This window comes from Cydia pomonella, chromosome 28 (genome assembly GCF_033807575.1).
Source record: "Cydia pomonella isolate Wapato2018A chromosome 28, ilCydPomo1, whole genome shotgun sequence".
Lineage (NCBI taxonomy): Eukaryota > Metazoa > Arthropoda > Insecta > Lepidoptera > Tortricidae > Cydia > Cydia pomonella.
In genome coordinates, this window is record NC_084730.1 from 8,475,478 (window position 1) to 8,763,835 (window position 288,358).

At 38.0% G+C, this 288,358-nt stretch overlaps 8 protein-coding genes and 4 long non-coding RNA genes across 15 annotated transcripts in view; 6 read left to right on the forward strand and 6 right to left on the reverse strand.

The window, feature by feature from the left end:
* LOC133532941 (uncharacterized) overlaps nt 1-11,684 on the reverse strand; it is a 20,896-nt gene extending 9,212 nt beyond the window's left edge. The window contains exons 1-7 of the mRNA XM_061871816.1: nt 11,640-11,684; nt 10,970-11,203; nt 9,643-9,774; nt 8,609-8,827; nt 3,297-3,422; nt 1,906-2,142; nt 536-649 (exon numbers count right to left, since the gene is read on the reverse strand). Coding sequence (XP_061727800.1) covers nt 536-649; nt 1,906-2,142; nt 3,297-3,422; nt 8,609-8,827; nt 9,643-9,774; nt 10,970-11,126 — 985 coding nt within the window. The 5' untranslated portion in view covers nt 11,127-11,203; nt 11,640-11,684. The remainder of the gene's footprint in view (nt 1-535; nt 650-1,905; nt 2,143-3,296; nt 3,423-8,608; nt 8,828-9,642; nt 9,775-10,969; nt 11,204-11,639) is intronic.
* A 21,709-nt stretch (nt 11,685-33,393) lies between these two features.
* LOC133533127 (uncharacterized) lies at nt 33,394-41,402 on the reverse strand. Its single transcript, XR_009801808.1, has 2 exons — nt 40,789-41,402; nt 33,394-33,726 (listed from the first exon to the last, which is right to left on the reverse strand). It is a non-coding gene; the product is annotated as an uncharacterized LOC133533127 (long non-coding RNA).
* On the reverse strand, nt 39,502-40,581 carry LOC133533126 (uncharacterized). Its single transcript, XR_009801807.1, has 2 exons — nt 40,093-40,581; nt 39,502-39,670 (listed from the first exon to the last, which is right to left on the reverse strand). It is a non-coding gene; the product is annotated as an uncharacterized LOC133533126 (long non-coding RNA).
* Nucleotides 41,403-51,788: 10,386 nt separating the features above from the next.
* On the forward strand, nt 51,789-78,062 carry LOC133533146 (uncharacterized). Of its 3 annotated transcripts, XM_061872111.1 has the most exons (8): nt 51,789-51,894; nt 55,898-56,023; nt 58,592-58,786; nt 65,894-66,016; nt 72,151-72,360; nt 74,995-75,117; nt 76,118-76,312; nt 77,172-78,062. In XM_061872111.1, the coding sequence occupies exons 1-8, from the start codon at nt 51,837-51,839 to the stop codon at nt 77,357-77,359; spliced, it is 1,218 nt and encodes a 405-aa protein (XP_061728095.1). In that variant the 5' UTR covers nt 51,789-51,836; the 3' UTR covers nt 77,360-78,062. The 3 variants fall into 3 exon arrangements, with proteins under 3 accessions (XP_061728095.1, XP_061728096.1, XP_061728097.1); XM_061872112.1 differs by lacking the exon at nt 74,995-75,117; XM_061872113.1 differs by lacking the exon at nt 58,592-58,786.
* LOC133532874 (uncharacterized) lies at nt 60,849-65,356 on the forward strand. Its single transcript, XM_061871733.1, has 3 exons — nt 60,849-61,744; nt 62,207-62,417; nt 65,318-65,356. Exons 1-3 carry the CDS (start codon nt 60,849-60,851, stop codon nt 65,354-65,356), a joined length of 1,146 nt encoding a protein of 381 aa, XP_061727717.1.
* Nucleotides 78,063-87,274: 9,212 nt separating the features above from the next.
* LOC133533046 (uncharacterized) lies at nt 87,275-90,349 on the forward strand. Its single transcript, XR_009801787.1, has 2 exons — nt 87,275-88,168; nt 89,243-90,349. It is a non-coding gene; the product is annotated as an uncharacterized LOC133533046 (long non-coding RNA).
* A 2,238-nt stretch (nt 90,350-92,587) lies between these two features.
* On the reverse strand, nt 92,588-135,721 carry LOC133533117 (putative fatty acyl-CoA reductase CG5065). Its single transcript, XM_061872076.1, has 14 exons — nt 135,596-135,721; nt 130,511-130,581; nt 129,868-130,021; nt 129,316-129,432; nt 123,814-123,968; nt 122,481-122,571; nt 121,438-121,590; nt 117,938-118,037; nt 106,672-106,731; nt 100,436-100,568; nt 99,426-99,533; nt 97,206-97,337; nt 95,894-96,151; nt 92,588-94,422 (listed from the first exon to the last, which is right to left on the reverse strand). Exons 2-14 carry the CDS (start codon nt 130,543-130,545, stop codon nt 94,344-94,346), a joined length of 1,575 nt encoding a protein of 524 aa, XP_061728060.1. The 5' UTR covers nt 130,546-130,581; nt 135,596-135,721; the 3' UTR covers nt 92,588-94,343.
* An 8,179-nt stretch (nt 135,722-143,900) lies between these two features.
* LOC133533118 (fatty acyl-CoA reductase 1-like) lies at nt 143,901-185,415 on the reverse strand. Its single transcript, XM_061872077.1, has 14 exons — nt 185,229-185,415; nt 162,543-162,678; nt 161,712-161,805; nt 154,865-155,031; nt 153,730-153,820; nt 153,029-153,174; nt 152,294-152,403; nt 151,626-151,697; nt 151,060-151,180; nt 150,101-150,223; nt 148,268-148,387; nt 146,849-147,000; nt 146,491-146,596; nt 143,901-145,137 (listed from the first exon to the last, which is right to left on the reverse strand). Exons 2-14 carry the CDS (start codon nt 162,674-162,676, stop codon nt 145,011-145,013), a joined length of 1,563 nt encoding a protein of 520 aa, XP_061728061.1. The 5' UTR covers nt 162,677-162,678; nt 185,229-185,415; the 3' UTR covers nt 143,901-145,010.
* A 2,713-nt stretch (nt 185,416-188,128) lies between these two features.
* On the forward strand, nt 188,129-190,627 carry LOC133533128 (uncharacterized). The gene is made up of 2 exons (XR_009801809.1): nt 188,129-188,463; nt 189,156-190,627. It is a non-coding gene; the product is annotated as an uncharacterized LOC133533128 (long non-coding RNA).
* A 9,803-nt stretch (nt 190,628-200,430) lies between these two features.
* LOC133532869 (BLOC-1-related complex subunit 5) lies at nt 200,431-215,848 on the reverse strand. Of its 2 annotated transcripts, none has more exons than XM_061871728.1 (8): nt 215,690-215,848; nt 215,394-215,494; nt 212,711-212,818; nt 211,499-211,665; nt 210,908-210,983; nt 209,077-209,189; nt 207,277-207,411; nt 200,431-201,086 (listed from the first exon to the last, which is right to left on the reverse strand). In XM_061871728.1, exons 2-8 carry the CDS (start codon nt 215,491-215,493, stop codon nt 201,006-201,008), a joined length of 780 nt encoding a protein of 259 aa, XP_061727712.1. In that variant the 5' UTR covers nt 215,494; nt 215,690-215,848; the 3' UTR covers nt 200,431-201,005. The 2 variants fall into 2 exon arrangements, with proteins under 2 accessions (XP_061727712.1, XP_061727711.1); XM_061871727.1 differs by having other exon boundaries at nt 215,394-215,497; nt 215,690-215,844.
* A 548-nt stretch (nt 215,849-216,396) lies between these two features.
* Nucleotides 216,397-219,898, forward strand: LOC133533016 (ubiquitin-fold modifier-conjugating enzyme 1). The gene is made up of 4 exons (XM_061871928.1): nt 216,397-216,666; nt 218,303-218,434; nt 218,934-219,101; nt 219,769-219,898. Exons 1-4 carry the CDS (start codon nt 216,544-216,546, stop codon nt 219,850-219,852), a joined length of 507 nt encoding a protein of 168 aa, XP_061727912.1. The 5' UTR covers nt 216,397-216,543; the 3' UTR covers nt 219,853-219,898.
* A 5,334-nt stretch (nt 219,899-225,232) lies between these two features.
* On the forward strand, nt 225,233-242,127 carry LOC133533124 (putative fatty acyl-CoA reductase CG5065). The gene is made up of 13 exons (XM_061872084.1): nt 225,233-225,488; nt 226,073-226,166; nt 226,792-226,958; nt 227,565-227,655; nt 227,848-227,993; nt 230,956-231,065; nt 232,301-232,372; nt 233,299-233,419; nt 235,621-235,743; nt 236,192-236,311; nt 237,264-237,415; nt 238,111-238,216; nt 240,878-242,127. The coding sequence occupies exons 1-13, from the start codon at nt 225,355-225,357 to the stop codon at nt 240,990-240,992; spliced, it is 1,551 nt and encodes a 516-aa protein (XP_061728068.1). The 5' UTR covers nt 225,233-225,354; the 3' UTR covers nt 240,993-242,127.
* The last annotated feature ends 46,231 nt before the right edge of the window (nt 242,128-288,358 follow it).

Below are 288,358 nucleotides of genomic sequence, written 5' to 3' on the forward strand. Positions count from 1 at the left end.
TCGAGTGCGTGAGTGACACCACTGAACTAGCACCGTTCTTAGTGCCTGTAAGGCTCGTCCTTAGATATATGTCAATGGTGTAGGTACAGTCACGTCTGAAAATATCGGTACGAAAAATGTGCCAAATATATTTATACACTACCTTAATATGGGGAATTAAGTCGTGTATACATATTTTTGGCAGTTATTTGTATCGATATTTTACGTGACCGTATGTAACAATACTCTGTTTCACCGGAGTGACATAAAGGTCATTTTGAAGCCCTATGGCCAGGAATTGTAGGTATCCCAAAGTCCCGCCAAGCGCCAGCTGAAAAATGGGTCCCTAAGTACCAATATTACGTTTTAAGACTATTGTTTTTATTTGTTTTAGGCACCTGCCGTGATAGCAGAGGACGCTAGTTCGATTCCAGCCTGGGGCACTGGAGGCCTTGGTCACTTTTTCTTAGACTACTTCTTTCTTTCTTTTTTTTTTTTTCTTTTTCTTTTTTTTTTTTTTGGACTTTAATTTCAGTTTATTACGTTTTAAGTTTACCTTTGTATTGGTACCAAGACAACACATCCCAAGGCCGTATGAATGCGTAGCAAGTTAACATGGTGAATGATTGACCCTGGTCTATGTGATCTTTTGGGGTCACTTGTGGTTCATCTAAAAAATAAGAATATCAAAAGTTTACTTAAAAGTTCCTGTTACATAAATAAAGGTCTTTACGTAACTAATTATAAAATAAATAAATAAATATTTATAGGACATTATTACACAAATTGACTAAGTCCCACAGTAAGCTCAATAAGGCTTGTGTTGAGAGTACTTAGACAGCGATATAAATAATATAAAAATATTTATAAATACTTAAATACATAGAAACACCCATGACTCAGGAACAAATATCCATGCTCATCACACGAACAAATGCCCATACCAGGATTTGAACCGGGGACCATCAGCTTCGTAGGCAGGGTCACTACCCACTAGGCCAATCCGGTCGTCAAATTAATTAATATTCGCCGGTCGTTAAATTAGTTAATTATGTCAATAAATAAAATTTGTCGTGTTCAGAAGTTAGTACACAGTATTCCCATCAAAAGACACTGAAATAGAATATTTTTTAGTAGACTATCTTGTGGCCTGATGCATTTTCAGAAAGTTTTCAAAATTGCGAAATATCCACATGGAATAGTTTCGGATGGATCTCGGATTTTTGCACAGAGTAACAATTTTTTTTCTCTCTTGTCAAATGGTTCAATAAGGACCGGTCTGGCTTAGTGAGTAGTGATCCTGCCTTTGAAGCCGAAGGTCCTGGGTTCGAATCCCGGTAAGAGCATATTATGTGTGTGATGAGCACAGATATTTGTTTCTTAGTCAGCGGTGTTTTCTACGTATTTAAATATTTATATATTATATTTATCGTCTGGGCATCCACAACACAAGCCTTCTTGAGCTTACTGTGTGGTTTAGTCAATTTGTGTAAGTGTCCATATTTTTATTTATTTATTTATGACCGGTCTGGCCTAGTGGGTAGTGACCCTGCCCACGAAGCCGATGGTCCCGGGTTCAAATCCTGGTAAGGGCATTTATTCGTGTGATGAGCATGGATATTTGTTCCTGAGTCATGGGTGTTTTCTATGTATTTAAGTATTTATAAATATTTATATATTATATATCGTTGTCTAAGTACCCTCAACACAAGCCTTCTTGAGCTTACTGTGTGGTTTAGTCAATTTGTGTAAGTGTCCATATTTTTATTTATTTATTTATTAACTTTTACAACTTTTTGGAAACATTCCACAACTTGCACATACCTACGTGTATGTGTGCCACTGTTGGCCAGAAGTCTCCTCTCCTCTTTTTTTAACTTAGTGACTACGTTTATTTGTTGGACTAAAAAATCAAAAACTCAATACCTTGCGAGTTCCCTTTTAGTCGATATAACAGCTTGATCACGGTTGATTTTGCTAGCTCTCCGTATCTTTGAACAAATTTCTTATAAGGCTTAGCAGACGTTCCTAGATTTAATGAATAATCCTGAGCGCAAAAAATTGAACTGTCATGATAGGAAACTGTCATGATCAACTTCAAATTGTTGACATTTGTAGATTTCTCAAAATGTTGTTCTGGTCGCTGGAGATCTGAATGTAAATCTGAAACAAAATTCATGAATTCATTGATTATAAATCTACTTAAACTTTTGTCCGCTTTGTTTCGTTTGCGGTTCACACTCACTCGTTCAATTGGGTACTTGACACATGTTAAATATTGATTGTTTGATATTGTGGTCTGATCGTGTTCGGAATACCGAAGTGCTGCGTAGAGCAAATGTGGGTGGTATCGAGGTATACCTCATGCGACGTCAGCTTCGTTGGTGCGGTCACGTTTCACGGATGAACGACCAGCGTGTGGCTAGGCGCATCTTTTATTCTGAGCTTGAGGAAGGCAAGCGGAAACAGGGTGGCCAATTCCTCAGGTACAAAGATGTGCTTAAGCGGCACATGAAAAAGTGTCGTATAGAGCCCTCGCGATGGGAGCAGCAGGCAGCCATACGAATGGAGTGGCGGGCTACTATAAATGCCAAAGTAGCTGATTTCGAAGCTCGTCGGCGCTTAGAGCTGGACGCCAAGCGCGACGATATAAAAGCCAGACCACCCGCGGCTACGCACTATAATTACGAAAATGGTGTGCTCACATGCCCGCAATGTTTGCGAACTTTTAGTAGCAAGATCGGCTACATCAGTCACTTGCGAGCACACCAGAGACAGCAACGGAGTTGATAGCAGTCGCCGTGGCCGAATCGGCCGTGGAGTTATTATTATTATAACAAAATTTAGTTTAATGGGTAGAAAATGAGCCATCCATTATGGAATTAAAAAAATATACTGAGATCATAAAAAAATGCAACGGACCAAAATCTCTAAAAAATTTTTTTTTTTATGTCTTTCAGTAATAGAAAAGAAAATACCATTCGATTCCTTACATTTTATTGAAAAATAAATTGTATGACAACTATACACATAAACGCAATATTTCAGGGTCAAAATGGCAATTTCCTTGATCTTCCATACATTTAGCACAGACTTATGTGATAATAATGTGACGTCTCATCACATTATCATTTTGTTAGAGGCGTTTCAATCGTCTAGTGCGAGCGTCAGACTTTAACTCTCATTTCGGACCTTTGTGTTGCTTAAATGCCATGAGTCCTATATAGACATGTGATCCTCAGGAAAATCAAGATCGTTTGACATTATTTACAAAAAACTGTCAAGTAGCCAATTAATGTTTTTTGTATTAATCTTACCTTGTATGTACCACGTGTAATTGCGTCCATCCAGAGGCTCGCTTCCCCCGCAAACGAAATTCAACTCTTGTTTTTCATCAAAAATAATAACTTCATTACTTGGCTCTGTTGCGATATGGGGCGACGCTGCAGAAAGAGGAAAATAAATACAATACAATACAATACAACCTATGGGGAATGGAAACCAACAACAAAAGAGGTAACGATATTGTTGAATACCTTATGTCAACTAACCTAGATATATTAAACACAGGATCTAAACCAACTTTTGTCACTCGTAGGTGTAATACTATAATTGACATTACTCTAAGCACAGGACTGGCAGCTCAACACATATCCAACTGGCACGTGTCGGACGAGCTATCCTGCTCCGACCACAGATGGATTCGGTATGACCTGACAGCTGACATCCAAACATCCACACCTAGAAGAAACCCGAGACGCACGGACATAGCGGCGTACAAGGAACTTCTGGAAGGTAAACTACACAATAACACACACACTGACAGACCTAGCAATACGAAGGAATTGGAGGAACAGGTAAACTTACTTATTAAAAACATAACTGAAAGCTATGAAAACACATGTCCGCTATCGACTCCATCGGCTAGAGGAAAAGGTAGTAACAATAACAACAACAGCTGGTGGGGACCGGAGTTGGAACGAATGAGAACAAGAATGAGAAGGTTACTTAACAGAGCAATGAACACAAGAGCTGAAGAGGACTGGGACAGGTACAAAACAGCTAAAACAGACTACAAGAAAAGACTAAGATACAGAAAATCAGCCACATGGCGAAACTTCTGCGACAACATATCCACAGTAACTCAAGCAAACAGAACAAGGAAAATCCTTGCAGACCAACCAAGACAACTACTGGGCACCCTGAGGAGACAAGATAATAGTACCACCAGTAGCCCAGCTGAGACAGAAAGGCTGCTGGTGGAGACCCATTTCCCAGGATGCAAAGTAGTAAATGAGCAAGACCCAGAACAGGATACAATGAACTATAATCCAACGGAAAGCGAATGGAGAACAGCAGAATGTATAACAGAACATAACAAAACGACCTGGGCAGTAAATAGTTTTGATAACTTTAAATCGCCGGGAACAGACGGAATTTACCCAGCCCTACTGAAATGGGGTGGACATACATTAATCAAACATCTATCCAATCTACTGTGCAGCTGTATAGCCTTTAGATATATACCACATAAATGGAGGGAAGTGAAAGTGATTTTCCTCCCAAAGCCAGGCAAAACCGATTACTCGGATCCCAAGTCTTTCAGACCAATCAGCCTTACATCCTTCATGCTAAAAACACTAGAAAGACTATGTGACAGAGAACTGAAGGACACTGCCCTAAAAAACATAGAAATCCATCCAAACCAACACGCCTACAGTCAAGGGAAATCAACTGACTCAGCTCTCCATGCTGTAGTAAGCAACATAGAGAATGCGCTAGCAAGGAAGAACTCATGCCTAGGCACCTTCATCGACATAGAAGGAGCCTTTGACAAGACAAACTTTAGCAGCATTCAGCAAGCATTACAAAGACATGGAACCAATCCACTCGTAACCGAATGGATAATGAATATGTTAAGACAGAGAATAATAAGACTATCCGAAAACCAAACTCATCAAGCACTAGTCATGAGAGGATGCCCCCAGGGAGACTACTACTACCTAAACTACTAAATAAACCGCCATATAGCGACTGCTAAGTTACGGCCCAAAAAATATACTCTCACCACTGCTTTGGAACCTGGTGGTGAACGAATTGATAACAAAATTAAACAACAAACACTTTATGACTATAGGGTACGCAGATGACTTAGTAATATTAATCAGCGGCCTAGTAATAAACACACTGTGCGATCTCACACAGACAGCACTGAAAATAGTAGAGAAATGGTGCAAGGAGAATGACCTATCGGTAAACCCAAAAAAGACCGACACAATTCTCTTGACACACAAACGAAAACTGGGTACATACGAACTGCCAACCCTTTTTGGCACAAGATTGACACTTTCAAAGGATGTAAAATACCTAGGCATAATCCTGGACGATAGACTGAACTGGAACAAACACCTGGACAATAAACTAAACAAAGCAACAGTAGCCTTTTGGCAATGCCGGAGGATGGTGGGCAAGAGATGGGGACTTGCTCCTCACATCATACTGTGGCTATACAAAATGGTAATAATGCCAATGATCAGCTACGGCGCGGTCGTATGGTGGCCCCGCACCCAGTTAACCACGGTAATAGACAAACTAAACAAAACACAAAGACTAGCATGTGTGGCTGCGACGGGCTGTATGCGAACTACTCCGACTGCGGCGCTAGAAATAATGCTAGGACTCCTACCATTACACATATACATACAAAAAGAAGCGGCTGCCACGGCTCTTCGGTTGAAAAAGCTAAACCTATGGACATCCTTCAGCTCATCGCACAAGAAGATCTATGAAAATATGATCTCAAAACTACCCATGCTGGAGGCGCCCATCGACAAAACACCAAAAACTATGATCTTCTGGAAAGAATACGCCATATCATTAACAGAAGATCCTAAAGAAGGACTAGACCAAACCAACCTAAGAATATTCACAGATGGCTCAAAAACATTTGAAGGGACAGGATGTGGTGTCTTCTCGGAGGACCTGAATATACACATCTCAAAACCCCTGGGAGAACATAACACGGTATTCCAAGCTGAATGTGTGGGAATAATAGAAGCTTGCAATGCTATAACAAGACGACAAGTGAAACACGAAAATATACTAATACTATCAGACAGTAAATCAGTACTACAAGCGCTATGCAGCGACAAACTTAATTCAGAACTCGTACTCGAATGTCATCGAAGCCTCACGGAAGTGAGCAAAGAAGGCAACAAAGTAACAATTCAATGGATAAAGGGGCATAGTGGATCAAGAGGAAACGATGCAGCGGACGAACTGGCCAGGAAAGGCTCAGAAACGCCGGCATATGGACCCGAGCCCATCATACCCCTACCAATATCCTATATACACAACCAGCTAGACCTACATCACAGACAACTGCACAATAAATACTGGAAGGAAATGGACACATGCAGGCAGACCAAGGATTTTCTACCGGAACTGAACCACAAACTCACCAAAATACTACTGAAAACACCTAGACATCAACTACGTAAAATAGTAGGATTAATTACGGGACATAACACACTTAACAAACACCTACACAATATGGGTAAAACAGACAGCCCCATGTGCAGAGCGTGCATGGAAGAAGAAGAAACAACAAAACATATTCTCCTAGACTGCAAACAGGTAGAAGTATACAGGAACAAATACCTAGGGACTCCGTGCACACTAGGAGAGGCATTTAGCAACCTGAAAACTTTGCTAGGCTTCGTGGAGGAGCTGGGGTGGTTAGAGTAGCGCTACCTCGTTTCACGCAAAATAGGCACAATGGTTGTCGATTTGCGGAAAATGCCCAGAAGCACTAACTAACTAACTAACAATACAAATAAATACAAATACAAAATTTCTTTATTAACAAGGTAGAGTTGATTAGAGGCAGGGTTGACAAAAGTAGGTAATTATAAATTTTATATACATTGCGGTTAGATTAACAGTAGCCCTCACACTAGGTCACAAATAAGCATTAAACCTAAAACATCAGGATGTTCCTAAACTATCATAAACCAGTGTAGTGCATTTACTAGTTTTAAATTAAATTTAGTTACCGAATTAGATAAATAAATAAAATATTATAGGACATTATTACACAAATTGACTAAGTCCCACAGTAATCTCAATAAGGCGTGTGTTGAGGGTACTTAGACAACGATATATATAATACTTATATAAATATTTATAAATACATATAAAACACCCATGACTCAGGAACAAATACCGCCGATAAGCCGTACAAATCCATGCTCATCACACAAATACATGCCCTTACCAGGACTTGAACCCGGGACCATCAGCTTCGTAGGTAGGGTCACTACCCACTAGGCCAAACCGGTCGTCAATTACCTTCTAGATGCCGCTATAGGGATTGGCCACTACATAGTAAGTGGCCACTCTTAACAAATCAGAACGAAATAAGCTAATAGCCAATTACTATGTAGTGGCCAATCACCCTACACCCTACCAGTCACCCTACCACGTTATACTACTACTATGACTACTACTACTACCTAAACTACTAAATAAACCGCCATATAGCGACTGCTAAGTTACGGCCCATAAATATACTGTGTGTCGCTAGCCATTGGACAAAGCCGAAATGTACATATGCATTAGGGTATTTAGAACCAATGTACAAAGTATCATAACAACCGGTGTAGCCGTTTCGAAGAAATTAACAAATTATATATATGTGTTAGTAGCTCCTAAGGTAATATCTTCAAAGAACAGTATGGAACCTTCTTCGACCTTTTTGATTATCTTTTTTATTTATGACACTAATAAGCTTCTCACTCTTGAAAAATGTCATCATTATCAAATATTTCGAACAAATTGTCAAAAACACTGCCAAAGATTAACACAGTGTGTTTCTTTTTGTTGTTGATTATTGCAAACAACTTTTGTTCGAAAAATTTATTTTTTAATTTTTTGTTATAATTTAAAAAAAATAACGTCAGAGCATTCCTGAGAAGTAACCCTACGTGGGATTTCAGGGTTTGTCCAAAGGCTAAGGTCACCCTGTATACTACGAAAGTACATTGCGATATAAGTGAGAATGAATATGTATAGTTATTTTGTGATACAAGTGCAGAAAGTAGCCAATTCTAAACGCAACGAAGCAATAACTATTATTGTAATAATATGTATGACGACTTCCCTGCAGCCCCAGCACGCCCGCGATCAAGCGCACTACTACTACGCGTAATAGTGCCTAGCACTACTACTACTACGCATAATAATGCCTAGCACTACTACTACGCGTAATAGTGCCTAGTGCGTAAGTACTGCCTACTTTTATTGTATACTCGTAATTTTGTGCATTATTTACGATTCCCACCGACCGAGTCGGACCGCGCCGGAGCGGATTTCCAATGTGTCTTTACTTTATAGCAGAAGCGATGGAGCCGTCCGCGTCCGCGAGGAGCCGACCGGCTTGAAGCCGTACAAATGTGAATTGCGCTTTGACTCCACCCGTTCGGTGGAAATCGTACCTACTTTATGTGAATTAATATAAAGAAGCAGTTTATGAGTATAAGAATTGTACAATGGTTTAATATATTTGAGGAAGTCTCTTAAAGTCAGACTAAGTTAATGAAATTTATACAAAAGTGTGGCTTTTTCTCACCTAAAGATGTATTTATTGTAGACGGGAGTGCAACTGGGTTTTTCGACGATTTTGTTACAAATAAGCCACTTGACAGAACGCTTTCCTGGACACAGTATATTTCAGTACCGATGTCAGTCTTGTTAAGGGTTTTTTTCAAGTTGAGTCTCATCCACTGTCCAGATTTATGTTTAGAGTCTTGTAGCTGACTTGTATTTAGTAAAATATCTTTTAATGATCCTGAAATTAGCATGGCTGATGACAGACAGGAGTAAGTTTCCACTGTTTACTATGTTTTGTTCTCAATCTTTAATATTTTCATTTCACAAATGTCTGACATACTTATGACAGACTTAAGAAGTACCTTATTTATTCATTTATGGTTAAATAAATAAATATTATAGGACATTATTAAACAAATTGACTAAGTCCTACAATAAGCTCAATAAGGCTTGTGTTGTGGGTACTTAATTATATTTAAATACATAGAAAACACCCATGACTCAGGAAAAAATATTCGTGCTCATCACACAAATAAATAGCCTTACCAGGATTTGAACCCGGGACCATCGGCTTCATAGGCAGGGTCACCCACTCAAACAGGCAGGTGATTTGGTATTAATTATGTAATTATCCATTTGTACATGTGACTGTTTGTGTTCTAAATAATAAAAAAAAAAAATTATGTAATATAAACTAAGTTAATCATTATCAACATCATCAGATAGTAACTAATTTTCTAAGGTTACTTCGCAAAAATATTGAACGACAAATATGTATGAAAATAATTCTTTTTTATTTATTTATTTATTTAGAACACAAACAGTCACATATACAAATGGATTTGAAGTACAATGTAGAGTACTTAACATACTTAAGAATCATAGACCTGGAGGTTCATTATTAAGTACATAATGTTAACATATATACATACTAACAGCATAAAGAAAATGAAATCATGAAATCATGTGCCAATTCTTATTATAGTTATTATCATGCCGTTGTCTTTCGTTACTATTATTTCTTATATAGATTCAGATACGTTTTATTTTTACCTGTCTGGTACCAAGACAGCACATTCCAAGGTTTTATAAACGCGTAGCAAGTTTCCTCAATAATCTGCTTGTGTTTATCTGTGAGACCCCTTGATCCTCTGTCAGTCTTTGTGGTAGTGATCTTTGGTGTGTCTGAAAAAAAAAGTTTGTAAGAATTTAATATAAAACAGATGAACTATATATTTTAGTAATTTTATCTTTTTTTTTTCGGTGAAGGAAAACATCGTGAGGAAACCTGCATACATCTGCGAAGAAATTCAAAGGTGTATGTGAAGTCCTCAATCCGCATTGGGCTAGCGTGGGGACTATAGCCCGAGCCCTCTCGCGCATGAGAGGAGGCCTGTGCCCAGCAGTGGAACGTATATAGGCTGAATTATTATTATTTTGCTTCGAGCCCTTCTGCACCAGTAGCTGAGCAAACACTGCACACTACACACTTCGGACACAGCCTCACCAGCACGCCGCACACGCCAGCTAAGCTACCGGTCGCCTTCACCGCGGCCCCGAAACCTGACCCCGCTCAAACGGTATCACCAGGCTAGGGGTCGTGGGGTTGGATAACGATCGGTAGCGAAGAGCTGGCCCACACCAGCCACACACACCGTCCCTCAAATGACGGCCATTTGACCTCCCCACCGTCGGTGGGGAGCGACCCGCGACAGCCGCCGCAGCCGGAAGGCGGAAGCGGCCCCTCATACCCCCCTGACGGGGGGTATCGACAGATTTCCAGTCCAGTATTATTATTTTATTATTATCTGGGAGATGTAACCATAGCGAAGAGTGACAACAGTAGAAAGCTGATCAAAGCAGATATAAAATATTATATTTTAATACTTGAGGCAAACAAACTGGGACCTTGGGACTTTGAACACTTTTATATGAGTATAATGTTTATTTTTACATATCAATAAATAAAATACTTAACAAATACCCATTTACCAATATTTCACTAATGGACTAAGCCCCACAGTACCTAAGCTGAATAAGGCTTGTGTTGTGGGTGCTTAGACAACGATACATATAATATTTATAATTACTTCAATACATAGAAAACACCCATGAGTCCCATGACTCAATAACAAATATCCATGCTGAACACAAAAATAAAAGCTATTCCAGGGATTTGACCCCAAAACCATCGGCTTCATAGGCAGTGTAACTACCCACTAGACCAGTCAGGTCGTCTAAATTAAGGTATAAAACATACCTAACTTTGTTTTATAAGGTGCCAATTGTCAAATACCCGCTGTCATCTGTGTTCACAGCGCTATGAATACTATAAGTGTATGCCTTAAATATACCAAATACATACGAATTGAAAACTCACCATCTGAGCTTCCATGTCCTTGAAGAAGCAACGTAATTGTTTCTGATTTTGCCAGTTCGCCATAATAATGTGTTATCGTGCTGGCATCTGGTAACTCAAGTTCTAAGCTATGGCTTTGAGAACAATATAGGAGACCCTCGTGAAAGGATTCTTTCATAGTCAGTTTTAGGTGATGAATGTTTGTCAAATTATCAAAATGTTGATTAAAATAGTTTGGATCTTTTTTCTTTACATCTGAAACAAAACATGTAACTGGGGCATATATCAAATTACTTTATCCTCAGGTAAACCGCACTAAACGTCATAATCCGTCGATCTTTTGCCGACGGCCGCCCGGTATAGCGAGAGACGATGGGAACTTGGGAACAGATCCTACTGAATGTGGCTGATTCCGTGGGGTTTGGGACAAGTGCTCACCGGGTCGAAGCCTGCGTAAGCTCGGTGGCACCGTCCAACCTCCACGCTACTCATAAAGCAGGCGTGGCGGTCGAAGCCCTAAAAAGCTGAAAATACAACTACAACGTTGTTGCCTAATCATCAGGGCCTGTACTGAAATTTGTCCAAAGGGCTGATTGGGATATACTCGTAAAAGTTGGCAGCTTCTCTCAAAACTTAACCTGTTGAGGTTCACAGCACAGTCCTTATACTATTAGGTACCAGTAAAAATTACCCGCGATGAAATTTGAATCATTTTTAAATGGAACAGAGTCGCTGTCCAGTCCAAGTTAGTTTTTTTATATATTATATTTCGTTTATACGAACGTATATACGAACACATCCGTGGCAGCCTCGGCATCCGTGACGTAGCGGATAAGCTGCAGGAAAGTCGCCTCCGATGGTATGGCCATATAAGCCGCAGACCAGTAGACTACGTCGGAAATAGATGCCTCAACCTCACTGTCCAAGGCCCTAGATCACGCGGACGCGGTAGGCCTAAGAAGCGCTGGCTGGAGGTCTTGAGAGCGGACATGGAAGAGAACAATCTCACACCTGAGGATGCCGAAGACCGGGCAAAGTGGAGAAGATTAAGTAGGAAAGCGGACCCTGGCGCTAGGCCGGGAAAACGCTAGGTTGAAGAAGAAGATTATATTTCGTTTATATCTCACCTTGTATATGCCATGAGTACCTGCGTCCGTCGACAGGTTTGCTTCCTCCACAGTAAAAATCGAATGGTTTGTCATCAAGTATTTCAAAGTCTTTACTCGGACCCACGGTAACGATGGGCGTTTCTGTAGTAAGATCTGGAATGAATATGTACAAATCAGAACTAAACTCAAGAATTACACAGATACCAGTTTTTACGAAAGCGACTGCCGTCTGATTTAACCTTCAACCTAGAGGAAAAACTGAGCCTTAAGGAGGACTCACTATTTGATTTTTAAAGTAAAATATCAACTTCAACTTCTTAACCCTTGGGATACCTAGTGCCTGATCCGTATCAGTCCTGTCAATCGCCAGAGGGTCTTAAATTTTTGTACCCGTCAACTGCCTAGTCCCGGATCTGTACAAACCGTCTCAACTGCCTTGTGCCATATCAGTCACCAAATTTATTCTAGTATATTCTTACTTAATTTTGAGATCTAAACACTTAAAAATAGAGTTTTATATTACTTGCATTTCAATGCAGTATAAGTCGCAGCAGTCAACGGGTGCACGTACGCGAGCCTATCCGGCGTTTGAGGGGGATGGGACGAATCCGGGACTAGGCATTTGACGGGTACAAGTACGTTTGTCGGTTCGGCGTTCCAGGGGTTAATCAACAGAAACAACAATCTTAAACACTATAAGCCTTAAACTCCTTTTCGCTTCATCCTCCTATGACTAAATACTTTGCCAACCGCGTTTTTACCTTTTTATCTTCATTACAAAGTAAATAAGAAAGAAAATACACGCACACACGCACATATATACACTCACTCACATAATATAGTGTAATGATTTTTAGTAATTACACCAAATAGTGTATGCAAATATGAATTTTACTTGGCAACATTCTTAAAATACCTAAGTTGAATATCAGGGTGATGGGTAATGTTTAATGACTTCCCTGGCAATACTTGAGTTAGCAAGTGGCAGGGGTAAGCGGAAGCTAAAGAGAGTGGAGTACAGACACTTGGATTGGGGACGTCAGAGAGACGACATCTTCATGTTAACGGGTTGAGCAGCGTAAGCCAGACAACTCTCTCACAAACTCACCGGAGGAGGCGGAACGGGTCCTAGTGCAAACGCACTTCCCGGACTGCGTGATATCGCACCCAGTAAGTTGGAACGAGATGGAGACAACCACCCCGACGGAAGGCGAGTGGCTACAGACATATGAGGTAATCAGCCCGCAGCGCACGCAGTGGGCCCTAAACAGCTTTGACTCCTTCAAATCTCCAGGTATGGATGGGATCTTCCCTGCGCTTCTTAAATGGGGCGGGAAGCATCTCACTCTGAAGCTGACCATCGTTCTGCGCGCCTGTCTGGCACACAGATACGTGCCGAAGCAATGGAGGGAGGTCAAGGTTATCTTCATACCGAAACCAGGTAAAAGCGACTACTCGGACCCCAAATCCTTCAGGCCCATCAGTCTGACCTCTTTCATGCTGAAAACATTAGAGAGGTTGTGTGACAGGTACCTTAGGGAGAGGGTGCTAATTAATGTGCCCTTGCATCCAAACCAACATGCCTATAGCCCTGGCAAATCTACAGAATCGGCACTTCATGCAGTGGTAAGTAAGATTGAGGTGGCGATCAAGAACAGATCCATGTGCTTAGGAACCTTCATAGACATAGAAGGGGCTTTCGACAGGACCAGGTTCAGCAGCATTACAGCAGCACTGGTAAGACATGGCGCGAATGCAGTTATGACAGAATGGATAAACAACATGTTGAGCCAGCGAACCATCAAACTCGGGACGGGCGAAACACAACAAGCATTAGTGGCAAAAGGATGCCCCCAAGGAGGAGTCCTATCACCACTACTATGGAACCTGGTGGTGAATGACCTGATCACCACACTAAACAACAATCACTATTACACAATCGGCTATGCTGACGATATAGTGATACTGACGAGCGGCAATCATTCAGGTACGGTATGCGATGTTACCCGCTCTGCACTAGCCATCGTGGAGCGCTGGTGTATTAACAACGAACTCTCAGTCAATCCCAACAAAACTGAGCTGGTTATGTTCACCAACAAACGCAACTTGGGAAACTTCTGCCTTCCCAAACTGTTCAACACTGAACTCCAACTATCTGCAGAGGTAAAGTATTTAGGGGTAATACTTGACAGCAAATTGAATTGGAGTAATCACTTAAACGGCAAAATTGACAAAGCCACGGTCGTATTCTGGCAATGTCGTAGAATGGTGGGTAGAACCTGGGGGCTAACCCCCAAGATCACTCTATGGCTTTACCAGGCAGTCATACGACCAATAATAAGCTACGGTGCAATAGTTTGGTGGCCACGCACCAAACTATCCACAGTTGAAGCTAAACTACAACGACTCCAGAGGTTGGCCTGTTTGGCGACTACGGGCTGCATGAGGACAACACCAACCGCGGCCCTGGAAGCTTTACTGGGCCTGCCGCCGCTGCACCTCTTTATACAACAGGAAGCGCTAGCTTCGGCGGTACGTCTCAAAAAATCGAATCTCTGGAGACCACCCAGGGTACCACACACCGAGATCCTCTACGAGGCGATAGGTAAGGAACCGCTAATAGAAGCGGTGACTGACAGGATACCCAGGCAATACATCTTCGACAAGAAATACAAGATACAGTTACACGAAGAACCTCGTGAAGGACTTAACCCGAGAGAGCTGAGAATCTTCACGGATGGATCAAAGACAAGGTCAGGCACTGGCGCGGGAGTATTCTCAGAGGACCTAAACATACATATCTCAACACCACTAGGCGCCCACAACACAGTCTTCCAGGCGGAATGTATGGGCATCATAATGGCAGCACACGCAATCGTCTCAAGGAAAGTAGAGGACTACCCCATCCGCATACTCTCCGACAGTCGGTCAGTACTGCAAGCTCTGCAAAGTTATACTTTGACCTCAGGGCTAATCTACGAATGCCACAAGGCTCTGTCAGAGGTAAGCACCACCACCAGCGTAACTCTGCAGTGGATTAAGGGACACAGCAACTCGCGAGGGAACGATGCAGCCGACATATTGGCGAGAGGTGGCTCGGAACTGAGGGTGGCAGGACCGGAGCCAATCATACCTCTGCCTTATGCCTGGCTCCGGAACATGCTGAGACGCAACACCAAGGTAAAACACCAACAGTACTGGTCTAACCTAGGCACGTGCAGGCAGGCGAAGGAGGCCCTCCCGACAATCGACCCCGGTTTGTCGAGGAGGCTGAGACAGCTGAAGAGGCCACAGCTCCGGCTTTTGACTGGGGCCATAACCGGCCACGCCCCACTAAACAAACACCTATTAACCCTACGTGTTACAGATAGCCCCCTCTGCAGAGCGTGCATGGAGGAGGAGGAGACAGCCGCCCACGTCATTCTTGAATGCCCAGGGGTGGCAGAATACCGGGCACAATACCTCGGTTCCCCGGGGTCTCTCCCAGAAGTCGTCGGCAACATCAAGGGTCTGCTAGGCTTCCTGGTAGAGTTGGGTTGGCAGGAGTAGTGCCGTCAACCCACCATCACGCAAAATAGGCGCGAATTGCGACGTCGAGTTGCGGAAACCCAGCCCGCGAATACGAATAACGAATAACGAATAACGAACGGGTTGAGCAAAGTTCCAAAGGCATCTCCATTTTATACTTACCTAGAGCAATTAGGTATATTTATAATATTAGTCTGTTCGGAAAGAGAAGAGTCGTGGAATGTATTGGGCCCCATACATTCCACGACTCTTCGCTTTCCACACAGACCTTACTTATAAAGTACACGGCACACACACAAATTGCACAGTAGTTTTTCTTTATTCCTTGTACCAACTTAGATGTTTAAAAACTTTAAAAAGCGTTGCACATTTTTGTGTAAGGTACTGGCAGAATACCAGCGATGTGGCTTGCTGCATCATCATGCTGATTCAGCGCCTTTTCTGTGCCACGACACATGGCGTATTGTATTTTATTTTTTTAAGTTTGCATGTGTTTAGTTTACCCTTTTTTTGTTTGTTCTGATGCCAATACCATGTATGTTGTGGGTACGAATAAAGAATGTATCTATCTATGGAAAACATCACGTGAGTACCGGTTTGAAGTATTTTAACTTTTCTGTTTTCATCATTTAACATCAAATGTTACATTAGGTATATTCGCTCTTCTCTTCTTCTTCCTCGCGTTGTCCCGACATTTTGCCACGGCTCATGGGAGCCTGGGGTCCGCTTGACAACTAGTCCCAAGATTTGGCGTAGGCACTAATTTTTACGAAAGCGACTGCCATCTGCCCTTCCAACCCAGAGGGTAAACTAGGCCTTGTTGGGATTAGTCCGGTTTCCTCACGATGTTTTCCTTCACCGAAAAGCGGCTGGTAAATATCAAATGATATTTCGTACATAAGTTCCGCTCTAATTAAACAAAAACCCTTGAAAATATATTTCGAATTTTACCTGAAGCTTCAATTAAATTTTGTAATTTAATAGGAGTTGACTGGTTTTCCCCTTCAGTTTCGAACTCTAACTTTCCATTCCTCTGTACAGTTACAGTTTCTTTGGCGCAGTATATTTGGGAGCCCATATCTGACGAGTAAAACGTATTTCGTAGTTTAACCTCATTTTTTCCATATCCACCTCTATGCTGAATCATCGCTATCCTTTTGACTTCTGATCCTGCAAACAGTGAGGATAGACAGACGTATAAAGCATGTAGACTGACAACAGTACCCCTAGTGTAAATAAATTCGATTTCGAAACGTGACGTACGCGTTTGCGTTTAGTCTCATTTTGTATTGGATTTAGAAAGAGCGCGCCAAGCGGGACGTTTTGGAAACTCAAAATCCTGTACAAAATGAGACTTAACGCAAACGCGTTCGTCACGTTATGATGTTCATTAAATTTACACTAGGGGTACAGAGTTGGCCGAACGTTAACTTGAAATTTGGAAAGATAATATACTTAACACCAAACAATATAGCATATATTCTTAAAAAGGAAATGCTTAAACAATTAAATTATTTTAACTAATGCATATTTATGTTATTTCATTTAGTGCAAATGGAGCAGCCCGTATCGAGTAAGCGGGGACCGGTTCTTGTTTTGTTCGGCCGGCCGGCCGGTATGATAACAGACGCGCTCAGTTTGTGATATTTGCAATCATAATGTAATTTACGAATTAGATGTGTATGTGTATTGCATTGTATTTCTAATTATTAAATACTGCGGAATGGAGTATCGAGACAAACCATTGTGGTTTAACGATACTTTTTGATCAAATATTCTGTAATTGTGATTTATCTGTAATAAAAAAAAAAACCTTTTCCAGGCATAGTACGATTTATCGACCACATACGCGCCATTAGAATTTCAACTTTAGCGTTCCGATTTAAGGTTCAAATTAGATTACACTTTCAGGAAATGTTACTTGTCTTCAACTGAATCATCAAAGCTGGATTAATTGGAATATATTTGGATTTTTTGGGAAAACCTTGTAGATTGGTGCGGCCTGGAAAAGGGTTAATTTCAATTAAACATTAACCATTATAAAGTGAACCGTAACGGTAACGGATGGTTACAGTATACGATTCAATTTATAATGGTTATGCCATTAGGCCAAAAATTTTTAATTGCATTAACGTTTCGGCCAACACTGACTGACAACGCCTATACAAAACCGTGTTTTTGCATTATTAGGTCATTTCCAGGTGGTATCACTAACGCAGCAGGTCTCAGTTCCGTTCATTTTGTTTTGCGCTTAAACCTTGCTTTCGAGTAGATTCTGCAGCGCCATCTATTGCACGGAAGTTGAGTTTAGAAGCAGGTCGAAGTTCCATTCATTCTGTTGGCGCTTAGACCTCTTGTCAAAATAAATCAACTTTCGCTCGAAGGACCACGACTTTGTATAGATATTGTCAGTTTATAGACACGCATAAAAAAATATTAGTCCGCGAGACAGGAACAGATTTCCAGACCAATCGCCTCCCGAGCAAAAACTTGTATAGTGGTTAACGGCTATGTATGATGAACCCTCGTGGACGTCAGCTGCCGCTTCGTTGGTGGGTTGAGAAAAGAAAAGGTGATGAGTGACGGAATATGCTCCTGGCCCGCGGTCTGTATTGTAATAGGAAAAGTATTTTTAATAAACAGAAAATATATTTATACTTTCAAGATGGTTTTGAAACTTCACCTACCTGTTTTGAAACTTCACCTACCTGTTTTGAAACTTCACCTATCTGTTTTGAAATTCACCTACCTGTTTTGAAACTTCACCTACCTGTTTTGAACCTTCACCTACCTGTTTTGAAACGTCACCTACCTGTTTTGAAACTTCACCTACCTGTTTTTTGAAACCAAGTCAAAAGCTCATTTTTGTATAAATAAGCACTGCATGTATTCTCGATAGTATTTCCTTCTTTTGTATATGTTGTCGAATTAACCCGAGGACCCCAAATATCGACTGAAAACATATTAAATTTATTTTAAATTTCAATTTATTTATTCATAACGCAAGTTACATGTCAATTTACATTAATTATTTACATCTTATGTCTATTTTTATATATCAACAACAATAAATAATAATAATAAGTATCCCATTTTAATAATCACGTTAATTATTCTGATTAATATATTCATCTAATGAGTAAAATGCCTCATCTACTAAATATTGCTTAAGCTTACTTATAAATATATTATCTGATAATTCAGCTGACTTTAAATTATTTGGCAAACGATTATAGATTCTAGGACCTATGTACCACACACATTGTTGAGACTTTTTTACTCTGTGCCTGTTAGGGAGGAGATTATTTCCATTTCGGTATACCCTTCCTTGCCGTATCCGGCAATGGCGACTCCATCAACAATTCTTATCCGGATTATGAAATGCCCTTATGTGGCTCGTAAAACCAAACTTTGTTTTGAAGATGCGGTCACACGATGCGCAGTGGGGTTGTCCAGTCGAGTTGCGGGTGTATGTGTAGGAGGGCTTAGGTCGCGTCTTGCGGATATGACGCTTAGCATCTAGGTCTTCCAGACGCTGCTGCTCAAATTGAGCTACTTTCTTGTGAACACTAGAACGCCATTCCGATCTTTGCAATGCAATGCCCTCCCAGCAGTTAGTCGGTATCCCGCAAGCGACGAGGTGGCGTTTGAGAACGTCTGTATGTCGCAGGTATTGCCCCCCCCCCCCCCCGCATTTCGGTAGTTAGGACTACGCATTCTAAATTCATTCAGATGTTTACGAGTTTGAAGTGTGAATAAAAAATATCTTCGTGAGACTCACGGTTTTACCTATAGTAAACACCCCTATAATGGAACAGGCACCAGTAATGGGATGGTATATACAAATCCTGGAAAACAAGTATTTACAATAAATTTTTAATCACTGGCAACATTTTACCATAAACAAGAGCCAATTTTTAATTGGTATTTGTTAGTTTGAAAATTAATGACGCCATACATCCCATAACTGGAGCAAAAAAACATAGTTTTAATTGGTTGATAATATTGAAACCAATTGCAGTAGCTTTCATGAAATACATAGAAAATATAAAGGACGAATTGGGCATTCGAATTTTAAAGCATTAAGCGATAGAAATTTTACAGATGTCGGTGAAATATCAAAAATACTCCAAATTTTCTCTTATATGTCCCATGATTGGTGCCGTTGACATAATATAGTACTTAATTACTTATTAAGTTCGATAAAATCTAACAGGCCAAATCTAGTTTTATTTATTAGATCTGTTTCCAATATGACACTGATCTGTCAGGGTCAAAAATGACATTTCTTCAACCTCTTCTTCTTCCTCGCGTTGTCCCGGCATTTTGCCACGGCTCATGGGAGCCTGGGGTCCGCTTGACAACTAATCCCAAGATTTGGCGTAGGCACTAGTTTTTACGAAAGCGACTGCCATCTGACCTTCCAACCCAGAGGGTAAACTAGGCCTTGTTGGGATTAGTCCGGTTTCCTCACGATGTTTTCCTTCACCGAAAAGCGACTGGTAAATATCGAATGATATTTCGTACATAAGTTCCGAAAAACTCATTGGTACGAGCCGGGGTTTGAACCCGCGACCTCCGGATTGCAAGTAGCACGCTCTTACCGCTAGGCCACCAGCGCTTCCACTAAATGACATTTCTTCAACCAAAAATTATTTTATAAAAAAAAAAATGACACATTTGACACTGATATCAGTACCATATTGGAAACAGATCTTTAAATGAAACTAGAATTGGCCTGTAAATAATGTTCAACTGGAATACAGTTGCATTTGTTTTGTTTCGTTAAATTTTCACCTAAACCAAAACCAACTCTGTTTCCTTCAATATAAAATAGGTTACAAATTTAATTGGCAAATTTCGGATTTGTTTCTAGTATGGCTGGGCCTTTGGATGATTATGTAGTATAGAGTTTAAACTGAAAGAGGAGAGTCGTGAAATGTATGGGATCCAATACATTTGTAGGGACTGCCCAAGCTTTAGATGATATTATTATGATGATGAACGAAACTGTTTATTATGACCGTTATCAGGATGAGCTTGTAATATAAGCAATCTGTTTCCTTCCCTTTATTGGCACTTGCCTTTGTGTTAATCTTTCTTTGTTTTATTTCTTTGTCAGTTTCCGAATATTGTTAACTTTAAGTAATAAACTAATTTGTAGCCAGCGGGGTAATTCGTGGGAAACAAGGGCCGAATCGAGGCGCGAAGCCGCGAACGCGAGTGTGGATGGCCCTCGATTTCGCAGATTGTTCACGCCTTCGCGCCTTATTCCCCGTTTTTTGTCGGTATTTGGCCCGCGTCAAAGGAGACGCGAAGCGCGAACTTGCAAGACTCCACACTCGCGATCGCTTCGCGCCGCGATTCGCTCACGAGTCAGTTAATCTGAAATGTCGTAACCTTCTATGGCGGCTACTTGATTATATTGGGTGCGAACTTGATCAACTAAAAATCAATTTCACAGTTCCCAGTGCCTTGCCGCAAACTAAATCCGATCAGCTGACGCTTCGGCGCCATCTTGCCGCGAACCAAACTGCGAAATCGCCGTGAAGTTGTGCGAGTGTGGAGTCTAGGTCAACGTCACGGTATGTTCGCTCCGCGAAGTCGCGCCGCGATTCACGCGCATAGTCGGGAGGGGGCTTAGGATTCGCCATGTGCGAACCCGTTATAAGTTCTATACCGCTATTCCTATTGCGTATCTGATGCAAGGTTATAATCATCCGGATCGCGGGAGTCATAAGATAGTTAGTAGTCAGACGTCAACTCGACAAGTTGTCTCGTACCTATTATCACAGGTTGAGCTTGATATCGTATCGCTCCCTCGCGTTCTCTTGGTACCTATCTTTAACGGTGGAGCTCGATTATATATCGCTCCCTACTTATTATTGTAATCTGTGTTAGTTTAGTATTGAGTTGTTTTTTTTTTTTTTTTTTTTTTTATGGTAGAGGAGGCAAACGAGCAGGCGGATCACCTGATGGTAAGCGATTACCGCCGCCCATGGACACCTGCAACACCAGAGGGGTTGTAAGTGCGATGCCGGCCTTTAAGATGGGAGTACGCTCTTTTCTTGAAGGTTTGAAGGTCGTATCGGTCCGGAAATACCGCAAGCGACAGTTCATTCCACAGTTGTGTTAATATAGATTAATATAGATCCCAACACTTAAGTACATATATACCAAACCCTACTGCCAAACATTCTACGACTCTTCTCTTTCCGCCCACATTGTACCAAAAAAATAACGTCCATTTTAAGACATAATAATAACTGTTATCGTGTAATAGTGTATAATGCGATACCGGATGATATAAGAAAGTCTAATAGTAGTAGAACGTTTGAAAACAAACTAAAGCTTAAGTTTATTACGGATGCACTATACTCTGTAAATGATTTCTTTCGGCCATCTGAGACCACCTGATTACTTGCCCAAGACCAATGTAAATACGAAGAATAATAGCTGTTAAGTAGAGTAAGATTGTTATTTATTAAACTATTTATTTAGTTATTTTAAACTTAAAACAAAAAATATATAATTAATTGCATGTGATAGAAATAATTTACACTTAAAAAAATTTTTTTTGTTCATTAAAAATTATAATTATATTTGAATATTATATAAATCTTATTAATTCTTCTTGAAATAATTTACAATAATTCGACCCGTAATGATAATGAACTTTGAAATAATTATATTTGTGTAAATAATGTTTTCATCTATAAAATAATAATGTGCGATTAAATAGATATAATGATTTGACATGTAAAATAACTATATTTTATCAATAAAGTTTTGATTGATTGATTGATTGATTGATCGAGCTGGAAAAAACATGTTTAGCCGCACCCCACCGTCCGGGAGTCCCTCAATATGCCCTTGCCTCATTTGCCTCAAACCGATTACAATTGCTTCAACTTACCTCTGTTTCAACTTTCAACTCGCCTCGGTCTCCCCTACTTAAATTAGTCGTCCCGAATCAAGACTTTTTGACACTTTCACTTCTAACTACAAGCTGATCTTTATGTTCGAACTTAAAGGTACTGTCTTTAAGTTCGAACATTTCTATTAACATGATCTATATAATATCCTCAAAGGACTATACGCAAAATGGTCCAAAAACCAACAGTGTTAAGAGTTATATTTTTTAAAAGGTCTATTTATCTACTATATTTCATTATATGGACACTAATTGCAGAACTGAAATAATCAAGTTTTAATTGAGAAGCATATATTGTTTCCTTCGATCGGCCAAAGCATTCGCCGCGCTCGCCCGGCAGTGTGAGAACATCTGCCCTGCAGCAATTCATTTACTTGGACTCTTTTGCCTAAGTTAATAAGGGTAGCGACATTTTGACTAAAGTACCAATATCTCAGTTCTGCAATGGAATTTCTCTTGGTGCCCATAGAACGAAATGAAGTACCTACATAGAAATACCTATTTTTTTAGTTTTTGGCCCAGTCTACATACAAATGGACAACTTTGTATGATGACTTGGCCTTTGTGGGAAGACATTTCATGAACAATACTCATGATATCATATTAACAGTCATGGAACTTACAAACCTGAAAAGTACATACATACTACTTCAAGAACTTTCTTCGTTACGTTTGTGAGTCTTTATATTTAACTTTTGGAATGCTTAGGAGCAGATCTGCTAGGTCATCATTGTCGCGTCGTCAGATGTCATGGTTGCTAAATATGTGGCAAATTTTTGACAGGCGCAGACGGCAGGTTAAATTTGGTTATTCAGTTCTGAAACCTATACTTCTGCTAAAAAATAACCGTAGCCTCTTACTTGCTTTTCTGTGTATCGTAATTGGAATCCTCTTGCTCTGAGATACCTTTTTCCAACTATTCGATACTTGCCAGGTTTCAATAGCACAGAATACTTGAGCGTTATTTTCTGATGGCTCAAGGACCTTCCGCAACACAACCTTCACATAGCCATTATATGTGTGTTGCCGAGTCTCGGCAATTATGACTTCTTTTTGATGCCGTCCATTTGGATCTGAAATATAAAAATATAATTAATTTTTAATTGAGATTTTTACGAATTCAGAGCGATGAAACATTGTAAACTTCAATAAACATTTTTTATGATATAGAAGGCAAACTAGCAGACAAATCGCCTGATGGTAAGCGATAACCATCGCCCATGGACAACCACAAGATGGGAGGACGCTCTTTTCTGGAAGGTTTGAAGATCTGTGTAATTATCGCCACTCGCTGATAATGTTCTGCTAACCGGCATAGTTTAAAATCCTCTTTAGAGCTTACAGATTGCTGTACTCGGCTGCACTATCCTCCTAAGGCCTAAGGCCCTACTTATGCCTATAGTAATTCTTTACTTCGATGAAATTTAAATCATATTCAATTGGAACAGAGTCGCTATTGCATTGTTTCGTTAAATTTTCAAACAACGCAAAATCAACTCTATTTCATACATCAAATTTCAAATTTCTGGCAAATTTTGGATTTTTCATTTGTATGGCTGGGCCTTAGGAGGCTATGTGTGTCGCGAACGTATTGCGAACCGGCTAATATTTGCCAACCTCATGGAGTAGATGGCGCTAGTAGTCATGTTTAAGTTAAATAACCGCTTCTAGTTTATTGGGACTTTTTGGTTGAAGTTGAGAGGGTAGATGAGAACGACAGTAGGAAAAAGGAGGTGGTGTGCGAACAAATCTACGGCGGAGTGATATTTGGTTTTCGATCAAGTCAACGACGTTCTTATGGTGTTATTAGAATAATGTATCTCTTGTAGATTGTGACCAACGTTATCAGTACTCAGAGTGAACAGTGATCCAGTGAGGCTAATATGAACTTAAGGTAAACTTTGTGTGAGGAATGGGGTCGCTATAAGGGGAGGTTTAGAGGCGACTATTAAGCTCAAGAAACCAGGTGGATAATCATGTGAAACTCATGTTATATGTAGGTAATAGAGCCGGACACCAGCACAACTCATATCGTCATCTCACTAACGTCCAGGCCTCATCATAGGTATGTAGTACATTTACATATCGCTTTCCAGTATCCATAAAAGCATTAGCTCATTCGATAGGTTAATAAGAATGGTGAGCTTGACGACAATGGGTGAACTGTTCGCAACGGACGGTCAGCTCTTGCGCGTCCAGGTACAACGACGCCTTCAGAGCACTGCTCGCTGTTATAGTAGGTATATTTCTTTAGGTAGAGATAAATAAATGTGAACAATATGTTTTTTTTTTTGCACTGCGTCTCTCCAGTGGTACCTAGACCTTAGCGAACTCGGCGCCGTCGAATAGACAAAAACGGCTTTAGACAGAGAAGTATGGCGGTCTTTGGTGTCGGAGGCCACGATCCACTTTGGGTCGCTGCGCCACAGCAGTAAGTAAGTAAGTAGTATGTTTTTACATTTTCGAGTACTTGATATATAATAAAGATGCCTTTAATCCAGTAGCTTGATCTATATACTATGAAAAATAATTAAGCAATATTTGTTTTATTGCAGTGTTTTTTGTTTTTTTTTTTTCTGTGAAATAACCATACTAGTGTCCGGTAGAACTGACATAAGAGACCATTATGTTCTCGCTTGATTGTATTGTTTTAGTTTATTCTAGTTATGGACACTTAGAGACCTCAAATACCTCTAAGACTTTTTTCAGTTGATTCTATATGTAAATAGGTATCTATTATTTTTAATGATTCCGACACTTAGAGACCTTTTCATCTCTAAGTCAATTTAAATGTAAGTTTGTAATTTAGTCATTTATAGGTAGGCATACTCCTTACGAATATAATGTTGTCGCGTTTATGTGACGCTATGCCGTCTTCAATGTAACATATAAGCACAAATGTTGTATCTCAATGAATTATTTTTTTATATATATTTTAATACAGATTATAATATAAGCGGTAAGAGCGTGCGACCTGCAATCCGGAGGTCGCGGGTTCAAACCCCGGCTCGTACCAATGAGTTTTTCGGAACTTATGTACGAAATGTTATTTGATATTTACCAGTCGCTTTTCGGTGAAGGAAAACATCGTGAGGAAACCGGACTAATCCCAACAAGGCCTAGTTTTACCCTCTGGGTTGGAAGGTCAGATGGCAGTCGCTTTCGTAAAAACTAGTGCCTACGCCAAATCTTGGGATTAGTTGTCAAAGCGGACCCCAGGCTCCCTTGAGCCGTGGCAATATGCCGGGACAACGCTAGGAAGAAAAAATATATTTTAATACAGCCCGGCAGCTTGAACATGTCATGCTCGCTTAAAAGTCTATGCTTACAGTAGCGTTGTTCATAAGGCCGCCACTTTCCCGACTGAAGGTTGGTGTGAAGGATGCTGTTTGTGGAGATCAGTCTGTTTAAGCTTACACGGGCTACTTGTTATGTTATCTTGTCTGTTTGTCTGATTTATTTATTAATTTAATTTTTCTTTTCCTTTTATAAGAATTCGATAATTATGTTTCTGAAACAGCTACGTATTTGTATGGTTTGATATGACACAATATATATATATATATTATCAAATTTCTATAAAGAAAAGTAGCTACTGTACTTCTCGGGTCAGAGGTGTAGGGTTAGAGCCGGTGTAGCTTTATTTGACGTTTATAAGCGTAATATACCTACTTGAATAATAAACTATCTTTATCTTTATATAAGAATTCCAGTCTTGGAGACCCTTTACATTTCTAACGATAATTTTAATGATCCTTTTTTAATTATATTTTATCTCTGACACTGAGAGACTTGTACATCTCTAAAGAATTTTAGTATTTGTTGTTTGTATTTTTTTTTCACAGTTTTTTTGTGTACTTAATTCGACATTTAGAGACTGTATATACTCTAATATCGTAACTAGTATTTTATTGATTCTATGTTTGTAATTATATTTTGGTATGCTTATAAAATTTTGACTTGAAAAAGTGCCTCTGTGGCCTATTTGCTGAAAAAAAGATTCATGTTTGATGTTTGATAAGTAACCCGTTCCGGGTTCGTTCCGGGTTCGGACCCGGGTACGTCCTTAAACTACGTCCATAAGAGTGGTATGGGCATTGTGAATGTCATCTCGCTTTGTGTGGTAGGGCACAGCCAGTGGATGTCATTCCAGATCTAGAACAGAGCCCAACTGGGGAAGTACCTCCACCTTACAGAAAACAGCAGCCAAATAACACTAGACCCTACTCATAGTGTTGTGTTCCTGCCGGTGAGTAAGGTTGCCAGAGCTCAACGAGGGGAGGCGGGTTTAGGGTCGGCAACGCGCATGTAACTCCTCTGGAGTTGCAGGCGTACATAGGCTACGGAGACTGCTTACCATCAGGCGGGCCGTATGCTTATTAAAACAAGAAATATTACTTTGCTAATCCGCGAGAAAATAACGTGTTAGTCAATCAGTGCTAACCCGTTATACTTACTTGCGTATTTTTACATGCAATTAATCGTATGCTTGTTTGCCACCGACGTAGTATATAAAAAAAGTAAACTACAAAAAAATAAATAGTTACCATACCTTTTACGAAATACCAGGTTAGTCGTTGACGTTTATCAATATCAATACCCCTAATAGGTGCCCAGCAGGTGAACTCGATGACTGGCTCCCCTCTGTCTACAAATGCTTCTGGCATCACCTGAGGTTCTTCTGGTTTTTCTAGAAATAAAATACGTATAAGTAAAACTACTTGTGCAAAAAAGGAGCGTAGACTAATTCGGTAGATGGAGCAACTGTTAAAGAGGCTGTCATCGTGTCCAAGAGTGGATCAAATCAGTGAACCCTCAATACTGAAAATAGCCAGGAAGAGGCGTATCAATTAAGTAAGACAACAAGTTTTAGTACAAAGTACACGGCACACACACAAATTGCACAGTAGTTTTTCTTTATTTCTTGTACCAACTTAGGTGTTTAAAAAGCGTTGCCCATTTTTGTGTAAGGTACTGGCAGAATACCAGCGATGTGGCTTGCTGCATCATTATGCTGAGTCAGCGCCTTTTCTGTGCCACGACACATGGCGTATTAATTAACTAAAAAATGTTTTTATTAAATTAAGTTTGCATGTTTTTATTTTACACTTTTCTTTTTGTTTGTTTTGATGCTAATGCCATGTACCTATGTTGTGGGTATGAATAAAGAATGTATCTATCTATCTATCTATCTCATCATCTTTTATTTATTAAAGTAGGTTCATTACCTAAAGTTTTAACAAAGAGAAATAGGTAGGTTATCTAAACTAAAATATAATATTACAAAATTAAAACTAAAATTAAACCTAGAAATAAAATAAAATTATCTACTATAAAATATACTTACCTACAAAAAAAAAAGGAACCAATTATAAAGAGAATACCCCTTCTAACAGGTCTGTTTGCGGCATGGACCCCATGATACTGGCGGCATTACCTCTCTGTATGGCAAGGGAAATACGTTGAGAGAGGTACGCGCCAGCCCTGGGGTCCCCTGTGGTGTCGACCAGCCGCGCCGACAGTGCTGCCATGAATATTTTCATGTCGGCTGACCAGGGACCCAAAGTCTCAACCGCGAGCGCCGCAAACTCATAGTCGTCGAGCAACGTCGAGTATTTGCGGCGCTTGAGTACTTGGGCCTGGTCAGCGGCAGCGCCGGCTCGAATGCGGGTCCCCTGAATGTGGGACTGTGCAAAGGTGTCGACACACGTTGCGTCCCACACCAGGGCCCTTCCTAGTTTCCACGGCACTAACGTGGCTCCGTCAGGACGCTTGCCGTCGTCCCTCGCCATGCCCACGGGTTCTAAAACCGCAGGCACAGACACGGTGGCGAGCGCGCGACGGACCAAATCATTAATAGTGCCGTGGCGGAATATTCGGCCGGCGCTTCTTGAACATGAGAGGCCATGGCGGCCCAACTGGTTCACATCCTTGCCGCAGGCGCACGTATGGGGAACACATATTCTAGACCCAAGCCTCAAGCATATTGCTATTCTTAAGCTACTTGGGTCCAGAACAGTGCCGATTTGTCTGGATGGGAGAGCCTGTAACCAGTGGCCTGACTCGGGGGCCGAAACTGCTAGAATACGCGCACGTTCAGAATCGTCCAGGCTGTGTTCGATGAGTGAGGCATGGGCTATCTTAAGACGTGGGGAGTCCCAATCCCGCTGGCAATGACGGGCAATTGGGATATCCGCACTCGGGCACGACTCACACCAGGCCTCCCTGGCCTCCTTCAGGTTCGCTATCTCATCGTCAAGTATCGAAGATCGGTTTAAAATAATACCGACGAGAGAAAGCGAACCATATACAGAGGACAGGAAAGCAGGTAGAGCTATGCTAGCGGATGTGCGAACACCCAGCCCCCCAAATCTTATTGGGAGAACCGCTTGGGTCCAGGATCTAATTTCAAAATGAATGTTAAGAATTTTGGTTAAAGTTGCCTGAAGGGAGGAGTCAACTGATGAAAGGATAGATGGGAATTTCCAAATTTGGCAGCTACGGAGTAAGTACATAAATTTTGGTGTAAACAAACAGAAACGAATGATAATAAGCGCCATATGAGGATTTATTTTAAACAGGAGCTCAGATGTACTATTGAATAAATTTAATTTGCAATTAATTACAGGGGTGACTGATTCATCAAAAATTGGAGAGCCTAAAAGGGTAAGAGATGATTTAGAATGAACGGAAATATTTGGCAGGACCGCGTTAAAGTTAGTTAATATTTCAATTTTTTTTTCCGATGGAACGTGATCTGGTATGAAAATCTCACATTTGGTAAAGTTCAATGAAAGTCCGATTTTGGAAAATTTACTAATTATGTATTGAACATCTTGTAGAACGTTTAAAGCATCGCCACCAAGGGAACCGTCATCTAAATACCAGAGGTTGAATTTTGAATTTAGTTTAGTGATGATCGGATGAATGACTAAGCTGAAAATGGCGGGCCCAAGCGGGTCTCCTTGTTGACAGCCCATGCTTGATAAAATAGTTTTGTCTCCAAAGAATAATTTAGATGGTGCTCCGTAGCATTGTTGTAAATAATTATAAATGTCTGGCAGTTGTTCTTTTACTTCTGCTAACAGAGCACCGCGGTCAACCGAATTAAAGGCATTTTTAACGTCTAATTTGACAAAAACTTCAAAGTCCGGACGATTCAAAAAAGTGCGCGCAGCGTGCACTGCTGCCTCACAACCGCCCTTGATTCCAAAACCCAGCTGCCGGGGTTTGAAGGCATTTGTCAGTTGTTTATTGAGCTTTCTGCAGCAGAGCTTTGAGGCCAATCGTCTGATGGTGCAACCCACTGCGATCGGGCGTATCCCGCCATCCTTTTTAGATAGGGCCACGAGATTAGCACCGTACAACAGCGGGACGATCTCGGGGTGTACGCGGCCCGATAGCATCAGGTTTATTAACGCCGTCAGTTGCTTTATTAGGTCAGCTCTGGCTTCGCCTAGAGACTTCGTGGTCAGGTCCTTAAGGTGCTGTGGAGACAAACCATCTATTCCGCCAGCAGATCCATTGGGAAACGAAGCTATGGCTTGCAACACTGCGTCCTCGCACACATGTATAGTAGGGTCGTCAGAGGCGGGTGGAACTGGCAGCGTCAAGGAGGCGGCCGGGGCGGGGTGTTTTTCAATCAAGGCGGCATAGGTCTCAGCAGAGTGCGCAGCCAAGTCGTCGCGGGAGAATAAAAGACGGGCAGCTCCACTTATATCCCCTTCCGAAAATTTATTTTCAATTGATCTTATCTTGGTACTGAGCGAATTATGAGGTATTCGAGTATAGTTTTCACGGGATGGGAAAGTAACTGGTGGATTAGAAATATATGACGTATTATTTTTAATTTGGGATGTAAGTGAAACTTTGCTAGATTTGTCGGCGTGCAGGACTATGTAAGGGAGGGTAAGAAAACGCTCCCAAGCTTGAGTAGAATTCTCGGCAACAACTTTGGCTACGCTCTCGGCGAGGCAGCGTGCAACACAGAAGCGCGCACCACGGGGTATTCTCTTTATAACCGGAACGTTAGCTTTTAATGACCCTAGCCTATCCGCTAGAGGTATTTCAGCGGTTGGTGGTGAAGAAGCTGTGTAGCCCCAGGCGGGGGATGATGGCGCTGGTTGAGAAACGCTGGGCAGCGGGGGGTTGACAGCCATACGAGTGCCATGCTTATGAGCGGTATGGATCGCAAGCCCCCGCCGACCTTTGTATTGTTTGTTACCTCCGCAAATGGGGCAACACAGCAACTCCAGCGGGTTAAGGCAGGGTTGAGAGGACATATATTACTTAATAAATCGAAGTATAAAAACAAAGATCTTAGGCGATACGTAAGATTACAAAATAATATATAGTTAAATAAACTAAAACTACCTATAAAACCAGAAATTAAAAAGATATAAACATACAAGAGATAGTCACGTATATCACGATTTCAATTAACACACTTTTACTGGCACTATTCCAAGGGTGGTCCATTACAGTCGACAAAAAGATAGGTGAAATGTTTGATGATAATCGTAGGTATATTATATATCACGCACATCTTCTACGAGTACACAAAATAAATAATTATTTTCTCGACTTGACAGATGTCATATGGGCTCGGGCACCCAGCGCCCCCAGCGGCGCAACAAAGTGGCCCAGGCTGCGGTCTCCACGGAGTAACTCCGGTTCACACGTTGTCTATATCGTCTAGTAGCCTCAAAACATGAGAAATAATAAAAGATCTATTTTATTTTAAATTTATATACGAGAAATCATTTTCAGTGAATGTTTGCGTCTATCTATCTTTTATTACGTAGATACTAAGAATAAGATAATTAATGTAATTAGTCTGTGACGATGCTTGAGCGGATTACATTTGTGTTTTCACAAAGCATGTGGCGGATTACTTTTGTATTTGGTTATATTATAAACATAAATTTAACATTTTCGATACTAAGATAAAGTAGTAGGCATAGAAATTAGAAAAAATACGTGTGTGTCGTGTAACATCCGGTTGGAACGAAGTATTATTTCTTTCCCATCACGGAACAATGGTGTTCCGGACCTTTGGGAGGCGTGCGCGGAGCCGAAGCCAACACGTAGAGGCCCTTTGACACTTTAATGAAATGTAAGGGGTACACCTAGCGGATGTTGCCCTTGCCCGTGTCATGGGACGCACGCAGAGGCAGCACCCGCCAGGGTGTAAGGACTATTTGAGAGTTGATGGAATCTAAAATGAACTGGGCTATTGGGTGAAAGCGATGGACTAAATACTGGGCTATGGGGTAAAAAACCGGACGCCTGCCTAATAAAACGGTATTCAATTTTATAATTTTATTAATAAAAGTATTATCTAATTAACCGACGAAATAATAATTATCGCATCTGCTCACAAAATTTCAGAAATCAGTTCAGAATTGCGACTTAAAGAAAAACCAAATTAAGAAAACATTTTTGTACAAGCTGAAATTGATACACTTAGCTCGCGCTTCACATTCGCTTGGTCGTCCAAAAAAATGAAATTCAAGTGCAAACAAATACAAAAAGCTATATCTGCATACACGTCCGGGGTTCGAACCCGGATCGTCGATGTTACAAGGCGGCTGTTTGCCAACTGCGCCTTTATTCATAAATAAATAATAAAAAAAGCTTTAATTAATATAAATAAGCGCCACTATTTATTAGGATATACTCGTACGCAAGTCGGTGAAATGAGGCTAATTATTTAAAAAAGGAATTTAAAAAGAAACTGGTGATGGAAAACTATTACACTTTTTTTCGCCTAGCTTCCATCCGCCAAGTTCGTACCGTACCGTGCAATAAGGAATTTCGTTCCAATAAATAAAATAAAATTAACAACTGAAATTTTACACAAACAAGGTGCTCCTGGGGCAAAAGTGTCCATATGATGTTTGCGGCATTTGCTGGTTACTAATACTAAGGATGGTTTTCACACCAAGAAAGACTTTAAGAGGCCGTTATCGATTTTAGTCGCAAAAATAACAATTACTGGTTTCTATTAGCACCTATTGTTATCTTTCATTTTAATAAATCAATGTTTTTAAAACAGACTCACTTAATTAGTAATGTTTTTTTCTGATGGATGTTTAGGTAAACGCGCGTCAAGCACTGATTTTGTCGATCTTATTTGTAAATTTCATAAAGTTTGGACTGCTTAAAACGGTAACTTTGTATTACAGATATCCTGTACTTCAACTTTAATAAACTACATTTTTATTATTATAAATTTGAAGCAGTGTAAATCAAAGTTAGATGAAATATATTTTCGCCAGAAATTACTTCAAAACAAGTGACAATTTCTCTGAAAATCGACTTAATTTAAACGTAATTGTGCTACTTAAACAATTGACAACATTTGCTGAAACTGTTCTAATACACCGTTTTGTTTAATTTACCACCATATTTATTTCATGAATTTTTAAAAACTAAAATAAAATAAAATAAAAATAAAAATGATTTATTCAGTATCTTAATTAATTACATAGTCTGAACTGGTGCCTGTATTTAAGTATTATAAATACTTGTGTTAAGAGAACACCGCTCTTCCACGTGTTGTAACTTAAAGGAAACGTTATAAAAACTGCTCGTCTAATATTACCGGGGACGCACGCTTGCGACCTCATTATTAAAAGGCAAGATGAGAAGACGTGCTAATAGAAACCAATACTTGTTGTTCATATACTACGTAACAAAAGGTGTACAATTTCAGTGACTGAATCTATCAATTTTACGTTTTTGCTCTAAAATCGTTACCGGTCTCTTAAGCGGGATCCTCCTCCTTTTGACTGAATCTTAACAGGACCTACATATATTTGTTTGATTATTAAAAGGCTATGAGTATATAAATGAAATGGACAGTTACTTACTTGGAGGCACATTTTTTATTTGGAAATCAATAGTGATATTTACGCTTCTGGATACTGGTATATATTCGCCTGTACTCGGTTTGTCGTGTACGATGCAGTATACAATACTTCCTTTGTCCGATTGATCGATGGGCAGCAGCAAGTCGATCGTCTTAGGTCCTTCCTTATCTGTCTTTAATGTTCTTAAAAATATTGGTTCTGTTTTTGATGGTTTTTCTTGATACCAGGACAACCATTGTCCATTTTTCAAACTTGCATTGCATGTAAATTCATAAAAGGGTTTGCCAGAGTATACGAAGGTATCCGGGTACACTGGTAGTACAGGTAGATCGGCTGAAAAAATGTGAATTATAGTTTTGTAAAGTATAAGCCTGAAAATGAGATTAAACGATTACTCACGCCAAGTTAGACCATATTTGGGCCAAGCTGACTCTGCAGCGAATTTGATACCATAGAGCGTGGAAGTGTTATCATAAATGTCAAATGTATATGAAATGTATAGCTCAACTTTGGGGTCGGCAACGCGCATGTAAGTCCTCTGGAGTTGCAGGCGTATATATTAGGCTACGGAGACTGCTTACCATCAGGCGGACCATATGCTTGTTTGCCACTGACGTAGCATAAAAAAATGAGGTTTAAAATAACACTTCCATAGTCTGTACTACGAAACACGCTGCAGAGTAAGCGTGGACCGACTCTAGCTGGTTACCTCGGATCCGATAGTCCAAGGTCACCCTGGCTGTGTTCAGGGTGGTATACAATTTGGTTGCCAACCAACACGGTATAGTTGCCAATCGTATACTCGTAGCAGGTCTACATATACATATGGCAGGGGAGCCGGAGATGTTCATATATATAGATATGTGTACTCGAGTTAATGGGGCCCATTGATTAACAGTCCGCCGGACAGTATCGGTATGTCAGTTAGAAAAAACAGTTGACAGTTCCGAGCATTTGACAGGCGGATATTATTAGTAGTATTAGGATTAATCACTGGGCCCCTTAAGACTTACTGGAATTGTAAGACCAGGTGAAAAAATAAAATAAAAAATAAAATGTTTATTTACTTAAAAGAAGAATAAAAGGTTATATAATGCTAGCCGGTGCCGGTGTAGCTTTATTTGACGTTCATAAGCGCATTGTAATATGCCTACTTGAATAATAAACTATCTTTATCTTTAATGTTTTCTTTTCCAGCGATCAGAGAAGCGTCTACAGGTTTTTAGAAATAAAAAAATGTATTTGAACGCACCTTTTAATCTGACGGTTACGTTTTTTGTGACCAAATTCACAATCTACATAGCAGGCTAAAAGTACTTAAGGTAGACTCCATGGGTACTAAGATAACACTCATATCTTAATACAAAACCCCCTCTAGGGCTTTCCTACCAATACTGCCACACCACATACAAACGCCATTGCGTTAACTTATATATCCGATATATTAAGTTTTGTATCTTTTACAGAGTTCAAATATGAATTTTATATTATATATTATACGACATTATTACACAAATTAACTAAGTCCCACAGTAAGCTCAATAAGGCTTGTGTTGAGGGTACTTAGACAACGATATATATAAAATATAAATATTTATAAATACTTCAATACATAGAAAACACCCATGACTCAGGAACAAATATCCATGCTCATCACACGAATAAATGCCCTTACCAGGATTTGAACCCGGGACCATGAGCTTCGTAGGCAGGGTCACTACCCACTAGGCCAAACTGGTCGTCAATTATTTTATATTGAAATAACTGAAAAGATAATGATAATGATAAAGGTAAAGATAAAGATAAAGATAGAGATAGAGATAGAGTAGAGATAGAGATAAAGATATAGTAGTTTATTATATACACACACACACACACACATATATATACACACACACACACACACACACACACACACACACACACACACACACACACACACACACACACACACACAAACACACAACACACTTCTAGGTAATTATCCTAACAGTATAATAAACAATAGTAATAGTCCAATAGTAAATATATATAAACATATATAATACGGGTAGTTGAAAATGTTGTCACAAACAATAGCTGATATTGTATACGTATATACTTAATTAAGCAAAATGATTACCCAATTTTTAGATTTGTGTACCAAGGGTGGTTCCCTGATCCCTATAAGACAGGTTTACCTAGTTTAGGGCTCAGGACACTATTCCTAGGCTTTCCAACAATAGAATTCTTCTAAAAATGTAATACTTTTCTACTGTGTAATAAGCTGCAATTTTGATACCTAAAGAAATCATTTTTCATTTTCATTTTTCATTTTTTCATTCATGCGCTTATGAACGTCAAATAAACCTACACCCGCTCTAACCCTACACCTCTGACCCGAGAAGATTTAAATCCCCCCTCAATTGGAGGAAAAGCATAATAATCATTCATTCCCGATTGCCATAAGGAAATATTATATATGTAGCAATTGAAAAATGATCACCACGTCATTTATCAAACAATAATACAAGGAAAACAGCGAGTTAGCCACCATAAATGGTAAATACCTAGAGTTTAAAATATTCGTAAATAATGTTAGAAATACCGCGGCAATAAAATGAATTAACAGATTTTGAAAATTGAGATTTTTCATACAGTCATCAAGGTGATCATCAAGTTCAAATCAAAGGTCAGAAAGTAGTAGGTAACAAGATGTGTAGTGATTCGGCCTCACGTATAAAACGCCCCTATGATGGGACTGTCACTAGTAATGGGATGGTATAGAGTATAGACAAATCCTGTAAATGAAGTATTTTGAACGCTGGCAACATTTTACCATAAACAAGAGCCAAAGAGCTGCTTAAGTTTAATTTTTCGATGATATTTGTTAGTTAGAAAACCATTACTGGTTCCACGCCCATCAAAGGCTCTCGTCTATTGTAGACAGTATTGTATGTAGTATTGGGTCGCCACTTTCCCGAATGAAGGTTGAGGGAGGCGATGGCTGAGATACACGTTAGGGTTAATTTTTTTTTTTTAATTTTGATTTTGGCTACCACAAGAAACTTGTTACCCACTAACATTATATCAGCTGAGTAAAAATTTTTAATTTATTCCAATGTTTTATACTGCCCCAGAGCTGTTAAAGTTTTCTAAAAAAATCCATAAAACGCCACCTGTTAACTGAACTTGTGGGTAAATAAAAAGCAGGAAATCACTGTAAAAAACAATCATGAAAAAACGTTAATTGTAGGTTTTTCACTGTAATTTAAAATCTTTTTTGGAGTTGAATAATGGAATAATTTTTCGAGATTTCAACCTCGTTTTGATGAATCCATGCCTTCTGAATGGGCCACAAACTGCTGCAGCTGCCTCAGTGACTATTTTAACGCACCTTTCTGTGGCTTGAGTGTGGTAGCGATATTTTTTTATACGAGGTATAATCTGCGTTTCGACTAACAGTGGGTTTTAAATACAGTCAAGAATCAAATCTTTGCTTTAATTTTTGGTTAGTGATGGTTCTGTCAAAGTAACTTGGTTCCAATTTGTATAGTTTTCCGTGTAGTTTTCAGCTTCTAAATTAAGTTTTGGCAGCACGAAAACTCGCGGAGATGTTGTGACCGATTCTCGTGTTTTTACAATACTTTGTAAAGTTGAAACTCTCACTTGCTCTCTTTCATCAGCTAACATGACCAATAAAATATTTTTGGGGTGCCCAAAATAGCCATACCGTTGGATAACACGGTCCACGTTGACTCTCATGTGAAGGTATCGCGATAGCATCATGGTTTTATGTAAATGTTTGGCTCCGTGAATGCAAAGTGGTTCAGTTTTAATCGAAAACCACATAGGGGCATATAATTTAATTACAAAATTTACTAATAATACCAAATTTTCTGTCGGTGCAGACAATATACAACCGTAGAATCCGGTTTCCTATTGTAAGCTCTTGAATGTACTATTTTACCCGGGTTTTTATTAGCAAGACTTTCACTACAAGATCCCAAACTGAAACAAATAAAGCTGATCCGTACTCAAATCACTTTCATTTGTAATTACAGGCAGAGACTCCATTGACTGAAAGGGCTTCAGTGGAAGTGTCTCACAATCTTTCAACGCTTTCCCTATATCGCCTGAAAAGCTGCGAGGTCCAGTCGTAGTGTCATCAATGGTTTCAAATTTAATAAATGACACAAATTAAGTTTGCGTGTAGTGGGCAAATAAACCATTACAACGGACTTCCCAGTTTTAACTCAAGGCATCTTACAATACCACCTTTGTGTCCGGCGTTAACTGCAGTCCCATCACAACCAATTACTATAAGTTTACCGCAGTTAATTTCTTTCTGGACCAAGAACTCATGCAGTTTCTTGCTTACGTGTAGAGCTTTTCCGCTTTGCAAAGCTAGGTGACCCATGTATTCAGAGCCGGATTCTTACAGCAAACTTATGTGTTCTTCTAACACGACCTTCTTGATTATTCGTATATTAAGGTTTTGTTTTTGCGTCCATCGCAATAGAGGCCGCACTTGTTATGCTCAAACGTAAAGACCAAATCGAGCACTAAGACCAATAGTTACTATACTCTGTATCTTTAGGTATTTAAATAGAATTAAGCAAACAATTTGTCCATTTTCGGGTAGTTATAACATTTATTGGTTAACCAGCCAAATTCAAAACCGCCTGGATCTGTCACTGAACGACCTTACTTTAACCTACATTATTTGATCATGTAATGTTTTCATCTACCCTGAACTGGCTTAAGGAGCCGTTACTACGCAACCCCGCGTAGGTGTGAGGTGGGGAGGGGGGATTTGTAGTGGTACACCACGGTATAATTGACCGATTTATCAACATTCGATGGTAAAATAATCGAATCGTATTAAATAGTGGGTAACAGAAATCACGCCAAATAAGACTATTTTGTAAAAGTTCCATTAGCTTGGGGCAGTACTAAATATGAATGTACTCTTTGATATTTTATATTATGAATGTTAGGTAGGTGTAACAACTTTTGCATAGCAGTCGAAAAGTACATAAGCAAAAATTTTTTTTTCCTACATTGAATGATCCACCCTAATACACTCATACTCGTGAACGGGTGCTGTTTGTGGAGACCGGTCTGTTTAAGCTTACACGGGCTACATGTTATGTTATAAGTATGTAACTTTACTTTTGAGTGGCATTAACGTGAGACACTTCATTCGGTTCTTGTCTGATTTAATTTTTTGTCTTTTAATTATTTATATAGGAATTCAAGCCTTGGAGACCCTCTACATCTCTAAGGATAATTTAATATATTTTATCTGTGACACTTAGAGACTTATACATCTGTAAAGAATTTTAGTATTTGTTGGTTTTATTTTTTTATCATAGTTTTTTTTGTGTTATTTGACATTTAGAGACAGTATACATCTCTAATAAAGTATTTATTATTTCATCGATTCCATATTTGTAATTATTATTTGTAATTTTTATTGTTTGTAAAAATGGACATGTAAAAGTGCCCCTGTGGCCTATTTGCTGAATAAATGTTTGATACACTGAAAAAAAAACCTGGTACTGGTAACCAGAATCTGGTTAGCTGTACTTTACTGTCTTGTTGTATATGTGACGACAGGACACTTTGTAAACATAACCAGACCATTCTGGTTAAATTAAATTTGTTAACTCTATGAAGTGTATAGTAATTCATAAAGTGCAGAAATGTAATGTATACCCATGCACCCTAGTAGTGGGTATAAGACTTTTAGTAAACCCAATTAGCCGGTCTGTTAATGGTTACTAAATAATACAGTAACATATACGTTCCTATCCTGTTGTTATAACAAGGTATTTGGTATGTGTAACTGAACGATTTGTGCGGTGTACTGGTTTTATATTGTTCACGTTACCAGAACGCACTGTGCTAATGGGGCTTCTAAACGGGCCATATGTTCACTGCAATATGTGGCCAGCAACTATTGGTGTCCTCTCTCACATGTTAGAAAGGGACACTAATAGTTGCCGGCCACATATTGCAGTAAAAATATGGCCCGTTTAGAAGTCCCTTCTGGTTACGTGAACAATATATAACCAGTACACCGCACAAATCGTAGACAATTTAAAAGTAAAATAATACGAGAAATAAAATCAAACGCTTTATTATTGGTTTTCTAAATAATGATAATTATAAAGCATCTTCAAATTATTTAAAGTATATCAAGAACAGTATAAATTAAAGGGTCTAGCAGGCTGGGTTAACATGACTGCCCCCCACGAGGGATTTGGTTATACTTTTAGAGTAGTGGCTGCACCTGAGAACAAATAAATAATTAATTTAAAACATAGTTTTTGTATTTGACTTAATAAATACGTATATATGCGTCAACCCTAATGTGCAACAACCTAGTTAGAAAAGGCAAAAGAACTGCTCAAGCTACTTGTTTTATGAATACATGAGTTATAATATCACTCTCGTCGATAAATGACATGGATAAAATGCATAGCCATCAAATGACGCCATTTTGTTACAATAAATATGTCGTCACTCGAAATAATTATGTAGGTATCAAACACAAACTAGGTAAGTACAACCATACACCACACCTCGAGTATATGGCTAAAACTATTTTACAGCGGAATTGAATACAAAGCATTCATAATTATTTATTAATAATGAATACAGGCGAGTGATGACAAACATTAATTTCGACCATAACATCAGCTTTTTACTTACTTTCGAAAATTTCCGTATATTCCTCCAGGTTCCACGTTATTAGATGGTTTCTTAGGTCTTCGTCCATGTTCACAAAACAGACAAGTTTTTAAGCACACTTATACTATACACTTGTACTAGTTTACAGTTAAATTATGGACAGGATCTAAGTAAATAAAAACACCGACCGTCGCAACGAAAGACGCTGGGGCAATGGCTGTTCCGTGACTTGCGCAATTCCTTTCTCCCTCCCCCGCCACCGGCGCATACACCATGGTGTTGGCACTGTTTGATTCGTTCAGAGTACAATGCATTATAGTAGCCATAACATAATAACTTGTAACGTGTACACTCGTATCTTTATTTTTACATATCAATAGTTAGTGTTACGATGCATATATTAAACGAGACAAACGTTTAATATTTACAACACTTGCATCTTTAAATATACAACGAAATTGTAAGCAGTACTAAATTGCATTTAACTAGAATTAAACAGTGATGTTTAAAAAACAAGTTTTACACGATACAACATTTTTTGTTATTACTACCGGATTTTAGTAGGTATAACTATATTTTTAACTACTATACGTTCTGGTAGTATTGTAGAAAAATATTTTTTTCGGTGTATTTGATTTGATATTGTATTATTGCATTATTATTGGTCTATTTCTGTGCGCGACAAAAATAATAATAAAAATTAGAAAAAATACTTACAGTCCGAATAGACTCCAATGAAACCCAAAAACATAATGAATAAAATAAATTTTAACATTATTCTGTTGTATTCATCCACGTTTGTATCCTTCTAAATTATACCACAATATGTCAGCCATTGGCTCAGGAGGAAAATAAAATAATGTAGATTAATTTCATTTAATGTGGCTTGTCTGTTAAAATAAGGATAAAACAATATACCTATTGAACTCTGTCGACTCAAAAACCCGTATGACACCGCCATTTTGAAAGAAAAAACTGATACGATCTAATAGAACCCCTCATTACTATTATAAAATAGCTGTTACCTCTTCACCCTTAAACCGCTGAACCGATTCTAATGTTATTTGTCTGCAGTTTTCTGTAAGGTACCACCTCAGTTGGACTCTGCTCTAGATCTGGAATGACATCCGCTGTGCTGTGCCCTACCACACAAAGCGAGATGATATTCACAGTGCCCGTACCTCTCTTTTAGACGTAGTCTAAGGACATAACCGGGTTTGATTATGGAAACTCTGATTTTTGATCTAAGCCAGGCGTGGCTCACTCTGCGATTTCGCGGTATCACTACAAGTACATGCGGCCCACACTAATTTTGATGTCTAGCAGTGGTTGCCGCGCGCCGCTAAGGAACGGATAATTTTTGATACTTAATTATATAACCAAGTTCCATCCGCCAAGTAGCTAAATTACCTAAATAGCTAAATTACCTATGTGTTTGACATTTTCTGTAGTAATTCAGTCGACTGCAGCAGTATTGCAGTACGACAATACTGTCGACTGTATTACTGCCGCAAATGTCAAAAATCCTGGCAGTGACATCGATTTTGACATTTGCAACATTGACGCAGTAATATCGCGCTGTAATACTGCTGCCGACTGCGATATTACTGTCGACTGCATTACTTTCGTAAATGTCCAAAATCTGGGCAGCAATATCGATTATGATTTTGCGGCTTTAATACAGTCCGCAGTATTGTGGTGCTGCAATACTGCTGCAGTCGACTGCATTACTGCAGGAAATTTAAAAATCTGTTAAACTAGTACGTTAAACATAACATTATGATAGGTGACAGTAGCCACGCCCATAGCAACGTTTAGGCACGTTCGGTATACCCAAACAGGGGTTTTGTTATACAGTGAACCTTCTGTACGTAGTACTTTTCCTTATTTTGTGTCTAGGCCAGCCCATACACTTAAGGATCTTTTCCAGTCGTAGGCGATAGCTTCACCAAGATTTTCAAGTCTCATAAACTTCAAACTTCAAAAATCGTTTATTCAAGTAGGCTTAAAAATAAGCACTTTGGACAAGTCAGTATACAAAAAATAAAATATATCTATATATAACAAACATTCATTGGATTTTAGACAAGAAATAAATAAATACAATTGGTAACAATTAATCAATGTCAAAAATTACATATAAACAAGGGAATAAATGTCAACCCGAAGAATAAAAAAAAACAATATAAACATAAAAATCAGATGTTAACTCAGTCCCAAACAGTTTTGTCATTAATATAATCTTTGATGCTATAATAAGATTTACAAATTAACTTTCATAATCTAAACATAAATAATACTAAACTTAAAAAACTTATACATAAAATTAAAAATAATAATAAACACTATAAATAAACTTAAAAGGTCCTATAAATAAAACACATCCTCCAAGTCACTGCCGATGGGCAGTGTGCCCAGAAGGCAGGCCGCATTGCCACGTTGAATGGCAAATTAATTCACTTTTAATGTATTTCTTAAATCTATTCATTGGAAGATTAGTTATATTATTTGGCAGTTTATTGTAAAATCGTACACAATTACCTTTAAAAGAATTTTTTATTTTTTTTTTAAACCATAGAAATCGAAACTAACTATAAGAAAGATTGGTAACAAACGCGTTAAAAAAAATACCGAGAAGATTTCATGAGAATTTTGCAATTTTTGAAATATTATATAGTCGTGTAGTATATGGTCTAATTTTTTTTTTATAGTAACCGAATAAGTTGTTTCTGTGAAAATAAAATGGGAACATACTCGTACAAACATCGACGACCGGTTTGGCCTAGTGGGTAGTGACCCTGCCTACGAAGCTGATGGTCCCGGGTTCAAATCCTGGTAAAGGCATTTATTCGTGTGATGAGCAATGGATATTTGTTCCTGAGTCATGGGTGTTTTCTATGTATTTAAGTATTTATAAATATTTATATATTATATATATCGTTGTCTAAGTACCCTCAACACAAGCCTTATTGAGCTTACTGTGGGACTTAGTCGATTTGTGTAATAATGTCCTATAATATTTATTTATTAAACATGAATCATTGATAACCACATATGATGCTTTTATACAGGATAAGTTGATATCCTCCACTTTTCCTTTAAACTCAAAATTAATAATCATAGTTTATATTTATATTACATTAACATCTGGCCACATTCCTTTGAATAATTTTGCGTTTTTGATGCGTAAAGTTGACTCGCCCAATTGTAATGTATGCGGAGTAATTGAAGACGTGTTTCATATAAAAATGGAATGTCGCCGAGGTGTCGCACAGCGTCGCTTGCTTAATGTCCGTTCCTATGACCTCGGCCGAGTCAATAGCATCCTAGCATCCCCTGCTTCGGAAGAGGCTGGGCTCCTTTATTCTATGGTTATCGATATCATAGCACGTATAAATAGTGAAAATTAGACTGGTGTAGTTTTGTTAGAGAGCCACTATGAGGGTGGCATTTATTTAAAAACCCTCAATAAATAAATAAAGATTAAAAAAAAATACATTAACAACGTTAATTTTGCATGAAACAGAAACGTCTGCGAGTGATGGTATGCTTGGACGTTGGGAGAACCCAAGGCAGTAAATTTTTCCACATTTAATTGACCGAAGCGTTAGTGAAGGTGTACGTTTTGACTCGGGCAATCTGCTTTCGTATGTCCGGATGTTCTCCTCTACAGGTCGGAATTCTCAACCCATATTCTATGATTAAATAGATTATTTTAATTAGGTACTGATTATGCAAATTTGCCTATTTCTTTAACTCGCGTGAAAGGTTCGAGTTTTGGACCCGGGTATGTCCTTAAACTACGTCCACAAGAGAGGTATGGGCATTGTGAATGTCATCTCGCTCTGTGTGGTAGGGCACAGCACAGTGGATGTCATTCCAGATCTAGAGCAGAGCCCAACTGGGGAAGTACCTCCACCTTACAGAAAATCGCAGCCAAATAACACTAGACCCTACTCATAGTGTTGTGTTCCTGCCGGTGAGTAAGGTTGCCAGAGCTCAACGAGGGTGGGAGGGGGTTAGGGTCGGCAACGCGCATGTAACTCCTCTGGAGTTGCAGGCCTACATAGGCTACGGATACTGCTTACCATCAGGCAGGCCGTATGGTTGTTTGCCACCGACGTAGTATAAAAAAAAAGGTACCGTTTCATCCCTTGGTTAACAATTTACTATACTTTAAGCTCCAGTTTAGCTTATTGTGACGGAAGAGTAACTACGGAACCCTACACTGAGCGTGCTCTTGGCCCGACATGCTCTTGGCCGGTTTTTATTTTCAGTGGCATTGGTAGAGGGCTCTTTAAAATGCCTTTTAGACTCCAGAATTTGCACCATGTTTTTGTGATTCTTCTATCTGGTTCTTTCTCGTTTCGATCCTTTCCAAATGAAATTTGTTTTCCTAGATAGATATAGTCTTTCACGTACTCGATTGCCTCGTCTTGTATGTGTATTGGTCGTTCTTTTCCGTTTGTTAATTATTTTGTTTTGCTCAAGTTCATTTCCAGTCCAGTTTTCAGTCAGTCAGAATTCACATACATTTTGATATTGTTCCAAACTTTAAAAACGTGATTACTCAAAATGTTACTAAATAAAGTGACCTGTACCCCTAGTGTAAATTTAGTCGATAGCGAAACGTGACGTACGCGTTTGCGTTAAGTCTCATTTTGTTTGGGTTTTTGAACAGCGCGCCACGCGGGACGTTTTGGAAAGTCAAAAATCTCATACAAAATGACACTTAACGCAAACGCGTACGTCACGTTTCGCTGTCGAAAATATTTACACTAGGGGTACTGACATGTTTTTCCGGGTACCTACCCTTCTTTTACTAGATAATAACAAGTCAAGGATCAATACCTAATACTTTTATCAAGAAACTATGTTTTCCTTTATAATCATATTGGAATGCTGTGACGTCGAAATAATTTTTAGCTTATAAAAGGGAGAACGTACGTACACATTTGATACAGTTTCCATTGCTCTTTTAAAAAAAGCGAAACCTAAAAACCTAGAATATATTATGCTGAAGCGATCGACATAAAAATCAAAGTGATTTGTTAAGATTTAGTTGGTGGAAACCGTTTTCTCCCGAAATAGAAAATTATTGGAAAAATACCGTTATTTCGTTGGATTAGAAAAGCCATTCTTCTCCCTTAAGATTTATTAAATAAATAAATAAATAATTTGTTTGTCAATATTAACGTTATGAAATGTCCAATGTAAAGTAAACCCTAAATAGTGTAGGAAATAAAGGTAGTGGACCCCGCTGTAATTCCTCTGCCAGAAAAAACTGTACAGTATGATAAAGTATCAATAAATAAAAAGTATTGTCTTAATTTCCAACGAATAATAATAATAGGATTTAAGTAAATACCTAAAGTATTAAATCGTTAATATCTTTTTACGGAAAAATGTTCCGTTCAAACTTTCTTCACCAGACATATTCATGTAACGTATTACAACAATATATGAAATATCCAAAAAAATATCCCAGCAGAAATACTAATATTAATAAAATATAATTTTTGGACGTGTCTTGGACCGGAAAATTACTCCATCTAATTTTTTCACTGAAATGCCATTTTATTGCCGTTTTATAGCTACTAAATGAAAATCTAAAAAAAAATCCATGTAACTTTACTATTTTCAGAAATTGCCTTTTAACTCGCTGTGAAAAATTTCTCTATCCATTTTATTTATTGAATTAAGATCACAGTTTTATTTCCATCCAACTATAAAAACATCCAAAAAAATAACGAGCGTATTAAAAACTTAACATATCGGGGATATATGTAGGGAGCGGGGTGTACAAGCGGGGTGCGGGAGCGGTACCGGCCGCCGCCAGCGCGCGCGCCGCGCCTGCCCGGCGGTGGCAGCTTGCTACTTCTCTATTCATTCGCGTATCGCCTAGGTGCATAGGTTACTGTTTTTAAAAATATTGCTACTTGTTTCTTTTTTGAGCTGCCTAATGCCTGCCTGTCTGTGTAGTACCTACCGTAAGTATAGTCTCTATCGTACCTACAAATCAAGTAGGTAGGTTATGCGATGTGTCTAATTTAAATATTTATATTCTTAAATTCAATTTATTCAATTCGAGTCGTACGTATTAGGCCACCAAACGAAGGAAAAAAACGGGGAAATAATTCGTGCATAAGCGAATTTTGGCATAGTTGTAGATAAAGGTACCTTACATAACATACTGAAAGTACTGATAGATGGGGGTGGCGCTATTGTGTACGGGGGAGGGAGGGTTTAAATGTCCCTTTTTTAGTTTATCTTAAATAACTCGTAAACGGTGGCCCATATCAAAAAATGTTCTTTCACGCAAATCATCTAAATAAAATTTCGTACAAGAAAAATTCAGTCCACTTTTTCACTAGGATCAATATTTAAAAAGATATTAAAGTAAGGGAAAATTAATTAAAATCAATTTTCTGGTCCATTTTTCTATATTTTCGTAAACGGTGGCAATTAGCAATAAACGCTGTAAAATGTAAATAATCTACACAAAACTTCTACAAAAAAGATTCAGTACACTTTGTGAAAGGATCAATATTTAAAAAGATATTAAAAAGGGAAAGTTAATAAAACCAATTCTAAGGTTCATTTTCTTTAGTTTTCGTAAATAATTTGTAAAGTATGACCCATAGCAAAAAAATGTCTTATACATAAATATATAAGTAACATAAAATTTTCTATAAGAAATATCTAGCACACTTTTCGCTAGGATGAATATTTAAAAAGATACTAAAGCGGGAATGTTAATAATAATCAATTTTAAAAACCCTTTTTAGTTTTCGTAAGTAACTCGTAAACGGTAGCCCGTAGCAAAACACATTCTTATACATAAAGAATGCACATAATATTTCCTACAAAAAATAATTCGATCACTTTTCTCTAGGATCAATATTTAAGAAGTTATTATAGGGGGTAAATCAATTCATAGGTACTTTTTTAGTTGTTCGTAAATAACTCTTAAACGGTGCTCCAGTGCAGTAAGAATGTTAAACATAAATACTTAACATAAAATTTTCTGGAAAAAAGATTTCTTACACTTTTTCTTTAGGATCAATATTATTGAGATATTAAACGGCGAAAGTTAATTTTAATCAATTCTGCACATTATTTGTGTTTCTCGCTTTAAAAGCTTAATAAATATTGATCTTAGGGAAAAGTGTTCCGCATGTCTTTTGTAGAATTTTTTATTATAATTGTTTATATACACATATTTTTTTTTGCTATAGGTCATACTTTACAAATTATTTACGAAAAACTAAAAAAAGAGACCTGAGGATTCATTGTAAGTAACTTTGCTCCTCTTTGACTAAAAAACCGGACAAGTGCGAGTCGGACTCGCCCACCGAGGGTTCCGTACTTTTTAGTATTTTGTTGTTATAGCGGCAACAGAAATACATATAAATATAAATATTTCTGTCATAGCATGCCAAACTATAATTCTAAACGTAACCAGCGACAATGATATCGCTCGGAGCGCACGTGAGACAATTGCATCGACGCGGCTGCTACCTTTAAATGGCCCTTTTTTAGTTTATCTTAAATAACTCGTAAACGGTGCCCCATATCAAAAAATGTTCTTTCACGCAAATCATCTAAATAAAATTTCGCACAAGAAAAATTCTGTCCACTTTTTCACTAGGATCAATAAAAGCGGGAAAGTTAATTAAAATCAATTTTATGGTCCATTTTTCTATATTTTCGTAAACGGTGGCAATTAGCATAAAACGCTGTAAAATGTAAATGATCTACACAAAACTTTCTACAAAAAAGATTCAGTACCCTTTGTGAAAGGATCAATATTTAAAAAGATAAGAGAGGGAAAGTTAATAAAACCAATTCTAAGGTTCCTTTTCTTTAGTTTTCGTAAATAATTTCTAAAGTATGACCCATAGCAAAAAAATGTCTCATACATAAATAAGTAACATAAAATTTTCTATAAGAAATATGTAGCACACTTTTCGCTAGGATGAATATTTAAAAAGATACTAAAGCGGGAATGTTAATAATAATCAATTTTAAAAACCCTTTTTAGTTCTCGTAAGTAACTCGTAAACGGTAGCCCGTTGCAAAACACGTTCAAACATAAATACTTAACATAAATGTTTCTAGAAAAAAGATTTCTATTCTTTTTCTTTAGGATCAATATTATTGAGATATTAAACCGCGAAAGTTAATTTTAATCAATTCTGCACATTATTTGTGTTTCTCGCTTTAAAACCTTAATAAATATTGATCTTAGGGAAAAATGTTCCGCATGTCTTTTGTAGAAATTTTTATTATAATTGTTTATATATATATTTTGCTATAGGTCATAATACTTTACAAAATTATTTACGAAAAACTAAAAAAGAGACCTGAGGATTAATTGTAAGTAACTTTGCCCCTCTGACTAAAAAAAACCCAACAAGTGCGAGTCGGACTCGCCCACCGAGGGTTCCGTACTTTTTAGTATTTGTTGTTATAGCGGCAACAGAAATACATCATCTGTGAAAATTTCAACTGTATATCACGGTTCATGAGATACAGCCTGGTGACAGACGGACGGACGGACAGCGCAGTCTTATTAATAGAGTCCCGTTTTACCCTTTGGGTACGGAACCCTAAAAAGGACCTGGAAACTGATTATAATGAATTTTAATATCTCATGTTGTACAAAATTAAATTTCTATTATTAATGTATAAAGAACTTTTTGCATTGGGCCACTGTTTACGAGTTATTTACGAAAAACAAAAAAAATTAGGGACTTGTAAATTGTTTGTGATTTACTTTCCCCCTTTAATATTGTTTTAAATATTGATCCTGGAGAAAAGTGTTCTGTATGTTTTTTGAAGGAAATATTATGTTAATTATTTATGTATAAGAACCTGTTTTGTTATGAGCTGCCGTTTAAGAGTTATTTACGAAAAACTAAGAAGTGACTTTAAAATTGATTAGTATAAATATTCCCTCTTTAGTATCTTTTTAAATGTTGATCCTAGCGAAAAGTTTCATATATCTTTCCTGTAGAAAAAATTATGGTTAATATTTATGTATGAGAGATTTTTTGCTATGGATAATACTTTACAAATTATTTACGAAAAACGAAAGAAAAGGAACCTTAGAATTGATTTTAATTGACTTTCCCCCTTTAATATCTTTTTAAATATTGATACTTTCAAAAAGTTTACTGAATCTTTTTTGTAAAAAAAAATGTGTAAATTATTTACGTTTTACAAGGTTTTTGCTATTTACGGGTTATTCACGAAAATATAGTAAAATGGACCATAAAATTGATTTTAACTAACTTTCCCGCTTTAATATTTTTAAATGTTGATCCTAGCGAAAAAGTGCACTGAATTTTTCGATTAGGCAATTTTATATATATTATTTACGTTAAAGAACATTTTTTGCTATGGGCCACCGTTTATGACTTATTTAAGAAAAACTGAAAAAAGGGACCTTTAAACCTATGTCATTCTATGTGGGCGTCTAAAGAAGGTAGCTGGTAGGGACTGGATGCAGAAAACGGGAAAACGTGCTTTGTGGCGCATCTCGGGGAGGCCTATGTCCAGCAGTGGACTGCAACAGGCTGACGATAATGATGATGAAGTATCTTTCAGCTTATAGTACAAGTTTCATCAAAACTGGTTCAGTAGTTTTAAAGATCTCGACGGTTAAGTTTTAAGATATCGCAATTTATTAACGATAAGCATACAATAAGTAGGTAATCTTTATTACGTGGCAAAAATTCTAGAACCTAGTTGTTTTTGACGTCGGTTGTTATTAACGTCTTTAGCGTGATATTATTCTAATCAATGTTATATAAAACTGCGTAAGTATATATTATTCGGTACAAAGAAAACGCAAAAATCACTAAATGTAGTGTAAAGACTCACACATCAGTGACAACGACAACTCCCTTCTTAAGTGTGGACTGCGGGTCACGCGGTCGGGTCGTACTAGTAGCACAAGGACACTAATCTGCACTTAACTGCTAAAGGAAGACGGTACATTATTGCGTAACCGCGGGATGGATTTATCTTCGCTTCAAAAATTTCGGTGTTCTGGATGATATTTCTTTTGGATATTTTCAATTTAAGTGTATACGTGACTACTTAGTATATATTTAAAAAGAATACAGGCTGAGAAATTTTCCACTCTCAGTTTTTAATAGTTGTAAAATACATACATTTGGGTATGTATTTTTTTTGGATATTCTTACCCTTTACGCCAGATTATATTCTAAGATCATATAAGAAGAAAAAAATGACAGAGCAATTTTCCGATGAAAATGAGCGTCAAAAAAAGGAATTATCATTTTAAAAAAATCACATGTTTGACAATTTTTTTTGATTTTTTTCTAGTATTACATACTGATACAAATAACTTATTTGGTAAAATAATTTTGGACAGAGGAATTACTCGGTTAAAAATATAAACAGATTTATATTTTTACGTATAAATACCTAACTTAGAAGTGTTTTTTTTTTTTGGATATTTATATGTTAGTTTCGACTCATACTATATAATAACCAAGCAAAATTTCATCGACTGAGAAATTAATGCATGGGTCTCCATACAACGACTTGCTTCATTTCCTACACTAAAAATGGCTCAGCAATTAAAGTCCGTGACTTTACAAGTTCTTTGGAATTGCGCACTTTCTTATTTTTTAATTTTGATATAGTAAAGTATTCCATACTTAAGATTCACATATTTTTAACCTCGACGCAAATTTAGAAGTTATAAATAAATATTATAGGACATTATTACACAAATTGACTAAGCCCACAGTAAGCTCAATAAGGCATTTCATTTCAATTTCTCAATATCTTCACATCGTCGATTTTGATGAGACCCCAATCCCAGGCTCTCCACCATAATGATTTTATTTATTTGTATTTATTTATTTAGGGCATCGACAGCAATACAAAAAGTAATACCATAGTGAACATATAGATCCCTATGAGCCCTAGTTGCCTGATAATAAATTATATTTTTCCTACTCCTCTACTGTTATCTGTCATTTATGCATTCATTAACAAGAATTTAAGAACATACATAAAAGATTTTCAAGAAAAGTCTATATTGTCTATTCCTCATAAAAGCTCTTGTGCTTTTATAAGCTATAATGTTACTGCGATTAATGGCTACCAACCTAACAAAACCAAAACGAATACAGTTTTAAACTAAATATTCATTTGGTTGCATAGTAAAAATAATTACTTCATAAGTCAGAAACACGCATGTGACACCCGTAATATAGCAACACCCATAGACTACGAAGACCGCTTAGCGTTGCTTGTTAGTCTCCGTAGGCTACGGTGGCCAAAATTGAGAAAAAACTGTCCAAAAACTTAATTTAGCAAGTAGCAAGTACCAGGGCCTCATGAGTTACGAGGAGGTGTCGCCGACCGGCCGGCCGCGGCCCGGGGCGGGCCGGGCGCGTAACAAGGTATGCTCGCGCGTCTTGGCTATATACTTTTGCTGTAATTTGTTTACCTAAATTAAGATTTATTTTTGTTGACTCGTAGGAAAAATATTGTATGCAACGTTGTATAAGTAGGTCAAAAAATTCTCGTGGCGTATTCCTTTACTTGTAACTCACGCCACTCGCCTTTTTTGACCCTTCTTATACAACTGTTGCATAAAATACTATAATTTAATTAATATGAACCACAGATACGTCATATAAGGATACTCAGAGGCAAAACTTGTCAGGAGCGTTCGAACATTCGTCGCGGAGCGTTAACTGTTTAGTTTGCAAATTATAATGTTCAAAATTATAGTTTTATTGTTAACAACATGTTTGTGTGCTATTGGAATTTACTGTAAGTATAAATTCTACAGTGTGTCCCTAGCCATTGGACAAAGCTGAAATGTACATATGCATTAGGGTATTTAGAACCAGTGTACAAAGTATCATAACAACCGATGTAGCGGTTTCGAAGAAATTAACAAATTACCTTTTTTTACTTTGGAGCAGCCTGTATGTGTTAGTAGCTCCTAGGGATATATCCTCAAAGAATAGTATCTAACCTTCTTCGACCTTTTTGATTATCTTTTTTATTTATGACACTAATAAGCTTCTGACTTTTGTAAAATGTCATCATTATCAAATATTTCGAACAAATTGTCAAAAACACTGCCAAAGATTAACACAGTGTGTTTCTTTTTGTTGTTGATTATTGCAAATAACTTTTGTTCGAAAAATTTATTTTTTTATCTTTTGTTCTAATTAAAAAAATATTAACGTCAGAGCATTCCTGAGAAGTCCTACGTGGAATTTCAGGGTTTGTCCAATGGCTAAGGTCACCCTGAATTATGGTTTTATTGTTTATCGACCGAGATTGAATCTTAAGTACATTTATTTTATCAATGTGCCAAAGAGTATTTTCAAGAATTGCAAGCGCGCGAGTATAACATTTGTTTTAATAGAAGAAGATTGTAGAAGTAAAAATATCCTTAAAAACTAAAAACCTTACTAACTACTTACAATTGGTACTTTAAGAAGTAAAAACTTAACTTTTGTGTTAAAGAACAGTGTGTATTTCAAGTTAAAATGGATGAAGACGAAAACTTAGTGTCTACGAAATAAATATCCTTAAATCAAGATTTAAGAAGTTGCTATTGGGTACAACACATGTCTAAATCAGTAGTATATAAAAATGTGAGTATAAATAAATAACAAATGTGAGAGCGTGCGACTTGCAATCCAAAGGTCGCGGCGCGGGTTCTAACCCCGGCTCGTACCAATGAGTTTTTCGGAACTTATGTACGAAATATCATTTGATATTTACCACTGGTTTTACCAAATTTTGGACAAATTACCAGTCGCTTTTCGGTGAAGGAGAACATCGTGAGGAAACCGGACTAATACCAACAAGGCCTAGTTTACCCTTTGGGTTGGAAGGTCAGATGGCAGTCGCTTTCGTAAAAAGTAGTGCCTACGCCAAATTTTGGGATTAGTTGTCAAGCGGACCCCAGGCTCCCATGAGCCGTGGCAAAATGCCGGGACAACGCGAGGAAGAAGGTAGTATAGGTTATAAACCGTGGGCTGGTACTTAAACCCGACAGATTTAAAAACTCTTAGCGCCACTTGCACCATCCCATTAACCCGGGGTTAGCCAGTTAAACCGTTAACCCAGTGTCGAATTGTATTGGTAACCATGGCAACTCCAGGTTTAGCCGGCTACCCCCGGGTAAGTGGGATGGTGCAAGTGGCCCTTAGGGTAGTTCCTGAAGTCCTAGAAAGCTAAAATTTGGTATGTAAGCCAGTATTACTTCACAATTATACAAACAACAAAAAAAATCTAAAGCTTGGAACTTTTACCACCCCAACCCCTTAACCTTTCGTATGCTCGTGTCAGAAATATCTTATACCTTTAAACGAGCAATTCTTGTATATATATATATATACTCGTATATATATATATATATATATATATATATATTTCCGGGATCTCGGAAACAGCTCTAACGATTTTGCTGAAATTTGGTATATGGGGGTTTTGGGGGTAAACAATCGATCTAGATTAGTCTTATGTTTGGGAAAACGCGTGTTTTCGAGTTTTCATGCGTTCTTCTTTCGACGCAGAATATGGTCGCTAATTTCGTATTGCCGGCTACTGTCCGTCTGGTCCAGCGGGTTAAGACGCGGACTGCTAAACGAGTGTTACGGGTTCGAATCTCGCCCGGTGATCAACTTTTGTTTTTTTTTATATGTTCAAGTTTATATATTTTTTTTAATTTTTATTGTTTTAGACAAGTTTAATTTAGTAAAAAAATGTAGTTAAGATTATCACCTATACACCACCATATTACAATAAATAGTTATAACCGAGCAAAGCTCGGTCGCCCAGGTACTGTCATTTAAATAGCAATCATGACAACTTCATGTTTATGTTGAATATATATGGAGCAGAGGGCCTACCGCGAACCACGTTCGACGTGTTGCCTCTCTGTCGCACTTGTACATTTGTACGTAAGTGTGACAGGGAGGCAACACGTCGAACGTAGTTCGCGGTAGGCCCTCAGATCTGCTCCTAAGCATGCGAAAGGTAGTCCATCCCCTAGAATGGAAATTTGTATGATGGATCCGCAAATTTTGATGTCTGATAATGGATATATGGATCCTTGTTGTAAAGTAAATTGATCTTTAGTAAATCACCCCCCACCTTTAAAGATTGTCATAAGCAACTTACTAAAAGAATTGAAATCCCACCGAAAACATTTTCATGTGAAATGTTGCCAGTTTCGTTACCATCACATGTATTCGCTGTTCTTTTATACAACACTTTTCTGTACCCCTAGTGTAAATAAATTCGATTTCGAAACGTGACGTACGCGTTTGCGTTTAGTCTCATTTTGTATTGGATTTAGAAAGAGCGTGCCAAGCGGGACGTTTTGGAAACTCAAAATCCTATACAAAATGAGACTTAACGCAAACGCGTTCGTCACGTTATGATGTCGATCAAATTTACACTAGGGGTACTGTTATACAATAGTTCTTGTAGTAACGAAACGGCCAAGCTACATATTTTCACTAAGGTGTAGAGTTTGTGAAGTAAGGGCTTGTAGAGTTAGAAGCTTGGCTCTACATGAGATCTGATATCTTTATGACAGTGCGAGCTTTATGGTTTCATCTTGGTTGTGTTTGCAAATGTTTTTGGTGCCTTCAACCAGTCCATAGTAAATACTCAGTTAAACGGCGGAGCTACAGTTATATTTATTTTTTTACGTTGATGGCAAATTAAGGATAAACAGGAGTTACATGCGCGTTGCCGAGCTTAACAACCAACCTTACTCACCGGCAGGAACACAACACTACGAGTATGAGTAGGGTCTAGTGTTATTTGGCTGCGGTTTTCTGTAAGGTTACTTCCCCAGTTGGGCTCTGCTCTAGATCTGACATCCGCTGTGCTGCGCCCTACCACACAAAGCGAGATCATATTAACACTGTCCATTACATCATTTTAACCACCAACCAGGAAAAAGTTTATTAATTAAATAGTGACATTCATGTATGTTTAGGTATGTTATCGTGCAATTTTATAAACAGTTTCGATGGGGTACTTCCGTTTGGCCGAAATACTTTGCGACGAATTTCACTTCCCAATAAAAATATCGCAGTAGTTTCATTTCCCAAATGAATCTTTAGCAAATTTACGTCTCGCAATTAATTATCATTTGGCATCATTATTTTATCAATTTTATTTTATTAAGACAAAAACTATATTCTTGAGTAAGTTGCGTGGACCCAAATTTTTACACTTAAGTAGATCTGACGGTGGACACAGGAGGCCAAAGTAACCTTGTGATAAAAAAAACCGTACCATTATCTATAAAAACGGTCACCTATCTAAGTGTCGTTGCAATCTCGAGGTTCTCATCCAATCGGAGGGATTGGATGAGAACCTCGAGATTGCAAAGATATATTAATTTTATTCTGTTTTTAGTATTTGTTGTTATAGCGGCAACAGAAATACATAATCTGTAGAAATTTCAACTGGCTAACTATCACGGTTCATAAGATACAGCCTGGTGACAGACGGACGGACGGACGGACAGCGGAGTCTCAGTAATAGGGTCCCGTTTGACCCTTTGGGTACAGAACCCTAAAAAATAATGCAACGTTATAGTGTTTTGTTTTATTTAGATTGTTAGAATTGTATCTATTTTCTTTCAACAGGCAACCAATACTCATCATTGATTGCCTGTTGAAAGAAAAGTACAGTCAGAAACAAAAACTTGAATCAAAAATGTTTTTGTTGATGAAAAAATACATATGAATCTATTTTGTGATAATGCTTAAGATGAAATAATAATTTTCAGCCGAGACGGCGAACGACGGGTTCAGGATATCTCCAGACACCTACGTGGATGACGGGAAACAGTACATGGAGTTTACATGCACGGCGTATTTAAACGAAGGAGACCAGCTGGTGTGGCAAAGAGGATGTAAATACACAATTAATTTTACCAGAAAGTAAATTACTGTTTTTAGGAGTGGAAATGCGTTCCGTATACCACCCAGGCACGGGGATGGGCCTGGGTTGGTTATGTGAGACTCCCATATAGGCTGATGAGACCCATGGTTTACCCACTAAAACCGCTTTGTTGCCGCCTCCGTGCTATAGGGCGAGGTCTCAGGAACGCCAAAGTACTCTTCCGCAACCTCGCCAGCGGCCGTCCGGGCTCTGACCCCTCCACCTCAGTGGGCGCGTTGATCATGCGTCGGGCCCGTCTGCGCAGGGACCCTTGTGTAGGCGGCAGACGTCCCCGAGCCTGCCGCCCACAGGAACCCTTATGGGGGTAATCGGCGGACGTATGTCTAACGCCGCCGCCCCACGCGCTTACGGCGCATTGGCTGAGAGGCCGGATCTTCCTACCCTTTTTTTTTTCTAGGGGGGAAAATGCATACCCGCGTGGTTATGTGGGACTCCCGTCTAGACTAATGAGGCCCACGGTATACCCACTAAAAACCCTCCATATGCCACCTCGCCGCCTAAGGGTCTCCCCAAACCAGTCGACGCGGAGTCGGCTTTCGCCGAGTGTTTTACACCACACTATTCGCATTTAGCCGATCGACCGTCTCCACGGTTGGACACCTGCGTTTAGGAGTCTCATCCTCCTTGCGGCCGTAGAGACGCCCGATCGCCTGCGACTTGCTATCGCAACAGTTGTAAAGCGACGGTCGGCTCTCCCGTGCTCCGTCCTGCCGTCGAGACGTCAGACAGCACACGTACAGCCGTTGAGTCCGACGAACAGATGTAGGACAGCGGGTGATCGGCAATCGTAAATCTCATTTTTGGAGACTGGTTGTTAGTAACAACCTGAGTTTGAAATTGAACAGACCTGTAAGATTATTTTCCTTGGTAATTGTTACATATTATATAATAACCTGTGATGATGGATATTTTACGTAGACGGGCATGGAAAAAAAGGCTTACCAGCATTTTTACCGTCATCGGCTCTGTTCGGCCGTCGTCAGCTATGTTCGGCCGTCGAAGACGCTGAACGGCTTCCGCCAGCTCTGACCGGTCCTTATCGTAGGTACTTGGCCGTGATCGGAGCCGTTCAACTCTTTCCGGCACCGTACGGTGGTATAAGGAGATTTATGAATGCGAACGTGTGCGGTAGGCTGCAAACAGCGTCGTACGAATGCGAACAGCTTTACGGCAAAACGCCGTTTTCCCGTCGAAAGACGTCGTTTCGCGTGGGCCGAGCCGATTTACGACTTATTCGCTCTTATTGCGTTGACATAAAGCTTTTTCCGTACGCGATTTGCCGAAACGGCGTCGACTAGTTTGGGGAGACCCTTATTGGTGGGGTTACAGGAACGCTTGCGTACTCATCCGCGACCCCACCGGCGGCAGCCGCCCGCGACCGGCTCCTTCGCGAATGCCCGAAGGCCCTTCACGCGAGGCGCGCCAGATGGTTCGACGCGCTTTCCTCCTCGGCCTCCGTCCTGCAGTGTAGCGGACCCCCCCGAGCCCGCCACAAGGAGGCCACGGGCGCCAGAAAACTCCCCAGCGCCCGGCGGCAGATGAGGTCCATGGTTCTGCCGCAAACCACAACTCGGCTGCAGAGGACAGGGAGAACGGCACACCGTAACACCGACACTCCTCTTCCTCTGCAGCCCCACCAACGCCGCCACAGCGGAACGGCCCCGCCAAGGTCGCAGGGGATAGGGAGAGTGGTGCATCGTGATACCATCACGCCTCTTCCCCTGCGATCCCACCTCGGCCGTCGAGGATAGGGAGAACGGCTCACCACAATACCGACACTTCTCTTCCTCGACGGTCCACCTCCAACGCGTCACAAGCGGGCTTATCAAGCCCACTTGGAGCGTCCTCCTCGGGCCAGCCCGCACCTCAAACAGGCCGGCCCTGGTTGCCTCTTCGCTTCACGGTGGGTGACCAAGCCACGGCTACTAAGCCCCTCCACCACGACAAGGTGGGCAACCCGCGGGGGGCGGATCTTCCTCCCTTCCTATACTTACCCAACCCATACTATACTTACCCAACTCATACCATACTTACCCAATTACAGGAAGGGATATGATTTGAAAAGTCTACGAATGTATGCAAGAGTGAAGACCTATTAGCGCAATTTTCTGTTCGTTTAAACATTAATTAGTCTATTTATTTATTTTAAACTTTATTGCATATTAAAAGGTACAAATGGCAGCCTTAATGCCTCATGGCATTCTCTACCAGTCAACCATAGGGCCAAATAGATAAATGTCAAGGTGAGTGAGTGCAGTGAGAACCGTTTAGAAGCAAACAAGTATTACAGAAAACATAACTGTACCTTATCTATATCGTAAATTCATAATATATCAATACTTATAATAAATATGTATGCATTTTTTACCAATTAGTCATTTCTTTAAGGGAAAAGAGGGGTGGAAGTTTGTATGGGGAATCAATTAAAAGCAGATTGAATAAAAAGGAAGCCAAGCAAATTGTTGATTCCTCGGTTTATAATTAATTATATTATTCATACCTTTGTTTCATTAACAAGCCCAATCGATGGTATTTTATGAGAAAAAATACGGCAGTGGATTTAAGACAATCAAGCTGACGTGGCCTCTACAGCAATCCGACAATGATACTGAAATATACTGCGCGAGGAACATTAAAGAAAAAAATGGCAAATTTAAATGGGTGCAAAGCAAGAAGATTCCAATTGTTTTCAAAACAGTTAAGAAGACTTTGAGTAAGTAACTAGGTACATAATTACTTTTTCTGCCCTCCAGGCGGAAAGCGTCAACTTTGCTCCCGCTCCTCTAAACGAAGTTCCCGCTTTCCGCCTCCGTCGAGCAGAAAAATAGTATGCGTACCACGGGAAAAAACATAGGATATTCCATCCCGCGTGTTTGTCACCCTCGCCTTCGGCCTCGACAATTTTACACGCGGCACGCAGTTTCCTACTTTTCCTCCCTTGGGACACAACTAACTAAAGAGTCCGCAGCAAGCTCGGTTCTCGATTGCTCAGATACTTAGTACTTACAATAGGATAAGGTATATTTCATATAGCTTCAGATCCCACAAACTAATTACAATCATAGATATACCTCATGCCATTGTATGTGCAAAGTTTCATTACAATCCAACACGTGGTTTTAATATGAGAACGAAATGAAGGAAGGAAACAATAGTTCTTCTCAGGGTGTTTCTTGTTCTATTTAATCTTATGAACCTAAAAGCTGTACGCATGCCAAGTTCCGTGCTTTCTGTCGGATAGGACCATGTCTCCATACTAAATCGAGCTAAGGAGCTAAGCACACTATTCAATTCAATTCAGTATTTGTTAGTTTAGTAAAATAGTGTTATGTTTTATCTCTTTAAATTAAAGAACGTAAAACCACCCAAATATATTTGTGTGAAAATCCGGCCCTGTTTTTTACCTGCTCTTCGAGAAACATAACATTGCTTCCTTGGCGCTAGCTAGCCGTGCGCTCGCATTACCAGTGCAAGCGAGGTCTTCTAATACGTATCTTTGTTTCGGATCGCAGTGTCACAAGTTAAGCTGGTTTGAGAGCGTTTAGTCGCCTACCTTAGACGCACCAATAGAGATCAGATAGCTATTCTGTTAGAATTCTGTATTAGTTCATAATGAATCTTATTCCGTGCCCAATAGAGTAGTAATTCAATAAACGCTACCTATGCGGCCTCACCATTTTTTCATAGTGGCACGCGCCTTTGTTTTTAAACAATAGATAAGACGATAATCCGTAGAAGCTCACGGAGAAAAATAGAAACTATACAGTAGAACCTACTTATATCTATGTTAGTTATCCTAATTCTATCTTAATAATACCTTATTTACAATCATGGTGCATTGGAGCATGCAACGACGCCCAATGTCGTTTAAAAGGATTATCCAGCCTCTCTCCTATTGCCGCTAAGAAGCTGTTGGCGCTGCGTCGCATCCGACACGTCTGGGAGGCTACGCATTATTGCATAAAAATCATCCATGAGCGCCTTAGCAAACATGATGCGCTGCAAAAAGGCGGCAACCCCAACAGCATTCTATATCCGTTTTTGAATTGGGTAGTTGACACATGTTGAATATTATAACAAAATTTAATTAAATGGATAGAAAATGAGCCATCCATTATAACAAAGTGGAATTAAAAAAAATATATTGGGATTATAAAAAAATACAAAGCTCCGAAGTCTCAAAAAAAATTTTTTTTTTGTCTTTCAAAACTAGAGAAGATAATGGTACCATTCGATTCCTTACATTTTATTGAAAAATAAATTGTATGACAACTATACACATAAACGCAATAATTGATCTTCCATACATTTAGGACAGACTTATATGATGTGACGTCACATCACACCTTATCATTTTGTTAGAAGCGTTTCAATCGTCGACTGCGAGCGTCAGACTTTAACTCTCATTTCTGTCCTTTGTGTTACTTAAATGCCATGAGTCCTGTATAGACATTTGATCCTCAGGAAAATCAAGATCGTTTGACATTATTTACAAAAAACAGTCAAGTAGCCAATTGGACACGCAAGGCACTGTAAACTTTCTTGGTGTGACATATGTGGGTAGATTTAGTAATCAGGCGCCGACTGAATGTGGGTAGGCTTAATTCTTCGTTCTCGAAATACATTCTATGCTGAACGGACGTGTTTCCCTGGTGCCTCCTCATCAGCCCCTACCCTGGCCAGAAGGCATATTTAACAGTGGCGACGGGACTGTGATCTACGTGTCGAACTTTTTAGTGTTGTGATTTAGTTAATCGTGTTAATAAACAGTTACAATGGCAGTCGGAAAGATAGCCCCGTTCGATATGAACAAAGATTGTTGGGACTTATACGTGGAGCGTTTAGAACAGTATTTTATAGCGAATTCAGTGAGTGACACGGTTAAAGTGGCTACTTTAATTACTGTGATAGGCAGTGACGCGTATGAACTTATGGTTAATTTGTGTACGCCGGCGCGCCCGGCAACAAAGACTTTTGATCAGTTGAAGGCCATTATGAAATCGCACTTGCAACCTAAACCGAGTGTATTAGCAGAAAGGTTCAAATTTCGACAACGACGTCAGGCGAGTGATGAGAGCATAGCTGAGTATGTCGCAGCCTTGAAGAAAATGTCAATGACTTGCAATTTTGGCGCGGACTCATTGCAAGAAAATTTAAGGGACCAATTTGTTTGCGGTCTATCGAAGGATGTTATACGACAGCGGCTATTCGCAGAGGAGGAAATCACGTTCGAGAAAGCTTTTAAATTAGCCGTAACGATAGATTCGGCCGAGACGGAATCGGCGGTTATGGAGAAGCGAGTAGACAACCATGGAGGAAGTACGGGTGTCTACCAGGTGGCATCGAGCCGGGGGCGGGGGAGCTACGGTCACGGAGAAGCCGCCGGGGGACGGAAGGTCACGGGGGCTACGCGAGGTTGGGCGGGCGCCGGGCGCGGCGCGAGCGGCCGGGGCGGACGGCGCGGGCCGGGCGTCGCGGGCGCCGGCCGCGAGCGCGGCGCGCACGGCGGCGCAGCTGGCTGCAAGGTGTGCGGCGGCAGTCATGACTCCAACACGTGCAAGTTTAAGGCTTACGTGTGTCGGGTGTGCAACCGAGATGGACATCTGAAGAGGATGTGCCCGAGACTACGCGAGGAACAGCTGTTCGCGTTGTATGACGGAGACGCGGATGGGCAGGTGGCGTATGACGACAGCGAGGGAAGTGACGAGGTAGTTACCTATAACTATTCAATGGCTTTAAAGGACTTTAGTGCTTATCCGCCATATGTATTATCAATGAAAGTTAACAAGAGATACATAGATATGGAAATTGATACGGGTAGCTGTATTTCTTGCATTAGTTATGATTGTTACTTAAAAACTTTAGGGAATTTTAAATTAAATCCGAGTGATGTCTCAATGCGATATTACACCGGGGAAAGGGTAATACCCGTAGGTAAATTATGCGTGAGTGTACAATATGGCAAAGTAAACAAACAATTAGATCTGTATGTAATTAAAAGGGGCATGACAAGTTTGTTAGGTCGACAATGGATTCATGAACTCGGGGTAACTTTGCCCACTTCCGTGCCATGTAACAAATTGGAAAGGGAAAATATTAGTCAAAACTTTGATGAAAATGTGTTCAGTTCCAGGTTTAAAGAAGTTTTTGAAGACGGTTTGGGGCGGTTCACGGGCGGCAAGGTCGGGTTCGCGCTGCGCGAGGGGGCGCGGCCGGTGTTCCTGCGCGCGCGCCCGCTGCCGTACGCGCTGCGCGAGCCAGTGGAGCGTGCGCTGGATCAGCTAGTGCGCGACGGCATCATCACGCCCGTGCCCACCTCGGACTGGGCCACTCCCGTCGTACCGGTAATGAAAAAAGATGGGACTATTCGTTTGTGTGGGGATTTCAAATTGACACTGAATAAATGTTTGCAAGTGGATCATTTTCCAGTACCTCGAGTAGATGATTTGTTGACAAAATTGCATAAGGGGGATAAATTTTCGAAAATTGACTTATCGCAAGCGTACGCGCAATTCGAATTAGACGATTCAAAACAATACACCGTAATAAATACCCACAAAGGCTTGTTTATGTACAATCGCTTAATTTATGGCTTAGCTTCCAGTCCCGGCATATTTCAAAGGAAGCTAGAGCAGTTGTTTGCGGACTTACCAACGGTAGGGGTTTTCTTGGACGACATTATTATAACTGGTTCTGACGATCGGGCGCATTTAGAAACTCTCACGGAGGTATTTGAGAGGTTGCGGAAGTATGGGTTAAAGGTAAAAAAAGAGAAATGCACCTTTTTTGCACCGTCGGTAACGTATTTGGGTTTTGTCATTAGCAAAAAGGGTGTGCACACGTGTCCTGAGAAAATTAAGGCCATTAAAGAAGTAGGAGAACCAAGTAATGTGTCGGAGCTTCGCTCATTTTTGGGTCTCATTATGTATTACGCCAAATTTGTACCTAACGTGAGCACTATTTTGGCACCACTATACAGGCTTTTACAAAAAAATGTTAATTTTGTATGGGACGAACATTGTAGGTCAGCGTTCAACAAAATCAAACAAATGTTAATTTCTAGTACCATCTTAGCTCATTACTCGCCACATTTGGATCTGGTTCTTACCACGGATGCTAGCAGTGTGGGGGTGGGGGCGGTCATTTCCCATTTGACGCCAGAGGGCGAGCGGCCAATTGCGTATGCATCACGGGTATTGAATTCGGCGGAAAAGGCGTACTCCCAGATTGAACGCGAAGCTTTGTCAATAATATATGGTATTAAAAAATTCCATCAATATCTCTATGGTAGAAAATTCACATTAAGAACTGACCATAAACCTTTAGTCTCAATTTTTGGCGATAAGTCCGGCATACCGGTAATGGCAGCGAGTAGGATGCAGCGTTGGGCGGTTATCCTCGCGGGTTACGATTATGACATCGAATACGTGCGTAGCGAGAAAAACGCGGCGGACGCGCTATCTCGGTTACCAGTAGGATTACGTTCCGAACAGGAAAACGGTAAAAATAATACACGCGAAATCACTTATTTGAATTTTGTTCAAAATTTCATGCCAATTACAAGGAAGACTTTGTGTCAAGAAGTTAGTAAGGACGACGTTCTTAGGAAAGTAATGTTGTTTATACAATCCGGCTGGCCAACATTTTGTACCGATGAGCAGATTAAACCTTATTTTTCACGACGTAACGAGTTATACATCGATGCAGGGTGTATAGTATGGGGTTATAGATTAGTCATTCCAAAGAAATTGCAGGATTCTTTGTTGAAAGAGGTGCACAGCGGACATATGGGGATAGTTAAGATGAAGAGTATCGCGCGAAGCATTGTATGGTGGCCGGGCATCGATGCGGCAATTGAAAGCGTCTGTAAAGCGTGTACCGCGTGTACAGCAGAGAGTACGGCTCCGGCTAGGGCGGTACCTCAACCCTGGCCATACGAGTCAGAGGTTTGGTCACGGTTACATGTCGATTTCATGGGCCCTATTCAAGGTGCCTCATTTTTGGTGTTAATTGATTCAACCTCGAAATGGATTGAAGTCTTTAAAATGAATAAAACTACGGCCGCTAACGTAATTCGCGTATTACGGGAAACATTTGCGCGTTTTGGACTACCGAAAGAGATCGTATCGGATAATGGGCCTCCGTTTTCTAGTAAAGAGTATGAGCGTTTTATGACTTTTAATGGTATTAAGATAACATTTGCGCCGGTATACCATCCTTCCTCGAATGGGGCCGCAGAGGGGGCAGTTAAACTGTGCAAGCGAGTAGTTCGGAAAGCTCTGCGCGATGGCGTCGATGTGGACGCAGCGTTACAGTCATATTTACTGTCTTACCGAAATGTAGACCACAGTACAACCGGGACGTCACCAGCGGTTCTTTTACAGCGTAGGACATTAAGGTCTCGTCTAGATCTATTGAAATGTAGAAGGCAAGTAGAAGATAAGGTTATTCAGAGTCAACGTAAACAGGTCGAGTATGCGGGAGGTACGTCTAGACAGTTGGATATCGGGGAGGAAGTGTGGGCACGTAATTACACAGGAGGGGAAAGATGGATAGGAGGGAAAATTGAACAAAAAGTAGGATCTCGCAACTATATAGTTGGTAGGGAAAATGGTCCACCCATCAAACGACATATCGATCAGCTTAAAAATAAATGGGCAAGCACGATTGATGTGTCCGTACCTAACTCTCCGATTTCGGTAAAACCACCAAACGAATTTTCTACTGATACGACGACGGGAGGGGTGCCAGAACCGGTAACAAGCAATTCTGAGTTAAGGGTCGTGAGTGGTTTACCGTTGCCGGGTGCACCGGCCGCGCCCCCTACATTGCCGGCCTCCGTGGAGGGCCCCAGACCGATCCGCACTAGGAAACCCGTTAAAAGATACGGGTTCGACTTAAATTTTTAGTATTATGATTTTATTCTTATTAACCTAATGCGTAAGTGTATCTATAGGCTAAGTGGGGGGGTGTGACATATGTGGGTAGATTTAGTAATCAGGCGCCGACTGAATGTGGGTAGGCTTAATTCTTCGTTCTCGAAATACATTCTATGCTGAACGGACGTGTTTCCCTGGTGCCTCCTCATCAGCCCCTACCCTGGCCAGAAGGCATATTTAACAGTATAGTTAATCCATAGGCCGCTCGTATAGAACGACTGGCAATAATACCTAAAAAGTGTCTGCTTAACCTCAGCCGTACAACGAGCAAACCTACGAATCAACATGTTTGTTTTAACTGCCAGTGTCCTGTGTTCCCTCTCAACATCGGCATCATCGCTTAGGTCTTCTGACACTACTATTACAGTAAATTAATTTACTTAAGTACTTACTTACTTACTCCGTTGGCTCAGCGACCCAAAATGAGACTTGGCCTCCGACACAAGACAGCGCCACTTTTCTCGGTCCTGTGCGACCTCTCGCTAATTGTCGACTCGAAGCTCGCGCAGATCCGCCTCCACCATGTCGCTCCAGCGATACCTAGGGCGTCCGATAGGACGTCCTCCTGCTAGGCGACCCAGGTACGCTCTTTTTACGTTCCGATCTTCGTCCATTCTCTCAAGGTGGCCCAACCAACGGAGTCTTTGGGCTTTACTTTCTCCCATGATGTTAGGTTCAGCCACTAAGTCTTCAATCTCACGGTTCTTAACGACTGTCCAACTTCTATCCGGCCTTAAAAATTAATTTGAATTATCAATAATCTCGATCATTGTTTTTATACAACATTAATGCTGACATCGCGGGGTCCAACAAGTGAGAAAATAGTAAATAGCCATAGGGTAAACTGTTCCGAAAAGTTATGTCCTAATTTCTATTTTCAGCCGACACATGGGGCCCGTGGGTGTGGCCCGTGGAACACGTAATGAACAACACAACTCTTATACAGCTCTCCTGTTGGGCATATCTGTACAAGAATCAGTTCGTTTCCTGGTACCAGACGTCAGGTGCGAAACACTTTTTTTTTTATACCACGTGGTGGCAAACAAGCATACAGCCCGCCTGATTCTCCTTTTTTGAAAATCCCCATACTGTTGAGGTGTGTGTAGTAGTGTAAGATATAGATATACATAAGTTGACGATGTATGTTGAGTTAGTTACAATACAGACGCTCGCGAGTAAGCACTTGTGTTTGATTTCACCTCTCAGCCCCATACATGCCACATGGCGACCGTGACCTCGAGCGCGGGCTCCGCCGGGCCGCACGATGTAAGTGTCAGCGTTTTCGCCGCCTCAGTGTTAGCGTGATTATTACAATATGGGCTGCGTAGGCGACAGTACTGCAAACTATTAATACGATTACGGACAATTTTCGTGTAGAAAAAATACAGTAACTCAGGCGTGATGGGACAAGGATACAGCAAACAGGAGGAGAAAGAGGTTGTGATCACCCAGAATGCGGTTGGATCGAATGATGCGACGGGCACGAGCGAGCATCACACAAAGGTCAATAACATCCTTATAAGCGTTCTTTTCGTCGTACTCGCCCTCATCGGTTGCTGCGTCCTGTACAAGTTTTTCAAGAAGGCACAGCAAAAATACATACACAAAGAAGTCAGGAGAGAAGTTTGGGCACGATTGCAAGCTAGGCTGTCCATGAGGAAGTCAGTTCCGGCCAAGGACGACGAGGAGGAAGGCGCATAAGCGGTGGATGAAAGCGCGGCGTTTTACGTATAGTGTGTGTGTGAAGTGAAAAGTGGCGGGAGTGAAAAGCGTCGGAAATGTTAAGGGTATGAATTTAGAATTACAGACTATATATAATAAGTTAGAAAATATACGCATATACCTACGAAAATTAGGCGAGGCTAGAAGGCAACTAAAACAAGGTCAGGAAAAAATTGACAATGCACAGTTGATATATGAGGACTATCGATCTTTAATCACTTCTGTTAATTTAGATGATCTGTCTGAGTCCGAGGAGTGTTATATTTTAGAATTATTATGTGAAAAAATAGATAAAGCTTATAATAAAATTTTACAATATAAAGTTTTAGAGTGTGTAACCGAAAAACCAATTAAAATGGAGAAAAAATTCGAAATAAAGGAAGCGAACAGCTTAATACCTATTTTGGACGGCAAGGAGGAGACCGTGGAAAAAATGATCTCCGGTATTGAAATGCTAGACAGTATATTGAACGAAAGTTGCGAGAAAAAAATACTAATTTCATTTGTCCTTAAAACAAGAATTAATAAAATTGCGCAACTAAAACTTAAATCGAGTTATGAAACTGTTGTCGATTTAGTGACTGATCTACAAAAATATTTGTTGCCGAAGAAATCCGCAGTCTCTTTACTTGAACAATTAAATAACATAACACAGCGCGATATGTCTATTACTCAATATGGTGATAAGATCGAGGAGTTGTTCATTGGCCTAACGATAGCGCAAGCCGACGGGAAGCCCGAGGCGCGCGATGTCCTTAGACCAATCAACGAGTCTTTAGCTATAAAGAAATTCACGGACGGTTTGAGGAACCGCCGTCTTAGTACCATTTTAGCAGCCCGAGAATACACAGAATTAAAAGAAGCTGTCAGAGCTGCCCAAGACGAGGAGCTGGCGCGACCCCAGCCCGAGCCAGTAGTCATGAACATGAACTACGGCTACAGAAGAGGTTTCCAGCAGCCACAGCGCTACGGCTGGCGTGGGCGCGGGCCCACCAGCTACCAACCCAATCGAGCCAGAGCCTACCACAGCCCATGGATACCACGCTATCCCACTAATAGAGGTACTGTACCTAGTAATAATTTTCACAGGGGCCGTGGACAACGTACGAATTTTAGGGGACATCCCAGTACTCGCAGGAGTCGTGGACACCGCGGAAACGTGTATACATATACACACGAGCCGCAGACCCCTCATAGTTCGACAAGTGACGAGACAGACAGAGTTCAGTTTTTTCGAGCATAAAGTTTTAACTATATGTGACGGATTAGACTATGTAAATTTTACTGTAGGTGGAAAAAATCTTATTCTTATGATTGACAATGGCGCAAGTATATCAATTTTACAACAAAGTAACGTTCCCACAGAATCGCAGATATATGAGAAGGGTACTATTATATCAGGAGTAGGTGGCAGTATTACTAGTAAACAAGTGGCGGACGTGACTTTACATGACGGAAATACGATACAGATTAGGCATAGGTTTCACGTTTTGCAAGATCAGGATATGCCGTGTCATGCGGACGGAGTACTTGGTTTAGACTTCATGCGAACTTATAATGCGATCATAGACTTAACAAAGGACGAGCTTACTTTGCATTATGGAAATCAAAGGTGTGTGTTACGAATACAAAGAAGTAATGAAAACGAAACTTGTTTATCTTTGCCAGCGAGAAGTGAGTCTATACATTTAATTAAAGTAAAATCATTCGATTTAGGAAAGGATTACGTTATAAACTCCGAAAAATTGGCCGAAAATGTATTTTTGGCGGGAAGTATAAGTAGAGTTAAGCAAAGTAGAATACCAGTGCGAATTTTAAATACAAGTGACGAAAACATAAAATTACCTATTTTTGAACCTATTTTAGATAATTTGAGTGATTATAACATTTGTAACTTTCAAAAATGCGACAACGGAGTAGAAAGGGTTAAAAGGTTATTGTCGTCTTTGAAGTTAAATCATTTAAATGACGAAGACAGAAAACTTATAGAGTCAATATGTGCCAAATACGCCGATGTTTTTTATTTAGACGGGGATAAATTAGGAACTACGAATGTATCGACCCAAAGTATCACTGTGAAACCGGACACGAAACCCATATATACGAAACCGTATAGGTTGCCAGCGTCAATGAAATCGGAGGTTAATAGGCAAGTCGATCAAATGATTAAAGACGATATAATTGAAGAATCTAAAAGCGATTGGAATAGTCCGATACTATTAGTACCGAAAAAGTCTGACAACAATACAAAGAAATGGCGTTTAGTCATCGACTACCGAAAAGTAAACAATGTTATCCAGGACGACAAATTTCCACTGCCAAATATTACCGATATTTTAGATTCTCTGTCAGGTGCAATATATTTTAGCCATCTTGATTTACAGCAGTCTTATTATCAAACAGCATTGGACGAAGACAGTAGGAATATAACTTCGTTTTCATCAGGTCAAGGTCAATTCCGTATGAAAAGGCTCCCAATCGGCCTCAAAATCAGTGCCAGTGCATTTTCCCGGGTAATGTCAATAGCAATGTCAGGACTTTCATATGAAAAGTGTTTTATTTACATGGACGATCTAGTTGTTTTCGGCAGAAACATGGACCAACACAATAGAAACTTAATCGACGTATTAGAAAGATTACGTAAGGTCAACTTGAGAGTAAACCCCCAAAAATGTGATTTTCTGAAAAAACAACTACTTTATTTAGGGCATGTAGTATCAGCGGAAGGCGTGTTACCAGATCCGCAAAAAACTAAAGTTTTAGAGAATTACCCAACACCAACAAACAGTGATGAAGTTAGGAGATTCGTAGCCTTTTGCAACTACTATAGGAAATTTATTCCAAATTTCGCAGAAATAACATTACCATTGAACAAATTATGTAGGAAAAATATACCATTTCAATGGACAGAGGAATGCCAAAATTCGTTTAATAAATTAAAAGAGAAACTTATTACTCCCCCTATCTTACAATACCCAGATTTTTCATCAGAAAATGAGTACATTTTGAAAACAGATGCATCCTCAAGGTCAATCGGTTCGGTACTATGTAACAAAGATCAGAGACCTATAGCTTATGCTAGTAGACCCTTGAATAAAGCCGAGTTAAATTACCCTGTCATTCAAAAGGAGCTTTTAGCAATCGTCTGGAGTGTACGCTATTTTAGACCTTATTTATTTGGAAAACAGTTCACAATAATGACGGACCACAGACCACTCTTATACCTATTCAGCATGAAGGATCCGTCAAGTAGATTAATTAAATTTAGATTGCAATTAGAGGAATATGACTATAAAATAGTATATATAAAAGGAAGTTCGAACGTAGTGGCAGACGCGTTAAGTAGAATTTCAATTTCGTCCGACGAATTAAAAAGTATGAGCGAACAAGTTACAGTTATGACAAGGAAACAGAGTAAAAAGTTGAGGCAAGAGGAGGAGTTGTGTGACGAGAGTGTAGGAGATCTTAGTATACCCGAGAATTCAAGGTCTGATCAGCCGAGAATTGCGGAAATATTAAGAAAACCTAATGACTCAATAGAAATGTTGTTTGAATCAGAACACGAGTTAAGAAAATTAAGAAAAAATAAGTTAATAACTAGAGAAAAAGATTGTTTCGCGTACGCAAGGGATAAAAAACGTCTCTACATAAACCTTAACTATATGTCTCATTTCACGCGAGCCGTATTTGTGAATATGTTGAGTGATTTCTGTAGAAATATAAATATAGACGAGTTATGTATGATAAAAAATGATAAAAACGCGTTATTTATAAAAACATTGTTAAATGAAATAAAAACGATGAAAGACTGGTCCGGACCGCGAATAAAAATCCTAGGAAATATAATCCGAATAGATGACAAAGACGAGAGACGAGTTATCATTAACGACTATCATTTACTACCAACCAGCGGACATGCCGGCGTTCGCCGAATGGTTAGTAACATCAAGTCTAAATATTATTGGTCAACTTTAGAGAGTGACGTCAGAGACTTCGTGAAAAAATGCAGTAAATGTCAAGTAACAAAGTACTCTAAAAATATACGACAACCTATGGTTATCACGACAACAGCGTCGTCAGCATTCGAGAAAATATACCTCGACTTGCTTGGACCGCTAGACACCGATACAAAAGGTAATAAGTACATTCTAACGTTACAATGCGAGCTAACGAAATACATTGAAGCTTACCCATTGCCACGCAAGGATGCGATTAGCGTAGCAAAAACTCTAGTTAGTAATTTTATATTAAGATACGGTATTCCAGGTATGATATCAACGGACCGAGGTACCGAGTTTATGTCATCCACTATGGAAGAAGTATGTAAGTTATTAAAAATAAATAAGATTAATTCGACCGCTTATCACCACCAATCGATAGGTGCTTTGGAAAATATGCACAAACATTTAGCCGCTTTTATGAGAATTCAGTGCGATGGTCACCCGGACACATGGAGCGATTGGCTACCGTTCTGGTGCTTTGCATACAATACAACAGTACATTCAATTACAAAGTATACCCCATTTGAATTGGTTTTCGGAAAGAAATGTCAAATCCCTAGTAATCTGATTAAAACTGTACAACCACTGTATAATCCCGATAATTATGCTCTAGAATTAAAATACAGACTACAAATAGCTCATAAGGATGCCAAGGAAAATTTGTTAAAATCTAAGGAATTACGAAAACAATATTATGATAAGTTATCTAACTCAGTGACTTATAAAAAAGATGATCTAGTTTTGATTAAGACAGAAACTGGAAAAAAATTTGATAATCTTTTTAAAGGACCTTTTAAAGTGATTGAGGACGATGGAGTAAATGTTAAGTTAGAAATAGATGGTAAGATCGATCTTGTCCATAAAAATAGGACTAAGATTTTTAACCAGTGACTCATGTGTCACTGCTCTTTTTTTTGTCATGTTGTGTTAACATTAATAGTTTGACTTTATGTAAACATATTTCATAATTGTGTTTTGTTGTACTATCGATATGTTTAGATTTCTTTAAATAAAACAAAATGTTTGATAGTGTATACATAGTTTTATATAAAAAAAAATTAATTTACATCAATTTTTTTTTCTCAACAACCCCCCAGATGAGGTGTGTGTAGTAGTGTAAGATATAGATATACATAAGTTGACGATGTACGTTGAGTTAGTTACAATACAGACGCTCGCGAGTAAGCACTTGTGTTTGATTTCACCTCTCAGTCCCATACATGCCACACTGTAGACCCTCGGGAAAACCTCGGCAGAGAGCTCGTTCCACAGCCGGAGCGTCCGCGGGAGGAAATTCCTCTTAAACCGCATTTAATTCAAATTCTGATACTGGGGACTTTTTATATCTCTAAATTTATTGACTCCGAATCTAATTACTTCTCGAACTAGTGCCTACAACGTACATATTTTTTTAGATAAGGATACAACAGAAAGATTGTCTATGATACAACAAGAAAACGAATACAGTTATGTGAAGCTCGATCTTACAAAAACGCTTACATTATCGGATGATGGTACTAATATTTTCTGCGCCAATGAAACATTTGAGTCCGACCACAGTATCAAGAAGATAACAGAGAGTGAACATATTCCTCTTACGTATCAAACAGATACGGAACCTTTAGGTAAGTGTGAAGTAAATGCCAGATACATGGGCGCCGCCAGGATTACTTTCAGGGAGGTGCATAATAAATGGAATAGAAGATCCATGCAGTCATTTATTTTTCTTGTGTTATATAGTTCCGAGTTATGCTATCAAAATCAGACGCGTAAAAAACATGTAATTTTTATATAGAATAATAGAATAGAATAATTTTTATTCGTAAACACAAACAAGACACATTAAATTACATGATATAATAAAAACAAAGGAAGTATAAACCACGAAATGGCCTCATCTCAGCATGTTGCTGGTGGCTTCCAGCGCTGATCTTCCGATATATTTTCTTTCCTGCCAGGGGGGTACAAGTGCACCCCCTTGCACCCCGCTGCCGGCGCCCATGGCCAGATAACTAAATTTTGACACCTTTGACAGAGACTGGTGGGAGACTTCCGAGGATAGGGACACGTGGAAGAATAAAAGGAAGGCCTTTACCCAACAGTGGGACAATATGGGCTCATAATAATAATAATTACTAAATATAATAAATAAATGCAATGAAGTTTAGTTCTAAAGATCACATATCATAAACCCTCTATTATGCGTTCAAAAACCGCAAATTACAAGCATAAAGATAAACTGTTTTATAAGAACAAAATTTTTATCTGTGAATATATTTTTATTGCGTATTAATAACTTCGATATCGATTTAATAATGACATTCCAATTTCGAATATCGCGGAAAGAGAAATGAATTTGATTTGAGCTCATTTCTAGGGTCAGTCGATATGATGTCTTGTTGGTGACTCGCTTCCAGCTCGTTACATAAGACACTCGTATTTTAATGCCTCTAACTATGTAGCAATCACATAAACTAAGTATTAAAAGTGTTTTTGTTGAATAAAGAATTTTGTATTTTGTATTTTGTATTTTGTATTTTGTAAAATTACTGGCATTTTCGAGCTAGTCACAAGATAAATAATAATAATATCATTCATTCATTCATTCATATATTTATTGATAAAAGTAATTACACGTCCAAAATACTTACACACTATCGTATTACATTTAACTAAATGTAAATTGTAAAATTAAATCAATAAAAGATTTCAATTATAATTATAAATCAAATGTTAACAATGAATACGTTGGAAAAATACAATAAATTATGACTTAATCTTAAGATTAAAATAATTTGGTACAAAAATAATTTCTCAAATAAAAATAAAATAACATTTTCAATTAAAATACTGTAAACATGTAAACATAGACTATAATTATATTTGCATTATATGTGTGCATCAATGACACCTTTTCGAAGAATTCGTCAATGGTGTAACAGGCCTGTTTAATAATTTTTTTTTTGTTGATTGAAAAATGTGACGTCACTAGGGGCACCTCTTAAGTCGGCCGTTAATGCGTTGAATAGTTTGGCCCCGAACACATTGACGGTTTTCTTGGCTTTAATAGCGGTATTATGAGGTGGTACTACACTTACGTACGAATTTATGAGTGCGACAGAGAGGCAACACGTCGAACGTGGTTCGCGGTAGGCCCTCAGAAGAAGACCTCCACCGCGCGTGCTTCTGCCGGACTGCTGCTCACGAGTTTTATACGAGCTGAGATTTAATAAATAAATATTATAGGACAATATTACACAAATTGACTAAGTCCCACAGTAAGCTCAATAAGGCTTGTGTTGAGGGTACTTAGACAACGATATTTGTACGAAGTACTTGTACGAAGGGTCGGCCTGAAAACCAGCGTTGTATAGTAGGTAAAGCCTGCTGTGCAACACATGCTGAGGTTCGCTCCGTTTTAGCATCATAATTTTAAAACTTTTTTATATCTACATGTAAACATAAATTTGTGCCTAATCAAGTTTCATTTTAAGGCTTGTAATGTTTTGTAGCATTGCCTGTAAACATTTTTCAATGTGGTGTTAAATAAAAAACTTCTATGTCTATGTTCTATGTCTATGTCTATATAATATAAATATTTATAAAACACTTAAATACATGGAAAACACCCATGACTCAGGAACAATTATCCGCGCTCATCACACGAATAAATGCCCTTACCAGGATTTGAATCCGGGACCATCAGCTTCATAGGCAGGGTCACTACCCACTAGGTCAGACCGGTCGTCAACAAGATGGATATTGAACTCCACGTTGGTTGGAGGGGCCTATCCCTCGAGGCTGGGCTCATGTGATGTTTTGTTGTCCCAGTTAAGCCAGCAATAAATGTGTTTGAATAGTAGATTGTTAACTAAGGGATGAAATGGTACCTTACACCCGAGCTAAACACCCTACTTTTTATTTCGAATACGAGGAAAGTAAAATACATGTGTATTTAAAAAAACATAAATAAGTATAAACTTTTATAGTATTTCTTGAGTACCTACTACCTACTATTCCTTGAGAGGATCCTTCCTTGAGATTTCTTTCAATTAACAATTGTGGTAACATCATAAATCACGTTATGGGGAGTTAAATATAAGAATGAAAATTATACAACAAATACATTTAATGACAAATTTTAATTGCTTATCGTAATATAAAGGAAAAAACTTACAAAAAAAGTAAAATTCTCTAGTGCAGAAACTTTATTACCCACTTTCAGAGCATAAGATATGAAAAAAAAAAATCATTTCCAGCCAACTTGTCAAGGGTATGGGTGACGCCTGACAGTTACACAGACGATGGCAGGTCAGTGATGGAGTTCACATGCCACGCGTACTTGCAGGCTACAGAACTATTATCCTGGTTTCAGGTCACAGGTGAGTCTCGAACATATTCAATAGGTACGGGCTAGAGCCCATTCCCACTGAGATCCAGTTCCGTGGGAACAGTTCTTCACTCAGTCTCGCAGAAATCTAAGGCGTGTTCACATACACTAGTTTGTCAATTCTGACTTTTGTATTGCTTAAATGTAATGGGGTCCCATACAGAAATTTGACAGTCAAAACAAACTTTATCGACTGATAGCATTCATAATGACAACTTGTCATTAAGCCTATTTTAAAACACGAGTCCTTGAATTGATTGATTCTAATACTTTTACAGTTATTTGTTTTACAAGGGGGCAAAGTTGTTGTTTAACCGCTCGTACTAATATTCGAGGTTTCAAGGCACAAAGGTTAAACAAACTTTGCCTCTGAGTGAAACAATTTTTTTTTGACCTCAGCAGCTCGAACAAGCCAACTTTCGTCCCTCCGGGGAGTGTAGAAAGTGCGACTTTCCCCACTCCAGGGAGTGACGAAAGTGCAACTTTCCTCACTCCAGGCAGTGAGACAAGCTTACGTCATAATAATGATGCCTTTCATTCATGAATGTAAATAAATGTGGTCTCAAACGATTATATTTATATCTTTACTTATTGTTGAATTTTTTTACCTTTAATATGTTCTCCCTACTGAGGTGAAAAGTTGTACGTGTCACACGAGAGCAAAGTTATTTTACATCTCGTGTTTTCAACACTCGCAAGAAAAACCAACTTTCCTCTCTTGTTGCACAAATAACTATTACCACACTAATGCGAGGAAAATATTAAGTATGAAATACCAAAATCATCAAACCAAATCCAATCCGAATAAAACGAATAAAAAAATGTATCATTAAAAATGATCATTTAAAAGTTAATTCTACCAGCTAACACATGGAAACAACTCAAAATTTGCATCTGTTTACTTTTCCCCACATGTGGATAAAATGCAACTTTCTCATTAATTTTTGAACAATCAAGAGGGCCTCAGGGTTAAAACTCTGTATGTATTTCAGATTCAAATACAAGACAAAGGATTGAAACAGTTCAAGAAGACAAAAAGCCTGGATATAAAGAGATCAAGTTGCTCAAGCTCCTGGAACCATCAGACAACAATACTCAAATATACTGCGCCAAAGAAACCGTTTCTTCGAGTGGATCCTTGAAGGAAGGGCCAAGAAGTCAAAAGATTTCAATTTCGATTCAAAGAGGTGAGAAATATGTCGAAGGTGCTAATTAATTTGTATTACGCTGAAAAGTCAGCAACAGAGCTTTTGGTGCTCCCACATTGGTGTTATTAATAATAATTCAGCCTATATACGTCCCACTGCTGGGCACAGGCCTCCTCTCATGTGCAAGAGGGCTCGGGCTATAGTCCCCACGCTAGCCCAATGCGGATTGGGGACTTCACATACACCTTTGTTCAATTTCTTCGCAGATGTGTGCAGGTTTCCTCACGATGTTTTCCTTCACCGAAAAGCTAGTGGTAAATATCAAATGACATTTCGTACATAAGTTCCGAAAAACTCATTGGTACGAGCCAGGATTAACCCACGACCTCCGGATTGAAAGTCGGACGTCATATCCACTCGGCCACCACCGCTTTATTTTATGTTATTATTCAAATTAGTTACACCGCATTACAGTATGAATATCAAGGCAGGCGAACTACAAAACGTTTATAAAAATACAAACAAATAATAACAAAATACAAGATACGAGAGAATATTTATTTAAACATTGGATTTAGGCGACGACGTAACAACGCAGCCCCGAAGCGTCGTCTGCTCGGCGTAGGATTCGGCAGGTTGCCCCGGAACTGCGGTTGCTATGGTGTGCTGCATTATAACGTTATGACACATTTGTTGTATAACATATTATCACAAATTGTAACAAAAGTTACGCATTGTTATCATGTTGTGTAACTTTGTACAACTTTTAATGTTATAAGCGACAAAGTGGCACGTTTTGCCAGCCGCGGTCTCAAATTGAGACTCTCAATTTGATTCATTAATCGGGATGATAGCATAAATGTATATTATTTATAATATGTTTTTTTATTATCTGCAGAAAAACCGTATGTCTCCGTAGAACCAAGCAGAGATATTATTATATTCAAAGATGACGAAAAGCTGTCGTTGATATGCACTGGAAGTAAGCCTGTTAACAACCGACAATACACATGGTACATAGAAGGTGAGTCCCAGAAATATAGCTTGATTTATATTATTTTATTTTCGTTTTTTTTTTATAAATAAATAAATAAATATTATAGGACATTATTACACAAATTGACTAAGTCCCACAGTAAGCTCAATAAGGCTTGTGTTGAGGGTACTTAGACAACGATATATATAATATATAAATAATTATAAATACTTAAATACATAGAAAACACCCATGACTCAGGAACAAATATCCATGCTCATCACACGAATAAATGCCCTTACCAGGATTTGAACCCAGGACCATCAGCTTCGTAGGCAGGGTCACTACCCACTAAGCCAAACCGGTCGTCAGAAGAGATTTTATTTTATTAATGAGGCATCTTTCAAAAAAATCATTGATATCACGGGGGACCGTAGAACTGCCTTGTTCCACGAACAACGACGGATCGGCATAGCGATCCAAAGGGGGATCGCATTCAGCCTTATTGGGAACCCTTCCGCAGGGATCGGACCTGAGTGATCTAGCTGAATATAAACATATTGAGTTAGGTCACACATGTTATGTTTTTCTTCAGGGTTTAATTTTAAGTTCCATTTTAAACTAAATTTGTTATTATTTTAAGTACATGGAAAATCAACAGCGCTATATAAATATTATATTATTATAACGAGCCCATTGTGTCCCACTGCTGGGCAAAGGCCTCCCCCCCCTCTTCTTCTCTTATATAAATATATACCCAGAAATTACAATATATAGAATTATAAAGCCAAGTTCTCACTTATAGAAAAATAACTAATTAAAAAAAGTTTTTGCCCAAATTAATCACACATGCAAGTTCCTACAGCATAAGAACAGAGGATCTACATATCATATATATGATACATTAAAAAAAAGAAGAAACCTGTTAGTACATATTCAATAATGCACCGATTTATGAAATAGTAAAAATATTATATTATAAAAAGCGGTGGTGGCCGAGTGGATATGACATCTGACTTTCAACCCGGAGGTCGCGGGTTAAAATCCTGGCTCGTACCAATGAGTTTTTCAGAACTTATGTACGAAATATCATTTGATATTTACCACTAGCTTTTCGGTGAAGGAAAACATCGTGAGGAAACCTGCATACATCTGCGAAGAAATTCAAAGGTGTATGTGAAGTCCTCAATCCGCATTGGGCTAGCGTGGGGACTATAGACCGATCCCTTTCGCACATGAGAGGAGGCCTGTGCCCAGCAGTGGGACGTATATAGGCTGAATTATTATTATTATTAAAAATATTAGATAGTTAACACGCCGATTTCTTCGCGTGTATGAGAGATACTTTTATTTAATACCACGACGGTGGCAAACAAGCATACGGCCCGCCTGATGGTAAGCAGTCACCGTAGCCTATGGACGCCTGCAACTCCAGATGTGTTACATGCGCGTTGCCGACCCTTTAAAAATCCTTAGACTCCGCTTTTGAAGAACCTCACACTGTAGACCCTCGTCGGGAAAACCTGCTACACACATTAACAACTTCAGGGCGAGCGATTTATGGCTCAAACCATATAGTCATATGAATCTATAGCGAGCAGATGAATCGCCTGATAGTAAGCGATTACCATCGCCCATGGACACCCACAACACCAGAGGGGTTGTACAAATGTACATGGATGCCTTTAAGATGCAAGAACGTTCTTATCATTAACGTCGTGTCGGTTTACGCTGTCATTTTAAAACAACATTCTTTTTTTAAAGATAAAAATTGCTTATTTTACTCATTAAATTGTTATTTATTTTTATTTAAATTCCTTAAAATAGGGTCATTATGTTGGCAGTATGAGTAATATCGTTGACCATTGGCAGGTTTTTTTTTAATTAAATTAGTAGCACCAGACATAGACGTACGTTGTTACTTATTGAATATACATAATGGATATATACAGATGATTACTATAACGAGCTTAAATCTTAAATAGGCCCTTGAGGCATTGTACCAAGGATGCTGGCGGCATTTCCTCGTTGTATCGCAATGCTGATACGTTGTGCGAGGAAGCAGCCAGCTCTTCGGTCACCAGTTACGTCAACCAAACGCTTCGCGATTTCTGCAAAAAACCTAGAACGTTGGGTTCAGAATTACGTCTTTCCGACAGCCTGTAGATTGTAATGGCGGGGTTAACATATAGGACGGCAGGACATAGTGGGAATGCAGCCAACCCGCCAAATCGCCTTTTCATACAAACGCAGTCCTCATTTTTCTCTTTGGATCTATTATCCGGCTCGAAGGACCATGTAAAATCTTCGCTAGTCTCAGGTGTTGTAAAGGTGTAAAATAAGAGTGGACGAGTATAAACGCTGGTTTACTTCCAAATTACAAGAAATACAAAAAAAAGTGGCAAAGTGAATAGTCGTTGGGAATCGGATATCCGGTAAGTTTTTGAAAGCTCTATGAGCTGTCAAAGTTTTGAATATAAAATTGCCATGCTACAATTTGAACAGAGATTTAAAAAATTATTGAATTTATACATTTGAATGAATATTTTAATTACAAAATATGCACACTGAATATTAATATTAATATTAAATGCTACTTGACTATTTTTTGGAAATAATGTCAAACGATCTTGATTTTCCTGAGGATCAAATGTCTATACAGGACTCGTGGCATTTAAGCAACACAAAGGTCAGAAATGAGAGTTAAAGTCTGACGCTCGCACTCGACGATTGAAACGCCTCTAACAAAATGATAAGGTGATGTGACGTCACATCATATAAGTCTGTCCTAAATGTATGGAAGATCAAGGAAATTGCCATTTTGACCCTGAAATATTGCGTTTATGTGTATAGTTGTCATACAATTTATTTTTCAATAAAATGTAAGGAATCGAATGGTATCATTTTCTTTTCTATTTTTGAAAGACAAAAAAAATTTTTTTTTGAGACTTCGGAGCCTTGTATTTTTTTATAATCTCAATGTAATTTTTTAAATTCCACTTTTTTTATAATGGATGGCTCATTTTCTATCCATTCAACTAAATTTTGTTATAATATTCAACATGTGTCAAGTACCCAATTACCTATGAGATTATTTATTATTACAAAGATGATTTTTATTACACTCCGTAATTAGTTACGTTACAACGAACAAGGATCAAAAATGGGTGGATTTTTGAACGTTTCGTAACAGTAAATGTCCAAAGAGAAAAATGAGGACTACGTTTGTATGAAATATTGAAAATATTTTAACACAATTTGTTGTACGAATTTTTAATTATTATAAGAGTTAGGAGCATTTAAAAATTTGTTTTTCGCACCTTATTTTTACAATAATTAAAAAATCTAAAAAAGTCAAACGCTCGGGCAAAGCTGCTTATGGTTAATATAAATCAAATTATGTAAAAATGTTTTTCATTATGGAGGATCCGTAAGAATGCCGAAAGAGTTAGTGGCCGAACCCAATATCATCGGCGAAACGAAACGCCACAGACTTCGCTGGTTCGGCCATTTACTGAGGATGGGTGAGGATCGGGGTGTTAAGAGAGCTTATTTGGGACGACCGACTGGTCGCCGTCCAGTGGGTCGGCCCAGATACCGCTGGAGCGACAGTGTACAGGCGGATCTGTGCCAACTCAAAGCCGATAACTGGCAGGAAGTGGCACAGGATCGGGACAGGTGGCGTTCTCTCGTTTTGGAGGCCAAGACCCTCTTTGGATCACTGCGCCACAATAGTTAGTTTAGTTAGTTAGTTTTTCATTGTGTCAATATGCAGAGGGGAAAATCGGGACTACGTTTGTATGGAGAAGCGTCCCTTTTCCTTTCAAGAAAGTTCGATAACATGTTTCAGTTAAAAATTGGAATTTTTTAGGTCCACATTCCCCCCAACTCGAACTTGAGGATCAATTTTTCGATGAAAATATAAACCAAAACCACCTAGAATTGATCGGGATGAAATCCTACCATGAAAATCAACTCTATTGTGTTCAAGAATATAAATTAAACCTGAAGCTTACGGGAAATGGTCTGAAAACAGTTAATTATGGTGAACTGGTGAGATCAAACATGATCACTTTGCTATATGAAGGACAAGGAAACTTGAAAGGTAATTAATTAAATGTTTTTTTTTTTATACTACGTCGGTGGGAAACAAGCATACGGCCCGCCTGATGGTAAGCAGTATCCGTAGCCCGTAGCCTGTCACATGCACGTTGCCGACCCTTTAAAATAAAATAAAATAATAAATATTATAGGACATTATTACACAAATTGACTAAGTCCCACAGTAAGCTCAATAAGGCTTGTGTTGAGGGTACTTAGACAACGATATATATAAATATTTATACTAAAACACCCATGACTCATGAACAAATATCCATGCTCATCACACAAATACATGCCCTTACCAGGATTTGAACCCGGGACCATCAGCTTCGTAGGCAGGCTCACTACCCACTAGGCCAAACCGGTCGTCAAAAATCTGTACACTCCTTAATTATATGTAAAATTTTCTTTTAATATTTTTTTGTGGTATGTTTTCAGACAAGCCGCAAGTGATCCCAAAAAGTTTCGTAGACAAACGCAAGCCTTACATGGAGATCACTTGCTTTGCTTTTGCAGAGCCAGGGGAGGTGTTATCTTGGTACCGGTCTAAAGGTGAATCCCTATTTGGGCCTGTTTCACAAAGTCCTGGATAAGCTACTTGCCACTGACGAATAAAGTCATCGTTGGCGTTTCACAATCTTCAAATAAGCTTAAGAGGCTGTCAATACCTAAAGCGCGCACACTGTCTATTTGTATCGGAGTAAATGAGATAGCACTGTCGCATGTTACTGGGCCTGGGCAAGGGAATAATAAGAAAAATATTTAAATAAAAAAAGTGGATTATTAGTGTAATATTTTACTCAATAGCGGTTTGGATATAAATGTTTTGAAATTGTGATTTTAATTGCAGACCCATAAGTCAAAACAATAAAGACATAAAACCGTTTAATTGTGATTTTAAGACCAATCTTTGCAATTATTTTCTATCGAGCCGATTTCGTTCAATCATGTATCGAGTACAACCACGGTCTTTGAAATATAATTAATATGAACATATATTTTTCTTACTTGACTAAAACAAATAGTCTTTCTTAAAAAACTGTTTAAGTAACATCAATTTCAAGGACATTGGGTGTTGACAGCCTCTTAAGTGGTAGGCAAAGTGGTAAGTTTTACGGGGCCCTTAGGGTCCAGTACAACAATGCGTTCCGGGTGCTGATGGGGCTGCCCCGTTTCTGTAGCGCATCGGGGATGATCGTGACGGCGCGCGTGGACTGTTTTTATACTACCATGCGTTCACGCGCAGCATCCCTGGTGCGCCGGGTGCATGGCAGTCCCAACAGCATCCTACGAATGATAGCGGATAGGGTTGACTGTCCCTACTTGTCGCACTGTGAGGGATTGCATTCCCCCATCAGTGTTGTATTATTTTAAATTAGTACTTGCTGTACCTACTAACCCCTTAGTTTGTGAGTTATACTAATAAAAATATGTGTCCATGTGTTACATGAAATAAGAATATTCATTCATTCATTCATTCAATACTTTACTTGGGCATTGTGAAACAGGTCCTTAATATTATAAATGTAAAAAGTAACATTGCCTGTCTGTTGTCTCTTCACGCTTAAACCACTGAACCGATTTGGATAAAATTTGGTATGGGAATAGCTTGAGGCTCGAAGAAGAACAGGATCGTTTTTATTAGCGTTCCGTACCCAAAGGGTAAAACGGGACCCTATTACTAAGACTCCACTGTCCGTCTGTCTGTCCGTCTGTCACCAGGCTGTATCTCACGAACCATGATAGTTAGACAGTTGATATTTTCACAGATGATGTATTTCTGTTGCCGCTATAACAACAAATACAAAAAAAGAATAAATGTAGTATGAGATAGCCTGTGTCCCTGTGCAGTGGCTATGGGCTATTTTTTTTTTTCTATAGCAATAGTAATACTGCAGAAGTAGAAGTCTGCTGAAGAGATAATCCCACGTAATTTTAAAACAAAGGTTAAAAAATATTTAACAGATAATTGCTCACAGGAGTCAACTATAGTAATCTATAATAATGTTTTGAAATGTAATGTTATGTTCATTTTTTTTATATATTTTTTAGGATCAGTGCAATCAGAAGACACATTACTAAAAATGCTTCAGCTTCAAGACCGTAAATCATCAGGACAGTGGATGGAACTCGCTCTGAAAAAGACCCTCGAAGAATCAAATAATGATATGGATGTATACTGCGTCAAGCAACAAGTGTTGCAAGACGGAACATTTTCAAAGGGATTGGAAAGTCAACGGATTTCAATCAGAGTTCAACAAGAGATTAAACCCTTGGGTAATAGTAATTTATGTAACTGTTACATAATGAAAGGCATTAAAACACGAGTGTGGGTTTATGAATCGAAAGATAATTTGAAATAGAGGTGTATTGTCAAAGAAAACTTTGTAGCGACGTAAATTTACTGCCACCTTTCGACACATAATTAAAAGTTTTAGAACGCCGTTTGACTTTGATCCTTATTTCTTCACGGATATGTGTTCAATTTGTTTAATATCAAAAAGTGGCGCCATTTTGTTCCAGTACGTTGTCATCATATATATAGGAGCGGCCAAGGTGCCTAAAAATATGTAAATAGGCACTCTAACGCCTTGACAAATAGAGGCGTGTTACTTCGGACTTCTACCGTTTCTAAATATGTATGTATGTAAACACTAGAGTCAGGTAAAGATACAATAAAAAAAATAATGCTGTCAATGTACAAAGGCGAACAAAACACAGACAAAGAAACGCAGGCAGGGAAAGTACAGGGGGTCGCAGCCTTAGATTTTTAATTTTGTGGTCTCTGCATAAAGGCTTGCGCTTTACGGGCAAACGTCGATTTTAAATGGCAACAATGATTTTATACTTCATTTCAGAATGACAGGATTCAATTTTCCGTAATTTCTGATACTCGTCTGCACTGTCTATGACCGTAATCTGATGGGATTCGTATACTAGCCGTGTCTTATCCAACCTCGACATTGGCAGAATCATCAACACCTTGATGGAGCCATAACACGAAAAATTGATTGATTGATACTCGTCTGACCCTATGTTTCTTTGTTCTATAAGAAAGAAGTATGTTATGTTATGTTACTTCATATTCCATATTAATTTAAATTGTATTTTTGTTATTTAATGAATATTAGTTATTTCTCGTGAAAATGAATAAATTCAAATACCTTGGTTCCGTGCTGCACGAATCTGGTGAAATCGATCACGACGTCCAAGTCCGAATAAGTGCTGCTTGGGCAAAATGGCGAGAAGTAACCGGTGTCATCTGCGACCCTAGGATACCGGTGAAGCTAAAGGGCCTTGTGTACAAGAGCATCATCCGCCCAGTCCTACTATATGGTAGCGAGACCTGGCCTGTCCTCGGAAGACATGTCCAGCAGCTTCACGTCAACGAAATGAAGATGTTGCGATGAATGTGTGGCGTTACCCGATTAGATCGCATACGTAACGAACACATCCGTGGCAGCCTCGGAATTCGTGACGTAGCGGAAACGCTGCAGGAAAGTCGCCTCCGATGGTATGGCCATATAAGCCGCAGACCAGTAGACTACGTCGGAAATAGATGCCTCAACCTCACTGTCCAAGGCTCTAGATCACGCGGACGCGGTAGGCCTAAGAAGCGCTGGCTGGAGGTCTTGAGAGCGGACATGGAAGAGCACAATCTCACACCTGATGATGCCGAAGACCGGGCAAAGTGGAGAAGATTAAGTAGGAAAGCGGACCCTGGCGCTAGGCCGGGAAAACGCTAGGTTGAAAAAGAAAAATGAATGTTAGTTATAAGATGTAATGTTTAAAACGATGTGGCCCGCCGAGTTTCTTGCCGGTCCCATATTGGGACACCCTTCTACAATTTAGGAGGGATTTACACTCTGTATCTTTAGGTATTTAAAAAAAATAAACAAACAATTTTTACATTTTCGGGTAGTTATAATATTTATTGATTAACAAACCAAATACAAAACCGCCTGAATCTGTCACTGAACGACCTGACTTTAAATTTACATTATTTGATCATGTAATGTTTTCATCTACCCTCGACTGGCTTAAGGAGCCATTTGAGGGTAAATTTTGTTTACCTTTTTTTAAATACCTAAAGATACAGAGTTATAAATCTTCTCGGGTCAGAGGTGTAGGGTTAGTGTTATTTGACGTTTATTAGCGTACCTATTGTGATATGCCTACTTGGAAAATAAACTATGTTTATCTTTATCTGTTTGCTCTTTTACAGCTCCGGTTATCAGCGTAGAGCCGAACAGTGATGTTTTCTTCGAAGATAACGCCTCGCTTCGCTTGAACTGCAGTGGAAGTGACCCTATAGACGGCAGGAATTATACATGGTTCAGGATAGGTAAGATTAAGTACCGTACTATCCAGCTATGGTCTAAAAGCTCTCAATTATGGTTCAAAATTAACTCGAATATCTTCTATCTTATATGCATCGAGAGCCAATAAAACATAAAGTATAAACAAAGATAATTTGAAATAGAGGTGGATTGTCAAAGAAAATTTGTAGTCACAGTAAATTTACTGCCATCTTTCGACACATGCTTAAAACTTTTAGAACGCCATTCGACTTGTTCCTTATTTTTTCACTGATATATGTTTTTATTAAATATCAAAAAGTGGCGCCATCTAATAGATAATAGCCCAAAGGTACGGCGGCATCGTTTCGAGCGATGGCGCCATAACCTTTGGCCTATGCCCGGTAAGATGGCGCCGCTTTTGGACATTTAACGTCTTTGTAATACAGATTTAGAAGTACATACTAAAATAAGTTTTATTGCTACTTCATTTCCAGATTCAGATTCCAAACTTACGGTACCCAAAGGACAAAGTCAAGTTTTAATAAACCAGAATATTTTGGTGTTACCCCTGAACGAGTCGTATCACCGAAACCAGCTGTTCTGTGCGCAAGTATTCGTCACGAACATTCGTCACGGGGGTGTTTCGTTAACGAAGCATTATGGCGAGTTGGTTGCTTCTGAAAAGATTACTTTGTTCCTACGTCGTGCAGAAGGGACGGCGAATCATGGTATGTTTGATGAAGTCAATTTAACATACCTATAATTTTTTCTGAGGATAGTGGGTATCCGCTTCTCCTTGCACACGTTCCCATTTGACGACCGGTCTGGCTTCGTGGGTAGTGACCCTGCCTATGAAGCCGATGGTCCCGGGTTCAAATCCTTGTAAGGGCATTTATTCGTGTGATGAGCATGGATATTTGTTCCTGAGTCATGGGAGTTTTCTATGTATTTAAGTATTTATAAATATTTATACATTATATATATGATTGTCTAAGTACCCTAAACACAAGCCTTATTGAGCTTACTGTGGGACTTAGTCAGTTTGTGTAATAATGTCCTATAATATTTATTTATTTAATATTTATTTGATGTGTATTAAGGCTGAGTCGACCGTCGAGTGGCGCTCTCATTAGGGGGAATAATGTTTTCTAATAAACCTAAAAATTATTTGATGTATAATTCAGTACATTAATGTTGTTGTCCTACTTATTCCCCAATTTTTGATCTATGTTATATAGTTTTATATATGTAGGTTTGATATATATATATATTTATATTACTTTTGACTTCACCTAAACGGAAATATGTGGCCACCATTTGCTGTTTAGATGATAAAGTAAAAAATAAGCAAAATAAAACTATGTGCCAAAAGACCAAAAGTTGTTGAATCGGTAGGACTAACAACTACACGGAAAAGGATTGGTTTATTAGAAAACACAATCCACTAATTGGGGCGCCACTGGACGGTCGGCTGTCTTAACCATAGCTGTCCCCGTTCTTTTGTTTTTTTTTTTAGATTTTTTTTTGTAAGAGGAGCAAAAAACGAATTCCATACAAAATTGTAAAAGCTCAAAGCTCACATACTTATTATAATTTTGTAATGATAAAATTCATAAAAAAAAACGTCAATTGGCTAGATATAAATTCTCACTTCATCCACATTCGAGAATTTCTGTTTTGCCCTATGGTTTACTGGTAGATAATGTCTTAAGGCATAAGGTCCGCCATTTGTACTTATTTTAATTGTGCAATAAAGTTTAAATGTGGCATTATCTATAAAAAGGGACCTTATTGTCGATGGCGCTTACGTCGCACTGCGTCGCGCAGCGTTGTATTTGTATCGGAGCATCGTTTATAACGGCGGAAGCGCCACCGACAATAAGGTCCCTTTTCATAGAGAACGTCACAAATAATAATTGTAATAGAACCTAAACTGAGATTTAGAATACATAAAGGAATAATAATAATGAATTCATCTTCCTCGCGTTGTCCCGACATTTTTGCTACGGCTCATGGGAGCAAAAAAATTCGCTTGGCAACTCATTCCAAGAATTGGTGTAGGCCATAGTTTTACGAAAGCGACTGCCATCTGACCTTCCAACCCAGAGGGTAACCTAGGCCTTATTGGTATTAGTCTGGCTTCCTCACGATGATTTCTTTCACCGAAATCGACTGGTAAATATCAAATAACATTTCGTACATACTCGGAAGTTTCGAAAAACTCATTGGTTAGGACGGGGTAACCCGCGACGCGACCCGCTGATTGCAAGTCGCACGCCCTTACTGCTAGGCCACTAACGCTTCTAGCTAAATATAAATTAATACACATAAATTCCATAATTTTCAGAGTTACCCCTCACCACCATACTGACCAGCGCTATCTCGTTGGTGCTGGTGGTGGTCGTGATCGCGGTTGCCGTCTGCATGGTGCGTAGACGACGCGCCGCGCGCCCTGCGCCTTCTGCCTCGCAAGCCAAGCAAGAAAACCTATATGCTAACGTGTCCAGGGATATGGTTGGTAGTTGGTACCATTGTTGGCTTTTAATCCCTTTTTAGGGTTCCGTAGTCACCTTGAAACTCTTATAGTTTCGCCATGTCCGTCTGTCCGTCCGTCCTCGGCTATGCTCCGGGATCGTTAGTGCTAGAAAGCTGCAATTTGGTATGGACACATCAATGGTTAATATTTGTTTTACACGATTTGTCAATACCATTCCATTACTGGTTGGTGCCAGTCTCATCATAGGGGCGTTTACTATATAATTGTGGCATTATCTATGAAAAGGGACCTTATTGTCGATGTATCGGAGCATCGTTTTTAACGGCGGAAGCGCCATCGACAATAAGGTCCTTTTTAGGGTTCCGTAGCCAAATGGCATAAAACGGAACCCTTATAGTTTCGCCATGTCCGTCTGTCTGTCTGTCTGTCTGTCTGTCTGTCTGTCCGAGGCTTTGCTCCGTGGTCGTTAGTGCTAGGAAGCTGAAATTTGGCATGGATATATAAATCAATAAAGCCGACAAAGTCGTACAATAAAATCTAAAAATTTAATTTTTTTAGGGTACCTCCCCTACACGTAAAGTGAGGGTGAATTTTTTTTTTCGCTTCAACTCTAGAGTGTGGGTTATCGTTGGAAAGGTCTTTCAAAACTAATAGGGGTTTTCAAGAAATTTTTTTTGATAAAGTGAATATATTGGGAGATAATGTGTCCCCCCCCTCTAACTTTTGAACCATAGGTCCAAAAAATATGAAAAAAATCGTGGAAGTAGAGCTTAAGAAAGACATTAAATGAAAACTATAGCGGACATGATCAGTTTAGCTGTTTTTGAGTTATCACAAAAAGTTTTCCCTTCATAGTAAAAAGACTTACTTTAATTAGGTACTGATTATGAAAATTTGCCTATTTGTTAAACTCGGGTGAAAGGTACCGTTTCATCCCTTGGTTAACAATTTACTATACTTTAAGCTCCAGTTTAGCTTATTGTGACGGAAGAGTAACTACGGAACCCTACACTGAGCGTGGCCCGACATGCTCTTGGCCGGTTATTCATAGATAACGTCACAATTGTCATAAAAAAAACTACATTTTTCAGGCTTCAACGGAGATGACGTACGCTGAGCTGCAGTTCTCGACGCCAAGACCTAGAACTGCCACGAATAGACTCAAAGTAGAGTCGGAAACATGTGAATACGCCACTATTGTGCCTAGATCGGAGCGCTGACCTAAACTAAACGTTGAGGTAGATTCTAATACAACAATTTGTCATAATTTTGACCTGGTTTTGATATTTTTATTATGAACCGACCGACGATTGTGCCTCACACCTGATGGAAAGTGAAGGCAAAGCCTAAGATGGAGCTCACCGGCTCGGCAACTATCATTTCATTTATTGAAGTGAAAACTTCTTTAGCGGCGCTGTGCACTTTTTGTGATGGTGAAAAAATGTTAAACTCGCGACAGATCACGTGACCGACAGATTCGACAGATGGAAAATTCATAAGACGGACACGTGACCTGATCGAAAAACTGTTACAATGTCATTGAAGCCAGTAGACCGCCGGCGCGACTTGAATATTAACTTTGTGCATTTTAAATGTTAAATAATTGTAATAGTTCTGAAGTGTTAAATTTTTAATATAATATAAATTGTCATGTTTGTGTACGATAGCGCAATAAATGAAAATTGTATTTTGCCACATAAATTATAGTACTTTTGTATGTATGTATATAATTTATTGTACATAGAAATAAAAACACGAAAAACACAGTTACAGAGTAAATTAAATACAACAAAGGCGAACTTATCCCTGTATGGGATCTCTTCCAGTACTTTTATACTGATAATTAAAGCAATTCGTGCAAAATTATTCCCTAACCATTCCAAAATATCAAAAATGCACAACGTTAATATTTAAGTTTTCACTTCTGCCGGCACTCCCGGAGTGCAACCCGTTGTTTTTTTCAACATATACACGGTGCCCGCGAGGAAACGGAAAGATTGTTAACAGTATATTCCAGATCGTATTTAGAGACAAAACCGGGCAAGTGCGAGACGGACTCGCGCACGAAGGGTTCCGTACCATTTATAAAAATGTCAAAAAAAAATGTTTGTTGTATGTGAGCCCCCTTAAATATTTATTTTATTCTGTTAGTGTTTGTTGTTATAGCTGCAACAGAAATACATTATCTGTGAAAATTTCAACTGTCTAGCTATCACGGTTCATGAGATACAGCCTGGTGACAGATGGACAGACAGACGGACGAATGAACGGACGGACGGACGGACGGACGGACGGACAGCGAAGTCTCAGTAATAGGGTCCCATTTGACCCTTTGGGTACGGAAGCCTAAAAACGAACACATATAAACTAATTTTTTTATTCTTCTAGTTTCAGAGTTAATATACTAAGTTAATTAAAAAAAAAAGTTTTTTTATTGTGTTTCATAACGCCTTTTTGATGGCGTATTTGCCAATATGGGACCTAGTCTAGACGTCCTTGGTCGAGACGGTCCAGTGGCTTTCGTAAAAACTAGTGCCTTGGCAAATTTAAAAAAAAATTGTTACCAAGCAGACAAGCTCTCATGAGCCGTGCCAAAAAACCAGGATAACGCAGGAAGATGATGACCTACAGATCATCAGATTTAAAGACTTTGGTTTTTAGTGTATTGGTCTGTGGGCAAGCTGTGAGTTCTATAGATCTCCACATAGCTCCACAATTTTGAAAAAATCTAAAACTGAATTTAAAAAAAAGCATATTAATATTCTTAATACAGAACCATTCTTTGATTCCGAGTATTCCGACCAATCATAAACTAGTATAAGTGAGGACTTTATTGACGTCATACTCTCTGGCAACCCCACATAACGTTTTTTTTTTCCACACTTACAACTACTCGTATTTTTACAGGTACTAAACCTAAGACAATAGTGTAACTACTTATATATAAAAATACAATTTAAAGTATATCATTACATCTATAAGATAATAACAACGCTGACTTTTATATGACACACAGTTTGCGAGTACAACGAAATGGAAGTTGGGGTTGTAGGGTGTTACCAGCAACCCCTACCGAATTCTAGCATAGGTAATAGAAAAATAAGTTCTCACGATTTTATTCTCAAACAAGTAAACCTTATTTTTAGTTGAATCCTTACTGGTATTTGCCAGGAAACTCTCTGTGTACTTATTTTAAGATTATTATAAGGACATGTTAAGACAAGCATTAACTTTTGTATTTATAAATGTTGCTTTGAATTTTCGTGTCACAATCTTCTTCTTCCTCGCGTTGTCCCGGCATTTTGCCAAGGCTCATGGGAGCCTGGGGTCCGCTTGACAACTAATCCCAAGATGTGGCGTAGGCACTAGTTTTTTACGAAAGCGACTGCCATCTGACCTTCCAACCCAGAGGATAAACTAGGCCTTGTTGGGATTAGTCCGGTTTCCTCACGATGTTTTCCTTCACCGAAAAGCGACTGGTAAATATCAAATGATATTTCGTACATAAGTTCCGAAAAACTCATTGGTACGAGCCGGGGTTTGAACCCGCGACTTCCGGATTGCAAGTCGCACGCTCTTACCGCTAGGCCACCAGCGCTAATAATAATAATAATACAATATTATTAATAATTTAATATGATATAACCATAGAATTTGAAATAGAGGTGGATTATCAAATATAAATTTGTAGCCACAGTAAATTTACTGCCATCTTTCAACACACGATAAAACTTTTAGAACGCCATTTGACTTTGATCCTTTATTCATTCACTGATATGTGTTCAATTTGTATGCATAGGCCAAAGGTTATGTCGCCATCGCTCGAAACGATGGCGGCATATCTTTGGACAAGGATCTAATTAATGGCGACACTTTTTAATATTTAACAAATTTAACACATATCCGTGAAAGAATGAGGATCAAAGTCAAATGGCGTTCTAAAAGTTTTAATCATGTGTCCAAAGATGGCAGTAAATTTACTGTGGCTACAATGTTTTCTTTGACGATCCACCTCTATTTCAAATTCGCTTTGATATAACTTTACTGTAATATATCGTATGACTTGTGAAAGGTCTTAGATAAGGCCTACATACATACAGAAAAAAAAATTCACCTACGTATATAACGAACAAATGAATTGTTAGAATAGTCAAAGATAATTAAGATGACCAAGAGTGCTCACTCCATACAACGGTTTTGTTACCAAAAATACTATTATTTTCGTAGTCTACATCTAGCGTCAAGTAGCGGAACTCTCAGTACTGCATCATGCGACATCTATTGTCGAGTAGCATTACTGAGAGTTCCGCTACTCGATGCTAGATGTCGACTACGAAAATAATAAGCGTTTTAGTACCAAAACTGATGTATGGAGTGAGCACTCTATGTATTTCTTATTTATCTATGGAATAGTGTACGAGGGAGAAGTAAAACTATTTCTCTGATAATAAAAAAACTTTTATTCTTATATTTACGTACACTTTCACTTATGGTAACCATAGTTCTCCACGTACACTTAGTTAGGGCCTAGAAGTGCACTTATAATAAAATTTATTAATAAATATTTATAGGTATTTATACAGTTAATGGCAAAACTCCCATTGATTGGCCCCTACTAAATACCAGTCAATGGCCCTTGAAATTTTGCTGAAAATCACTGGGCTAAAAAGTCATCTTTTCTACCTTTCCCAAATCTTGCCTCTCTGTCGCACTTATAAATTCATACATAAGTGTGACATCCCGGGGCAACACGTCAAACGTGGTTCGAGATAGGGCCTCTCATTTTATAATACCTCTAAAATCATAGTAAATAGCCCTTCAAACTAATTCAGGTAATTCACAAGGTGCTGGTTTAAAAAGAGAAGTAATGTCATGTATTTAATTATTTAAGTATACATCTTCTTTATCCTCGCCTCATCCCGTTACGCGGGGTCGGCTTTCCTAATCTTGAGGCGCCACTTTGATCGCTGATAAGCGTCGTCACTGGACAGGCCCAACTCCTTCATATCTCTTGGGACATTCGTCAGCCAGGTAGTTACTGGCCTGCCCCTTCTTCCCTTTGCTGCAGCCATGGAGAGGCACTTCTTCACTACGTGATTTTCGGGTCTACGCATCACATGTCCGAACCACCTTATTTAAGTATACATAATTGCCTTATAAAATAAAGTGTTTTATTTGAAATAATACATAGCCAAGGACGGAGAGTACAGACTTTTAAAGAATGATTAATTATGCACAATTAAAATAAGTGAAAATAGGTAAGTACATAAACATTCATTTGATCTATAGAGAAAATTAATGATAATAAAATTCTTTATTGTGCACTACTAAAGATCGAAAAGCTCATATTACAAACAAAGACAGGACTTAAATTTGTAGGTAACAACAGGCGGACTTATCGCTATAAAGCGATCTCTACGTAAAGAAAATTGGTAGTAATGTTAAACAAAAGCTTGTAGAGGTAGTGATGATGATCAGTGACTTTGAGGGGTAAAAGATGTAACAAGTTTTACTCAGCCGGCTGGTAAAGAAGTGGTAGTAGTAGAATATAACTCAGTTTTGGGACTAAAACTTACTTACATTTATATTACATTTTTACTTACTTTATCCTCAGTTAAACGTAGACTCTTGAGTTTCGTTAAGCTTTTGTATTTTGGCATGTAATTTAACCAAACATGCAAACAATTACACAAAAACCTTTTTTGTTTAAATAAACTCCAGCCTCGGCTATCAGGGGGCTTGGCGACTTCTTCTTTGGAATATGACATCCATCAGTTTACAAACATGAATTTTAATTTTTTTATTTTATTTTATTTTATTCGGAAAACCAACAGCTTAAGTAAACTAAAACTAGGTTAACATAAATATGTGTCAGAGAAGCCAATTACAGGTTTCCACAGACAGGATACAAAGGTAGGCATATTACAGATTAGCTGAGTTATTTTTGTGGTAGTACCTATACAGTTAGCTTTGTGGTAGTTATGGGTGGATTGCTGCTCGATGCTGATAGATATGATCTCACCCTTATAAGGCCTTTCCATAATAAGCCATCTACTGAACTTGTTACAACAGTTCTTCTAACAAACTGTATCCCCTGGCTGACGGGACAGAATATCATACAGAAATAGTTGATCCACCCACCTATATTTATGTCGAGTATCGGGTTATTTACATTATATAGAAGAATGAGTTCTACCGCAATCGCCCGGCCAGAGCCCTGAAGAAGTAATACCCGGTAGCTGCTTGTAGTATCTTGTAAACCCAGTACAACCTGAAACAATTCATATTAATACATAATAAATAAATACACATTTAAAAATTATAGAATAATTTAATACAAATAGGTGTGAACCGCTATTGAAAGGCCGAAGGCCAAGCTGCGAGAGCTTAGTGCTCAGCACAGAACATAAACAATTGTCTAAATGCGAAGGCCGAAGGCCGAGCGTCGGGGAAAGGCGCACCTACACGCGAGTCCGAAGGCCAAACTGCGACAGATTAGAGCGTTAACACAGAACAAAAAGTAAGTGCGCCGAAGGTCGAGCTCCGCGTAGGGCCGCAGGCCCGCAGCGTCTCACAGCTGCGCGCTTTCCCCAATTTCCCCAAGCGCACTCTTTAGTTTTTTAAACTGAGCTTATCCAAAGAATCTTTTTTAAACCACAAACCGGAGGTGCCATAGAAAAGGGTCGGAAGGAGTTCAACGTTTATCAATTACTCGTATCGACTGCCCAGTGTTGCGTGACTGGTTTTGGCCAGTAGATTCATAATGAATAATCAGATGTAGCGGGTGGTTGACTCGCGTTAAAAAGGCACTTGACACTTATTCTACTGGATAGTACAATTTATGTCTGCCTACGGTTACAGAGATGATGATTGACAAACATTAAATAGTACCCTGTAAACCTTTTTTTCATCGTCTTCCGTTTGCGGTTTTAAACACAATACTAAATAGATTATTTTCACAAGCTCAGTTCATAAAGACTATAACTATCTTAATTGCGAACGCCGAAGGCCGAGCTCCGAGTTGGGCCGAATTTCTAAAGCGTCCAGCAGAGGCGCGCCTTTGGTATTCAAACACAGAACAATAGTAAAAGTTCTGTAGATTTCTGTTCTGTATAAAAGACTGTCTGATATTTTCTTCCCACTTAAATCGCTGAACCAATTTAGATTTTCATAGAAACTTGACGTTTATGGTTAGGTAATTGGTTACAATTTATCCTTGCAAAGTCTGTGTGTTTATCTTATCTTGGTCCGACTCCATCTATCTCACCTGTTAAGCTTGGTCCTGTGCGAGCGAGTTAGCACTATCTTTGAATATATATTTGGGTTGGGAGAAGCGCGCCGAGATGAGACCGGAATGGCGTCGCGACATTAAAGTCGGAATATCAAAGCACGACGATGACTGGCTGCAGCACCTTAAGCAGAAAAGTCTTCGTCGTGCTCTATCACCTCCTGCGAACTCACGATTTGTATGCGATCGATGCGGAAAGAAATGTCGTGCTGCTATAGGACTTTATAGCCACCAACGGCGATGCCCAGCCCCATAAACCCACAAGCGCCGCAACAAGCATCTACAACAGATGGTGTGGCCAATGATGAATCCCCATCATGAATGTCGTGATATACTGGTCCCAATCTATCTCCGGCCAGTGCAGAAAGTTGTCTCCGTCCGCCTGCAGCGCTGTCGCGATGCAAAGCGGTTAGTGCTATGCAAATGCAAAACTGCAATTATATATCTATCTCACCTGTTTAGCTTAGTCCTGGCGTGTGCGAGCGAGTCAGCACTGTCCTTTAATATAAATTTCCTAATCCCCATCATATAGGTCGCTATATACTGGTCCCAGTCTATCTCCGGCCAGTGCGGAAAGTTGTCTCCGTCCGCCGCGGCGCTAGCGTCGCGATGTAAAGCGGTTAGTTGCTCTATGCCGAATTGCCATTCGTGGTTCGCAAAGTATTCGCCGGTGGCTGCTGCCAGTTGGAAGCGGCGGGCTAGCTTCATCATTCTGAAAAGTGAAAATAACCAGATTTTTATTTTATTTACTCCTTATTGCACAAAGAAAGCACATTGTACAAAATGTGCACGTAATTTTAAAAGATTTTTGCCAAAAAATCAGTTTTAGTAAGTACATAATTTATAATTTTATCGCTGCCTGTTTTATTTCAACAGGCAATTAATAATCGTCGTGATAATTCTAACTAATCCAAACACAGGTTGCGTTGTTATATCGCAGAGTTCCTATGGCCTCCTGCGTTCATCATCAGATCTGCTCTGAGGCACCATAATAATGCATTGTCACCCAACTTACATAACTAATGTACATGTGATGAACTCGCGTTATAAGATGCAAAAGATTTAAAGCAAAACGATGCCAAGCACCCACTGGAGTTTTACGAAAGGAACGAATGGAAGTGAGCACGGCATTTCAACATTCGGGCGCCGATCTAGCTGGACCTTTGACTTTACGCTCTGGTGCAAAGGCGTGGATCGTTCTATTTACCTGTGCTACCTACCGTGCTGTGCACCTAGAACAGTACATGTGTAGTTTCAGCTCTATCGAATAATAGGAAGTGGGTCTACATTCGTTTGCTGGAAGATTTGACCCTAACATAAGGTACATATTAATTTGTAAAGTTTTACAGTTAGTAGTTTCTTCGTGTTGGTGTGGTGAAAAAATGTTTGTGTATTACTCGGCAGCAAAGTTACTATGTATTTGTACAAAGCCGACGACCGACCGACCGACGATTTGACGACCGGTCTGGCCTCTAGTGACCCTGCCTATGAAGCCGATGGTCCCGGGTTCAAATCCTGGTAAAGGCATTTATTCGTGTGATGAGCATGGATATTTGTTCCTGAGTCATGGATGTTTTCTATGTATTTAAGTATTTATAAATATTTATATATTATATATTGTCTAAGTACCCTCAACACAAGCCTTATTGAGCTTACTGTGGGAGTTAACTTAATAATGTCCTATAATATTTATTTCTTTATTTATTATTTAAAACTTCTTGCCGAAAACTTCTACAATAAACTTTTGAATTTGGAATTACACTTACATAGCCTTCCGTCCTTGTGCGCGTAGCAGCACATCGTAAAGGAACGCAGGCAGAAGATGGCAGGTGACTTCCCAGAAGGTGTTCAGGAAACGGGACTCCGTGAATGAGAAGTTGGGGTACCACATTACGTATCTAGAAGAAAAAGTTAGAAATCTCATTATCATCTTATAATTAGTTTCAAGTATTCGTTTCATTAGTATGACGATATCCAAAGAACAGCTTGATCAAAATGGGTACAAAGAGCGCAAAAAAGAAAACAGAATAGCAAAAATTTTAAGGAGGGCTATTTCCCTAGCGGTAAAAAGAAAAGAAGAGAAGAAAAAGCTTAAGCAGAGACAAATGTATAAATAAAACGTACAGCCTCTCTATATTCAGCCAAGAAGCTGCAACGTTTCTTTTTTTTTTTTATACTACGTCGGTGGCAAACAAGCATACGGCCTGCCGGCAGCCGGTAAGCAGTCTCCGTAGCCTATGTACACCTGCAACTCCAGAGGAGCTACATGCGCGTTGCCGACCCTAACCCCACCCCCCTCATTGAGCTCTGGCAACCTTACTCACCGGCAGGAACACAACACTATGAGTAGGGTCAAGTGTTATTTGGCTGCGGTTTTCTGTAAGGTGGAGGTACTTCCCCAGTTGGGCTCTGCTCTTGATCTGGAATGACATCTGCTGTGCTGTACCCTACCACACAAGGCGAGATGACATTCACATTGCCCATACCTCTCTTTTGGACGTAGTTTAAGGACATACCCGTGTCCGGGTCTTTACTTTAACAGAGCTTAAGAGGGAAGAATAGCTTTTCGAATCCAACGAAATAACGGTAATTTTTCTATGAAATTCCATTTCGGGAGAAAACGGTTACCACCAACTAAATTTTGATGTCTATCGTTACAGTGTAATATATTCTAGTTTTATAAGATTCGCTTTTTTTTAATAAACAAAATGTTTTTGTTCTGCAAATTTTGAAAAAAAAAAAGAAAACCTTTGAACCTAGTTTTTCATTGTGCCAATAACATACCAAAGCTCGTGGAGAATGGGATAAATTTAGAAGTGGAAAAACGTTTTCTATTTTTGTACGGACGATCGCGTGGGATACGGCTACTCAACACTTAAATCATTGGTGACCGTCCACAGTGGAGTCATATTGTGCAGACGCAGGTGCGTGAATTCGAAGCCAGGCGGCGCACAGAAGTTGACGATAAGCGTGACGAGCTAAAGGCCAGACCACCTATGGCCATAACATATAATTACGTCGGAGGGGTGCTGACCTGCAGCGAGTGTGGCCGCACATTCGCTGCTAAGATTAGCTACGTCAATCACGTGAGAGCGCACCAGCGATACTCTCAGCGGTAGAAAGCAGTTGCTGTGGCTGAAAACGGCTAGGAGACGATGAATGAATGAAAAAATGATCACATGATAATTGTCATTTTTATGATAATAATTATAATAAATCGACTTTCGCCTCATCTAATGCTGTACCATTTTTATTACCCGACTGCCAAAGGGAGGAGGGTAATGTTTTTCGAGCGTATGTTTGTATGTATGTATGTCTGTTTCTTTGTGGCTTCCTGTAGCCTAAACGGCTTGATGGATTTTGATGTATGAGGTATCGTTAGATTCGTCTTGATCACAGGAGTGTCATAGGATGTTTACTTTTTGGGGTTTACTAAAAAGTTATAAAACAAAAAATATTATTATTAAAAAACAAAAAAAACCGACTGCATACGAAAAAAAAGAAAAACAAGCCCCAAAAAGAATATTGTTGTTGATGGTAAGTATCGCAGGCGGGGACCAACAACCAAAATGACTAAAGTAACCCTCTGTTGGTCCTGCGATACTTACCATCAACAACAATATTCTTGTGCGGCTTGTTTTCCTTTTAGTGTGCAGTCGGGTTTTTTTTTTTTTTTTTTATAAAATAATAATGGTGTACCCCTTACATTTCATTAAAGTGTCAAAAGGGCCTCTACGTGTTGGCTTCGGCTCCGCGCACGCCTCCCAAAGGTCCGGAGCACCATTGTTCCGTGATGGGAAAGACATACAATAATAATAATTCAGCCTATATACGTCCCACTGCTGGGCACAGGCCTCCTCTCATGCGCGAGAGGGCTTAGGCTATAGTCTCCACGCTAGCCCAATGGGGATTTTTTATAATTTTTTTTTTCTCCTTCTGAGTTAGTTTGGCTCGATAACCTGTCCTAGATTTTCATTGTATCTTACTTGGTAGGGTTTTCTCTAGCCCATTTGACACAGAGCCGGGTGAAGGCACCCCACTGCAGCGGGCTGACAGACCCCGACGTCACGTTGTATACTGGACAGCGCCCCACCCTGGAACATAAAATAGTATTATAAGATACGAGGGGCATGCCAAACAAAATTAGATATGTTTATTTTTTAAGATATTTTCCCTCGCACGGGCCTGGCGGCAAGTTACCTTCCAGCTGGAAAACTGTTTTGTACTATGTCGGTGGTCAGTGTAGACGAACCTTTAGCGAATGATGTAGTGAGTATTGTGTGCAACCCAATATTTAACATTAAGAGGCTGTCAACACCCAATGTCCTTGAAATTGATGTTACTTAAACAGTTTTTTAAGAAAGACTATTTGTTTTAGTCAAGTAAGAAAAATATATGTTCATATTAATTATATTTCAAAGACCGTGGTTGTACTCGATACATGATTGAACGAAATCGGCTCGATAGAAAATAATTGCACAGATTGGTCTTAAAATCACAATTAAACGGTTCTATGTCTTTATTGTTTTGACTTATGGGTCTGCAATTAAAATCACAATTTCAAAACATTTATATCTAAACCGCTGTTGAGTAAAATATTACACTAATATTCCAATTTTTTTTATTTAAATATTTTTCTTATTATTCCCTTGCCCAGGCCCAGTAACATGCGACAGTGCTATCTCATTTACTCCGATACAAATAGACAGTGTGCGCGCTTTAGGTATTGACAGCCTCTTAAGGCCGAAATTAGGGTAGTTTCCTACCTCCCCTGCCATCGCGGTCACCGTCGCCCGCGCCGAGCGATCGGTCGCGGAGAGCTGCAGCCCGCAGTCTACAGTCCCGTTGAAGCTTCTCGTTATAGAGCAAAACATGTCGAGCAATCTTCGACTTGCGTGAGTATGCGTGAGTGACCCTTTTTAATATATTTAATATATATCTCTTCTTATATTTTCTTACGGATGTTTTTCTATAAAAAAAGTATACGTGTACTTACTTGTTCGTGCCCTGTCTCCAGGCAGCCAATATGCAGGCGTTGACCACCAGGTCAACCGGCACGAGATCTACCACGTATCGCTCCCGGCAGAACCCAGAGCGGTACGTACCGCGGGAGATTTCCATTACGATCCCTGAAAACAAAAGTTTTTGTTTAGTGGTAGAACTGCTAATCAATAGTAATAAAAGTAATACTTAGTAATAATAGTAGTTTATAGGAAGCGCTGGCCTAGCGCTAAGAGCGTGCGACTTGCAATCCGGAGGTCGCGGGTTCAAACTCCGGCTCGTGCCAATGAGTTTTCGGAACTTATGTACGAAATATTTGATCTTCAATAAGCCAATTCTTGGAATTAGTTGCCAAGCGGACCCTAGACTCCTATTAGCCGTGGCAATATAAACGCTAGTAAGACAAGTAACCGTCAAAAATATTTTTGACACACACTTTTATTGCCTGCACTTTCTCTTTTTTGTATGTCTATCAAGTACTTCTCGAGACCTTTCAAATGAGCCTAAACTCAATGTGTTTAAGTTTTCCCATCGAAGAGTTCCTTTGGCTACCTTCCGACTGCATCATCAGATCAGCTCCATGTTAGCATACTATTGCATTGTCATCGGTAATCCGGAAGTACCTACACCAAATTTCAGCTCAAACAGACACCAGGAAGTGGTTCAAATTTAAGTTACAAGATTTGAAGCACATATACAAATATATGTAGATGTATACAAAGAAGATACGCGGTGAAGCTAAATAAAAGTGTGTAATAAAAAGAAGATGAGATTAGTACAGGCACGTACAGGGTACGGGGACTAGATCATATGCAAAACCTAAGACAGCGATAAATGATGATAGTACGGTCGCCAAGCCGCTCCGAGGCCAGATTTAATTGACTCAGCTCGGCCTTACCCACAACCGGTATCAATGTGTTCGGACAGTTCTCCTGATCACCGTACATGCGGTAGTAAAGCGGAAAAATGGTGGAGGGGATAGTAATGACGTCACAAAGATGGCGGCCGGACCTATTCTTTTTGGCGGTGTATCTCGAAAACCACTTAACCGATTTTAATCATCGAGGTGTCAAATAATAGCTTATATTATGGAGATTATTTCCTTTTCTACAAACGTTTACGTGAAACCTATAGGAAAAAAAATAATCACAAAAAACAGTTTTTTTATAAAATTATTATTTTTTATTTTGTAAAAATCTCCGTAAATATTAGCATTTCGCAAATTTTGTTTAATATAAAACATATTGCTTCATTATCAAGGAATATAATGAGCCTCAAAACATACAGATCGAGTAATAAACAATGAAGCTACACTCATTTATTTGCGCATGGGTAACGATAACTGGCTTTTACCGGTCGAAACTGTGGTGACTGTTACGATACGTATTGAATGGAATTTATAGAGTATCGGTTTTAATTACTGAAATTATAATTAAAATTATAAAAACCAGACACAATAATGTTACCTTACTTCGACGTTTAGTCTCTTTTTTCGTCTTAATCATAGGTAGGTACATATTTCTTTTTACTTAAAAATTTTATACAGGGTGAACTTTTAACCACCAGTCATACTCTGCGCAGCGACTTTATAGGTCATACTTAACAACTTTTACTATGGGACCAATTCCGAAATCGCGAAAAAAATTTTGACTGTCCCATATAAAGGTGCGACCAACTTTACCAGACCAACACTTTTCCAAACTGAGCTACAGCTGTCCGATGAAGTTAAGTACTTAGGACTAACTCTCGACAATAAACTCAATTGGAACAACCACATCAACAAACGGATAGACAAGGCGGGAGTTGTCTTCTGGCAGTGCAGAAGGATGATTGGTAAGAGGTGGGGACTCAACCCGAAAATTACCCTCTGGCTCTATAAGACGATAATCCGCCCCTTACTCTGTTACGGTGCTCTGGTTTGGTGGCCAAGAACAAACCTAGGCAACGTACGAGACAAACTACAAAGACTTCAAAGGCTCGCATGCGCGGCCACCACTGGCTGCACGAGGTCTACCCCGACTGCAGCCATGGAGGTCATGCTAAACCTTCCACCGCTGCACCTACACATACAGCAAGAGGCCAGTCTCTCAGCGGTAAGGTTGCGAACCCTCAAGATATGGTCTAACATCACAGGAGCTCTTCACACAAAATGCCTGGAAAAGGTGTATGACGAATTTCCAGTGCTTAGGTCAGGCACGGACCGGATTCACAAACAAGCTATCTTCGATAAAAGGTACAAAATACAGTTATATGAGGACGACAATCATGAAGGACTCAATCCCCGGGAGCTGAGAATCTTCACTGATGGGTCCAAAACAGACAGCGGATCGGGCTCTGGAACCTTCTCAGAAGACCTGAACATATCGATCACCACTCCGCTAGGAGCCCATAACTCGGTATTTCAAGCTGAGTGCATGGGCATCATAAACGCGGCGGCTGCCATCACTGCAAGGAAGGTAGTAGGATCCTCCATCCGCATACTCTCCGACAGTATAGCAGTCTTAATATGGCTCTAAATAGCCATATAGTTACATCCAAACTTATACACGAATGCCACGAACGACTAATGGAGGTATGTCATAATAACAAGATCACCCTACAATGGATCAAGGGACACAGTGGATCCCGAGGTAACGATGCTGCGGACGAGCTTGCCAGGCAAGGATCGAATGCGGGGGCGATTGGTCCGGAACCGATTCTTCCGATACCATTTAGCAAGGTACGCTCAATGCTGCTGGCACGTACAGGGAAACTACACACAGAACACTGGCTGAACCAGACTGGATGCAGACAGGCAAAAGAAGCCATGCCTGGCATCAACGGAAAACTCACAAGGGCGCTCCTGCAACTAGGGAAGGTCCGACTGAGTATGGTAACCAGTGTCATAACAGGTCATGGACTATTTAACAAACATCTTTTCACAACAGGTGTCACAGACAGTCCCCTGTGCCGAGGTTGCATGGAGACAGAAGAAACAGCCTCTCACGTGGTGCTGGAATGCAGCGGAGTGACTCCATACAGGGCTAAACATCTCGGATCTCCGAGAGACCTCCCCGAGGTCCTACTCAACATCAAAGGTTTGATAGGATTCCTCGAGGAGCTGGGCTGGCAGGACTAGCCCACCCCCAACATATCACGCAAAATAGGCGCAAGTCGTCGAGTTGCGGAAAAATCGCCCGAATACAATACAATACAATACAATACAAGGTGCGACCAGACCGCAGCTTAAAAAACGGTCACGATACGGAATCGCAGTGACGCGTCGTATGCGTACCGTTTTTGACGCATGCTCCCCACACCGCTGTTTAAAAAACGGTGACGGTACGGAATCGCAGTGACGTGCTTCACGCGAATCTTTTTTGTTCGCAAAACAGTTGCGTCTTTTACGTCACCGGTACGGTGTCTGCCATAAGATCTCCGTGTAATATTTTTTGCGATTTTTGCGCAGTTCAATTTACGGTGCGTCAGCTTATTTTAAGCAGCGGTGTGGCGAGCATGCGTCATGGACCCGGGTACGTCCTTAAACTACGTCCAAAAGAGAGGTATGGGCATTGTGAATGTCATCTCGCTTTGTGTGGTAGGGCACAGCCAGTGGGTGTCATTCCAGATCCAAATTTTCTTGCGTGATTCGGCACCCTTCGGCCGCGTACGCAACCAGAGCTTCGTAACCAGATGTGATCGAAAACTATTTCTGCCTTGTACGAAACCGGTTGCGATCAAAAACTAATTTCGTCTTACCCGTAACCAGTTACGATCGAACACTTCTCGTTCTTACACGAAACCAATGTCTGGGCCATCTAGCTATAGGTTTTTTTTTCAAATATTTTGTCATGATACTCATGATAATTTCTTATCCTGTGCATTTTTTGGAAACTATTGATTTAACAAAACTCAATATAACATATTTAGATCTTACATGAAACCTTTACAGTGGGTAATATAACAAATCACTGGCCACTTAAACATTACTTCAAGTGAGTTCTAATCTGATTACTCTAGATAATGTCATTATATTGTTAGCTGTCATTAGTTATTATTCGCTGTTAGTTCGGTTATTAGAAGCGCTGGTGGCCTAGCGGTAAGAGCGTGCGACTTGCAATCCGGAGGTCGCGGGTTCAAACCCCGGCTCGTACCAATGAGTTTTCAGAACTTATGTACGAAATATCATTTGATATTTACCACTCGCTTTTCGGTGAAGGAAAACATCGTGAGGAAACCGGACTAATCCTAACAAGGCCTAGTTTACCCTCTGGGTTGGAAGGTCAGATGGCAGTCGCTTTCGTAAAAACTAGTGCCTACGCCAAATCTTGGGATTAGTTGTCAAGCGGACCCCAGGCTCCCATGAGCCGTGGCAAAATGCCGGGACAACGCGAGGAAGAAGGAGGAGGAGTTATTATTCGCATGTCTGCAAATAATCTATGTACTCTGTAATAAAAATGAATGATATAAACGCTGAAATTGATTTTATTACGACAAGAAGAGGAGAACTGTTACAATTTTTGTGTTCTGATTTTTGACTAGATATATAACGTGTACAGTACTTATACTGTATAACAAGGTGTATAAATATAATCTTAGCTGACTTTATCAACGGTCGAAAGGTTTCGTACAACAAAGAAAAGTGTTCGATCGTAACTGATAACTAGTAAGACAGAATTAGTTTTTGATCGCAACCGGTTTCGTACAAGGCAGAAATAGTTTTCGATCGCATCTGGTTACGAAGCCCTGGTTGCGTACGCGGCCGAAGGGATTCGGCATTGGTCCCATAATAAAAGTTGTTCAGTATGACCTGTAAAGTCACTGCGCAGAGTATGGCTGGTGGTTAAAATTTCATCTTATACCTATATTCGACACAAGTAGTAGTAGACCAACTATGATACACATTTTGCCTGTATAGTGATACATAGTGAATAAATTAATACCTGATTTAAAAAATAAAACAAAAATAACAAATAGCATGTTATTTAATTCAGTAATCACTAATCAGTCTTAAACAATGAACATCATACTTTTAGATTAGACAACAAAATGTATATTTATACTGTGTTTCGACTTGAAAGATTTTACTGCTTTAAAACATAAGACAAACCTACCAACCAAATGTATAAAAAAAAAATGGTTTTTGTGATTATTATTTTCCTATAGGTTTCACGTAAATGTTTGTAAAAAGGAAATAATCTCCATAATATAAGCTATTAGTTGACACCTCGATGAATACAATCGGTTAAGTGGTTTTCGAGATACACCGCCAAAAAGAATAGGTCCGGACGCCATCTTTGTGACGTCATTACTATCCCCTCCCACCATTTTTCCGATTTACTACCGCATGTACGGTGATCAGGAGAAACGCCCGAACACATTGATACCGGTTGTGGGTAAGGCCGAGCTGAGTCAATTAAATCTGGCCTCGGAGCGGCTTGGGGACTACTAATAGTAAAAGTTGTTCAGTATGACCTATAAAGTCGCTGCGCAGAGTATGACTGGTGGTTAAAAGTTCACCCTGTATAAAATTTTTAAGTAAAAAGAAATATGTACCTACCTATGATTAAGACGAAAGAAGAGACTAAACGTCGAAGTAAGGTAACAGTATTGTGTCTGTTTTTTATAATTTTAATTATAATTTCAGTAATTAAAACCGATACTCTATAAATTCCATTCAATACGTATCGTAACAGTCACCACAGTTTCGACCGGTAAAAGCCAGTTATCGTTACCCATGCGCAAATAAATGAGTGTAGCTTCATTGTTTATTACTCGATCTGTATGTTTTAAGGCTCATTATATTCCTTGATAATGAAGCAATATGTTTTATATTAAACAAAATTTGCGAAATGCTAATATTTACGGAGATTTTTACAAAATAAAAAATAATAATTTTATAAAAAAACTGTTTTTTGTGATTATTTTTTTTCCTATAGGTTTTACGTAAATGTTTGTAGAAAAGGAAATAATCTCCACAATATAAGCTATTATTTGACACCTCGATGATTAAAATCGGTTAAGTGGTTTTCGAGATACACCGCCAAAAAGAATAGGTCCGGCCGCCATCTTTGTGACGTCATTACTATCCCCTCCACCATTTTTCCGCTTTACTACCGCATGTACGGTGATCAGGAGAACTGTCCGAATACATTGATACCGGTTGTGGGTAAGGCCGAGCCGAGTCAATTAAATCGTGTTTCTAGAGGGCTTTTGAGATTTGGCGACCGTACTAATGATTATTTCAGTTACCGGTGACGCCGTATATGTTGTCTATCCAGCCCGGGAAAGGCTCCTGCAGCGCCGCCGTCACTGTAAACATTAACAGAATTAAGATTAGTGAGGAGTTGGAGATCATGGGGAGAGGCCTTTGCCCACCTGTGGGATATTAAAACGGGCTACCTAACTAAACGACATAATAATAATCTAATGTATGTCACCGCCTGCCTTGATAACTAGTGAAAACATTGTTATGGCAGGTGTCCGGACCTCTTTGCAATAATCCAGTCTCATTGTCCTCCCAAACTTCAATCCATAGACCGTTATACTGTTTACTTTACTACAATAGTCCCAATGCCTGTTGCGACCGGTTCATGGGTGTCTATTGTTGCGCCCGTGAACGGGTTCCAGCAGGCGTTCTACATGACATTAAAGCTCTCCAAGATCAATATCCCCACGCAAGCCTATCAAAAGACCGGGATTTATAGGCCCGTGAAATCCAAGGAGATCTAATGTACCACCATCCCCCATGATGAGAATCTCGTGAAAGCCGAGAAGGACAAGTCCAGTAAGTACCTAGACTTGGCTCACGAGATAACCGCCATGTGGGATATTCACTCGACGATCATTGTTCCGATAGTCATGTCAGCGAACGGTCTCATATCGAAGAGTCTCGACCAACACCTTGAGAGACTCTCACTGACCATTATAAATAAATAAATATTATTGGACATTATTACACAAATTGACTAAGTCCCACAGTAAGCTCAATAAGGCTTGTGTTGAGGGTACTTATACAACGATATATATAATATATAAATATTTATAAATACTTAAATACATAGAAAACACCTATGACTCAGGAACAAATATCCATGCTCATCACACGAATAAATGCCCTTACCAGGATTTGAACCCGGGACCATCAGCTTCGTAGGTAGGGTCACTACCCACTAGGCCAAACCGGTCGTCATATAAGAAATAATATTATGTATGCCATTAATTAGGTATAACGGTAGTATGCCATTTATTTACGTTATTTAAAATAACGATATATCAAACTATAATATATGAAAAGTAATTATAAAAACTGTATGCATCCGTTATTAAGTTTGACGTTACTTGCACAGACCCATCCAGAGCCCCCAGTGACGTACGCGTTTGTGTTAAGTCTCAGCGCGCCAAGCGGGACGTTTTGGAAACCTAAAATCCCATACAAAATGAAACTTAACGCAAACACGTTTCGCTATCGAATAAATTTACACTAGGGGTACAGAAATGGCGTTGGTACATATACTTAAGTTTTTGGTGGTACTATACAACTGTAGACCAAAATAGAATGGGCCACCCACATTTTAAGAGGCTGTCAACACCCAATGTCCTTGAAATTGATGTTACTTAAACAGTTTTTTAAGAAAGACTATTTGTTTTAGTCAAGTAAGAAAAATATATGTTCATATTAATTATATTTCAAAGACCGTGGTCGTACTCGATACACGATTGAACGAAATCGGCTCGATAGAAAATAATTGCAAAGATTGGTCTTAAAATCACAATTAAACGGTTTTATGTGTTTATTGTTTTCAGTTATGGGTCTGCAATTAAAATCACAATTTCAAAACATTTATATCTAAACCGTGGTCGAGTTAAATATTACACTAATAATCCACTTTTTTTATTTAAATATTTTTCTTATTATTCCCTTGCCCAGGCCCAGTAACATGCGACAGTGCTATCTCATTTACTCCGATACATATAGACAGTGTGCGCGCTTTAAGTATTGACAGCCTCTTAATGCGTAAACGGTGCGTCAACGGTTAAGTAGTGGGCGACCCATAAAGTATTTAAAGTAGATCTTACGAGTAGGCTGCCCTATCAAAGAGTTGGATCAATAAGTGCATTAAGCCTTACCAAGGGCTTTCAAAATGCTACAGGTACAGTTATCATCATACGTTGCAAAGTAAATCAGAATCAGAATCAGTACCCCTAGTGTAAATTTAGTCGATAGCGAAACGTGACGTACGCGTTTGCGTTAAGTCTCATTTTGTATGGGTTATTGAACAGCGCGCCAAGCGGGACGTTTTGGAAAGTCAAAAATCTCATACAAAATGACACTTAACGCAAACGCGTACGTCACGTTTCATTGTCGAAAATATTTACACTAGGGGTACAGAACATTTATTTGCTTTCACGTATAAATACATGCAAATACAATTGTAAAATATACTCTAAAGTACTTACATGCTAAAACTGATTATTCTAAGGTTAGGTATGTATGGGAGTTATGCATTTTAAAATTAAGGGGTACGTACATGTCATTCAATAGGACTAAGTAAAAATAATAATCAATCATGATTACTCCTCATAATTAGTCAAGTGAATTCGCGAAATATTCATTAATTGTGTAATACGGCCTATTAATAAAGAAGTCTTTTACTTTTTTGTCAAATAATCTAAAATATTTACAATCCTTAAGACAAGATAAGATAAGATAAGATAAGATATCATTTATTGCATAATTATAGGTGTACAGGTTATAATAGATATTTTGGTAGTGTCGCTATAATTTGCCTGTCAGGCGTACAATGTAATTTTACTTAAATCTAGATGAACTATTTACAATGTTTGTATTTGCCATATTTTTCTTTTTCAGCTATGTCCTTACATGACAGACCTTAATGTCTTGGTTCAACTTATTAAATATTTTGATTGCCATGTTATTAAAACAATTATTAAAGTGGCCATAACTTGATTATGTACGTGCTAGTTTAAGTACTAAAAGATAAGCTTACTCAACCAAAGCGTCTACCATGTCTCTTGTAGCTTAAACAGAGATTCAGGCCGACCTCCCGCCACTTGGAGTCAGACCATTAATAACAAAAAAGAAAACCGACTTCAAATAAAAATTACCAAAAGCGCCATACATGTACCTATAACATTTGAAGAGTTCCCTCGATTTCTTCAAGATCCTATCATCATACCCCGTCTTGGTACCAACGGGACCATCTCGGATTTATACGATTAAAAAAAAATTGAAAATTGGTTCACGATTCTCGGAGATATCGAGTAACATAAATGCAAAAAAAAATGTCTAATTGAGAACCTCCTCCTTTTTTAAAGTCGGTTAAAAAGGACCTGAAGTTGGTGGAGGTAGATACGGAGACAACACAAAATCGTACATTGTGGCATATCAAATATTAAACATTTATTCAGCAAATAGGCCACAGGGGCACTTTTACATGTCCATTTTTACAAACAATAAAAATTAAAAAAAAAAAAACAATTACAAATATGGAATCGATGAAATAATAAATACTTTATTAGAGATGTATACTGTCTCTAAATGTCAAATTACACAAAAAAACTATGATAAAAAAAAATAAAACCATAAAATACTAAAATTCTTTAGAGATGTATAAGCCTCTAAGTGTCAGAGATAAAATATAAAAAAGATATTAAATTATCCTTAGCGATGTAGAGGGTCGCCAAGGCTTGAATTCTTATATAAATAATTAAAAGACAAAAAATTAAAACAGACAAGAACCGAATAAACGTACTAGGAGGGCTGACCCCAAATTATGGGATATATGCAGCCAGGAAGAAGAAGAAGAGATGTCTCTATGATATAGTCTGTATAATAGCTTTAAAGCTTTAGCTAAAAAACTCTGTGTGTGTGTGTATAACCTGAACACAGACTACAAAGACACCGCATTATAGGGAGCGTGCATGAACTATAGGAGGCAGCACAGGAGCCGTCAAATTTTTGGCGCGAGGCGTAAATGTGATGTTTTTTGTTCCGATGTAGCCCACAAGATGGCAGAATCTACTATGCACAAGAAAACACTTGAAGTGTAAATGTGCCTGTTTATGGTTCCGATTCAGACCACAAGATGGCAGACCCTCCAACGCGCACGGTCCCTATACAGTGTTTGCAAAGAGCACGAGGTCACCACACATGGGTGCAATTTTACTTATAAAATGCTATTATTGAAGCAACCACAAGAAGCGGTGGTGGCCGAGTGGATATGACGTCCGACTTTCAATCCGGAGGTCGTGGGTTCAAATCCTGGCTCGTACCAATGAGTTTTTCGGAACTTATGTACGAAATATCATTTGATATTTACCACTAGCTTTTCGGTGAAGGAAAACATCGTGAGGAAACCTGCATACATCTGCGAAGAAATTCAAAGGTGTATGTGAAGTCCCCAATCCGCATGGGGCTAGCGTGGGGACTATAGCTCCGGCCCTCTCGCACATGAGAGGAGGCCTGTGCCCAGCAGTGGGACGTATATAGGCTGAGTTATTATTATTATTATTGAAGCAGCACAACTGAAGCGTTACTCCATTTTTTTCTACACCAGCAGAGGTAGGTGTAGCTACACCCTTAAATCCTAATGTTAGTAAATATTTTTGATCTACTCGTACGCGCGATGCGTGGTGATCTCGATTATGTTTTGTGCTCTGTCTAGAATTTGAGGTGGTCTGTGAACCGGAACAAAAAATATCAATTCTATTCTATGGCCCTAGTGAAAAAGCGTACAAGTCTCGCGCAGCTTAGGTATAAAAGGGCATAAAAGTTACGTGGAACTTACACCCTTTTACACCTGAGCTGCCCAAGACTTGTACCCTTATTCACAAGGGACACAGAATTAGAAGAAGGCGCGCACGGCGCCTCGTAAGACTCAGTGTGGTACCGCCGAACCGGCTAATTCTGGCTTGCGGATTGCTACACCGAGTAAGGCGCTGTACGTATCGCGCTTGCATTACACCGCCACGGCTGCTGAAGTGGTGGAGTATGTACACAAGAAGACCGGCTACACGCTGAGGGTGTTCCAGCTTCGATCGCGCCACTACGTGCATTTCAACTCTTTTGTTGTGCGCGTGCCGCGACCGCTGCAGGGGACCATCGAATGCGCCGACTTCTGGCCGAAGGGTGTCGTGTTTCGGAGGTTCCGGGGCAAACTGCCGAATCCGACACAAGAGCAGCCGATTCAACGGAGCCACGCCGTTTTGTCGCCTAAATAGTGTTTAGTTGTAATTTTATAAAATGTATATGTATGTTAGTCTGTAAGGTATTTGTAATATGGGCCTTGTTGCCTGAATCAAATTTTAAAGAAATAAATAAATAAATACTTTTCAACACGAACTCGGCATAATGTCAAAAACGTAAAGCGCATATATTTGTGCTATAGCTTGTCGTCTCTTTTCTTAATCGAACAGCCATCACATGACTTCGTCCCCTTTTGTATTAGGAATGTGCGTTTTTACGATATCATTCTATCAAAATTTGAAGCCCTTAAACATTTAGGCTTCTTTGATCAAGAAGTGTAGGCGCCTTTAAACATGGTGGAAGTATTCGCTGTCCTCAGGTAAAATCTCGATAGCTTAGTTGGCAGAGCGATGGAGCCTCGTCCGAGACACTGAATTTTTCCACTATTTAATTAATTTCCAGGTCCTAGACTTAGACGACCGGTCAGGCCTAGTGGATAGTGACCTAAAGCCGATGGTCCTGGGTTCGAATCTCGGTAAGGGCATTTATTTGTGTGATGAGCACAAATATTTGTTCCAGAGTCATGGGTGTTTTCTATGTATTTAAGTATTTTCATATTATATAGCGTTTTTCTTCAGGTTAAGGTCTACTTAAGTGTGTCATATCTGCGAAGAAACATGTGGTTTCATAAGTAATAGTTTATCTCGATCGATACGTCCACACGGCTACTGATTATTTGATGAATGTCGCGGGAAAGCACAACTGTTGTCTTGCCTTCGATTAGGGTGGATATTATTTTTTATAAAAATAGAAAAAAAACTCAATATACTCATCATTTTTGGCTTTTAGTATAATATGTGTCCAGTTATTGGATAGGTCTTTAGAAAATAATGTATCTAAAATCTTTTTTGGATAAATGCATACCCTACAATAATCGCTCCGAAAGCTAAAAATATTGCGTTTTTTGTATTGTGTGAAGGTAATTATGTGTAGTCCGACACGCACTTAGCCGGTTTTCGCGTGTTTCGCTTTCCTGCGCGTACGCAACTCGTTATGATCCGAGCGACTGGTGATCGGGCACACGCAGTTCCGATCCTTACGTCACTTACGTCGGGTTACTAGATCACTACAACTGTGTTTACATGGGTTACAAAATTAGCTATTTCACACTCTAAATCAATTCAGTTCTTGTCTGTTTTAATTTTTTGTGTTTTAATTATTCATATAAGAATTCAAGCCTTGGCGACCCTCTACATCTCTAAGGATAATTTAATATCTTTTTTTATATTTTATCTCTGACACTTATACATTTCTAAAGACTTTATGGGTTTTTTTTATCATAGTTTTTTTGTGTAATTTGACATTTAGAGACAGTATACATCTCTAATAAAGTATTTATTATTTCATCGATTCGATATTTGTAATTGTTTTTTTTTTAATTTATTGTTTGTAAAAATGGACATGTAAAAAATATGGACCATGTTTGTCTGAAATACATGCATTTTATTATATTTTTATTTTATTTTATTTATTTAAAAGTGCCCCTGTGGCCTATTTGCTAAATAAATGTTTGATATTTGATATTTGAATGATAATGGGTAATTGACCGAGCGTTCGCGAAGTCCGTTTCAGCTTGAACAAAAATCCTTTTGTAGTTTTGGTTTTAATTTTTTTTTGTATTTTTTAATTCGTTTTTTATGCCGGATGTTCTCCTCTACAGGTCGCATTTCTCAACCGATTCGCAATCTCAAGCAATTTTGTGAGCAGGTTAAAAAAAATACAAAATTTATTTCGTTACAAGGCATAGGTGAAATATAGGATAAAACACGAGTAGGTTTCACTTACAAATATTACAATTTGGATTAACAGTAGCCCTCACACTAGGTCAAGCCTGTGTCGTGAGGACTCTAGGAAATACCAGGAGATTTATCAATAAGTATAAATTTAATTATAAATAGGTAATTAAACATTTTATTAATCTATTTTGGACGACCGGTCTGGCCTAGTGGGTAGTGATCCTATGAGGGCGATGGTTCTGGGTTCGAATCCCGGTAAAGGCATTTATTTGTGTAATGAGCACAGATAAATTGTTCCTGGGTCATGGGTGTTTTATATGTATTTAAGTATTTGTATATCATATATATCATTGTCTAAGTACCCACAACACAAGCCTTCTTGGCTTAGTTAATTTGGACTTTTATCAAAATGGCGGAGAATGGTGATTCGCGAGGTCTACGGCTCACAAAGCTACTAGTAATATTCTAAGCAGAATAAAAAATATGTTATAGAAAAATACAATACAATACAATACAAATCCTCTTTATTGCACAAACTCTGAAAAAAAAGTACATGGAAACACATAAAAAACATAAAGATACGTACATTTACTAAACCTAGTATTTTTGTATGACGATATTTTGTGAAATTCTTAGTATTAAATTTGATCTATGAATTATATTCATTAGTATTATATATGGAATAATATTTACATCAATAAATTGCTCTGTTAATTAGTTTAAGATAATTATATGTAATACTGTCTTACTATTCACAAGTGCTTGTTGCTAGGCCTACATGAATAAAGTATATTTGAACTGAACTGAACAAGAAGGCTCGTGCTATGGGTTGGCTACTCACACAAGGATATATAGCTATATCTTCCTAGCGTTGTCCCGGCATATTGCCACGGCTCAAGGGAGCCTGGGGTCCGCTTTTTTTAAGGCACTAGTTTTTACGAAAGCGACAAGCCATTAAAATAGACCCTAGGTTCGGAAACACTTAGTTCATTAGCGCCCAGAATAATTGAGGTCTCGAAGTTCGAAAGAAAAAAAAGACATAGTAAAGTATATCAGATGTTAAAGTTCATATCACACACCTTCACAAGCCTTATTGAGCTTACTGTGGGACTTAGTCAATTTGTGTAATAATGTCCCATAATATTTATTTATTTATTTATATCAAGGCGCTAATGCACTAAGTTGATGAATAAAATGCATTTAATCGCCTAATGAAAACATATTTGAGGCATCGTGATGATATTATGCATGTTTCTAGAAGTACTTTATTATATTTAACCCCTAATTAGGTACTTCTAGAAGCATAGCTGTCTCAGTAATTATTTAGTGATAAGTTTGTATATTAACATAGCTTTTAGTGCATACTAACATATTTATGAGTGTAACGCAGTGGCTTACGTGAGCCAATAACTTGCGAACGCGAAGCGGTGCGGCGCGGCGCGGCGCAGCGGCCCACGGGATTCACGTTCGCAACAAGATCGCCGACATCGGATACTTCCATGGGTATCAAAGAATTGATTCTCCCGCGCCGCTTCGCGTTCGCGAGTTATTCGCTCACGTAAGCCGCTGCGTAACAGTTACTTGAAATAAATGATTAAATAAATAGGCAGGGTCTCTATCGCCATATTATAATAAAACGAAATGTGTAATATAATGAATAGTTTTCGGTTCTCCCGAATAGCCAGTTTTAGTCTGTAATTAACACTGCCCTCATACTAAATAATTAATGTCGTATAGATGTCACAGTTAGGGTATTATTGATTTTGCCCGAAATAGTTCAATAACACTTGAATAACAGGGTTCGAACTTAACTTTTAAGTTAACTATAACACAGTATAGGTTACCTATCATTTAACAAGTTTTTATTTAACTTTTACAAACACTTTTTAACAAAGTTTTTATTTTCGGGTCAAACCTTGCAAACGAAATTAGATCCACTTCCTTCTTTTTAGGGTTCCGTACCCAAAGGGTCAAATACGGAACCCTATTACCGAGACTTCGCTGTCCGTCCGTTCGTCCGTCCGTCTGTCACCAGGCTGTATCTCATGAACCGTGATAGCTAGACAGTTGAAATTTTCACAGATTATGTATTTCTGTTGCCGCTATAACAACAAATACTAAAAATAGAATAAAATAAATATTTAAGGGGGGCTCCCATACAACAAACATATTTGTTTGCCGTTTTTATGAACCCTTCGTGCGCGAGTCCGACTCGCACTTGCCCGGTTTTTTTCCAATTCGTTGTCTGTTGGAAAAGTACAGTTTCATGTAAGTAAACTTTTATCAAAAAATATTTTTAGGACGAAAACCTTATCATTCACAAGCCTTATTGAGCTTACTGTGGGACTTAGTCAATCTGTGTAATAATGTCCTATAATATTTATTTATTTATCATTAGCATCCATTTAAAATTATGGCTTCAGTCCGCTTAGGAGCTTTAAATACGACTAAAATTGTACGGTTAGTACACGACAGTGTACGGTGATTTTATTCACTCTTGTAAAGCGATAGCTAGACTTTACAAGGAGCACGTGGACTACCAGCCGTTGACTCCAAAATGGTGGTTAAACGCGTTTCAAGATTAATTCTCCGTTCACCGCACACACCCACATTAGTTTACTGTAGCTATCGATATTACACTTTAAGCAAGATAAATGAGCAAAAAACAAAGGAATAATAAATCACGAGGCCTGACTATCAAGATAGCGCTCGAACTGGAAGCCGAAGAAATATCACAACTAATAACTTATTTACAACAAAATTAAAAAGGCTATTAATTCAGAAAGTCTACTATTCTGTTGCAGAGTTCCTGGAGGATAAGTACCTATAATGGAAGAATTGTTATCACCCCATTACATTTGTTTACAGAACTAGCTTTAAGAATATACTTGCTATACCCTGTCCGGGTCCATGTAGGTTTAAAGATCATTTATTCCCATTAAGAATTTTACAATTATTATGTGATAATTTAATCTTTTGTAACAACATATGTACCATGGTTTGCAATAAAGGAAATAAAGGAAAATAAATAAAGCCACGAAAAACTTATATCCTAACAAGTGAAGTAGGTATATGTCAACGAAATACTAGATTTGCATACTATATTCGAAACATAACCTCTTGTCCATCAGTTGGACAAAATGTAAATGAATGACGAATGACACAAAACGAAAGTATAGTATTACGAAAGGTGGAGGTAAGGAAATAAATCTACATGTACCAAAAAGTTACATTAAAAAACCTTAAATAGGTGGCGCTACAATACCTAGAATACTTGAACAAAAAAATCAAATCATAGACAGCGCACTTCACTCCGTCAATAGCGCCTAGGTTCTTAGCTACCCTAGCGCTACTCTGGAGAGATTTGGAACTATTATTTATAGCTAACAGCTGGACACTTTTGCAACAGTTCTACCATAGGAGATGTTCCATAAATTATAGTTCCAAATCTCTCCAGAGTCGCGCTAGAGTAGCTAAAGCTGGCCATACACACTAGGGTATGCCTGCGCAGTTTTATCAACTGCACAGGTAAAACGGAGCGTGTGTGGCTTTCGCCTGTACAGTTTCCTTTAAAGCTTTGCCTGTGCAGTTGAACTGTGCAGGCAAAACTGCGCAGCCATACCCTAGTGTGTATGGCCAGCTTAAGAACCTAGGCGCTATTGACGGAGTGAAGTGCGCTGTCTATGATTTGATGTTTTTGTTCAAGTATTCTAGGTATTGTAGCGCCACCTATTTAAGGTTTTTTGATGACACTTTTTGGTACGTGGAGATTTATTTCCTCACCTCCACCTTCCGTATTATGTATATTGTTATTGTAAATAAAAAATTCGTGCTTAAGCAAACGAAAGTGTATCGCGGAAATCGATGCAAGAATATTGCATTGGCCAATTAAAGTGCATGTTAATTGGTGAATGGCTCATCTGTTATTCAGAGTATTTAAATTGGTCTATTACCATCTTATTACGCAAATAGTTTTTTATTGACTTTATTTTATAAGCATATAGTTCTCATTATCTCTCGTTGAATGCGCATGATTGGCACATTTTTTAGGGTTCCGTAGTCAACTAGGAACCCTTATAGTTTCGCCATGTCCGTCTGTCTGTCTGTCTGTCGGAGGCTTTGCTCCGTGGTCGTTAGTGCTAGAAAGCTGAAATTTGGCATGGCTATATAAATCAATAAAGCCGACCAATGAAAACTGAATCATTATTAAATGTGGCAGAGTTACTTTTGTTTTGTTTCATTCCATTGTAAAACAAAACCAATTAAATTCTATTTTCTAATACGTACGTACATACGTACGTACTTGTGCGATGGTCTACTAGAGGTCAGAGGTGTAGGGTTAGAGCCGGCGTAGCCTTATTTGACGTTCATAAGCGCATTGTAATATGTCTACTTGCAAAATAAATTATCTCTGTCTGTGTCTCTGTCTATGTCTCTGTCTATGTCTCTGTCTCCATCTCCGTCTCTTTCTCTGTCTCTGTCCCTGTCTCTATCTCTATCTTTAGACACTTACCGATGGAGGGCCTCACGATGCAGACAGGTAGCTCCTGGTGACTGTACACTATGGACTCGGCGAGTGCCTTCGTCAACGTGTATGTGTTGGGATGCTCGCCCTGCCAAACAAAAAAAAAAACATTTTTACAAGCTTTTATTTATCTTGCATCCAAATACTCGAACTTGGAACCAGTTTACGACTTTGTCCCGGTTGCGGTGGAAACTGGTGGACCCTGGTGTTCTGAGGCAAAAACCTTTATTAAAAATCTGGGGCGGCGGTTAAGAGAGCGAGGTTTGGGTCCCCGTTCTGGCTCATACCTGGTCCAGCAAATATCATTGGCAGTACAGCGCGGTAATGCGGCCAGTATTTTTGGAACTTTTGCGCCGGGTACGTGTCGTCTCGGGGATTAGCGGGGAATCGTAGGTACTTTTAGGTTTTTGACAAAGCTTGTTGCGGGTTTTTATGTTGTACCTACATTAATGACGAAGCCTGTAGCGGATTTTCACTTATGTAGATTGGACGAAGTTTGTTGCGGATTCTGTTTTGTATCTATGTTTTTGACGAAGCCTGCGCTGTGGATGATTTGTAATAATAATTAACTGGTGTTTATAATATTATGAATAAATAATTGAAATTTATCTTGCATTGTACCTAACTAGGTACTTATTAGAGGTCAAAAGAGAAGCGTAAAGAACTTTGAAAACGCTCGTCTCATTGACCTTGACGCGAAACGTCAAATACGTAAATCCCGGCCGAAACCTTCGTATAATTACCTGCGATAGAGTTTTTAAAAGTAAGTTTGGCTTTGCAAGCCATATTAGAGCTCACGCTCGTAATTAGCTAGGATCGCCGTTGCCGATCACGGCATGGATAGCTATATATATAGAGGTCAGAGGTGTAAGGTTAGAGCCGGCGTAGCCTCATTTGACGTTCATAAGCGCATTGTAATATGCCTACTTGGAAAATAAACTATATCTCTATCGGTATAAAGAATTTTATTTCTCATAAGAATTTTTTACAATTCACTTACATGAGAATTAGGAGTAAATAAGTTAACATTGTACGGGTGAGCGTATGCATGCGTATTTACATTCACACAATACAAACAAGTGCCTTAAATTACCTTAAAATATATACATATTTCTACAGTTTTCATTTAGTGTAACTACGCAAAAGGCAAAACATTATTTCTGCACTAAATGCGGGTCATTGACAAACAACAAACTCATTAATTTACCTTAGTAGGATTAATATCTATCTCTAACTCTATCTCTATCTCTATCTCTATCTCTATCTCTATCTCTTGCTTGGTTGTACGGGTCAAATCTTGCAGGTTAAATTTGACCTACTCCCCGGTTTCCGATGAAGCTGACATTTTGCATACTTATGTAAGTCGAGTGACAATGCAATATTATGGTACCATCGAGCTGATCTGATGATGGAGACAGGAGGTGGCTATAGGAACTCTGATAAAACAACGCAACCCAATTGTGTGTTGGGATTTTTAGAATTGTCTCGATGAGTATTAGTTGCCTGTGGAAAGAAAAGTACAGTCAGCGATAAAAGCTTGTACCGAACATGAAATTTTTGTCAAAAACTTACTTAATAATAAGAATTATGAGCGGTTTGTTATGCTGATAACGTGTTATTTGTAAAAGAAGCCTTTATAGTTTTAAGGACTTTGGGTACATGGTATTGCTTTAAAATCCCTCCCCGGGCACACGTTACACCATACTTAAATAACTCGGGTATTCTAAAAATGACCGCTCGTCTGGATCTTATGTTCGCGTGCTTACTCTTTGATACCATACAGACAAAACAGCCCACCTATCTATTTAAAAAACTTGTATGGCTCACTAACAACCACCATCAACCTAGAACGTCACGAGCAGCCGTGCTACAAGTCCCTAAACACAAATCCGCTGCTTTTAGAGGGAGTTTCCGCTACCGTGCAACAAAATGTTGGAACAACATTCCTCCCCCAATTCGTAATTTAAAAAATAAATTCAACTTTAAAATTAAATATCGGTTACACCTTTTAAACCATCAAAAACTTCAAGGCTGAAACTCCCTCGTAGATGAAGTAGTCTCATTTATTTATTTAAATTCAAATTTTACAAAATCTTAGGGTCACATTGTAACATATAAATTAAATCTCAATAATGTAGCTACCTACTATATCGAATACACAAAAGCACACGCCATTACACACACAACACAACATGAGCATAATTAGGTTATATTAATAAGAATTAAGCGATGTGGCTTGCCGCGTCATCATGCTGATGCTGAGCCAGCGCCTATTCTCTGCCACGACACATGGTTTTGCATTTCTATTGTTTCAAGAATTGTAAACTAGTTTTAAGAATAATTCTAAGCTGCATGTTCTTCTTATTGTCTATACCTACCTACCATGTATGTTGTGGAAACGAATAAAGTTTTATCTATCTATCTACATTTATAGGAACGTGGTGAGCGGGCAGGAAATTATTTCTAAGGACCAGGGAGTCCAGCCAAGATAACTATCGTTTGCTGAAAACTAAGTTTTCAGAAAGTTACGCTAAGATGAGCGTAAATAATGTATAGAAATGATGGCGTTTCGTTTTGTTTTCTGCAAACAATAGGGTTAATTGTTTCCATCTACAAATCTTAGGGCAGAATTGTATCCCAATAAATTCTTTTGGATTATAAGAACATGTTAAACTACTTTTAGGGGACCTGTAATGACCATATTCTTGAAATATTGAATTTAAAATATCTTTTGGCACACGTCACGTGACCAAACTAGAAACGTCTTTGAAGATTCTGATGACGTCACAACTCTCGGATTGACACTGTTGACAGTTAGGCGATAAACAACAAATGACAAATGTCAGTTGACAGCTCGTATCTTCTACGTGTGTATGTAGTTATGTGTGAAACCGTAAACTGTGACGTCACACAATTTTCAAAGAGCGTTTTGGGCGCGAAAGCATCCGTCAAATTATATTTTTTTAATTTAACATATTTAAAGCCGTTTTTAGTATAAAAGTCGAATTTTAGGGCAACTTTTAGTTAATATAGAACGTAATACAAGCGTTTCAAAAAATTGGAAACAACCCTTCTGTGACTGATCCCTGATGGTTTGACATTTAGGAGTATGACCTTGTGGAGAGTCGCCTAAAAAAGCGCTCGTGGCCTAGCGGTAATAACGTGCGACTTCCAATCCGGAGGTCGCGGGTTCAATTCTAACCCCAGCTCGTGCCAATGAGTTGTTAGGAACTTATGTACGAAATATCATTTGATATTTACCAGTCGCTATTCGGTGAAGGAAAACATCGTGAGGAAACCGGACTAATCCCAATAAGGCCTAAAAAAGTACAGATCTTTAGTGTCTGAGCCAGTACGTTGACGGTGCGCTGTGGCAGAATTTTGGCACATCTCACGTTGACGGTGTGTTGCGGCAGCATTTTCGCACATCTCACTAGGGAGTCAGGGTCGGAAGGTGGAGTAAAAGGGGAATAACTAATGGTACACACCTGTAGTGTCTGAGCCAGGACGTTGACGGTGTGCTGTGGAAGCATTTTGGCACATCTCACTATGGAGTCAGGGTCGTAAGGCGGAGGGTACACGCGCTCATCGATGGTCGGCTGCGGCGCGTTGCTGTAGGCTGTTGATACGTGCACCAGCGCCTACACATAAATAATATATGAAATGACTTATTATTACGTATCCGGTTTGAAGGACCATTTTATTTAGGTATATACAAAGCAAAATCGTTGAAGGTTAAAGGCTATAAACACGGGTCAGGTGGAATACTTTTATCATTAACATTAAGCTGTTTTAATCGATATAAGCACCGATGTAGTATTAGTATAATATCAAGTAATCATTCATTGATTCATCTTTTCAGCAACGCGTTAACGCATTTACTGCCAGGGGGCGTGGCCTAGGAACAAACTTATATGACGGTGAACGCATATATGCGTCGGTGGCAGTGAATGCGTTAAATTATGTTTTATAAAACCGCTCCTTTGCAAAGGCTATTAATAGCAGTATTTATATAACTAAGCAAGAGTAACTGGCCTAGGTTTTTCCGAGGGTCTACACTATGGGGTTCGTCAAAAAAGGAGTGTACAGGTTTTTAAAGAGTCGGCAACGCGCATGTAACACCTCTGGAGTTGCAGGCGTCCATAGGCTGCGGTGACTGCTTACCATCAGGCGGGCCGTATGCTTGTTTGTCACCGTCGTGGTATTAAAAAAAAAAGTTCTCCTCTGGGTTGGATGATCAGATGGCACTCGCTTTCGTAAAACTAGTGACTACGTGAATTAGTGTCCAAGCGGAACCCAGGCTCCCATAAGCCGTAGCAAATGGCAAAAAAATGAGATGATGAGAATGTAAAACTGAGTGATGTAGTATAAAGAATTAAACTTGAAACTCAAACCTAGGCATCGTTATAATATTAATAGTACGGTGACGTCTGAAAATATCGATAGAAAAAAGTGCCAAAAATATGTGTACTTTATTGCCCATATATTAAGGTAGTGTTATTCAGACGTGACTGTACCAAGTAGAACCTACCTTGAGCTTGGGCATATCTTGGGCGAGCGTGAGTAGCGAGGCGGTGCCCTGCACGTTCAACGCCGTCGCTGCATGTAGCGGCTCCGTGAACCTGGACACACAATGATGATTATCATGGACATCATCAGGGAGCCCATCCAAGATGACCACCGTTGGTAGAAAACGCCAATAAATAAGTTTCAGACAAACATTTCATTTTTGGTACAAGTTTTTGTAGCTGACTGTACTTATCTTTCCACAGGCAACTAATACTCATCGAGACACTTCTGAAAACCCTAAACACGATTAGGTTGCGTTGTTTTGTGACGGAGTTCCTATGGTCACCTCCTGTCTCCATCATTAGATCAGCTCGATACCATAATACCATAATATTGCATTGTCACCTGACTTACATATGTATGCAAATTTTCATCTTCATCGGAAACCGGGAAGTGGGTCAAATTTAACATGCAAAATTTTATTACAGACCGACAGACAATGGGTCAGGTGGAACTAAAAAAAATAAAAGCTTGTAAAAAGCATTTGTGTGTGTACATGTTTTCTTTCTGTTGGGCGTTTGTCGGTGTACAGTTGTAAGCTTGGCTAGACCCCAAGGCTCAAACTTTTGAAATGTTGCTAACAAACAAAATCTTAACCACTCATGATTTCCCTGACGTTGTTAACTAATTTCGGATTTTATCTGACTTCGATACTCTAGGGTACCAGGATATTATATTAAAACATAGCCATTTGTGAACATGACCAAATAACACTAGACCCTACTCATAGTGTTGTGTTCCTGCCGGTGAGTAAGGTTGCCAGAGCTCAACGAGGAGAGGGGGTTTAGGGTTGGCAACGCGCATGTAACTCCTCTGAAGTTGCAGGCGTACATAGGCTACGGAGACTGCTTACCATCAGGCGGGCCGTATGCTTGTTTACCACTGACGTAGTATAAAAAAAAATGATGGTTAGAACTGACCTGACGGTATTCACAGAATGAAACAGCACTGTATCCTCAGCAAGCAGAGCCTTCAAGCTCCACCCCAAGTCCTGAAGTGGAGACATCTCCAATAATCGGAGAAATACAGCAACTGTGATGAGGGCTCTAGAATGGAACCTCAAGACTCCGCGCAATTGAAGCCAAGAATCGCTTGTCAAGATGATGATATTAGAACTAACCTGAGAGAAGCTGCGTAATGGATGAGAACAGTAACATGGAGGGACTTGCTTGAGTCTAAAGCTGTGTCCCAAGCGGTATGTAAAATTGTACACTCATACTCCTGACAACAACTAACAACTAAAGTAACAGCGGAAAATAGATAGTCTATGGTCACTGTTGTCACATGACACTGACCTGACAGTCGCCGCAGAATGGAACAACACTGTAACTTCAGCTAACAGTGTCTTCTGTTCAAGACCAACCCCGAGACCTGGAGCGGAGACATCACCAGTGATCGGAGAAAGCTTGCTCAGCCGCTCCGGCCAGCGGGTGCGGATGCGGTCAAAGGCCTGAATAGAAAATAAAATTTTAAAGTTGTGATTCTCGCTATTTGTGATTCTACACAATATTTTAAATAGTTTACCCCCACTAATAATGAATGATCAATAAAATAATAATATGATAATAGATAAGTATCGGTCTGAGAATGTTGAGATGGATGTGTGGAGTGACGAGAAAGGATCGGATTAAGAATGAGTATATAAGGGGTATATAAATTTTGAAAAACGCCAAAAATCTAAAAGAAACTAAATACTATATCAAAGAAGACTACCCACAAAAAATCTTGGAAAAACGAAAGATCTTGCAAGCAGAGGTAGAGAAAGAAAGAGAATTGGGCAATAGAGCAGTAATAAAATACGACAAAATTGTTAAACTGGGAAAATTGGAGCCGCAGGGCCCGCAAGACAAGCGTCATAACAAAAGAAATTTGTCCGCCTCACCTCAAGAAGCGGCGAGTACTAGCACGGCCTGCACTACACAAACTCAACCAGTAAAAAAGAACAAAAGAGACATGAACTCGTTTGTTATTCGAGATCCTAATATAAACAATGCCCTAAGTTTTCAAAACAAGCACGGACAACAGAATATAGATAAATAGCAATTAACAGCGCCCCCCCAAAAAATTCAGAAGTTAAACACACATTTCAAAAATAATCTCCCAACACGGCTGGTCACCGCGGGAGAGTTCGACCAAAACCCCCCAAAGAAAGTAATTTTCAACATTTGCACTTACAACGTAAGGTCACTATCGACAGAAGAGAAGCTCATAGAGCTTAAAACGGCATTACAAAACATCAAACACGATATAATAGGATTGAGCGAGGTCCGACGATTAGGAGAGAATATTATCGAAGACGAAGACTATATTTTCTACCATATAGGCAAAACCAAAGGCATGTATGGAGTGGGCTTTTTAATCAAGAAAAAATACAAGAACAACATAAAAACTTTTACAGGAATATCGGAAAGAGTCTGTGTACTCGAAATTCAGTTGGAAGACACACTATTCGCTATAATACAGGCCTATGCGCCTACTGAAAGCTCATCTCAAGAAGATATAGATAAATTCTACGGAGATATGGCGAAAGCTCATGACTCTACTTTTACTAAATATATAATCTCTATGGGCGATTTTAATGCACAAATTGGGACACCTAAAATACAAGAGCATTCAATTACCGGCCCTAATGGTTATGGCGATAGGAGCATTCGCGGCGAAAGACTTATTCAATACGCATTCGAGTACAATTTAAAAATAATTAATACCATGTTTAAACTAAAAGAATCAAATAGATGGACTTGGATCTCTCCCAACAAAAGCTCAAAGAATGAAATTGACTATATTCTAACCACAAAACCACACCTGTTTTCTAAATATGAGGTACTTTCGTCAGTCCCCTTCGGGTCTGACCACAGAATGCTTAGATCAACGGTAAACTTAAATACAATAAAAAAGAGCAGGCGCAGGTTTTCAAACACTTCATCAACGCTGAAATCATTAGAAGAGAGAGACAAATATACTAACAACCTAAGTAATTATATACCAGAACTGATATCGACCTGCAACAACTATAGCGCAAGTGAATATTGTCAGAAAATTACGCTCTCTATATCTAAAAGCTTACAGAGTACCGAACGACACAAAAAATGCAATATTTTATCACAAAGAGCTTTAGAACTTATGAAAGAAAGAAACACTCTACAAAACAAACCGAAACTGAACAAATCTGAAAAAGAAGAACTTAAAAGTTTGTATAAAGCTACTAACAAGGAAATAAAAAAATGCTATAGCTCTCACAGAATAGATACAATACAAAAGTACCTTGAAATATCAAGATCCGGCAAAAAAGCTTACAAGGAACTGAATAAATCGAAAATATGGATTCCGTCGCTACAACCAGGCTCTGTCGTATGCGAACCTCGAAGGGAAGTTTTAAAAACAGCAACGGAATTTTATGAAAAACTCTACAGTCAACATGAGGCAATTGAACAAATAGAAGTTATTTCAAAAAGCACGAATACCTCTTCAGTTCAGAAATTCACGGAATCTGAAGTTTTAAAACAAATAACAAAGCTCAAGTCAGAAAAAAGCTCAGGACCTGACGGGATCTCCAACGAAAGTATTAAATTTGCAAAGACTCTACTCTTAACACCTATAACGCTGCTGTGGAATAAAATACTGGATGAAGAAGTAGTTCCGCAGTCATGGACAGAATCGGAAATCGTACTGTTGTATAAAAAATACGATCCAAAGGATATTGGAAATTACCGTCCTATAAGTCTCATGTCCTGTCTTTACAAGTTATTTTCTTCAAGCCTTTTAGAAAGAATATCATCGGACATTGACAATCACCAACCGATAGAGCAAGCCGGTTTTAGGAGCGGATTTAGTACAGTGGACCACATTCAAGTAGTAGACCTAGTGATTGAAAAATACTTGGAATTTCGTGGACCACTGTATATAGCTTTCATTGATTACAAAAAAGCTTTCGACTCCATATCTCATTGCAGCATCTGGACGGCATTACGAACACAAAATATCAATGAAAAATATATAAATATTTTAAAATATATATATAGCAACAGTTCGAGCCGGGTGAGACTAGACAGATTAGGCACAGAGTTTAAAATAAACAGAGGTGTGAGGCAAGGGGACCCGATTTCCCCTAAGCTCTTTATAGCCGTGCTACAACATATAATGGCGAACTTGCCATGGTCAAAACGAGGAATTAATATAAAGGGAAAAGTTTTAAGTAACTTAAGGTTCGCTGATGACATTATACTTTTTGCGGAAAGCCCATTACAATTAAGTACCATGATAAACGACCTTAATGAAGCCAGTATAAAAATTGGACTAGAAATGAACCTTGAAAAAACGAAAGTAATGACAAATTCACACAATGTACCAATTTTAGTAAATAATATACCTCTTGAGTTTGTCGAGCGCTACGTATATCTGGGAAAACAAATCTCTTTCAGCAAAGATAGAAACTCTACAGAAGTCGACCGAAGAATAGCAATTAGCTGGAAGAAATACTGGGCAAATAAAGAAATTTTTAAATCACAACTCCCTCTGCCTACCAAAAAAATAGTGATGGATTCGGAAATACTACCATGCCTCACCTATGGTTGTCAAACTTGGACGTTCGATTACACAACCAGGCAAAAAATACAAATAACGCAGAAGCGAATGGAGAGAAGCCTACTAGGCTTAAAATTAAAGGATAGAGTAAGGAATGATGATATCCGAAGAAAAACTAAAATTAGAGACGCCTTAACATTCTCACTCGAGAGAAAGTGGAAATGGGCAGGACACGTGGCCAGATATAGAGACGACAGATGGACCATAAGAATCGTAAAATGGCCTGGGCCACAGGGCTCAAGAGGCAGAGGTCGACCATGTGGCAGATGGTCTGACGAATTAGTAGCAACAGCGGGTCCAAAATGGCTAGAGACAGCCCAAGATAGAGAGAAGTGGAATAGCTTGGGGGAGGCTTTTACCCGAAAGGAGCCCACATATTTTTTAAGTTAAATTATTTTATTTGAATTTTAATTTCTATATTTATTTTGTTTAACGTATGTGTGGAAGAAATAAAGCTCTTTTATTTATTTATTTATATAAGGGGAAGTTTGAAAGTAGCACCGGTAGCGGAGAAGATAAGGAGTAGTAGGTTAGCGTGGTATGGGCATTTGATGAGGAGGGATGAATGCCATATAGGAAGAAGACTGTTAGGAATGATAGTTGATGGACGGAGAGCGGATGGTAGACCCAAAAAACGATGGATGGATTGTGTGAAAGAGGATATGAGAAAGAAAGGAGTGAGTGCTGAGGTGACGAAAGATAGAGGAGAATGGAAGAGAAGAACATGTTGTGCCGACCCCACATAACGTGGGATAATATAAGGGCAGGAGGAAGAAGAGATAAGTATCGCAAATTTCGAGTTCGAATCCCGGTAAGGGCATTTATTTGTGCGATGGACAACGATTTTTGTTGCTGAGTTATGGGTGTTTTCTATGTATATAATTCTTCTTCTTCTTCCTAGCTTTATCCCATTTACTTGGGATCAGCTCTCTTTATATGGCGTCGCCAGGCGTATCTGTCTTGGGTTGTCTGGGGTGTTAGTTGCGCTTCTTTGAGGTTGAGGTTCTTTTGGACAAGCCCTATCCATGTTGTCTTCGATCTGCCGCGTCCCCTAGGCTAGTTTTCTATGTGTATAAACTATAAATATGTATGTATTTATCTATACAGGTATGTATATAGTCGCCTAGTAACCCATAGTACAAGTTTTGTTTAGTTTGGGGCTAGGTGGATTTGTGTATGATTGTCCCCAATTATTTATTTATTTATTTAAAGTAAAAATATCATTTACTTAATTCTGGAAGACACGTAGCGGTTATTAAAACGAAACTAAAACGGAAATGATGCAGACAAGGCTAGTTATTTATAATTATTAAATATTAGTATTTTTCGTAAATTAGATATACTGATATATTGTTTAACGACTTCCTTGAGGTTACAAGCAGAGAGTAGTTAAAATACATATATTTTCACATTTCCCATTCGGAAAAAGGGCTTTTTTGTCCCTGTTAGGTTAAAGTGGCACTTTACTGTTCTAGGGTATTTTTTTACATATTATTTTTTTAGCCTAAATAATATTTCGAAACATGATCATTTCCTCATAAGTGATGTGAAAAGCAGTATATGTCACATGGTAGCAAAATTATTACCACCTTGGACCTTTCCACTTGAATCCCTCAAGTTTCAATATACGCCGTAAATATATAATTTTGCTCCCTTGTGGCACAATTAACTTTTCAAAGTGAACTAGGATGACAGTACAATAAGATAGAGTCCGCCTGAGTTAAATCTGCCTAGACGCCTGCGAAAGTGTGGAAATGCCACAATTATCTTATAAATCCAGTATAATTCACTTGTTTTCAATATAATCGACTTTAGTTTTCTTTTAACACATTCCCTGCCAGCGATCCGCATTTCAAATGATTGTGTATGTTGGAACTTACGGCACGCTGTGCCAAACAAAGATGCTGCTTTTCGGCTTCGTCGAACAGGAATATATTTTATGACACCTCTGGCAATAAATAAGAATGCCTCAGATCACACGTTTGATTGGTAGAGAATACCGTTAGACATGAAGTCCACCATTTGTACATTTCTTGTAGATTGTGCAATAAAAAAAAAACCTGGTTCTTGAGTACCTAGTTCCTTGTACCGCTGCTCGACCGTGAGTCCTTTCTTGGGCCGTAACAGCAGGTTAATGATGACTCCGGGACAGAAGCGTATCAGCTACTCCAGCAGTGACTACATCACAAAACAAACACTGGATACCAATATACCTGGTTCTTGAGTAGTTCTTTGTACCGCTGCTCGACTGTGAGTCCTCTCTTGGGCCGGAGCAGTAGGTAGATGGTGGTGATTCCGGGGCAGGAGCGTAGGAGCTTCTCCAGCAGCGCCTAGATCACGAAACAAAAACAAACACTGAAAACTGTAGGCCCTGTTTTCATGTCCAGACCATCTGATATACGAAAATTATTTCATCTTTTAGAAATTTGCCTTTCACTCTGAATCTACACACTATGAAAATACGATCTAGAACAACATTTCATTTTTTAAGATGGCGGAGGTTTTACGTCAGATTGAGTATTAACATACATACCTACATAGAAAACAGAGCTTTTTATTAACATACATAGGTTCTAGACTATTCTAGACCTTGTCTTATTTTGATTCTGATGATAAGACATTTGCCGAATATATTTTCATAATAATGTGGTCAATGGGACTGGAGAATGAGTCAGTCGCTCCGATGGCATTTAAATGTCTTCATTCATGTATGTAGCTCAGACTTGAAAAGCATATGATCAGGTATAATATTATGGACTACTTACCTTGCCAAGAAAGCCCGTTCCCCCAGTAACCAGTAGCACAGCGCCATCATAAAAGTCAGCGATGCCTTCAGCTTCTCCAGCGCGCAGTTCTGGCAACTCCTGGGCAACGTTCAGGTTGGGCGTGCGCACATCGTTGCCGTTAGCTTCGCTCTTGCTGCAACATAATGTTTTCTCGTAATCTAATTGATACTACAGTTACCGCCTTACCGCTGCAACTTTACAGCAGCGAGAAACGGGCGTTAATCACTTGACAAAATAAAAAGATGGAGGCGAACGTTTCAATCGCGATAGCACATCGATGCAATTTCACAAGGAAACTGACAACGACTCTCCCCATTTCCCGCTGCTGCACCGTTGCTGTTAGCGCAATCCGAATGTAACTTTAAGACCCGAATGCCAGTTTAAGGGTGAGTCACGCTAGACCGGGCCGGGCCCGGGCCGGAGCGTCCGACACTTTCCTATGACGGCTGATCGGTGATCACGTGGTGCTTTCCATAGAAAACGAAGCGCCAGAAGTTTCGGCCCAGTCTAGCGTGAGTCATCCTTTAAGCAAAACCATCCCATTGAATCGTTCTTAAGGAGTTATGACCAAAACTATAAGCTTTTACAAAAAGGTTTTGAATGGTGCGACTAATTCACTCACGTATCGTCCATCTTGATATCTGCGACTGCGGCCATCGCAGGGGGTGATATTTAGCTTCCTCTTAATTAACTCTGCAACAAAGATAAGACAAAGTGAGAAAATCCAGAGGTCGCGGGTACAAATTCTGGCTCGTACCAATGATTGTTGTTACGGAACTTATGTACGGAATATCATTATATGATATGTATACCATTAGCTACGGTGAAGGAAAACATCGTGAGGAAACCCGCATTGGGCCAGCGCCAGCTTGTACTATAGCCCAAGCCCTTTCGTGCTTCAGAGGAGGCCTGGGTCCAGCAGTGGGACGATGGACTGAATAATAAGCTAAAGGTATTGTTTATGATCGTTTGATTGTATTATTATGCTCTTCAGGGTATTGTAGTCTTCCAGCTGCATCACAATAGGAATGTTGACATAATAGGCTCTTACCGAACAAACTACGGAAATTGTTTTTGAGTATCTACATAATAATATGTGCGCAGGTTCTCTAAATCATTGCCGGAAAACATTTTGCCGAATGTCATTTTTCCAACCAATTTTTTTTTAATTAAGCAACTCTATTCGTATTATGGACTAAAATGTTAACGGAATGGTGGCCGCTTTCGGATGAAAGAAGCCCCTGGCGTCAGTTGGCTCGTTGGGTGGACGACATTCGGAAAATTGCGGGACACTTCTGGATGCGATTAGCTCAGGATCAGGACAAGTGGTGTACTGGAATAGAGGCCTGTGCTCAGCAGTGGGCGATAAAAGGCTGATATGATGATGATGATGATTATGTACCAACCTAATAGTTAGCAACTGTATGTTTGGACAACAACTTAAACAGACACTTTTTAAAACGCAATGTTTTAGGTAGCAGAATGACTGTAAGTCTAATAGGGAGCGTACATGAACTGTAGGAGGCAGCACAGGAGCCGTCAGATTTTTGGCGCGAGGCGTAAATGTGATGTTTATTGTTCCGATGTAGCCCACAAGATGGCAGCACCTACTATGCACAAGAAAACACGTGACATGTAAATGTACATGTTTATGTTTCCCAAGCAGGCCACAAGATGGCAGACCCTCCAACGCGCACGGTCCGTATACGAAACATAAAAAGTTTATTTTTGTAATCTAACATTTTTCGATGTTAGATGAATGTTGTTCGATGCAAAAAATTCGGTTCTGGCGCTGTTAAGTCGCAGTTCACCTAACACACTCCTCCTCGCTTCGCTCGTCGTCGCACCTATCTTGTCTCTGTCAAAAGACTGTACGTTATCGTATTTTTTTTGTCAAATGAATGATTTGGCGAAAGAAATGTATTCCAAATGTTGTATGTCATAATAATAATCTACTTAAGAATAATTCCACCAAGTATGTATATTCTTTCTTATTATATACGATATTTCTAACTTCAAAGTGATATTGGTTGCCCGAATCGAGCTGCTTCTGTCAATTATACGACATACAAACGATATCTAAATGAGAACTGTATGTCGTATAATTGACAGAAGCAGCTCGATTCGGGCAACCAATGTCAAACCAGAGCTTATATCGTTATCGTATTGCATTCTTCGAATCGGGCCGGATAACGAATCCGACAATGTGAAAACGACGTAACACATCGCTAAATACGTCCACATTGCTGACATGGACCTAATTTCTGTATAGGATGACCTTTTTATAATTTCATAATTGCCTACAGAATCAATAGACCTAATTTATTTATATGATCTTTTTGTAATTTTATGATTGCCTACAGAATCAATAGACCTAATTTCTTTATATGACCTTTTTATAATTTCATGATTGCCTACAAATAGAAATGAAGCTATTTATGAATGCGTTACGAACTGACGTAAGAGCCGGCTTAATGTTACCTAACGCAATGTTTCGATGTTTGTATAAGTTTACGCACCACTAACCCATTGGCCAATAAATTAGTGCGTACTGTTAGAAACGTGGTGCGGAGAACGCATGTAGTACAAAGTAGTATTTCATTATCAATGAGGTGTATATGAAAATTATTGTTAAGTATTTAACTTAAGAGGAAAAGGGATGGCTGTTTCTCCATACAAACGTTGTCTCCATTTTGGAAAATATTTATACTGACTGTACTTTTCTTACCACAGGCAACTAAGGCAACTAGTGCTCATCGAGACAATTCTAAAAACCCCAAACACTATTAAATTGCGTTGTTTCATCATAGTGTTCCTATGGCCACCTCCTGTCTCCATTATTAGATTAGCTGGATGGTACCACAATAATGCATGGTTATCCTATTTACATATGTATGCAAATTTTCAGCTCAATCAGAAATCGGGAAGTGGGTCAAATTTAGCTTCCGAGATTTGACCCACACTAACTAACAAACTTACATACTACTAACAGGGGAAGTTAAATAAAAGCTTTATTATTAAGTATTCAGTTTTATTTCCCAATAGGGGGAATAATGGGAATATATATATTTATTTTCACCAGAGCAGCTTAGGCTCTCTCGGTATTTCAAAAACTGATGAGAAAGTCTATTTGTTTATTAATTTTTTTTACTTTTAATAACGTCTGGTTGACGTAACTGGTGACCGAAGAGCTGGCGGCTCGCACAACGTATCAGTATTGCGATACAACGAGGAAATGCCGCCAGCATCCTTGGTACAATGCCTCAAGGGCCTATTTTAGATTTAAGCTATTACTTATAGTAATACCTCTGTATACGTTATATCCATTATGTATATTGTCATTGTAAATAAAATTGTTAATGCAAGTATTTTGCTGAACGAATCAATATTAAATATGGTAGTGCATACAAATAGCTAACTACTTACTAACAAATAGTTTCGTATCCCTTAATTTGCCCCACGAATTATAAAACTAATCTTCAAAATAAACCAATACGAAGAAATTTAAGTGAGTTTTACATACAAAAATTTCGCGTTGTGCGAAGAAGCCGCTAGCTCTTCGGTCACCAGTTACGTCAACTATAGACACTTCGCGATTTCTGCAAAAAACTTGTGCACGCTGAGACTCCTAGGGTAATCATCTGTATATATCCATTATTTATTGTATTAGTTATTGTAAATAAATATAGTGTTATGAGAAAGTTACATTTTATCCACATGTATGGCAAAGCAATCAATTGCAAATTTTGAGTTGTTTCCTTACGTTGGCTGCTAGAATAGACTTTTAAATGTGACCGCGGCTGGCAAAACGTCCCACTTTGTCACTTGCCATAAGGACGAGATTTTTTTTTATATTATAGGACATTATTACACAAATTGACTAAGTTAAGCTCAATAAGGCTTGTGTTGTGGGTACTTAGACAACGATACATATAATATATAAATATTAATAAATACTTAAATACATAGAAAACACCCATGACTCAGGAACAAATATCCATGCTCATCACACGAACAAATGCCCTTACCACGATTTGAACCAGGGACCATCAGCTTCGTAGGCAGGATCACTACCCACTAGGCCAAACCTGACAGATTTCATTGTATCTTATACGTAGAACCTGTCAAGGCGTCCTTATGGCAAGCGTCAAACTGGGACATTTTTCTGACTGCAGTCACAAATGATGATTTTGAATGACAAATATTTAATAACATTAATTTTGGATTGATTGTGTTTGATATTTTACAGTTAATGTTTTCCTCACGTTGGAGCGGTGAAAAATTTTGTTTCACTAGGTGGCAAAGTTTGTTTATCCCTCGTGGTTCAATTTTGGAATCTTTCACTTCCAAAATATTAGCACGAGGGGGTAAATAACAACGCAAAACAAAAAAAATATTGTATGTTGGATCGAAAACAAATTTCATACAAAGAGCTCCACTAATAGCATAATTGGAATAGAACCAACCTCAAAATTTCTTGGACAGTCCTGAATTTATTTATGTATATAATTAAAAGGCCCCTTATTCATTGAAAAATTTATTATCTAGAAAAATATAATGTAAGACAACATTAAAGCTAATTAAATTCTAAGTAAAATATTTATATTGGGGTAGATCATGTACAAATGCTGTCTTATACCATATTTGCTAGGTAACGTAGATTTCGAGTAAAACGCGATTTTTTCCAGGATGGTACACATTTTCCAAGACGGCTGCGATTCCTCGACGTCCCCAAATTTTAAATGTTATGGACATAATACCCTAAGAACTATTATTATTATTTAGCTGTTATTTATAAGTATTTTTATTTGATATTGCCTATTGATAACTGATTATTTATTATTATCTGTCACACAAGTCGCGCAGTATGCCGTTCCGCTCATCTCACTGGCTCCACAGAAAACCAGCGCCGTTGACAACGCTTAGTCGTGCCAACTGCAATGCTGAGTGGAGACCATTTCAGCGTCACATCCTTATCTGTTCTGTACTATTCAACCTCCACTGTTTCTTTTTTAATTCTTGTTGTTATTAATGTATTATCTTCTTTGTAATAATTGATGTGTTGTCTGAATAAATATTATTCTATTCTATTCTACATAAAATAAGGGGCCTTTTATTTACATACATACCAAATTTCGGGACTGTCCAAGAGATTTCGAGGTTTGTTCTATTCCGATTGTGCTATAAAAACTTATTGGGAACTTCGATCGCTAACAGTATCCAATTGGGGACGCAAGTTTTTACAACCACATCACCTGTTGTCAATAAAAATAGTTTAAATTTTTTACAGCGACTGTCAATAAGGGACCTTTTATTTGTAAACGACATAATGATACAAAATACCTGGGACCGAATTGACCTACTTATGATTTTTTTTTATGGTAGAGGAGGCAAACGAGCAGACGGATCACCTGATGGTAAGCGATTACCGCCGCCCATGGACACCTGCAACACCAGAGGGGTTGTAAGTGCGATTATGAGTTATGAGTCAATTTATGACTGTCTGTATTTAAATTATAAATTTATATTTATGTGGACTCATTTCTTTGTATGTTTGGTATATTTGTAACTGTTGTTTTTTTATTTTATTTATATGGGGCATCAAAATCTTATATTTTGATTATTGATATTACTGTAATTAATTTAGTAATATTTCAATGTATTTTTGTATGAATGAAAACTTTATTTGAATGCAAAAGTAACTTACCAAGAATAAAGGGAAGCGGATCCAGTTGTTGTCTAGCTGGTCATCGCGTGCGCTGGTCGCGGCGGCCGGGCTTTCACTGCGGGTCACGTAATACCGCGTTTACCTCACGACGTAGAGGTTCGCGGGAAAACGCCGCGTCTAATAGTAGGTGAAATATTTGTAGGTTTTAAGTAAAGCGTTTTTTTTTTGTCTTTAGTGTTGATATTCCAACCTGCCGAAGTAGACCGGGTCCTCGTTACAACCCCAGTACAAAACAAATAAATAAGCTCTATCTATATTATTGTGGTATGCGTGAAATGTAATGAGGATGTCGAAAGTAATTATAGTTAAGTTTGTATCGTAGGCCAAGTTAGACTTGTTTTTTATTTATAAATGATGCCAAGATATGTATATGTAATATTTAAAGAGTTAAGATATAATGTTTATGTCACAAGTTATATGTCGTAGGCCAAGTTGAACGTGTATTTATTTATAAATGATGCCAAGATATATGTATTTGTTTTGAACAACTTAGTAACCAATCTAGGGTGTGTCGTGTCTGGTGTATTGTTGAGTTCCAATAAAATAAATCTACAAAATTAAGTAGTTTTAATCCAAAATATAACAATTATAAAACTTAAAATGAACTTATAAATATAAAATGTTACCCAGGTCTTCACTATGTGGTATGGTGCCTAGAAGACTGGCAGCGTTACCCTTTTTGATGGCAAGTGCTTAGCCTAAGGAACTGCCAGCCCTCTTTTCACCAGAGAAAAAGTGAAAACTATCGAAAGAGTGAAGAGTATCACTGAGCCGTGACCCTTTTGTCCTGCTGCAACGCACACAGTATGTAGGTAGGTACTTTTATTTTATTTTATTGTTTATTAATTATGCCTATTTTGTTGTCTCAATTTTCTTTTGTGCTATTTTTATTTTGTTCCTGTAATAATTTGTATTCTTTATGATGATTTAAACTTTATATTGTGTATATAAAGTTTAATCTTCTATCTATCTATCAGAGGTATCCACAAGGCGCTGCGATATCTCTTTCAACAGAGGTTTCGCTCTGGGCCTCTGTGGTCTCAGAGTTTTGATGCCAAACGGCGCAAATATGTAGCCCTCGCCTAGGACAGCATATTGCGCCGCTTGTTTTATTAGGGCAATTATTAGGGTTGGCACAACTTGACTTCCCTTTGCGTGTATGACCACAGGATAAGATAATGACTTGAATTTTAAACAACCCTAAATAGCTGAAAAGGATAGTACCATACATAAGAAAGGGACAGCATGATTCGTCCCTGAATCGCTGTCTAACTTCGGTTTTGTAGGAAGTTTCTTTTCTGGACGGTAGTACTATGCCTTATTCTCAAACTGACAATCACAATATTATTTCCTAAGAATTTACCACGCGTAGTTTTAAGTGAAATTGTATATTGTGAGATAAATAAATCATATCATATCATATCATATCATATTCTGTGGTTTAACTCGCGTCGTCGCCGTCCGCAACGTGAGCCCGTATGTCTTGTCTCTAGTGATAGTCGAACTGACGTAATTTTAATCAGCGACCGGTGGCGAAAGCGGTCAAGTGCAGCCCTTTGACCCGGCTTCTGACCGCCCCTTTGACCGGGATGGTGAAAGGATCGTAAGCTAATACCAGGAAGACAATCCTCCAGATGGTCCTGAGTAATGTTTAGTATGTAGATATTTACCGTAAAACCACCCAACTATAGTCCAAAGCTCCCAACTATGGTCCACAAATAAACTAAATTTTTCTCGTCCAGGTGTGTATTTTACTATATTTTTAAAATAAAAATAAAATAAAATATTTTTATTTCAGAACCATAAAAATTCCATCAAACATTGTTAGTACCATCGTTATAGCTAGGGGTTAGTAAGTACATTAAAATCAAATCAAATCCAAATATAATAAGAATCAGAATAATAAGAATATTCTTATTATTCTTATTTATTATTTATTTTTGTAGTTCTAAGGCAAAGTATGTTAGAAATGGAAGGTAAAACTAGGAGTAAACCAAAAGGAACATTGGTATAGATACTTAATTTCCTTTTGAACTTGTGGACCATAGTTGCAGTATTGGACTATAGTTGGGTAGTTTTTCGGTAAGTAAGTTTCTTCTTCTACACACAAAACAATAATATATAAATAAACTACGAGTACAATGCTAAATAAACTATCTTATTCTAAAAGACCTCCGTGAGCTGCACCGGGTGCAAAGGTGCCCATCACACTTGCCGCGTTACCGCGCTGGATAGCGATGGCCAACCTCTGCACCAGGTACGAACCCGCACCGCGGTTCTTCTTCTTAGTCGTTTTACTCTTGACATGTCGTGGTCATCTTCGGATGACGTGCTTCACAACACACCGCTATTCTTCTTTGTTGCACACCCTTCCGGACACATTTGGAAAGTTCGTTGAAACATACATTTACCTTAGATCTAGAAGCATTGTGTTCTATTACAAAGTGCGGTCTCGTATTAAGCTCAATGTGCAAAAGATCGACATATAACATTGCCCTCAGGACAATAAATATTATTATAAGCCTAAACACTGTGCGGTTTAAGAGGAATTTCCTCACGCAGACTCTCCGGCTGTGCTCATTCCCTGCCGAGGTTTTCCCTAGGGGCTACAGTATGGGGTTCTTAAAAAAAGGAGCTTACAGAGCGCATGTAACACTTCTGCAGACCTCCATAGGCTACGATGACTGCTTATTACTATTCAGGCGGGCCGTATGCTTATTTGCGAACGACGTGGTATAAAAAAATAGTTGATAGAAATTCATATTTCATACTTAATTCTAAATACTTATTTGCACGCCGCAAAAGTAATCCATTCGCGTGATCAGCTGACCTACTGCCTTACTATTATCAAAACGTCGTAACCGCCTTCAAAATTCCATACAAATCCGTCGTTTCAGTTCAGGAAAGCATGGAAAGCGAATTATTTGACCTGTTGCATCGCTAATACCAAAACGACGTAACCGCCTTCAACCTTCCATACAAAGTTGTCGTTTTAGTTAAGGATAACGTGGAAATCTTATGGCTTAATAGTGCTAAATGGTTAGTAGAGGCAAAACAAACATTGCGAGTGAAAGTGGTCGCGGTTCATCGGTGTAGTGATGTGCCACAGTCGAGAGCTTTTTATATGGGTCGTAGCCAATATAAGAATCGTTTATGAATGGTTACTCGTTAGTAGCCAATAAGATTAATCGATAAACGTACCTACCGTTATTTTAATATAGTACACTAGGTACATTAATAAAAATTCTTAAGAAAAAGCCGCTTCCTTGCAAATGAAATTGCGCTCTCATTTTAAACCGTCAAGCTGAAATAAATAATCAATTTAAATACTTAATCAATATTATAGGACATTATTACATAAATTGATTAAGTCCCACAGTAAGCTCAATAAAGTGTTGAGGGTACTTAGACAAAGATATATATAACATATAAATATTTATAAATACTTAAATAGGAACAAATATCCATGCTCATCATACGAATAAATGCCCTTACCAGGATTTGAACCCGGGACCATCAGCTTCGTAGGCAGGGTCACTACCCACTAGGCCAAACCGATCGTCAATAGGCTTGAATCGGTCAGGACCGAAGAACTAGTGGAACAAATGTGGATCAGTATTAAGCTTAATGGCCTGAAACTTGCGATCGGTACCGCTTACCGCCCCCCGTGGTTAAATATTGATACCTTTATAGACGCATTGACTGAGTCCGTTTGTGCTTTCTCCACATTTGATCATATTGTTCTCATGGGTGATTTTAATATCGATATGAGCTCTACTGACGAAACGAATACTAAAAAAATGGTAAATTTTTTACACAACATGAGCCTCAATCAATATGTTACTAACCCAACTCATTTCACAGATCACTCTGAGACAATATTAGATCTTATTTGCAGCAATTGTAGCGTTTCCAACTTGAAGGTTGATCACATCCCAGACCTTAGCAGCCATGCATTTATCTCTTGCAACTTATGCGTCAGAAAACCCAAGCCGTTGCCTAAGTTGATAGTGTACAGACCTTTGAAAGATATCGCTTTGAATGAATTTAATGCTTTTACTAAATCTTTCAATTGGGTTCGACTTTTAAACGATAATATCAACGACTCCGTCCAAGCTTTTAATGCGTACATACTGTACATCTATGACTCATTTGCTCCAATAAAAAAATGTCTAATTAAAAAACAAGGCTACCCGTGGATAACACCTACGGTTAGGGAAATGATGAGACTGAGAGATGAAGCTCACTCTAAATTTCGCACGTCTAAATTAGATTCCCATAAACTGTATTACAAGCAACTAAAAGGTGTCGTAAATGAGGCTTTGTGGTCTGAAAAAAAGGCATACTTTCAACATAAAATTAATAATACTTCAAAAAATCCTCGACAACTATGGAAAAATATTAAACGTGATATTGTTAGCTTCAATTCAAAAGAGAGTAACCTTCCTCCCAATTTAAATGACCCAAATTCAATAAATGCTCATTTCCTTACTCTCCCAGGAAATGATAGTGTCGCGATCTCTGAACTTACCTTTTATGAATTTAACCGCTTCAGCTCGTCTTCATTCAGCTTAAAGCCGGTGAGCGAAGATACTGTTTCCAAAATTATCATGAAAATTAAGTCAAATGCCCTAGGTGCAGATGGCATATCACGCGACATGATCGTACTGACACTACCACATACCCTAAATATTATTACAGCTTTAGTCAATAAGTCCATCCAAACTGGAGTTTTTCCGGATATGTGGAAGGAAGCTCGAATCAAACCAATCCCTAAAAATAATAACCCGGTTGATTACAAAGATCTCAGACCGATCAGCATTTTACCATTTCTGTCCAAAGTAATCGAAAAAATCGTTTGTCAACAAGTAACAGAGTACCTTAATGCTAACGGGATCTTGCCTGAAAAACAATCCGGGTTTAGAGCAGGTCGTAGTACAGCTACAGCACTTCTAGATGTTGTCGATGACATTTTATCAGAGGCAGATCTTGGAAACGGAACGTTATTGGTTTTACTAGACTTTTCGCGTGCGTTTGATACAATTAATCACAACCTACTTATATCCAAGCTTGCTTACTATGGATTTGACTTCGTTGCGTTGAAATGGTTCTCTAGTTATTTAAAAGACCGTTCTCAAAAGGTTGAACTGTGCAGTGAAAGTGGCACTTGTAGCTGTTCTGTAGCCTCGCCTGTTCCTCGCGGAGTTCCACAAGGCTCAATATTAGGACCAATATTATTCATTCTGTATAGCGCGGATATAATAAAATGTCTAAAGAATTGTAGCTATCACATCTATGCCGACGATCTACAAATATATTTGCCATGTCAACCCAGTAAAACCATATTCGCGGTAGACGCCATTAATCAGGACCTGAACCGTGTAGCTGATTGGTGCTTACGCAATAACCTAGTTTTAAATCCGATAAAATCTAAATTTATGGTTATAGGCACAAATAAACAAAGGCAAAAAATCAACGAGTTTGTACCGCTGTTGAAAATAGGAGATAACAACATTGAACAAGTTACACAAGCGAAAAATCTAGGAGTGATCATGGACGAAAACTTAAGATTCCATAATCATGTTTGTGATGTTGCTAGAAACTGTTTCTATAGGCTTAAGATTCTATATCAAGTTCGGAATTACTTATCCATAGAGCTCAGAATTACTCTATGCGAATCACTGATACTATCAAAACTTAATTATGCTGACACAGTTGTAGGTTCCTGCCTCTTATCTCACACAAAGAAAGTGATTCAGCGAGTCCAAAATGCCTGTGCACGTTATTGTTTTATAATTCCACCAAGAACTCACGTAACTCCCTATCTTAACAGAAGCGATCTAATGAACATGGAATCTAGGCGCTCTCTCCACTTTGCTTGCCTACTGTTCGGGATCGTGAAGTTTCAAGCACCTCGTTACCTGCATGAGAAGCTCCGGTTTTTGCAGCGCCAGAGATTATCTACTCTTCTCATGTGTCCCAAACACAAAACTGCAGCATTTCGTGGCAGTTTTAAGTACACCGCCACAAAATGCTGGAACAACCTACCACCACCTTTTAAGCAACTAACTTCTTTGCAGTCTTTTAAAATAAAAGTAAAAAGTTACCTTCTCTCTAAGCAAAAACTATTGTCAGAGTGATTGAGTGAAGCCATTACAAATCTTAAGTACTGTAACTAATTATTTATATTATTATTTTGGGTACATATATATATATATTTTCTGGACCATGATAGTCATGCTAACATATGATGTCAACTGCTTCATTGCCGCTTTGTTTTTTACCGTCGTAATTATTATAGTTATCTCAGTAACTTAACTGTAGTTGGTAGCTGCGCGCAACTACGCTCCCTACAGGTGTCCACGGAAGACCAGCGTCAGCGTACTACTTCAGTAGGACCTGGCATTATGCTGAGTGTTCACCTTTTTCAGTATAATTATATACAGTGTACAAGTTAGTTATAAGTCATTTTTTCTCTTTCTTCCTCTATATGTATTGTATAACTGTGTACTTATACTGAAATAAATGATATTCTATTCTATTCTATTCTAAGAACTAAAAGGAATGAAATCCCACCACGGACCGCTAGGAACTAGTTCATCTTAAGCGCTCTTAATCGGTCTCGGTCCTTTAGTTTAGTAGTCGGTACGTCGGTACCTAGTAACAAATAGTCTATAGCGGTGTCCCTCTCGCTCACTAGATAACGACAGCCACGGACAGAAACGATTTAGCTCCTTCCTTTCCTTCGGACATCAACACAAATAAAATACTTCCGAAAAAAAATATGTATCTGGATTTTCATACTAAGAATTAATTTTACTTGATATTCTAATACAAAAATAGTCAATATATTCCATTTCCTATCGAAATACCACAATCTATCGAACATTTTCGATGTATTACTATTTATCGATGTAGTGAAGCTTGCACATCACTACGCTTGACCGGTTTTGTTATGAAAAACTATGTGGGTAAGGTTGCGTCAGCTAACATGCAATGTACGTCATAGATCAATGGATCTAATGCCGGTAACACACGCGGGTTGCTTCTCGTCGAGCGAGGACGTGTACCATTAACAGGATGCTTTTAATTTTCGAATTTTAAAAACTATTTGGGCCTACATATAGGCCTGGTGATAAGCGGTCACCATAGCAAATGTAAGGGTGTCACGTGCACGTCGTTGTCCTCATAGAGCCTTATTGAGTCCTTTACAAGACAGACCGTAAAACCATAAAATTAGAAGGAAGCAAGAAATATGATGCACCGCGCGAAACTTGCGTAGGAAGATATGGCCATCGTGCGGGTTTTTAACTTTTATCTTAACTCTGAAAATACAGGTTGTTAAATTACTTAGTCATTTACGGGGTGAATATAGGTCATACTGAGGCACAGTTACTATGAGACGAACCCCGAAATCGCGGGAACCAACCCCGAAAACTGGCTTTTTCATACATTTGACCTGTGTGACCTTGATATTTTCTATGGGAGTTTATATTGTCGCGATTACGGGATTGGTATGTACCATAGTAAAAGTTTCTTAATATGACATATTTATTCAGCCCGTAAATGATTGCGGGTGACTAAATAAACACCCTGTATAGGTACTGCTGTTTAAAATTTTGGTCGTCAGTGGGTGTAGCACGGTCGCATTTTTATCACTTGTCACTATGCCTGTCACTTTCGCCGTCCACGTTGGAGGCATATTGTGCAGACGCAGGTGCGTCAGTTTGAAGCCAGGCGGCTCACAGAACTCGACGCTAAGCGCGACGAGCTGAAGGCCAGACCACCTGCGGCCATACTTTACAATTATGTCGGAGGGGTGCTGACTTGCAACGAGTGTGGTCGTACATTTGCTGCAAAAATTGGCTATATCAGTCACCTGAGAGCGCACCAGCGACGCTCTCAGCGGTAGAACGCAGTCGCTGTGGTCGAAAACGGCTAGGAGATGATGATGACTTGTTAGAAGGCATAGTGACAAGTGATAAAAATGCGACTGTGCTACTCATACAGCTGACGCAGCGGCATCATGGTCGCATTTTTATCACCTGCCATGTCATGCGTCACTTTCGCACTCACATACTTGTTAGAACGTGACAGGCATGGTGACAAATGATAAAAAATCGACCATCTTAGCCCAGCTGGTCCCTCGGCTATATCACTATATCACTAGCTATTTTATACTAAATGACTGTATATCCTAATTATACATATACCTAACCCTAAGTTATTTTCTTCTCCGCATTCGGGTAATAAGGGTTACTGAGGTGAATAAATAAAATACTCGTTATATAAAAATGATTTATTTCACAGAAAAAGTCTTGTTCATATAAAAGTACAAAATCTTACAAGTTCTACGCCCGCGCCCTCTAACCCATTAGCTGTATAACAATGAACTCTAACGTCTAAATTTAAGGTCCATGCTTGCTAAAATTAGTAGTACAGGAATCGCAGAATAAATGGTAACTTAAGATATTTATTAAAGCTTATTATTGAATCTAGGAAATTCTACTAAATCTATACAAAATCATGGACACATTAGCTGAACAGTCGGCATCAATAGTAGCGGATAATGGATAAAGCAATGCGCCAAAAGTATCCACAATGGAATACTTTCCCAATCACCAGCGGTATCATGGTCATGTTTTTGTCACTTGTCATATCGTGCGTCACTTTCGCACTTACATATTTGTTAGAGCGTTACAGATATGGTGACAAATGATAAACAGCCGTCCATCTTAGCCCTGCAGAGATTTCTATAGTTCCATATATCTCTATACTTCGCGTTCAAAAGTATGTCACAATGTAGATGTTTTGCATATAGAGATATATCTCTTTTTGTTAAGCTGTTAGAGAATTTTGACGTCTACTTTGATCAGCTACTTTTAAAACTGACTGAACACAAAACTAACATCGATTTGAGCATTACACACTTACAGGTAACAAGGACTTGATACAAAAAAAACTAAACTACCATTAAAACTTAATTTTTACAGAATACTACAGGTAACACACCGCGGCCATTTTGTCCACACGAAGTATGGTGGCCATGGCTTGAAGGTAACTAGGATATTATCTTTTGTATTATTAATATATTTGAGATTCTAACTAGGTATATCTTTTCCAATATCTTGGAAAAATATTTTTTTAATCATTTTACATCATATACTTAGCTAAAAAGGTTCTTGATCGGATTTGATCTTCCTCTTAGTCTATAAAATATTTTTAGCTCAATGAGAAATAATAAATGATTTATTAGCAATCCAACCCCGTTATCTTGCATTTCTCTATTTTCTTGTCGCAAAAATAATATAAAAGGTTATAGGTTATAGGTCTAGTTTCTCCTCTGAATTCAGTTAGTCTTAATTAACTTATCAGGTAGTGGGACTAGCTGAGGTTATGTGGAGATGGGCTCAGGGGTGGGGGTGGGGGTCGACGAGAAGAGGGGAGCGAACCACCCGCTGAGCCAGTACAGCATCAGCGCCCAGAAGCAGAGGCGGAACATAACGTCTACGCACCACATGCTGGAAATAAAAATATAATTAGATAACCAGTACAAGTATAAATAACATTTAATTGTACAAAAGAAAAGGACACAACTCAACATACAAGGTGTAATTATCTTTTTTAAATATCTCGTCTAGTTAACTACGAAGTATATATATTAAGGCCCTGGTTTACAACCTTTACCTGGTTTTAAAGTATTGGATAGCAAATTAACAAATAAATTAACTGCTTCTTAAACTATCTTAAGTTGTAAAGGTATTTGTCTACCAGTTAAGTTTATTTCAAGATAAAACGCCAATGATGTATATTCATCAGATAACTGGCAAGTAGCTTATTCAGGATTTTATCTGGCTATTCTGAAATAGATCCTAAGTAAATATATTCATAAGTTACCGTTTCTACAAACACAATACTTACTAGTTATTTTAAGGGTATGTTTCACAATGTCCAAGTGAAGTCCTGAATAAGTTACTTGCCACTTATCTGACGAATACACACTATACACAATCTTCAAATAAGCTTAACTGGTAGATAAGGTGTTAAGTTTAGCAGCAAGTTTTATCTGACAATTAATTTATTTGCTGATTAGCCATCCACTTTACTCAGACCCTAAGTGTGATTGAGCATCACGCCTAAAAAGCCTTAATATCCATTGGTTTTTCAATGGCTTGTCAGTTTAAATTTATAATAAAATTTCTTGGTGGAAAATAAATACAAAAAAAAACAGGTGTTTTATGACTACGGTACGGTTACAGCGGTGTTTCTTGCTAATTTATTTTATTTATTTACGTTTATTTATTCAGACAACAAGATCCACAAATTTTTTAGTACTTATTATTAAAGCTAAAACATAAAATCTATGTTAATGTTCGTAACTAACGAATGACAAAGTATTTAAGCTAAGCGCCTTAACGAAAATTACGCGCAAAATACAAGGATTTGTTGAGTCTATAGGCATCTCAAAGCACTCGTAGGAGTCTAGCCAAGTGGCAATAGTTTAAGGAAATGCGAATGAAACTTTAATAATATCTGTGAAAAGATTTCATGGCTTTTGTTCGCCGACCCTAACACTCCGCACCTTCTTTGAGCTCTGGCAACCTTACTCACCGGCAGGAACACAACACTATGAGTAGGGTCTAGTGTTATTTGGCTGCGGTTTTCTGTAAGGTGGAGGTACTTCCCCAGTTGGGCTCTGCTCTGGATCTGGAATGACATCCGCTGTGTGTGCCCTACCACACAAAGCGAGATGACATTCACAATGCCCATACCTCTCTTGTGTACGTAGTTTAAGGACGTACCCGGGCCCACGGGTTCTGATAGGGTACAGTTCTCGAAATATCGTGAAATGTCTAACACAACACACAACTTACACTTTCATGTGTCTCTTGGCGGCAGGGATGGTGTCATCAGTCTCCTTCAAGATGTAGCGACGAGCGGACAGGATGCAGTCCTCGAAGTATCGAGAGATATCCAGACCTGCACACAAAATAAATATTATAGGACATTATTACACAAATTGACTAAGTCCCACAGTGAGCGCAATAAGGCTTATGTTGTAGGTACCTAGACAACGATATATATATATATTATATAATTATAAATACATAGAAAACACCCATGACTCAGAAACAAATATCCGTGTTCATCCCTCCCACGGGTTGAGAAATAAGATTATTTCTGCCTGCCCTAGCACTATTTCTTGCATTAGTACTACCCCAATATACGCACCAATGGCATCCACTTTATAGTCCTCTCTCTCCCGCGGGTTGAGATCTTTCCTGAGTGTCTGCGCGATGTCAGATTGGAAGTCCCACTGGTTGTTGGTGTAGTATTCGAACACCTCGAAGCCTTTGTTGATACGCCTTTGCACGCGACACAGTCTGTGAATAGAGAATTAACAATAAAGCATGTTATCAGACTTAAACCAGGTTGCACCACACACACAGTTAAGAGGCTGTCAATACCTAAAGCGCGCACACTGTCTATTTGTATCGGAGTAAATGAGATAGCACTGTCGCATGTTACTGGGCCTGGGCAAGGGAATAATAAGAAAAATATTTAAATAAAAAAAAGTGGATTATTAGTGTAATATTTAACTCGACCAAGGTTTAGATATAAATGTTTTGAAATTGTGATTTTAATTGCAGACCCATAAGTCAAAACAATAAAGACATAAAACCGTTTAATTGTGATTTTAAGACCAATCTTTGCAATTATTTTCTATCGAGCCGATTTCGTTCAATCGTGTATCGAGTACGACCACGGTCTTTGAAATATAATTAATATGAACATATATTTTTCTTACTTGACTAAAACAAATAGTCTTTCTTAAAAAACTGTTTAAGTAACATCAATTTCAAGGACATTGGGTGTTGACAGCCTCTTAATGAACAAAGAAACATTTTCAGCCAAAAAGGTACTAATTGTCGGTCGTCAATAAGGCGCTATTTCCACATAGCTTCAATTTGAAATCATTTATGTGGTACCGTTTGGTAGAAAACGTCACAAATACATATATAAATAAATAAATAATAAATAAATATTATAGGACATTATTACACAAATTGACTAAGTCCCACAGTAAGCTCAATAAGGCTTGTGTTGAGGGTACCTAGACAACGATATATATAATATATAAATATTTATAAATACTTAAATACATAGAAAACGCCCATGACTCAGGAACAAATATCCATGCTCATCACACGAATAAATGCCCTTACCAGGATTTGAACCCGGGACCATCGGCTTCATAGGCAGGGTCACTACCCACGAGGCCATACCGGTCGTCATAGGTCGTGATGTACTGTATTATTTATATATTTTCTGTATTGAGGTGTGCAACAATAGTACATTACGATACAAGTGCGAAAAATAGGAAATTCGAAACGAGGGGCGATAAATTAAAACACGACCGAAGGGAGTGTTTTAAATCGACACGAGTTGCGAATTACCTATTCGCACATGTATCGTACAACGTTTTACAGTACATATGGCTCTTTAAATGTTCGACACAGTAACGTAATATGCTAATTTTCGCACTAGGGCTATAAAGTAGCACCATATGTACTGTAAAGAGTATTTATATGGTATTGTAGGTACGTTTACGATCTCACATCAATGACGGCTTAATCCAAGGGTACTTACACAGGCTTGTACCCAAGAACGAAGAGAAGACAGTCCACCAACATAGCGGGGAACCAGTGGAACAACACCATGCAGATGTTGTGGTATAGCCTTGAGTGCTTCATCGATCCACCAGGATACCTGAAAGGAAGAATATTCATCATAAAATCATTTGCTATAAGTTATATTTTTTAAATGGCAGTCTTGACTCACTTTGGTTTATATAAATTCATAAAAAAAAAAAAACATATTCATTGACGACCGGTCTGGCCTAGTGGGTAGTGACCCTGCATATGAAGCCGATGGTCCCGGGTTCAAATCCTGGTAATGGCATTTATTAGTGTGATGAGCACGGATATTTGTTCCTGAGTCATGGGTGTTTTCTATGTATTTAAGTATTTATAAATATTTATATATTATATATATCGTTGTCTAGGTACCCTCAACACAAGCCTTATTGAGCTTACTACATAGGTAAGGTATATGCATAGGCGTAGAAAAAATGAGTAAGCATAAAGTGCTCACTCCATACATCAGTTTTGTTAACAAAACGCTTATTATTTTCGTAGTCGACATCTAGCGTCAAATAGCGGATTTATCAGTACCGCTACTTGACACTAGATGTCACGAGTGTCGCGACTAACGAAGAGTGTATTGCTCAAATTTTTTCAACTAATATTACAAGTAGAAGGAGTTGAAACTAGAGTTCCAGTTAACCCGATTATAATATTAGCTGATAATTGTTGAGCATTAGACTTTTCGTTCGTAGCGACATCTATTGTCAATTAGCAGTATTATCGGCTTCGAAAATAATAAACTATTTAGTAAGAAAACTGATGTATGACGTGAGCACTTTATACTTACTTATTTTCATTCATTCATTAATCTTTTATATGTGTATGGTGGGTTTAAACCAAAGAGTAAAGTAAGTATATGTTCAAACCTCGGTTGTGCTGTATAGACCAGAAAAAAACTTTCTGGAACTTCTGGAAAAATAGGTTGCAGTGGAACACTCGAATCGGGTATATAATAAAAAAAATATTGAAGTGGATTTTTCGTCCAGCGTCAATATCTTCTCCAGTGACGCAAACTTTTGTATTCTGCAATCTATCTACTTTGTCTTAAGAGGCTGGCAATATCTAAAGCGCGCACACTGTCTATTTCTATCGGAGTAAATGAGATAGCACTGTCGACTGTCGCATGTTACTGGGCCTGGGCAAGGAAATAATAAGAAAAATAATTAAATAAAAAAAAGTGGATTATTAGTGTAATATTTTACACAACCACGGTTTAGATTAGATATATAAATGTTTTGAAATTGTGATTTTAATTGCAGACCCATAACTCAAAAAAGACATAAAACCGTTTAATTGTGATTTTAAGACCAAACTTTGCAATTATTTTGTATCGAGACGATTTCGTTTAATCATGTATCGAGTACAACCACGGTCTTTGAAATATAATTAATAAGAACATATATTTTTCTTACTTGACTAAAACAAATAGTCTTTCTTAAAAAACTGTTTAAGTAACATCAATTTCAAGGACATTGGGTGTTGACAGCCTCTTAAGGTTGACTGAAAAAGAATGCATTATGCTTATATTAACTTCGCGTTTTGTACTGTAAGGTTTTTTGTACAATAAAGGTTAAGTAAAATATGGAGATTATATTTCAAAATAAACACAAAAAAAAACTTAAAAAAAAAACAAAACATAAGACTAACTTAAGTCTAGTCAAAAAGACCCCCCCGTGTTGTCCCCGGCGCAAAGGTACCCATAACGCTAGCCGCGTTGTCACGTTGAATGGCGATAGATAAGATGGTTAAATAAATAAATAAATAAATGTCCGCTTACCAGGCGACTCCGTTAAGCGGCACTCTGTTCATGATGATCTCTCGCCCAGCCTCGATCATCTCTGACCATGTCACCTTGATTTCAGCTGATGATGTCAAGTTCACTATGTTCACGTTCTTGACGCTGAAAATTTAATCAAATAAGTAGGTAAGTAAGTAGTAGTAATTATAGGGTCCGTCTAGTCTAACTTTGCAGCGAATTAAACAGAACAAGGTGAAGGAGTGTTATATTAATAAATAAATAAAATAAATAAATATTATAGGACATTATTACACAAATTGACTAAGTCCCACAGTAAGCTCAATCAGGCTTGTATTGAGAGTACTTAGACAACGATATATATAAATATTTATAAATACTTAAATACATAGAAAACACCCATGACTCGGGAACAAATATCAATGCTCATCACACGAATAAATGCCCTTACCAGGATTTGAACCCGGGACCATCAGCTTCGTAGGCAGGGTCACTACCCACTAGGCCAAACCGGTCGTCAAATCGGTCGGTTGGTACCTATACTAAATCAGAGACGCTTTCTATATATATTTTCGTACATTGACCGGCCTCTTGCTATATCTATCGCACGGTTGTGCGTGCCCGGGATCGCGGATATCATGTTTTTAAGTCTAAACACAGTAATCGATAAGTTCGATCAAAAAAAACTTGCGCATTTTTAGAAGCATTTTTATTTTTTTTTATTTTTGTGCAATAATAGTTAAAAATTTTATTCATATTTGTGCAAAAACACTCGCGTTTTACTTCTACCTATGTTCGTATTTTATTACTATCAAGCGAAAGTCAAGAAATCAGGTTTTGAATCGATGAAATTATTAGAGAAAGGCCTAAAGATTGGTAATAAAAAAATTTGACAACCGTATTTTGTTCTAAAAATCTGCTAGGATTTTTGAAAAACCTGCCGCCTGAACCTACGCGCCTTAAACTCAATCAATACTTACTGATTCTCAATGAATTCCCAAGCGCAAATCATGATGCCGTTGATAAACACGTCGACAGGCAAGTAGTCAGCGTAGCTGTTGCTCTTGCAGTACATGGATCTGATGACGCCTTTACCTGCCCCTGAAACACGACATCATCAAGAGTTATGGACAGATCTCCTCACCTACAAGAGCGGACGGGGAGACTGGTAATTCGATCTACTCTTGTAAGGTTATTCTAGAGCTCATTTGCAACGATTTAAGCCTGATAATCAGGGGTCTAAATGAATTAGTTTGCAAATTATTGGACTTTTTAGTGTATTAAACAAAATACAGATGAGAAAAACCATATCTTTCGTTATGTGTGGTGGTCAAGAATCGAAGGTTCAAACTCCGGTTGTGTTGTCACAGAATAACTAATAGTACTACCGTGTGTTGTTTAAAGCATAAAAATCGTTCTCGAAGAAATGCAAGAAGAAATAAAACCCCAAATTCCGTGAGGATCCTTATTATACATAGACAAGAGATTGATAAATTGGAACAATGGTAGAAAGACGATAAAGAGTTTAATAAAAAGTGAAACATACCAATGAGCAATCCCGTGGGCCCGTTAATATTGTCAGTCCAGCCGGGGATCGGCTCTTGCCAGATCGGGATCACTGAAAGTAGATTAAAGACGCTATTCAGTATAGATGAAAATACTCTACTAAGTTATATGTGAGGCAGTCTCTCACAACTGATGCAGATGAATGAGATGAATGAGAGAGATGTCTCATAATGAGAAAGTATAATAGCTGCTTTCACATTATACAATAAATAAATAATAAATAAATAAATATTATAAGACATTATTACACAAATTGACTAAGTCCCACAGTAAGCTCAATAAGGCTTGTGTTGAGGGTACTTAGACAACGATATATATAATACATAAATATTTATAAATACTTAAATACATAGAAAACACCCATGACTCAGGAACAAATATCTATGCTCATCACACGAATAAATGCCCTTACCAGGATTTGAACCCGGGACCATCGGCTTCGTAGGCAGGGTCACTACCAACTAGGCCAGACCGGTCGTCAAACAACATACAATACAACATACAACACAGTACATACAACATAGTATGTACAAAGAACATAATACATATAGTTTTAGAGTCCTTAATAGTGGTAGGATTTTTTTCAGCTAGTCTGGAACTTTTTAAGGACTATACCTATGTACTAGGGACATTTTAAGGACTACTTACCAATAGACGGCCGCAGCACGACGGCTGGGATCTCGTTCATTGCCTCGACGACTATAGCTTCGCCAAGCGCCTTCGTAAACGCGTAGGAATTGGGTAGCTTTTGCAGGAGCCTGTGAACATAATGTACTCAATGTAACCATTGGTATATGACAAATGAGCAGAACAATCTTCTTGATGTTGCAATTGGAACAGCTCTACTTGAACCAACTGGCAAAGCTGGAGATGGAGATGACGGCAAGGGACCTAAACGGTGTGATCTGAATACAAAACGTATACTCCCGCTGTTACTGTTGCTTCATCCAACCACTCCACAGACTGGATGATCTTATGAGGGTCTGCAGGGGGAGAGTAGAGCTTTTCTCCTAGAAGGTTCTAGAACTTGTAACTCAAATGAGCGTCACAGCGGCTACTGTCGCTTTATCCATCCACTCCATGGACTGTATGATCTGGCCTGCAAGGGGAGGGTAAGGTTTTCTTCTGGAAGGTTCTAGCAGTTGGTACTCACATGGGCGTCACAGTGGCCATGGTCGCTTCATCCATCCACTCCATCGACTGTATAATCTGGTGAGGGTCTGCAGGGGGGTGGGTAGGGTTTTTCTTCTGGAAGGTTCTAACAGTTGATAATCACATGGGCGTCACAGCGGCCACGGTTGCTTCAATCCATCCACTCCATCGACTGTATGATCTGGTGAGGGTCTGCAAGAAGAGTGTAGGGCTTTTCTTCTTGAAACTTACGTGGGAGTCACAGCGGCTACTGTTGCTTCATCCATCCATTCCATAGACTGGATGATCTGGTGAGGGTCTGCAGGGGGAGGGTAGGGTTTTTCTTCTAGCAGCTTCTCGTGGAGGTGGCAGTAAGCGGTCGAGATGTGAATCATCAGCTATAAGACACAAAAAGAATACAATAAGATAAAATAGGTTTAGAAAGGTTTCAACAAAACTTCAAAGTAGAGTCGAAGGAAAGAGATGAATGTATGTAGTTTATGTATTGTTGGTTGCCACAGAACTTAATTTCGAGGTCCGGACTATAATTGGTGTTAAAAGCGTCACGTTCTGTTTATAAATATATTTAACCTCTCATAATTCTCCAGTTTTTTTTTATTCTAAGCGACAAACAGCAATAATAGAGGCTGTTCTTTTTTTCGGAATCGGATCTAAATTCGGAAAAACAATTTTAAAAAGTCGGGTGATAACGGGATGCACAGGCTGCCTAACACGATTCATTGTGGCAACGCGATGAGCGCGATGGGATGGAAGGGCTCGAGACGGGTTGCTTGACTAGTTTTTTGTATTTGTGTCTTTCTTTTTAGTTAAGTTTTAATTGAATTTAGTTTATATTCCATTTATAAGTTCTTTTTTCTGAATTTACGAGTAAAGTTCTGTCTTTTGTTTGGTTAAAAAAAACCCTAGCCAAACTGAATAGCAAATGAACTTACCTGTAGATGCTTGCACTCCTTAGCCAGCTGCACGATTAGCTTGGTGCCGCGCACGTTCAGCATTACGGCTTTCTTCAGCTCCTCGTCAAATCTGAAAAATAACTTACTATATTATCAAGTACCCTATATTTTAATATCTTGCCGAAAACATTTTTTTTATCAGACGAATACATAGGTATTTAAAATTCGGATACCCACTAAAAAGATCGAATTAATGGTTAAAGGCATGTACATGCGCGTGCGCTAAAATGTTAGAGCTATGCATACGTTTCGCAAGCGATTTACCGTCTCTTATATGGATCTGTCTGTATACAAAGCTGACATGCACGTATCACGTGTACACAGGCCTTTAATAGTAAAAAATAAGATAACAATGTTAAAATGAAATGCAAAACCAGATCCAGATCTCTGTTCGTGGCGAGCTTACCAACTGGCGTATGTATGACGATGTCTATCTCTTAAATGATTCTCTGTCGATGACGCCCAGACCTGATACACTGATTCATGACCTACGTCTCATCTTGTCCAAGATAGGCTGGACTGTGTTAAAAATTATCAGGACTAGATCTGCCTCTTTTACTAATGGTTGACCACCATGCCAAATAGACGCGATTATATGACGTCGAGTTGCGGAGACCAAGCCCACGAATACCTATAACCTACTAATGGTACTTTTTTTGTAATAATAGTACTTAATGGTAGCAGCAGTGTGCCTGATAATCTTTAACTCTTTAAGGCTCCTCTGACGGTCAGCAGTGCTCAGACCGAGGTCTGGTTCATTGACTCCTGAGATGGCAGTCATCTTGTCCAGAAAAGTGTTTTAAAGATGTTATGATGATACCTGATAGTGGCAGCAGCATGGATGATAATATCAGTCTTCAAGGATCCTCTGACGGTCAGCAGGGCTCAGGCCAAGGTCTGGTTCACTGACTCCTGAATTGACAGTCATCTTGTCCAGAAAAGTGTTTTTAAGATGTTATGATGATACCTGATAGTGGCAGCAGCATGGATGATAATATCAGTCTTCAAGGACCCTCTGACGGTCAGCAGGGCTCAGGCCAAGGTCTGGTTCACTGACTCCTGAATTGACAGTCATCTTGTCCAGAAAAGTGTTTTAAAGATGTTATGATGATACCTGATAGTGGCGGCAGCATGAATGATAATATCAGTGTCTTCAAGGATCCTCTGACGGTCAGCAGGGCTCAGGCCGAGGTCAGGTTCGCTGGCGTCTCCTGAAATGAGGGTCATCTTGTCCAGGAGAGGCTGGACGCCGCCGCGCATGGTCCGGAGTTTTTCGAATAGCTGGAAGATAATATATTCGTGTAAGAGTTTATTAATAACAAAGAAGAATAGTCATGTCATAGTTTATTTATTTTAATAGTAACTTCGAAGTATTTTTTAATTTCATTAGTGCGCTACATAACAACGATTTTACATACAATTATTTGCTATTTTATTGTTTTATGTATTCAGAATACCGCCCTGAAAACAGCTCTTTTCATGTGCTGCCGGCTCGAGTATTTAAATTACTTATATTTTTCTGACGGGACAGATAAAAAAAAAAATTGAGATAGAAAATGTGCCTTAAAAATTTCTCAGATTACTGGCAAAAATTTATTTGGTTTGAAAATGCCATCACAAAATAATCCGCACAATTCATTGTATGAAAAATCGAATTTCGTTAAAGTTCTCCATACAAAACGCCAATTACAAAAACCTATAGATTAAAAATTTGGCTCAGATCGCCGTCAACGAGCAACAACGAAGCCTGGCCGTATTTCCTCGCTGTATGCCGATACTAACACGCTATTACGCTAACTCTGCGTCATATTGATTGGGAATATGTCTAATAACGCTAAAAGAAATAAAAATCTAACCGATCCAGCCGTCTACAAAAGATCTGGGAACATCGAAAAATAAGTAAGTAAATATTCTTTATTGTGCACCATACAGTTAAAAATAGACAGGAAATGAAAAAACACGTAAAAGTTAGGTAACAATAGGCGGTCTTATCGCTAAGAAGCGATCTCTTCCAGACAACCTTTGGGTAGCAGGAAACTATGAACTTACAACATTGAACGGGTAGTGCCGATATACATATAATTCAACAAAATGAAGACGCAAACAATATAATACATACCTACAACTAATAAAATAAATATATATATACATGCATTATATATATCATACAATCATAAATAAAGGCAAGTTAAGGCAGCGAAAGGTAATGAGTCTTCAAAAGATTTTTGAAAACGGGAAGGGATTTAGCACGTCTAATGGCAAAGCATTCCACAACCGAACAGCACGAAAAGAAAAAGAGTTGCTATAAAATTTCAGCACAGCAGACCGAGGAAAGATAGTTGAAACGCTTTTTAAGATATAGAGGGGGGGGTTTAAGATAAAATACAAAAGAAACAAAGATTCTAACGAATAGAGAACCTCTTCTTTTAAAACTGCTTATGATAAGTGACGATAGGTCATTAACTCACATTGTTAGGTCTAATGTCTGAACCTATTCTATACTCTATTGTTTACGATTTGCGTAATATATTGTTAAGTATTGTAGCATTATCAGTACCCCTAGTGTAAATTTGATCGACATCATAACGTGACGAACGCGTTTGCGTTAAGTCTCATTTTGTATAGGATTTTGAGTTTCCAAAACGTCCCGCTTGGCGCACTCTTTCTAAATCCAATACAAAATGAGACTAAACGCAAACGCGTACGTCACGTTTCAAAATCGAATTTAGTTACACTAGGGGTACAGAAGGCCCGGCTTACGATGGTTTGTATTAAGTGCGAGTTTATACATTTAACTGCATATCTATACACTTCTAAAAAAATTCCATTCTCCATGATTTTCAGTATGTTATTGACATAATGAAAAACTAGGTTTACAGGTTTTCCTTTTTTACTATAACCTATAAACCTAGACTATATTATGCTGAAACGATCGACATCGAAATCAAAGTGATTTGGCAATATTTAGTTAGTGGAAACCAATTTATCCCCAATCCCAAATTTTATAGAAACAAAAAACCCTGTTAAAATCATAATTCTCGAAATTTTCCATCGAATGCATTTTCAACAAACTATCATCATTCGATTAGATTAAAGTTTTTACAGTACATATGGTGCTACTTTACCGCACTAGTGCGAAAATTAGCATATTACGTTACTGTGTCAAACATTTAAAGGCAAATGCCCAATGTATACTGTAAAACGTTGTACGATACATGTGCGAATAGGTAATTCGCAACTCGTGCCGATTTAAAACACTCCCTTCGGTCGTGTTTTAATTTATCGCCACTCGTTTCGAATTTCCTTTATTTCGCACTTGTATCGTAATGTACTATTAGAATTCTGCACTAGCACTGTATAAAAATACGCGGACAAATAATTATTAGGAATATTTTTCTTACTTACTTACACATGTTTAACAATATGCCTTTAAAAATTTAAACTACAATCATTTTATAACAGTAGTCGCCTCTGTGGCCTAGGCCTCCCCCATGCGTTTCCACACTTTTCTATCGAGGGCCTATTGCATCCACGAATTACAATAAACGCAATATTGACGTAGTAAAAAGTCAATAATCGTCATATGAACATGTGGTACACCATGATCAGTGGGCCACGGCCGCAACCTTGGCCGCTCACCGGGTTGCCCAAGCGGTTGATCAAGCGGCTTGACCAAATTTGCCGACCTTGGTTTTGTGAAGGTTGAGTGGTCTTTGCGCAGACTTTTTCGAAGTAGATTTTTTGAAAAGATAGAGATTAGATGAAGTAGGATTTTTTGATCAAGCAAACGGATGTTTTGCGTGATCGGAAATTCACATTGTGGTTCGTGTTCCCGAGTTATTAAGGGTCCCCAGCAAGCTCGGTTCTCCATACAAACGTAGTGACGCTCTCATTTCAAAACGACTAGCCAGATTGCTCTGAAACTTTGTACTTACAATAGGATAAGGTATATGTAGGTCCTGTAAAAAAAAGCGCTGGTAGCCTAGCGGTAACAGCGTGCGACTTGCAATCCGGAGGTCGTGGGTTCAAACCCCGGCTCGTACCAATGAGTTTTTCGGAACTTATATACGAAATATCATTTGATATTTACCCGTCGCTTTTCGGTGAAGGAAAACATCGTGAGGAAACCGGACAAGGCCTAGTTTACCCTCTGGGTGGAAGGTCAGATGGCAGTCGCTTTCGTAAAAACTAGTGCCTACGCCAAATCTTGGGATTAGTTGTCAAGCTGACCCCAGGCTCCCACGAGCCGTGGCAAAGTGCTGGGACAACGCGAGGAAGAAGAAGAGATATGTAGGGCCTGTAATTAGTTTATGTAGCTTCAGGTACCTACCATAGTTAAAAAAATACAGCGAATTAAAATGTTTCATACAATATTTGTATTTGCTCACAATTTAATAAAACTTTGCGTTTTAAATAACACTTGCTCAGCCTATACCATCAAAACCGGTGCCAACTTAGCTTGGTCTGTCAATCGAAGAAATATCGAATATTCTATATAGTTCTTAACCTTCAGAGTTGATATCACTATGACATTTCAAAATTTGCGAGTTATGTTTATCAAAAGCAGGTCAAGAACATATTTGTTTACGATCTAGAATTCTAGACTAGAGAGTTACAACATAAACAAAAACTAATTAGAAATGAGACCTTCAGTACAGTCGGATCCTCATTATGATACGTGAGTAATGGTAGGAACGCAGTACACCGAAAGATAGGCCTAGCCTAGCCTAGCCTAGTCAAAGCTAGGATATGTTTAAGGATTTATGAGGGCAATGACCGACTATCGGGTTATTTATTATTTATCGTATGGCATATTCTACACCACTGGATCAATAAATGGTCAAAATTAATAGAAATTATAAATACCGATCAGTTAGTGTTTTAAATTTTTGCCCGCTTCAGGTAGGCAACTGCTGCATAGGAGATGGTCTTGAGGTCTTCTGCGTGTCCTGGGTATTTAGTGAGGAGGCACTCCAATACCACGTGGTCAATCGTCTGCTTGGTGTGATCGCAATCGCCAGCAGGGGATGTGCTGGGATGACTATCGGGTAACGTAAGAATTTATATTTGACGTGACTATACGTACTATACGTATAATGACTAACGTAGACGTGAACTTTTCATTAAATATCTATCGCACTTAATTTAGTATAAAGATACGTAATTCGTGTAAAGATACAAGCAATTCTCGATCTTATGGCAAGCGACAAAATGGGACCTTTGACTAGATTCCAATCCTCGATACATATAATCTAGAGCAATTGTCACGAAAAAACGAAAACAGGTCTAATTATAGAAATAAAAATAGTTTATTCATGGCAACAATATATAGATAGAAAGAGGAGCAAAAAGAAACTTATACATAACATTACAACGTATAACATTACATTACATGACACATATTAGCCACGAAATGGTCCCGACTCAGCGTCCAAGCAATAATAGAGTAATTGACCAAGCGTTAGCGAAGGTCATCATTCCAGCTTGGACAATTAATGCTTTCGTATGTCCGGACATTCTCGTCTACATGTCGCATTTCTCAACCGATTCTCGTAAAAAATTTGAGCAGGTTCAAGAATTTACTCAAGATTTTTTTTGGCGATTCAGTCGTCGAAATAAATCTCAATGGTGGCGGAGCTATGGGCGTTCGCTAGGTCTACAACTCACAGAGACACTAGTTTTTAGACTAGTTTTAAATCATATAAACCTAGAATATATTATGCTGAAGCGATCGACATCAAAATCAAAGTGATTTGTAAAGATTTAGTTAATAGAAACCGTTTTCTCCCGAAATGGAAATTTCATCAAAAATGTACGTACGTTCGTTCAGGATCGCAAAACTATTTTTCCCACTTAATTTATGTGTGTTCAGTTGTATATTATTATCCGATTACAATAAAATTAAACAGTTATAATATTGGCTTGATTACAATTTATGGAGAAAGAATAACTTTAACCCTTAATAGGGTGCTAGGAGTATATTTCCCATCAATATTATTGGGTGTTCTAATCTCTCTGAAGGCAGATATATCCCTCCTTATGTCAAATATAAAAAGTACATTAGTTTCGCCATGTCCGTCTGTCTGTCTGTCCGGGGCTTTGCTCCGTAATCGTTAGTGCTAGAAAGCTGCAATTTGACATGGCATCAAACATTGCGACGAAAGGTAAAATAAAACCTACAAAATAAAATATTTGTAGTGTACAAAATACAAAATGTTTTTGTATTGATTTTGTTGTTTGTATCAAACGTTGGATTAAGTCTTTTAAAAAGAATAAGAGTCTTTTACAATAAATTTTTGGTAAATAATTTCGGAAATAATCGGTTCGAAAAAAAAACCATCTAACCATGGGTCCAAAAAATATGAAAATAATCACGAAACACAAGCTTTCAATGAAAAATTTAGCGAACGTGATCAGTCAAGCCGTTTATGAATAATTATAATGTACATGATACTTACTAATAGCCCCCGTTTAGCCTGTTTAGAATGGTGACTACGGAACCCTGCACTGAGCAAGACCCGACATGCTCTTGACCGATTTTATTATTGAAGTACAGGCAAAGCATCCTAACAGGTATTTGTGGTCACAGATAATAACCACTACGTTTACGTTGAATGAGACGTTTTAGTTCGTCTGAAAATGTCAACCGCAGTTGCAACATGTTTCTCAGGGGCGCCGGTAAAGCCGGTTAAGTGGTCGGTTGAGGTTACCCATCACTCACTGGAAATGCCTACACTATCAGCTACACTTCCCTTATATGTGTAAGCAATTCACGGGCTTGGTACTTTTTAACCGACTTCAAAAAAGGAGGAGGTTCTCAATTCGACTGTTTTTTTTTGTATATATTTTACTTGAAATCTCCGAGAATCGTGAACCGATTTTTTTGATTGAACGGGTATAACCCCGAGATGGTCCCGTTGGCACCAAGTCGGGGTCTGATGATGGGATCTTGGAGAAATCGAGGGAGCTCTTCAAATGCTATAGGTATATATATGTATGGCGCTTTTGGTAATATTTGAAGTCGGTTTTATTTTTTGTTATTAAGATTTGTCTACGGGTCGTAAGTGGGGCTCCCCGCGATTTTCATCTATTTTTGACAAGCTTTGAGTCCTTACTCCTACATTTGCACTATAGATAGAATTATAAGACAAACGTCTATCGGTTCTTCAATCTTTTATCTCCATTCTGGTCGGCCGGATTTTGAAAGAAATGAATATTTATTTTTTTATGACTTTTTTAAACATCGTCTAAAAAAAAACATTTTTTTCGTTACTCGATTGCTGTCGCGGATCTTACAGATACGGAATCTACATATTTGGGTTCGTCTTTGACGTCTCTAAAAACTGGTTAGAGATTCTAATTCTAAACTAATTAACACAAAAGCTATGGCCAGAAAACCAGCGGTGGCAGCATGGTTCCATTTTTATCACCTGTCACTATGCCCGTCACTTTCGCACTTACATACTTGTTAGAACGTGACAGGCATGGTGACAAATGATAAAGATCCGACCATCTTAGCCCTACAGGTTTTTGGCCTAAAATTGTACCAAATATCTCGAAGACAATGAAGTAAATATGGGACAGTATATTGCTTAAAACAGTTGCTGTTAATATGATAAGCTACAAAAAACATTAGAAAACTAAGGGATTCAGATCGAAGGTCATTGGCGCCAGGGAGCCCCATAAGGCCACCAACTATCGAGCTGTCCGCAAAATCATTAGCCGTGAAAATACCAGATTTCTGACAGGACCAGCCACGACTATGGCTTTTACAACTTTAAGCTATATTAGCATAGCAGATAGCGGGTGATTAATCAAATTGCAAATTAAGAACGTGTATATTGCTACACTCACAACCGGAAGGCACCTAAGAACATTGCCATGCGTTGGATGTTCTGAAGGCGCGCAGAATCCTGACGATGCACAAGCTGTCCCCATATCTGATAATAAAAAACACTCACGGGATCGTTGAGCGTATCCTCCATGCGCTGGCGCGGCGTTTTCCCTTTTTTCTGCCGCACCAGCAGCAGGATCTGCTTCATGTCTGGACACTTCCTGAAAACGCCAAGATTTTACAATAAAACCTGCTTGGAAATACGAAAAACTCTACACCTTATTGGAGTTTTTATCAAATTGGTGATGCGAATTATATTATAAATCAAAGAGAGCTTGCATAATCCATTAAATAACTGTATAATTTATGACATTTTGCGTGAAAGTTAAATGAACTTGTTTACTCATAACATCAAAACTTTTTCTAGAACGCGAAGGACGTAGAATAAGTTAATCTCTAATGAATAAATAAGGCTCTATGACATGGGGTCAAACAGCTTGTTTTAGGGTTCTCAAAATTTGACAACTCGGCTCTTCTGATGTGATTTCTGACACTTCATTTCCTACGCCGGGTGATCGATGATCACATGATGTTTTATATAGAAAACTGAAGTATCGAACGCCTCGGCCCAGTTCCACCATTACTCGTATCATCAGTCCTACTTAAGTCTGCTTCTCAACATAGTCTTCTCATGATTAGACGGCTCCAATTACTTGATATAGAAATTATATTAAGCCTTGCCCATGATGACGCCTGGTTCCGGTGAAGCCACGCTCATGAAGCCACGAGGTCAACACATACTTGAGCAGCTTCTCGACGAAAAGCTTGCCCATGAAGCCTGTGGTGCCGGTGACGATCACGCGGTGCTTGCTGAAGGTGGCCGCGATGTGGTCCATCATCACAGCTCGATCATAACCCCAGTGGTGACAATACGGAGCTGGTGAAGGTGGCCACATACCTGAGCAGCTTCTCCACCAGCACCTTGCCCATGAACCCGGTGCCACCAGTGACAAACACGGAGCGGTTGCTAAAGGTGGCGGCGATGCGGTCCGGCATCGCTGCCAGCTCCTCCGCCGAGTAGGTCTTCTCCATGTCTGCAAATAAATAATAAAGATTAGGAACCTGTCACAAAATGATGAGTAAGGAATTCTCCCGGGACTGAATTAGTATTAAACGAGAACCACGGAATTTCTGGTTCAGAGACTGATTTTGTACAGAAAACCAGTACCGAGAGCGTACCCTGGTGATGACTAATAAGAAAGCTGAAACGACAGAAAGTCGCCAAGATCGTCGAACGTCATCAAAAGACGGTAAAGGCGGCAGGGCCGACCTAAGGGTCCATCTAACATGGGGATACGTATAGTTTAGCGAAAATATGTGAGGGGCTCTTATGATCAAATAAGATCGTATCAGATATTTTTGCAGCCTTCGTTGCGTAACATATTATTGCTAGTGTGTAAAGCCCCGCACCCCAACCATGTAAAGGGATACGGTCTATCTGAGGTGGGAAATGTAAACGCTCGAGGTAGATTTCTTATTTTATATATACTTACATATTATATTTTTTATCCAACTGCCAAAGGGAGGAGGGTAATGTTTTTCAAAAGTATGTATGTATGTCTGTTTCTTTGTGGCCTCCTGTAGCCTAAACGGCTTGATGGATTTTAATGTATGAGGTATCATGTATTTCTGTTGCCGCTTTAAAAACAAATACTAAAAACAGAATAAAGTAAATATTTAAGTGGGGCCCATCCCATACAACAAACGTGATTTTTTTGTCGCTTTCATGTTTTTTTTACGGAACTCTTTTATGACTTTGGCAAAAAAAATATTTAAAGAGATAAGAGTAAAATTTTGGTAGTATGTATAATTTAGGTACCTACGGTTGCGTATCTTGTATTTTAACCCTAGCTATATATCTTATCTTATTTAGTTATTTATTTTTATTGCAGTAGCTGGTTTTTTTGTTGTATGCATAAACAATTTATTTATAATGGGAATAATAAAGCTCTTAAACAATCTATATTGACTTACTAAACTAAAATAAAATATTACTAAATTAAAACTGAAATTAAACCTAGCAGGTTTTATAATTAAGAAATTAAAACTATATCATTACTTACCAACTTTTATATATGTGTCATATATCTCTTTCTTTGTATATTATCTTACCATTTATTTCGCAGTAAACAAATAAATAATAAATAAATATTATAGGACATTATTACACAAATTGACTAAATCCCACAGTAAGCTCAATAAGGCTTGTGTTGAGGGTACTTAGACAACGATATATATGATATATAAATATTTATAAATACTTCAATACATAGAAAACTCATGACTCAGGAACATATATCCATGCTCATCACACGAATAAATGCCCTTACCAGGATTTGAACCCGGGACCATCGGCTTCGTAAGCCTGCAGTCATGACCTTTTAATCCACCACGTAGTTAATGACGTCTTTATAGCAGATGCTACTGACGTTTCGTGTCTACAAAGCCCAATTTAGACTTTAACGCTCTAATAATAAGAGCTAGGAAAATGTAGTTATAATAATTCATAATGATTGCACCGGCACGTAGAAAAGTGGTTTATGGGAGCCTTGAATTGTATGAATAATAAGAAAAACACTTATGGGTAATTCCACGAGACTGTAACGCCAGTTACCAATTCTTTCGTGCGTTCTTACAATAATTAAGCAAATTTAAGTGTCTGTATGTCTGGCGTAGCCATACAGGTAGATATCTGGATACTTAAATTTGCTTAATTAATTTAAGAACACACGAAGGAATTGGTAACTGACGTTAGTCTCGTGGTATTACTCAAATACAATTTAATTCATGTACAAAGTGTAATAGAGGTTATTTTATTGTTGAGTATATCAAGTTTTGTATATTGTATGGGTTAGGGTGTCCCGTATTTGACTAATTCTTGAACCCAGCATCGCGATAGGGCTTAATACTTGCGTATTTATTTATAGATTTCTGGAAAAATGGTTTTAAAAATCTAGACATATAGTTTTAGGGTTCTACCAGCCGATGATCAATGAAATTAAGGACAATTTTCAAAGGGTACGAGTACTAAAATATTTTATATGACAACTTTTTTTCATTATTTGTGTGTTAATCAATAAAAAAGACTGTAATAAAAGAAAATTATAACATTTTTATTTATATATTTCAATATAAACCAACAGAGTAAACCAAAAGAGAACGTAACAGAGCTTCAAAGTTTGACAGCTCAAAATAATAAGGCGCAAAATAAACAATATCTAATCTCATAAATAAACAACTAACTACAGTCAGGGCCATTAATAGCGGAAGAATCAAAATTATCAAGTTATCCTTCGTTTGTCTAAATCTGCACATCTTAAGCATGTATATTCTTCTGGGGTTCTTCAAAAAAGGAGTGTACAGGTTTTTAAAGGGTCGGCAACGCGCATGTAACACCTCTGGAGTTGCAGACGTCCATAGGCTGCGGTGACTGCTTACCATCAGGCGGGCCGTATGCTTGTTTGCCACCGTCGTGGTATAAAAAAAAAATATATCACCAGTATAGTCAGAAGTGGAAAGAAATAGAACATTTTTTTCTGCAGTCTTTCATGCAGGTATACTGCAGGACAAAGGCATGTATTGTTCCCACGGGAGTTACAGATAGTGAAAGAAAAAATAATAACTTCCGGGAGTACGAGTAGCCCTTAAAAATATTTTTACAAAATTATCTATCGTGGCTAAATGCCGGATTGCCTATGCCTTTGTCCTAACTGTCAAATAATGACAATATGGTGGACGAATGCTTGAACTTGAACTGTCGACGTGTTTAAGAATTATTTAGCTTAAAATTTAGTTTTTTCTTCGTACGTGTGATGAAAAACATTGTGTGTAACGTGTAACTCCGGGGGTAAGAATATTCCAGCCTGCAGCTGTCGTGCATCTAAAGACCTCGTTTGCAAAATTTCACTTACCCCCCTCGTTGCACAATGTACCATAACGCATTTCCATCCAACATTCCATTGTTTTGTGCTATGAAACTGATTTCCTCAATTTTCCTTGACTACCGCCATCGCCACTGGAAAATATAAATCGTAATTTCACACCTAAATTCCGAGAATTGCAAACCACGATGTATATCTAGGTACTTAACTTTGAGTCCAATCCAGTCAGAAGTAACCAAAGTTTACTGTCTGTATCAAAACGCTATAAGGCTTCAACTATCTCTGCGCTCATACGCCCTTTTTCTACTAACACAAACGAAGGTCGGTCTTTAACCGCTTGCTTCAGTGTTGCGACAGTGACCCAGTAAGCCAACTACGCTGATACACGCGAATATGAACCTTAAATCGAACAGTTAAAGACTATTGCTACTGCAGAATATTTGCAAATATAGAAAAATAAATAAACATGGAGTCTTCTACCAATTATCATAGTTATCATGCGATAGTTTTTTTAATCTGCAAAATGCGCCTCGTAACTTCTAAAAGTTTTTTTAAAAGGTAAATGTATGGAAGGTAGAGGTAAGGAATACAATCTCCATAGGCAGAACTGTTACAAAAGTGTCCAGCTGTCAGCTATAAATAAGAGTTCCAAATCTCTCCAGAGTAGCGCTATAGTAGTTAAGAACGTAGGCGTATTGTGGGAATGAAGTGCGCTGTCTATGATTTGTTTTTTTTTTTTTCAAGTAGTCTTAGGTATTGTAGCGCCACCTATTTAAGGTTTTTCGACAGATACTTTGGTACATGGAGATGCTATTCCTTGCCTCTACCTTGCATAGGTAAATGTTTTACAGGCCAAATCAAACTTGTTAGTGTTTGACAGCCTGAATCCAATAGTTGACAGCCGGTTGACCTCTACACGTGGAAGCGCTGGTGGCCTAGCGGTAAGAGCGTGCGACTTGCAATCCGGAGGTCGCGGGTTCAAACCCCGGCTCGTACCAATGAGTTTTTCGGAACTTATGTACGAAATATCATTCGATATTTACCAGTCGCTTTTCAATGAAGGAAAACATCCCGAGGAAACCGGACTAATCCCAACAAGGCCTAGTTTACCCTCTGGGTTGGAAGGTCAGAACTAGTGCCTACGCCAAATCTTGGGATTAGTTGTCAAGCGGACCCCAGGCTCCCATGAGCGGTGGCAAAATGCCGGGACAACGCGAGGAAGAAGAAGGTTGTCCTCTACACGTGTTTTTAATTTTTATTCAATTCCGTTAACTTAGGCGTCTAGTGCATTTAAGGAAAGTAAATAACATACCTACTTAGTTTTTTTTTGTTTTTTTTTTTTTTTAGTTTTAGTTTCAAAAACTAGCCGAAACAACCCGTGATTAGTGCACAAGCCCTTACGTGTGAGCCGTGTGCCTCGTAATCGCATTGTTTCAGCCCGTATATGATACACAGTTGCTAATGTTTCTTTAAATCAATCGTATCACCGAGTGTGGTTGACTTAGAACAGAAATCAGTACCCCTAGTGTAACTTTGATCGACATCATAACGTGACGAACGCGTTTGCGTTAAGTCTCATTTTGTACAGGATTTTGAGTTTCCAAAACGTCCCGCTTGGCGCGCTCTTTCGAAATCCAATACAAAATGAGACTAAACGCAAACGCGTACGTCACGTTTGGAAATCGAATTTATTTACACTAGGGGTACAGTACCCAGTAGTGTAAATATTTTCGACAGCGAAACGTGACGTACGCGTTTGCGTTAAGTGTCATTTTGTATGAGATTTTTGACTTTCCAAAACGTCCCGCTTGGCGCGCTGTTCAAAAACCCATACAAAATGAGACTTAACGCAAACGCGTACGTCACGTTTCGAAATCGAATTTATTTACACTAGGGGTACAGAAATCATAGCATTTATTCCTGATAAACTATGACATACAAAAGTATAACAACATAACAAAAGAAAGAAACATAGAATAAATAAATAGTTTACCACGAAATGGTCCCGCCTCAGCATTAATGCTAACTCAAAAGTCAGCGCTGATCTTCCGGCGAGACCATTTGTGGGTCACGAACGAAGCTGTACGACACGGCATAAAACTGCAATGAACGCGGCTTTGCGGCGGCGAAAGGGCGGCGATCAGCTCTTCCCTCAAGTCGCTGCTGTACTGCGTAGAAACGGACTCCCCAAATTAAAGTCTGTCGTCCAATTCCGCGTAAAGTGTGGCTTCTGCCACCCCACCCCCTCACTAATTTAAGTATTTTTCCAGATTTAATGTATTTTTAACCATAGAGACTATACATCTCTATTGTATTGTAGTAATTATTTATTTTAAGATTATCATAATGTAATGTTTACCCAGGTATGGGCTGTTGTATTTATAAATGTTGTTATGTATTTTTCATGTCACTATATGATGTTAGTATAATGTTGTACTGACTTGTAAAAGAGCCCGTAAGGATAAAATTTTTTTAAAGTTTTAATTGAGTTAATTTATCGTTCTGACTCTATCAAAATTGCTAACATGTGCACACTTTTTAATTCACCTGGAAAACCTTGACTTTGCGCACGCACAGCGGTTGCAACACGTGGCAATCATAACCAGAGAATGTCTGTACCAAACATACAGTAATTTTTTACCCAATTATGGCAAAGATAAGAGGATGGATGTGTGTAAATTGTGTTTCGTAGCATCAAAACTATCAAAAATTGATGAATAAAGTGATAATTTATTCATTACATGGATTTGCGGTGTAACTTATTTAACCTACTAAGAGGGAAGTATGTTTTCTCAAACTTGTAATGAAATGTTGACATGACTTACTTCAAATTAGGTCTGGAAATACTACATATCAGGTGCGATGAGTGAAGATGATAATTAAAGGAATTTCATACTGCCTTACACACCTAGGCCTGAAAGGCAACCTTCTTTTGTTTTTTAACGTCAAATAATGGCACGTCTTGGCATTCAACTATAAAAAACCTATAAGCAAAATTCTGCCAGTATGCTTTTTTAATTTTTTTAATTTTTTGTCTTTTTTGTGTTTTTTTTTCTTTTTTGTGTTTGTTAAATATTACTTCGGGGATTCGAAGGGGAACAAAAAATTCATTATTTTTGCGCTACGACGCACGGTTTAGGAGATACAGCCCCAAAACGTTTTTTTTTTTTTCAGTCATGCAGAAATCTTTATAGGGCTGTATCTCCTAAACCGTGCGTCGTAGCGTAAAAATAATCAAATTTTCGTTCTCCTTTCGGTAACAACAAAAAACACAAAAAAGAAATATAAATAAAAAGAAAAGAAAAAAGCGTAATGGCGTGCGTGGTAGCGCCAAAATAATTACATTTTTGCTCCCCTTCAATACCCCACGCACTGAATAACCTATCACATTAGGACATGAAACAATCATCATCATCATCATCCTATTTTTTTTTAATTATTTCATTGCAAGTTTGAGAAAAGCACTATACAAATCTCGGCGGGAAACGGGGTTGCCGGCCGCGTCTCCCTATCCTACCTCGCTACGCTCGGCCGTCTATATCTACTTGGCCTGCAACCCTTCCTTTCCCGTCCTCTATAGTAATGTACTAATTAATAAAATAAATCACCGTCATACTGGGCACTACCTAAAGGTTTTGGCGCCATCTCTCGAAACGATGCTGCTATTTGGCCTTTGATCTATTAGATGGCGCCACTTTTTGATATTTAACAATTTAATTCATAGCAGTTAAAGAATAAGAATCAAAGTCAAATGGCGTTCTAAAAGTTTTAATTGTGTCGAAAGATTGCAGTAAATTTACGTCGCAACAAAGTTTTCTTTGACAATACACCTCTATTTGCTAATACACAAGTGTTCGAGATTTTCATCATTTTTCATTTTGTAGTTAGTGTAATTACTTAGTTTTTATTCATACAGTAATGGTCGCATACTGTGCGGTTCAAGAGGACTTTCCTCCCGCGGACGCTCCGGCTGTGGAATGAGCTCCCTTCCGATGTTTTTCCAACGGGCTACAGTATGAGGTTCTTCAAAAAAGAAGTTTACAGGTTTTTAAAGGGTTGGCAACGCGCATGTGACACGTCTGGAGTTGAAGGCGTCCATAGGCTACGGTGACTGCTTATCATCAGGCGAGCCGTATGCTTGTTTGCCACCGCCGTGGTATTTTCTTCCTAGCGTTGTCCCGGCATATTGCCACGGCTCAAGGGAGCCTGGGGTCCGCTTTGACAACTAATCCCAAGATTTGGCGTAGGCACTAGTTTTTACTACTACCACCACCGTGGTACTATAACCATATAACAAAAATACTATAACTGTACTATATAAGGTTGACTGGTAGAGAATGCCTCGTGGCATTAAGTCCGCCTTTTGTACTATAAGATTGTTTTTCTTCTGTGCAATAAAGATTAAATAAAATAAAAGAAATAAATATATATATACCGGGTGTTTCCTGTAACACGAGCAATAAATTAAACTGTAGGCTGTACTCTTCAAACTCACCAACATTTGTTCAGAAACTTTTAAAAATAACTTATGTTTTAATTTTTATTACACATTGAAGTTAATTCTAAGACGCAATGTATTGCGAATTTTGTTACGTTTAAAGCGTGACAAGCAACGTCAAACACACTGATGTCAGCGTACATTGAAAATAATATTTAATTTGTATGAAAAAGATAAAATCTAAAGATTTCATAATTTTAAAAAGTTGTTAATCAAAAGTTATATCGTTTTAGGAGTACAATATATGGTTTAATTATTTGCTGTTACAGGAAACACCCGGTATACATAGTAATCACAACATGCTCACTACGCGCGGGAGTCGACAAGTAAGAAGAAAATTTTTTTTCGTCGACCTTGACTTTGCGCGTAAGTTGCAACACGTAGAGGTAGCACGGAGAATGTTAAGGTCGCACGAGACCACGAGAGCCTACTGCGCATTTTGGTTAGTTATATTGTTGTCATAAAGGTTACGTCTGAGCACCGAATAAATAATAGTATTAAGAGATACTTATACGAACCTAGACACCGGCATACAATTAAAGTTATGTATATTTATATCACACACTTTCATTTTAAAACAAAAATGAATAATAATATGTATTAATTTTGTATAACTTTATGTATTTTACTTTTGTATCCATATTATAAAATCCTAGCCTAAGATGAAAGAAAAATGAAGATTATAATAATAATTCAGCCTATATACGTCCAAATATTATGCAGATGTCAATCACAATTAATAAAATCAACCGTGATCAACTCTGGTCAACGTGGAGCTCGAACCCACATCTCTGGATTACCGGTCCAGTCGGTCAGTGAATCGTAGTTTTTGGGGTTCCGTACCAAAAAGGTACAAAAGGAACCCTTATGGTGCGACTCTGTCCGTTCGTCCGTCTGTCTGTCTGTCTGTCACATCGGTAAGTATCTCGAGAACCACTTAAGCTATCGATTTGTAATTTGGAATAGTTATGGACAATGCTAACCCAGACACATTGAAAGTATATATATATATATATATATATATATATATATATATTTTTATTATGGAAAATGCCCAATATGAAGAGGGGCAAAATTTCAAAGTCTAGTGACTAGGTCAAGTGGAGTATCATTTAAAAGAGCTCAAATTTTACATTCCAAAACATTTTTTTTCTTTTTTTTCCTAGAGAAAAAAAATGAAAAATTAAGGAGAATGTGAAAAAAATACCGCCCCCCCTTATCTCCGAAGTTTACCCAAGAAAAATTAATAAAATAAATTTTACAGGAATACAAATACAAATACAATCAGACCTCTGTCATGCAAACTTTTTTTTTTATTAACAAAAAACATTTCCGAGTTCATTTTGCAATTTAACCAACTCTCCGTGTGTTTATTATACCTGAAATTTCTATGAGATTACATTAAATACACCTTTTTTTTTAATAAAAGATCAATTTTTGAAATCGGTTCACATAATAGAGAATTAACCTCGAAAAACCAACATACGTGCATTACATCGCGCAAATTAGTTAGACAATTTTCCGATAGATGGCGCTGTACACAATTATACTTAGTATAAGTACTTATAATCAAAAGTATTTCGCCTTTATACTTACACGAGATAATTCAAAGTCTGTACGGAACCCTCGGTGCGCGAGTAAAACTTGACCTTTTTTTTTTCATTGTGATTGACATCTGCATATACAATTTATAAAGTTAATTTCCTAATCCGTCTGTCAACGTTGTCCTTAATTTAATAATTATCACTACAAAGATTACACCATACGCATAAATCAGTAAATAACCAGTGAGTTGCAAAATGCTAGAGGCTAGAAATCTAGTGTCACAAATGTTATTGTCCTAAGTGCCTGTTGGCTATTTCTTCACAAGTGTTGCAGCCTTGTGTTCTATAGAAATGTCAGAAGTTGTTCGCAGAAAGATATCCAGTATTAGATGAAATATACATAATATACTTACGGCCCGTATCGAACAATGCTTACAAGATGTCACAACGACACAATTGATCGATTAGTGACAAAAGTGAAGTTTTTGATTGAAAAAATTTCACTTTTAACACATTGCGAACTAGGATTTACACTAGGGGTACTGTACCCCTAGTGTAAATAAATTCGATTTCGAAACGTGACGTACGCGTTTGCGTTTAGTCTCATTTTGTATGTGATTTAGAAAGAGCGCGCCAAGCGGGACGTTTTGGAAACTCAAAATCCTATACAAAATGAGACTTAACGCAAACGCGTTCGTCACGTTATGATGTCGATCAAATTATTCAAATTTACACTAGGGGTACAGTATTGTATTGTTGTGATGTCTTATAAGCGTTGTTCGAATCCGGCCGTTAGAGCAGTATCCAAAACAATATAGAAATTACTTCATAAATGAGAAGAAATTAGCAATGAGGCTAGGAGGAAATTCCATGAAATTTTCTCGGTATTTTTTATTATTATTATATACTGATCTGAGTCTTCTTCCTCGCATTGTCCCGGTATTTTGCTACGGCTCGTAGGAGCCTAGCATCCGCTTGACAACTAATCCCAAGATTTGGCGTAAGCACTAGTTTTTACGAAAGCGACTGCCATCTGACCTTCCAACCCAGAGGGTAAACTAGGCCTTGTTGGGATTAGTCCGGTTTCCTCACGATGTTATCCTTCACCGAAAAGCTAACATCAAATGATATTTCGTACATAAGTTCCGAAAAACTCATTGGTACGAAGCGGAGTTTGAACCCGCGACCTCCGGATTGCAAGTCGCACGCTCTTACCGCTAGGCCACCAGCGCTTCATCATGCAATATCCACATTGATAGATGAAATAGAACTATGATAAAGATAATAGTACTTACATTACGATACAAGTGCGAAAAATAGGAAATTCGAAACGAGTGGCGATAAATTAAAACACGACCGAAGGGAGTGTTTTAAATCGACACGAGTTGCGAATTACCTATTCGCACATGTATCGTACAACGTTTTACAGTACATATGGCCCTTTAAATGTTCGACACAGTAACGTAATGTGCTAATTTTCGCACTAGTGCAGTAAAGTAGCACCAATATGTACTGTAAAGATAGTTTATGTTCCAAGTAGGCATATTACAATGCGCCTATGAACGTCATAAAATTAATAATATAAAAATAGCAATACCTTGCTGTGGTTAAGATAACCTAGCCTCGTCTTGCCAACATTTTATTTACATGAAAATGTTTTTGGTGGGATTACTTGTTTCGCCGAATTAAAAAGGTGAAAAAATTTAAACATATGTTTCACAGAGACTTTTTTTGTTATTTCACCTACCTACCAGAGCCGATTTTTGAAATATGGAAACTTACGTACCTATTTTCCACTTTTTAGGGTTCCGTAGCCAAATGGCAAAAAACGGAACCCTTATAGATTCGTCATGTCCGTCTGTCTGTCCGATTCTGTCACAGCCACTTTTTCCGAAACTATTTATAAGAGCTGTACTGTTCAAACTTAGTAAGTGGATGTATTCTATGAACCGCATTAAGATTTTCACACAAAAATAGAAAAAAAAAACAATAAATTTTGGGGGTTCCCCATACTTAGAACTGAAACTCAAAAAATATTTTTTCATCAAACCAAGACGTGTGGGGTATCTATGGATACTGGATAGGTCTTTAAAATGATATTGAGTTTTCTAATATAATTTTTTTCGAAACTGAATAGTTTGCGCGAGAGACACTTCCAAAGTGGTAAAATGTGTCGTCGCCCCCCCCCCCCCCCCCCGTAACTTCTAAAATAACAGAATGAAAACTCTAAAAAAAAGTGATATACATTGCCATGCAAACTTCTACCGAAAATTAGTTTGAACGAGATCTAGTAGTACTTACTATTTTTTACTGTCATAAACTTAAAAAAAAATCATTTATATCATTTTTTTCTAAACTGAATAGTTTGCGCGAGAGACACTTCCAAAGTGAAAAAAAGTGTGTGTGTCCCCTGTAACTTCTAAAATAACAGAATGAAAAATCTAAAAAAAATATATGATATACATTACCATGCAAACTTCCACCGAAAATTGGTTTGAACGAGATCTAGTAAGTAGTTTTTTTAATACGTCATAAATGGTACGGAACCCTTCATGGGCGAGTCCGACTCGCACTTGGCCGCTTTTTTTTTAGTTACATCACAATTCCGTTTTTCTCAATTTCACTAACATTTCGCCGCACTAAGGGCTTGCACACTCGCCCGGTCTGTCGCAAGTCTGTCGCAAGCCGGGCGGCCTTGCGGAAACGACCAGAACTGTACTGGAATGCGCATATGTGCGAGATGCATTATTTTATCAATGAAACTGATATAGTAACGCAATTAGGAGCACCTTATAGTACCTAAATTAGTAACGCAACGTGTATGAAACGTCTTAGCAGGTAAAAAACTCAGAAAAATCCTTAAAGTACCTACACTACAATAAGTACTAATAAGTAGTACTAGGGGTTAAATAGATAATAATAGAAGTAACATGTAGACTACCTAGCTTACATATTATAGGAGCTTCGTCTGCCAACAAACCACTCTGTGGTTTGGCAGAAGTATATTGTCAATATTTATAAGGCATGAAATGTAAATAAACGTTTATTTTGTTTTCTACAATATACAGGTAATTACGCATTGAACTCGTGGACCATTAAGTGTGGTAGTGATTGTATGGTAATACATTTTTCACTTCGATTTGTTATTCTACACGTGCAAAATTTATGCTGAAGGGGGTGAAGTGCGCCTGCCGTCTAAGTGCGCCTACCCCTATATATCTCATATTAAAGATAGGCGCACTTCGCCGGCAGGCGCGAGGGAGTAATTTGAGAACAGGGAAGCAGTCGCAAAGTCATATGTTTTCCGAACAAATATGTTTTGAAAAGAGGATGTTTAATATTTATTTTACCACGCTGGTTATCTTCAGTTAACTTTAAAGTGTATGTTATGACTTATGGGTCATTAGTCGTAAACTCTGGGCTTCACCGCAACAGTGTTTTCCATGAAACAACGTCATTGCTATTGATAAAATAATGATCTGCAATCATATAATTATCTTCAATGAAGGTCAAAAATATAATAATTACTGTTATCTTACTAAAGTCGTTTTTTCCTATCTCTAAGCGAAGCATTGCATGATTTGTATGTACATATTATATAATTTAAATATTGTACATAGAAATAAAACACCAGATACAACAAAGGCGAACTTATCTCTGTGTGGGATCTCTTCCAGTTAACCTTTGAGGAAATGAGTAGAACAGAAGTAAAAATGAATGAAAGACGAACAAACAAAAAACAAAAAAATCCTTAAGTAGGTATATAATTGGCCTATTTTTATTTTATTTTCCCATTTCCATCAGTTTTTGATAAAATTTGGTGGATAGCAGTGGCGGCGCGTCACAAATATTCATAGGGAACCCGGTGCTAATTTTGCTTTCCTTTTCTCCATGAACTAATCGTGAAAGTACTGAACGGGCTGATATCAGAGAAGCCGGTGGGAATCGAGTTCTTGGAACGATCCGCCACTGGTGGATAGATATATAGGTCCCTATTCTGTATAATATACCTAAGCATAATTTCATCTTATTAGACATTATCATCATCTTCCTCGTGTTTTCCTGCCTTTTTGCTACTGCTAATGGGAGCCTGGGATCCGCTTGGCAACTTATCCCAAAAATAAACGTAACACTAAACTTATTATTATACAAGTTCGTTTAGTATTAAAACAACGTAAATTTACATATTTTTTTTACTTAGTTGTGATTTTGTGTTTATTTCTCGCAAAATGAGAAGCTTTTGAAACTTACCAAATTGTATGAAAATCAGACAAAATATGAATTGACCCTAATGTCTTTGCCCTTATGTCATAGGTACATACAAATTTCAAATATGAATTCGCTTATTTACTTTAAAATTATGAACCTTTTTAGGGTACCGTAGTCAACTAGGAACCCTTATAGTTTCGCCATGTCCGTCTGTCTGTCTGTCCGAGGCTTTGCTCCGTGGTCGTTAGTGCTAGAAAGCTGAAATTTGGCATGAATATATAAATCATTCAACCCTACAGTGTGGGATATCGTTGGAAAGTTCTTTCAAAACTAATAGGGGTCTTCAACAAACATTTCTTGATAAAGTGAATATATTCGGAGATAATTGATAATTGAAAAAAAATGTGTCTCCCCCTCTCTAACTTTTGAACCATAGGTCCAAAAAATATGAAAAAAAACTTGGAAGTAGAGCTTAAGAAAGACATTAAATGAAAACTATAGCGGATATGATCAGTTTAGCTGTTTTTGAGTTATCGCAAAAAGTTTCCCCTTCATAGTAAAAAGACGTACACCCACAGTTCATCCCTTGGTTAACAATCTACCATACTTTAAGCTCCAGTTTAGCTTATTGTGACGGAAGAGTAACTACGGAACCCTACTCTGAGCATGGCCCGACATGCTCTTGGCCGATTTTTATTATTTTATGAAATAAAACTAAGAAATCGGATTTTATCGAGTATAGTGAATTTATAAGACATCGGAGACGTTTTGTACCCTTTACTGCGTTCGTGGTCAACGGGTGCCTGAGGACAAATTACAACTTAAATAGCTGTATACTTTTGGCTTGTTTACCTGTATGATTTTATTAGTTTAAAGTATTATTTTTATTGACTCGTAGAAAAAGTATTGTATACAATAGTGATATAATCAAGCTTTTCAATCTCGTACCTCACTTCGGTAACTCAGCAAGCTTCGTTGCCAAAACACGGTACTCGACTGAAAAGCTCTCTATTATATTACGATTGTATAAAATACTATTATCTTATCACGAAGTTGACATGTTGGAAAATTAATCCGAAAGTGGTCAGAATACGCAATAATCTACCGAGATCTCTATGAGCATAACCTAGTTCATTATTTGACAGTTTACCAAATTGATGACACATGCGAAAGCCGGTGTTACGTCAACTGTCAATATTGACAGTTACACACGGTTGACATAGGTAGCTGATTGCATTATTTTCACTTTGACAAATAACTTTGGGCCTATTTGGGCTATTTGTTTACGTATACACCGTCGATAACCCAACTTATGTTAGCTTCTTGTATGACGATGTTGCAAGTTAGGTTAATATTTTAGTTTATATTTAATTTCAATGATTTTTGTGTTATTTAGAAATATAGAATATAGGTGTGTATACATAATGGAATGGAAAGTTTTGCGAGGTTCTGGTAGGCTACCGTAGCTCAATTGGTTAAGAGCTAACGCACGGATAGCGTAGGTTGCGGGTTCAATTCCTGCCGGCAACGTAACATTTTCCATTTTTTTCCTTTAATACTTATAAAATTTGAATATAGACTATAGCAGTGATGTAACGATACCGATACTTACCGATATATCGGCGGATATAATCGTCAGATATATCGGTATCGCCGATTTAAATAATCATAGTTTGAAAAGCGCGCGAAACGAACGATGGAGTATTATGCAAGATCCCAAATATTCGTATAAAACAAGATCCAAGGAACTATTGGCGCAATAAAGATAAATAAATAAATAATAATAAATATTATAGGACATTATTACACAAATTGACTAAGTCCCACATATAAGCTCAATAAGGCTTGTGTTGAGGGTACTTAGACAACGATATATATAATATATAAATATTTATAAATACTTAAATACATAGAAAACATCCATGGCTCAGGCACAAATATCCATGCTCATCACACGCATAAATGCCCTTACCAGGATTTGAACCCGGGACCATCAGCTTCGTAGACAGGCCAAACCGGTCGTCCATTATACATGTAGATAAATACCCAAAATTGAAAATGATTGCGGAAAATCATTAATTGTCTTATCAAATGACCTCAGTTGCCTCAGAACGTCTGTTTTCTTCTGCAGGCCTCATAAAAATGATTTGCGCAACAGATTATCTGCTAATAATTTGCATAAACTTTATAACTACCTAAAGTGCACTATATTCCTGATTTTGATTGATGATTGAAAGAAAAAAAAATATAAATATAGTTTGTCAAAGGGCTATCTCATTTCAAACATAGACAGAGGGAGTCATACTATCTTTGTCTTACACTAGTACTAGCATCCAAAAGAAAAGGATGAGTATATTTTTTTTGTTCTTATTTACTGACAAATTGGTTTGACCAACTATAAATTAAATATAAATAAAAAAAGCTATAAATAAATTTTCTCTTTTATTTGGATTTGGCATTTTTCTTTACTTTTATTTTTCAGTTTTACACACTTCACAAAATCGATCGATTAAACATAAGTCAGTTTTATGCATATATCATAATTCTATCGCTATCGATATCGGTATCGCAGATTATGTACTTCAAAAATCAGTATCGGTATCGTATCGGCAAAATTATATATCGTTACATCCCTAGAATGTAGCAACGTACAAAATTATTTTGCAAAAAGAAAAAAAAAGGCACACAAAAACTCCTATATACGTTTAATTTATCCATTCGAATAATTTCTTCATTTGAAATAAAAATTCATTCAACGTAAACAACGCCTAAAGCCAAAAATTTTCGCAGAGTCCTGCTGGAGTAGGTGTATATATTAATTTTTCCTTTAATATAATTTGTAGTACATCTCACTGGCGTTTCTACTTCATACGAATGAACGCCTATAGTCACACAAGGTAAGGTAGAAGTACTAGTGTTCGACGCTGCACTAGTACTCGACATGGGCACTTTATGTCAAAGTGACAAGGATTAAGTTCGAATACAGAAAAACCTTCGTTGTTCAAATTTAACCTATATTTCCATGAAAAAAGTGCCCATGTCGGTGACTAGTGCAGCGTCGAGCAGTAGTACTTCTACCTTAGGTAATGAAAATTGTGACACCGATTGATTAAGAACTTAAGAATCCTCATCATTGCCCACTGCAAAAATTTTTTTAGTCAGAACCGATTACGATTACTGTGGAGTCAATCGATTCGTATTTACCTACTTACATTTGATCTTTACATTCAATGAGATTTTTGACAGAAGCTTAATTTTAGGGTTCCGTAGCCAAATGGCAAAAAACGGAACCCTTATAGATTCGTCATGTCCGTTTGTCTGTCCGATTCTGTCACAGCCACTTTTTTCCGAAACTATAAAAGCTATACTGTTCAAACTTGGTAAGTAGATGTATTTTATGAACCGCATTATGATGTTTACACAAAAATAGAAAAAAAACAATAAATTTTGGGGGTTCCCCATACTTAGAACTGAAACTCAAAAAATCTTTTTTCATCAAACCCATACGTGTGGGGTATCTATGGATAGGTCTTTAAAAATGATATTGAGGTTTCTAATATCATTTTTTTCTAAACTGAAAAGTTTGCGCGAGAGACACTTCCAAAGTGGTAAAAAGTGTGTCCCCCCCCCCCCGTAACTTCTAAAATAACAGAATGAAAAATCTAAAAAAAATATATGATATACATTGCTATGCAAACTTCCACCGAAAATTGGTTCGAACGAGATCTAGTAAGTAGTTTTTTTTTAATACGTCGTAAAAATTAAAAAAAAAAATTCTTTTCATCAAACCCATACGTGTGGGGTATCTAGGGATAGGTCTTCAAAAATGATATTTAGGTTTCTAATATCATTTTTTTCTAAACTGAATAGTTTGCGCGAGAGACAGTTCCAAAGTGAAAAAATGTGTGTCCCCCCCCCTGTAACTTCTAAAATAACAGAATGAAAAATCTAAAAAAAATATATGATATACATTACCATGCAAACTTCCACCGAAAATTGGTTTGAACGAGATCTAGTGAGTAGTTTTTTTTTAATACGTCAATAAATTAAAAAAAAAATTTTTTCATCAAACCCATACGTGTGGGGTATCTATGGATAGGTCTTCAAAAATGATATTTAGGTACCTAATATCATTTTTTTCTAAACTGAATAGTTTGCACGAGAGACAGTTCCAAAGTGGTAAAATGTGTGTCCAAAGTGGTAAAATGTTGAACAAGATCTAGCAAGTAGATTTTTTTTTAATACGTCTTAAATGGTACGGAACCCTTCATGCGCGAGTCCGACTCGCACTTGGCCGCTTTTATTTAACCATTTGGATTGTCCAAACCGGAGGTGAACAAACCTTAGATCAGTACCCCTAGTGTAAATAAATTCGATTTTGAAACGTGACGTACGCGTTTGCGTTTAGTCTCATTTTGTATTGGATTTCGAAAGAGCGCGCCAAGCGGGACGTTTTGGAACCTCAAAATCCTATACAAAATGAGACTTAACGCAAACGCGTTCGTCACGTTATGATGTCGATCAAAGTTACACTAGGGGTACAGTACCCCTAGTGTAAATATTTTCGACAGCGAAACGTTACGTACGCGTTTGCGTTAAGTGTCATTTTGTATGAGATTTTTGACTTTCCAAAACGTCCCGCTTGGCGTCAAAAACCCATACAAAATGAGACTTAACGCAAACGCGTACGTCACGTTTCGCTATCGACTAAATTTATACTAGGGGCACTGATTGCAGTTCAGTTATCAAGATTTTGCTGGAATCGCGAAGCGTCTGGTTAACGTAACTGCCATAAACAAACGCCTAGCATAGAAAATCCGCATCAATAAACGCAAAAATAAAAACGGTCAGACACAGATCATTTCTTTCTTATTCAGCTCCCAAAATTTTAGAACGATTGGTTTAGTTTTGGAGGAGGAAAATATTGAGAACAAAACCTCAATTCTTTAGATTTTTACGTAGGGCAGGGGTGGCCAACAGGTCGATTGCGATCGACCGGTCGATCGCGACTGTTAGTCCAGTCCCCAATCTGTAAAGGTACTCAGCTGGTACGGTCACGTCTGAAAATATCGATACGAAAAAAGTGCCAAAAACATGTATACAAGATTTTATTGGCCATATATTAAGGTAGTGTATACATATTGGCACATTTTTCGTATCGATATTTTCAGACTGTATTTCGTCTTAAGTGGATATACTTGCATCCGATCCTGCCTCGGGCTGCTTAGGCCCACGGCGTATAAATATATAAATAATAAAAAAAAAATATTATAGGACATTATTTTATCACACAAATTGACTAAGTCCCACATATAAGCTCAATAAGGCTTGTATTGAGGGTACGTAGACAACGATATATAATAATATATAAATATTTATAAATACTTAAATACATAGAAAACACCCATGACTCAGGAACAAATATCCATGCTCATCACACGAATAAATGCCCTTACCAGGATTTGAACCCAGGACCATCAGCTTCGTAGGCAGGGTCACTATCCACTAGGCCAAACCGGTCGTCAAAATTACACAGTATACAATTAAATTTCATCATAAATTTAAACCTATTGTAATTTAATACTAAGTATCAGTAGTATCGTGTAGTAATCGTCAAGTTAACTCCAGTAAGTTAGTAAATAATAGCGGTGCCTTGTAGTTCCGAGCGCGGATGTGTCGCAAGTCGCCAGCAGCAACGAACCGCTCCATTACTCCCGCTTACGACATTACGAACTACCACTCCATTTCAAAAAAGGATATTTTATCGAACGAGCTAAGTGAGTCTACTGACTACTTTTACTGAGTCGGAGACTAGAGATATACGGGAATAACCAAAAAATAGTACATTACGATACAAGTGCAAAAAAAAGGAAATTCGAAACGAGTAGCGATACATTAAAACATGATCGAAGGGTGTTTTAAATCGACACGAGTTGCGAATTACCTATTCGCACATGTATCGTACAAAATTTTATAGTACATATGACCTTTTTTTTTTTTTTTTTTAAATGACCCTTTAAATTTTCGACCAGTTGTGAAAAGTAGCACCAATAAAATACGATTACGACATTTTAAAAAAGATCTTTTTACTAACCGACTTCAAGATTATGAAAGAAGGAAGGTTCTCAACTCTTCTCTTCTTTTTTTTCCCTCTTATTTTACCCCGATTTCTCCGATCTTTGCACTCGGAAATTCATCTATTGAAGAAGATATAAAGTACCTTTTAAATAACTAGAAGACCGAACTAAATATGTGACATTATCTATGAAAAGGGACCTTATTGTCGATGGCGCTTACGTCGCACTGCGTAGCGCGGCGTTGTTTATAATATGAGAGCATCGTTGATAATGCCACCGACAATAAGGCCCCTTTTCATAGATAATGTCACATATAAAACCTTTTAATAACTCGAAAGAATCATATTATAATTTTAACCAGTGGTTTTTCACTACATAGGGCCAAGCAATGACAAAGTATGGAAAAGTATTTGTTAATGTAAAATTTCTATGAAAATATGACATTTATAATGTGGGCCCAGGGCCCGGCGTGTATATAAGAATTTGGCGTCGCGTTTGGTGGATGCCACGGGGGACCAAAGGGCTGGTCAGTATTTTACCCAAAGAATTAGCATCGCCATTCAACGGAGAAATGCAGCTAGCCTGCTGGGCACACTGCCTGCTGGCGGCGAGTTAGAGGATGTTTTTTATTTGTATGGTTTTTTAATGTATTCTTTTAGAGTAAGTTGACGAAGCCTGTTGCCGACCGCTGTATTGTTTTTTGACGAAGCCTCTAGATGATTGTGACTTTGTGTTCACCTGATGAAGCCTGCGTTGCGGATATAAAATTATGGTCCCTGTTTTTGACGTGACAACGTCTTATAATTCGATGGAGCCGGCTCCGTCTTCCTCGCGTTGTCCCGGCATTTGCCACGGCTCATGGGAGCCTGGGGTCCGATTGACAACTAATCCCAAAATTTGGCGTAGGCACTAGTTTTTGCGAAAGCGACTGCCATCTGACCTTCCAACCTAGAGGATAAACTAGGCCTTGTTGGGATTAGTCCGGTTTCCTCACGATGTTTTCCTTCACCGAAAAGCGACTGGTAAATATCAAATGATATTTCGTACATAAGTTCCGAAAAACTCATTGGTACGAGCCGGGGTTTGAACCCGCGACCTCCGGATTGCAAGTCGCACGTTCTTACCGCTAGGCCACCAGCGCTTTTTTTTGGAGCCGGCTGCACGCACGAAAAAACATGACTATGCGGCGTTACCTCACTCTGAGGCGTTCCATTTAAGGCTTGAAGTGCAAGCGAGAGCGCGCAACGAGCGACAAAGAGGCACAATCGGCCTCCGCGTTCGGCAGCAATTGTATTTATGCGTACAAATAAATGTAACTTGATCAATTCAATTGTGATTTCCATTTACCTCCTCTATATCCATACAAAATATCTATCAAACAAATAAAAATAAATTTTCTTTTGAAAAATGAAACCATTCCATCAGTATTTTCTTATGACGTTGTCACGTTCAACTATCGTCAGTAAACCGACTTTTTTTTCTAATATTTATAATTTCACTTCCTCACTTTATTCAATTCAAATCAATGCAATATTAGCATAGATATGCATTGGCCCGATAGACAAAAAGTTACTAACCGATAAGCCTATTGCAGCAAACATCTAAAACAGTCGACTGATTTCAAAACAACTAGTTTGTGTTTGGCGTTAGGTTAGTTCAGTGGACTGGACTGTGTAAATCCTAGTAGTTTAATAGAAAGTAGCTTTTTGATAATAAAATTCTGAATGGGTTGGAACACTGGAGTTCTTTGAAAATTTTAAACATTATTACAAATAATAAAATATTACAGAACATTATTACGCAAATTGACTAAAGTCCCACAGTAAGCTCAATAAAGCTTGTGTTGTGAATAATTAGGCAACGATATATATAATATACAAATATTTATAAATACTTAAGTAAATACATAGAAAACACTCATGACTCAGGAACAAATATCCGTGCTCATCACACGAATAAATGCCCTTACCAGGATTTGAACCCGGGACCATCAGCTTCATAGGCAGGATCACTACCCACTACGCTAGACCGGTCGTCAATTAATATTAATATTCTACGTTTACGTCAGTTAATGAGGATATCCATTTTATCAATTAAAGCTGTGGGGCTAAGATGGTCGGCTCTTTATCATTTGTCACCATGCCTGTCACGTTCTAACAAGTATAGCGCGAAAGTGACGGGCATAGTGACAAGTGATAAAAATGAAACCATGATACCGCCGCTGATTGTATATTATTTATAATCTTCATTAAAAAAAATCAAATTAGGTATATAAAATTGTCAATCCAATTTATAAAATGACTAGCGATTTTATGATATAGGAGGCAAACGACCAGAAGTGTCAAGTAAACGTGATAATTTTATAGAAGTTTGACGTTTAAAATAACACTTGCACTATCTGGGCTGCCAAACTGCCAACTTATCTTCGTCTAACTCTATAAGTACCTATAGTTTTCGTAAAAGACCGACTTGATCAGTGTGTGATGGTCGACCGAGAATCTAATGCACTCAATTGTAAATAATGCATTCCACTCCATTTTAATACATTTTTACCTATTATTATAATGAATATTTAAGAAATAATATGACTCTTGAGTAAACACTGACTATCCTAGGGTGGAGGTTATAGATTAAAGACATTCTGTATACTTTTCGGCAAATAAACTATTTCTGTATAAAAAGAAATACAAAATAGTGCAAATTTTAGGATCAGAAATAACTTGATTGTTGCTTGGTCAACAGGAGTAAATTAATCCACGAAGTCAGGTAAAATGCTCTTATCATAATAAAACATTTATTTAGAAATAAAAGTTAAGTACCAATTTATAAAATAGTTTAGGAACACGACCAACTGAACCGGTACGCAATGGTGGACGGCGAATTAAATACCTACACTCAATTGTAAATTTATACTACAATCCACTCAATTTTAAGAAATATCACACGTGTATTTTAATTAATAATATTTTAGAAATAAAACTTATTGATTTATTTAATAGTTTAGGTAAAGGATCACCTGGAAGCGCGGCGATGAACAGCGGATTAAAAACCTATGTAGACTCAATACTACAATCCACTTATTTTTCATTCACACAATATAACACAACTCTACAAAAAATATTTTTTTTTGTTGCCCTGGGTATCTCTGTGAATTTCTATATTTTCAAGTGCACAGTTTTTCATAATAGTAATGAATGTGGTCTAGTTTTTTTATAATTTTAGTGTATTTTATATCATATATTTTGATTTTTTAATGTAAAATGAAAATGACTTATAAAAAGTAGAGCAAATCTTCTAAAATCATTGATAGTTTCATAAATTGTGAGTAAAATACATCGGAGATCAATTAATATTCTATACTTAAATTAAACTTACCGATTTATTTAATAGTTTAGATGAGGACCAACTGTATCGATGCGCGGCGGTGAACAGCGAATTAAATACTACAATCCACTTATTTTTAATTAACACAATATAATTAATATTCTAGAAATTAAACTTACTGATTTAATAGTTTAGGTAAAGTACCAACTTTAGCGGTGCGCGGTGATGAACTGTGCGCTGTCCGCGCCGACCCGATGGCCTGTTGCAGCGAACATTCGTCCTTCGTCGGACGGCAGTGGGGAGGTGCGTTAAGGTACGCTCAGAACGAGCTTTTTTTAATCACAATACGGTTGCCAAAAACTTTATTAGCAAATTTGAGTCCTTTCTCTGACTTCATCGATTAGCACTACGCGTTTTCAATAACTCTGCTCTCTTAACCTACGGTATCTTAAGAAGTGGGCATATGAAGATGGAGGTCCTGTGGCCTAACCCGTTATGTTTATCAAGAACATTTGTTCTTGAGATGTTGAATAATATATGTATTTTTATTTATTTATTTAACATTAAAAGTCATTTGCATTAGAGAAGATCGATCGGCCCGATACTAAGAATGAGATACGATAACGATAAGTTCTGGTTTAGATAAGTTCTCATTTAGATATCGTTTATATGTCGTATAATTGACAGAAGCAGCCCGATTCGGGCAACCAATGTCACTTAGACGTTAGAAATATCGTAGATAGATCTTATTGGGATCACAGCGGAATCGAAATAAACGTAAATTTTGACATGTCGTTTAGTTATCGATCTTTTAAAAATCTTTCCAAGATCTTAAACGTGTCTTAGTCATTCTTTGAATCGGGCCGGATGTTAGTTGAATGTAGTCAGTATATGACATCCGGGTAGGGCGCATAATGTTAGTACTTAATGAGGTACCTAATTACCTACTTATATACTATAGTACTTATAAATTCATGCATATTTAAAAATAACAATAGTATAGGATATTATTACACAAATTGACTAAGTCCCACGGTAAGCTCAAGAAGGCTTGTGTTGTGGGTACTCAGACAACGATATATATAATATACCAGGCAATACTTAAATACATAGAAAACTCCCATGACTCAGGAACAAATATCTGTGCTCATCACACAAATAAATGCCCTTTCCGATAACCGGAATTTGATATTATGACTAAACATGGCGAAACTATATGGGTTCCTAGGTGACTACGGCCTACTAACCCTAAAATGCGGCCAAGTGCGAGTTGGAGTCGCCCATGAAGGGTTCCGTAGCATTTATGATGTATTAAAAAAAAACTACGTACTAGATCTCGTTTAAACCAATTTTTTTAGTTTTATCATTCTCTCAAAATTTTTGAGTTTCAGTTGTAAGTATGGGGAGCCCCCAAAATTTATTGTTTTTTTTTCTATTTTTGTGTCAATATCTTAATGCGGTTCAAGGAATACATCTACTTACCAAGTTTCAACAGTATAGTTCTTATAGTTTCGGAAAAAAGTGGCTGTGACATACGGACGGACAGGCAGACAGACATGACGAATCCATAAAGGTTCCGTTTTTTGCCATTTGGCTACGGAACCTTTAAAAGGATATTAAATTTAACTCTGCAGCGATTTATAAAAAGCAGTTTTTTATGATCATTATGTAAAATCAGTATGTATTAAATAGACTTTACTTCAATTATTCTACCATTAACCAATTGTGAAAATCAGTAAATGTAGTAAAAATCAATACATTCAATTCAATTCAGTACATTTATGTCAGACACAACTGTCTACATAACACAGGACAAGTAAATTAAAAAAAACTTATCTAACATACAAACTAAATTAAGGTAATATTTAAATATACAATTATATACAATTTATTTTTCAATAAAATGTAATGAATCGAATGGTACCATTTTCTTTTCCATATTTAAAAGACAAAAAAAAATTTTTTTGAGACTTTGGAGCCTCGTATTTTTTTTTATAATCTCAATTTTTTTTTTCATTCCACGTGTTTATGATAGATGGCTCATTTTATATCCATTTAACTAAATTTTGTTATAATATTCAACATGTGTCAAGTACCCAATTATTGCGCTGCAGGGTTAGCTTGGTCTAACTTTCCTCACCTTGCGATCTCCTGCGATTTTAGATACATAAATAAATACTTAAGTAGACACAAAGATAACATCAGTAACTCCGGAACAAATATTCGTGATAAACATACAAATTTATATCTCTACCAGGATTCGAATCCGCAACCTGCTTCGCAGGAAGGTCACTACCGAAAATTAAAAAAGAAGATATCCTGGCTAAATGGAAGACGGCATCTGTGGTGAGGCGGATGAGGGGGAGCGCAAACAGCATCCTGAGAATGATAGCAGAGAGGTGGGATTCGGATATTCTCCGCCGTTATACCGAACTCCATATCATACGACGATAGATATTTGTATGAAACCTGTAATATAAGATAGTTTACTAATGTAGTTTTATAAGTGTCTTGTAACTAACAATCTATGGATCGGAGGAATCTGAAAATAAATAATTTTTATTTTTATTTATTTATTTATTTTAAATCAGTCGGCTCAAAAATATATTAGACCTATTGCAGATTTAGGTAATATATGATCATCTTGTCGACCTTGCAACTGAATGCCTAAAAAATGAAATCTATGGCCGTTTGCTCAAGGTCTTGTGTGTAATTCCAAAGGCTCTCGTAATCATCAGAAACCAGTATGAGTTAATAGGGGCATAAAAAAAAATTGTAGTTCTTATAATTAATTTTTCTACTCGTAGACTGTATAATGGTTGAATTAAGATTTCGTATACCAAACTGTAATTGCGTACTTTTCACGTATGGGCTCCCACTCAATTATAAGGTTAATTTAGATACGCTGTAGTCAACTGTAAACAAAATTAAAAAAACCGGCCAAGTGCGAGTCGGACTCGCCCATGAAGGGTTCCGTACCATTTATGACGTATTAAAAAAACTACTTACTAGATCTGGTTCAAACCAATTTTCGTTGGAAGTTTGCATGGTAATGTACATCATATATTTTTTTTAGATTTTTCATTCCGTTATTTTAGAAGTTACAGGGGGGGGGACACACTTTTTTTCACTTTGGAAGTGTCTCTCGCGCAAACTATTCAGTTTAGAAAAAAATGATATTAGAAACCTAAATATCATTTTTGAAGACCTATCCTTAGATACCCCACACGTATGGGTTTGATGAAAAAAAATTTTTTTTTTAATTTTTATGACGTATTAAAAAAGGGTAAGTAAAAGAACGTATACAAACCTATAATATATCACTCTGAATGTATAAATTCAATTTGTATAATTTTGATCGGAATAACATTCAATTGCAATAACATGCAATATGTATAACAACGAATTCTATAATTGTAAATTGTATAATAAATACTACATATATCATTGTTTACGATAACATTAGAAAGGTATAACGTTGAAATAATATAACATACAAAACAAATATCATACATTAACCTAACCTAACCTAACCCACTTTTCTGTTAACAGTTTCTTTTTCTGAAGCCTCAGAGTTCTAACCTAACCTGCTACCTATTCTGGAAACAATTTATTTATCTAGGGGGTCACAGTTCTAACCTAACCTAACCCACTTTTAGCAGTTTTTTTTCTAGTAGTGTGTTCTATGAGGTTTGAAATTCTAGGTCATCCTACTAATTTTACTACTTAATTATATAAGATGACATTTATATTTTAATATGTATATATTATGACAGTTATATGAAATGAGCTTAACTTATATGTATATTATACCAAACAGCCATATGTATGTCGTATGTTATATTATTTTTATGTTATACTGATTGAAAGTATACGTTTACTTTATTATACATAAGATTAGTATACATTTTTAACGTTTGTAAACTGAAATTATTCCAAAAGTGCGTATATATTATAGGACGCACCCATTAAAAAAAGACTACTTACTAGATCTCGTTCGAACCAATTTTCGGTGGAAGTTTGCATGGCAATGTATATCATATATTTTTTTTAGATTTTTCATTCTGTTATTTAAGAAGTTACGGGGGGGGGGGGGGGGACACACTTTTTACCACTTTGGAAGTGTCTCTCGCGCAAACTATTCAGTTTAGAAAAAAATGATATTAGAAACCTCAATATCATTTTTAAAGACCTATCCATAGATACCCCACTCGTATGGGTTTGATGAAAAAAAATTTTTTGAGTTTCAGTTCTAAGTATGGGCAACCCCTAAAATTTATTGTTTTTTTTCTATTTTTGTGTAAACATCATAATGCGGTTCATAGAATACATCTACTTACCAAGTTTGAACAGTATAGCTTTTATAGTTTCGGAAAAAAGTGGCTGTGACAGAATCGGACAGACAGACGGACATGACGAATCTATAAGGGTTCCGTTTTTTGCCATTTGGCTACGGAACCCTAAAAACCGGCCAAGAGCATGTCGGGCCATGCTCAGAGTAGGGTTCCGTAGTTACTCTTCCGTCACAATAAGCTAAACTGGAGCTTAAAGTATGGTAGATTGTTAACCAAGGGATGAACTGTGTGTGTACGTCTTTTTACTATGAAGGGGAAACTTTTTGCGATAACTCAAAAACAGCTAAACTGATCATGTCCGCTATAGTTTTCATTTAATGTCTTTTTTAAGCTCTACTTCCACGATTTTTTTCATATTTTTTGGACCTATGGTTCAAAAGTTAGAGGGGGGGAACACATTTTTTTTTCTTTCGGAGCAATTATATCCGAATATATTCACTTTATCAAGAAATTTTTGTTGAAGACCCCTATTAGTTTTGAAAGACCTTTCCAACGATGTCCCACACTGTAGGGTTGAAGCACAAAGAAATGTTCACCCCCACTTTACGTGTAGGGGAGGTACCCTAAAAAAAATCGATTTTATTGTACGACTTTGTCGGCTTTATTGATTTATATATCCATGCCAAATTTCAGCTTTCTAGCACTAACGACCACGGAGCAAAGCCTCGGACAGACAGACAGACGGACATGGCGAAAATATAAGGGTTCCTAGTTGACTACAGAACCCTAAAAAGAAGATATCCTCGCTTAATCAGTCGGCAAAAAAATATATTTAGACCTATTGCAGATTTAGGTAATATATGATCATCTTGTCGACCTTGCAACTGAATGCCTAAAAAATGAAATCTATGGCCGTTTGGTCAAGGTCTTGTGTGTAATTCCAAAGGCTCTCGTAATCATCATAAACCAGTATGAGTTAATAGGGGCATAAAACAAAATTGTAGTTCTTATAATTAATTTTTCAACTCGTCGACTGTATAATGGTTGAATTAAGATTTCGTATATCAAACTGTAATTGCGTACTTTTCACGTATGGACTCCACTCAACTATAAGATTCATTTCGACACGCTGTATGTAGTCAACTGTAAACAAAATTTAAAAAAAAACCGGCCAAGAGCATGTCGGGCCATGCTCAGAGTAGGGTTCCGTAGTTACTCCTCCGTCACAATAAGCTAAACTGGAGCTTAAAGTATGGTAGATTGTTAACCAAGGGATGAACTGTGTGTGTACGTCTTTTTACTATGAAGGGGAAACTTTTTGCGATAACTCAAAAACAGCTAAACTGATCATGTCCGCTATAGTTTTCATTTAATGTCTTTCTTAAGCTCTACTTCCACGATTTTTTTCATATTTTTTGGACCTATGGTTCAAAAGTTAGAGGGGGGGGAACACATTTTTTTTTTCTTTCGGAGCAATTATCTCCGAATATATTCACTTTATCAAGAAATTTTTGTTGAAGACCCCTATTAGTTTTGAAATACCTTCACCTTTCACGTATGGGCTCCCACTCAATTATAAGATTCATTTCGATACGCTGTAGTCAACTGTAAACAAAATTAAAAAATCACGTGCCGCCGCGCTTACATAGAAGAGACTAAACGGGCGCGGAGCGCGGGGAGCGGGGCGGGAGCCGCGCGTTTATGTCTACATGAAAATCTACTGAGCTGCTTATCAATTTTCATTAATTATTTAGGTTTTATAGTAAAAAAAAGTATTGTAGTGATATAATCAAGCTTTTCTTTCTCGTGCCTTACTTAGGCAACTCAGCAATTTTCATTGCCTAAAAATGCTTGACTCAAAAGCTCTCCATGATATCACGATTGTATGAAATACTATTTTACATGTTTTAATCAAGGGTAAATACTATAAAAAAATCACTCGGAAACTAGACTATACTTACTTGCATAGTGTTGTATTACACTACACTACATGAAGAGGGGTCATTTCATTTAGAAACCTTCAAATTTTGGAAACCAGGACAATATGCGTGAAAACCCCGGATTTTAGAGTCCAGAACCCGGACATGTCAACAGGTTGTGCGTGTCGCGGGCGGCCTAACACTTTAAATTTTTAAACCCGGACTACAAATGAAGCCCCCCCCCTGGACGCTCCCCGGATGTCCTTTAAACTAGGACAAATCCGGGGAAACCCGGACGGATGGCAACCCTAGTTGTAAGTACTATTTTTTTTATAGATTTGGAGTTTTTTTTTAAAGTTAGAGTCACGAGCTCTTTTAAACCTATTAATATACCTTGAGTTTCCTGTAACACGAGCAAATAATTAAACCATATATTGTACTCCTATAACGATGTAACTTGTGACAAACAATTTTTAAAAATTATGAAATCATTAGATTTTATCTTTTTCATACAAATTTAATATTATTTTCAATGTAAGCTGACATCAGTGTATTTAACGTTGCTTATCACGCAAAATTCGCAATACATTGCGTCTTAGAATTAACTTCAATGTAAACATAAACCTAAACATAAGTTTTTAAAGTTGATGAACAAATATTGGTCAGTTTGAGGAGTACAGATTACAAACTAAAATTTTACTACAAATTAGGTTTCGCAAAGCTCGCTTAAAACTTGTTGCTTGTGAGTCACACCACATTTATGGCACCAACAACTCCCGATGACATCCGTATACTTATAGATTCGTTGAAAAATACACATAGTACAGGAATCGATGGACTAACAACCAAGATCATTAAAAGAGTAAATCACACTATCTCTAAACCTTTGAGTTTCCTAATAAATTTATCCATCGAAAAAGGTGTATTTCCGGACAGGTTGAAAACATCTATCATTAAACCGCTCTTTAAGAAAGGTGATAAACTAGATATTAATAATTATCGACCTATAGCGTTATTACCAATATTTTCAAAAGTATTTGAAAAAGTTATTTATAATAATATTAATTCGTACTTTGAAAAGAAGGACTTATTTGCCAAAGAGCAGAAGGGGTTTCGAAAAACCAAATCAATAAACATGGCTATATATGAATTACTACAGATAATCATGGAAAAAGTAGACAAAATAATACCGGTATGCGCAGTATACATGGATATGACGAAGGCTTTTGACTTCGTCGACCATGAATTATTGTTAAATAAGCTATACAGATATGGTATACGAGGTAATGCCCACGATTTGATCAAATCTTATTTAAGAAATCGGAAACAAATTACTCAAGTGAATAGAATATGTTTAAACACATTACAAGTAACACAAAATAAAAATCTAAACTTGCAGAAACTCAATAGTGAACTACAACAGATAACAAAATGTCATTCAAATTGTACTTTCATCGAATTAGATAATAAGAACCAAAATATAAGAGCGCAAGCTTGCCTAAAGGAATTCTGTAAAAAAATAAATTATGACATAGACTGTAAGGACTACAAAAAATACGTGACTACGTCACTTCAAATTATAAAGCGACGTTACGTAACAAAACCAAAATTTTATAATAGTTATTTCTCTATGGATTGGTTAGGTCCGATTGGACGCCCCAGGTACCGCTGGTGTGATGTCGTGGAGGCGGACCTGCGTCGGCTGAATGCCAATTTATGGCAGGAAGCCGCGCTGGATCGGGACAGGTGGCGTTCTCTCGTTTCGGAGGCCAAGATTCTTTTTGGATCGCTGAGCCAAAGCAGTTAGTTAGTTAGTTATTAGTTAGGTACTTACTTATACTGGCTGGTATAACCAACTCGTCGGGTCGCGCTATAATAACACTTCAAGGTTTGCTGTCAACATATATGTGCACAAGTTGACCTATAAAAATCTAAATTTTAAAGCCTATAGATTTTTAGACCATTAATCCTACTTATTTTTTAATGTTTTATGTGTATGGATGTTTGTAAAACCCTACTTAATATTTTTTTGTAATTAAATTATCATTTATTACGATATCTGGGATCATACAACAAACAACATAATACATTACAACAAATTAAATAAATAAATAAGTTAATTAATAAAATTTAACAATATTATGATTACATTAAAATTAGATGTAACAAATTGCCGAAATTATATATCAATGTTAGTACCTACTTATCTTACGTTTAGTGTTAGTATACATTACATATTGCCCAATACATGGAGCGCACTGTAGTGGTTCAGATACGCACAATCCAACCTGCTTGCAAACATGGCTAGGATGCTGTTGGTGCTGGCCCTCATCCTGCTGATCAGCGAGGCGGCGCGTTTGCGCATGATGGAAGAGAAGCTGTCCATGCGCGCCTACGTAATATCCTGTTTCCAATTAGTTTACAGAACGCGAAAGTTTAGCGTTATAGTTATTGCTTGTTAGTTATATATATACAAGGTGCCCGTGAGCATTGCGAGACATTTTAACTAAGCATTCCTGGTAATAATTAGAAACTAAAATGTCATATAAAATTTTCTGGATTAGGCCTAGTTTCAGAGATAATTAAATGTTTTTCGAAATCATTCTTTCGCCATAAGTCGGTACAAAACACATTTTTGATTGCGGTATTGCCACTTTGAGGTCTAGTCTGGACATACCTATTGATTGACATCGAAAAATAAAAAAAAGTATTTGAGAGGCTACCCCAAAATAAAAATAAAACTTTTTAGTTAATTTTAGGTTATGTGTTTATCAATAAAAATTACGTTTTATGTACAGGAGTGTTCAAAAAAAGAGAAAAAAAACCAAAAAAAAAAAATTTACTCGAATTTTACAAAAAGTCAATACATTTTTTGCTTCTGTTGCCATCAGGAATGCACCGTTAAAATCTCTCGCAATGCTCACGGGCACCTTGTATATATATATATATATATATATATATATATATATATATATATATATATATAGGTATATATATTTTTCTCTTGATTTTCACTAATTATTTTTATTATTCTATGGCGACGGACTGACTTTTTCCTAATTTTTCAAATTCTCTATTTATGCTAATGTCTTAATTTCAACTTTGTTATTTTTCAATGCTTAGATTTGACACATTATATTTGCACGCTTGCTTGCAAGCAAAATACACATTGTACCTGAATAGTCCTAACACCTTATGTTACTGTATTTTTGCAAATAAATAAATGATTGATTGATTGATCAGTTGTACTTTTGTGGACATCTGTTAGTGGCTATGTTTTCTGTTCATTATGCTATGTATTACTTTTTGTATTGCAGTTGATGCCCCAAATAAATAAAATAAAAATAAATATTATAAACGCGAAAGTAATTCTGACTGTTAGGTAACTGTTGAAATATCGGTCGCATATATGGTAACGTGTCATTCGGTAATCCTCTGAACGCTACGCCTGTCATGCGCGGGGCGCCATTGTGAACCTTGTCGGAATGCACAAAGGTTCATATTGGGCTGGAGCCGCGCGCGTCAAATGACGTCTCTGGGCGCCCGCTAGCTTGCGCGGTTGCACGGACCGCGTTAGTGGGTTAACGAAAAACAGTGATCGTCAGAATGGCGGGTGGACTTCAGCGAATTTCAACGGAATATTTATGATGATGATGTCCTCCCAGACGCATCCGTCGACGGCGACACCCGGACAAATCAGGTATTCTGTAAATTATGACGTGCATGGGCTCGAACGTGACTTGCGAAACCGAATTTTGTTTTAAACTTCCGGCCGCAAGTCGTGCAGTAAAGCTCGCCATATGAGTCGTAAGTGTACCTCTATGTGTATAAACATATACCTTCTGTATACTTTTAATAATATATAATCCAGTATACCTCTCCCTAAAACGAGATATTTACCAAAAAAGGTTCACCCGCCATTCTGAGGTCAGGATGGCGGGTAGACCTATGAAATCTTGCATTATAAAATAAAATAAAAAATTAAAAAGCCTTTTATTTCCTGCAAACTAAGACTATACATTTTGCCATAGCTAAAAAACACTAAATCTAAATTTATGATTAACACTAACTTTTCTTTTTTTTTTTTAGACTAATAGTATTTAAAGTGCAAGAACCCCTCCGCAGGTGAAGGCCCATTTTGCTCTGTTCTGGGCTATTTGCATCCAGTTTGGACCAGCTATTTTATTTATTTCGTCCGCCCATCTTGTTCGCGGTCTTCCGTTACCGCGTTTCCCACGTGGGCCTTTCCACGATGTCACTCTTAGGGTCCATCGGCCGTCTGTCAGTCGTGCTACATGCCCGGCCCATTTCCATTTTAGCTTTTTGGCATATTTTAGAGCATCTATAGCTTTTGATATGTTAATCTTGCATTATACCGCACTAAAAGTACCTATGCAGTTATATTGTACCTCTGTCAAAGAGAATTAAGAAGACCAAGAGTGCTCACTCCACACAACGGTTTTGTTACCAAAAATACTATTATTTTCGTAGTCTACATCTAGCATAAGTAGCGGAACTCTCAGTACTGATACTCGACAATAGATGTCGCGGCAAACAAAAAGTCTAATGCTCAATGTTTTTCAGCGAATATTATAACCAGAGTAAGCGGTTACTCTGTTCTGTAAACCTTTAATAGAAATCAGTATATCTATTCCTAAGTCAAGCTAGGCTCAAAACAACGTCGCACTGACGCTCACGAAAAATAGTATGAACGTTGCTAATTAGCGCGGACGCGTGCGGCGGAGTTTACCTACAATGGCACCCGCTGCGTGCAACCCGCGCCAGCTAGCGGACGCCCTTTGACGGTCAAAAGGTTATAACTGGAGCATAATAGTCATTCTAAAATGATAAAGAAAAATTAACTAACTAACTAACTATTGTGGCGCAGTGATCCAAAGAGGGTCTTGGCCTTCAAAACGAGAGAATGCCACCTGTCCCGATCCTGTGCCACTTCCTGCCAGTTGTCGGCTTTGAGTTGGCACAGATCCGCCTGTACACTGTCGCTCCAGCGGTATCTGGGCCGACCCACTGGACGGCGACCAGTCGGTCGTCCCAAATAAGCTCTCTTAACACCCCGATCCTCACCCATCCTCAGTAAATGGCCGAACCAGCGAAGTCTGTGGCATTTCGTTTCGCCGATGATATTGGGTTCGGCCACTAACTCCTCGATTTCGGCATTCTTACGGATCCTTAAAGAAAAATTACAACAAAAAATTCAAGTTTTAAGCTAGGAAATAATATAAACAAATTATATTTGAGCGTTTATTAAATTAGCAATACTTATGTTGGCTACATACTTAAATAAGTAGTTTAAGTATAGGGAGCGTGCATGAACTGTAGGCGGCAGCACAGGAGCTGTCAGATTTTTGGCGCGAGGCGTAAATGTGATGTTTATTGTTCCGATGTAGCCCACAAGATGGCAGAACCTACTATGCACAAGAAAACACGTGACGTGTATATGTGCATGTTTATGGTTCCGATTCCGGCCACAAGATGGCAGACCCTCCAACGCGCTCGGTCCATATTGCAATAATATATCATTACTGACGTCTAGACCAAGCTCTCTCTGTATCTTTAGGTATAAAAGTAAACAAAATTTACCCTCAAAAGACTCCTTAAGCCAATTGAGGGTAGATGAAAACATTACATGATCAAATAATCTTATACCTTTAAACGAGCAATTCTTGTATATATATATATATATATATATTTCCGGGATCTCGAAAACGGCTCTAACGATTTCGCTGAAATTTGGTATATGGGGGTTTTTGGGGGTATACAATCGATCTAGATTAGTCTTATGTTTGGGAAAACGCGTGTTTTCGAGTTTTCGTGCGTTTTTCTTTCGACGCAGAATATGGTCGCTAATTTCGTGTCGCCGGCCACTGTCCGTCTGGTCCAGCGGGTTAAGACGCGGACTGCTAAACGAGTGTTACGAGTTCGAATCTCGCCCGGTGACAACTTTTGTTTTTTTTTTTATGTTCAAGTTTATATATAATTTTTTAATTTTTATTGTTTTAGACAAGTTTAATTTAGTAAAAAATGTAGTTAAGATTATCACCTATACACCACCATAATACAATAAATAATAGTTATAACCTCAGATCATAGAAAGTACTAGATGGCTGACGGAGGCGTGGCGCGTGTCGCCGCGACATGGCCACATCGTGGCCATACCGGCCCGCCGTAAGACAGTAGCAAATCAGAAATCAGAAATCAGAAATCAGAAATTTTATTTGCTTAAAACATGGTCAGTACAAAGGTATTATAACAGAGGTATTAAGTTTCACATGTTTTGTCAGTAAAGACATGCAAATATATAAACTTATTCTAAACTATTATTACCAAACCATAATCAATTTATTAATTAACATAGGTACTTAATAGCTACGGGCAATTTCATTTCTCTTCAAGAATTCGTTAACAGAGTAAAAACATTCCTCTAGCAACCATTGTGAAAGTTTCCTTTTCAGTTCCCCTAAGGACAAGTTTTTGAAACTACTCGGAAGAGCATTAAATAATCTGACGGCCATCGGATAGCAACTGTTTTTAAATAATTTTGTTTTTATTTTAGGCAAGTACAAGTTATTTGGGTAACGGGTGTTGAAACTCCACACATCACTCACTTTCTTAAATAGGTTTGGATTTGTCTTTACTAAAACACACAAATTAGCTGTCATTGAACAATGTGCGCGTCAATTTTATTGAAATGCCGAATTATAGCGTTATTTTGTGTCGAAATATGAGTGCATCCAAAAACTATAAGGATCATGGAGTTACATACCACATTTTTTTTCACGTATTAGTCAATAAAACCACACATTTTAACAAATAAATCCAGTGACATATGATTTTTCTGAGTCAGACCATGTTGTCATACAAACGCGTGGCAATTTATCTATGCATCCTACATTGACGCTTTGGCATGGAAAACTATTTGTAGTGTCCATAGCAACGGCGCAATGCATTAAACCGCTAACGATATTCACAGGGGCATTATTGTTTCTTGGTACGACCGCCAACCGCTCCCTTCATTGACGCCGCGAAGTAGAGTGGTGCTCGTGCATATAATTGATCTTTGAGCGTTATCGATAAAAATGTTTGGATATATTATAGTGTGTATGAAAGTAATTATTTTTCAAGTAAAATTTTACAATTATTTTATATGCACCTAATGTTTAATTTAATACTTATTAATTTGGATTAAAAATCGAATAGGTAAGCCAAAAAATAAACTGATTTAATTAAGTACAATTTATTTATAACATTATAGTTTATACCTATAAGTATATTTTATTCAGGTTCTTAGCAACGATTCGAATAACTGCACTAGGTATAATCAAATATGTTCATGATTGCAATTTTTTTCAGTTTCCCGAAAAATTCCAGTATTAAAAAAATGGATAGATGCTACAGGTAGAGGGCCCTAACTGGTTTACGAGCGAGAAAAGTGTTATTTGTTTGGATCATTTTCAAGAAAAATGTTTCCAGTTACACTTCAACTCATTTATATAACGATAGAATATAAATATGTTTAAAAAAATAGTATATTGTTATACTTAGTCGATCCAAAAGTTCTATCAGAAAGATTTTTACTGATAATTATGATTACTCTTTCCTTATTATTCGTACATATGATTTAAAAGCTTATTTAATGGTGCATTATACTTACAATATAATTTACTATAAGTTGCTTTCGCAGTTCTTCATAACTCTATGTAACATGCTGGAATTGCTTTCAATTGGTGACGAAATATGCTATAATAAACTGAAACTATTTTTTTAATGAAGCGCTCACGTCTAACGATAATCCCAAAGTAAACAATTTAAACAAACATTACATCAAATAATGACTAAAATTTAAACCAATTTGATTAGTTAAGCATAAACAAGCTTTCGCATCATGGTACATGTTTTTTTTTTTAAATTAAAAGCTTTGTATTACATTTTATCCGTAAAAACCTTTGTGAGAGAATTTATGGATCAACTAATATATCTTACACGTACCTTAAAATTCTTAGCTCGTAAATAAGGTCAAAAATTTAAAGGAATATAAATTAAGTCTATGGCAATTATTACTTAAAACAAAAATGTCAAAACTCTAAGGTCATGTTACTCATGTTCAGAACATGTAAAATATCGATAGCTCTATCGAATTGTCCTCACTCTAGTGCCGCCGCTCTAGGCTCCTACACCGCGCGGTTTGGCCAATCACAGCGCGTGAGTTGGTTGTCTGGCCACGCCTTTAATGATGTGGTGGGGGACAGTTGGAGACAGCGAGACTCGTTGAAATTATGCTTCGTTATAAATCTCCTTACTTCTTATATCTATGGTTATAACCGAGCTAAGCTCGGTTGCCCAGGTACTGTAGGTTAAAGTCAGGTCGTTCAGTGACAGATCCAGGCGGTTTTGTATTTGGTTGGTTAACCAATAAATGTTATAACTACCCGAAAATGAACAAATTATTTGTTTACTTTTATTTAAATACCTAAAGATACAGTATATATATTGCGATTGGCAGCAAAAGCTAATAACGTTTGACTGTTATGATGTATATTTAGAAACTATAATATACATTAAAAGACATATTTATATATGTTTAAATAAACAAATATTTATTTACATTTATAAATTAGAGATCGTGCAATAAAAATAGGCATTTAATTTTAAGAAATAGGTACATGTCTTATGTTTAAATCATTTTACAGCAAAAAATCCTCAAACATAACTGGTATGACATTGCACCTTTTTGATATTGATACATACATACATACATATAATCACGCCTATTTCCCGAAGGGGTAGGCAGATACCACGGATTTCCACTTGCTACGATCCTGACATACCTCTTTCGCTTCCTTCACTTTCATGACATTCCTCATACACGCTCGTCGGTTTAGGGTGCTCTTGACCTGGCCTTTCTTCAGGATTTCCCCCGATTTGATCAGAGAAAGTATATATATAGTAGTATTTGATATTGATATTACAATGATATAATATTATAAGGGGTCAGAAATGTATACACCGTGTTTTTATTGAATTGCGTTAACTCCGGGGTTTCGGTAAGTACGTTTAACGAAACTAAATGGCCTAGTTAATTTTCAAAAACAATTATTTTTTTTACTATTTTTATAAAACATAACTAAATGTTGCATATAGCGTTGTTGTAACACGGGCATTACATTTAACTCAACCAAACAATTGAAAACTGTGATATATCAATGTCATTTCTAACATCGATCGTGCGAGATAGTACGTACGTTAGTAGCAAATGTATGAACTCGCACTAAACACTAATCAATAAGTAAACAGGCCCTAAGGCAAGTGTACACGCTCGTAAGGGCCTTATAATATAAAAAAATATGATTGATTATCTCCGAAATGGAGTTAATTAGAATATCGGTGTCTTTGAGAAAGTTACTTAATTTAAGCTCAGGAATGCACCCTCGAAATTAACGCAAATAAAAAAAAAACACGGTGTATAGTATGACTTCAGGTTATGGGTCTTTCCTGTGGACAACTTCTAAACCTAAGTAAGTCTAGTGAAACTAGCCGTGAATCATTCAAAACTGTTAATCTTCATCTTCCTTCAGCTATATGACTTGTGTGCGTGGCTATGAGGCACCCCATACAAAAGGCTCTAGCCGCTTGTCTGGTGGCAGAAGAGCGTTCAGTTCCTCCACATCTGATAATGTCTGAAAAAAAAAACACATTTTCAAAATAACAATAAAAAAAACGTGCCACATTTTGGTTCAATTTCAGTTAACACGTTCAGCAACGTTTCATAACGTCAATATTATCCTCCTGAGACCCAGAATCAATTGTTTTGTTTTTGAATTTGGAATCCTTAGCTACGCAATAAAACTTCAAAATAGATTTTGGAATAAGTACAAAAATGTGTACTCAGGGTCTTAGGAGGTTATAGGTATCATAATAATAGACACCATTGGAAATATAGGCATACAACTGATACAACATAAAGACTGCCGCTAATAATCCTTTGTCCCTTTCCATCATACCAATACGTCGGAAAGGGCCAAACGATTATTAGCGGCATCGTAACTTTAGTACACGTTTATGAATAAGGGCTAGTGCGATAATTAGTTAACACATTACGTAACTACGTCGAAAATTTAAAGGGCCATATGTACTGTAAAACGTTGTATGATGCATGTGCGAATAGGTAATTCGCAACTCGTATCGTAATCGTATATAACAACAAATACTAAAAACAGAATAAAATAAATTTTCGTTCCAATCTCGAGGATCTCATCCAATCACCAAAGTTAAGCAACGTCGGACGGGGTCAGTACTTGGATGGGTGACCGTTTTTATAGATAATGGTACGGAACCCTTCCTGTGCGTGTCCGACTCGCACTTGGCCGGTTTTATTTTTAATTCTACGAGTTTAGACAAGGTCAGCCTTTGACCCTTAGCGCCCCGCCTCCAAATTTCAATATTTTTCTCGTATGTAAATATAACGCATTTTTTTTGTTTTACACGCTTCATGACGTAACATAAGTACCTACTTTTTAGGGTTCCGTAGCCAAATGGCAAAAAACGGAACCCTTCTAGATTCGTCATGTCCGTCTGTCTGTCCGTTTATGTCACAGCCACTTTTTTCCGAAACTATAAGAACTATACTGTTCAAACTTGGTATGTAGATGTATTCTATGAACCGCATTAAGATTTTCACACAAAAATAGAAAAATAACTATAAATTTTGGGGGTTCCCCATACTTAGATCTGAAACTCAAAAAAACTTTTTTCATCAAATCCATACGTGTGAGGTATCTATGGATAGGTCTTCAAAAATGATATTGAGGTTTCTAATATCATTTTTTTCTAAACTGAATAGTTTGTGCGAGAGACACTTCCAAAGTGGTAAAATGCGTCCCCCCCCCCCCCTGTAACTTCTAAAATAACAGAATGAAAAATCTAAAAAAATATATGATATACATTACCATGCAAACTTCCACCGAAAATTGGTTTGAACGAGATCTAGTAAGTAGTTCTTTTTTAATACGTCATAAATTGTACGGAACCCTTCATGGGCGAGTCCGACTCGCACTTGGCCGCTTTTTTATCTTAGTTACAGATTATTTTACTACATTTGACTATGAACCTTGTCTTAATAACAATAAAGTCGATAATTACTATTATACGATTAGGGGGCATTTTTTGAATACTGGCTTTATATTTATTGTATTAAGGTAGAAAATCATATGAAAATTACGCAAGTCTTTGAAATATCAACGCACGTCTAAGATATTTATATAAATAAAAATCTAACCTTTGCCTTGAGGAAAATCGAATCTCGCTAAATGACGTAATGATGGGAAAAACAAACTTTTCTTGAGAAATACATCGCGTTTTTTTAAAGAGTATCCTTGTGTTTTTTTCCGTTGGATAAAGATATTTTTTTTCGTCCATAATCATGTGAAAGAAGTGAGAAAAATTACATATAACTTGGCTAAAACTTTAGGAAGAAAATGTATAGGGACCGTGCGCGTTGGAGGGTCTGCTATCTTGTGGTCTGAATCGGAACCATAAACAGGCACATTTACACGTCAAGTGTTTTCTTGTGCATAGTAGGTTCTGCCATCTTGTGGGCTACATCGGAACAATAAACATCACAGTTACGCCTCGCGCCAAAAATCTGACGGCTTCTGTGCTGCCCCCTACAGTTCATGCACGCTCTCTATAGTAGTTTTTAAATTGCAACTCTTGAAAAAAGTTGCAGAGGACAGAGTTCAGTGGAGAATGTTGGAGGAGGCCTATGCCAAAAGGCACACCGAACGGCGGGACATTCTCTAGTTTAAAATATATACTTATATAATCTAATAAAACAACGTTGTACCCAATGATCAGAAATAAATGGCTTCTTCTTCCTCGCGTTGTCCTGGCATTTTGCCACGGCTCATGGGAGCCTGGGGTCCGCTTGACAACTAATTCCAAGATGTGGCGTAAGCACTAGTTTTTACGAAAGCGAACTGCCATCTGAACTTCCAACCCAGAGGATAAACTAGGCCTTGTTGGGATTAGTCCGGTTTCCTCACGATGTTTTCCTTCACCGAAAAGCGACTGGTAAATATCAAATGATATTTCGTACATAAGTTCCGAAAAACTCATTGGTACGAGCCGGGGTTTGAACCCGCGACCTCCGGATTGCAAGTCTCGCGCTCTTACCGCTAGGTCACCAGCGCTTCTTCAGAAATAAATGGCTATATAAATAAAAAAAAGGTTTTAAATTGAATTTAAATCAGTGGTAAAATGATGCTACGAAACAATTACAGAACGGAAACTAAGGGTTCCTTTTGTACCTTTTTGGTATGGAACCCTAAAAAGGAAAAAAAAAACATATAGAGAGCGTGCATGAACTGTAGGAGGCAGCACAGGAGCCGTCATATTTTTGGCGCGAGGCGTAACTGTGATGTTTTTTGTTCCGATGTAGCCCACAAGATGGCAGAACCTACTATGCACAAGAAAACACGTGACGTGTAAATGTACATGTTTATGGTTCCGATTCAGGCCACAAGATGGCAGGTCCTCCAACGTCCCTATACTAAAATGAAGAGTTAAGTTATGGCCATCTGTCCTGTAATGTATGGTCATGACTCCCGTACACCTCGGAAAAGATGGCCAATTGTAATTTTAAATTATTTTTTTGTGTTTTATTTTCGAAAGTCAACTGACCGAAGTTTACGAAGAAATAAAGATTTCAAAATAAAAACTATGACCAACCACCCCGGACTAGCCGTAAAGTCAGTAGGTACGGTCACGTCTGAAAATATCGATACGAAAAAAGTGCCAAAAACATGTATACACGACTTTATTGCCCACTTATTAAGGTAGTGTATACATATTTTTGACACTTTTTTCATATTGATATTTTCAGACGTGACTGTACATTTCGTGCCCCACACGCCACGGGGGGTTATACGGGTTTTTTACGTTTAATTTGTGGCTTAATTTAATTAAAGGGGAAAAGGTTAAATAGTTAGTTTAAATATAGTAGTAATAGTAAATTTTAAATAAAATAATTTTTTTTTTGAGTAATCTGGGCAAATCTTTTATATCTTTTTTATTCCGCGTGATATCCTTATCTTTTGTCCCCTTCTAATTAACATTTTTTTCCTGGCTTTCCTACCTCTCTTAATACATTTTATAAATGCGAACGTAACTGTATGTTTGTCTAGTACAGTCGCCATCAGAAATTTAATATCGGACCGTCAAAGGCTCTCAGAAATATCTGAACACGCCGCTATTTTTCAGATTTCGTTCAGATATTTTTATGCACCTCGGCCGCTCTGATATATCGGAGAGCGACTGTACATTGTTTGTCTTATGACGTCTTTTTGTCGTGTCTTTTTCGGTAACAACATCATCGATATGAAATTTAACCTTTGCGTTAAACTCATCGAAATTTACATGATTATGAATAATATCTATTGGGAAAAATAAGTAAAAAGTATATTAAAAGTATTTGTTATTGAGTAGTGTGCCACATAGGCCGCCGGTCTTCAGAATATCTATCAATCCTACAAGATTTTTGTTCTTCTTCCTCGCGTTGTCCCGGCATTTTGCCACGGCTCATGGGAGCCTGGGGTCCGCTTGACAACTAATTGCAAGATTTGGCGTAGGCACTAGTTATTACGAAAGCGACTGCCATCTGACCTTCCAACCCAGAGGGTAAACTAGGCCTTGTTGGGATTAGTCCGGTTTCCTCACGATGTTTTCCTTCACTGAAAAGCGACTGGTAAATATCAAATGATATTTCGTACATAAGTTCCGAAAAACTCATTGGTACGAGCCGGGGGTTTGAACCCCGATACAAGATACCTACAAGATTTTTGTTATATATAAAATTCTATAGGGATGTCAAACCACTTACTACTATATTCAATTTGACGTTGTCATGCTGCGCGCAGTACAGTTGAGTCGCTCGCGGCACAATACACGTAGACTCATTTTTGAGCTCAAGTTGACTTCTATGGCTATTCTAGTTCGCGAGTTAAAGCGAATTGCGTCGAATACGAAACTAGGGTTTGAATGCAAGGGTTATTTGTGTGCTCAAGTTCGTGCTATCGTGGTTACCCAGTGATTGCTCTGATATTAGCTTTTCGGAACTTGGGCTTCATACTTTTTTTTTACGACATTATTACACAAATTGACTAAGTCCCACAGTAAGCTCAATAAGGCTTGTGTTGAGGGTACCTAGACAAAGATATATATAATATATAAATATTTATAAATACTTAAATACATAGAAAACACCCATGACTTAGGAACAAATATCCATGCTCATCACACGAATAAATGCCCTTACCAGGATTTGAACCCGGGACCATCAGCTTCGTAGGCAGGGTCACTACCCACTAGGCCAAACCGGTCGTCAAACAAAGGATTTTTACAGCACAGCAGCAGTCAAGGCTCTGTATAATGCGTTAGTTAGAAGCAGGCTAGAGAGTGGCGCCATTATATGGAACCCACATGAGAATAAGTACTCCGCGATGGTCGAAAAAAACAAAGCAAGTTCGCCAGATATTTCGAGGTTCTCATCCAATGAATGAATGAATGAATTTATTTCATAAACATTCAATTACATAGATTTCCTTAAATTAGAAACTGCTTCCTAAATAGGTATAACCTGTACTTTAGGGTAAACAGCGCTCCTCCCCAAAAATTTAATTGCAGGAGATGTTTTATTTATATAATTTTAGATAAAAATTGAAAAACTTTAGTATCATTAATTCTGACAAATTTAACTTATAAATCTAAACATGTGTATGTGTGTGTGTGTGTATGTGTGTGTGTGTGTGTGTGTTTGTGTGTGTATGCAAAAAGAGAAAATGAATATGCAGAAATGTTCAACAGATAGTTAAGTAATTATGTTCATAATATCTTCAGTGTTTTCGTAATTTTGATATAAAAGCCAGTCTGTAACAATATTTTTGCATTCCCTTTTAGTTTTGTCGTAAATATTTAGTGTTTTATTAAGTTTATTATAAATATATTTGTATTTGGAGTATGGGGTATATCCTTTTTACCCACTCATGTACCCGACTCTCTTTGTTCTCGGCATGGTAGGCTATACAAAATTAGAAGTGAGGCGGAATAGATTTGTTTAGCTGTTCTCTTACTGAGTTCACACAGGTCACTTACGAACAATAGGGTTGTTTCCAATTTTTTGAAACGCTTGTATTACGTTCTATATTAACTAAAAGTTGCCCTAAAATTCAACTATTATACTAAAAACGGCTTTAAATATGTTAAATTAACAAAATATATTTTGACAGATGCTTTCGCGCCCAAAACGCTCTTTGAAAATTGTGTGACGTCACAGTTTACGGTTTGACACATAACTTCATACACACGTAGAAGATACAAACTGTCAACTGACATTTGTCATTTGTTGTTTATCACCTAACTGTCAACAGTGTCAATCCGAGAGTTGTGACGTCGTCAGAATCTTCAAAGACGTTTCGAGTTTGGTCACGTGACGTGTGCCAAAAGATATTTTAAATTCAATATTTACAAAAATATGGTCATTACAGGTCCCCTAAAAGTAGTTTAACATGTTCTTATAATCCAAAAGAATTTATTGGGATACAATTCTGCCCTAAGATTTGTAGATGGAAACAACCCTATTATGTAATCCGTAATTTATAGATATTACTAATTATTTTAATTTACATTGCTAATAATATTAATTACAGCTATAATATTTTTGTTTATTATAAGAAATTAATATGGGATTGCTATTGAATTAATTTTGTGTGTTAAATTGTTTATTTAATGTATTTAAATGACTAGTATGTAAGATCTTTGGTATACTACTATAATGCTTATGTATGCTGAAATAAAATGAAATGAAATATATACCTGTTGTAATAATGAATTGCAGCGACTGAGCTGGTGAGCCACCTCATGTACTCTGGCGAGGCGCTCCGCGTGGCGAGCGTTGTTTCGCTGTTTGTCCACCATTGAGGAGTAGAGTCGGGAGATTTCGGAGTCCGCCTGGAATAATACACACGTGTTTCAAAATTCGACACGAGAGCAAACGATTCAACTGAGCCACGCCGTTCTGCCGCTTAAATAGTGTTTATTTTTTAAGTTTATAAAATTTACATGTACAGTCCCCATCAGATATATCGGAGCGGCCGAGGTGCTCAAAAATATCTGAACACGCATTCTAGGGCATTGACAATAGAGGCGACTGTTATATATATACTGCGGGTAGATTAAAAGTTTAATAGCCTATTGCCGTCCGCCCACACTTTCGTTCTTAAAAAAACGAGAGTTTCACTTGTGAGCCAGTGGGGTAGTAAATGCGCACGCACTCGCGACCGGTGTGCACAGGCCTTTAAAACTAATACCAGGGGGAGGGAACTAGATCGTTCGGGCGTTCTCGGCTCCGTTCGGCTCCGCATTGCTCCGAGCAATTATTAGGGTCGGCAAAACTTGACATTCCTTTGTGTGCACAACCACAGATAAGATAATTACCTACATGAATTTTGACAACCCTAAATAGCCGAAAGGGATAGTGCCATACATTATGACGGGATATGATTCGGCCCTGAATCGCTGTCAAACTTCAGTTTTGTAGGAAGTTACCTTTCTGTACGGTAGTACTATTATTTATTCTCTGGTACCTGTACCTCTTTAAGTTTAGTAGCGAGTTGACCTTACCTCTTTGAGTTTAGTAGCAGTTGCACTTGTTCTTGGGCCATAGGAGTAGCGCAGGCGCATGCGCTTGCAGACGGAAGAATATAGAGAGAAATAGTTACCTCTTTAAGTTTAGTAGTTCTTTCTTTTAAGGTTAGTCGACCTTACCTCTTTCAGTTTAGTAGCCAGTTGCACTTGTTCTTGGGCCATAGGGGTAGCGCAGGCAGATGCGCTTGCAGACAGAAGAATATAGAGAGTAATACATACCTCTTTAAGTTTAGTGTCCAGTTAAACTTACCTCTTTAAGTTTAGCAGCCAGTTGACTTTACCTCTTTGAGTTTAGTAGCCAGTTGCACTTGTTCTTGGGGTAGAGCAGGCTGATGCGCTAACAGACGGTAGAATATAGAGAGTAATACATACCTCTTTAAGTTTTGTAGCCAGTTGACTTTACCTCTTTGAGTTTAGTAGCCAGTTGCACTTGTTTTTGGGGTAGAGCAGGCTGATGCGCTAGCAGACGGAAGAATATAGAGAGTAATACATACCTCTTTAAGTTTACTGTCCAGTTAAACTTACCTCTTTAAGTTTAGTAGCCAGTTGACCTTACCTCTTTGAGTTTAGTAGCCAGTTGCACTTGTTCTTGGGCCATAGAGGTAGCGCAGGCAGATGCGCTTGCAGACGGAAGAATATAGAGAGTAATACATACCTCTTTAAGTTTAGTAGCCAGTTGACTTTACCTCTTTGAGTTTAGTAGCCAGTTGCACTTGTTTTTGGGGTAGAGCAGGCTGATGCGCTAGCAGACGGAAGAATATAGAGAGTAATACATACCTCTTTAAGTTTAGTGTCCAGTTAAACTTACCTCTTTAAGTTTAGTAGCCAGTTGACCTTACCTCTTTGAGTTTAGTAGCCAGTTGCACTTGTTCTTGGGCCATAGAGGTAGCGCAGGCAGATGCGCTTGCAGACGGAAGAATATAGAGAGTAATACATACCTCTTTAAGTTTAGTAGCCAGTTGACCTTACCTCTTTGAGTTTAGTAGCCAGTTGCACTTGTTCTTGAGCCAGTGGGGTAGCGCAGGCGGCCAAATGTGCTTGTAGTCGCGAACACAGACGTATCCAAGGTCGCGCATCTAAGCCTGATAATAATTATAGTTTATAATATAATTATTAATCGTTCATTATTTCTGATATTCAGTGAAATATTTATTTCACTTCCGACAAGACGAATCAAATCCGGGATCAATTTTACCACTAGCTTTTTGGTGAAGGAAGACATTGTGAGGAAACCTGGAAACATTAGCGAAGAAATTCAAAGGTGTATGAGTAGTTCCCAACCCGCATTGGGCCAGCGTGGGGACTATAGCTTTAACCCTTTCGCGTATGAGAGGACTGTGGCCCTATAATTATAGTTTCAGAAATTACGACAATAACATCCATATATTTAAATATTTATAAAAAAAATCGTTTTTTTTAATATCACGACGCCCGCCTGATGGTAAGCAGTCACCGTAGCCTATGTACGCCTGCAACTCCAGAGGTGTTACATGCGCGTTGCCGACCCTTTAAAAAACTGTACACTCCTTTTTTGAAGAACCTCATACTGTAGACCCTCGGGAAAACCTCGGCAGGTAGCTCATTCCACAACCGGAGCGTTCGCGGCAGGAAATTCCTCTTAAACCGCACAGTACGCGACCAATTAGGTTCTAGGGTGTGAGGATGAACACCCTGCGAGCGAGCGGTGCGGTGATAGAAAGCGGCCATTGGTAGAACACACACAAGGAGGCAAAGTCTCTCCTTAGACTTAAAGGTTCAGTACCGCCTCTGAGTTTGGGATCGTCGACGATTCGTACGTACAGCGCGCCTTTGGACCGAGTCGAATCGAATCAGCTAATCGATACACCATTCCACCATTTGTTGGGTTACTAAGAATGTGTATAAAGGCACCGATGTCATATGGCATTAGATTAGCTGAAGTTATAAGCACCTCCCTAAGGGCAGGTTTTCTACTGCACTCTACAAGAATGTGATAGACATCTACTAATCCACAGATGTCGCAGTTCTTCATTAGAAACCTAAAATTATTGAGCGGCACGTATATTGGGAGCGTGCACGACTGTCACGCAACCTAGTGTCCGCAAGTCTAGGGGAAAACGTCAATTCACTACATCTTATAAAACTACTCCAAAACTAAAAACTTCTGAACGGATTTTCATACGACTTTCATCTATCAATAGAGTGATTCTTGAGGAAGGCTTAAGTATATAACTTGTTAAGGTTTTGTGTAAATTGTTTCAAATATAACGATGTTGTCGGAAAAAATCACGCTGGCTAGGAGCTTTAATCGAAAACGCTGCCTAATCCGTTTGAGCTATAACAACACAATGTATGGTGGGATTGTTTCCCATTCATAGGTCTACAAAAAAGTCCGCGATGTTAATTGTCTATCTTTTAAGGATAACTTACTATACATATTCGTAACTTCTACAAAAAGATCACGTAATATGTGGCATTTGCAAAGCTATTTACATGGATACATTATTAACAATTATCAAAATACATACGTTAGTTATATTAAGCATTTCATACAGCTTACAATGGTCCCTTACACCATACAATTTAAATGAATATTTCAGGAGTAATCGTAAATCAAAGTTTCATTTCGAGCCATATAATTGTACGAAATGTTAAAGACGCTATCCGCAGTTAGTTCAAATTTTTACCACCTTATGCACTGGGATCGCTTTACTTACCCCCACCATGCACTTCGCACGGTCCCAATAGGTTGAATTATTGTTTATTATGTGTGTATACGCCGGAGTAGCTTACGAATTCGCATGCAATGTGAAGACCTTACCTTCGAGCACTTCAGGATCGCGAGCTCCGGGAAGCCCCAGCGTGCCGCGCATGATCGGTAGAAACGTTGGGATTTCCTAAAAAACACCGGTTATGTTGTTTGTATGTACATTTTGAGGTAGGTATTCTATTATCATAATGTTTCATTTGTTCGAACCGCGTTTTATTCAAACACTAGGATTCTCTAAACTTTTGATAACGGTATCCTGTTTACAGTCACGTCTGAAAACATCGACACGATCGAAGTGCCAAAAATATGTATACACGATAGCCCATATATTAGGGTAGTGTATACATCTTTTTGGCACTTTGTCCGTATCGATATTTTCAGACGTATGCCTTATGGCCCATATATTAGGGTAGTGTATACATCTTTTTGGCACTTTGTACGTATCGATATTTTCAGACGTGACCGTACAACCCATTGAGTTCCGGGACCCGCTCAGTGAGTTCTGTCTGTAGCCGCTTTTCTCTGCAAAGCGGGAAAATGCTGGGATCGCCTACGAGCGTAGCACGCAGCGCTACGAAAACGTTGGCAGTGAATGTGTTAAAAGAATGTACAATGTATACCAAAAATGGCGGAAAATGGTACCTGTAACCGCCGTATGTCCTCATCCAGTGTCGCTGTCGCCTGTTCCTTCACAACGATAATGTCTCTGGTACGTTTCGTCTTGCGAGCCTGCAGCGACATCTGTCGCCGTTGAAGAAGCGACTTTTTGGAGTCCTGGCGTTGGTTCTTTGTCGAGGTTTTGGGGGAATCTGGTACAGGTTAAGGTGTCAGAAATTATGCAAAATTGAACCTTATCACTTTACAATGTGTTTGTCCACGTATAGTGGAGCCGTTAACCACGTATAGGACGATGAATTTTATCGACAAATCACCCCCTCCATACATATGCTTTTCCTCAACCATTTTAAAAATGCACCCCTTCAAAGTTTATGGCGCCAAACACGACTGCACTTTGTTAATGTACCATTTGTTGTAAATATCAAAATATTCATAACTCGGTAACTACTAGCGCCATCTATGCGCAACTTGTAAGAAACTGTTCTTATACAATAAAGCAGTCACTTGAATACATTCGAAGCAAACTCGTCGTTTTATTCATTCCCTCTGCCTTATAAAGACTGAAACTTTTGATAATTTCAAAGATAAACTTTAAGCGCCCCTTGCTGTGGTTAACTGATTAAACCATTAACTCAGGGTCAAATTTACAGGTAACCATAGTAACTCCACGTTTAACCGGTCAACCCCAGGTTAGTAGGATGGTGCAAGTGGCTCTAAGGGCTGCTCTACACGATGGCCCAGCGTAGGCCAGTCTAGGGGACACAGCTATGCGGTGGAATGAGATAGCAATACCACTTATTCCCTCTAACGCATAAATGCGTCCCTTGGACTGGCCTGCGCTGGGCCATCCTGTAGAGGAGCCATCAGACTTTTATTATGAATATTGATATAAGTTGTTAAAAGTTTTTTAGCCTATTTTTAAAACCTGCACTTAAAACATACAAAACAAAATCTACTCATAGTAAGATGAATGAAATTCTAAATGGGTTGAAAAAAAATTATGAATACAAGTACAGTAGCAAGGAGTCCATATAACTTGATTTCCACCGGCTTCCTGAATTTTAGGTAATTTAGCACCTACTCCTATAAGTCTAAAAAAATCAGATCAAAGGTTTATTCAATAAGTATTTTTTTTTAAATCTCCATAATTCATCAACGGAAGGGTTTTTGCCCTTCCAGATTAGAGAGGTCCTAAGTACTGATTGAAAAAACCTTACTGACTAATATTAGGCTCACCTCCTATAGGCCGGTCTACGGTGTATGAGATGTAGGGCAGCTCGGAGTCACTGCACACACTTGCTCCCGGGGAATTGTTGCCACTGGCTGGGGGCTCTCGACGATGTTCTGTCATGTAGTCTGGTTTAGTAAAGATATTATTTACGATATAACCCGCAAAGCTAGAATGCACAAGAAATGGAAAAGCACTAATAATGTAGCTATATACGATGAGTTTTCAAAACTTCGTGCCGACATAAAGCAACGAATAGACAAAGCTTATGATCACTACGTCAGTGGACTGGAAGCTAATGTGTGTCATAATCCTCGTGCTTTCTGGAGGCATATAGGTAGCCTTAAGTCCAGAGGTGGCTTTGAGCCTTGTGTTAGGTTTGGTGATCAGGAATTCAGCGGTAAGGAGGCAGCTGATGCGTTCGCGAAATTCTTCTCTAGCGTTTTCTTGCCCGATACCCCGTCCCTAGATCATAATGCCGTGATGCTGAATGATAGCTTCAGATCCGCGAACTATGTGCATATCAATCTTATTACACCCCGCGACGTTGAAACGGCCTTAATTAAACTTAAAGCTCAAAGCTCCATAGGACCGGACAATTTTCCACCTTATATACTAAAGGGATGTAAAAATCACTTTCTTCAGCCAATATTGTACATTTTTAACTTGTCAATTGCGACTGGTGTGTATCCTAAACGGTGGAAGCTCTCTCGAGTAACTCCAATTCCCAAATCTAGTGACACTTCAAGTGTAGAGAACTACCGGCCCATAGCCATACTTTCTTCGTTAGCGAAGCTGTTTGAATCTGTACTGAAGGCATTGATTTCTCCCCAATTAAAACCATTCCTTTGTGACGCACAGCACGGCTTTAGGTCGAAACGATCAGTGGACACCAACCTGTTGACGGCTACCAACATCATTTCAGAACACTTAGATAGAGGAACACAGGTTGATGTCCTCTATCTTGACTTCAGGAAAGCTTTTGATCAAGTTGATAATGATGTTTTACTTGGAAAGTTGTGTGCCATTGGTTTTTCGCCGCGATTGTTAAAATTGTTTGCCAGTTACATGAGCGGCAGGCAACAATTCGTAAAGCATGGTTGTTTTGTTTCATCCACTTACTCTACACAATCCGGAGTTAGTCAAGGATCCATTCTTGGCCCTCTGCTATTTGGCATCATGATAAATGATCTCGAGGTAGTTCTGAAAGAGAATACTAGGTGCCTTTTGTACGCAGATGACCTAAAACTCGTGCTTGGTGTTAAACAAATGGCGGATTGTGAAGCGATGCAAAGAGACATCAATGAGGTTTTGCAATGGAGTGTTGCGAATAAACTGCATTTCAACGTCTCCAAATGTTGCGTTATGTCCTATACTCGCTCGCCAAACCCTTTAATTGCACAGTATGTCCTTGGTTCAGAAGTCATAGCTCGTGTAACAACTGTCAAAGACCTGGGTGTTACCTTCGACGCCTCTCTTACTTTTCATGACCACATAAAAGGATTAGCTGCCAATTGTTATAAGCGACTTGGTTTCGTCATCAGGAATGTGCGCGATTTTAACGATCCCAGAGCCATCAAACTGCTCTACACGGCTCTTGTGAGGAGTAAGCTTGAGGCGGCAAGTATTGTTTGGAACCCAGCTGAAATCACATACGCCCTTCTCGTAGAAAAAGTGCAAAAAACATTTCTTAGGTTCTTGTATAAGAAGCTATATACTTACTATCCATTCTTATATCCGACCAAGTACTTATTAGGATCTTTAGGTTTTAATTCCCTTGCAGTCAGACGCAATTACAATCTCCTGGTGACAGCATGTGGAGTTTTACGTGGCGAGACAGACTGTCCTGAACTGGTAGGACGAACTGTTAGACTCGCTATTCCATTTGTGCCCAAAAATCTCCTGCGACCGCGAAGTCACAAGCTTTTGGCCGTCCCAATTACACGCACTGTAGCACATAAAAACTCGCCTGCTGTGCGGGCTCTAAGGCTGCTGAACTCCCTTCTGTCATGGGCACCAGATTGTGATATGTTTGCAAGTCGATGGACGGCTGTGTATCAGATGTGTATGCGGTATTGCGAGGTGATGGACGAAAGATGATTGTGATCTGTTTTTCCTAGTATGTAATCCTATCATATAATCTGAATTGTACAGTGCTTTGGTCTCGACTGTAATGCTGTATATATATATTAAAATATTAAATAAATAAATAAATAATGTACACTTTTTATAATAAAATGTATACATAGACATTCCTATGCGTTAACTTCATACTAATTTCATTCAGAAATAACAAACTCAAAATTACAGACTCCGAAAAGATTTTTTACACTTTTCACTGTAACTCTGACACTAATCTGAGCCTGTTCTACTGAGTCCGTTACATATAATAGCATCAAGTTCTGATGATGAAACCATAAGTAGACGCCTCGAGATTTTAACAAGTTCAATTCTTTGAATACTTTATTTACAAATTGAAATAGATGTAATATATGAAAGAAAAAGTGACCAAAGCCTCCAGAGCCCAGGGCTCAGAGTGTGTGTCCTCTGCATTCGCAGTAGACGCCTCAACCACTAGACCACCCAAGTAACCGCAGCTTGGGTTGATTTCTCAAGTAAATGCAGTCTATTTAAGGCTTTTGGAACCCTTTGGTTTCAACTTTGTAACTTATTATGTTAAAGCAGGTTCACCTGGAGCACTACTAGGAGCAGCGATGGTGTATCCACGGCGCACGGGCGGCGCCCTCGTTGCCGCCTTCGGCGCGGCCGCCGATGACTGCTCTGATCCCATGCTGCTAAAAACCAAACTCTTGCAATTCCAAATAAACTAAAATATTATTCACGATTGCTAACCTGAACGCCACTACGTTTAGTTAAAACAGTGAACGACCTTTGTTTACGCCTCTCTATAGTCAATCAAACAATTATTGTAAAATGTTTTCAGTTTTCGAAGATTACAGATTCCTCAACAAAATACATAAGAGTACCTGTTACTTCACCGAAGCACGGAATTTGCAGTATACCGAATCTATTTATACTTATTATAATATAATAATTTTCATATATACGTGAATTTCTTCAAAAATATTTTATAATTTTATTTCTGATTAAGATTTGATTGACATTGACAACATCAATACTATTCACTCTTCACTCATGTCCAAATCACACCCACTTACAAATATGCAAAAGAAAATATTCCAAAGACTCAAACATACTTTTAAGTTCATATCTCCTAGCCTATTTGATAAATATAATTACTGTTATTGCAAAAATAAAATTCTTATAGATTGAAAGATTTACTCTAAATATTATATATTGAAATATTTTCGATCACATTGTAATTCACTTTGGACAACACGATCGAAGTGTCATTTATGCGTTTTGTCTATAGCTACAAATCTTACAATTGTGGTTTTAATAATTTAAGTAACATCTTGTTACTTCTTTTAATATTTTATTTTATGAATATTATTGTGAATTTATAAATAAAGTGTTATGTTTGTACTACAAATTTGCCTTTATTTTGCAGTTTGCACACCTAAATAACGAAACGCAGATTGACACGTTGACGTCAAACGTCACAGCTGATGAAATCGAGTAGGTGAAAATTTCTTAAATTAGTAATAAAGTGTTTTCGCTATCGTAGCGACCTTAGACTTTATTAGATTAATGTTAAGAAGCATAACAGCATTACAGAAAAATAATAATTGCCAAAAAATTACGACTAAATTGAAGTAGTTTCGCAATTAATCTAATGTTTTCGTCTTGAAAATCCTGTTGTGGTGTTTCGCCACATTCTACTCAAAGTTATGAAATAAAGACCAACTATTAGATCAAAATGGTAGACGAAGGCACGCGCAAGACCCTGAGTAGCATCCCGCTGCTGCAAACCAAGGCTGGGCCTAGGGACAAGGAATTATGGGTGACACGTTTGAAGGAAGAATATCAAGCTCTTATTAAGGTATTTATTAAGAAAATGACTTAATTAACAGCTGTTTTACTGTTTAAATGAATGTAGGTTCGCTAAGTTTGTTTAAGAAGTGGAAATAGTTCTAGATAACATCAGTTTTAGACCAAAATTTTACTTTACCTAGTTATCTTCAAACATATCTAGTACTTAGTAATGTACTTATTCACTTCCTGGTTACTTCGGTTTAGGATACTTGCGGTATGGATTTATTTATGACGATTTCGTCACTAGGATTTTAATCTTTAAAAGCTTGATTAGGTATATACATATTTGTATTAAAAAAGAAAATTCTGTTGTAAACAAATCTAAGTAGGTAAATTATTCTTCTAAGTAGTATTTCTAAATTTCCATTTGGATGGAGACTGGGACGAACATTAATATGATGATGAAACCAGCAATGGACAGCAACCCAATAAAGAACATTATTTCTTATTTTAAAACTAAGATTTATCTATTTACTCAGTACCAGCATCTGTCCACAATTTTGTGTATGTAGAAAAATGATGGTAATTGATAAAAACTATTGTTTGTCCTTCCCCGGTCCTCAACTGTCTCCATACCAAATTTCATCTTAGTTCAGAGGTCTGCTAAGATTGGCTACGTCAGTCACCTAAGAGCGCACCAGCGACACTCTCAGCGGTAGAAAGCAGTTGCTGTGGCTGAAAGCGGCTAGGAGATGATGAATATGAATAGGAAACAAACAGACAAGGGGTCATCTATTAATTACGTCACATGAATTTCTAGGTTTTTGACCCCTCCCATCCTTGTCACACTTAGTCACATTTGCCAACCCCACCCTCCCAGTCTGACATTACATTTTTTGATTTAGGTATTATTCATATTTTATCAAAATATGTTTGATAAAAGAAATTTTTGTAATGTTACTATACAAAACCGATTAGGAAAGAAACTTAAACAAATGTAAAGAATTACCGTTCCAAAATACGTTATTTAAATTTACAATAAAAATTTAAAAATACAGTATGATCGTGTTTTTCTCCAATTCTCCCTCAATTGCTCAAAGGTTAACTGTAAGAGGTCCCTTAAAGGGATAAGTTCGCCTTTGTACTAATGATGAGTGTTTTATTTTCATTTTTGTACAATAAAGAGTTTTACTACTACTACTAAAAATTGGTTACTGAAGGCCTACCGCGAACCACGTTCGACGTATTGCCACTCTGTCGCACTTGTAAATTCGTACGTAATTGTGAAAGGGAGGCAACACGTCGAACGTGGTAGGCCTTCTGAATGCCTTCTGATGTTAAATTGACGTCACATAGTTTGTGACTCCCCCCTCCCCCTTGACAAAGCATGTCACATATTCTTGACCCCCTCCCTCCCCCTACACGTGTGATGTAATTAATGGATGACCCCCCATAGTTACTGTAGCATTATAAATAACTGTATAGACTTGCATTGAAATTGCTGTATAGGCTTGTATTCGTGTGAGTGACACCGCTGTACTGGCCCCATTCTTATTGCCCTTAAGGCCTGTCCTTATAGTCTGTATCTTGAGGCATTTAAATAAAAATAAACAAACAATTTCTATATTTTCGGGTAGTAATAACTGGTACCTGCGAGTACAGAGTCCAACACTGGTGCACTTAGTACATTATATTTGTTACAGTATGTAGAAAACAACAAGGCAGCAGACAATGACTGGTTCCGTCTGGAGTCCGACAAAACTGGAACTCGATGGTTCGGCAAGTGCTGGTACGTGCACAACCTGCTCAAGTATGAGTTCGACCTGGAGTTTGATGTAAGTCTGCTAGTATATATAGATGTCTGTAGCACAAATATCTGTTGATTAAAAATTTCAAGTAAGATTTTCTTACTTACACATGTCTTCCAAAATGTCATTACAATTAGTGCTACAATCATTTACTTACTTATTTACTGCTGTAGCTCCGACACCAAAGACCGTCATGCTTCTCTGTCCAAAACCGTTTCCGTCCAGTCAACGGCGCCGAGTTCGTTAAGGTCTTTTTGCACTTCGTCTCTCCAATCATTTAACTAAAAAATATTTATTAGCATTCATTTAGATCTGACTTGTAATGTTTTGCAGTTAGTAAAACCGTTTTTCTTCACAATAGCGTTTCACTCGTAAGTAAAGTTTCTTTAACGCTCGTGCCTCAAAACCCTCGCAACGCCTAAGATTCCACTTTATAAGCAAGTTAGGAACCTTTGCTGGAGTATCAATATTAACATGAGTTAAACAACAAATTCTTGAAAAACAAATAACTATTTATTTGTTTCAGATCCCCATAACGTACCCAACAACAGCACCAGAGCTAGCGCTACCCGGCCTCGACGGGAAAACCGCCAAAATGTACCGCGGCGGCAAAATATGCCTGACCGACCACTTCAAGCCACTCTGGGCAAGGAATGTTCCCAAGTTTGGCATCGCGCACGCTATGGCTTTAGGAGTAAGTATTACATCTACATTATACCTAGAGGCTCTGTATTGCATCTAGGTTATAACTAGTGGCTCTGAGCTGTAAACTACTAAAATATACCTGACCAACCACTTCAAACCACTCTGGGCAAGGATTGTTCCCAAGTTTGGCATCGCGCACGCTATGGCTTTAGGAGTAAGTATTACATCTAGGTTATACACAGAAGCTATGTATTACATCTAGGTTATACCCAGAAGCTCTGTATTATATCTAGGTTATATCCAGAAGCTCTGTATTACATCTAGGTTATACCCAGAAGCTCTGTATTACATCTAGGTTATAACCAAGGCTCGGAAATTGGTTAAATTTCCAAACCGTTATCATGTACTTTGCGTAAAACCTTTTAATTTCGGTTTCGCTCAAGAAACCGTTATTTTTAGTTCAATATTATGGTACCATCAAGCTGATCTGATGATGGAGACAAGAGGTGGACATAGGAACTCTGTGATAAAACAACGCAATTTAATTGTGATTGGGGTTTTTAGAATTGTCTCGATGAGTATTAGTTGCCTGTGCAAAGAAAAGTACAGTCAGCGATAAAAGCTTGTACCTACCAAAAATGAAATTTTTGCCAAAAACTTATTTAGTATGTAACTGATATTTCACTAAATAATAACCTGGCAATGTAACGTTTCAGCTGGGCCCCTGGCTGGCGGTAGAAATCCCCGAGCTGATCGAGAAGGGCGTCATCTCTTACCAAGAAAAGGGGGAGACGAAATGACCACATGTGTATACCTGATTAACAATAAACTATCATATTTTTTCTACGCACTGTCTTTTTAAATAATGTCTCAATAGTTATTTACGATACAAGTGCAGAAAATAGGAAATTCGCAACGAGTGGTGATAAATTAAAATACGACCAAAGGGCGACACGAGTTGCGAATTACCTATTCGCATGTGTATCGTACAACGTTTTACAGTACATATTATGTATCTTTTAATGTTTCGACATATGCACGGAAAGTGCTACTTCCCGCACGGGTGCGGGATAGTCGCATCATATGTACTGTAATAGTACATTACTATAGAGGACGGGAAACGAAGGGTTGCAAGCCAAGTAGATATAGACGGCCGAGCGTGACGAGGTCGGCTAAGGATACGCGGCCGGCAACCCCGTTTCTCGCCGAGATTTGTATAGTGCTTTTCTCAATGAAATAAAAAAAATAGGATGATGATGATGATGATGATTGTTATTATTACTTTCGGGTTACTGAAAGGGGAACGAAAATTTGGTTATTTTTACGCTACGACGCACGGTTTAGGAGATACAGCCCTATAAAGATTTCTACATAACTGAAAAAAAAACTTTATGGGGGTGTATCTCCTAAACCGTGCGTCGTAGCGCAAAAATAATGAAATTTTTGTTCACCTTTGAAACCGCTAAGTAATATTTAACAAACACAAAAAAGAAAAAAATAGAAAAAAAATAATAATGGCAGAATTTTGCTTATAGGTTTTTTATGGTTGAATGCCAAGACGTGCCATAATTTGACGTTTAAAAACAAAAGAAGGTTGCCTTTCAGGCCTAGGTGTGTAAGGCTGTATGAAATTCCTTTACATATCATCATCACTCATGGCACCTGATATGTAGTATTTCCTGACCTAATTTGAAGTAAGTCATGTCAACATTTCATTACAAGTTTGAGAAATAGTACATTACGATACAAGTGCGAAAAATAGGAAATTCGAAACAGTGGCGATAAATTAAAACACGACCGAAGGGAGTGTTTTAAATTGACACGAGAATGGACGAAGGTTGATAGTCTGTGGAAAGAGAAGAGTCGTGGGATGCATGGGGCCCAATACATTCGATCTTTTATAGGATACATTTCGGAGAGTGTGCTGAGGAATTGCACAACCTTATTCCTCCGTCCCCATTTCACCATCGGACTACCAGACAATCGGCACTTCGGCATCGCTTCATGGTAGGTATTCCACAAATACGCACGAAGCGTTTTGCTTCAACATTCCTTATGCGAACTGCCAAGGAGTGGAATGCCCTGCCCGAGTCTGTGTTTCCGTATGAGTACAATCTGAATCTCTTCAAGGCTAGAGTAAATAGGTATCTCAAAGGTAAGCGTGTTCCACCGTATACCGCATCATCACTTACCATCAGGTGTGATCGTGGTCAAACGCCTGCCTATATATCCTCCATAAAAAAAAAATACATTCCACGACTCTTCTCTTTCCGAACAGACTATATTAGGCTGTATTTGCGCGTCAGTTGATGTCTTTAGCGGCCAAAGGGTTAACTATATTAAAATTACCTACATCCAAATCAGTTTTTAAACTTAAAGTGACATCTTTACAAAATTGAGGGTCAAGGCACACGACCTTATACTGCCTAACATACGAGAAAAACCGTTTTTCCCGCAGTTCACCGTTGAGCGTCAATATAGTCGGTTCTTGCGAGAAAGTGTTAAATATAATAAGCCGATCAGCTTATTGTTAAATAAGTGTTATTAAGTAATGTGAAAGGAAATCACGACTATTCTTATTACAATCAAATTGTAAGGAAAATATTGCAGGTAAGTTGCATTCTTATTTTTGAGTTTTTCAACACACCAGGCAAAGGCTGACTTGATTGTTCAAAAACTGATGAGAAAGTTGCATTTTATCCACATGTGGGGCAAAGTAATCTAATGCAAATTTTGAGTTGTTTCGTTATTTGGATGATAAATATTTAACGACATTCATTTGATTTGGTTTGATTGTTCGATATCTTACAATTAAGTATGCTAATATTTTCGTCGGGTTGGTGTGGTGAAAAATTTTGTGTTTCACACGGGGGCAAAATTTGTTTAACCCTCGTGCCTTGAAATCCTCGCAACGCCCAAGATTCTACTTTTCGAACCATTGGTTCAGTGCTGTAAAATGGGGTGAGTAGGGATTGCGGGGGGAATAGGGATGCGAATCCAGAATTTGTTTTTTCAGTAGCTACTTTAATTTTCGGGCTCAAGTTGCTCTTAAACAAATTAGATTATATTTTTTCTTCTTTTGGCAACACTAAGTTGCCAAATCATACAATTTTAAACCACAAATTTACTATCAAAATTGATGCTCGAAAGCGACTTATTTTTGTTTGAATTTAACTTCGTTTTTATGTGAAAGTTGCCAAAATAAGGTTCATCAACCTTTCAAATATCGTTTATATAATTACAAGGCTTATTGAAAACAGAAAAACTTAAGTTAGATCTTCCTTATTTATAATGGTTTTAACATAGAAAACGATTTAACCGCATTTGAGGATTTTTATGGGGTGAGTAGGCGTATTGAGGGGTGAGTTGGGACGACAACGGGGAAAGTTGGGTCATGAATAGGAAGAGTTGGTGTTACGAACGGGGTGTACCGGGATGATAAAGGGGGGAGTTGGTGTTTGTAGTTCAGGGTTGTCAATTTACATGAGTAGTTAAAAGTGTCTTATTAAATGTGTAAATATTATTTTAAAAAATATCGAAGTATCGGAGGAGTTAAAGAAATTGCAAATTAAATAAACATGTTACATTAAAATGTGCCTTTTATTTATTTCATACAGTAAAACAGGCTATCACTGATAAAGTTGTTTATTGTTAATATTTGAACTTGGCTGTCATTTCACATTTATGTTTTTGATGGGAGTCACCTTACTAATTCCATATAGACCAAAGAATTTTTTTTTTATCTAAAAAACATATAAAAGTCACAACTTACAGAAAAAATTTAATCGTTTTATGTACATAATCAAAACATAATTTTGCTACATAAATAAAAATAAATATTCTCTAGAGACAAGTCAAGCTATTGTTATAATCCAAAAAATGTCAACCCTAGCAATTTTCCAATCTCACCCCATTACTGTCCCTTCTAACCCCAACTACGGGGTGACCTGGGATTGCCTACTATTACGTGTTTATTGTTGAAGCTATGAAATGAAACAACAAATTATCATTGACAAACTAAAATTCAAACATCCGGAGCACTTTTTTTGTATATAAATCAATGTGCCACATATAAACTAAATAAACTTTTATCCAGGTTTGAACTTCGATTTCGTCCCTACTCACCCCATTTTACGGTAGTTGTTGTTTACAATGTAGGTACTTGCGCCAAAATTGCGTATGAATATGTATGACATCACTATCAATACAATACTGTGGGTCAAAGATGAAGTTGAACACACAAATGAGAAAAAAAAATCTATTCAGTTTCTTGTTGACCGTGAATATACCTAGTTGGTTCTTTCAGTAAAGTGGAAAATAATTATCGGGTAAGTTTTTACTTACAACACGATCAACAATGTTAGTATTATTAAAGCTAAAACTTAAAAACTGCTTATATTCGTAACTCACTAATGAAAAACGTATTCCTAATTAAGTGTTGCATTATTGAGCACTCATTCCTTACCGCTAATGTCTTCAGGAGGCTGTTCGGGCTGTCACGTATTCTGTTCAGAAGCGATGCCATCATTTTACGCAGCATAGCACTGATACTGTCTACGCGTGCTTCCGCGAACATGGTGGATGTACTGCAGAACCGTGACAGCCCCTGCAGCGCCCTGAAAGCATTATTGTACTGGACGCGCAGTGAGCTGAACGAGCGTTGCGTACAGCTCACCATTGTTGGCCGAACGTTAATTGGAATTGAAAATATTGAAAATAAACCATTACAAATTGAACGGAAAACCGTAACGGACGGTAACAGTTTACGGTTCAATTTGTAATGGTATATTTTAAATGTCACAAAGTAAATAGCGGCGGCGCGCGCCGGAGCAGAGAGTTCGCTCAGTACAAAGTGCCATTTTCGCCGCACGCACACTGACGTTACATTTACAGACGTTCTCGGGCACTCTGTCGATTATATGTTGATTTAAACTAACACGATTTTCACTCATAATTTTAAAAGTAATATAGATACATACATACATACATATAATCACGCCTATTTCCCGAAGGCTACGATCCTGACATACCTCTTTCGCTTCCTTCACTTTCATGACATTCCTCATACACGCTCGTCGGTTTAGGGTGCTCTTGACCTGGCCTTTCTTCAGGATTTCCCCGATTTGATAATGTCGATTATGTTATCAATGGAGCTGCCGCTACATTACAATAGGTGCTTAAACTTAAGTACTTGCCTAAATATCGTCAGGCGACAAGCAAAACTCACTTATTTCTAATAAATAAATGAACAAAATTCAACCTTATTGTAGTAGTAATATGGTTCATTATGGCTATGAACTTGTGGTGGTATGGTGGAGGTGGTATGAGTGAGTTTTGCTTGTCACCTGACGATATGTTCCGATCTTAAATCGTCATTTAAGTACTTCACTAGTATCGAGACGATATAGGTAATCGAGAAAATTTGACTTAAGTAAATGTATATTTTTTTCCGCCATCGCGCCACGCGACAATATTTCCATCTTCATTATTAAGTCCTCAACTATGCGTGTCTCCAGAAAATTTCTGCTTCGCGCCTAAACTGTGGAATGTACAACTAGAGTTAGACAGGTAAGTAACATTACGGCCCAAAGAATCTGGAATTTCCTGGATTCAACGGGCATCAGTAATGAACTTTAAAGGGCTGTCACAATAGACCAATGCCTGGTCGACGTGGCATTCAAAGGCCCACAAACTACAATAATAAATAAAATAATAGACAAGTAAGTAAGCAGCACTATTAATAGCCCAGACTGTGTGTTATGTATGTAAAAGGGTAGTTGTAAGTGCATGCAAACGGTGGCTGCGTCCACCGTCATTCTCGAAAATATATTAGTTCATAAATGGCTGCCTTGCGTTTGACTGTGCTCCCCGTTCCAATACTTAACAGTGGCGGCGATTCATGTAATTCACGCGTGATTTTGAAGGAAATATGTTATCTACTAATAATACTGTGGGGTTGTTCGCGAATTTTGATCACCAACAGCAAGATTGGACAGTTTATAAAAACAGGCTCAATCAATGGTTTATCGCGAACAATATCAGTGAAGAAAACTTTATAATTAATTCTAGGGCGATCCCTCTTTTGTTTGCCCGTCGCATTGGAACCCTGTCCAAGTGTTATTGAAACATTGTAATTTCATCTTACGACTTGCGCAATCTGGGCTATCAAAGTCGCTGCCAAATTAGCTTGCTCTAACTATATCGCCTGCGATATTTCTGAATTGATACCACCTTCAAGAAAAACGAAGTCTCCAGAACAATACTCGCTAGCACCAAAGGTCCTTTGGAATTTATTTGCAGAAATGGAGACGACATACTCGGCGGAGGAGCTGGCAGCGATGCCGGACCGCATCGCGGCCACCTTCAGCAACCGCTCCGTGTTCGTGACCGGCGGCACCGGCTTCATGGGCAAGGTGCTCGTCGAGAAGCTGCTGAGGTATGTGGCCACCTTCACCAGCTCGTCACGTTTGAGTCACTTCTATCATGTGGATAAAGCCATCCATAATATGCCTACTGGCTGGTAAGGCCTGAAGTTTTACTTTCTATATGAATTTCGTAGCCAATACACACGTTGGTAGTCCGCGGACATAAGTAACATCAGAAGAGTCATTCAATTTCGAGAACCTCAAAAACTCGCTTCTCGAAGAAAACCCCATCTTATAGAGCATAGAAAATTTAGCTGATCTAATATTTACAGTAAGCGTTGATAATTTACGCGTGAGATGTTAATGTTAACTAATGAATTAAAGATAACATCAAATACCTAATAAATCTACAACACACGCAAGTAAAATAATTAAACGTAATTTTATACTTAGCTCGTGAAAAGTTAAAAATATCTTCAACTAAACAGATTTTATGCGAATGATTTTTGACAAATTTTATTCCTCCTTGACTTATATTTAAATATAACAAAACTACTATCACCAACTTGAAGAGCTCTAAATATTTCTAATGTGTCTGATCGCCGATTGCGGTAGTTCTCAGCAGTGTCTAATGTGAACATGTTCGTGTTTCCAGGAAGTGTCCAGATATCAAGCAGATCCTGCTGCTGGTGCGGCAGAAGAAAGGGAAGACGCCGCGCCAGCGCATGGAGGACACACTCAACGATCCAGTGAGTATTCTTTATTATCAGAGGGCCTACTGCGAACACCGAAGTTCGCAAATTGCATGCGTTCTTATCGCTAACTCCAGTGACAGAGAAAGTTGCCCACTATTTACCAGCTTCGGTATATGCGATAGGCCCGCAGACAACTCAGGGCCGTTCACACTGCAACTTCTTTATGAGTCGTCTTACTGGGCACAACCTAAAGTTATGTCGCCTTTGCTCGAAACTATGTCGCCATACCTTTGGCCTTTGATCTATTAGATGGCGCTACTTTTTGATATTTAACACATACCAGTGAAAGAATAAGGATCAAAGTCAAATGGCTTTCTAAAAGGTTTAATCATGTGTCGAAAGATGGCAGTAAATTTACTGTGGCTACAAAGTTTTCTTTGATAATCCACTTTTATTTCAAATTCTCTTCGGTACTAGTTTATTGAATTAGTGTGTATTGATGTAAAAAAAAACGGGCGCAGCTAAAAGATATTGATGCTATCAAAAAACTCACTCGGCTAAAAGATATTGATGTCAACTTTAGCCAGTCTTCTTAGAGCTCACGGGAACAACATAATATCGTCCTCGAAACGTCGAAGGTAATTTTAAAACTTAATTATACATGATTATTTCTCCTCAGTTGTTCGAGAAAGTACGCACAATGCGCGGTGGCATCGAGCCTCTCCTAGAAAAGATGACACTCATCGCTGGAGACGCAATTGAGCCAGATCTTGGACTAAGTCCAGCTGATCGTCAGAAGATCATTGAAGAAGCTGACATCATCATACATGCCGCTGCCACTATCAGGTACAATCATAATTAAATCTCACTCAGATAAGTAACGGACCTCGTTCTAGTTCTGATGATTTGGCGCATCGCGCACAATTTTAGACAAGATGACATAGCAGGAGATGTATGCAGGCGTGATCTTGTAGTCAGGCCCGAAGATCGTCAGAAAGTCATTGAAGAGACAGATACAGTGGCAGATTGGCCCTAAGACCCAGTTGGCCAAGGCCTAGGCCGGCCAAATATTAGGAGCGGCAGTCTATATGATGGGTGCTGAGAAAGGGGTGACGGATGCAAGTCGCTGCTACTGACATATACAATTATCAATATATATCACTCCGCAAATTGTCAGGTCTCGTTCTGATGATATATTTATATCCTATTATGATATACTAGTCCATCTTGGATGAGATGTCACTAATAGCAAATGACTCGGCTCTGATGACCGTCATAAAATCTTTGAGGAAACAGATATCATCATAAATGCCGCTGCTACAGTCACGTAAAGACATCATTAAAGTCAGTCTGCAAAGTTTCAGACCTTGTTCTGGTCCCAATAACTTTGAGCATGGTCCAGTCATAAATATAGGTTCTCATAAATATAGTTTGTAATTTGTGATCTTTTAGATTTGATGAGGAACTGAGGAAAGCGGTGTTTCTAAACGTGCGCGGCACTAAACTCGTATTGGAGCTCGGGAAGCAGTGCAAACGACTTCTGGTGAGTTCTTTATGCATTGGTTATGTAAACGGACATTGGATGTGGTATATATGGTGATGGTATAGGGATAATAACGACCCGTTATGAGCTGAGGGTGTTCAAAGTCAAGTACAAATAGATTTGAATTAAATGAGTAGTGTTGTAGTTTTGAATTTTGTCAGAATTTACCAATAAATCTCCCGCCTTCCACAGCTATTCGTCCACATCTCTACCGCCTACTGCCATCTCCACGAGAAACTTTTAGAAGAGAAGCCGTACCCTCCTCCAGCAGACCCTCACAAGATCATCCAGATTATGGAATGGATGGATGATGCTACTGTTGCTGCTGTAACACCTTTGTGAGTAGCTACTCCTAGAAATGCTTAGAAGAGAAGCCTTACCCTCCCCCTGCAGACCCTCACAAGATCATCCAGATTATGGAATGGATGGATGATGCTACTGTTGCTGCTGTAACACCTTTGTGAGTAGCTACTGCTAGAAAGTTTCAAAGAGAAGCCTTACCCTTTTTAAGCTATTGCATAGCTTCTATCGCGGGCCTTGAGCGCGGGGACCGAATCCAGAAATTCCGTAACGAAAAAACCTCACGCTCCCCACTCCGACGGGCACGGATCTGTCATCGTGTGTGATCGGCCATCTGTCGTGAGTTAAGCGAACTGTGACATCCACATACGAAACAATGCATCTTTTCGCACACCTTTCTTGTAAGCAATAGAGCTTAAAGTTGTATGTTCGTACGTTTTAAACGAATGTAATATCGAGTGCAAAATTAAGTGCGGTCGTCTGGCTCGTATTTAGTAAGTAATAGAGACGAGTTTGGCATGTTACATTGTATAGTAATGTGGTTAAATTGTGTTGTGTTGATCAGATAAGTGCCTTAATGGTCCGTGACGAACTGTAAGGCTAAGATGGTCGGCTCTTTATCATTTGTCGCCATACCTGTCCCGTTCTAACGAGGCTGTAAGTGCGAAAGTGACGGGCATAGTGACAGCTGATAAAAATGCGACCATGATACCGTTGCTGGTAGACTTATATTGAAGTAAACGTGTCACTAAAGCTTATCATGCGATGGTAATTATAATCTAATTTTGATAATTGCTGGTTTTACAAAAAGTTAACTGGTTAGTGCAAAAATAATGGAATAAGTATCAAGTTTTTAGACTTCTTGGTAATCTTTTTTACCAAACTAGCGTAGAAAAGGGGGTAATGTTGTTTCTGTGTAATGTAAAAGTATTAAGTGATATAATAGGAATGTTTTATTTGGCACAATTTGTAACGTAAACAGTTCACGGTTGATTTTGCACTTTCAATTCCTTCAATATTGAAGGTAATTATTACCTATACTATAGCTATTTAAATATACTGGATAGAGCAATAAAAATTCGAAGCTCAAAGTGTTTTTATTCGTGAGTATAGGTCTTACAAACTGATTACAGCGGTGGTAAATAAAAGTGTATTACTATACCCTGCCTGATGGCGTACAAAAACTTGAATAATTTACATACTAACATGCGAAATCAACATAAATACCTAGTTATTATTAATATTTAAAGTCATGTCAAATCATAAGCATTAAAATTGTATAGCAAAAATTCATAAATTGTGTAAAAACGATTATCAATTTAAAAAAATCAATAGTTTATGCTTAAACTGATTTAGGGATAACAGTCTAAAATGGACAGGCAATTTTTATTTGGATTTCATACAATACTAACTTACTAACATTTTATAGCTCAATGCCACTTATAAATCATTAGTTTATAAATCCTAGTGGGAATTGTCTCAGGATGTAGGTTGCACTTATAATGTAAAAACCAATATCCTCTTTTCTGTATCATCTGCCTATGTCTGTTTTTAATTATTAAGAGCGGTTGATATATTGCATGAAAGAGATCCTTATGACTTATTGCTACGTGATCCAAACTCAACTGCTAACGTTGATTTACAAAATGCATATCTGCATAAACTTGGCGCTGTAGCTAAAAAAAGAGAAAATTTAATGGATTATCAACAATTCTATAATTTAATGCGGATGGCCAATGTTCAACAAAGAGATATTCTTATGACTATAATTCATCATTTACAAACTTCAATTCAAGAACCATTTCAACTGCCAAAGTCTAAATAGTCATAAATACGATTTACAAGATTCAGTTACGAGACAAACAAATGTGTTGCTTCTTACCGAAACTTGCATGACGCATGATAATCCGATTGAAATACCTAATTTTAATTGTATTGTTCAGTTCAAACGAGATACTGTTTCAAAAGGTGGGGTATCTATTTACCAAAATAAAGATGATATTACTAATATTATGACTCCGAATATTGAAATAAATATTGCACACGTTAGCGATGTTAATGTTAGGCGCTCAGTTGTTGGAGATATTTGTGCGTGCTTATGCAAACTTAGAAATGGCCTACAAATAGTTATGGTAGCAATTTACATTTCTCCGAATCCAAAATTGGACGAGGTGGAGCATTTTATTCATCGCACTTTACTGGAGTACACTGAAGAAGGGTCGAAAAGACTTGGTACAAATGGTAATAAATTTCCACTTATCTTGGCTGGCGATTTCAACATTAACTTCGCTGATAAAAAATCAGAGCGGATGACAACTTTTCTATCAAAAACATTGAATTTGAAAATGAATAATGATCCACAAGAGTCCACAACAAAATATGGGACCACCATTGACGCGGTATTTTCTAGGTATTTAGAGGATATTAAGTCACAAACTTATGTTTCTTATTTCACTTATCATAAACCTATAGTTTCAATGATAAATATTCCTGAATAACCAACAGCTACTGTAAGATAATAAAACCCACATGTATTGAAAAATAATAAAAATATTTTAAACAATATTAACTTTTTATTTATTTAATAAAAGAAAAATTTGTTTTCTTATCGGTCACCACGCTCAAAAAGTGTAACTTGAATTAATATCAAAGAAAAAGAAATACTGCATAAATAAAATAAATAAATAATTATAATTGCATAAGTTGATACAAAATGCTATGCAATAGCTTTACCGCGGCAGTCCCCGAGTGCCACACGTCTTTTTTTTTTAATTTAAGTTCGTTTATTTATTACACAGCATTTAGGTATTTTAATTTAAGTTCATTTTCCTCTATCGTCTTAGGACTACTCACGTTATAATTTTCCGGGTCCGGGCCGAGGCGTCTGACACTACAGTTTTCTATAGAAAGCATAAGTAACGTGACCACTTTTAATTGCAATGCTGATGCTGCACGTTGAACGTTAAGAAGTCTATACTAAAGCCTTTATCCATTTTACAGCTTACTGAAGAAGCTACCGAACTCCTACGCATTCACCAAGGCACTTGGCGAAGCCCTCATCGTTGAAGCCCTAGACATTTTGCCGATTGGCATTCTGCGGCCCTCCATCGGTAAAACATTGCTTCATAACTACCCAAAAATTACCATTAAGTAATATAAGTCTCCCCTAAAGATCCTCATAATGACCTTTTACTGAAAAATGCCGACTACTAGACATCCCTACATCTCCCCAAAAAAAATCCACAATGATGGAATCGCTGATTGCCAGACCTAGGAACCAAACCTAGAAATAATTAAATAAATTAGTCGGTCAGGTTATGTCTCTGTGGGTTAGCCTAGTCATCGCACAGTGAGTCTAGCTGTATTAATTAAAAAAGCGGCCAAGTGCGACTCGGACTCGCCCATGAAGGGTTCCGTACAATTTATGACGTATAAAAAAAAAAGTACTTACTAGATCTCGTTCCAACCAATTTTCGGTGGAAGTTTGCATGGTAATGTATATCTTTTTTTTTTTTTTCATTCTGTTATTTTAGAAGTTACAGGAGGGGGGGGGGGGGGCACATTTTACCACTTTTAGAAACATTTACACGTCACGTGTTTTCTTGTGCATAGTAGGTTCTGCCATCTTGGGGGCTACATCGGAACAATAAACATCACATTTACGCCTGGCGCCAAAAATCTGACGGCTCCTGTGCTGCCACCTACAGTTCATGCACGCTCCCTATAGTTTCGGAAAAAAGTGGCTGTGACATAAACGGACAGACAGACGGACATGACGAATCTATAAGGGTTCTGTTTTTTGCCATTTGGCTACGGAACCCTAAAAAGGGACGAGCTGGCTATCTTCCGGGTGAGATACTCGACTCGTACTCTCGTGGCACTCGGCGCCGCTCCTGTGTTAAACCTACAGTATGTCTATCGGATGTAGAAAATTCGCGTAGTAAGGCCGCGGGGGCGCCGTCTTTGGCGGTCATGCACACACATACGCATACAAACCAATGTTATTGGTCTGATAGCTGACGGGGGCTCCGACATGGCGGAAATTCTCGGAAGCGACTTTCTGATATCGGATGTCGGAAGGCGCCTATGAGAGAAACATCTGCTGGAGAGTGCCATATATATAATCAAGTCCGCTTTTTTGTGTTATCTATAGTTTTTTAGTAATCATAATTTATAAATACACATATACTCGTAAAACACACATGTCATTTTACTTCTATCTGATATCCGATATCAGATCAGGCAATGTTAAAATGCTCTAAACGTTGAAAAAACAGCTTATCTTGACTCAATGACATGTCAATTTACATGAGTACATTCTCAGTTTGAAATATATGTGTTTCAGTCATCCCTATTTACCAAGAACCACTCCCCGGCTGGACCGACAACATAAATGGACCAGCGGGACTACTTATTGGTAAGTTTCTTGACTTCGACATGAAAATGAAAAGAATTTTGTCAAAAATTTCGTTTTTGATAAAGCTTAACCCCCTTATTCATAAAAGTCTACTAAAGTTGACAATTGATTTTGGTATGATGGAAAGAGACAAACGATTATTAGCGGCTTGTCAACTTTAGTAGACGTTTATGAATAAGGGGGTTAATCACTAACGGTACTTTTCTTTCAACATGCGACTAATACTCATCGAGACAATTCACAATTAGGCTGCGTAGTTTTATCACAATGTTCCTATGGCTACCTCACGTAGCCATCATCAACTCAGCTCGATGGTACCATAATATTGCATTGCCACCCAACCCACCAAACTTATGTATGTGAAGTTTCAGCTCAATCGAATAATGGGAAGTGGATCTAAATTAGCTTACAAGATTTAACTCACACATGCATACGTACATGCACACTAAACATTGCAGGTTGCATAAAAAGTTGTAAAATGCCACATCGTCAGGTGACAACTAAAGGTCACTAAGAAGTTTCGAGGTTCCCTTAAACAGTGGATGCCCAGAAAGCATCCGTGCTGACAGCCCTGACCGTCGTGTCCCTCAGGTCAGATTCCGAGCAGGACTACGGGCAAACGGGGCATGCCAATAGGTGCGCCATGGTTTGTGGTGCTGTGTTGCAAGCACATTGAGTAGAGTGACCGCGAATCAGTCCCCCATCTGGTCATGTTTTGGTTTAAAACGGCCGAGCTGGGACTTGAGCCTATTCAGCGCCTTCCAGGTGGACCATGGTTCTTTGTGGCCGGATGGGAATTGTTCCGACATTTGATGTGTGAACTACCACAAGCAAAGAGCCATATTGAACAGTTATTTCTTATTCTAAGACTTCATTCATCATATACATCAAATCCATGAATCTTTGGCTAACATTACTATTTTAAGGGGCCGGCAAAGGCGTCATAAGAAGTATGTACTGCAAGAGCAACAGCTACGCTGATTATCTGCCTGTCGACATTTTCATTAACGGAATCATGATTTGCTGCTGGGAGTTCATCGAGCAGGGGTGAGTCACCATCATTATTACCATTATCATCACCACCACCGCAAGTACATATATTATTTTCTTCATCATTAGTACAACGTAGTCATGAGGAACCCGAAACATTTTAACAGTGTATTCCTGATCATAAATACTTAAATGTTCTATAAACTTTTCTGGAATTCGCCTAGTTTCAGAGTTATCGCCATCATCAATATCATTATCAACCTTTAGTAATAGGTAATTCAAAGTAACATTGTGCCAGTTGCTGAACACTCTCAAAATTTCCGCAATTTCTCTAAACTTTAATGAGAAAATTCTCGTGCACTTTCTAAGTGGAGAAAGTTCGCATCAAATTAGGGATTATTGTCGTCAATAATTTTTAATGTTCTTAAAAACTATTGAAGACTGATTTATTTAACATTTTACGTCAGTCATTGGCGTCTATATATTTCATGTGTCATAGAAATTGAAACTAAATGAAATAAAGGTTTGGCAATAAACGTGCAGAAAAAGTACCACGAACCTTTCATGAGAATTTTGCAATTTTTGAAAATTTTGCACATGGCTACTTCAAAGTATTATTTATTATGTTTGACTCCGCCCAAGCTAACCTCTGCCAGACTTTACTGTGACAAGTGGCAGTACTAATAAACTACGGAAGGTGGAGGTAAGGAAATAAATCTCCATGTACCAAAAAGTGTCATCAAAAAACCTTAAATAGGTGGCGCTACAATACCTAGAATAGGTACTTGAACAAAAAATCTAATCATAGACAACGCACTTCACTCCGTCAATAGCGCCTAGGTTCTTAGCTACTCTAGCGCTACTCTGGAGAGATTTAGAACTATTATTTATAGCTGACAGCTGGACACTTTTGCAACAGTTCTACCATAAGAGATGTCACTCCTCTTAATTCCACACTCCATACCAATAAACGTCATATTTTCATAGGAATCTGACGTTTAGGTTAGTTTTCCCAATAAAAAGCTCTTCCTACAAACTCAACATTTAAAAAAATATTACTGTGAATCTAATCTTTAATGTCATTTGTTGCCATGGTTAGTTAACCAGCGGTGGCATCATGGTTCCATTTATATCACTTGTCACTATGCCCGTCACTTTCGCACTTAAATACTTGTTAGAACGTGACAGACATGGTGACAAATGATAAAGAGCCGACCATCATAGCCCTACAGGGGAAACACGAGAATAATACTGATTTTGTGTTATTTAAATATACCAAATATGCACTTTTTTGTAAGGTGAAACTCGTAAATGTCTAAAACACCAGAAACATTTCATACTTTAGCTATACTTACGCTACTATTCTTCCATTTTTGTAGTTATCCCATTTGCATCTTACAACAAAAATAACACAGACATGATGACACGATGAAATGATGTTTGATTGGTCTTAACATTATTTATAACTATGAACCTCCAGGTCTTTTTGGTGCATTTTTCTTTTGTTGCAGTACATCTTTTGTATTTCATTTTTAATTTGTTTATATGACTGTTTGGTTTCTGTATAAACTAAAAAAATTATAATGCATGTGTGGTAAATTTAAATACCATAGAAGGGCCATTAAAATCTCATACCCCTGGAATCTCATTCGCCTGGACGCGAGGAATTGTTGGGATTAATCCCTGCCGCTTCTTTTCGCCATCGCCCTACGCGACATTTCCATCTTCACCACTTAGATGGTTGACAGTCCTCAACTGTGCGTTTCTCTAGAAACTTCCTGCCTTGCAGAGCTAAACTGGAATGAACTGTCGCCTGCGGTATTTCTGGACCGATATGACCTCCAAACCTTAAAGAAAATAACGTATTCCCATCTTAAATGCCGGCAACGCACTTACAACCCCTCTGGTGTCGCAGGTATCCATGGGTGGCGGTAATCACTTACCATCAGGTAATCCGTCAGCTCGTTGGCCTCCTATATCATAAAAAAAGGTATGGCCAGGGGAATGAGATTTTTGTAGAATGACCCAAACTCAGGATTTTTACTAGTTTTTCCCGTGGACAACAAACAGTAACCATGGCAACGATTATTAAAGGGTGGATTGATGGACCTTTAAGGCTTCAACCCTTAAAGAAAAGAGCATACTATATTTGAATCGCTGGCAACGCACGACGGTAATTATTTACCATCAGTCGATACGTGTGCTCGTTAGCCTTGTATATCATTAAAAAAAAAACTATCTAACCTCTTTATTTTCAGTATCCATAATATCAAGGTCGTCAATTTCACATCTTCAGCGGAGGTCAAGATCACTTGGGAGGAGATGATCGAAGCTGGCAGAGAAATCATCTTGAACAAAGTACCACTCAACGGAGTTGCTTGGTAAGTGGTCACAGCAGCCTATAGACCTATGTAGGGACGTTAGGCAGAGGTCAAGGATATTTGGGAGCTAATGATCGAAGCTGAGGGACTGCTGCGAAAACCAAAATTCGCAAATTGCAGGGATCTTTCTCTTTTACTACAATGAAGGCGTAATTAGAATGACAGAGAAAGATGCTGCCTGAAATTTGCGAACTACGATTTTCGCGGTTATAGCCCTGAACTTGATTATCCGAAAGCTGACTTAGTTCATCAGAACCCTCAATCATCCGATCTTTTTAGGTGTTTTATATTTTAACGGTTTTTTGTATATAAGTCCAATTTTAATGTACTTTGATTTTGTTCTAAAATCCCACATTTCGATCATCCGAACTAGTCTTGCTATCAATTACTTCAGATAATCGAGGTGCTACTGTAACAAGTATGTTGACATGGGAATTATTTCACTCAGGTATCCCGGTGGATCGATGAAGCACTCTCGTCTGTACCACAACATTTGTGTGCTGCTGTTCCACTGGCTGCCCGCCATCTTAGTTGACTGCTTGCTCTGGTGTCTCCGCTACGAACCTGTGTACGTACCTACATTTTGAATATATAATAATGGGAGCGAGTCACCGTCCGCCGGAAATAAAATTGTAAACCTACCATTTTATTAGCCAGGCGTCTGGTTTTATATATCATAGCCGAGTATTTAGTCTATTGCTTTCACCCAATAGCTCATTTTAGATTGCCTCAAATCTCAATAGTCCATCCACCCGGGTGGGTGCTGCCCCTGCGTGCGTCCCATGACACGGGCAAGGGCAACATCCACTCGGTGTACCCCTTACATTTCGTTAAAGTGTCAAAACGGCCTCTACGTATTGGCTTGGGCTCCGCGCACGCCTCCCAAATATCTGGAATACCATTGTTTCGTGATAGAAAATACATACAAATATACTTGATTATTATAATTTACCTTATATTCATAATCATTATAGAAAAATCTAAACTAAGACCTGCACTGAATCATAATTTAGCCTATATGCGTCCCACTGCTGGACACAGCTGTCTCTTGCTTGAGAGGGCTTGGGCTACAGTCCCCACGCTAGACAGATGTGGGATAGGGACTACACATACACCTTTGTATTTCTTTACAGACTTCCTTACGATGTTTTCCTTCACGGAAAAGGTAGAGTTAAATTTAAAATACGCCCCTTATCCTCTAACCCAGCGATCTCCAATTCCTTTCCATTCCATTGTGTTATGAATAATCTTTATTTTATAAAATCAATATTAAATTTTTCTTCGTAAAGTTTGATATGTTTGATACTAGAGTATATTATACTCGTAGAGGCTGGTGAGCCTCTGCCCGCGACTATATTTATGTAGAAGTCGTTATACTGCTCACCTTCTCCATTCGAACACCCTCCCCATCCCTTTGGACTTGATGAAGGCTTTCTTAATTCAATAATGGTTTAAATTCGTTTAGAACATGTTCTTTTGAAAGGACATTCGGACTAAGAAGGATAATGATTCCTACACAGCCTCTGCCGCGTTCAACGTCGCGTGACTAAGGGCTTCGAGGTGTTCGAATACTACACCAACAACCAGTGGGACTTCCATTCCGACATCGCTCAGAAGTACAGAAATGACCTAAATCCACGGGAAAGGTTGGAGTATAAAGTGGATGCCAGTGGTAAGTATGCGACTTTATTATTTTACATCGATGCCATTGGTTTAAGGCTCGGAGCTGTACTACATCAGGTTCCACAGAATACAATAGAAAAATTTAACGACTCGTGACAGGACTCGACACCAAGACGAATAGGTCATCAAGCAGTTTGTAGGGTACATTAACAACAAGTACAGAAACGACCTGAACCCATGGAAAAAACTAAAATATAAAGTGGATGATACAGGGAAGTATTGTTATTATCTGTTAGACTGTTATTATCTATTTACGTATTTCTTAAATTAATACCTACATACCGTCTAGCTACACGGGATAATCAAACTTTCGTATTCTACACGGATGCCACCGGTAGTAGGCTCCGTGCTGTACTATTTCAGGTGCCACAACATAAGAGCATAAAGAATGGCCGTGATATGACTTTAAAATCGACACTAACAATAAGTCTATTGGGTTATTAAGCAGTAAGTTATGATACTACATAAATGAGTAGGATTTCCATTCATACATTCCTCAGAAGTACAGAAATGACCAAAACATATCTAAGTTTATACCTCCCATAAGCCAAAACCTCGTATTACAGGACTTTTCTATCGTTTCTCCTGATAATCACGATCATATATATATATAGAACCTCCTATTATTTATATTTCTCAACAAAACAAACAAAATAAATTAAATTCGCTTCCTTGTTCGTGCAGGTGTAGATATCTCCCGTTATTTCGAGGACTGCATCTTAGCAGCGCGGCGCTATATCCTCAAGGAGACAGATGACACCATTCCCGCCGCCAAGAGACACATGAAAGTGTAAGTTAGCTCTAAGATTTGCTTATTTCATCTAGGTACCCGAGGCTCCACTACTATTTCAGTTGGCACTTGAATAGAAGATAAAGAGATACTCTTCAGCAGAAAGAATTTGAACGACCTGTCTGGCCTATTGGGCAGTGACTCTGCTTATGAAGCCGATGGTCCCGTGTTGCTGGTAAGGGCATTTATTTGTGTGATAAACACGAATGTTTGTTCTTGAGTCATGGGTGTTTCCTATGTATTTAAGTATTTAGTACCTGGGCGACCGAGCTTTGCTCGGTTATAACTATTTATTGTAATATGGTGATGTATAGGTGATAATCTTAACTACATTTTTTTTTACTAAATTAAACTTGTCTAAAACAATAAAAATTAAAAAATTATATATAAACTTGAACATATAAAAAAAAAAACTTAGTCACCGGGCGAGGTTCGAACCCGTAACACTCGTTTAGCAGTCCGCGTCTTAACCCGCTGGACCAGACGGACAGTGGCCGGCAACACGAAATTAGCGACCATATTCTGCGTCGAAAGAAAAACGCATGAAAACTCGAAAACACGCGTTTTCCCAAACATAAGACTAATCTAGATCGATTGTATACCCCCAAAAACCCCCATATACCAAATTTCAGCGAAATCGTTAGAGCCGTTTCCGAGATCACAGAAATATATATATATATATATATATATATATATATATATATATATATATATAAATATATACAAGAATTGCTCGTTTAAAGGTATAAGATAAATAAGTATATTTTACCTATATATTTCGTTGCCTAAGTACCCACAACACAAGCCTTATTAAGCTTACTGTGGGACTTAGTCAATTTGTGTAATAACGTCCTATAATATTTATTCATTTATTATTTATAAATTTCGTACATTCACCCGCCTAGGCTATCTTTATCTCACGCGAGTTATTATATTGCCTTTCACATTTTCTCAAAGGTTAGCTGGAAGAGATTCCTTTTAGGGATAAGTTCGCCTTAGTACATAACATTTTTTTTTGCTTTGTTTTGTCTGTTTTATGTTAACCTGTTTATGTGCAATAAAGTGACATACATACATACATACATATATTGCTGTCCCGCCGTGATGACGGCTGGCAATTTTACTGTGCGAGGGAGTCAGCAACCTAATTAAGCCCGTGTGATAGAGTAAGAAGCAGGCGGATAAATGTACGGAATTCTTTATGCTAAGCGGCTCTTCTTACCTCATTTTTTTTAAGTCACTCGCGTGACAGCTTGAATTAAGTGTTACCTAATCTGGAAGAAAACTGGAATCCCCAAATAGGCCGCAAAAGAGGTTGAATGTTTGTATCAAAAATGTTTTTTTTCTCTTCTAAGGGGACTATATTGAAGATTTTTTTTCAGTTAGGAACTTAAAATCATAATTACTGCTGTTATGGTTTATTTTTGCTTTAAATTCGTTTAAAAGGGCGTCTTGGGTCCTCAGATATCAATTGTCATCAAAATTGTATCAAAATAATAATTCAAGATGGCAACCGGTTTGTTAAATTTTGACTTCAGATTCATATTAAGGGACCTCAGCTTTTGATTTATATCGATTTCATCAAGATCAGATCAAAAACAAAGAACTACAAGACGGTGACCTACCTGTGCAATTTTGATTTCAGATTCTTGTTAAGGGGCCTCTCGGGTCTCAGATATCGATTTTTATCTAGATCTGATCAAAAATAAAGAAATCTAAGATGGCGACCGTTTTATTCAATTTTAACTTCAGATTCGTGTTACAGGGCCTCTCGGATCCCCAGATATCGATTTTCATCAAGATCTGGTCAAAAATAAAGAAATTCAAGATGGCGACAATTTTTTTCAATTTTGACATCACATTCGTGTTACAGGGGCCTCTCGGGTCCTCAAATATCGAATTTAGTCAAGGTCTTATCAAAAATAAAAAAATTTAAGATAGCTACAAATCTGTGCAAATCTGACATCAGATTCCTGTTAAGAGGCATCTTGGATCTTCAGCAGCGGTATCATGGTCGCATTTTTATCACCTGTCACGCCATGCGTCACTTTTGCACTTACATACTTGTTAGAACGTGACAGGCATGGTGACAGATATCGTTTTTTATCAACATCGGGTCAAAAAATAAAAATAACTCTCCGGCCGCGGTCCGCTAGCTTATTAAACACTGACACGCTCATACTTACAGGGCGCCTGCGGCGCCCTAAACAGTAATAGGTCGGGCAAAGCCCGACATTCTGACTTACTTCCAGGACGTCCGCCCTTTACACTAATAGATCGGGCGAAGCCCGACACTCTGTGTGCGCTTCGCGCACTCTTACATACACACCAATAGGTCGGGCGAAGCCCGATATTCTGACGCGCGCTCTTACTTCCAGGGCGCCTAACACGCCCTATACACTAATAAGTCGGGCGAAGCCCGACACTCTGAGCGCGCGTCGTACTAACAGGGCGCCTGCTTCGCCCTATACACTAATAGGTCGGGGTTCGCCTGACATTCTTTTTCCCTTCTTTTTTTAATATTCTAGTAGGTATGCCCAATTAGGTGACAAAAAACGAAAAAATAATAAAACATTGAAAATAGTTTGAGCCTTGTCTAGATAAGGGGTTAGCGAGTTTCCCTGTACGATTATTCACTTTTTTCATTCATGTTTTTTCCAGGATGTGGTGCGTTGACAAGCTGTTCCGCATTTGTTTTTGGGCGCTGCTGCTGTACTGGATCAGCGGGTGGTTCTCTTCCACCCCCACCGCCGTCCCTGAAGCGATCTCCACATAATCTCGATGCTTCATACAAAATAGACGAAGACGTCATACAAAATATATAAAATAAAATAAAGAACTCAACGCTATATCAAGTGCTGATGAGCTTGAATCCGATTTTGACAAAAGATTACTAACCACATTCAAATCGATTTACCCATTTAAGAGCTACGGCGCCCCAAAAAAACACACATACACACACGTACCGATAAAATATATATAAAAATATTCCGAATTTTGAAACACAGACGAAAATCGCGTCATCTGATACCTATGTCATTGTTTTTTTTTATACTACGTCGGTGGCAAACAAGCATACGGCCCGCCTGATGGTAAGCATTCTCCGTAGCCTATGTACGCCTGCAACTCCAAAGGAGTTACATGCGCGTTGCCGGCAACCTTACTCACCGGCAGGAACACAACACTATGAGTAGGGTCTAGTGTTATTTGGCTGCTGTTTTCTGTTTATTGTAACTTTATCCATGTATAATGAGGACCCCGCAGCGTAATTAAGATGCATCCACCTTTTTGTGAGCCATTTCATTTAAAGTTATACACTATTCTTTTGTAGGATTTGGAGTAGGTGGTATCACTGCACTCCAATGTTCTGTCACCAGAGTGCAGGACTAGTACAAACTGTATACTTGTAAAACGCCGTAAACAGTATTTAGACAAGTTTTCACATATTAATAAAGTGCTAGTCGCGCTCTTTACGCAAAGTTTTGCGTGATATTTCGTATTTTTATGTTATGTACTTATGTATAATGTAAATAGAAACATAATGACACTCACATCACAATACCTATTTTACATAATTAAATATATTAGAAGTAACATACACCTATTCCTCACATGTACCCTAGTCTGTATATTCTCGGAATGGTTAACTACACCACTCTTGAGACCAGAAGAAATGTGGCACTAGTAAAATATTTTTATCTTCTGATTCGTGGCCAAATACATAACCCTCAGTTGCTAGCATTGGTTCCGCTTCGAGTACCTGTCCACAGCAGTATTCAACTGCGCCCTCGTCGCCGCGCACTGTTCGCAGTCCCGGCGGCGCGGACCCGGGCATTATCTCACTCACCGCTGCACCGCGCATTGTCTCTCTTGAATGATATATTGGACAGCGACAGCAAACTAGATATATTCCAATGCATTGAAGCTAGTCTTTTGGCAGTTAGTAGCCGATACCTAGAGTCAATAACGACGCCAAGCTCAATCAATGTATAGTTAGCAGTAAGTAAATTGTTAATATCAATACGTATATAATGTCACTCCTTTTAACATGTGTAGCTTGACTGTAAGTGTTAATTTAAGGAATAAATAAATATATAATATATAAATATTATTTCCAATAAAGACATTTAAAAGTTCACGTATTACACAAAAACACAAAAATATGTTGGACTCGACATGTTGTCGACTTGCGAAATCCAACAAAACGGTATATGTTGCGGGGCCGGGTATCTATAATAAACTACACGACAACATAATAGTACATTACGATACAAGTGCGAAAAATAGGAAATTCGAAACGAGTGGCGATAAATTAAAACACGACCGAAGGGAGTGTTTTAAATCGACACGAGTTGCGAATTACCATTCGCACATGTATCGTACAACGTTTTACAGTACATATGGCCCTTTAAATGTTCGACACAGTAACGTAATATGCTACTTCTCGCACTAGTGCTATAAAGTAGCCCCATATGTACTGTAAAGAATATTGAAAATGATCTGATATTCTACACTCGATTAAAAAAATGGCTGACTACAAATGCCTTTTATGACATGTCAGAATATTATAATAATGATTTAAATTATAATTTAATTTAATTTATTGGATGTATGAATTGTGTTGATTATTACTATTTTATATTGTTATATTTTATATTATTTAATTTGATAATTATGACATGTCAGAATATTATAATAATGATTTAATTTAATTTATTGGATATTTGATTTAATTTATTGTTTTGATTATTTTTATACTGTTTTATTTTACTGTAATTGAATTTGATTATTATTTATTATCTTAATTGTACTTAAATTGACATCGACCTAATTATATATTGTATTACCTTTTGACATGTAAAATTTGTAATTTTATCAATAAAGGAATATGAATATGAATAATATCAGTTCAATCACAAGATTTTTCAATTGTAATTTTTGAGAAAAATACCTGTCTCAAAATTTTCAGTCATTTTTCGATTCTTCCGTTCAATGACCGTCGTAGGTTTATGAACAATGGTAACGGACTGGAAATATATGTCTTAGGGCACTTTTTTTTCCTTCTTGGATCTAAAACTTCTAAAAGCTCTAGATTCTGCCGGCCTAGCCAAGGTGACAATCACTATCGCTTCGACAACGAATCGCTTTGTGCCTCTCTATCACTCTTCCATATTAGTGCGACAGTGACAGTTGCGTTTCGATCGCTACGAGGCGTAAGCGATTTGCACGTTGGCTACGCGGCCTGACTAGAATAAAAAAAAAACAAGTACCTAATACTTTTTTAAATAATAGTCTCTTTTTGTTAACCTATTAAATAATGCAATGCTGACTGTACAGTGTACCTACTGTGTAGCTGTGGTGAAATATGATGATAATGTTGAATATGTTGATGCCTGTGCGGATTAAACTGTTTGTTTTTTAAAAATCTTGGAGGATTTAACAACTGGAGACGCCTTTAAGAGCCCCTCTGTCGAAAAGCTCGGCCAATGGTCATATGTATTGTCTGGACTGACGTTTATCTGACATGGCTATTTGTACGTTATGTAGAAATAGCCATACATTTGACGTGCTCCCCCCCTGCAAACATCGGCAGACTGTTTTGTACAGAAAATAACAGTCAAGGCGTCTCCAGTTTTTAAATAAGAATAAAATGTACAAATGGTTTCTGTTAAAAAAAGCGAAATAGGTACCTATTGTTTAATAACAAATGTAATTGCCTAAATGAAGAATTTGGGCAATCAAAATGTTGTGATAATAATAACGTTTATTTAAATTTCTGTACAGTACCCCTAGTGTAAATAAATTCGATTTCGAAACGTGACGTACGCGTTTGCGTTTAGTCTCATTTTGTATTGGATTTAGAAAGAGCGCGCCAAGCGGGACGTTTTGGAAACTCAAAATCCTATACAAAATGAGACTTAACGCAAACGCGTTCGTCACGTTATGATGTCGATCAAATTTACACTAGGGGTACAGTTCTTGTGTTTTTAGCTTTAATATATTAGAGCAAAATTATTCTGGTGATAATGTTTTTCTATAGATATAACAAACTTTCATGATAATAAATAAAAAAAAAATCCATATACGTATACAACTTATAACTAAATTACATTAATTAAAATTAAAAAATTAAAAAAAAATTAATTTTTAAAAAACATTTTTATTTTAATATATAATAATAATGTAATATAGCATTTATTTAATAATAGTATAACTGTAAAAATTTTGTTTTTTTTGTCGCAACGTCAGAGGGAAGACGCGATTTTCGATGTTGTATATTCGCACAAGCTCAGGGTCAACCATCATTTAGTTAAATAATATATCTACTGAAGATTTTACTTTTTGTATTAAATATAGAATATTTTTAAAATAAAAATTGTTTCATTATTGGTTTGTTTTCATAAGTTTTGGTGATATATATTTTTATTACACCTGATGAGAAAGTTGCATAATATCCACAATTATTTAATGCAAATTTTAAGTTGTTTCCTCATTTTGGCCGGTAAAATTAACTTTTAAGTGATGATTTAAAATGACATTTCATATTGGTCATGTGGATTTGATTTTAAACGTTTTACAGTGAGTATTTTCCTCGCGTTGAAGTGGTGAAAATTTTTGTTATTATTTATTTGTTGAATTATTATACATACACAGAAAACGATTTTAGTTTGGACAGATGCCCTGCAAAACTGTTGTGATTCATTCGATGGCAAAAGTTTGCTTGCTCAAGATTTCATTTAGGACCACTCGCTACGCTCTTGGATTTTGGAATCTTTCGCTTGTTCAGTATGAATATTACAGGGGTTAAACAACAACTTTGCTTCCTTTAAAAACAAATATTCTCGTTCAATTTAGTGATTGAGGTAAAAAAAGGAATTATGAAGATCGCATAATGATCAACTCCGTCTTTGAGCTAATTAAGTATATAATTATTTCGAGATCCATGATCGTAAATGATTTTGATGGCATTTTAAACTGTTTTGTGATGGTGTTTTTCTGTTAGATTTGTTCGAAGATTTACTACTTGCTCTAATTAATGAATGCACTATTTTCAGATAAAGCGATAATTTAATTAATGAACTAATTGCAGTTTTTGATTGATTTCTTTACACGTGCTAAATTTTGAGCCTAACGGCCCGTTTATATTTCTAACGTCAAACTGACATTGGTTGCCCGAATCGAGCTGCTTCTATCAATTATACGACATAGAAACGATATTTTAATGAGAATTTATCTAAACTAGAACTTATCGTTAAAGTATTTCATTCTTCGAATCGGGCCGTAATACTTATGCTAAGAAATAAAGGAAAGATTGAAAACTTATTGTCTCGGACGAACCTTGAACTCTGGGATACCAGCCCACCGCTCTACCAGCTGAGCTACCGAGAGTTGACCGTTGACAGCGAATATTTCCACTATATCTTGCATATGTTCCTTTTTAGGGTTCCGTAGTCAACTAGGAACCCTTATAGTTTCGCCATGTCCGTCTGTCTATCTGTCTGTCTGTCTGTCTGTCCGAGGCTTTGCTCCGTGGTCGTTAGTGCTAGAAAGCTGAAATTTGGCATGGATGTATAAATCAATAAAGCCGACAAAGTCGTACAATAAAATCTAAAATTTTTTTTTTTTTTTAGGGTACCTCCCCTACACGTAAATTGGGGTGATTTTTTTTTTCAACTTCAACCCTACAGTGTGGGGTATCGTTGGAAAGGTCTTTCAAAATTAATAGGGGTCTTCAACAAACATTTTATACATACAATTGAAGTTACGCTATCATTTTGATACGACAATAAGACGAAAGTAGACGACAGCGCGGAAACCATCTTTCTATACAAACGTAGTCCCCATTTTCCCCTCTGGATATTAAAAATTGACAGTTTGATGTAGATATAGAATAGAATAGAATTTGTTTTATTCATAAACACACAAACAGTAATAGACAGACATAAAAGAGAACATAATGAGAGTAAAGTGTCACGAAACGACACTACGACGAGTATCAACGTCAGCTTCCTTCGTTTAATTTTATCTAACTTTTATTGGACTTTTTAGTACAAAATGCTTATTACTCTTAAATGAATATTTTGATCTTAAATGACTATTCCGCATAGTTATTAAATTTAGTATAATGTAGTATACATTCGATTAATTTTATTTATGAATATAAGATTTGTATGCCCGTTAGCTGGCTGAATACACTGTTCTTTGAAATGTATTTGATAACATCCATTTGACTGTATTCTAACAAATAAATGATTTGATTGATTGATTTGATTAATTATTATGAATTAGGAGCATTTAAAAGCTTGTACGGAATCAATTTTTCTTATAATCTTCTCTTCTTCCTCGCGTTGTCCCGGCATTTTGCCACGGCCCATGAGAGCCTGGGGTCCGCTTGACAACTAATCCCAAGATTTGGCGTAGGCACTAGTTTTTACGAAAGCGACTGCCATCTGACCTTCCAAACCAGAGGGTAAACTAGGCTTGTTAGGATTAGTCCGGTTTCCTCACGATGTTTTCCTTCACCGAAAAGCGACTGGTAAATATCAAATGATATTTCGTACATAAGTTCCGAAAAACTCATTGGTACGAGCCGGGGTTTGAACCCGCGACCTCCGGATTGCAAGTCGCACGCTCTTACCGCTAGGCCACCAGCGCTTTTTCTAAATTTTTCTTATAATATAATAAAAAATCGGTAATATCTAACGAAGAGACATATTAGCTATAGTTAATACATGTATACATCAAATTATACAAAAATATTTTCCAAAGTATCAATATATAGAGAGGATAAAACTATTTAACAAAAACTAAAACCGACTTCAAATAAAAATTACCAAAAGCGCCATACATGTACCTGTAACATTTGAAGAGTTCCCTCGATTTCTCCAAGATCCCATCATCAGACCCCGACTTGGTGAAAACGGGACCATCTCGGGGTTATACCCGTTCGATTAAAAAACAAAATTGAAAATCGGTTCACGATTCTCGGATATATCGAGTAACTTACATACAAAAAAATCCTCCTTTTTTGAAGTCGGTTAAAAATTAGTACCACGTTTGAATGGAGAAGCCGTCATCCCCTTTCATCATAAAATTACATGTAATTTGACATATATATCTATGGTACTAATTTTCGTTGCAATTTTTTTTTTGGGAAAATATAGGGAATAGAAGTTTTGTATGTAAACTTAGGTACTCTTTTTCCATTCCCATCTTCGAGCAACACCTGCTTCCGACTCGTCGGAAGGGAGAAGCCTAAGCGATATCTTACCGAACAAATCATTCTGCCATTTTTGCGGGGGGAAACGTGCACACAGTCGCAATTTTCACTCACTACAAACAAAATCCAATCAAATAAAAAACGTCAGAGACGAATGTTGCAAACCTCGATTTTCTTTTGTGTACGGACGAGTCACAACATGCACCGCCATAGGCATAGGTACAGTTGTACCTTTGCTTCGGCAGAGGGAAAATAGTATGAATGCCGTCTCCCTTCCCGGTGTTGCTCGAAGATTCCCATCCATTACTTAAGTTTGTTTGGCGTTTCCTATTCACGATTCTCACGTGGCTCCCCAAGCCTTTGCACGATCTTTATTAATTGCCTAGATTTAGAGCTGATTGCCAAAGCTGTCATTTTTAGGGTTCCGGGCCTAACAGGTGAAAATCATAAAACCCTTACACCCTTACCCTTACAGCGCGGCTTACGTGGGCGATGACTCGCGAATGCGACGCGGCGCGGCGCGGCGGCCCAACGGCATTCGGAGATCGCCCACGTAGGACACTTCCATAGGTATCAAAGGATTGAATTCATCCGCGCCGCGCCTTCGCGAGTTATTCGCTCAGGTAAGAAACTTCCTTAAACTTTTAAACTGAGCTCGTCTTAAGAATCTATTCTGTTAGTATTGTTTAAACAGAAAACCAGACGCGCGTTAAGGAAAGTTGGAACGAACCATGTTTATCAAGCAAACATACTCAACAGCACTTTACCCTCTGGGTTGGAAGGTCAGATGGCAGTCGCTTTCGTAAAAACTAGCCTACGTCAAATTTTGGGATTAGTTGCCAAGCGGACCCCAGGTACCCATGAGCCGTGGCAAAATGCTGGATTAACACGAGAAAGATACAGGAGACGCAAGCAAACATACAGGCCGCCTGGTGTTAAGCAGCCACCGTAGCCTATGCACACCTGCAACTACATGCGCATTGCCAACGCCCTGAAAAAATTGTATACTCCTTTTTTAAGAACCCCATACTGTAGACTCTCGAGAAAACCTCGACTCTACCATCTCAACTGGCTTTATGGGATTTAACCAGTAGATTAATAATAAATAAATAATCGGAGATGTAGTCTATGGTCGACACACGTTAAAAAAGTTCACCTGGAAACGACGCCGCTGTTTAGTTGGTACCTACAATCAATGTTTCTTCTGCCTATGGCTATAGAGATGATAATTGACAAACATTAAATAGCGTTTTGAACGTTTTTTTGGCATCCTCCGTTTGCGGTTCTGAAAACAATACTGAATAGTTCTTGGGACCAGCTCAGTTTAAAAACTAACGTTCACACCGACTTAACTTACGCTTTCCGTCCATCAGTCTGGGCTCTATCATAATTCATAATCATAGAAATCATATGGGCCATTTTATACACGGTGTAACATAACTTTGCAATGACTAGGTTTTAAAAAAGAAATCGTAAAAATTCATTTTCAGTGCCCGTTTTACCATTCACTTTTTATGTACATGAAGAAATACATTCATATATTAAAAAAAAAACTTCTTATACGCTGTGTTAGTTACAGCTTGGACATGTCCACGAAATGAGACTGCAGAGTCAAAAAGCACATCTAAATCGCGGACATGAGCCAACGCGCTACACCTACAAACATCGCCTATATTGTATTCGTACTCAATAGGGAAAAGATCAAATATATTTAGATACCATGTCTACACTCACTTGAATTTTTCGTTGCTATTTTAGAATATGTGTCACGAAAGTTTAATTTCGATTAGGGAAAAGATTCTTATTCATTCAAATATGCTGGGCGTAATTTTAACCACCAGCCATACTCTGCGTAGTGAACAACTTTTATTATGGGAACAATACCAAAATCGCGAAATCACGCCATCACATCAGCCGAAATGTATCTTCTTCTTCATCATATTCAAGAGCTGTGCTTTTGTCAGTGGAGCAATCTCCAACTCGTCCGGTCCTCTGCCAACTCCCCTTCTGGTATGACACGACCTGAGCCTTTTCTTTTATTTGGTTAAAATATTTTTTCTCGGTCTTCCTCTTTTTCTCTTTCCCTCTATAATGTTCTTAAGGAACAGATCGTGTCGTAGCAGATCTCCAATAAGTACCCCTAGTATTTTATTTTTGTCTAGTATTTTCTATTGCATTTATTATATTTCTTTTCTCTTTAATCCTATCTAGACCTCTCATATTTGATATTTTTTCTGTCCAGCTAATCCCTCCCACGCCAACACCACATTTCGAAACTTTCCTATCTTTTTCTATCTCTTTTTGTCCGGAATGTATGAAACAACCCAACATTTTTCGCGATTTCGGCGTTGGTATCATAATAAAAGTTATTTCTTATGATAGTGGTGGTTGAAATTTCACCCTGGAATATAGCCTATTATTAAAAAACTTTTTTTTTACTATTTACATTTGTTCCCTCATTGGAACCCTCAGGGCGCGAGTTACACTCGCACTTGATCAGTGTTTTCTTTCAATCTTAGTTTAGTCTGACTAAATTAAAAGCATTACCGAGGCGCCCACGCCGCTTTTACATCTCGACATTCCACACAATAGAACGTTCCGTCGTGACAAGTTGACAACTATGATCAAAGTTAAAACGTTTCCAATCACAAAATGTTCTCTAATAATTTGTTTATACTTCATTGTGGTTAACTGTAAGTATAATTTTGTAGAATATACAATATTACCTGTCAAAAATCAAACGAGAAGAATTTAGTATATCAAAAAAAACCGACTATTAAAATATATTTTTGATATGCTCTTATCAATAACTTTCATTACCCATATTGCTATGGTACGAAAAAAACAACCCTCCCTTTTTCTTGAGCTATGGCGGACACCACCAAAGAGAATGTGAGACAAGCTCCGAGGGCATCAAACCTCGAGAGGCAGCATCTGCAGGATTCATTGAAGATGGTACATGTCTCCAGAAAGAAGGAGACGTGTTCTCTAATATTTGAGAGACTGTTTCCCTCAAACATTTTGAGCTGATACACGGGTGTGCGAATCCATGACAATGCAATGTTCGAGTCACACCAGATTACAATGCCATGGGCCACATTATTCAGTTCTGATGCATGTTTTGCGAGTTTGGATGCTAGAAGAGCTCCACAGAGCTCCCCACGCGGGATAGTCGATTTCTGTTTTATCGACAAAATTTTGGATTTTGCAAGTGGACCTCCACTTCACCATTGGTCCTCTCGACACGAAGGTGGTCTACCTTTCGCAGAATTTATGTTAGAACAGAATAAGAAAGACTGAAAATAGGAACGAATTTTGACAGTACCTGCGGTCAGGTGAAATGATATACTTGCGTTTTCCCACATTGAACAGGCCCGTTGTCTTCTATGCGTTTTTCATTTCACCAATTCAAGTCAATCATTGTCCCCTTATAACTAATAATATAATTAAGGCCCGAACTCAAAAGGGGTTGTTACTTTTACTTCAAAATATAATTAGATATAGGCTCGATTAATTCGGCATGATAGGATTCGTCAACTCTCTCCAACCAACGCAAGAGTCGCAAGACAGAAAGACGTTTTGAATAATGGATTCTGTAGGGAAAGTGGAGGTAAATAAATCTCCATGTACCAAAAAGTGTCATCAAAAAACCTTAAATAGGTGGCGCTACAATACCTAGAATACTTGAACAAAAAAATCAAATCATAGACAGCGCACTTTACTTCGTCAATAGCGCCTAGGTTCTTAGCTACTCTAGCGCTACTCTGGAGAGATTTGGAACTATTATTTATAGCTGACAGCTGGACACTTTTGCAACAGTTCTACCATAAGAGATGTCACTTCTCTGAATTCCACACTCCATAGGATTCTGGTTGCAAATGTCAGAAATCCAATTTGACGAATAGTGTTGCTAGATGAAATATCAAATAATTCCCAAACACTGATGAATTCAACGACTTACTTTACTCTTTGGATACCTCATAGGTAGGTACTTTATGTCAAAAACCGTCCAACCAGCCTTTTGGGCTGTAGAGCATGCCAAATAAATGGACATACATACCTACATACGCTCAAAAAACATGACGCAATCCCGACTGATAAATGATAAAAGATGCCGAGTATTTAATTTTTAGGGTTCCGTACCCAAAGAGTCAAACGGGACCCTATTACTGAGACTCCGCTGTCCGTCCGTCCGTCCGTCTGTCACCAGGCTGTATCTCATGAACCGTGATAGTTAGCCAGTTGAAATTTCTACAGATTATATATTTCTGTTGCCGCTATAACAACAAATACTAAACAGAATAAAATAAATATTTCCTTCCAATCTCGAGGTTCTCATCCAATCACCGAAGTTAAGCAACGTCGGGCGGGGTCAGTACTTTTTTTTTATACTACGTCGGTGGCAAACAAGCATACGGCCCGCCTGATGGTAAGCAGCCTCCGTAGCCTATGTACGCCTGCAACTCCAGAGGAGTTACATGCGCGTTGCCGACCCTAAACCCGCCCCCCCTCGTTGAGCTCTGGCAACCTTACTCACCGGCAGGAACACAACACTATGAGTAGGGTCTAGTGTTATTTGGCTGCTGTTTTGTTGTTTGTTTGTAGTGTTACTTGGATGGGTGACCGTTTTTATAGATAATGGTGCCCTTCCTGTGCTAGTCCGACGAATTGGCCGGTTTTTTTTAATTCAGAAATAACAGGCTGCTCTATATTTGAATGGAGCAAAAAAAAATTTATGTAAACCTGTGTTGTGTACAGTAAAGTGATTACTACTACTACTTGTAATAATTATCTTATCAGGTCAGGGGCCGAGCAAGGAAGTCACAGTAACACCACAAAAATATGTAGACGATAAAAAACCATATATGGAATTCGCTTGCGAGGCACACTTGGATATAGGAGATAAATTATCTTGGAACATCACGAGAAGTAAAAAACAAGGTATTATTAGAGTTGTCAAATGTAAAAATGGAATATCATGGAAAAGTTTGGACATCAATCTATAAAAAAAACTTATTTTTTTTTATATCGTTCCTTATTCCTAACATCTCCGTATCTTTCCCGTATCTTTTTAAAATCATTATACAAATACAAAAGTCTTTTTTTTTACGTACTATAAAAACGTACAATTACCTCAATACATGGGATGGGGCCGCCTAGTAAGCAAGGATGCTGGTGTTAGGAGTCACCGTTCTCCCTAAGGTGAAACGTGTAACGTTGGTACTTAACATCATAAAAAAATTCAATACCTGTATTAAGCAGGCATCAGGCAAACCGTATGCTTGAAAAAAAAAAGTAAACTAAGCGTGCGGGTTTGCGGTCGCGCAACACTGTATATATATTTAACCCCAAAAATTGGACCATGTAGCAGTTGTTCCATTCGATCTATCTCTGATTTACAAATACTGCATAACCTTCTCTTTCCTGTGCCCGATACCAGCCTTAGCTAGGTCCTTTCCTAATGGTTAGTTGTGCTGTCTAAAAACCTTCCCAAGTCTCCCCAGAATTCAGAAAAAGGACCAGAAAACCTAACATGTTATGGGGAATCCTGACGTATGGAAACCCCAGTTGCAGTCTAAATTGAACATGTATAACTAACTAACATTAATGTTAACTTTGTTTTTAAGATTTTTCTTGTTATTTTACTATCACAGTCTTGTAGACAAAAATATGGATACTTGGTGTCTGAATTAAATATTTTCATTTTCATTTTTCATTTTCATAACCCTTGTTTCATATAAGAAGAAAAAGTAGCACTATATGAGGAACTCTACGAAAAGGGGACTAAAGGATTGGATCTACAATGGCCACTCACACCGGAGGACAACAACACAGAAATATTCTGCTTTAAGGAGAAAACAGTGAATGGAACTCCGTCTACAATGAAAAGCAAGAATATTTCTATTAGTTTCCAATCAGCTCATGCAGCTAAGTGTAAGTAAATATTAACACTTCGATAAAAATAAACAGTATCTCCAAATTTATAAATAAATATTCGGGGACAATCCCACACAGAACGACCTTGTCCCAAACTAAGCGAAGCATTATATATATATAAATAATATATTATTATGTTAAGTTTTACCGCTAAGAAAACCCCACTTACTGTGATCCTACATTTTCAAGGCATGTGCCTTACCATGTTTCTAAAAATGTTTCTAAAAATTTGTTTCATGTCACTATAAATGACATACATATATGTGTATGGCTTGTATTGACTAGTGAAAGAGCTTTTGAGGTCTATTTACATAATAAAAATGTCTTGAAATTTGATTTTTTATTATTTATTTTCTTCCAGCCCGTGAAATGGTGTGGATCTGGCCAAACAAAACCGTGATAGTTTACAACGACACGGCTCCTGTAGAACTGGCCTGCTGGGCGTGGATGGACACAACTCCTAAGTTACCCGAAACAAACACAACTCAGAATCATAATGATTATGAAGAAAAGGGTCGCTTCGTATCCTGGTATCAAATTTACGGTATGGTATTATGCACTTGCTACACTTTTATTGGATTACTTATGTTTTAACGAGAAAACAATCCCCAAACATATTATACTATACGGTGTTAAAATGCATTCCAAAAACCTAAATTATGTAATTGTAATTACGTATTACGTTACGACACGGATTATTAAAAGGTTTTGGCAAGATATTATTTTTGGTGCAAGCTTTTTTTCCATAACAGTGTGAAATAATGAATTATATATTATTAGGACTCATAATGGAGGACAGAAAGGGTAGCGCCTGAATTAAACATCGTTTCATTCGTTCCACGCCGTCAGAGGTTACTGGTACAATAGTTATTTGTGTCCCAAGGGAGGAAAAGTAGGAAATTAAGTACGTGCCGCGTGTAAAATTGTCACCTGAGCCGAAGGTGAGGGTGGCAAACACGCGGGATGGAATATCCTACGTTTCTTCCCGTGGTGCGCATACTATTTTTCTGCTCGACGGAGGCGGAAGTGGCAACTTCGTTTAGCGTAGCGGGAGCAAAGTTGACGCTTTTCGCCCGGAGGGCAGAAAAAGTTTTTTGTTTTCTCAAGGTATTTTTCCTTTCAGTCTCAAACACCATTAATTGGCCTAAGTGGTCTGATTCTAAATTGCTGATTATATTTTTAGTGGCAGGAAAAATATCAGTGCAAAATATTCTCTATAATTGAAAAAAAAAATCTACACTGTTTGTCTTCTCTGTAGTCCATCCATTGTATTTTTTGATGTACTTAATGACTGTTTGTTGCCATAATAAAATAAAATAGTTGCGGTTCAAAGATGTGTTGAAACGGCATATGAAGAGAGCTCATATAGAGCCAACGAAGTGGGAGAGTCTAGCCAGTGACCGTCCATGTTGGAGGCATATTGTGCAGACTCAGGTGCGTCAGTTTGAAGCCAGGCGGCTCACAGAACTCGACGCTAAGCGCGACGAGCTGAAGGCCAGACCACCTGCGGCCATACTTTACAATTATGTCGGAGGGGTGCTGACTTGCAACGAGTGTGGTCGTACATTTGCTGCAAAAATTGGCTATATCAGTCACCTGAGAGCGCACCAGCGACGCTCTCAGCGGTAGAACGCAGTCGCTGTGGTCGAAAACGGCTAGGAGATGATGATGATGGTGAAAATAAAATAAATATACTGGTGGCACTAGTGGCAGTCACTCTAGTTCTAGTAGGCTTACGCCTACCGACTGACAAAATTACAACAACAATTACAACAAAATCAACCTACATCAGATTTCTGAGTAAGTCAGAGACTGTTAAGCTGTTAAGCTTAGAAAATTACGAGAAGAAATTCGATACTATTCAAAGTGAAATAGAACCTCAGTCAGAAAATTTAGAATCGGAAATAGAACAACGACATACAACCGAAGAAAACATTTTACAACTGAAATTAAAACTGCACGGCTGACGCCCTACACCAACTACCGAAGCACCTTCAACGTACGTTTCCATTTCAGAACATACGCGGAGTTCAGAAGGTACGAGTACAGATGTACGATCACAACAAACACACAGGCTCAATTTTACGCCTTTTCATGAAAAATAATCATTCAAGAACATTATAAAAAGACTATAGGTATATCTGCTGCTGAATAATATAACTGACCCAAAAACTAAAGTATACAAGTTATTTATTTATTATTTATTTATTTATTTTATTTATTTATACAAGGAATTCCAACAGCTATAAAAAATACATTAAACTTTTTAGATAGTAGTACAGAGCCAACAATACCTCTGGATTTACATGAAAGAGTCTACGATCTATGCTCTCCGAATGACCCACTTCATAAAACATTCAGATATATTAGACAACTTCATTGACCCGAAACTTAGCATCTCATCATACCCTTCCAATGAGTCGGTCCCCATTCAGAATTAAAGAAGCTGTCACTCAACTGTGATTTCAAGTGTTTACACTGCCAAAAGCCTATCTACAATCGATTTGTTTCTATCACTACAATTGATACGCGGATTAAAGGATGGTGACATTCACACAGAAATATTGCAAGAAAACGTAATTATGACATTCTCTAAACTAGTATACAGGGTGTCCCAAGACTATGGGACATCAAGGGAAAGTACCTTAAATATAAGACATACGATATTTTGCTAAAAGGAGACCGTATTTTATTTTCAAAACTGAGTAATACTGCATTCAAAGATTTAAAAAAAGTAAGTTACTTTGTCTGGAAATCGAACCGACTCAAATGTGAAAAAAAAACTCCCTGAATTTTTATGATGCCAATCGCAAGAATGCATAAAATATAAGTCATCTCAGAAATATGATATCGCAAAAGAAAGGAATAAAGTAAAATTTTTGATTAAAATTTCAAAATTCGGTTTAATTCCCAGAAAAAGTAAACAATTTTCATTTTTTTTTATAAATTCTTTGAATGCAATATTACCTACTTATTTTTAAAAATAAAATAAAGTCTTCTTTCAGCAAAATATCCTATCTACGATATTTAAGGTACTTTCCCTTGATGTCCCCATAGTCTTGGTACGCCCTGTATACTGCAGCATTAATGGAAACAGGAAAAAGAAAAAATTTAACCATGTCGATATCCATTCAGAAAATTTCAACTGACAACATCAACAAGATTTCGCAAGTGCACAACGAACCGCTACATCCACCGAGGAAAAAATCCATTACGATTAGAGATCTTAAAGGTAAATGCTACCGTTGCGGAAGAGACGATCACAAAGTAAACGAGTGCGGCGCTATAAAAAGTACACGTCGTAAGTGTCAAAAGAAAGGACACTTAGCCCGTGATTGCTAAATAAATACTACGACAATTAGAACCTATAAGAAAGAACCGATCGAATCGATCGGCGTGGCTTACGTCAAATCCGTTTACAAAGATCAAACATTTTATGGAAAACTGTACATAATCTGGCAAATGCCTTCGTGGCGATAGCCATTAATAAATAAATAAAAAAACTGTACATAATTGACATGGATGTGGAACCGACTTTGGCTAGAAGTTAGGTAGTAAAACATGTCAGTAACAATAAATAAAAACAATTTAAAATTACAATTATTCTAAATACAGACTATACAAAAATAAAGAAATAATTCAAAGTAGACATTGCTGACATGAGAAGCTGTTCGAAGGCACCAAAACTAGAGAAATTACTCGAAGAATACGACTACCATCTTTAATTCAAACTTGGGCGAAATTCCAAACGTCTGAAGTCATCTGACGCTAAAAGATGATGCTAAATCAATAGTTATCAAACCACGCAGAATACCGTATGTACCAGCTGCGACTGCAACAACGCAATTCGTCTTAGGTAGTAGAGTCCAGGCGAGAAGTTACTCTGTATCTGGTGGTCATAGACCAACCTTCAGCTTTACAACCTCGTCATACACATTACTTCGCAACATTTGTTATCGTATTGCTACTTGTAACTTGAAAAATATAGTTTGTTATGATTGAATAACCTGCATGCATTTTATTCATTATTTAACATATATGATATTTATATTTCATTTTATATGATTTCAGGATCAACTAGACCAGAAAGATTAATAATGTTGCAGCAAATAAACAACTTCAGCTATGTAAAGCTTGATTTATGGAAGATTTTTAGGCCTATGGATAGTGGCACTGAAATTTTTTGCGCGAAAGATACTATATTGGAGGACGATTCTACGATTATTGGAAATAGGAGCCCCCGGATGTTGCTTATATACCAGGAGCCTGCTCGTATATTATGCTATCCGTTAGGTAAATAAATTATTGAACTATAATTACTACGCATAGAACCGGCACAGAGAACCAGTATTTTGCGACATAAGTTGTTGCCGGTCGACAACAAACTATGTTTGCGGAGCGTGAATCTCGCGACCTACACGCGTAAGCGCCATGAACATGACGGCGCCTTGAGGTTTTGCTTGCATGGTACATGTTGCGATTGCGAGAATTTCATTGTTTGCTTCTCTAAGATAGTAATAATAAGTCAATGTCGGCTTTCCAATGTCAAAACCTAGTAAGGGATTTTTTTTTTGGAAATTCGTTTATTATCTTATTTGGATCTAGTAAGTCCTTACCCAATTACAGAGATACCTGCTCAAAAACCAACATAAATATCGGAGTTTTTGACACCTCCAAACCTAGTAGTAAGTAGCATGTCTAGTGACGGTTTACCAATGTAAAAGTCAGCTAGTCACGAGTCCCATATCAAAACCTAGCATGGATGTGAGACATACTAGGTTTTGAAGTGATCTTCCAGCCTTACTAGATGTTTGAACTGGGAATTTAATGGTATACAGTATACAATTGTATAATGGTTTTTTTTTTCGTTATTACCAGTGATAAAAGGGGAAAAAAGTTATCTGTTGCTACCATTGGTAACAACTTGATGGTAACGACCGAAAAGTCTAGAAAGTTGATGAGTGATATAAACACACACATACACACACACATAATATAAAATATGATACCCAGGTCGACCGGCCGGGCGGCGGCGTGCTGTCGGTTTTCCCTCAAACGCTCTTTTCACCGCCCGATCGGGTCCCGTTCGCTCTAGATGACCGAGCCACCGCAGCCTTTGCGCCTTTCGGCGCAAAGGCAATAAAGATTAAATAGAAAATACAGTAGAGCTATAATAGCGTTTATTAAGTACCTACTTAGAAGTTAAAGGGGTGCCAAGTGACTATTAAATATTTGAGTAGTAGTATAGGTCTATATCTATACAGATGATAATTTAGCTTCAGATGGTACGAGTATACACTTGGGAGTATTTTTAGACCTCTCAAAAGCTTTCGACACTGTCTCTACTCCTATCCTCTTGAGAAAATTAGAAGCACTTGGCATACGTGGAATCGCCTTGAACTGGTTCTCTAGTTACTTGACTGGAAGGGGGCAGCGCGTTAAAATCGGTAGTATAGTCAGTGAGCCAATGCCTGTGTCATTTGGGGTTCCCCAGGGCAGCATCTTAGGCCCAACGCTGTTCATCGCATATGTAAACGATATTTTGTCTCTCAATCTTTCAAATAGTGAAGTATTTTGCTACGCAGATGACACTGCCATAATCTTTTATGGTCACTCTTGGGACCAGGTCAAAGACGTATCAACGCTAAGTCTCCAAAAGCTGTCCCAGTGGCTGGACCAAAATATTTTGACTCTGAATCCAGACAAGACCAAATTCTTGTGCTTCCATAAATCTGCATCTTCAAGCCCCCCTCCATCAATGACCAACCTTAAAATCCATTCTATAAACTGTGATGTTTACTCTCCCCTTTCACCCTGCTCATGCCTCTGTGACAGTATCAACAAAGCTAACTCTTTAAGATACTTAGGGGTAGAAATAGACGAGAAACTTAATTTTAAAAAGCACATCGCGATAACAGCGGGTAGGGTTCGAAAACTTATTTATACAATGAAACTACTAAGAGCGGCTACAGATGGACAAACTCTTAAAATGGTATATCTGGCATTATGTCAATCTATTTTAGATTATTGCATTCTTGCGTGGGGTGGCTGTGCTAAGTCCACTTTAATAGACTTGGAAAGAGCTCAAAGGGCTGTTCTTAAGGTTTCCTTACTTAGACCCCGTCGATATCCTACACGTGCTCTCTATAGTGAAGCTCAAGTATTGTCAGTTAGAAAATTATTCATTTTACGTGTTGCCATGCTCATGCACAGAAATACTAGCCAGACATCTAATCTGATAAATATGGTACAGAAAAGAATATTCCAAGTCCCGAAACCACGCGTTAAATCTGCTTTTGCTAAACGGTTTAAAGCATTTCTGTTTCCGCACATATATAACAAATTACTCAAAACCTGCAATATAAAAGATTGTCGGTTAAGTCAAGTCAAAATGCAAATCCAGTCTCTTCTGGTATCCTGGAGTTATGACGAATGTGAAGACATTTTGAAAGTTATAAGGTAGCAGCAGATAGTAACCTCGGTTGGTATCTGATCCCAAGAGAACAAATTCCCTCGTAGGGCTGCATCTCCTTGTTATGATTTAATGCGTGCGCAAAAACACACACACACACACACACACACACACACACACACACACACTCACACACACACACACACACACACACTAATCTTTGTATTTCATATCTAGATTAAATATTAAAATATATATTAACTTGTGCACCTTTATGCTCAAGCAAATGCATGTAACAAAAAAAAAAAAAAACAAAAATGTTTGTAACCACGGTAACCACGATACAGGCTTTGCCTAGTGTGGGGACCATCGTTAATCTTAGGCTTTAACATTAAGATTTTAAACCTTTACTGTAAAAGGAATATCCTGTGGCTGCAGCGTAAAATGGAAATAAATAATTTTTCAATTTCAAGTTTCAATTTTTCAAAATTTTTCAATTTCAATATAGCGTCATTGTAACATGGGCACATGCTATGAAATTTCGAACATCGATCGTCCGTGATAATACTTACGTTTAGTAGCAAATGCATGAACTCATACTAAACACTAATCAATATGTAAACAAGCCCCAAGGCAAGTATACACGTCTATGAACGGGCCTTATTAGATAAAAATAAAATTTTGATTATCTCCGAAATGGAGTTAATTAGAATACCGGTGTCTTTGAGAAAGTAACTTAATTTAAGCTCAGAAATGCACCCTTAAAATTAAAGGAGTTTAAAATAAACACCGTGTATACAGTGTGTCCTTAGCCATTGGAAAAACCCTGGAAGCCCACATAGGGTTACTTTTCAGAAATGCTCTAACGTTAATATTTTTTTAGTTAGAACAAAAGATAAAAAAAAAAATTCCGAACAAAAGTTATTTGCAATTATAGACAACAAAAAGAAACAAACTGTATTAATCTTTTGTAATTAATTTGATAATGATGACATTTGTCAAAAGTCAGAATGTCATATATAAAAAAGATAATCAAAAAGGTCAAAGAAGGTTCCATACTGTTATTTGAGGATATTACCTTAGGAGCTACTAACACATACAGGTTGCTCCAAAGTACAAAATCGTAATTTGTTAATTTCTTCGAAACCGCTACACCGGTTGTTATGATACTTTGTACATTGGTTCTAAATACCCTAATTCATATGTACATTTCGGCTTTGTCTAATGGCTAAGGACACACTGTATGTATTTCTGGTCAACATTTATTTTATAACACTCAAGTAGGTAATTGCACATTATAATGTATTATTAAAAATATATATATTAAGCTTCTGATCCTTGGCATATTTATCTCCATAGTTTGTTTATATTTGCAATAAAAAGTGACATACAATTAGAAAGAAATACACACAAAACAATAATATATAAATAAACTACTAACTTATTCTAAAAGACCTCTGTGGGCTGCACCGGGTGCAAAGGTGCCCATCACACTTGCCGCGTTACCGCGCTGGATAGCGATGGCCAACCTCTGCACCAGGTACGGTATCTAAATGTAAGAGTTTTATAATTGTGGTCTACCGTATTTAATTTTAATTCAGTATTTACGTTCTAATTTATAGTTTCTGATTTGCTTATTGATTCATCAGTCATCTTAATATGGTGAGATAGGCAAAACTAAGCTTGTAAGGAAGTCTCTAATAATAGTACAAGATGTACAAATGTACTGTATAACGCTCTTTTGCAACTACATGATCTATAATAGCGACTAATAACTTTCAACTGTAAGTGATACCTTCAAGAGAGTTAAGTAACGTTTGCGATAACCGAAAATGTTGCGATGTTTATGCGATGGAGCTATAAAATACTTTTTATCGCCTGTTAACCTTAAGTGCAAAATTCAGCTGCTTATAACTTATATAGTTTTTTTTTTTTTTATACTACGTCGGTGGCAAGCAAGCATACGGCCTGCCTGATGGTAAGCAGTCTCCGTAGCCTATGTACACCTGCAACTCCAGAGGAGTTACATGCGCGTTGCCGACCCTAACCCCACCCCCCTCGTTGAGCTCTGGCAACCTTACTCACCGGCAGGAACACAACACTATGAGTAGGGTCAAGTGTTATTTGGCTGCGGTTTTCTGTAAGGTGGAGGTACTTCCCCAGTTGGGCTCTGCTCTAGATCTGGAATGACATCTGCTGTGCTGTGCCCTACCACACAAGGCGAGATGACATTCACATTGCCCATACCTCTCTTTTGGACGTAGTTTAAGGACATACCCGGGTCCTACAAGATGTTAAGGTTATACAATTATCTGCGGCTTAACATGCATTATAGCAGTCAAAACACCTACTGTGGGTCTTAGAACTATAACTGAATCTCTTAAAGAGTTTCATGTCAACTCAGTCTGTAGGCTAAGAGACGATTATACAACAACCGCCAAAAAACTAACAGCCCCTCAAGTTCCATCACCGATTAATACCTACAGCGACACATCGATCGAATCCGACAAAGTTAACTATTATAAAATAAATAAATAAAAATAAATATTATAGGACATTATTACACAAATTGACTAAGTCCCACGGTAAACTCAATAAGGCTTGTGTTGCGGGTACTTAGACAACGATATATATAATATATGAATATTTATAAATACTTAAATACATAGAAAACACCCATGACTCGGGAACAAATATCCATGCTCATCACACGAATAAATGCCCTTACCAGGATTTGAACCCGGGACCATCGGCTTCGTAGGCAGGGTCACTACCCACTAGGCCAGACCGGTATATACTCGACAAATACCAACAAATGTCCTGTAACTCGCTTTCCCAGGGCCATTACAGACGAGCGACAGCACGCCCGCGACAGCAATCGGCGACCGTCGGCGACCGTCGCCAGCTGCAGCTGGTGAAGGCGCACGACGGTCGTCGACGGTCGTAAAGGACTGGTTAGGTCAGAGTCCTAGTACTAGTACTCGTTGTGTTAGTAATAGTTTAGAGTAACTATACGAGAAGAAGCATCACTTCTGAGGTTAGAAATATTGCAATCTTTAAAAAAACGGATTTTGGATGTAAAATTTCTGCTTGCTCTATTTTATTTGTACAAAAAATTCTAGCAACGACAATTAGTACTAGACATAGATATGTATATGTTAGGTACTTGAAAATAAATTTCATGTTATTTCAGAATATCGTTTTAAAACGAGAGCATAACTTCGATTGTATGGGGGCGGCTATGTTCGTGTGAATGTCAATCTATTATGTCCTGTACTGGTATATACTGATATATTTTTAAATCATTTAGTTTTTTTTTTCTATTTTTTTATTTTGAAATGATGGTTGTATTTGTCTAAGTGACAGAATAATAATAACAGACAGTGTCAATGGTGGTGGTGTTAAATGTGACACTTATTTTGTCACGTTGTTAAAGCTATCCATATACAGGGTGATTTCGGGGTCGTGGAGCAAGAGAACAAGACATCACACAGAATTCAAAGATGAGTCTAATGATGTTGCTCATTATTTATTATCACCAATTATGATTATTTTTCAGATGACAAATAGAAAAAAAACATGTTTGCATACAGTTTGGTCACCCTACTCAATGTAACGTCTTGTCGCTTTCCATACAGCGTATGTCAAAAGTCATAGGGTGACCATGATTACTTCGTATAAGATTAATTTTACTTGAAAAATAATAAAAAACAAACTAATTATCTTTCTATCAAATACTACCGTATGATAATGTAAATCATTTATAGATTCAGGAAAAGTGGTTCTGGATCACGACCCAGAAATCACCCTGTATACCGTGACCTCGTTATCACTGACCAAACATAAGCAAGTGTGCGAAACAAAAAAAAACGTTTTCTCTTTTAATATCATCTAGTATTTTTTTTTGAGAAAAGGAAATTAGAAAATATTAACAATATACATAATGGATATATACAGATGATTACTATAACTAGCTTATATCTAAAATAGGCCCTTGAGGCATTGTACCAAGGATGCTGGCGGCATTTCCTCGTTGTATCGCAATACTGATACGTTGTGCGAGGAAGCCGCCAGCTCTTCGGTAAAAGAAAATATTTAGTTTTACTATATTAATTTTTTTTTTATAACAGACGAGTGTAGAACTTTGTCGAAGTTGGGTTGGATGGTGGCCGCAGTACTAGTTGTGTTAGCAGCACTGGCAGTGGTCGGGGTAGTCTTCGCGTTCCTCATGCTTTGCTTCGGCACTAAAACCTGCGAATCAAACAAACCGAAATCAAATTAATACCTAAAGGGTTCGTATATAAATTCATCATGTACCTACTACGTACTTCATTCATATACAGAAGTGTCTCTGTTTGACCCTATGGTTGACTGGTAGAGAATGCCATTTGGCATTAAGTCCGCCATTTGTACATTATTTTATATATATTGTGCAATAAAGTTTAAATAAATAAATAAATGAAGCTCTCAGTACATTTTCGACATCGAGAAACGTACCATATGAATGACACTTATGTGTATGTTCTAAGATCTCACTTTATTATCTTGGATTTCCCGGAACATAAAGAAAAACTAAAAATCTGGTTTTAAAATATATATATTTTTTTTTATTAGATGCTGAGAACAAAAAATGGCCTATTTGCAAATCCGACAGTGTTAATTCGTACCATAGGGTTATATCTTCTCCATTCACGAAAAACCGAAATATTTTAACAGTGTATACCTTAAATTTATACGATTTAGAATTAAGACATGTTAAAACTGATTATGAGCCTTGTAGCTTGAAATAAAGGAATTTTATTTTTATTTTATTTTTTTAAAGCCTGGTCATGTTTAAGGACTAATAATTTAAGACTAAAAATAGGACAATTAAACTTATCTGGAATACGCCAGTTAATACCAATCAAAAAACTTTTATTTTTACTTCATGCAAACGGCATTTATGATGGCGATGTATAATTTTAAACTTTATAGTTTCGCTTACAGACGTTTTTGCTTCGTAAAAACAATACTTAATCACACCTTACTTCGCCAGGGAGGGCTGCTTGGAACTGGAATTATACTCAAATGTTTTTTTTTTCAGGCACATCTGATGATCTACGTTCTGAATCTACCAATCTACAAAACTTTTTACTGCTCTAAAAATGAGAGCGTAACTAAAGCAAACCATCTTCTAGAATAAGTTGCGGGTTCAATTTAAAAATCTTCTGTTTAAGCTCCAATATATTATATATACAGGGCGGAAAAATCGAATGCCACATGGATGGCAACTACCTTAAATATTGTAAATAGCACATTTTGTGTAAGGGAGACTTTCCTTTGTTTTTAAAAACAATAAATACTGCATTTAAGGATTTATGAAAAATCGCTTGCCTCAGTCGGGACTCGAACCGGTCAAATAATGTAAAAGCACTTGCAAGTCACAATTTCAATTTATCTACGTAAAATAGTAGCTCTAATATTTGAAAATGGAATAAACACAATTCGAAAAAAAAGAAAAGAATGCGTTCAACAAGTCGGGCATTATTTGTTTAAAATTAAAAAGATTGCACTTAAAAAACAAAAACGGTTCGTTAAAATGTTCCATTTTTAAAAATTTACCTATCCTAGCTACTATGATGACTAGAGAATAATTGATGCAATTTTCCTATCAAAGGAAGTAGGTAGGTTACTAAAGTGGCATTAGTAATCGCAACTAAAGTGATAAGTAAACAGAAGTGTAGCTCATCATTATCATGTCATTTAAACGTCTTTATTTTCCTTGTATTCCAAGGATTACGTCTTAATTCACGTGACGGGTGAAATCAAATTTCAAAGGTAATTGTTAATTTTCATGGCCTTCCGTTATTCTGATTGTATTTGTTATTTAGAGAAAAATGAACCTTATCAGTAACCCTTTCAATCTGCATCATAAAATACAGCACATTATTTTTTGTCACATTTGACCGGTTCGAGTCCCGACTGAGGCAAGCGATTTTTCATAAATCCTTAAATGCAGTATTTATTGTTTTTAAAAACAAAGGAAAGTCTCCCTTACACAAAATGTGCTATTTACAATATTTAAGGTAGTTGCCATCCATGTGGCATTCGATTTTTCCGCCCTGTATATGTGTCAACACCAGGAGCCTATTTTTGAATTTCGATCGCTTGATTTGGTGGTCTGTTTAATACTATATCTATCTCCACTACTAGGCATTTAAACTCTAGGCACTAAAATAATTGAAAACGAGTGATCAATACTACTAGATTCCTAATTTCTATCGCTCGTATTTCACAAATAGCGTTTCTCCGTTTTCCACTATGTGCTCAAAATTTAAAAGTCGGCACCATAGAATTTAAATATTTCATTAAAAAAAACACATGCACACATATATATATATATATATATATATACATATACATTCCTATATATTACATATCATCAAGATGAGGTTAGGTTAATTAAAAGTGTTTGAAATGCGAAGAACTGTTATATAGTAAGTTTCCATTCATAATAAATCGACCTTGATTTAGGTATCTGACAGGTGGTTTGATTTAAATCCCTAGTTCCCATTCCTGTGACGGAATACGAAGCTCTCAACGATCTATATGACTGACAGATATCTAATACATATTACTGAAAAGAGCATATAATCACTCCGTTTTAAGAGACGGTACTCCCATACTAGCGAGTGGAATCAGTTTGTTTCGCAAATCATTACCAAAATGTACGACAAAGAACTGTCAAAGAAACGGCCAAGCCGTACAGTTTGACCAAGCTGTTGGCTTTATAGAGTTAGAGCTGATAAAGTTTGAGCTTACAAAGTAAAAGTCTTGGTGCCTACTAGGGGATCTCATAACTTTTTAGTGTAAAAGCTCTATGCGTCTGTTAGTCTTGGCAACACTTTGACGCTTTCAAGCTGCGAGCAATGTAACAGTTGAGTCGGTCGCGGCACAGTACACGTGGGGTCTTTTTTGGCTAATATTGTAAAATTGTATTAAAATTAAAATTGTATTAGTCCTCTTCTTATAGGTTATACGAATCAATTATAAAAACTCAGAAACTCATCTGAACCTGGCTTACCTATAGGCCAATCAAATCCCGGGAACTGTGCATATATTTATGCTCTTTTTCAGTTTTTTGCTTGTAGATCAAAAACGGTACATCCAACCACTGACATAAATGTACTATGTACCAGACAGGCTATCGAGAACAAATTGTGTCCGCCATTTCAGCGTTTGACGTCTGTCACTAAGCTAAAGAATAAGCATAGGTGGCCAGAGGCGAAACTGTTATGACAACTGTTCATTTTCTGCCTACATACGCACTGTAAAGAATCTAGATAAAATGTATTTATTTCCTTACAAGTGTATTCAAATTGTTTTACATTTGTTACACTGACAACATTAAAATTTATAAAAATAGTCATAAAACTATCTCAATTTGACTCTCGTACTCGTAGCAATTTTTATCAAATCGCGCTTGTAGCATAATATACTTTTTAAATATAAGAAAAACGCTACAAAAAATTACGAGATATATATCATTATTGTGTATATATTCTGCAAAAGTGATTTTGCTAGGTCCCTTGTAATTATTTTAATTTTAATGATATTTCATGTAATATTAAGCTGTTTAAGTGTGTATTAAATAGTTTTAACATTAAGTTTTATGTATACATAATAAGTGAAGTGCTTTAGTGACGTTTACGTGTCTTGTAATATCTCAAATTTGTAGCCGTTATAGGTTATACATTTGAAATCTGTGTTCGCCTTAAAATCCTTTCTGGTTGTTTTTATCACTAGTAATTACTAAGTGTGCGTATAATAAAGCGTAAATCATTGCACAGGGTTAGAACACAGTGTAGACATAGTCAATCGTCACTATTTCATGTAAGTAAGTACCTAAATATCACTTGGCTTGAGTAAGCGAATCCTTGTTTTTTTTGGGTTTAATATAATAATAAAAAACATCTACAATGCTAACCCGCAGAGCAGCCGCAGCGGCTCGCCAGCAGGAGACTGATAAACTCCAACTTACCTTGCTGGAATTGAAAAAATCCAAGGAATCTTGTGCTCAATTGCTTAGTGAAAGAGAAGACAGTGAGAAGGAACTATTATTAGTACTTAATAGCAATGATAAGCTGAAAAAGCAACTGTGTTCTTTAGAAACTGACTATAATAATGTAAATTCAGAGCGGGCCCAGCTTCAGGAGACGGTTGACAGGTTCACTGAGTGTAGTGCTGCCTATGAGCAGGCCCTGAAGGACATCAACTCATTGGGGAGAGCACTGCACGACGCCCACGAACAAATCTACGAGCTACAGGAGGCCCAAAACAATGTAGCAGCAGCACACACTCAGACCTTATTCGAAGAACTGGTTCGGCCCGACTCTCAGTTGGTTACCGCACCAATTGAAAACCCTGTGGCCACTACAGATTTAGCCAATGATACCACCACACCAAGGTTAGTAAGTTGCAGCGGAAACAAACTAAAGAAATATATTAAATTAAATAGACTTATTAAAAAAAAACAAAAGTTGTCAAAAATAAATAAATTGTTTTTTAAAAAATTGAGATTTTGTAAAGTTAATGTAAGCTTAGTGGATAAGTTAGATTTATACTCTGCTCAGTTAGAACATAGTAAATTACAATATGAAACTGACACACAGACATTAAAATTAAAAGTTCAGAGTTTGGAGGATTCAATTAAATCCTTAGATGCAATAAATGAGAGTTCAAAAAAAGTTATCAATGAATATTCTTTAGCCATGGATGATTTAATATCCCAAATTAGGCAAAATTCAGAGCGGGTTGAGTCTCTGACCAATGGCCAGTCATGTGCTTGTATGCAAATGAATGGTCATTCGTCGAGTGGAGCACTCGAGCCGAACCTGTGTGACAGTTTGACTCCATCACAACAAAATGATAATAGCTCCTTCCACACTACACAACAAAGCACACCTGAACCTAATGTCATTATGTACTGTGATGAAATTGGAAGCAATATGAGCACATTTTTAAACTATTACTTAAAGGGACTTAGTACAATCAACAATTGTCTGCCTCATAGTAGCCTTGAAAATCTCTCAAAACGAATTTTAAATGATAGTACTATTAATTCAAAGACAACACTGCTTATTCTTATGGGGAATAGGGGTAATGTGAATAAAAATAATTTAATAAAATTCTTTGAAAAATTAAAGACACTTATAGTGAATGAAATTATTATTTTCACATTCCCCTATTGTGATCAAATGTCAGAGGCAGAAAACAACACTAGGTGTAAGTTAAATATATTTTTATATAATCTTTGTACATATAGTGATAAGTTTAGTATAATTGACACTAACAAATTTGTTAGCAAATACCATATGCCTATGGTTTTTTGGACTAAAGGTAAGTTATACCTTTCAAATTATTATAAAAGACAAATAGCTTTGTCGCTATCATATTTGTTTGACATTTCTGCCAAAAATTTGGCAGTTTATCCTGCTTCTATTGAGCAGACCGGTATGAACTTGGTTTTGGTTCCAGTCATAACCAATAATTTAAATTAGCTCTTAAGACAAAAGAATCTGTCTCTGGCAATTTAGCTTTTAGTAAATCTGATGCAAAATACTGCAAACATGGAATGTACATCCACCTGGTGCATCAAAACATTCAATGTATTAGAGGAAAAGATTTACAGATTGAACTTTTTTTGAATGATTATAATATTGATATTTTATGTATTACTGAACATTGGTTGAATAATAATGAATTAATGCCTCAATTTAATAATCACCAGGTGGGCAGTTCGTTCACCAGACTTAGTTCCATACATGGTGGGTCATTAATTATATTAAATAGTCAGTTAAAATTTAAGGAACGTAAGGACATTGTATCCATGTCTGTTGAGCGGACTATAGAACTAAGTGCAGTAGAATTGGAGCAATTTATTGTTGTCTGTGCGTATAGGCCGCCTTTAAGTAATTTTGAAATATTTGAAAGCATAATGGAATCCGTCCTACTTAAAATATCACCTTCTATTAAGAAATTACTTATATGCGGCGACTATAATGTAAATATTTTGGAAAATTCAACAGTAAGTTGTAGATTGTTGAATCTTTTCAAATCATGTAATCTCAACCACATGTTTATGGAGCCTACTAGAGTGACTGCCACTAGTGCCACCTGTATAGATAATATTTTCACTGATATTTTTCCTACCGCTAAAAATGTAATCAGCAAGTTAGAATCAGACCACTTAGGCCAATTAATGGTGTTTGAGGCTGTAAGGAAAAATACCTTGCGAAAACAAATAACTTTTGTACCAGTAACCTCTGACCGCGTGGAACGAATGAAACAAAGTTTAATTCAGGCGCTACCCTTTCTGTCTTCCAACATGAGTCCTAATGATATGTATAATTCATTCTTTCACACTTTTATGGAAAATTATAATGCGATATTTACTACAAAATCGGTCATGGTTAGTGATGCATCAGTTTTTAGTGAGTGGGCTACTGCAGAGTTACATCAACGAAGACGTGCATTGTATGCCTTGTATGAGGAACGGCGGTTCAATACGAGTGATGAATTTAAGGAATATGTTAAACAATATTCGAAGAAGTTTAAAATAGATTGCCATATCGCTAAGCGTAATTATATAAGTCAAACAATAAAAACTAGCTCTGATATAATTAAAACAACGTGGAAAGTAATTAATGTGGAGACTGGTAGATCAAAGCAAAGGATGAAAGATCTTAAACTAAAAATTGATGACAAAATCGTAGATTCCAGTTTAGATGTAGCAACAGAATTTGAAAAATTCTTCACCGAGGTACCAGCTTCCACAACTAAGAACTTAAATTCATCACCCTCGTCTGCCGTTACACTGTTAGAAGAGAATGTCCCAGAATGTACTAGAAACCTTAATTTTGAACATGTGAGTGCCTCAGATATATTAAAGGCGTTTAAATCAATTAATGTAAAAAAAACTAGTGACCTTTGGGGAGTCTCCGTTCATACTGTCAAATCCTTAATAGAAGTTGTAGCGCCTGACCTGGTAGTTATATTTAATAACAGTGTTGACTGCGGTGAGTTTCCTGATCTAATGAAACATAGTAAAGTCACTCCTTTATTTAAATCAGGTAGCACATCCGACCCCACTAACTTTAGACCGATATCAGTGTTACCAACATTCAGCAAAATTTTTGAAAAAATAGTTTTGAGTCAGTTATTGAAACATTTTAACATTAATAATCTAATGCACAACAAACAATTTGGTTTTACACGGGGTCGCTCAACAACCGACGCTGGTGTTGAGCTAATTAAACAGATCTTCGATGCCTGGGAGGAGTCACAGGATGCTTTAGGTATCTTCTGTGACTTATCTAAGGCCTTCGATTGCGTCTGTCATGAAACATTGATCAGGAAACTGCACTATTATGGAGTAAAAGGCTCGGCACTGAATTTAATAAAGTCTTACTTACACGGTAGAATACAAAGGGTTGATGTGAGTGGACAGCGATCACCGGGGTCATTGGTCTCTATGGGTGTACCGCAGGGATCAATATTGGGGCCGTTCCTGTTCCTTATCTACATTAATGACCTGCCTTACCTAGTAAAGACCCACCATGACATAGTATTGTTTGCAGACGATACTTCACTTATTTTCAAAGTCAAACGACAGCAACAAGCTTGCAGTGATGTAAACAATGCTATTTCTAAAGTAGTAAATTGGTTTAATGTTAATAATTTATTGTTAAATGAGAAAAAGACTAAGTGCATTAAGTTTGTTACAAGTCACATAAGGAATGAGCAAACAGGTGTCATTGTCAAGGATGAGGAATTGGAACTAGTAGATAGCACAGTTTTTCTTGGTATAACTTTAGATTCTAAACTACAATGGGGTCCCCATATTGCTAATCTCTCGAATAGACTGAGTTCTGCAGCTTTTGCAGTGAGCAAGATCCGTCAGTTAACAGACGTGAAAACAGCTCGATTAGTTTACTTTAGTTACTTTCATAGCATTATGTCATATGGTATTTTACTATGGGGTAGTGCTTCAGAGATAAATACCATTTTTGTTCTGCAGAAGAGGGCTATTCGTGCAATATATAAAATGTACCATAGAGACACACTTAGAGATAAGTTTAAGGACATTAACATAATGACAGTACACTGTCAATATATTTATGAGAATATTCTGTATGTACATAAAAACATTGCCAGTTTTAAGAAAAACTGTGAAATACATAATATTAATACTAGAAATAAGCATAAGCTCGCAGTGCCCTTCACTAGGCTCCATAAAATTAAGAAATCATTCATGGGTAATTGTGTAAGATTTTACAATAAACTTCCTAATATTATAACTGAATTGTCTGTTAGTAAATTTAAAAATTATGTAAAACGTAAGCTTATCTCTAAAGCCTATTATAGCACACAAGACTACATGAATGATGAAACACCGTGGGATTAAGTGTGATTGTAAAGAATGAATTATTTATTGTTATGTTATTAATGATGAAATTGATAATTCAATGTATATATATATACCGTATTTTTTGACATTTAGATTTTATTCTAGAAAGGTTCTAGACTAGTATTTTTATACAATTTTGATGTATGACGATCTTTTTATGAAATTCTTATTATTAAGTTTACCATATCTATAATAGTTCAATGTTTTTTTAGAACAATAATAACTGCATCAATAAATTGCTCTGATATTTAGATTAAGATGATATTTGTAAAATTTGACGATTTAAAAGTGCTTGTTGCTAGGCCTATTTGAATAAAGAATATTTTGATTTGATTTCAAACAATAAGGTAGGTAATCATTAGTACCTACGTATTACATCTGCGAAATGTAATTTATGCTCCAAAGAAAATGGTCCAATGGTTTCAAAATAATCTAAATGAGCTTAAAACATATTGCTTTTATTATTTATTTCTTGATATTATTAGAATACATTTTCATAACGCACAAAGGCATTCATATTTTTTTTTTTTATTTTGTTACATGTGTGGCATCTCGCCAGAAGTCGGAGACGTACTAAACGCAATGAAGTGCCGGCACTTTATTGAGGTGCGGAAACATTTTGTTAGAGATGCCGACTCTAGTACTATACCTCAATGAACTCCTTACCAAATTTTATCTTAACCAGTTCAGCGTTTTATGCGTGAAAAGATAACAGACAGACGTTCTTTCGCATTTATAATATTGGCAGAGATTGGGTCATTAAATTAGGGATTTAAAACACATTTTCATTTATAATTATATTTCCAATATTATTCACAATTTATTATTCCCAATAATATATCTTAAACGGCACTAAGAATAACGATTCCCAGTCGAATGCTATAAATTATGTCATATGTATTTTTTATTAATTCATCATGATTAGACTAAGCAATTTAATATTATTATTAATTCTTTAATTCAGATAAATTTTTATCCATATAATTGTTAATAATCAATGTGAAAATCTTAATAATTATCTTATTCGCATATTAAATATATAATTAGATTATCTATTAATTATGGAAATAAAAAGGCAGGCATATATTATTATATGTATGTACTCGTATCTGTCTGTTTCCTTTGCAATTACGAGTATTATAGGCTAATAGTAGGGTCTACTGTAAAAAAAAGTACACCTCTTCGGACAAAATTCGAACTTGTCCCTTTTAGAACACTGGTTCAATCGCTCTTAACCCACCAAGCTTCCGAAGCTCAGATGCGTGCAAATTTCTCAATTCCTTCCTTGTTTTCACGCCTTAGGGTACTTAGTAAAAATACAAATATTATATTCGATCAGGAATCGTTATTTGAATGCTTGTTCTAGGTAAAGGCCTAACCCTTAATCGGTCCTAATCACGTGACTTAAAGTAAAGATTATGCTTATATATAATACCCTTGTTTTTTTTTTGTTTTTTTTTTTCTAATGTGCTGATTATTTTATGTGCGAAATAAGACTTTGCTAACGGATTATATTGCATATAATGAATTTTATTGTTTGTATATTGTTTTTGTGTTAATTTTGACAGAGGTGAATACATATATTTTATTTTTTGTCTCAGTCCCCCGTTGCCCACGAAAGCTTTGATAAAGAGTTTGAAATGTCGGAGATTTTTTAATTCATTATAAGCTATATAATCCGTTTACATAGTTTTTTTTCATGAGTTATAATACCGGTAATCGAAGACAATATTATATTTTATGTGTAATCATTATACCGTTTCAAATATTATCGAGTGCAGTGTCGAACAGTTAAAATCGTTTATTATAGAAGTACCTGAAACCAGAAAATGCAATAAGTAAAATCCCGAATTCCCAACTCTTCTTTCTTCTTCTCTTCTTTCTCGGAAGAAATGCTATCAAAAAGACCAGGTATTTAATGTACTTCAAAAATGTATTGATGTAGTGGAATTGAGAACTAAAGTAATTTATTTTGTACTGCCTTTAAGAGAGTGTAGTGAGGGTTGCAATTTAGAGTATAATCGTATATTACTGGTCACCTTCTAATAACTAGACACCTTATACCCTCTACCAACAAACTGTCTTACAGTTTGGCAGAAGAAAACAAAATTGTAAAATCAGGGTTTTTTTACCAGAATAAATGTTTTTTATTTTATTTTTTTTATACAAAAAAATATTCAATCCAAGACTTTTTTTTAGAATTAGGTACGCAGGTAAAAATTTATTTTACAAATGCAAAATTGAAGAAATAAAAAAGTCTTGAAAAATTATGTCAGTTAAAATTAAAATTAACTTAAAACATTATTTGATTCAGGCATAATCCATACAAGTGTTAGTAACAAAACGTAAATACTAATGTTACAGAAATCATTTTCATAAAACTTGCCATGCAAATCAGTATACTGATAGACCGCGGGCCAGGAGCATATTTCGTCAGTCATCGCCTCCCGGCGATACCTTGTCAGATGATAGTTTAAATGCTGTTTTAAATTTTAAAAAACCGTCAGCCGTTTGTATCGCGGTGGAATGACCGTCAGCTGTAAAATGAACATGTAAAAAATACGCGCCTTACCAATGTATTTCGGCAAAGTATGCGTAATGTGTAAATTGCGTAATCCATTTATGGCGTTTCTCCTGATGAAATGCTACAAGCAAAGTGTCATGATTTGCTATTACTATCATAAAAAGGTAAAGCGCTTATTTTTTACATGTTCATGCGACCAGCTGACGTTCTTACCAGCGCGATATAACCAGCTGACGATTTTTTACCTAACAATAGCATCTAAACTATGATCTGGCAAAGTATCAAACGGGAGGCGGCTTTTTTTTACGTGTACCGGTGGCTGCCGTTCCTCAACCCACCAACGGAGCGGTAGCTCTGACATCATCCTAAGTATGATTGCGGACAGGATTTACTGTCCATACATTGTGCACTGTTGCGGACTTCACAAGCCCAGTTACAGTAAACCGCTGCAACTGTCAAGCTTTATTGTTACCTATTAACATAGCTTTAAGTTTTTTTTTGTTTTTGTAACATTTGTAACTAACATTATATGAGCCTGAGCTTGAAATAAAGATTAATTTAATTTAAAAACCTAATGTTTAAAAATAGGTACATACCATGTATCCATTAGTTATTGAAGAAACCAAATACTGCTGCAATTACGACTGCAGTGACCCCTGTGACGAACGCAATCACCATCATCATCGCCGCCCACGCCCAGCCTTCCCACGCCCAACAATTTTCTGTTATTCGAATTAAAATGTTACACGTTAGTTAATAAATAAGTATCAACTATCAAATCATTTATTTGCTAGAATACAGTCAAGTGGATGTTGCCAAATACATTTCAAAGAACAGTGTATTCAGCCTGATATGAGATTTTATGTCGCTACCTATTATAAACAGGAAATTGATTAATATTTAATTAAACATACATAGCAATTCCAAAAATAAATAAACATTTTACAGTTAATATCTTCAAATTAATAAAATATGTCTTGCATGATTCAGGTATCTTTAGTCCATAAGCAGAACACAAACACTTCTTTTGAGCCTTAAAAACCGATTCCCGGTCGGTTGAGCTACCCCAGAACATGATACCATAATGCAATGTAGCTGTTACATATGCAGTAAGGACCTCAGTCCGTCTTACGATTTTATTTAAATTATACAATGCATATGAAAAGCTATTTAATTTCTTACATATAGTATCAATCTGGGTTTTCCATGACAATTTATTATCTAAATTTAATCCTAAAAACGTAATTCACTAAAGCCTGCGGCTGCCGTGAATTATCACTCTCGTTTGCAAGATATCATTTGCCCCCCCTCGTTGCACGATGTACTATTAACTATTTTTGCACAAAAGCTGACTTTTGACTTCATCAACTAAACGAAAAAATCTGGCCACCATTTGCCGTTTAGATGATGAAGCAAAAAGTAATCAAAATAAAACTATCTATATAATTCTGTTCTAGGCCAAATACTTTTCGCCAAATTTCACTTCCCAACAAACTTATCGCAGTAGTTTCATTTGAATTTCCAAATGAATTTTAGCAAATTTACACTTCGCATTTATTTATTTATTTATTTTTTATTTTTATTTAGTCAAATTATCATTTGGCATCATTTTAATTTATCAAATTTTATTAATATAAAAACTTATTTAGCAATATCCGTTAACGGGAACTGTTACAAGCGCATATCAATATTCAAGTATCTCGTTTGCACATTAACGGACACCAAACAGAGAGAAGAAGAAATCGACATCCGTATCCAGAATGCCCTAAGACGCTTAGCAGCCCTTCACAAAATATTAACATCCAAGCTCATCAGCAGAAGAACCAAGACTAGGGCTTACGAGACCGTGATATGACCAATCTTAGTATATGGATGTGAAGCTTGGACGTTGATCTTAAAGGAGGAAAACAAGTGGAAGATCTTTAGAAAGATTTTAGGTACTACAAGACGAGAAGATGGCTCTTAGAGAGTAAGAAAGAACTTGGAAGTGGAAGAACTGGTTGGCTAGTCCAACATCATCGCAGAGAGCAAGGCTGCTCGACTTCGCTGCTGGCTCGGCCATGTGTAGAAGATGGGAGAGGATCGTGAGGCCAATAGAGATTATCTGGGGCGACCAATTGGGAAACGTTCGGTCGGACGGCCTAGGTACCGAGGTGTTTGGCAAATAAGCAGCTCTATTTTGACGACTGGTCTGGCCTAGTGACACTGCCTATGAAGCCGATGGTCCCGGGTTCAAATTCTGGTAAGGGCATTTATTCGTGTGATGAGCATGGATATTTGTTCCTGAGTCATGGGTACTTTCTATGTATTTAAGTATTTATAAATATTTATATACTCGTATTATGTTCACGGAACCAATCATGGGACATTTAATAGAAAATTTGGAGTATTGTAGATATTTCACCGACACCTGTAGAATTTCTACAGCTTTACGCTTTAAAAGTTGAATGTCCAATTCATCCTTTATGTTTTCTATGTATTTAATGAAAGCTACTGCAATTGGTTTCAATATTATTAACCAGTTAAAAATGTGGTTATTTGCTCCAGTCATGCATTTTCAAACTATTATGCTTTATATAGAAATACCCATATGATAATTTATTTTAACGGATATGAAACTATGTATACAGGTATTCCAAGTATAGAACGAATAAATTAAATTGCAGTCGACGCAGTCCGTTTGTATTAGCCCAAAGGCTAGGCTAGCCACGGCTTCATTTTTTCCTGTATACCGACATACGGAATTTTATCGAATACCGTAGTGACTGCAAAACTTGTATGGCAATCAGCCGGGATGATCAAATCGACTGATTTGATCAGAAAAGAAATTGACGTCAATCTACAATTTAATCACCAATTTTAGAATTATGGTGACATTTAAGCGCTCTTAATTAAATAAATGCCCCCATACGCGAATACTAGCGTCAGAAATTGGTATTCTTGCGTCCGCACCTTTATTTGCATTTTATCGGTAATATTGGTCATAATCATAATCTTACAATAGAATAAAGCGAAATCGGTGAGCCTAATCGGCGTTTACGCGCACATGACCTGATTTGATCAGACAATTTAAACAGATTGGCGAAAAATTGTTGCCGTCTGGACTGGCCTTTAGAGATACTATTTTAATGGTTATGGTTCACCAAATCACATCCGTTCGCGTAAAATTAACATTATGATATAAAGTGTTGGCTTTGTTTCACGGCACGAGCACACTTTGCTAATGAGTAAAACACAATGTTTTTGCCACACCAACATTTACAAATCAAATTCAAATAAACTATATTAAAAATGTATCATTCATATCAAAATCATCTTTTAAAAATCAATCCTACCAACCAACACGAGGAAAGAAAAATTTGCGTCGACTTTGCAACCATTGTGGGTAAAATGCAACCTTTTCATTCGTTTTAAGGATAAAGAGAGGTTTTACGAGCTAGTGTGTTTAATATATGTACTATGTTCGCTTACCCGAATGATGTATAAGTGTAAACCACCGACTTTCTCTCAGGATCGTGGTTTTTCCCAACTCCACGCTTTCTGTTACGCAGAAAAGGTGAGTACCATTATCAGATATGTTCCAACGTTTCGCCACCTGAAGCCTTGTATAGCCGGCTGCGTATTCTGACCTGATCGTCGCAAGTCGTTTTGTTTTATTACCTGAAAATTATATATTGAAAATATATGTTTGTTAATAGTAGGTAGCATTAGGTACAACTGGTACAAGATCATTGTGGTTACACTTAAGAGCCCGGTAACGATTTTAGAGCAACAATATGAAATTGATAGATTTAGTCGTTGAAATTGTATACCTTTTGTTAGGTCTAAATAACAAGTATTATCAGCACGACTTCTCATCTTGCCTTTTAATAACGAAGTCGCAAGCGTGCGTCCCCGGTAATATGTGACGAGAAGGGACAGTTTTTAAAAATTCACCAAGAAATTATGGTGGTAAATCATAGAAAATGATGTATATGAACAGTTTCAGCAAATGTTGTAGATTGTTTAAGTATCAAAATTACATTGAAATGAAGTGGGTTTTCAGAGCAATTCTCAGTTGTTTTAAAGTAATTTCTGGAGAAAATTGATTTCGTCTAAGTTTCATTTACACTACTTCAAATTAATAATAACAAAAATGTACTCGTAGTTTATCAAAGTTGAAGTACAGGATATGTGTAATACAACATTTCAATTTTTACAAACTTTACGAAATTTACAAATAAGATCGACAAAATCGCTGCTTTACGCGCGTTTACCTAAACGTCCATCAGTACCCCTAGTGTAAATATTTTCGACAGCGAAACGTAACGTACGCGTTTGCGTTAAGTGTCATTTTGTATGAGATTTTTGACTTTCCATAACGTCCCGCTTGGCGCGCTGTTCAAAAACCCATACAGGTTGTCGTTGAGATTCAAGATGGCGAAGACGTCTCGAGAATATTTTTTTGTGTTTTGCTCATTTATGTTGTTCAAAGTGTAGTATTGATAGCTTATTATGCAGTGAACTATCGTGGAAGTGTGCAGTTAATGAAAAACTAATCTTGAAACGCGTTTAACCATGTTTTAATCAACATCCGGCAATCCATCGTGGCTTTTAGTAAAGTCCAGCTATCTCTTTACTAAAAGCAACTACCGAACAACGTCATGCTCTACGAGCACACTTAAAACTTACAACGAAACTTGACATTGGCAAAATCATCATAGATTTGATGGAAGCCATATTTTAAAAGAAGAAGAAGAAAACCCATACAAAATGAGACTTAACGCAAACGCGTACGTCACGTTTCGCTATCGACTAAATTTACACTAGGGGTACAGAAAAAAATCATTACTAATGAAGAGAGCCTGTTTTCAAAAAAAATATTTACTACAATTTACAACTTTCTGAGACAATGTCTTTCAGATCTATTTCTGAATCAGAAACCTACAAATACCTTGGTATGTCACAGTCGTTTGGTATTGAGGACGAGGGTATTAGACGGTCGGTGAAGAAGCGGTTTTCAGTCGGCTCACAAAAGTCCTTAACAGTCTTTTGTCAGGAGGCAACAAAGTGCGCGCCTTCAACGCCTGGGTAAGGCCCCTACTCACATACTCCTTTGGCATACGAAGGTGGACACAGACCGAGCTGGACTCCCTGGATCGGACGGTCGGACTACTGCTCACCACACACTGTATGCTACACCCACGCTCGTCAGTTATGAGATTGTACATCCCACGGAAGTGTGGATGTCGAGGCTTCCTACATGCCAAAGATCTCCACAACCGCGAGGTGTGCAATCTCAGGGTTTTTTTTCCTTAACAACGAGTGTGGGATGCATCGTGATGTGGTGGCAGTAGACAGAAACCTTACGCCGCTCTCCTTGGCAAACAAGAACTGGCGTAAACCTGTGGTAGGGTCAGCATCAATAGTAGCGGATGAAACAACGCGCCAAAAGTATCTGATATTCCGGATAACTTTTCCAAATATTGATAAATCTCTAAAATTTACGTTCTAAAGTATATCTTTTACCGTCTTAATTTTTCTACATATAGAACCACCACATTTTGTTAAGCTGTTACTTTTGATGCTAACTGTACTAAGTACTGCGGATCGCAAGGCGGCTTAGGAGAGTGAAGTGCTACACGGGCGGTTCTACTTGTACCAGGCCCTCACGAGACCCGACGTGGACCTGCTCGCGTCGGTGCCAACACCTTGAGAGACTCTCGCTAGGTGGTTGGATCAAGTGTCAGATGCAGAAGGCGGTGATCTTGGACACGGCGCGGATAGTCCGCCGGTTCCTCTCTCTGCGGCCATGACCACCGGCAGCTTGGGCCCTGCCCCGCTGCTGGCGGCACCCTAGGTTAGGTTTCTTATAATGTGTTAATATTTATTTTGTCTTGTTTTGTGTTTTTATATTTTACTTTTATATTCATATTATAAATAGCCTAACCTAAGATTTTAAATGAATATAGAGAAATAATAATAATATACTTTATTATGCACTACAAAGAATAAAATAATATTACAAACAAAGTCAGGACATAAGTGAGTAGGTAACAACAGGCGGAATTATCGCTAAAAAGCTATCTCTTCCAGACAACCTTCAGATAGCGATTCAGTGGCTAGAAATAAAGTTATGGGGCACTGCAAAACCGGAAAAGTGTAAAGTTTATAAAATAAGTAAATAGAAACTATAAACAATGAGAAATAAACTATATAAACTATTTAAGCAACAATATAGTATTTTATGCAACAGTACCCCTAGTGTAAATATTTTCGACAGCGAAACGTGACGTACGCGTTTGCGTTAAGTGTCATTATGTATGAGATTTTTGACTTTCCAAAACGTCCCACTTGGCGCGCTGTTCAAAAACCCATACAAAATGAGACTTAACGCAAACGTCACGTTTCGCTATCGACTAAAATTACACTAGGGGTACAGTTGTATAAGAAGGGTCAAAAAAGGCGAGTGGCGTGAGTTACAATGTGAGCCGGAGCCGAAGGCGTAGGTAAAGGAATACGCCACGAGCATTTTTTGACCTACTTATACAACGTTGCATACAATATTTTTCCTACCATTCAACAAAAATAAATCTTAATTTAGGTAAACAAAGCAAAATTATATAGCCAAGATGCACGAGCATACCTTGTTACGCGCCCGGCCCGCCCCGGGCCGCGACCGGCCGGTCAGCGACACCTCGTAACTCATGAGGCCCTGGTACTTCCTACTTGCTAAATTAAATTTTTGGACAGTTTTTTCTCAATTTTGGCCGTAGCCTACGGAGACTAACAAGCAACGCTAAGCGGTCTTCGTAGTCTATGGGTGTTGCTATATTACGGGTGTCACATGCGTGTTTCTGACTTATGAAGTAATTATTTTTACTATGCAACCAAATGAATATTTTGTAAGTTGGCAGCAATGCACTTAGTTTAAAACTGTATTCGTTTTGGTTTTGTTAGGTTGGTAGCCATTAATCGCAGTAACGTTATAGCTTATAAAAGCACAAGTGATGTTATGAGGAATAGACAATATAGACTTTTCTTGAAACCTTTTATGTATGTTCTTATATTCGTGTTAATGAATGCATAAATGACAGATAACAGTAGAGGAGTAGGAAAATACACTAAATATACTTACACAAAATACATAAATACATAATGAGAATTCAAGCAAGAGAATAATAACGACCAGCGGTAGTATCATGGTTCTGCTGCTGCATGCTGCCATTGCAGGTAAGAAAAACATATGAGTGAAAGGACCAAGACTAAGAGAGAGATAAATAGTGTTCTTTTAGACGTTTATTAAAAATGGGTAGGGATTGAGCACGTCTTATGTTAATGGGCAAAGCATTCCACATTCTTACAGACTGAAAAGTGAAGGATTTGACGTAGAACTTACTAGATGACCGAGGAGGAGCAAGAAGGAGATTCTAAGAACACCAGACAGACGTAAGGAAACTTAACCGCTTTTTAAGGCGCTCTTATAGACGGATTTTAGGTTTTTGAGGGGGTGAAGCAGACGAAGTGGTAGAGCAGGCAGGCGGGCGCCCCGCGCGCCGCGCCCACAGCATGCCTACGTCCTTATTCTGACGCCATCTGTATTCTGGTTTGATAGTTCTGGGATCTTTTCCGGAAATTTATATTGACTATGATTATTACTCAATGAAATTAAACATTAGATAATTATATACAATACTAGAGTATACCGCGGCAAACTGAGAACCTAGTAAAATGATACCAAATAATTTTGTGACAAAAAAAATATATTACTTACTAATTCAGACAAAAGTTACAACTGTCTGCTTTAAATCATATATAGATACTTATTCAAAAGTTAGTTGACCTTAAGTTAAGTAATTTGTGGGAGTGAACGTGGAAAGGTACATTTTTTTACAGGTATTGAGATAATACAAAATATAAGTATAAGGTATATAGCTCCAAAAAGTATATAAAACTTGTTATCTTCACAAAAAAAAACATGACTCTAACTGTAACGACTATTTTTTTATTTTTTTTTTATTGACGACGATTATAAACTTTAAATGCAAAAATCGAGAAAATTGCTATTATTATAATGTATGAGTCTAAAGTTAGGGCCGGTACAGACGGACTGCAACTCGACTGCAACTTGTATGGGAACTGCATGCCGACTGCACTCCAACTGCAATGTCGACGTGCAGTTCCCATACAAGTTGCAGTCGAGTTGCAGTCCGTCTGTACCGGCCCTTACTTAAAATAAATGATTGAATAAATAATGTCAATAGTGGACTTATTCAGCATTAAAAAAAAACAATTTCATAGAGCTTATACTTTAGATTTTATTCATACCTAAATAACCCCGATTTCGTCACTGGCTCACTGATGATCATCAAAACCCTTAGGGTACTTCCTGAAGTCCTAGGACGCTGACATTTGGTATGTCGGATATTAGTACACAAACAACAAAAAAATTCAATAACTTGAAATTTTTAACCCTAAGAGGCCCCTAAAATGGGGGTGGAATTTTGTATGGGGAATCAATAATCGCTGAACTGATTTAGTTGATATTTTATATGTAGGTAGTTTTTGTTATACGGAAGGATATAGAATAGTTTTCAACCCCAAAAATTACTCCGAAGTGGTGAAAAGGGGGAGTAAAAGGTCGTTAGCGGAGAAAAAGGGGTTGAAGTTTGTATGGGGAATCAGTAAAAAGCTGATTGTATAAAATATGTCTCCAGATAAATATTTCAGAATTTTAAATAGTAGATCACCTAAGGGGATTGAAGATTGTCATAAACAACGTATAAAAAGAAGTAAAGTCCCATCAAAAACATGTTCATGTCAAATTTTGCCAAGACGAAACCATAAGGCTCACAATGTCAAAAAGTTATCAGAACTCTTGTAGAGCCAATTAAGCCACCTAACTTTTAACTTAACTTCACACACACACACACACGCACGTATGCACGCACGCACGCACACGCACATGCACACGCACACGCACACGCACACGCACACGCACACGCACACGCACACGCACACGCACACGCACACGCACACGCGCACGCACACACCCACACAAGCGTCAAGCCGATCTGAAATACGCTAGCAACTGACAATTCCCGTCGCTATTCGTTGGATGCGCTCCAAAGGGAGAAGCTCGCACCTACAGAAGTGCTCCTGCCCACAGATGAGAACAGTATTCCATGTGTGGGCGAACTTGCGCCTTATAAAGCTGGAGGCGGTGGGCTGGTGTGAAATACTGTCTCGATCTGTTGAGCGCACGGAGCTTTTTGAGGCTAATTGAGCCTTACCCTATAAATGGCCGCGAAACTAGACTTCACTCGAGATGTCGATGCCAAGGATTCCAATACTGGTTGTGGCAGTCAGGGGAGTGCTCTCAAAACGAGGTGACACCACCAACTCAAGAAGTGTAAGACAGCCGAAAAAGACGCTTTAAGACTGGTGCCAACTCCGGAGCACACTCACTCGACTTATGAGTGTCGAAGTAACGAAGTGCTTTACGTACAGTTAAGCTTTGGTTGAACCGGATATCCACCGTACAGCTCTCGCACTGCGGTATGGTCAGCGGCGCGTGTGTCCCGTCACCCTAAGTCGAGTTGGACGCAAAGAGCTTACCCAGAATATCGGCTTTGCCTTTTGCGTTGTGGGCCAAGGAATCATTTCCCATGTGCTGAGATAGATAAGATGACGTGCAGTAATTCCCCTGAATAGCTTTGACAAGAGACCAGAACGCACGAGTCCCCGAAGGATGGCGCTCTAATTTCTCGCCGCGACTACAACAATTACGTTTTTAGAGGACCTGGAGGCGAAGTTAAACTTCTTTTTTAATGCGCTGGTCTAATTTATGAATTTAAATATTATCGCAACTAGATATTATATTAAAGTCTGATGCGCTTCGATAACGGCTCCCAACTCCCGGTAGTCGGCGCTGGAGTGTCACGCCTGGTTTTAGTCAAGCGGTAGCGGTGGCGCGCCGCGGACGTTCAGTGCAGCGCCGCCGGCGCGGCGCCCATCTTTACCAGGGCTGCCAGTACATAAATCCATCACTGTCACTGTCAGTACATATGTCCAACGTCAAATATTATACGAAATTCGATTGCATTATACGAAAACGATTATACTCGACTTTTTTAATGCTTACTTCAAAAACCGACTTGTTTTTAATAAGTATTAACTAAAATCTCTTAATAAGCAGCGCCAAAACACAGCACAATAAAGTAAAACACGTCTCACATATTAACAAACACCCATCATATAGAAACCCAACCAATCAAATGCCGAGTCTAAAGAGAAAAACAACTGAAACCGTCACCGTATCGTACTATCAAGTTGGCAATCCATCTCTGTTAATCCCGTGCTGAAATAGAAATGCGAATTAACCATTCGTGTTCTTTCGTATCCAATTATACCGAACGACTGCGTGATAGATACGATAATCAGTCCGATTATAAGGAATTCGTATAGAATTATACGATCTCGCAGCCCTGATCTTTACTCCCACCCCATCCCCAATTCACCTGTGACCTAGCTCTTGCTCGACAGAATGGCGCCAAGTAAATTTACGGTGACCATGTTCCCGCATGCCGGGCATCTTCCAGATCAGGGCCACTTTAGATATCATTTTAAAATAACCAGCAAAATATTGAAAAAAGTACTCACCTTGTACATGATACCAGGATATAAAATCGTCTAAAATTGCTGTTGCCCAACAGTTGATATCTATGTGAGTTGTCTCGTTGTAATAAAAGCTTGCGTTTGGCCGTACAAACAAAAAATGATCTTCAGAGCCTGGAAAAGAGTAAAATTATGGAAATGTTGAATGAAATCTGATCTATTTTCAGACAATTAAGTCGCTCTCAAGCGAATTCAAATTTGAGTTAATTTCATTCTTTCAAAACTATGGTTTCAGTCCAATGGGACTATTTCGCTAGTATCAAGGTATTAGGAGCTTTAAATACAATTAAAATTGTACGGTTAGTACAAGACAGTGTACGGTGATTTTCTCACCTCTTGTCAAGCGATAGCTGGACTGTACAAGTAGCACGTGTACTACCGGCCATTGACTCCAAAATGGTGGTTAAACGCGTTACAAGATTTAATTTTCCATTCACTGCACACTACCACATTAGTTTACTGTATAATACGTTATCGATATTACACTTTAAACAATATTAATGAGCAAAAAACAAATGAATTAATCACGAGGCATGACTATCAAAATGGCGCTAGAACCGGAAGTCCAAATTTTAGTTATTATTCCATCTGTTTCCGATATGATCCATCAGTGTTAAAAGTGACTTTTCTTCATCCAAAAACGTCACTTTTTAAACTGACAGATCAAAATCATATTGGAACAGATGGAATGACTAATATTTGATTACGCCTGATAGTAACATCCTTATAAACTAACATAGGTACATACTGTTCGGGCTCGGGTTCGCGTTGAATATTAAAAGTCGAGAGAAAGTACAGAAAATGTTTATTAATGTTAAGCTATTCATGTTGTGTTATGAAATGTTATAATTATTTCCTAGTATTATTAGTAAACTTATGCAATAGGCCCCTGGGCGCTTGGTTAATTCAGTTTAAATTTGTCGCCTGAGGCAAAAGTGCAGGTTGCTTCACATTATGTCTTTCCACCAGTATTTACCCCAGATCAGTTCACTTTACTACTCTTATTAGTCCAAGATCCCAGAGCCGCCAGACCTTACTTATTTTATCATGAATAAAAGGTATGGGATAATATAGTGTTAGTGTGTACTTTTAATGTCTGCATACTTGCTACTGTGCCACGGCAAACATTACTGTCCGTATATTTTTGCGGTCAAAAATAGAAATACTACGATTTTTAGACCGATTATCAGTGTGGAAGATAGTACAGGGAAGAAAAATCAAGAACACATATTAGTTTCCTTAAAAATGTGAAGAAACAGTGCCAAAATAGACAAAAACATGTTACACAACAAGTGATTTGTTCCGTGCTAGTGAAGACTTTTATGCGACTTAAAAACAACTGGAAGATCAGAGAACAATACTAGTGAAAAATACTACCCATTACGCCGAGGTTAGTTGAAAAATAAAATAAAATTCATCAAAATAACCTGCAAATATAACGGTAAACAAACTGCTTCACTCACCGAGGAATAGTTTTGCTACTGCTCAATAGAGGGCGCAAAATTCAAAGAACAAGAACTGCTCACGATCACCGTCTAGCGTAAGAGCGCCATCTAGCGTCGAGTAGGTGACAAAAGTTAGAAAAATACCATTTAAAAATCCTGAACATGGAAGAAGTTATGTCCGCACTCCGCAAGCTCCAACAAGACATGGACCAACAGAAAATTACAATTGAAAGGAACGGAGAGAAAGTTACTGAACAGATAACAGAAAACATAAACAAAACTTTAGACACAAAATTTAGAATATGGGAAGACAGTCAAGAAAAATTACTGCAAAAGATAGAAAAACAGGAACAGAGGCTTCATACGCTAGAAAAGCAAGTAAGACAGAGAAATTTGGTATTTTTCGGCATCGAGGAAAATGAAAAATCTTACTCACAGCTAGAAACAAATATCATTGACTTCATAAACAACTTCCTTTCAATAAAATTAAATAACATAGATATTCAAGAAGCCAGGAGGATCGGCAAAAAATCAGAAAACCCCCGCCCCATTACTGTTACATTTACCACCTTGGGCAGCAAAATCAAAATAATTAAGCAAAAAGGTCTACTAAAGGACACTGCATACTACATAAAGGAAGATTATCCACAACATATCTTGGAGAAAAGAAGAGAGCTACAAGAACAAGCGCAGGTAGAGAAAAATAAAGGAAATAAAGTCATTATAAAGTATGACAAATTAATTGTACTAAAAAATAATTCAGAGACCGAATCAAGCTCAGATACCAGGAAACGGAACCTATCCATCTCACCACAAAATAACTTAAACTCTCAAGTATACACTCCACAGCCTACACGCAATATTCAATTGGCAAAGAAAAATAAAACTGTAGTAACGCGGAATACATCCCAAAGCTCAGCTAGTACGTCACAAGGACCAGTTAAACCAGGCATCCTTAACTTCCTAACGAATAAGCAATCAAACGGCAAGCAGGAAGTAGATAAAAATAGAACCGAAGACAACTTAAACGCCTAGCAATTAGCACCTCTCTCAGAACACGTATTATGCGAAAAACAAAACATATTAGCACCACTAATCCATCTTCCAAGCCGGTTGGTCACCGTGGAAGATTACGACCACAACCTTCCAAAGAAATCATCCGAACTTACAAAAATCAGCAAAAGAAGCTCACACCAGCTCCACATATTGACATATAATGTTAGAACTCTATCATCACACGAACGATTAATCGAACTTAATGAAGCACTAGCGAATATAAAATATGATATCATAGGTTTATCAGAAATACGACGCCTCGGTAACGAAATTTCAGAATACGATCACTTCATTCTGTGTCACACGGGTCAAACGCCAGGAAAATATGGAGTCGGTTTTTTTATAAATAAACACCTAAAAAATAATATCGAGAGCTATGTTGGAATCTCTGAACGAGTCGCACTTCTCAACATCAGAATTTCAAATAAACCGCTCACCATAATA

Excerpts from the sequence above, each read along its gene's own strand:
- LOC133533146 (XM_061872111.1), top strand. The coding sequence starts at position 51,837 with ATGTTCAAAATTATAGTTTTATTGTTAACAACATGTTTGTGTGCTATT. Across the intron at positions 66,017-72,150 it reads TTCCTGGTACCAGACGTCAG|ATAAGGATACAACAGAAAGA; the intron begins GTGCGAAACACT and ends ATATTTTTTTAG. Across the intron at positions 72,361-74,994 it reads AACAGATACGGAACCTTTAG|CCAACTTGTCAAGGGTATGG; the intron begins GTAAGTGTGAAG and ends AATCATTTCCAG.
- LOC133532874 (XM_061871733.1), top strand. The coding sequence starts at position 60,849 with ATGGCAGTCGGAAAGATAGCCCCGTTCGATATGAACAAAGATTGTTGG. Across the intron at positions 61,745-62,206 it reads TATGACGGAGACGCGGATGG|GTTTAAAGAAGTTTTTGAAG; the intron begins GCAGGTGGCGTA and ends GTTCAGTTCCAG. Across the intron at positions 62,418-65,317 it reads GGGCCACTCCCGTCGTACCG|TGTCCTGTGTTCCCTCTCAA; the intron begins GTAATGAAAAAA and ends TTTAACTGCCAG.
- LOC133533117 (XM_061872076.1), bottom strand. The coding sequence starts at position 130,545 with ATGGCCGCAGTCGCAGATATCAAGATGGACGATAC. Across the intron at positions 130,022-130,510 it reads GATATCAAGATGGACGATAC|CAAGAGCGAAGCTAACGGCA; the intron begins GTGAGTGAATTA and ends ATTATGTTGCAG. Across the intron at positions 123,969-129,315 it reads AAGAACTACTCAAGAACCAG|GCCTTTGACCGCATCCGCAC; the intron begins GTATATTGGTAT and ends TTTTCTATTCAG.
- LOC133533118 (XM_061872077.1), bottom strand. The coding sequence starts at position 162,676 with ATGGAGAAGACCTACTCGGCGGAGGAGCTGGCAGCGATGCCGGACCGC. Across the intron at positions 153,821-154,864 it reads CATGCTGCCGCCACTATCAG|ATTTGACGAGGAGCTGAAGA; the intron begins GTATCATCATAA and ends GTTATTTTTCAG. Across the intron at positions 151,181-151,625 it reads GCCCACGGGATTGCTCATTG|GGGCAGGTAAAGGCGTCATC; the intron begins GTATGTTTCACT and ends GTCGTGTTTCAG.
- LOC133532869 (XM_061871728.1), bottom strand. The coding sequence starts at position 215,493 with ATGGGATCAGAGCAGTCATCGGCGGCCGCGCCGAAGGCGGCAACGAGG. Across the intron at positions 209,190-210,907 it reads CGATCCTGAAGTGCTCGAAG|GCTTAGATGCGCGACCTTGG; the intron begins GTAAGGTCTTCA and ends AATTATTATCAG. Across the intron at positions 201,087-207,276 it reads GCAATTCATTATTACAACAG|ACATTATCAGATGTGGAGGA; the intron begins GTATATATTTCA and ends TTTTTTTTTCAG.
- LOC133533016 (XM_061871928.1), top strand. The coding sequence starts at position 216,544 with ATGGTAGACGAAGGCACGCGCAAGACCCTGAGTAGCATCCCGCTGCTG. Across the intron at positions 216,667-218,302 it reads AATATCAAGCTCTTATTAAG|TATGTAGAAAACAACAAGGC; the intron begins GTATTTATTAAG and ends TATTTGTTACAG. Across the intron at positions 219,102-219,768 it reads CGCACGCTATGGCTTTAGGA|CTGGGCCCCTGGCTGGCGGT; the intron begins GTAAGTATTACA and ends GTAACGTTTCAG.
- LOC133533124 (XM_061872084.1), top strand. The coding sequence starts at position 225,355 with ATGGAGACGACATACTCGGCGGAGGAGCTGGCAGCGATGCCGGACCGC. Across the intron at positions 226,959-227,564 it reads CATGCCGCTGCCACTATCAG|ATTTGATGAGGAACTGAGGA; the intron begins GTACAATCATAA and ends GTGATCTTTTAG. Across the intron at positions 227,656-227,847 it reads AGCAGTGCAAACGACTTCTG|CTATTCGTCCACATCTCTAC; the intron begins GTGAGTTCTTTA and ends CGCCTTCCACAG.